At 45.7% G+C, this 288,358-nt stretch overlaps 3 protein-coding genes across 4 annotated transcripts; 1 reads left to right on the top strand and 2 right to left on the bottom strand.

Annotated features, from left to right (window-relative positions):
* Positions 1–69,915: 69,915 nt before the first annotated feature.
* Positions 69,916–89,018, bottom strand: LOC308425312 (ADP-ribosylation factor 2). Of its 2 annotated transcripts, none has more exons than XM_080922534.1 (5): positions 88,927–89,018; positions 86,780–86,946; positions 81,619–81,729; positions 73,537–73,661; positions 69,916–71,731 (listed from the first exon to the last, which is right to left on the bottom strand). In XM_080922534.1, the coding sequence occupies exons 2-5, from the start codon at positions 86,925–86,927 to the stop codon at positions 71,570–71,572; spliced, it is 546 nt and encodes a 181-aa protein (XP_080778660.1). In that variant the 5' UTR covers positions 86,928–86,946; positions 88,927–89,018; the 3' UTR covers positions 69,916–71,569. The 2 variants fall into 2 exon arrangements, with proteins under 2 accessions (XP_080778660.1, XP_080778661.1); XM_080922535.1 differs by lacking the exon at positions 69,916–71,731 and adding an exon at positions 73,263–73,398.
* An 8,414-nt stretch (positions 89,019–97,432) lies between these two features.
* NSF (N-ethylmaleimide sensitive factor, vesicle fusing ATPase) lies at positions 97,433–221,455 on the top strand. Its single transcript, XM_080923382.1, has 21 exons — positions 97,433–97,478; positions 118,937–119,022; positions 120,619–120,718; positions 122,975–123,014; positions 129,398–129,564; positions 132,921–133,028; positions 133,455–133,530; positions 135,684–135,839; positions 163,282–163,481; positions 171,846–172,011; positions 172,482–172,556; positions 172,907–173,094; positions 182,518–182,613; positions 183,298–183,454; positions 185,621–185,754; positions 196,630–196,696; positions 198,246–198,325; positions 215,484–215,618; positions 216,670–216,783; positions 219,569–219,624; positions 220,071–221,455. Exons 1-21 carry the CDS (start codon positions 97,467–97,469, stop codon positions 220,090–220,092), a joined length of 2,235 nt encoding a protein of 744 aa, XP_080779508.1. The 5' UTR covers positions 97,433–97,466; the 3' UTR covers positions 220,093–221,455.
* Positions 221,456–230,039: 8,584 nt separating this feature from the next.
* WNT3 (Wnt family member 3) lies at positions 230,040–266,642 on the bottom strand (the record flags this gene model as incomplete). The annotated part of the gene is made up of 4 exons (XM_080922650.1): positions 230,040–230,519; positions 231,209–231,474; positions 234,368–234,609; positions 266,563–266,642. The coding sequence occupies 4 exons, from the start codon at positions 266,640–266,642 to the stop codon at positions 230,040–230,042; spliced, it is 1,068 nt and encodes a 355-aa protein (XP_080778776.1).
* Positions 266,643–288,358: the final 21,716 nt, after the last annotated feature.

The following is a 288,358-nucleotide window of genomic DNA, read 5'->3' as shown; positions in this document are numbered from 1 at the left end:
AAAGCTGGCCATGGTGGTGAACAGAGACAGGAGAGTCCCTGGAGCTCACCAACCACAAGACAGATCAATGGACTGCAGGCTCGGTGAGAGGCCCTGTCACAGAAGATAAAAAGCTAGAGAGTAATAGAAGACACTTGCCACAGTTATCTCCCGATGCCAACATACCACATCCTGGAAGAGGAAAAGTCAAATCATTCTCTGGAGCCTCTCCACACGTTACCACTGGGACTGTCACGTTTTACAGACCAGTGACTCACTGGCATGTTGCTTTTTAAGTCTTGGGTCTCCAGGATGAAATCTGGTGTGTACTTAGAGGTGGACAAGCATCCCATCTCCCATGTGTACTCTCTTTTATGGATGTTCCCAAACTGCTGGATTGCTGAATTGAATGTAATCAGCCTTAAAGGGTAACTAATTCATACGTTTGCTTTTTCTAGCTGAAGCCCTCCCCAACACACCTCCCGTTGATGGTTACAGAAATAACAAGCCCTGGACCCAGAAGGAGCTGAGGACGAGGTTTGAAAGGCCTTTGTGACACAGGAATAATTTCCATAGAGCTTTGGAGCAGAGGTGTGGGGGCAGAAGTATGAAAGAAAGAGAGGACTCTTACCTTTCTGAGGGAATTGTGGGTAATAAACCACCCGTACTTGTCAATGTATAACCTCTGTGAAGTCGCTAGTCTGCGAAGGCCAAGCAACTGACCCAGTGTCCTGGTTTGTTTTAGGTTTTGGTTTGGGTTTTATCAATTTGATACCAGCTAGAGATAAATGGGAGGAAAAACCTCAATAGAGAAAATACCTCCATTAGGTTGCCTGTAGGCAAGCCTATAAGACATTTTCTTGATTAGTGAGTGATTGATTATGGGGGAGAGGCCAGCCCATTGTGGGTGGAGCCACTCCTGTACAGGTGGTCCTGGGTTCTATAAGAAATCAGGTTGAGCAAGCCAGTAGGAACAAACCAGTAAGCAGCATTTCTCATGGCATCTGCTTTTAGTTTCTGCCTTCAGGTTAACTCCTTGTTCCTGCCCTGGCTGGCTTTCATCTATGATGCAGAAGTGCATGTGAAATAGACGCTTTCTTCCCCAAGTTGCTTTCTGACACGATCATGGTGTTTTAGCATAGCAACAGAAACTCTGAGACACCCTGGGGCCCACAGCTACAAGGTAGGGTCTGAAAAGACCTAGTCAGCACAGGACCAAGTTCTCAACACAAGGGAGATTTATTTGCCCCAGAGGGACAAAGGACTGGGAATAGGAGACAAAGACCAGAGGCAGGGAAAAGAAAAGGGATGATGGGGTGGGGGTGGGGCGCGAGGATATTTGTCTTAGGAACAACAGACTGACTCTGATAGAGAGGAGACAGATGAGAGGTGGCAAGTCAGAAAATGGCAGTTTATAAAGGGAAAGGGAGAAACCCTCAGTTAGGATGGGTTGGTTTGTTTTGACTGGTCACATTAACTTGGTGAGCTGAAGGGGGACTTTCGATTGCTGAACTTTAGTACTTTGATAGCTGGATCTTGGGGATCAGCCTCAGGAGGAGGAAGTGGCCAAATAAGGGAATAGACCTTGGGGGCCAGTTTCAGGAAAGTAATCTAATGATTTAGCAAGGAAGAGAGAGTGGGAGAGGACAAGACCTGCCACAGCCGAGTTTGCCACGCTGGGGCCTGATAGAACCCTTGGGGTCTATCGCTCTCCCAAGTTTACTATGTTTCTTCCTGGGGGTGGGGGGCAGGTACCCAAAAGCATGTGAGGAGGGTAACTGATGATAAATCTTCACTGCATCTAGAGTAGTCATAGAAACACATCCCTGAGCATGTCTTTGAGAGTGTTTCCAGAAAAGTTTAAGTGAGGGAAGACCCATCCTGAACATGAGTGGTACCCTCATGGGTCGGGGTCCAGGACTGAATGAAAAGGGAAAAAACACTGAGCACCAGAGTTCATTTCTCTACCCACTACTTGTTGATGGATGCAATGTGACCAGCTGACTTACACTCCGGCCGACATGCCTTCCCCCACCATGATGGACTATACCCTCAAGGTATGAACCGAAACAAGTCCTTCCTCCCTTAAGGTGTTTTGTTCAGCAACAAATATAGGTGTCATAGTTAGGGTCCCCATTGTGTTAGACACCATGACCAAAAGCAACTTGAGAAGGAGAGGGTTTATTTCAGCTTAGAGTTTGTAGTCTATCACCCAGGGAAGTCAGGGCAGGAGCCTGGGGGTGGGAACTGATACTGAGGCCATGGAGAAACACTGTGTACTGATTTCCTCCCATGGCTTGCTCAGCCCACTCTTTTAAAGCACACAGGACCACCAATCCAGATGATACTGCTCACAACAGGTTGGGCCCGCCGCACCAAACATTAATTGAGAACTATGTGCTACCGACTTACCTGCGGGCTGGCTGGGACATTTTCTCAATTGAGGGTCCCTCTTCTCAAATGACTCTAGCTTGTGCCAAGTAGACATAAACTGGTCAGCACACAAGGGGACCGTAAATGCTCGTGGAACAAGAATAACACAATTTGCTGCAGAAGGTGGCTGCCTATAGTGGTGTGGACAGGAAGGATTGGAGTCTGACGACTGTGGAGAAGCAGTTTCCAAGAAGAGCTCAAAACCCGAGAATTCACAATAGTCAATACACACGAGGCCACTGCCTCCCAGGCATAGGTGGAGGCCATCTGGAGAACTTGGTTAGGTAGAGCTCTATCTGAACTTAGTCCCTGTGAACCTCAGTGGATTAAGGCTCAGAGACTCCAGAACCCCTAATCCTCCCAATCCAAGACTATCCTGAACCTCATGTTTCCCTTCTGGCTCATAAAATATTCATTTGCCCTAATTCAAATATTTTCATCCTTTAGAAGACTTGATAATACTGAATTTTAAAGAGCATTTAAAATACGTTCTGATCTGACAGGAGCAGCAGTTCATGTATTATTGATTTTTACTGGAAGATTCTCTTCTTTCTTGAACAGAAGGTTTCGCTGTGTCTGAGACCTCAGGAGGCCAGGGCTGAAGAGGGGGCACACAGGTGTGTTGTCACCCAGCCAGGGCATGACAGGACAAAGTATGGCTCCATGTTCACACACCAGAAAATGGGGCTCCCAGCTCCCACCTTTTCCTTTCCCTGGTTGAGGTCTCAGATACAGGAAAGTGAGAAGAGTTGGTAGGCTCTGCCCTGCAGCTGTGTGATCCTGAGCTAGCTTGTCATCTCTGGGCTGCAGCCTAGTAGCCTATAAATAGCATCTTGCTGCCTACACAGATGGGAAGAAGGAGTGAAAGGCCATCTGAAGAAGTCACACCCCATAAGTCCTATCAGATGTCATTTCTTATTTCTTCCTCTGTTTTCGAGTACCACTGGATGTGTGCCCTCCACTGTAGACCCTATGCTCTGAAGTCAGAACTAGCTGGAGCCTGGGACAGGACCTGGAAACACTCCCAGCCTGTCTCATCAGTATAGTCACTGATATTTCCAAGCACCTACAGGGCAATCCGGCCGGCAGTGTCGTGCAGCTAAGTTCATCCAGCTTGCTCTTGGCTCTGGTAGGAACTGCCAGGTCAGGATGCCTTTCCGTGTCAGCTTCTGCACTAGTCACCAGCCCCGAGGGACCTATTAGCATCTCAAGACTCATACAAGGCATGGGAAATTGGGCTCCCCCTGTAACAGTAGTCACTGGAGAGGCTAAGGAAGGCTGGGCAGCTGTGGGGGAGAATATAGCTCAGCTCCATGGAATAGGGCTGGAAGGGCTGTAGCTGTCTCGGTAAACCCCAGTAGAGGCATCTATACACATGGCTTACTTGGAGAGCTACAAGACATACAGTGAGGGGCCACCATATCCTGGGTCAGTGAGGAGCATGAAGGGTAGGCACCTCTGGACACTCCAAGAAACCAGAGTCATAAGTCCTTAAACAGAGAGACCTGTGAGGGCTGACTCTAGACTGACCCAGAGGTTCTAGGGAGCACACTGCTTATCAGCACCCAGTGAAGACCAGTTAGCATGTGTTGCCTAAATCAGAGCATATGCAGAGGTCTTTCTACCACGCTGTGCTCAGGACCGTCACTCCGGTGACATTCCTGGAGGGGATGCAGCCTGGAATGATCCTTTGTAATGGGCAGACCAAGAAAGAGGTGAACACGGGCCTGCTGTGATTGGGAGAAGCACTAGTGTGCCAGCCAGTGATGGAGTCCAACATCCAAACCTGGGCAACGAAACCCACTAAACTAGAAAGAATGTCTAGGCCAAATACTTGGCTGAAGTGAAGGGTGTCGGGGCCAAATACCAAGCCAATTCTTTATGATTTGTTTTGAGACATGGTTTCTCTGTGTAGCCCTGCTGGCCTGGAGCTTGCTCTGTAGACCAGGCTGGCCTTGAGCTCACAGAGATTCACCTGTTTCTGCCTCCTGAGGGCTGGGATTAAAGGCCTGCCAATTCTCTGTTTTTTGTTTTTATTCTCTGTGTCTACTCAGCCACGGTGAGCCTCTCTCTTCCCATTGCATTATGGGGATAGTGATATGTTCCTTTCTCCCCTCTGGGTCTTCCAAGGTCAACAGGGTCACAGCTGTGCCTTGTTCCAGGGCTGGGATCCTTGGGCTCTGGAACTCAGGTTTTCCAAAGAGTTTCGGATAAATCTAGTCAATTCCCCTTTCAGCCTGGTTCATCCAACTTGGCCCTTCCATCCCACACATATGGATCCATTTTCTTCTAGGCTGCTTTTATTCAGGCTACCTGTCAATCAGGAAGCCCACCTCATGCTTGGTTAGAGGTAGATACTAGGGGTCGGAGTGGGGAAAAGTCAGGCACAATGAAGGAGTAACAAGGTCAAGATAAAAATGCAGATTGAGATAACTGTAAGAGCAACCATTTTTCTTCCTCCCATAGCTGCTCTGGGATCCCTGGTTGGTAGGATAAGGAGGGCATATACTCAGCCCTCAGCTATATGGCAATCCCTGCCTTCTCACCATTGTGGTCATGTGTCCAACAAAGCAAGGCAAAGGAAGAAGGATTTATTTGAACTCACAGGTTGAGGGAATAGGCCTATCACGACACCAAAGGCATGGCAGAGGGAAGGTAAGATGTCTGGTCACAGTGCATATAGAGTCAGGAGGCAGAGAGCAATGTACGCTGGAACTCAGCTACCTTTACCCCTTCTATTCAGCCTGGAACGGCAGCCCGTGAGTTAGTGCTGTCCACCGCTAGGATATGGCCTCTCAGTTACCTCACTAGAGACATTTTCTCACAGACATGCCAAAGGTTCATCTAGTGACCCTAGAGGCCCCTTCAGTTGAAAATCAATGTGAACACCCTGTCCAGTGCCTTTCTAGAACAGGTCTCCTGGCCCCTCAGAACTAAAAAGGAGAGTTTGCCCATGTAGCTGTCTCTCAGCAAGTCATAGGGGTCTGGAAGAAGGTGAGCAAAGACTCTTCCACGCTCAGGCTAGTCTAAGATCAATAGAAACTCTTCCTCCTGTGGGATGGTAAGGTGATGCTTAGTTTTAATTGGCAGAATCAGGAATCACCTGGGAGTGCCAGTGAGAGGTTGTCTCGATCAGGAGTCTGTCTGTGGGCTACTGTCTTGTTGATGTGAGAAGGCCCAGCCTAAGTGGGAAACACTATTCTCTGATTTCAGGCCTTGATTCCCGAATTGCATGGGAGTTGAGAAAGCAAGCTGACACCTGGCGGTGGTGGGATGTCCTTTAATCCCAGGACTCAGAGGCAGAGGTAAGTGGATCTCTGAGCTTGAGGCGAGCCTGGTCTAGAGAATGAGTCCAGGACAGCCAGGACCACACAGAGATCTTCTGTATTGAAAAAACGAGAGGGGGGAAGGGTGCTTGAGCAGTAAGGTACACACACTCGTTGCTCTTGACTGCCGATACAATGTTACCAGCTGTTTTAACATCCTTGCTGCCTTGTTACCAGCTGTTATAACATCTTTGCTGCCTTGACTCTGCTCTATGACAGACTGGAACCTGGAACTGTAAGCTAAAATAAACCCTTTCTTCCCTAAGTTATTATTGTTGGTGCTTTTTTTTCCCCACAGAGACTGAAATAACACTTACATATGGTCAGAGAACATGTAAACTGTAGGTCAGGCCAGGTGAGGAGGTATGTATCTGTCAGCCTAGCATTCTAGTGGGAGTAGCAGGGGAGTTGCCCTGAGTTTGAGGCCAGTCTGTGCCAGACTTTGTCTCAGAGAACCTAGAGGTGAGAATGGAAGCTGAAACCAAAGAGTTGTGTCATGTGAAGAGGCCAAGAAGGCAGCTGAGCGTGACCACAGACAAATAGAACAGTTCAAGAGGATGTCAGGGTACCCCGCTGACCCAGCTCCAGCCTTTGAGCACACCATGAATAGAATGCAGTTTGAGCTAAGGAGTGTGTACTGAGAAGGGGAGCTCTGAAGGGATTGATGCTACCCTAGTCTCTTGAGCCACAAACTGGAATCAGAACTACTGCCAAGAGATGAGTCTCTCCCACCCCAAGTCCCTTGTTTCTCTGAGCCTTGGCCAGCACTGTTTATTCCCTGATTTCTGAGAACCCAGCTCAAGACTCACTTCCTGTAAGAAACCTTCTCCACTCTCCCTACTGCATCTGATCGCTGTGACTCAGGGGAGGCTCTAGACAATGGTCAAGTCAGGATAGGGACCACAAAGATTATCTGCTATGACACTTTTTTAGACTGTAGCCTGGCTGTTCTGGAACTTACTATTTAGACCAGGGTAGCCTCCCTCATGGAAGTCTATCTGCTTCTCTTTCTCAAGTGCTAGGACCATGGGTGCCACAATACCCAGCACTATGACTGCACTCTAATTTTACTACAACCTGGGTCAAACATAGAGTAGACTATTGCTTGTCAGTATGGCTGACACTATCACTAAGGAGCTGAGCTAGGTCTTGAACCTGGCTGTCTCAAATCCAAGTCTGAGCCTTTGTCACTGCCACCTGTGGCAGAGCATCTATTGCTGGGCATATAACTTGTCCTAAACAGCACTCAGAGCTGTTGTGAATCATCTAAGTGTACGGAGCAGAGGGATGCACAGGGTCTAAGGGAGTCCGAATTCTAATAGAGGAAGTTGCTAGACAAGTCAAACAAGTGAAGGATGGTAGGGGGCAATCTGGGGAGGGCATATCAGGGAGAAGAAAATGTGGAGGGACGGGTAGTGTTGTGAACAGCACAGGAAAGCAAGTCCTTTTGAGAATGAGATGACAAGAAAGAGGACCATGCTCGGTCACCCAGAAAGATGGGGTAGGTGCCTTCCATGTGACCACAACAGCATATGCAAAGACCCCATAACAAGCTCTTGACAGAGCTGAATGGGCTTAGGGCAGTGTGCCGCACTCTGTTCTCTGTATAGCTCAACCCCCTCAAATCTCTGTGCCTCCCTGCTCCTGCCAAGGCGCAGGGTGTAGAAGGAAGTCAGCAGCCAGGGCATACAGGAGTATATCCCTCCCCTCAGACTCCACAAGAGGCCGCATGGGGTGTCACTGCCACAGTCTGTGACTAAACAGTCACTTTAGAGTCTTTTTCTGTGGCAGACTTAGATCTGGATACCTTTTGCCAGCTCAAGCCCTCCTGTGACCTTGTAGATGGGCGACAATTGGCTGAAAATTCCCTGGGCATTTCTTCAACCTTGATGGCCAAGAAGAACCCAAGAAACCAGAACAAAATGCCCAGGGGACCATCAAAGGCCACATACTACATGCTCCCACTCCAAGAGAGGCCTGAGCTGGGATAGGTCACTAAGGCCACCTGACATCAGTGGGCAGTCCCTTGAGCTGGCAACTGTCCTCGGGCAGGTGAGGCTGTGCAAGCCCCCTGCATCACCCACATTCCCTTTGCTGAGTCACTTTCTCTGTCATCTACTCCCACACACAGTGAGTCACTCGTGCCAGTTGGCCCAATGTGCTTCCTCATCCTTCTTCAGGTTCCAGTCTCTGGTGCAAAGGAGGCTCGTGGGGACAGAAATGCTGAGCACAAGCCCGTGGTGCTGCTTCTGAGTAAGAATGACTGATAGAATTTAAAGAGGTAACTCTTGAGATATTGAAAGAAAAGGCTCATTGGAGTTCACCGAGGGCAGCTCTAGCATCTAGACAGTAGTGTAACGGTGGTCTGGGGATACAGGTGGGAGGTAACTGGTGCCACTGCTCACTGAGGGTCTTGGGGCTCTGGATAGTGTTTTTGCTCCCCTCCACTGATGTGGCAGAACTCTCAGGGTTGTGTTGGGTATGTGGAGTCTGCTGGGACAACAATTGAGAACAACAAGTTGATGGACTGAAAAGAAAAAAGAACATTTCTATCTCCATTCTGGTGTTTGCCAAATATTTAAACTCCGTTCTTCCTGGCAGGGAGGCAACTGCACAGCCTGACAGCCCGTCCCAGGAGCCTCGGCTTGAGTTGGAACTAATTACCTATTACCAATAAACATCAAATTAATACTCCTGACCAAATTAAAATTAATTCAGAATAAACCAGAATAGCTGAAACAAAACCCCTTCTCCATTGCACCTCCCATGCGTGCGCATACAGTCACGGGAACTTACGGGCGCCCCTGAAATCTGTCAAACTTTGGGAGTCCCCAGACAAACAGTCAACCCACAGAGACCTGTTTCATGACTGATGTCTCGATTGTTCTCATTGCAGCAGATCAACCTTGTCATCAACCACCACACAGTCCTACACCACCAAGCATCTCACACCTGCTCCCCTGGATCCCCAGAGACCACTTGAGCTCCTAGCATAGAGCTCCTAGCATAACTTCCCAATCACCTTTGCAGTGCACTCTCCTTCATGACCCTAACAGTCACCGCCTGGTATTTCTTGGGCCATCTTTTCCCCCACTGTATTGGAGTTAGTGTCTTTTTTCACATTCTCTCTTTTAAGACAAGGACCAATATACCCAGGCTGGCCTGGAGATCACTGTGTAGCTGAGGAAGACCTTGAACTTCTGATCCTCCCAAATGCTGGGATTACTGTGCCTCTACACCTTGTTTATATGGTACTGGGGATAGAACCCATGGCTCCCTACATGCTGGGTAAGTAACTTCCCCTCCACAAAAAGTTTCTTTTGGAAATCACCCTATCCTTTCACAAAGCCTGATAGTGATAATTTATCACCGTGAAAATATCTATCCCATCTCTTCCCAGAGTGGGAAGGCAATTATGTTGTCAGACTCCTTCTTTCTCCCTTGGGAGTCAGTAGAAGTTGAAGGAGAAGCTTCCCAAGGGTCCAACTGTAACTAAGGTCTTCAGGAGAGAGAAGAGGAGGTATGTTTAGATTTCATGTCACCTCACCTAGCTTTATAGGTAAAAAGGCAAATAGAATTAAGAACAAGTCCCCAAATGGGAACAACGGTGTCAACGAATGGAGAATTTTCTGAGCATTCTCAGCAGGACAAGGCTGCAGCCACTGGATGGGGATGCATATTTATCCAGTGTCGGTACGGTTAGGAGATGGAGTGAGTCTGCAGCAGTCGTCTTGCTCATCCATCCAATTCTCTTTGTTTCAAAGAGAAACTGGGAGCCACGGGTGTGTGACCTGCCTGTCAATAACAGAGCAAAGTGGTCAGCGATCAGTGTCCTGGGCTGATGAATAGTAATCATCCCAATTCTAAAGCAGCTTCCTTTCCTCCTGAATGAATAGATCGCCACAGAAACACTGGGCCTGGCTGAAGATGCCTGTGTACCACCTCCTGAGGCCACTCAGAATCCTTTGTTGGAGGGGGAGCTCAATGTTGCAAACGACCTCATTCAAGGAGGAAAAAAAAAAAGCAGGTGCAGAGAGCAAAGAAGTAGGGAGGACGGCATTTTTCCAACATGTCCTAGTCCCAAGGATGCTGAAGGCAGAAGGGATGATGAGGACGGCTCACACTCTCATCAGCCGTGAGTGTGACAGGAGCATTGCTGTATGCTTGTCCTGTAACCTTAGGCTCAGAGGGACAGCTGGGTGTTATTATGATAGGCAGAAGCCAGAGACTGTGGCCATATGATCTGCAGCTATGGTGCTCAGGCAAAAATTACTCATCCATCCTTCTTATAAAGACTTAGCTGAAATCTAGTTTCATGCTTGCATTTCAAACATAGCATTAGTGCCTATATTTAAACTACTGCATTTAAACCAGCTAGATTTGTACCAAGACCTTTAGGCTTTCTACTCCTGAAAAAAAAAAGGCGGGGGGAGATAAAAATGGGACTAGAGAAATAGCTCAGCAGTTAAGAGTACTGGCTTAACCCAGAACCCAGGTTCAGTTCCCAGCACCCAGATGGTAGCTCACAGTCAGTTCTTGGGGTGATCTGGTGCCTTATTCTGACCCCCATCAGCTCTAGGCATGTGGTACATACACGCATGCATGCACACAGGCACATACTTATATAAATAAAATAAATCTAGATAAAATAAAAATAATGGAATAAAGAGTAAAGAAATTGAAGTTAATTTTGAAGTGGTGCTTTTTGTTTGAGTGGTTATTTTTCACTTCAAAGGGCCTATGCCATAAAATGAGGTCTAACCTTTTCAAAAGCACAGACCTCTCTTCTGTGAAGATTTCTGAAGTCCATCATGATTTGAGCTATGAAGATAGTTTGTGTGCGGGCAGAAGCCAGGTTTCCACATCCTTTAGGTGTTAAGCCCACTGCAGCGCCGCGGAGAGTCATTCTTCCAAGCACTGACCATTCAGCACCGTGGACAGCACCTCACTGTTTCTTCTAGTTGTTTCTGTTTCGCTTGACTCTTTTGGAGACAATCTTTCTAAGCAACCCAGACAATTCCAATCCTCCTGTCTCACCTTCCCAAAGTGCTGTGATTACAGGCATGTTCCACTACACCTAGCTTCCATCCTGACTTTCTTAAGGATGTCTCCCTGAGGACTCCCTTTCTCAAGCCTGCCTTTCTCTTGGGGAGATAACCTAAGAGGCAAGAGCTGAGCTTTGTTCTGAGGAGTATCCTGAAATGGAAATAACAATATAGCACCTTCTGGTGTTTTCAAAATGAAATATCATCTACCTGATATACCTGCCAAACTCACACTCCCTGGAGAGCTTTTGCCTCCCCCTTACAATAGTACTGAATCTGGTCTATAACCACTAAGTTAAAGGCTAACAGCACACTCGACTAGATGTGCCAGTGACAGACAGAGCCAGCCAGGCAGCCCCTCATATGACATGATGCATAGGGAAAGGGCACATGAGGAGAAAGTCAGGGCTGAGGACAACATCAGTTGTTGAAGTCCAGGACCTTTAGCACATGAAGCCCTACTTTTAGGATAAGGTCAGGGGCAGCAGCTGAGACTTCAGGGGTCATTCAAAAAAGATGCAAGGTTGGTGTAAAGAAAACACACAGATGGGGTGAAGTTATAGGCTCGGGGCAAAGGCTATGAATCATAGCATGGAGCTAGCCCTTGTGTAATGTGATGGTTGTGGGAGGTGAAGATGGGTAATATCATATGGCAGGGACAAGACATAATTTTCAGCCTGCAACTGTCCTTTTAAAGGTCATTCAGTGCTGGTCCAGAGCTGGAATTAGCAGATTGGCACTGCCCAGTAATTTCAGAAACCCAATTAGTTGGCTACCCTTGTCTTCACCATGCCTATTGCTCAACAACAGAGACAGGACAGTTACCACTCATAAGGCGCACAATGATGCTATTACATTCCAGTCTCCTCTTCTCCTGCATATGCCCTAGCTTCACGGCTAACCTAGAAATCCTTCTAAGCCAATATCCCCACTTACCACTGCTGAAGCATTGCTACGTGAATGGGAATATGGCTTCTGGTGGTAATCAGAGCTAGGTCCCTCCCTCCTTCCTTCCCTCCCTCTCTCTCCCTCGTCTCTCAACCTCCTTGGATTGGGTTGCCTGGGAAACAGACTGAAGTGAAAATCTACATGCAGCACATTTATGGAGGATGCTTTTGGCATCAACTCCATAGGGTGGGGCCCAGGAGAGAAGGAGAGAAAATGCATAAGGCAGACATGGGTGGACCACACAAGGGTTCGAGTGGCTCAGCTACTCTGCAGGCCTGAGATGACTCTCCAATCATCCTCTCCTGAAGCAAAGGGATGGATGAAAAATGCAGACTTTCTGGAAGAGATGGAATAGTCTTGAGATACAGGATGACTCTGACTGGCTGAGCCAATCCATGGGGACACACCCAGCTGAGGCTTCATCTGCCCCCACACTCAGAAGCAGCTGAAGTGAGAACCTTGTAAGGTGGCATCTGGGTCTTAATAACATTCTACCACACCTGTGAGTGATGCCAGTGAAGGGCACATGTCAGAACACCTGATGGGTACATAGTCTTAAAAGTTGTCTAAGGGGCTGGAGAGGTGGCTCAGTGGTTAAGGATACACACAGCTCTTGCAGAGACCTGGATTTGGTTCCTGGAACCAATGTCAAGTGGTTCATGACTGCTCATGACTCCAGCCTTATAAGGTCCAATGTCCTCCAAGAGTATCTATATTCATGTGTATGTGCATGTACACACATACACACACACACACACACACACACACCTCTAAATATATTTTTAAAGTTGTCAAAGATGGTTCTGTTACTTTCTGAATTCTTAGACAATGATGGGGGAAATCACTGACCTACCCCAAGCCGGCTAGAGGAGGTGACTGTCCCAGGGATAAAGCGGGCAAGTAACCATAAAGACTATAGCCCACTGTGAGTGGGTTACTTATTTCTTGGAGAATCACCAAAGAGTCACCCACTCCTTGACTGCTCTCTTGTCCCTGGAACCAAAAATGTGCCTACAACTGGTCTAGCCTGGTCTATCATGCACTTGCTGGGGCCAAGGGCTCATGTGTCAGTAAACCCATGTGTGCTGAACTGGACTTTGAAAGCATCCACTATTTATAGACTAGACTTGGCCTTTGTACTACATAGACATGACTTAGCCCACTGAACAAATCTCTGAGTCTTAATTAACCCTTCATTAGCCTTCCACTGGAACCTCTTGGCCAAGCAGAGAACAGAAATCAGTGTGCTAGAAATGACAGCCTGGGCTCCCCTGGGCTCTGTCTGACCTTGCAGGCTACCCAAGCTGGTCATAACTTGGGCCAAGGCTGGAAACTCTTACAGGCTGATGAATAAATAGTCTTTCACTAATCGCTGCCTTGGCCACAGAATGAGCTCTCCCTCTCTCTCTCTCCTCATTGCCTTCTGGGAACCCAGAGGCAGGATGTAATAATATTGCTAGAATTTCCCCCTCTGTCTCCCTCTCTTCGCTTTAATAAAAAGGAGGCCATGGGACTCTGGCTCAGGAGAAGCAGAAATCAGAGTATTGGGGGTGGTTACTAGAGAAGTTTCTATCCCCTCTAGAAAAAAACAAAACAGATGCTCTGACCGCATCCTGCAGAGGATCAATGCAAACAGTGAATATTAGGAGGATGTGTTCCTTAATGGATGTCAAAGTGATTTGAGGGACTGCCTATTGGTCCACATCACAAGGAAGAGGTGGAGAGGTGTTGACTATCTCTGGACCCTAGGAAAGAAGTGGGGGAAGGAAGGAAATAAAGACAAGGGAATGGAGAAAGGTGTAAAAGAGTGGATAGAAAGATATAGGGGAAAAGGTGGGGTTGGGAACATGAATGCAGGATGAGGGTCACAGAAAGGAAGTCCCAAAGACTAGGCCAGGGGCCCTGTCAGTTAACCACCAAAGTGACTCAGGGCTTCTCCCTGAGGCATCCTCCTGGTCCCGCCCATCTGGAAACAGGACAGATTGGAAGTTATTGGTAGAGTGTCTCTTCTGAGAATTTCCTGCAAGCCCAGGAGGCAGGCACTGCTCTTCAAGTTCTTCAGACAAGAGGCTGAAGCAATGAGAGGTTGAGAGACTCACCCCAGATCACCTGCTAGGGCCTCTGTCCTCTCGGCTATGAGACAAACATAAGGATATCTGGCTCATTTCATAGCTCAGATGCAGGCATCGAGGTGGTTGTGTTTGTGAGGACCCTGAGCAAGCTGCAGGCTGCTCTTCAGACCTTCCACCGAGTCTCTCCCCTTGTTTATTCTTCTCTGTCCCTGATATACTCTCTCCATTCACCAGGGAACACGCCAACTTCCAACTTCCCCCTTACTCCAATCCAGCTCATTCCTGTCTAGAACCATATCTCAAAAGCACAGAGAACGCAGTACTCTTTCCATGCCCCTGAGCTCGGTCCCATATTATGCTTCCCTGACCTTGCCCTCCTCCTGGCCTCATTTCTCATCCCTGGAGCTGCCTCCTGGCAGAGACCTGATGTCACACAGCTAGCTGTCAACAGATGTGATAGAGTGAGCTACTGGCTCCATGGGAACTTGCCCTTCCATGTTGGAATGTCACCTGAGGTCTCAAGGCGTAGAAGCCCAGTTGTAAAACGCCCACAGATCTTAAAGAAAATTATTAGATCATCTAGGAAGCAGACAGACTCATCTCCTCCATGGCTATGACATCCCCTCCCCCACTTTACATCTGGTCTGTGGCCCATGGAAGGCTGGATGTTGATTAAAGCAAGAGAGGAGAGGTTTTGTGACCTAGCTAGTAATGGCTGGCCTAACCTGTTTATCATTCCCTTCCCAAGCAAGGTCAAGGTGTCCTGCAGGCTTGATGCTACCATGGAATTGAAATATGACAATGACCAGGATCCTGAGAGCCAAGAGTAGAGAGATCAAAACCCAATTCTTGCTGGAAAAAGTCAAAAGTCAAGGCCACTTGCAGAGGTCTGTGTCTGCAGCTTCAAGGACAGCAGCCTTGCAGGGACAAGTGTCTTAAGTATCATGACACTTCTTGAGAAGCAAGGTCATGTTTCAGACAATAGGCATATACAAGGAAAGGTTGGAAGGTGTGAGCGATGTTGAGGGTTCACTCAAGGTCTGAGGACTTCCTCTACCATAGAGGCCTTGACAGACAGCTATGGGGTGGAAGTGAAGGAAGCAGAAGCAGGAAGCAAGCTTCTGGGGGTTAAGATGGCTGACCAGTGTGCTACCCAAGGTCCCCAACTGGTTATCATATCTCTTCACAGAGGGAGTATAATTCTGTCTCCTTTGAGAGGTTGCTCTAGGCTTGACCACATCATTCACTCTCCCTCCATTCTGCCTGTGTTCTCTCTACTCACTCACAGTCCTACAGTCCAGAGCACCCCCTCCCCATGTCTGTACTTCCCCCAACACCCACTGCTTCAAGACCAGCCTACTCCCACTCACTCAGTGACAATGACACCCACCTGTCCCAGTAGCCAGGCTTCAGTGCGCCAATCACAGTCCTCTCTAGGAATTGGTTCTTTTGGTGACTCTAGCTAGTTTCTTTCTTCTTAAAAAGAAGTACTTCTTTGTTTTAGCCGAGCAAGAGGACCAAGAATAAAAAGTGATTCTCACAGCGTCTTGTTGCTAGGGATAGCAAACAAGACATAAATAATCGCATTTGAAGCCAGCTTCTAATCAACTTCCCTGAAAAACTCCCCACATATGTTCTTTAACCTACTTTGTTCATTTTTTCTTTTGCATCAGCAGCATCAGATGGAGGTCTAGCAGCCATATTGGACTGTGAACTGACCATGGCTGTGTGTATATAATGATGATAGGGCAGGGGGAGAAAATACTGCAATGGTTGATCTTGATTGTCAACTTGATGGAGTACAAATCACCTAGGAGACAAACCAGGGCACCTGGGCATATTCTGGGGGGGTTTAATGAGAAAGATAAACCTACCATAGGTGTGGGCGGTGCCATCCCATAGGCCCACACACCATCCCAATTCCTCCATAGGCTGGAGGCTGGGATTGAATAAAAAGAAGAGCATGAGCTCATCACCAGCATTCATCTCTTTCTGCTTCCCAACTGTGGACGTGATGTGGGCTCATGCCTCTGTTACCATGTCTTCCCCATCATGATGGACTTCATCATCAAACTCGAAATAACCCCTTCTCTCCTTAATTGTCCATGGTGGTTTGAATAAGAATGACCCCCTACAGGCTTGTGGATTTTGATGCTTAGTCACCAAGAAGTAGACCTATTAGGAGGTGTGTGGCCTTGTTGGAGGAAGTGTGTCTCTGGGATGGGCTTTGAAGTTTCAAATGCTCAAGCCAGGCCCAGTGTTTCCTTCTCTCTTCTTGCTGCCTGGCGATCCAGATGTATAGTGCTAGGCTCCTTCTTTAGTGCCATGCCTGCCTGGATGCTGCCATGTTCCCCTGCCGTGACAGTAATGGACTGAACCTCTGAAACTGTGAGCCAGCCCAAATCAAATGTTTTCCTTCATAAGAGTTGCAGTGGTAAAGGGTTTGCAGCCTCGTGGGAAGAACAACATTATCAACCAACCAAACCCTCCACAACTCCCATGGACTAAAACACCAACCTTTGAGCACACACGGAGATACCCATGGCTCCAGTTGCATATGTAGCAGAGGATAGCATTGTCTGGCATCAATGGGAGAAGAGGCCTTTGGTCCAGGGAGGGCATGTTTTCCCAGTGTAGGACAATGCCAAGGCACTGAGGTGGAGAGGGTGATTTAGAGAGGGAGCACCTTCACGGAAACAAGTGGAGGGGGAGGGGAGATGGGAGGGGGTAATGGGAATAACATTTGAAATGTAAATACAGAGAATATCCAATAAAATATTTTTTTAAAGAGTTGCAGTGGTTACAAAATGTCTTCACTGTAATAGAAAGCCTAACTAAGACTGTAGTTTTTGCCAGATATTTTACTACCATAAAAAGAAACTTATACAAAATATTTTTAAAGATTTATTTATTTATTATATGTAACTACACTGTAGCTGTCTTCAGACACACCATAAGAGGGCATCCGATCCCATTACTGATGGTTGTGAGCCATCATGTAGTTGCTGGTATTTGAACTCAGGACCTCTGGAAGAGCAGTCAGGGCTCTTAACCACTGGGCCATCTCTCCAGTCCACAAAATATCTTGAGATCATGATACTGTGGGGGTGCTTATGGGCTCTATACTAGCACCTCCACTTTAAACAAGATAGGCACATCTATGTGTCTTGTTTGGGTCTCAATCCCTTTGGGCTCCTAAAAAACACACTCCCTGCTGACTCACAAGCTGCTGGCATACTGAGTGCCTGTGTCAGTATCATTTCTTTCCCCACAGCCTTATATTACCACCAGCTCTTCCACACCAGGCAAAACCTGAACTCTCACACAGAGCTCAGTTACAGAGCGCCTTCCCAAGTCCTTTCCTCCCGAGTTACTCTGCAAAGAACACAGCGTTATCTCCACTTGACAGTGGTGGCTCTGAAGTGAACTTGCTACTCAGGTCTTCTTGTTCCTCTTGCTACACTGTACCTCTATGCACATAGTAGGTACTTAATGAGTGTGCTGCATGATAAATATTTAAATAAAATAAACTGCCAGGAACAATTCTCTCAAGCTCCTTTCCAAGATACATCTAGACCTGGTGAGCAAAATATAGTGTAAGCACAGAGCTGACCCCAAGTCTACTTTCCTGTAGGCTAGGGGTAGTTTAGTGTTTGATTTTATTTTGGTGTGTTTGTTTTTTTATTTGAGATAAGGTCTTGTGTAGCCTGAGGTGAGCTGGAACACAGTATGTAGCTAAGGATAACCTTGAATTTACAGCCCTCCTGTCCCTACGTTCCAAGATTTGAATAACCACATCCATGGGCTTGAAGGTTCTAGAAGGTTCTGAAAAGTTCTGGAAAAAAAGACAGGGAAAGCATATTGCTGACTTTTGTGACTTCGACGAAACACTGCGGTGACCCACACTGGACTTGCCTGGAATTGGGCAATGGGTAGAGAAATAAGTGACAGACACAAGAAACATTGTCATGTGCTCAGAGGGAGGCACAGCAGCAGCAGCCCTGAAACTCGGTGTAAAGGAGGAGGTGGATTAGCTCCTATAAGGTGGTCTCTGTAAGGGAGCAGGCATAGAGTGCAGCCCTCCAGCAATACTATTCCTCTGCTCCCCATACAACACCATGACTGAAAGCAACTTACAGAAGGAAGCTCTTATTTGGCTCACCATTGCAGAGGATTAACAGTCTGTCATGGCAAGAAGGCAGGGCTGCAGAAAGGCATGGTGGGACAGAAATCTGATAGTTTGCACCATCAACTGCAAGCAGAAAGCAGAGAGAGCAAGCTGGAAGAAGGGTGTGGCTACGGATCTTCAAAGCCCACCCCCGCTGACGGACTTCTTCCCCAAGGCTCTGCCCTGGAAGATTTCACAGCCTCCCCCAAATAATGTCACCAACTGGCAACTGAGCATCCAAATTCAGGAGCCAACGTGGGCTATATCTCACTTAAACCACCAAAGGTAGAATCTGGGGTCAGCGGAGGGAAGAAGGAAGCAGTCTCTGTGTGTAGCAGGGATCATCCCTGTCCTGTCAACTGAACAAGCGTTACCACTCCTGGCTCTGTCTTTCTGACTCACTGGTCAAATGCTCAGGCTCCAATGCATTAAAAATTCATTGGCTTTTCTTTTCCTGCTTAGAATGAAGTAAATAAACATACAGCACCGGCTGAAGAAAATGGGCAAGCAGCCCATGCTGTAACCCAGTACCTGGGGGAGGAGGCAGGAAGGTGAGACACTTCAGCCCATCCTGGGCTACACAGACACTGTTTGAAACAACGGCAACGAAATGAAGTCAGTTCAGCTGCCTCTCCAGCTCTGCTGTCTCTTTCACGCCCCTTAATTTGGCACCAAATCCTCTTGCTCTGGCTAGCTCCATCAGCCTGGGATCCCTTTCCATCCTCCAGCCCCACCTTCTCTGGGGCAGCTATTGACTCTCCAGTAAACTGGAAATCCAACCGATGGGTGCAGGTTCACCTTCTTTAGGAACATCCTGGCTCTGGGGCAGGCACACAGTAGGCCCACCCCTGAGCCTCAGGTCCAGGGAATGAGAATAATGAGTAGGTGGACAGGCTGCAGCTGGTCCATCATTACTGTGCAGCTTTTCAGGACTGTGACAGGCTCTTATTCTCCACTCACTGGAGGCTGCCCACTGGAAAGAGAAAAACAAAAACAAAAACAAAACAAAACATGGATCTGCAGGTGCTGCTGCGGTGTTTGGCTTTACCTCTGGCTATGGGCTAATGCCAGCAAGTAACTTTTCCTTCATTAGCCATAATTTCCTCTTCTATAGAAACTGGGCATGTCTATGTGAGATACCAGTCCCCATGTAGTAGGAAGCCATAATTGCAAAGTACAGACAAGGATGTAGCAAACTGTGTTCCTCATTTCCCTCCAGTGAGATACCAGTGAGGCAGCCACCCTGAGAACTTTCACCACAGCATTAAATCATCCTAATCCATTCCTAGGCCTATTGCTATGGATAATCACACAAATCCATTCCTAGGCCTATCGCTGTGAGAAGTGGGCATCTATATCCAGAGTAATGATAACATGTCCACGTTATGCAGTAGGATTATTTAAAATTGACCATCTAAACACCCACCTTCTCATGAATATACAAAGGAAAGATTGTATGACCACAAAATGAAACATTACTTGGCCATAAAAAGTACTAAAGTACCCCCTCCCAAATGAGGGAGTAGATTAGTGCTTGTCTGGGGCTGGGGGTAGAGGGAAGAAGTGACTAAAGTATGTGTGTGATGCATGTATGCACATGTGTGTGCAGGTACATTTGCCTGTATGAGCCTGAATGTGGAAATTTCCTCTCATGTTCCTGATGTTTGCCCTCCATTGCCATTCAGCTACAGAGCTGAGGTTCCAGGATGCTCCTACTACAATGGTCAACAGAGTTACGAGGGCACGACCTGACCTATCCATTGTCTCTCTAGTCATGGGCATGGTTGCAGCAGCTGCAGAATCTCGATACCTTCTCTAAAGCCGACATCACCTAGCAATGAGAACATGGAGGACACACCCAGAGGACATTTAACAATGACTGGAGACATTTTTGGCAGTCATACCTGGGCTGCTGGCACTTAGTAGGCAGGGAGGAGTGAGGAAGGGGATGCTCTCAGTCTTCCGTGTGACAGAACAGCCTGTGCCATACAACAGGGCTCAGCTCAGAATGACTGTATGAGGCTGAGATAGCCCCTTCTCAAGAACTCTGCTAAAGAGCTCTTGTGGATGTAGCAACAGTGTGGTAACCAAAGCAAAGAAAGAAAGAAAGAAAGAAGGAAAAAAGGAAGGGAGGGAGGGAGGGAGGGGCAGAGGGAAAGAGGGAGGGAGGGAGGGAGGGAGAGAGAGGCAGAGGGAGAGAGGGAGCAAGGGAAGGACAGAGGGAGGGAGGGAGGAAGGACAGACAAACCCCGGGGACTGGGGTGCTATGGAATAGAAGCCTCAGAATAGCTGCTCTGTTCAGTGAATGAGGGCGAGTCAGGATGGTGCACTGAAGTCCCAGACAGCAAGGTTTGACACTGCAGGCACGGATGAGGTGGCTGTCGTGCCTGGCACTGGTTCCTCTTACAGGCCATCCACTGCCATCTTAGTCATGAGTCATTAGTCTGCTGTCACCAGCTGAGCTGAGCAGTCAGGTCTGGTCCCACCTGAATCATCCTGACTTCAAACTGCTGGTCTTAGAAAGCAGCAGGTCTCTTCTTGAGGTGGGGACAGGATTAAGTAATCGTGGCCGTTTTATCGTGCTGTGGGGAGACCAGCTAGGTCATCAGCTTTAGAAACAGCAGGACCTTGAACATCTGAAGTGGTCTCCTGGGAGGCTGAGGCACGAGGTGGGTGGCTCCGGCTCAGGCTGGAAGCCAGACATCTTGAAGGTGGCTGAAGAGGACGATGGATTTTTAGAAGACCCAGGCTTCTCAAAGTTACCGGGATGTAAAAATCACACTTAATAAATAGTTCTGGGGCCAAAGAAATAGCTGAGACAGTAAAGCATTTGGCTTGCAAGTGTGAAAAAATTAAGTTCCATCTCAGAATACACATTTAAAAAGCCAGGTACAGGGCTAGGCATGACGGCACATGCTTTTAGTCCCAGCACTCTGGAGGCAGAGGCAGGTGATCTCTGTGAGGCCAGCCTGGTTTATATAGTAAGTTTCAGGACAGCCAGAGTAAACAGTGAGACCCCCGTCTCAAAGAAAAAAGTCCAGGTATCACCAGCTCCTACTTGTAACTCCAGTGATGGGGATGCCCCAGGTTGTATGCAACATGGAGCAGAGAGGTTGGCCAGCCAGCCTAGCCAGCATGGAAAACTCCAGAGCAGTGAAAGACCATGTCTCAACAACAAACAAACACCAAGGAAGACACCTGTCGTTGTCCTCTGGCCTCCACACAAAAGCACTTGTACCCACCACACACATTTTTGCACACACAATTTGTGCATGGGGTTTCATGGCACACACCAGTGTGCCCAGCGTTTGAAGATGGAGGGTGGGGGGGACAGGAGTCAGGAATTCAGGGACTGCATCAGCTGCATAGAGAGTCTGAGGATCACTGGGACAGCACAGAGGCTGTCTCAAAAACAAACAAAAACAAACCAAAAAAGGGATAATTTTTAAGTTCAAATTTTAAAAAATTATGGTAGAAAGAGAGAGAGAGAGAGAGAGAGAGAGAGAGAGAGAGAGAGAGAGAGAGAGAGAGATTTAATAATGTTTGTCTCTTACAGACAGGGGGGAAATCAGCCCTAGGTGGTTTCTCAAATTGCTATAGAGCATTTGAGTCCCTTTCTGGAGCTGGTGTCTCCATCCCTTCCACACACATGGTCTGTCTGCGTTCTGTGTGCTTTGTGTGTCTGTGTCTCTCTCTCACTCCCTCTCTCTCCTCCCACTGTAATGTTGTGCTTCTTTGAATGCAAACCTATCACCCTGTGCTCTGTCTTTCCCAGTCCTGATCGTCCTCTGCTTTCTGTCTCCAGTTCTTGCTCAGCTGCCTCCCCTCCCTCAACCCTTGAGTCCCTTCTCCTCTCACCCCTGGCTTCTCTACTCTACCTGGATGGCATTAAAAAAAAAAAAAAAACAAAAAAACCCAAGAACCAGGGACCCAGCTGCATCTCCATTCCTGGCTGTATTTACAGTATTACAGGCTCCCCATCTTGCTTTTTAGTTTTAGTTGTTGTTGTTTGAAAGCAAATAACTAAAACATTTAAAATTTTTTTTCTCTTGCTTCTCAGAGCTCTCAGGATGAAGCTGCCTTACTCTCATTCTCCATTGATCTATATTCTCCTTCTGTGGGTCACGCCCTTAATAGGAAAAGAAGGAAGGAAGGAAAAAAGGGAGGGAGGGAGGAAGGAAGAAACCAACCAACCAACCAAGCTTGCTAGCTAGCTCTACGCTCCCATTTTACTGTATGTGAGAGTTCGGTCTGCCAGGTGATTTGCAGAGTACCCAGTTCAGAATAGGCTTCCACAACTCCCTTGCCTCTTGGTTAACCTGAGCCCTACTCCGGGTTTAGTATATGCCACACTGGAGGAATCTCTGCAGATTCTTCATTCGCCCCCCCAAGGTCCCATGGCCTTCCAGGCATTCGGGAGTGGCTGGAGATGGGTGGACGATGATTGTAGGCAAGCCTCAGCAAGCCATCTTTTACATCTTCGAAAGACAGCAATTTTCAGCCTGTGGGCACCAGGAAAATGGGTCCAGAGCACTCGAAGCTGCATTTTTCTGTCCTTTGCATGCAGCCAGCTTTGCAGCCAAGTGAGCAGGTCCTGTTTAATGTCAGAATCATTCACTTTGCCTGGTGCCAATAAGCTGCTCTCCTGGCCCCTGCCACGAGTCACTCTCAGTAGTCACAGGTCACAGACCAGCATGCTGGAAGGCCAGACTCTCAGAGGTGAGAGTGATTCCCCAAAGCACAAAGGTACTTGATAGCAGGTGTCCCCAGACCGGTCCAGGCCTTGCTGAGCATCTCCAGAAGGTTGCTCTCTTTGTCCCAGGATCAATGGGCTACAGGAAGTGAGGTACACAGCCAACCTGGCAGGATCACTGGGCACATGGCTGCCTGGGGAACCATCCTATAGGACATGTGATGCTCGCCTCCCAAATGGACAGGCAATTCCCTAAGGGAAGGATGTGGGAGGGATAAAGCCAAAACACCTATATCCGCATTGATCCAGCAAATCAGTGACACATCGATGGATCGATGAAGCCAGGCTTCCACTGAGGATACTTCGAGAAGGTTAGAGAAGAAGAGTACCCATATGGGATGTGATAGAGGCAGACATCACTCTTCCCACTCAGCTCAGACATTTCAGGAAAGTTTTCTAGAGGAGGCAAGAGCCCTGACAGACCTACCCACAGGCCCTCTGAGGAACGGCCTGGAGAGAGGAGGCATTTGGCTACATCAGAACTACAGGCCAACACAACCTCAATGCTCACCTACCAGCTGTGAAGCCATAGGTTCTGCGGCAGGCTCTCCCGGTGCTCTGGGGCTTCAGAGAAGTATAATCTAGGGACATATTGAATGTTCGATATGGCAGGCCACTATAGCCCTTGGGAGTCTCTTGAGGTTGCCGTACATTAAGTACAGCTGAAATCTAAGCCGTAGCCTATCCTTCCAGGCCACAGAAGCAAGAAGGACCCCAGAGCCTCTCTGTATCTCAGTTTTCTCACCTGTGAAATAAGACCACTGATCTTGTTTTTTAGGGTTTCTTCCTGCATTAATTAATGCTTGGTCCTGTCATTTTGGGAGAGAGCAAGAAGCTTAAATGTGTGTGTGTGTGTGTGTGTGTGTGTGTGTGTGTGTGTGTGTATGTGTGTGTGTGTGTGTGTGTGTGTATGTGTGTGTGTGTGTGTGTGTGCTGGGGAAAGGCATGGTGTAGTATGGTATTGCATGATGTGGTGTGTATGGGGGATGTATATGTGAGTGTGTGTGAGTGTGTGTGTTGGGGGTGTGTAAGTGTATGTGTGTTAATTACTGCATTTGCTGAGCCTGGCCTGCCTCCAGGTAGGAAGCTTTGTGACCTCTGACCCTATCACCTGCTTCCGCCTGTATAAGATGAGCCCCAGAAAGTCAAGGTACCCTGCTTCATCCTAAGAAGACCCAAGATGCTAGAAATGAGCTCTGTCCTCATAAAGAGGGAGCTCAGGGGAAACCAGCTCCAATCTTCCTTGTATGAAAACAGGCAGATGGCGGGAAGGTTTCTAGGTTCATTAAACATGCTTCAGTTTTAAGTTAATTATAAACAGAGGCAGGGGAAGGGGGAGCTTCTCTGCATGGCACAGATCCAGGTGATTGTAGGGAGTCGCCTGGGGAGGCTTAGGGGCCCCTTTGCATCTCCTCACAAATAAAGAGTCTCTGCCCAGGGGACTTAGGAGATCTCACATCCCACCAACACACCCGACCTCCGCTGACCTCTGAGCATCTGCCTGTGCCACAAATTGAAACACCGTCATGTCTCTTCTTAGAATCTCTTCTGAGAAAATGATCAGAAACTCAGATAAAGATTTCTTGGACACAAATACTCTCTATCCCAGCATTTATAACAGTGAAAATAGAAAGCCACCTAGACACCTACCAGCAGCAGGTCTGACTGCATGAATGCTGGCCCAGACAATGACTTACAAGGTAGTCACTAACGTGGTGGTGTTTTTTCACAATGAGATGCTGGCGTGAGGAAATGTCTCACTGTGAAGTGAGAAAAGAAAGACATGAAATTGTAGATAAAGTACCAGGTAATTTTATAAATGGCTGTGCACACGCACACACACACACACACACACACAGAGAGAGAGAGAGAGAGAGAGAGAGAGAGAGAGAGAGAGAAACTGGCAGCACATTAAATGCTAATAATATTTCTGAGAGGTAAGATCCTGAGAGAATTTATTTCTTTTAACTTACTCTCTTTGTGCTCTCTTAATTCTTTGCAGTGAGCATGCATTACCACATAACCAGCCAAATAATCATTTCTTCAAATGCCAGCCATAATGGATTTCCAAGTGGGTATGAATAATTTTTAGACACGATCTTGTTTAGTTTTTATTTCTCCCTTCTTTTTCTTTTTTGTCCCCTCCCCCCATTAAATAGGATGTCATAAAGCCTAGGTTGGGATCCAATTTACTAAGTAACCAAGGATGGCCTTGAATCCCTGATCCTCCTGCCTCCGCCTCCTAAGTGCTGGGGTTGTTAGCATGTGCCGCCATGTCTAGCTTCATTACTTCCTGAAAGCCTGTGCTTCTTGGGTGAGTGAAGACGGTCAGAGGTTGACTTCTAGAATTCTCCACTCAGGGCACTCTCAGAAGGCAGAATGGCTGAGTCACATGCGTGCTGCAGGATACTTGATCCCTCTGTGAACCCCGAGATTGTGTTATCTACTGGGGAAAAAAACATTTCTAATTGTGCTATGACTCAGCCCTAGCATACACACCTTTAATCCAAGAGCTTCCTATTTATTGTATGCAAGATTACAATAAAGTTAACTATAGATCAAGGGGCTAAACAAGCAACCAGTCGATGGGGAGTGAACATAGGGAAAAAAAAAACAGATAGTAAGAGAAGGTCGGGAGGATGGATGGAGAGACACACAGAAAGTAGAGGAGAAGGACACTCGGTCTCAGGGTTTTTGAGACAGGATGGAAAGGGAGAGTGGTCCTTTCTGCCTCTTTCCCCTTTGGGATGTTGGCTAAGGAGGAAGGTCAGCTGGATCCTTTCTCTGACTCTCTGAGCTAGCAAGCTTTCACCCCAGCATCTGGCTCCCAAGTCTTTTTTGGTAAAAATTGAATGTTTGAGATTTTATGTAACAAACACATTCACATTCACACCAAGGAAGGCAGCAGCCCCTGTCAGCTCTGATAAAACTACAGGAGTTGAGGAGAGAGTAGGTTCCAGGAACCGCCTAATCTGAGGGCTGAGAAAGACTTTGCGGCCCATGAGGTCTCAGGGACAGAGATGAACAGGAGAAAGCCTTGTAGTTCAAGGAAGGACAAGGTGTAGCCCAGTTGGCAGTACAATTCTAGAGCTGGCTGTAACAAGCCCCCAGACCTTAGCATGACTGACTCCATGATGAAAGTACCACTGAGGCTGTAAAACTCAGCACAGAGACAGCAACACCTTCCCAAAGACATAATCTATCAAAGCCCATAGTTCTGGGAAAATCTCCACATGTACTAACCTTGCTTTGGGGCTTCTGTTTCTGGCTAACTGTTCTTGTTAACTGAAGTATGTCAACCCAGAACATGGTTTTTGTGCTTAAGAGCTCACCTTGAGAAAAGATCAGAGCTACACTGGGATCCCTGAACACCCAGTGTGGTTGCTGGCCAGCTAATAAAGACTTTCTATTGGCTTAAACCCATGTCAGAGGAGTCTTCTCTGGTAAACACCCCACACCACCAGCCAGGACTATATCACTGGACTCATTGGCCTCTTGAACTTTCTTTATATCTTCAGGATCACATAGGAACAGTGGCAGCCAGCATTAGTGACTGACCTCACATACACTCAATAGAATGGCACGAGTTGGAAATAAAAGAAGGAGGAGGAGGAGGTAACAAAGAAGAAGAAAAAGAAGAAGAAGAAGAAGAAGAGGAGGAGGAGGAGGAGGAGGAGGAGGAGGAGGAAGAGGAATAGGAAGAAGAGGAGGAGGAGGAAAATGAAGAGAAAGAGGAAGAAGAAGAAATATTTATAAGAGTGACAGACCATGTATGCAGTATGACAGTCACTTAGTCCTTAAACAAAATACTTCCAAACACAGCATCAAAAACTGAGGGCCATCTCTCATGATACAGGGGAAACTGGGGACTTCTTGAGATTTTCAGTCTAATTAATAAAAGCGCAAGAACACGTTATTAGAGTTTGAAAGAAGTCAAGGGCAGGCAAACTATAAACACCTCAAAAGCCATGCTGTCTTCTTAATCTGGTGTGGGGTCAGACACATAGCAAGAAGGAAAACTTTAGAGAAAAAGTAAGGAAAACTGAGATGTTGGGAGATGGGGGAAGAGAACTCTGGTGGTGAGGAAAGCATGCTGAGAAAATGGATGTGAGAAGAAAAGGGGGAGTCAAAGCAAGCTGACTTGTGACCCTCAACACGGCTGTAATTTTCAACCTAGAGGAGTGGATTCTGGGAAGAGACTGCCCGGGGTCTCATTGAAAAGCTAATAATTCTGCTCATGGCTTAGGGTGAGCCCATGTTCCTAGAAGAGCCTTTAGCCAACATGAGTGAAGCAGTCTGTCTGGAAAGTTAGGCCCCTCCCACGCCTCAGACTCTTTTCTCTCAACAAGAAATGTCCTACTCTAAAACTTGGAGAAGATGGAAAAGTAATATTTGGCCCCTGAGGAATCCTATCTGGACATGATATCCTGTCCATGGCCAAAGGCCATTTCTGATGATGCTGCCAGCCTGTCAGCAAGGGGACACATTGCCCAGAGTCACTCACATCCTGTCTGTTCCAGAAGGGAGCCATGACAATTGTGACAATCAGGAGAATACCAAGCCCCTGGGGCTTCAGCTAGCTAGACCTCAATGTGGAAGGATCATGAGAAGAGATCTATTACCAGAGAAGCAGAGATTGAGCGATATCCGTTGTAATGCAGTAGCAATGGCAGGTGTCTTCCAGGACAATGGAATGGGCCAGGTGAGGGCAGTTTTGAGTGTTCACCCCCTATGTCTTAAGCAGGGCACACTGTAGGAATTCCATTGATGGTCTCCTTTTAAGTTCTGGCCACAGGAAGGAACATTACTAAAATAAAGTAATTACTAAAAGTGCTTTCAAGTCCTTCTCACCACAATCCCAACGTGACTCAGCCTTGGCCCTATCCACCCAAACTTTTCAAACCCTATCTGTTTTCCTTTAGAAGACCACTTTAATTTTACAACGGTACTAAACATTCGACTCACACACTGAATAGTTGCTTTATAGTATTCTCTCTCATAATGGCTTGCTTGCTGAAGGGAAGATGTCAGTCTCCTGCTTCAGGGTAACAAATTGTTCTTTTAACAAACGGACCATTGTGTGAACATAGAAATATTTCTGCCTGCATGATCTTTGGCTTTGGAATCATTGGCTCAGTCACAGGTTAGGCTAACATCCCTAAGCTGTTCCCCCCCCCCCACACACACACACACAAAATTTGACTGTTTTTCCCTCACATCCACTGGAAGCATGTTAAAATAAGGTGACTCAAGCCACCAGGAAGAAAGTCCACTTTGTCAAGGTGCTGTTCCAAGGCTGGGAATACAGCTCAACAGTCAAATGATTGCCTAGCATACATAGTGCCCTAGGCTCAAAGTCAGTGCCAGAAGAAAGAAAGAAATGCTGTTTCCTTGACCTGTACCACATGACAAAAACATGCGACTGAGCAGACTATTGTGTTTATTGATGCAAAACATGGGCAAGCTGGGCATGGTAGTGCATGCCTTTGATTGCAGCCCGTGGGAGGCAGAGGTAGGAGAATCTCTATGAGTTCAAAGCCAGCCTTGTTTACACAGAGAGTTTCAGGATAGCCAGGGCTACATAGAGAAGGATCCTGTCTTAGCACAACAAACATAAATAAACAACAAGATCAATGAGCAAAAATAAGAAAATAAAAGTGCAGGCACAAGTGATAAGACATAAAAGCTCTTTCAAAGTTAATACAGTTGGAATCCAAGTGAAAAAATGTTAGGGTTCTTCTGGTGCCAAACCTTCACATCCAGCTGAGTGTTACGTGGAACTCAAGTGATGGACTGGATCTACTCATGCAGGAAAGGGGACAGGCTTTGAAAGCCATGGTTTGTTCTTTTATAGCTCTCTGAGTTCAGAGCATACCTTAAAATATGCCCCACTGTCACCAAATAAATAGAATTTTGAACATATCCCTGTGTGTGTGTGTGTGTGTGTGTGTGTGTGTGTGTGTGTATGTGTAAGCAAGTGAGTTCTTGTGCTTGTGTATGTGTGAATGCTGGGCTTGATGACCATTGAGCCCCAGGGATCTGCCTGTCTCTACCTCCCCAGTGCTGGTATTACAAGTGTGTGCTACCAAGTCTGGATCTTTATGTGGCTACTGGGAATTGAACTCGGGTCCTCTTTACTGACTGAATAATCTCCCCAGCCTCTGAATATATCCTATCCCTTTATTTGCACAAGAACTCTCTGTGGTGGTGAGCGTCATCATCCCCACTTTCAGAGAGTTCACTCAGCCTTATATCCAGGAAGTGGAGCACTAATGTCTATCCAGCCAAGGTCATCACTGTGGTCCTGGTCTAGCCTTAGACCATCATCCACGGTGTTCTTGACACTCCCAAGAACTTGCCCCTCGGGAAAATTTGTAACTATGGTAAAATTCTACTGGAACAGGATAGTCCTGGGGCGAGTGGCCCTGTTGTTGCTTCACATACTTCAGGAGTGGGTTATGGATGGCTTCTCAACCTCGGGTTAAAAGACCAAAATTGCTGTTACCATTAAGGAGGTATTAAGGTACCACCAACTATGCTTTCCTTGAACTTCGAGCTGAGTAGCTGAGTTCAGTTGTGGGCAGCACACTAACAGTCCTCCAGGAGACAGAGCCTGCATGTTGGAAACCAAACAAAACACCTCAGGGACAGGCTGCTCAGGTAGATACACTATGCGTGAGCGGCTGAATGACTTCCCAAGTTGGGGGGAACGTGACTGCGTGTCTATGTCGTGAAGTTAACCCTCATCGGGTGGAGGGAAAATGTGTTCTGCCTGCAAAAGAAACTTGGAGGGATGGTGGGGGAAAGGCTGACCCCTCATCTTCTGAGCAGGGATCAAGATTTCAGAGTAGAGAGATGAGAGATGCATCTGGGTGGCTGCTGATGGCCCCTCCACTTAGATATTGGACGTGCTGGAAGTGACCGTCATGAGAGCCCAGCCTGGGCAGTGTGCATTAAGTCACCTTCTTTTCTCATCACAAACATCACATCAGGAGAAACTGCAGACTCTGGGAAAACAGCACACGCTCGCAAAGAACCATAGAGCAGACACGGTCAGTGACCATCCCCAGGCAAATCCATGCTAAGTGCTCCTGCAGAGCATGGGGTATGGGAGAAGGAGCTGTGAAGGCTAAAAGGGCAGAACCACACGGGTCATGTGATGGCCTTCTGGCTCAAGGCCAGATCCGGAAGGGCAGGAGAGGTTTCCGCACCAGGCCTTGCGTCAGAGCCCCTTACAAGCTGTTCCACTTCACACTCTCAGCACCGATGTAAGAGGCATGGAGGGATGCTACCTCATCCCTCCTGTGGCCATTCAGGAAATGGGGGAGCTCCGTGTTATGTCCATCTGTCCATACCCTCTACAGACACCTGCCTCTCTTCTCTCCTGGCCTAGACGGTGGATAAAGGTACATGGGGATATAAAGAAGGAGTTCAACCTGAAGAGATATGGGAACTCTGACTCAGGCCGCTTGGAGGGAGAAACCCAGGAGACAATATAAGGGCCACAGAAGTAGGTAAATGTTTAGGATCTTCTTTGGGAAGAAGGGAACAGGAAGTGTTCCTGGCTCGTGGTTCTTCCATGTACGTGGTATCCACAGAGGCCGAGCGTGAGCTGTGGAAAAGGTTTTCCATGAGAGCCCTTGTTCTGTCTGCAGGCACTACAGATGGGACAGATGGGGACTTGTAGGCTGAAATGACAAAGACCCTTGAATGAGCTCTGGACCACTCAGAGCATGTGGAAGAAGGGCTGTAGATGTTGAGAGTGATGCCCCTGGTCCCTGCAAAGAGGCAAAGGCTTCGTGCAGCTGCCCAGAAGCCAGCTCTCCAAGACTGCTGTAGGTCTTAGCCACCCTGGCCACCAGTTTTGAACACCAGAAGCCTTACTTCTGGAAAAGCAACCATTCTATGGGCTGTGTTTCCTCCATGACCATTGCTTCTTTTGTCAAGCCCTCTAGACAACAAAAGCTTGGAACTCTAGATGACAAGGCTATCTAGGTACATCACCCAAAGTACATGTATCTCGAATAAGTGATGACTGTTTCAGTGCTCTTAGCAGAGCAAAGGTGAAACAATGTGTCAAATGTGATTCAGGCCAGAGGTGGCATGTCTTCATGGGAATCTGGAGACTGCCAAAGCCTAGCTTCCATTATCAGAATCCTTAGATCTTGGGGGTGTCTCAGAGAGCAATGCCACAGGACAGAGTCTACATACCTTGCATCAGACAATCCAGGGCGGTAGGTCACCAGGTTCACCCTTCCCACTGGTAAGCCCAGAGCCTGCTCAAGGGCACTGAGAAGTCCTGGAAGGGGAGGAGCTTGCTCAAGATCACTAAGCTCATTAAGGCAGCACACATATGGATGGGAAAGCTGAGGCCAAGGCAGACAGACTGAGCCCAAATCATGACTGTTCCATCAACCTGCTGTGTCGACCAAGTGACATGACAAGCTGTGTGTGTGGGATCTGATTCCCACATAGCTCTCTGGCTAGAGATAGGGGCGACCTCTGCCACCTCCACCACTGGGTCCAGCTGGCATGCCCGAGCTTGGGTGAATGGAAGGGGAAAAACTGATTTGGTCGCTGCTTCGCTGCCAGGTCTGGGAGACCAGCTTCACTGCCTCCATTGCTGGGCTCTGCTTGCCCATGTTTCCACTGCTGCCACAGGGCACCAGGTCAGGCTGAACCTAGCCAATGAGAGGCTTCAGCGTGGAATGTAAGAAACTTTAGGAGAGAAAATCTCTTCCTAGTCAGAGGTGTTATCAGCTCTTAGAACAAAGCCTCTCAGGTAGTGGAATGATTCTTACATGTGTTTACTTTCAAGCAAAACCCCTTATATATAGTTTTGAAATGGTTCAGAGTCTGATCACCCTGTACTTCCTATTGGCTTGGCCTGGGGGCTTGGGAAGTCCTTGTCTACATATTTGGGGGTGGTCCTGCTTCTGCCTGGAGCTTACATGACCAGCAGTAACATCTACTTGCGGGGGGAGGTAGACTTGGGGTGTACCCAATGCCCAAAGGGGCACTGTGGTGCCTGTGGCAAGGATTCCTGATTTTCTGGAGGCTAGGAAGCTTCCTGCTGTCTCACTTACTGCTCCCGGGGCTCCTACCATCTCAATGAAGAATCAGGGTTCCCATTATGACCTGAGTCCCACAGCTGTGCTCAGCATCCCAACCTGATCCACAGAAGCATTGGCAGCATTGTTGGCAAAGAGTGGACACTCACAAAAGCAATGGTTTGCATCCTGAAATGTCTATCCCTGTTGTGGTGATTTGAATAGGTCTAGCCCCCATAGAGGCATACATTTGATAAGTGATACTGTTAGGAAGTATGGCCATGTTGGAGGAAGTGTGTCACTATGGGGGTGGGCCTTCCCAGGCTTCTTCTGTTTGTCTTCAGAACAATATGTAGAACTCTCAGCCCTCCAGAACCATGCTGCCATGCTTCCCGCCAGATGATAATGGACTGAACTTTAGAACCTGTAAACCAGCCCCAAGTAAATGTTCTCTGTTATGAGTTGTCTTGGTCATGGTATCTCTCTACAGCAATGGAAACCCTTACTTAGACACCTGTCCTCTAAGGGCTGGGTCTTTGAGTTGCTCAGCTCCCTTTTCCTTGAAGATAAAGGCTGCAGATCCTAGCTTCTTTGTCATCAACGGCCACATTTAAAGAATGGCCCGAAACTTAGTAGAACAACAACTTTTTTTTTTTATTATATCACAGATTTTTTGAGTTAGGAATTCAGAAGCAGCAGTGGTGCTGGCCCAGGGTCTCTAGTGACACTTCATAATAAACATTGGCCAGAAGGCCGGGTGCCAATGAGATGGCTTAGCAGGTAAAGAAAAATTGTCAACAAGCTTGTTGGCCTGAGTTTGATCCCTGGATCCTATATTTTGGAGGGAGAGAATGGAGCTCTGCAAGTTATGCTCTGACCTCCACAATTCTGCCGATATGCATGAAGACAAACACACACACACACACACACACACACACACACACTTTTCAATTGGCCCAGGCTGCAAGTTTAAAGGCTTGACTATGGGATCTGCCTTCAAGATGTTGCTCTCACACAGCTCTTGGAAAAAAAGCTCCACATCTGTAGAGCTTTGAAGTCACTTGTCGACCAGGCTGGCCTCGAACTCACAGAGATTCGCCTGCCTCTGCCTCTCTCTTTCCCTGAGATCAGAGATTAAAGGTGTGTGTCACCACTCCCCTGCCCAGCTCCTGTAGAGTTTCTCATGGAGGCTTTACCATCATCTTACTTGGGGAAGAGTATCTTCTTACCCCTGCACTGTATAGCCTCAGTGTTCTCCTGGCACCATGCAGGCTTTCCTTCAGAGTGTATCAGATGCTTTCCTCATTGTTACGACAAAATGCCTGATAAAAGCAACTTAAAGATGGAATGGGGTTATTTTATCTTATGGTCAAGGGAAGGCAGGGCATCAAGAGTGTGACAGCAGGTCACACAGCATCCCCAGTTAGGAAGCATTCAGAGACGAATACTGTGCTCAGCTCACAGTTTTGTTTTATTTATCTGGGGCCTCTGAAACGGTGCCACCCACATTATGGTGACTTCCCACCTCAACAAACCCACTATAGAAACTCCCTCAAACAGACCTGTGCATCCAAGTCAAGCCACTAATGCATCTGCACTCAAGGGGAGGGGATTTAGGCCACACCTCTCCAGGAGTGCCGAAGAACTTGGGTACACATTCTGAAACCACCGAAACTCCTTTCGCACTCTGTGCCTTTGGCTTTTTTTACATAGCCCAGAACTATGGCTGGGGACCTTGGCAATCAGGAGATGGTCCTGGTCAGCTGAGAAAGCCAAATTAACAGTTGTGGCCTTGTCTGAAGATGTCCTGGAGTCCACCAAGATCCTTCTTGGCCACCCTGTGTCCCAAACAACCTTGTGCAGCTCCTTAAAGCTCTACACAGAGTGGTGGAGTCAGGAAAGGCTTAGGAACCACGAGTTTAATCCCAGGAAACCCCCAAGGGAACTTTCATTGTATATGAGGCCCTTTACCCTCCCTCAGGGAAAGAAGACTGTAGAGGAGGCAGATGATACAGGCTCAGATTTCCCTTGAGTGCTGAGATGTGCTAGGGGAACCGGTATCATGGGGTTCCCTGGAGTCGCTCTGGGGATGCCTATGCCCCCAACAGCTTTGGTACGGGTGGGTGTGTTGACTAGAGTTGGCAGCTTTGCCTCCTCCCTTCCTCCCCCATGCACCCACCCAAGATGGCTTGGGCAGAAATAAAACCTGCCACTCACTCCAGAGGGGTTCTCAGGCTCCCTGTGAGTCAGTGCTGCACGTGCAAGCCCAGAATATGCTGGGTGGACAGATGGTGGGGAGAAGGGAGGGAACCAAATTAGGCCGGGTGCAAACTGGCAGAGCCAAAGATTGTGTGGGAGGAAAGACTAACAAAAGAAGGTTTGGCCCTGCCTCCACCATCGCCCGCTCTGTGATCATGAACAGTTCTTTGTGGCCTCGGCTTCTCCATCTGTAAAATGGGACTGTCGTGAAGAGAGGCGGAAATGCATGGTGGCTGCCAGCTCTGCTCTGGAGACTCTATCTGAGCTCAGTCCTGGCTCTGATCCTTACCTGGGTGTCCTTGGGCAGGTCACCGGAACTCTGAAGCCTCGGTCTCCTCAAGTTTAAAGCAGGCAGCTATGCTAACCTACTCAAAGTACGTAGAATATAGTTCATGCCCACGTGAATATACCAGAGATCAGGGGGTCCTGGGAACTACGCCTGTCACTCTGAGGTGCGCAGCGGGCTGCATGAGTACGCACCTCCCAGGGCTGGAGGCAGCTGCGAAGAAAAAGACATTGGCTTGTCTTGAACCTTGGCAGCAAGCCACTTATTCTAGGTGTTTTCACTCCAAGTGGAGCAAGCCTCCAGACCTTAGGGGACCTCTGGACTTTTTAGCACAACTGACTCCATGATGGAAGTACCACTCAGGCCTTGGAACCCAGCACAGCGTATCATCTGCCAGAACCAAAACACAAACACCTAATATATCAAAGCCCACAGTACGGAAAGATTCCTAAACACACTAACAGTACTTTATGGCTTTAACGCGTCCACTTCTAACAGACTGTTCTTGCTAATTGAAGCACATCAACCCAGGATGTGTTTTTGTGCTTAAAAGCTCACCCTGAGGGGCTGGAGAGATGGCTCAGTGGTTAAGAATACTGGCTGCTCTTCCAATGGAACCAATCAAATTCCAGCCCCCACATGGTAGTTCACAACCATTTGGAATTCCAGTTTCAGGGCATCTGACACCCTCACACAGACGTATGTAGAGGCAGAACACCAATGTAAATAAAAAAAAGTTCAAGGCTGGAGAGATGGCTCAGTGGTTAAGAGCACTGACTGTTCTTCCAAAGGTCCTGAGTTCAATTCCCAGCAACCACATGGTGGCTCACAGCCATCTGTAATGAGATCAGATGCCCTCTTCTGGTGTGTCTGAAGATAGCTACAGTGTACTTACATATAATAAATAAATTCTTTTTTTTAAAAAAAAAGCTCATCCTGAGAAAGGCTCCAACTACACTGGGCTCCCGAACACCCCGAGTGTACTCACCAACTAGCTAATAAAGACTTTCTATTGGCCTACACACATATTCAAGTGGTCTTCTCTGGTGAATACCTCATAACAAAATATCCCATTCTGTTACTGCCTTCTGTTCTCTCCTGCCTTGGGTCCCTTACACACCCTTTCACCCCTATGAAATCTCTTATCCCATTTCTTCCAGAGAGTTCTTTCTTAATGATGAAGGCCTACAGAGTTCCCAGGAAGGCTCAGGGTGCCATGGAGTTGGGAAGGAAGACAAAGAAAAGGCCACAGCCTGGACCTCAAGAGTCCAGGGTGCCCCTCGATGGAACACCAGGCATAGTCTTAAGCCTGGTGGTAAATCAGCTGTACCTGGCTTCAGGGTGCTGAGTCCCAGTGCCAACTGTCCCTCAGAGTCATCAGGGAGTTTAAATGGTGCCTAGACCTGGGATCTACCTGAGTCCACCATGATGGGACATGTTGAAGTAACCAGAGTTGTCCTTGTTCTCCTTCATCTTCATGTTCTGCTGGGCCTGAGGGCCAGAAGTTTGGAATTATAAGTGTTCGTTTTGTTTGAGGCAGGGTTTCACTTACTATGTAGCAAGTGGAAAGACATTGCTTATCAGGGCCATAAGCAAAACTACGGCTGGCCTCTGGGTCAGCCAGCCCGATCTTGGAAGTAAAGTTTTATTGAAAGTCAAGCACTCTGGTTCATTGGCAAATTTGCAAAGGCTAAGAGTTAATTAAGCACAGAGACCATATGTGTGCCTTGCATGGTCTGAAAGGCTTACTGCCTGGTTCTCTACCCAAAAAAAAAAAAAAAAAAAAAAGTCTGACTACAGTTCTAGAGACCTGGGAAGGCACAGAGACCAGGATCTTGTGACCCCTGGTGACTGTCTGAAAGAGTGCTTTCCTAATGTCCTGGGGTGTCGTATGAAAAGGAATACCACCAAGGCAGTTTACATCGCCGCACTTGGGGTCCTCTGCTTTTACTATATTCTAAGCCATGGCTCCTGCACATCCTGGATGTCCTTCTGGACTCTCGAGCATCAGTCTCCCCATCTGTAAAGTATGCTAAGTACCAACCTTGCCAGTTTCTGAAAGAATGGGATCCTGCATGAAATCCGGAGTCCCCAGATCTTAGGTCCCTTGTCACCACAGCTGAGGGGTGCTGTGAGTTTTCCTGAGGAGACATGCACAAATGATTGCTTCTGCCACCAGAGAGGTACCAGTGACAAGCCCAGGTTATGATTCTACTCAAGTCTAGCTGGTGAACCACAAAGAGTTTATTAGGTTTGGACACAGGAGCATGGGTGACCCCAAAGCAGACACATCAGCAGAAAGTCCTGTCCCAGCATGGGTGATGGCTTTCTCGTGGCTACAGTGATGCGTCTCCCCACTAACCTTTCACACAACACACATTCTAGCACTTTCTGAGATCATAAGACCATGTTAACTGGAGCAGAATTGTGCTCAACTGTCAAGGAGGGGAAGGAGGGTGGGTTGAAATATCAAGCGAGGGTCTAATGACTCTCTCTCCCCACCAGTTCTATGAAGGAAGATCATAGGTCTGATCTCAGGCCTCTTGAGAGTACTCAAAGCTGTTCAATAGCTGTTACTCTGTGGGTAGGCAGTATTCCCCCAACAAAGAAGAAAGTCACCTTTCCCCCCACCCCCACAAGAACTTCCAACTGGCTTAAGAAAGCAGATAACAGTCTGGCACACAGCAGAAAAGGTTGTTGAACGCACGAGGTGTGTGTTTTCTCTTGAACTGAAGAACATTCCGCTGCCACTCCCACTCCTACAGCAAATGAACACAGCTTTCTTTTACTCCGGGGTTGTCGCCAGCTGTTCACTTACAGAAGTGTCCTTCGCAGCTCCAACAAGCCAGTCTTGGAACTGATTTAAAATAACAGTCTCTCCAGGTGGGGAACCCTCTGGTGAGGCTAGAGAGTGGGGAAAGCAGCTTAAGTGGCCGCCCACAGCCAGGGAGGGGTGCTACATGAACACACCGAGTGCCAGGGCCAGTAATTACAGTTTCGGTTTGACTCCACTTACTGTTGGCAGTGTAGTGGGGCTGCCTCTCCCCCCCTACTGGTGGAGAGAGAATTGCTTGGTCAAAAGTGCATCTCCATCACCTGCTGGACATCCCAAATAAGGAGCCAGGGAGGGGGAGAACACATGAGAATCAGACCTAGAAATACTGCTACCAGCTGTGCCTTGCAGGATGCGGTCTGGAAAGAAGCCAAGAGGCTTCGGGTCTATGGCCTCAGTGTGATGGTAAGCGTCTCTAACCCCAGCCTTGGGAAGTAGAGGATGGAGTATTTCAAGGTCAAGGCCAGCCTAGACTATTTAATGAGACCCTATCAAAGAACAGCCAGCTGTGGTGATCTCAAGTGCTTGTAATCCCAGCACTTGGAAGCTGCAGACAGAATCAGGAGCTCAAAGTTACCTTCTATGTATAGCAAGTCTAAAGCTAGCCTACGCTAAGTCACACTGTCTCAAAACAAAACAAAATCAGGGACCAAGGAGACAGCCAATAATCTGTTCACTGCACAAGCATGAAGGCTTGAGTTTGCTATTGAGAACCCACATAGAAAGCTAGGTGTTTGTTGCTGGAGAGATGGCTCAGTGGTTAAGAGCACTGACTGCTCTACCAGAGGTCCCGAGTTCAATTCCCAGCAACCACATGGTGGCTCACAACCATCTGAAATGAGGTCTGATGGTGTGTCTGAAGGCAGCTATAATGTACTTATATATAATATACAGATCTTTTATAAAAGAACGAAAGAAAGGAAGAAAGCTAGGTGTTGTCACATGCTCTTGTAATCCTGGCACTGGGAGACAGAAATAGGTGTGGTGTACTCCTGGGGTTCACTGGCTAGGCAGCCTAGCCTAATCAGTGAGCCCCACATCCCAGTAAGAGTTTTTGTCTCAAAAAATCAAGGTAGATAGCTCCTGGCCTCTGGCTCTCCATATGTACTTGCACACACAAACACCTGTAGCTGAGTAGTACACATACACACACACACACACACACACACACATAAACGCACACATTCACACACACTCACACACACCAAAATTTTTAAAAAATTAATATAAAGACCTGGGGGTATCAGGGACCCTCTGGGCCCAGAATCTTTGTTCTCAAAGTCGGGCATCTCCCATCTCTAAGCTGGTCCAGGTTTCTATCTCTCTGAACTTAAACTTTATGAAAAGAACAGATACTTTTCATGACTGTGACCTTCTAAAGTCACAGCAAGAGCTTAATACAGTAAAATTATGAGGAAAATGCTTTATCTCCTAAAATTCAATTAGTGTGTGTGTGTGTGTGTGTGTGTGTGTGTGTGTGGTGTACACATGTCATAGCACACATGTGGAACTCATAGGACAACTTTGTGGAGTTGGTTCTAGGGATTGAACTCAGTCACCAGGTTTGCTGGAAGTACTTTTACCCACTGAGCCAACTAGATGACCCTGGATTATTTTTATGAGCCAGTACTTACATGATACCACTGGCTATAGAATGCTCCTCTCTGGGCTCACCCAATCAATTTATGGGGTAGCTACCATGACTGTCTCCATTTCACAGAGTAGGAAACCAAGGCCTAGCAAGTCTTCCTGAGGGTACCTAGCTGGCACCTCCCAGACCCGTCCCTAGTACTCTGAACTCTAATGAGCAACCATGAGCTAGCAAGAAGCCTACAGTCAGGAGTTAAGAGGGTACCCCTGCATGTTCCCTGACTGAATCAGTATTTGTTTTCTGCTTTATTTTTGTTTGAGACAACCACCTCGAGTTGACTTTGACTCTCTGATCTCCACCCTTCTTCACCTCCCGAGTGCTGGGATTAGAGCCATCCACCACCATGCCAGGTTCATAAGGTGGAAATCCATCGAACCCAGGACCTTTTCTAGGCAAGCACTTTACTGACCGTGCTACAGCCTCATCCTCTGGATTTGTTCTTCATTTTTCAGATCTGGGCTGCCACTCAACTGGGGAGCCGAGGAGATAGGGAGCTGGCATCCCCACCCACACCCGCCCTCCCATCCTTCCTAATTATATCCTCCTTTGTCTGCTTAAAGCTCACCTGAGGGGATGCCTCTGCATCCCTCTCCTTGAGGCTAGTGTCCTCAGAAACAATCTACTGAATGCCAGGGCAGACAGACACCCTCGTCTTAGCACACCCTTGCTTTGCTGTCTGCCTAGGGTGTTTGCTGGTGGTACCACCCACACAGCATCCCTGCCTGGCCTCTGTATTCACTGGGGGACTAATCTGCATCTTTTTATAGGGAGAGTAACTTCTCGATTGCAATAGATCCTCCACTGGGCAAAGCTTCAAATGCCTGACCCTTCCTGGGTGGGTTCATCCACCACTGCCATCTTCAGCTGCCCAGGAGTGTTCCTGTTTAACCTGGTTTCTTAGCCACAATCCTGTGGGCTCCATGCTCTGGTAGGAGGCTGTCAGAAGAGCAAGGGTAAGCTAGTGACTCAGAAGTTCTTTGGACACAACCCAGACACCAGCCAGCTGAGAGTCATCCAAAGCCAGCCGTAAGCAGGGAAACCATGCTGAGCAGGCAATCAGGACCCACAGAGGTGCAGTTTGAAGATACAGCCTCCAAGAACCTTCATTAAGCCTGGCCCAATGAAGGGCAGAGGAAGATGAATAAGGGACCATGGTGTGTGTTTCTTCTCTCACACAGGGATGTACAGTGGTCAGTGCAGGTTACCTTCGCAGATCTCTTCACTCGTGTCTCCAAGATGCCATCACCTGGGGCTGGAGAGATTGCTCAGTGGTTAGAACACAGAGGACTACCATGTGGTCTTCCTCCTTAGCACATCCAGCTTCTCACCATTATGGGTTGTCAGGGACCATGTTTACCCCCCTTTTCCAAGGTCCTGATGACAAACAATTACTGTTCCACCAGAATTCACCCTGGGCAACCAGTATAATTTACTGGGCTTCCTTGCAGAGCCTAAGTTATTTACCGGATGCGGGTGTTCCTTCCCCTCTAGGTTACACCTGCAAAGCCTTTACCCAGCAAGATGGGGACTTTCCTGCCAAATGGATGAATGCTTCCCACCCAACCTTCCATGCTCTATATACTCTAGTCCAGTCCCAAAATCACATAAGGTTAAGGCAGAATTCCATACAATGGGTAGTCGTGAGCTGTTGGATCCTCACGATTAGGTCATCTGAGCCTCCCCTCCATGGGCGGGGACTGGGGTGGGTTATGTAAACAGTGAACAAGATTAGCTTGGTTGATCTTTTGCAAGCCAGTGTAGCTGAGTGTCCTAAGATGGCAGTTATTTGGCTTAGAAGAAAGATACTCACAACAAGACAGACGCCAGTCTAGCCAGAGAGGCGGGAGGCCATCCACAGGCTATCCATATGTGAGTCAGTCAAAGAGGGATGGAAGAAGGGGGGACAAGCCTCTGGGTGGGTGCTCTGATTCATAGCAAAGCCAAGTGGCTCTGGGAGGCAGAAGGGATGAGCAGACCTGTCACCATGAAGCAGACTGACTGTCAACTCAGGACAGGTCTTAAGGACCTCCTTCCTCAGTACATGCCACCAGATGCCTTGCCTGGGAAAAACAGCAGGGAAATTACAGCCCCTGTTGTCAGTTCTCCCACAGAACCAAAACCAGCCCATTGATCCCACGCACTCTGCACCCAGATGTCTCTGAGGCCCCTCCACCCCAAGGAGGCTGAGGGTTTGGGGGCACCAGTCTGGGGAGAGGACCCTTGGAGGAGGAGGAGGAGACAACCCATAGTGATGAGAAGCTGGGTGTGCTGCTAAGAAGGACGATCACATGTTAGTCCTCGGTATTCTGTTTCCACGTGGACCGTGGTGGCTAAGGAAAAGCAGGTTAGATGGCTCTACTTTTTTTTCTTGTGGGGGTTTGTGAGGCAGGTCTGGTCAGGTGAGGGCATATAAGCATTATATGAGAGCAGGAGTTTCCCTTGAGAAAGCGCCCTCTACCCTGAAAATTGAAGCAGGGGCTGAGAGCATGGTTTGGGGATCCCGAGTGAGGTAAGTCTCAGGAAGATCCCATGTGGCTATTAAGGTCTGGATGCTTAGCCGGCTTCATGTCTCATGTCAGGATCCTTAAAGCAATTAGGACCACCTAGGGGGGAGGAACTATGCTCCAAATGAACTTTACTAGTTTCCTTCCAAGACCATAGCCTAAGCCCACACCACCCCCACCCCATCAGGAAGTTGCCTAGGGCTGTCTGGGAGAAAGGTTGCTGAGGCTGAGATCCTTCAGGTGTAGTCTTTGTGGAAGGAAAGGGAGGGAGCACAAGCTTTAGGAGAGAGCTACTGACACCAATAAAGATGGAGGGTGTGATGGTGCTGCTCATGGGCCATCCACATCAGTGAGCCTCCAAAAAGTCCACAAGGTCCAGCTTGGCCAGCCTGCCTGCTTGGTTTCCGTCACTCCTCAACCTTTTCCCCCTATTTCTGTGTGGATTAAAGCTCCTCTCTTGGGAGCAGGGAAATTACTAAGCCACTAACGTGCTTGCTGCCCAAGCATGAGGACCTAAGTTCAGATCCCCAGTGGCACTCACGTAAAAGCGGGGCAGGTCAGTCCCACGCATGTATCTGTAACCCCAGACTAGGGATGCAGAAGCCGGTGGATCCCTGCAGCTCATTAGCCAGCCAGTCTAGCAGAATGAATGGGCCCCGGGTTCAGTGAGAGACCCTGTTTGAAAAAACAAGGTGCAAAGAGATTGAAAAAGGCACCCAGTGTCTGGTTTCTACCTCCGCAGACGTGAGTGCCTGCACTCTCGAATACACATGTCACACATAGGCGTGGAACACACACACACACACACACACACACACACACACACACACTCACTCATGTGGACACATGTGCCATCCCCTCTCTTTCCAGCTGATCTGGCTATGCCGGTGCCTATGAAGGATTACTGAGGAAGATATGCACTCTGGAGGCTACCAGCACACAGGGTCCGCCCTTCTGCTGAAGCTGTTTCTCCAAGCCAGTGGGATGCAGTGAGCCCTCAGTGGCACAGGAGGTGAGGAAAGACCACAAAGTTCTAGTGGTAGAGTTTGAACATGGAAAGGGCTGGTGACGTGTGTGTGTGTGTGTGTGTGTGTGTGTGTGTGTGTGAGATCACACCTCATAGCTTTCCTCCACCATCGCCTTGTGCCTGGAGTCCCAGCCACCTTGCAGTTGGATTTCCTCTCTTGTTTTTGCTAAACATATCACTAGGAAGCCTGCGGAAGGCACAGAAGTGTATCTAATACCAAAATGCAATTTAAAAAAAAATCTTATAATAGCTGCCGTTTATTAGCCCCGGTTCTGTGCCAGGAGCAATGCCGCACGCTTCCCATACACGAGCTTTCCTAATCCCTACAACACTCTTGCAGGTTGACATTCTGTTCTACAAAGAGAGGCAGAGCCTCTGAAGGCTTAAGGAACATGTCTCAAGTGGCACAGGTATGGATGGAGTTCTGTCTTTTTTTTTTTTTAAACTCCCACATCTGCAACTATTCCTTTTGCCATTTTTCAGACTGGGTAGGACCCAGCTCAAAGCTCTGTTCTCCATCCCTCTGTTGTTGGACAAACCTTGCCTGTGGCTGCTTTCAGAGCACCATGGCAGAATGGTTAGTGTACTGGCTGATTTTGTGTGTCAATTTGACACACACTGGAGTTATCCCAGAGAAAGGAGCCTCAGCTGAAGAAATGCCTCCATGAGATCCCGCTGTAAAGTATTTTCTCAATTAGTGATCAAGGGGGGAGGACCCATTGTGGGTGGTACATCCCTGAGCTGGTAGTATTGGGCTCTATAAGAAAGCAGGCTGAGCAAGCCAGGAGAAGCAAGCCAGCAAGCAGCATCCCTCCATGACCTCTGCATCAATTCCTGCCTCCTGGTTCCTGCCCTGTGTGAGTTCCAGTCCTGACTTCCTTTGATGATGAACAGCGTTGTGGAAGTGTAAGCTGAATAAACCCTTTCCTTCCCAACTTGATTCTTGGTCATGATGTTTTGTTCAGGAGTAGAAACCCTGACTATGACAGTTAATTTAGAGAACTTGAGTCTTGAAAGCCTAAGCTATCGACCGTCTACACGAAGAAACTGTCTCAAACCCAAATAAACATGCAAACAAACAAACAGATAAAAACCTCACTGTAAGAAATATTCAGTCTGCTCCCTGTGTAACATCTCTCTTCTGTTGTTTAACAGTGACAAAGTCTGTCTCTCTGGATGTCGTTAGAGCCCTTATTTCTGCACTTAGGAAGAATGGTAAGTTTCGCAGGTGGTCCCAAGTACTTGACAGGTTGTAGTTTCTCTGTCATTCTTAACGAGATAAAGAGATGTGCTGCCCTAATGCCCTTTCAAAGAGGAAGGTGCCGCCCATGTGCAGAGTAAGAGAGAAATTGTGGGGTTCTCACATGCCGATAGCCTTTCGCTCCCTCAGTGTCCAGGTTACACCCTCTCCTGGGCAACTGGACAAATGGCTGAGGAGGGACAGAAAGGTTCTGCCATCTTGCCTGGACCCTAGACAAGTGACAAGAGGGACTTGCTCCAGAGCTGTCTGGACTGGGTTGAGCCTTTTAGACTCTCTTGGTTTTACTTCCCGTTCCTTCCCTTTACACACGGACTGGCCCCTGGTGCATTCTGGGACTGTGAACTGATACTCCCCAGGTGGAGATGGAATTTAAATGTATCTCTGGCTATGAAACTTTTCCCGCTCCATAATCAGGGGGTTTGTGAGCTGTGGCCTTGCTCCGACGCTCCCACTTCCCTATAGATATTTTTAGGGCCACTGGGGCAGTCACAGCAACACAATTTATGGTGCAGCAGTTTACTGAATATGGGTGGAGAAGCTCCCACTCTAAAATGTATTCTAGCCTCAGATAGCCCCATCAGTGCCTTAAAAGTGATTTACAGCCTGGCCTCTCCATCTCTATAAATCTAGATGCCTGGGCATCACATTTCCCAGAGTAAGAATGTGTACACCCGAGCCTCATAAATGCAACCACCCCACACACACATCTACTCCCTAAGAGAAATGACTCTTGGCTTTCTTCCCTTCTGCCCTCCTGGCTCACAGCAGAGCATGGCAGAGCCTCTCTTCTGACTGGGTGATCTGCAGACTGGGTTTGCGCATCATGCTTCCTGGCTGACCTCAGGAAGGAGAGGGAAAACTGAGAGGCACACACAAGACACACACATACCACACACCACACACACACACACACACACACACACACACACGTACACATGATCCCTCTCCCCTGGCTGGAGATGTATATGAGGGCAGGTCACCAGGAGAAGTAGTTAACCTGGCTCATCTCTGTTCTTCAAGAAACACGGGCTCTGAATACTCAGTGTCAGCAGCACAAGGAGAAACTTAAGGCTTAGAAAAGACACAGCAGGCAGAGGATACAGAAGGGAAACCAGGGCAGAAAATCTTCAAGATGTTCTAGACTTAGGATTTTCAAACTGTGTGTGTGTTGTTGTTGTTACTATTGTTGTGTTATTGCAGGGGATGGAACAAAAAGCCTTACCCATACCAAGAAAGCACTGTGTCTCTGAACTATAATCCCAGCTCCCAAGTTACTTTCAAGAAACAAAACCTGATTTCCAATCAAGCCTAAATGTGACACACTCACACACACACACACACACACACACACACACACACACACACACACACACACACACAGATGCACACTAACACATTCAAACACAAATTCACACACTCTCATAAACATATACTTTCATGCACACACATACTCTCATGCACACACTCACACACACTTATGCACACTCACACAATCTCTTACACTCTTGCTCTCTCTCTCTCTCTCTCTCTCTCTCTCTCTCTCTCACACATACACACACACACACACACACACACACACACACACACGGCTAGAGGTCTAGCTTGGTTGGAAGAGTGACTTACTTACATATGAGGTCCTGGGTTTCATTCTTAGTACCTCATAAGAAAGCAAGGGAGGGAAGGGAGAAGGGGAGGGAACAGAAGAAGGAAGTTGAGGCTCTAGGGTCAAGCAAGAATTAAAATGCTGGGACTTTGCTAAAACCAGAGGCCAAGGGATGATAAGGATCCCCAAAAATCTAGAGTCTGGAGTAAGGGAGGCAGCAGGGATGCTCAGCCTCTGAGTCAAAGCTAGTGTCTAAGGCTTTTTCAGAGCAAAATACAAGGCTCTGGGCCCTGGAGAAAGGTCCTCCTCCCTCAGCAGAGGCCAGCCTGCAGCTTTTTTTTAAAGTGTTTCTCCCACACAGTGCCTTGCAAAGGCATTTCCAGGGCAGTCCCTTGCCACAGTCAGTTTCTGTCAGCCACTTAACACTCTGAATAAAATATCAAGCTCTCACCAAGAGCAACCCCAAGCAGAAAGTAGATAAAATTGATCCAAGGCTAAAGCAGGACCTTCATTCCGGTGGCACTCTTGGCCCTGGAAAAGGCTGGCTAAGACGGATGTTCACATTTTGAATAAAGAAGGCCAGATGAGAACTAAGAACAGAACAAGGAAGAAATTACTGTCTTCATGGGTTCCTCATCCTACCCTGCCTACCAAGGCCTCGAGCCACTGTGTTGATGTTGTTTTACGTGAATCTGGAAAGGAAACAGCATAGTGAGTGCCTAGGACAGGACAGTTGTGGTTCAAGTGGCCCTGTGACCAACAGTAACAGAACCTGAGCAACCGTTAGATTGCTGGTCTATGTACCACTAGTTACCTGGGTAAGTATAGAGGCTCAAGATGGCAGAGCAAATCAGCAATTGGGCTCCAGTGGATGGAGCACAGCAGTCTCATCAGAAGAGGGCAGGGAGAAAGTAAAGGATCAGGACCATGGAAGACCACCTAAGGGTCTGGACCATTGACCAACAGTCAAGAGATGAGCCAGGGGAGACAGGCTCAAGTGGTCATGGATATGGAAGGCTGTAGAGATCAGGCAAAGGCTCCAACTAAGTAAGTCTCAAAGCAAAAGGTGCTTCTGTGCCCTGAGGCTGGCCATGGTGTGTGTTTCTTTTCTCACACAGGGATGTAGAGAGGTCAGTGAAGATTACCTTCACAGATCTCTTCACTCGTGTCTTCAAGATGGCATCACCTGGGGCTGGAGAGATGGCTCAGTGGTTAAGAGCACTGACTGCTCTTCCAGAGGTCCTGAGTTCAATTCCCAGCAACCACATGGTGGCTCACAACCATCTGTAATGGAATCTGATGCCCTCTTCTGGTGTGACTGTCGACAGCTACAATGTACTCACATATATAAAGAAATACATCTTTAAAAAGAAGAGGAGGGGGAGGAGGAGGAAGAAGTTGATGATGATGAAGTCATCAGCCTGAAGAGGTTTAACCTGCTCTTAGCCTCCTGTCCCTGCTGCACCTTGCTACTAAAGGTCATAGTGTATCATGTCCGGATAGCTCCTCTGAGCTCAGAGTAAAATAAAGGATTCCCTTTTCTTAGTGGGGCTTCCTCTTCTCTGTCTGATCTGGGGAGCCTGACCCCCAACCTTCTACCTAAAATTGTTACATAGTCCTTGGCAAACCTACAAGTTCAACTTCCTCTTTCCCCAATAAGAACCCACCTAGTAAGTCCCTAGGATTTCTGGAATGCCTCTCCAAACAAATGAAAACAAATGAGGAATTCCCAGTACTTTAAACTCTAGTCAATAATTTTACATTCGTTCTGAAAACTCCTTCTCACTCCCCAAGGTTCATGTATAGCCCTTGGTCACCCTGAATAAAGTGTATGTGCACAAGCTATTTCATTGCATATTGTCTAAGGATGGAATTTCACTGAGCTTTAACACTGAAGAGCTGTAAGACTTCGATCTTCAGAGAAGACCTTCACACACACACACACACACACACACACACACACACACACACACACACACACTCACCTCAAGGTCAAGGCTGGACCAGGATCCTGCTGACCTACCCTTTCCAGACTTGGCTTCATCTTTTCTTACCCTGGTGTGCACCAGTGCCTGAACACCCCAAGGGAAGAAGTCAACCATGGAATCCAGCTCTGCTCCATCCTTCCCCAGCTGGTGTGCAGAAGAAAACAGAACCACAGACCCAAAGGGGGCACCAGGTAGCCTGGGTGACAGAAGAAAATAGCCTCAAAGGAGACTGATATGTCTTGGGAGACTATGTGCATGTACCCAGCTTCTCAGTGGCCCTTCCCTAGAAAATTCTACAGCTGAGATCACTGTGGTGGTTAGTGTAGGATAGCCCAGGCCTCCTGGTTGGGCTCACAGAGCCCTTGTGGACAGGGGTACTTTTGTGGCTCAGGGTACTTTTCTATAGTTTAGAAAAAACAACTTTCTCCCAGTTTAGAAATTGGGTTCACGGGGCTGGAGAGATGGCTCATCAGTTAAGAGTACTGACTGCTCTTCCAGAGGTCCTGAGTTCAATTCCCGTTACCACATGGTGGCTCACAATCATCTGTAGTGGAATTCCTCTTCTGGTATGTCTGAGGACAGCAACAGTGTACTCACATACATAAAATTAATAAATCTTAAAATAAAAAATAGGGCTCACTTGGTAGAGTACTTGCCCAGCATAAGCAAGGCCCTGGGTTCAATCACTAGCCAGGCATAATGCCAGATGTGCAGGTGAATGCTTGTAATCCCAACATTCATGGGGTTATAGTGAGACTAGCCTAGGCTACATGAAACCCTGGCTTTAAAAGCAACAAAACGCAATTCTCTCCCATTTATGGGTTTTTAGTTTTTACCTTCCACACAACAAGGAGCTAAACTGGGAAAAGTAAGGAATCCTAGTTGGTTCTGACCCTTCAGGACATTTCAAAGGGGTTGAACCAGGTATTGTAGCACGTGCCAATAATTTCAGCTTGGGGGGATAGAGATAAGAGGACCAGGAGTTCAAGGCCAGCCTCATAGACATAATGAGTTCAAGGCTAGCTTGGGCTGAATAAAATCCTGTTACAAAAAAACAAACTTGGCCAAGCAACCAACCAACCAAGAATGGTCATAACTTATGACCAGTAGGGAAAGATGCTTGAGTGAGAAACGGGGAAGGGAGGGGTTATCTGGAAATGAAGACAGCAGCAGATGTGCTCATGGTGTAGACTATCTGAACTCCCCTCCATTTGTACAACCAATGGTCCATTTGTTAAGTTATCCCACAAATACTGTGTTGGCCTCAATACCTAATAAGTTCTATTTGTAGTGATGATTATTATTGTGATTGACAGCTCTGATTTATAAGCTCTCTACTCACCTGATTGTCATTACCCACAAATCTTCAAAGTGCTGCATCATCAGGCCGAGGTCTGCTGAGTCATGAAATCCTAACACTGCTGGACTGGCAAGAGTAGCGCCTAGCTGAACCGCTGAGTCAGCATCAAGTGCCAATACCAGGGAACATCTCTAACCTTGCTGTCCTTGGTGCTTCCTGTGCCCTTCTAGATCTTTCTAAAAAGCCAGACCCTAGCTTAAGGACCAGTCTACAGTGTGCCAGATGGATGTGACATCAGCTGATTTGACAACTTGGTGAAGAATTGCTCTGATGTCATCCTGATAGGTTTCCGAGGTTCTCAAAACTCAAGGCCTGCATTGTATCCTGGTGCTTGACCCTAAGAACCGTGTCACCTGACTCACCTTGCCAGTGGCCACTCAGCTCAGTCAGACCAAGCTAGGTTCATCCTTCTCTCTTTAGCTGCCTAGACCTCTTCCCTTTGTTAGGCAGCATCTCAAATAATCCAGATTGGCCTTAAAGTTGCTGCGTAGTCAAGAATGCCCTTTTAAAACTCCTGACTCTCTTGCCTCCACCTCCCCAGGCTTGTTTTTCCTTTTAAATGTGGTACTGGAGTTGAACCCAGGGCTTCATGCATGATAGAAAACACTCCTATCTACTGAGCTACATTTTCAGCCACTCCTCCCCCACCTTTATTTATAAGACATACCTAGTGTGTGGTGAGCACCCCAGTTCTCTAGGAAACCACATGGGCAGAAAGGCCTATGTCTCATCTTCCTTATGGCCTCCGTATTCAGCTTAGAACCAGGCTCATTAAGAGTGTCAAATAAGTAAGGCCATCTATAGAAGCCTCCTGACTTCTTGCCAAACAGAAAAACCACAGGGCATGCATAACAAGGGGAAGAAAGTACAGTCTCTCCTGCCTTCCCTGAGGGTATCTAGCCTCATTCACTCCAAAGTTGAATGTGGCCTGCCTCCCCTTCCCAGAGACCTTGCTGGAATTATGGGTAACCTAGCCTGTTTCTGCCTCCAGCAAGGTCTAGATTCAGGCTTTGTTTCCTGAGTCCTCTGGAGAATCAGGCAAGAAGCTCAGGTTCCTCCTTCCAAAAAAAAAAAAAAAAAAAAAAAAAGTCAAAGGCCAGAAACATGAAAGCTTTTAATATACTTAAAATTTTGTGTCTAATCTCCACAGGATTTGAAGTTCATGGATGAAACCCCTGAAGACATAGGGTTCTATCTGGACCTTTCGAGCTGACTGAATCACATGTCTGGAAAATTCCCACCACTACAGTCTGCAGACAGACTCGAAGAGTTTTTATTTTCTCTTAGAATTTTTTAACCAACAGAAAATGGCATACCCTTTGTAGTTTCTGAGTCCCCTCTCACCTGCTTAATGACCAGGCCCGGTCAGGGACTCCTAGAATGACCTTGTAGGGGCCTTCATCCCCCTGAGCCTTTTTTCTAAGAAAATAACCCTCAAGGGTTACTTTGTTTCTGAGGTCAAGGTTACTGTGAGCCATAGACAGACTCGGGAGCTTTAGGCTTAGAGTAACTAATGTGAACAGGGGAGAGATTTCCTCTGGGTATCTGAGTTCCTGAGTGGAAACAGGGGTCACTGTAAACCCAGATGCCCATCCCAAAGCATCCTGTGCCATCCTGGCAGCTGCCCAGGCTTCTTTTCTAGCTGGGACAGCCTCTGCTCTCCCCCCCTACTTCTCAGGCGCAGAGGTTTGTGGAGCAGGAGCTGTTTTGCTTTTGTTTCATTAGACCGCCTTTTTAAATGCATTTGCAAGTCTGGGCTGGGCACAGTGTGTCTCTGAGTGCGAATACTCAGCCAGGTCACTTCACGGATGTTGGCTGGGTTTGTTCTCTCCCTAGCCCATGTCCTGGCACGGTAGCCATAGGAGAAGACTATAAACCAGAAAGCAGATCTGGGGCTCACAAGGGCCCTGACCTGCTTGCATCCCTCTGTACTCAACCGGTAGGGGGCCCCCCACAATCACTCTGGGACAAGGGCAAATGAGATGTCTGTATTGCTTCTCCACACTCAGGCTCATGCTGACCTGAGTCTGAGCATTAAGGTAAAGTAGCCCTTCAGGGTTATTTTCTTAGGAAGGAGGCTCAGGGAGATGAAGGCTGCTGTAAGGTCATTCTAAGAGTCTGTGGCGGGACCTGGTCATAAAGCTGGTGAGAGGGGCCTCAGAAACTACAAAGGGTGTGTAATTTTCTGTTGGTTAAACATTCTAAGAGGAAAAAAAAAAACCTTCGAGTCTGTCTGCAGACTGGAGGGATTGGAGGTTTCCAGACACTGTGGTCCAGTCAGCTCAAAAAGGTCCAGACAATGTCAGAGACAACCAGGGTGATGGGGCTGGCAGCTGGGCGCCAAACCAAGTGTCCAGGTGCAGTGCTGCTGATAGTCTGGTGACCTTTGACTCCAGGCCCACCAGAGGGTGGAGGGCTGACAGGTGAATGAAGGAAGAAAAAGCTGAATCTTTCCTTCCAAGGCTGCCAAGCTCACTGCACGAACAGAAAGATTCCTTCTCAGGGCAATGGCCTCTGTACACAGGAGCTGCCTGCATCCCAGATGTGCTGCTCCAGATGTGCTGCTGTTCTCTCATCTGGCTCTGCTTTTCTCCCCTTCTCTCCCTTGTCTCCACCTGCATGCTCGGACTCCAGGTCAGGATGCATAACCAGAACCAGATAAGGTCAGTACCAAATTTACCAACCCCAGAAGCAGGTAGGGAAAAGGCCAGCACACTTCTTTGACTGTATGGGGGCATTCAGCAAAAAAAAATCTTTAATGCTAAAGATTTGGGGAAACACTCAGAAGATGATCTAGAAGCTGGAAAAGCACGGGTATTTTAAAATCTATTTATTTTATGTACATGAGTATACTGTAATTGTCTTCAGACACACAAGAGGGTATCAGATTCCATTACAGATGGTTGTGAACCACCATGTGGTTGCTGGGATTTGAACTCAGGACCTTTGGAAGAGCAGTCAATGCTCTTAAACACTGAGCCATCTCTCCAGCCCCCAAAGAGCAAGTTTTTAGGGAAGACCTTCAGAAATCTACTGGACTGGACTCAGCCCATAAAGCATTTGCCTTGCAAGCAGGAGAACCCATGTTCCATCCCCAGCACCAACATAAAAGCTCACTGTGGTGGTATAAAATCTCAGTGCTTGAGGAGCTGAGGTCAGGGGGATCACTGGGCTCTCTGACCAGACTCTCTAGCTTAACTAACGATCTTCAGGCTGATAAGAGACCCTACTTCAAAGAAGGTAGATGGCATTCCTGAAGATGATAGCCAAAATTGTCCTCTGGATTTCACATGAAATTGGGTCTGCACATACACAAGTACTTACACACATGTGGATGTGCACTGGGCATGTTCACACACACACATACATACATATACACATGCACACATGTATACACACACACACACACACACACACACACACACACACTTAAAAAAAAAAATAAAAGAACCCTACTGGTTCCTGGGGAAGCTATGGCTTGTCCTGACCAGAGAAGAACAGAGCTGGTAAGTTTAGCTCCAGGGTCTCCATTTTTAAATGCTCCTTTCTCCATGTCGCATCTGTCTTGTGCATATTATTATATTATGGTTCTCACAGATGACACCCAAAATAGCACAAGCTTTAGTCTTCACAATGCCCAGATCACCCCTAGCTTTGCAAACAAACTATGGGGCCCCACAGTTGCAGAGGGGAAAAAAAAACCCAGAATCAAAAGGGTGTTCTGGTTTGAATATGAATGTTCTACATGGGCCTGGGTCCCCCACTGATGGCGTTGCTTTGGAAAACTGTGGCACCTTTAGGAGGTAGAAGCTTGCTTGAAAAAGTAGGCTACTCAGGGTGGGCTTTGAGGTCTCAGACTGGCTCCACTTCCTGTCTGCTCTGTTCCCCTGGAACTGGAGTTACAGACTGTTGTGAGCTACCAGGTGGGTGCTGGGAGTCAAAACCTGGTCTCTCCGCAAGAGCCATTTCTCCAGGCTCACTTTAAAAAATATTTGATTTTTTAATTATGTGTATGCCGATTGGTAGGCGGGTAGATATGTGCACATGACTACGGGAGCCTGCAGAAGCAGAGGCATTGGATCACCCTGGAGTTGGACCTACAGGTAGTTGTAAGCAACCTTCCATGTCTGCTTGAAATTGAACCTGGGTCTTCCGGAAGAGCAATATTTGCTCCTAACAACCGATCTATTCTTTAAAAATCTTTGTTTTGTTTCTCTAAGAATTGGTGTGGGACTGGAAAAATGGCTGAGCTGCTAAGAATGAGGAATGCTCTTACAGGGAACCTGACTTCTGTTCCCAACAGCCATGCTGGGTGGCTCACAACTACCTGTAACTCTGCTCTGTGTGAGTCAAAGCCTTTGGCCTCCTCAGGTACCCGTCTTCACACATGAATACCCACATGGAGACACACCCACATAATTAAATGAAATAAACCTTTGCTGAGTGTGGTAGCATGTGTCTTTAAATCCCAGCACTCAAGAGGCAGAAGACAGGGCTCTGTGAGTTCCAGGCCAGCCAGGGCTATGTAGGGAAACTTTGTCCCAAAAAAAACAAGACAAAACAGACAAACAAAAGAAAAAAAAACTTAGTAACTTAACATTTGAGATGTCATTCTTGCCAGGTTTTGTACAGTACAGAGTAAGCTAAGTCTCCTGTTTTGTATTTTATGTTGCAAAAAACACATGGTAGATTCAAGTTCCTAGTCTTTCAAAACAGCAAGGAGCTGACACTTGGCTCTAGCAAGGAAGAGCTCATACTGAAAAGACCAAAGATACCAAGGGCAGTAGAAGCTATAGAGATAAAGGAAGGCTTGTGCACTGTTGGTGGGAACATAAATTAGTACAGCCATATGGAAAACAATATGGAGTTTCCTAAAATAAATAAATAAAAATAGGCAGCGACTTACGGAGCTTCTGCTAGGTAGCTATGCTAACCCCGCCCACTCTCCTAGCTCAGAAAAGCATCAGCTTTCCTTTTTCTTTCGGATATTGCCATAGCCTGGACATGCTTTCGAAGACACCCTGGGCTTTCTCTCTTAAGCTACTTTCATCTTCTGCCATGTGGCTGCTTATGAAACTCAGGTCTTCTCACATCTTCCTCTTCTGGGAAGCTTTGGCGATTCACATGCTTGCCTGCCTTGGTTTTTCTTTTAAACCCTAATAAAATTACCCCCAAACTTCAAAACCAAATTAACTAACTAAGTTAAAAATAAGCCAAGTATGGTGCACAGTCCTATAATCCTAGGACTTTGAGAGACAGAGGCAAGGAGGGGCACATGTCACGCAGGTCAAGCTGGGTACATGGCAAGACCCTGTTTCAAAAGACTAAGGAAGTATAGAGATCCCAGCAATGGGGATGCAGAGAAAGTCTCGGAAAATAGCACAGAGACAATGGAAGCAGACACTCAGCATCAAGCTTCTGCATGCATGCACACACACGCATGTGCACACACACAGTTGAGAGTAGGAATACTGGTTTCCAGGTACTAGGGAGAAAAGCAATGAGGTTGAGCCATGAGTGTAAAATTATAGTAGATACAAGGGAGAAGTTTTGGAGTGCAGTTTCACAGAAGGGTAAGGGGAATAATGTAATAACAACAACAACAACAAACCTAGAGAAAGAAAAAAGACCTGGTATATTTTCAGCATTAAGCAATATTTCAGGAGCTATATGGAACTTAATTTAAGCACAAATGCATGTGTGTATAGAAACATCCAAGGGAACCCCGAGAATGTGTTTAATTTTTATGATTTTTTGTGCATTAGCTTACAAAAAAAATTTAATTCAGATTTATTTAAAAATTCTTAAATCTTTGACCTCCGTATTTCAGATGTAGCAAATGAAACACATGAATTTCTTGCTTCTTGCAGAAACCCTACTAAAATGAGACTCAGGCAAGGGATAAAAAGAAGGGGGGAGGGGATCTGTCCACAGGAAAAAAGGAGCGAGTTGGGGGAAATCCAGCAGAAGATCAAAGCTGTCAACAATTTTTTGAAGCTGGGAAGCAGGGGGCATCATGGGCACCGAGGCATCAGAAGACCATGTGCCCACACGGGATGCTAAGTGAGGATGGAGCCAAGACAAGCTGTGGAATCTTGGCATGGCCTAAAAATCTCAGGTACCGGGCACTACAGAGACAGGAAGGAGCTGTACAAAGGAAAACCTGGGTGATGGGCTGACGTTGGTATAAGGAACTACCAGGGCACAGTAATGCACATCTGTAATCTTAGCACTTGGGAGGTGGGGACGGGAAGATCAGGTGTCCATTGCCATTTGGCTACATAAAGAGTTCAAGGTCATTCGAGGTGTGGGAGACACTGTGTTAAACAGAAGAAGCTGGACACCTCACATTTCCAGCTGCATTCAGTTAAAATCCTTTGTCCAGCCATGTTGGAATACACACTAAATTACTGCAAACATTGGTCACCATGCTGTGTTATAGGACATCAGAATCTTTTCTCCTCACCTATGTCCTACCCTATAGCCCCCAGGGACATAAAATAACCCTGGATAAGACTCGCTGCTGTGGACACTGGGGATTCCCCCAAAGAAATGGCCAGGACCTCTGGCTCTGCGAATGAAACTCATCCGTGACAGACGACAGCCGTGCAGAATCCACTAGATTTCAGTGTGTTTCTCTACATTACTCTTGGTGCTGCAGAGCACAGCCAAGAGCCTGAGGAGCATCTCCAACACAAAAGACAGATGTCAGCACAATACGATGACCAGCACAGAGAGGAACTTGGACCGAAAATGCCACAAGATTGGTTAGTAATAGCCGCTACAAGCACACAGACCTATGTCCAATATCCAGAATGCATTTAAAAAGAAATTGAGCTTTATTTTTTTAATGTTGTTTATGATTCAGTGTCAGAAAGGCAGAGGAGCTGTCACTGGGCAGCTGGTTAGCCTTATTTAGTCGTGCTCCAGTGACAGACCTTGTCTCAAAATAAATGCAGATGCTGTTTAATATATGTTAGGTTAGCAAACTGTCGCATGGTGTTTGAGCTCACTGAGAAGCTGCCTCTAAAAGCAGGATTGCCCCGCCCCCTTTTAGATGTAAGAATGTTGGTCTAACGGTGTCCTCCATGGCCCCTTATATGGACATAGACTGGCCCCCTAACTCTGTGTGAGGATGGAATCAAACAGCAACAGCCCAAGAGGGAAGTCACAGGGTCTGACAATCAGCTAGAAGGAGAACCATTCTTAGTAGAGGTGCTATTCCCCATGGTATAAAAGTGCCCAACTCTGGGAAGTTCATCCATGGAGAGAAAGCTCTCAACCAGGAACTCCAGATGACTGCCTCGACTTCCCCAGTCGGTTTCTGCTAGATGTCACGAGCTCCCAATTTGATGCTGTCGTTTCTATCTTTTACTTGGAAGTGTCACCCAAGGAGACACTAACCTGCCCAGGACTGTCTCTATCAGAAGCTCCAGATGACTAACTTAGAGGGACTTCTGTTGACTTCTGCTGGATGCTCTGAGTACCCAAATGGTGTTTTTCTATCTATCTATCTATCCATCCCTACATCCATTCATCTGCTACTTGCCATTTATTCTTTTACTTCAGCCTGCTGCGTACTTTATAAACTCACTTGTTCAAAACTAAAAATCTAAAAATAAGGCCTTCATAGAGCTCTCCAGACTTTGCAGAACATGGTGCCTAAAGAACAATACCTAAGGTTGTCAAGATTGTCCTCTGGCCTCTAAACACACACACACACACACACACACACACACACAGAGAGAGAGAGAGAGAGAGAGAGAGAGAGAGAGAGAGAGAGAGAGAGAGAGTGTCTTACTGTTGGAGAAAAAAGGTAATCTTACGAGAGCAAGTCATTGATTACACAGTGTGAATGTGTGTGTGTGTGTGTGTGTGTGTGTGTGTATGTGTGTAATGCCCATGCACAAGCAAGCACACATGGCACACATGCATGTCTCTATCGTGTTCTCTTCCGGCCTCTTCACCACTCTCTCCTCAGCACCACCATCATCTCTGACACTGCCCCCCCCTTCATCCCCCACACCCCTCCCATTGCCCATCTCCCCTGCTGTCTCTCCCTAACCGGCCACACACAAGGCAGGGCTTTTCATTCCTTCATTTGTGAGATCATTTTCTGTTCTCCATGTTAAGAGCAAAAACAAGCGGAACACTTTGTTTCTGCATGGCAAAATCAAATTAAAATGCTTTTGTGCTTTTCCCTCTGTGGCCTCTGAGATGCCTCCCTGGATTTCTGCCTGGTAAGCCCCGTGTCCCTCCTCCTCCAATGGGGATAATTTAAGATATGTAGGTTTTCTCAAATTGGAATAATAGACTTGGCTAGTTGGAGCTCAAACTCACCATTGAAAGACCAATCCAAGCTGGTCTTTTCTACTTATTAGAGGGGGGGAGCATTCGATCTTTGGAATTCATCAATCCGGTCATTGTTCTAGAAAACCCTCTATCCAGATGGTAGTCCATAAAAGCCATTACCCTTCCTAGAATGTCTGGGACTCTATGTCAAGCTTCTAAAAGAAGGAGGTACTATCAAAACATAAGCAGCGGTAGATGGCAGCCACATCTGTCATCCCACGGAGAAACCTGCCAGCTGTTTGTTTGCTTCAAGATCACACTCTCCATGGGGTGGGAGGACAAACACTTATACAAGTAACAACCCCTCTCTGGCTTTCCCACTCCATCATCTGTCCTCCATTTTCTTGAGGCTAACTCAGGCCGCCTGAACATCACTATGTAAACCAGGCCGGCACCAAGCTTAGAGCGATTATCCTGCCTCTGCCTCCTGAGTGCTGGGACTCGGGCATGTTCTGCCATCTTAGTTTGAACAATGACCTTTTAGTGTGACAGCAGCGGTGGGAAACACATGACAGGTGGCATCAGAGCCACTCATAGGAGGCAGAGCTGCTCTGTCCCAGGGCACCGAAAAAGAGAGGCAGCTGGGGCACTGGCGGATGAAGGCAGCTGGAGGGGGGAAGGGCAGGCTCTGCAGAGGAACAACATGCACAAGGGCACTGGGGTTCCTTCGTGATTCTCGGGGATGTGACATGATTGGGGGTTTATCCAACTCTGCCATAGAGCTTCCCAATCCCCTATGACACCTGTCACCTGGAGTGTTTGGCCCGTGAGAGTGATGGCTCTGTCCTTAGCTCCCTAAATAAGGAGCTTTGGGATGTGACAACTCTACTGGCAACCAGAAGCCCCAAGCTTGGCTCTGTTGCCCAAGCTGCTCCCCTCTTGGGAGAGAGAATCTCAGCTGTCCCTTGTCTCTTGTTGTGTGATGGCTATCCCAAGTCTCTAGGGTCTCTCTCCACACTGCTCCCCCTGAGGTGGTGGGAACGGCAGGGCTTGCAAGATGCTCAGTATATCTATCTATCTATCTATCTATCTATCTATCTATCTATCTATCTATCTACCTACCTACCTACCTACCTATTCATCCATCTGTCTGTCATCTATTCATCCATCTATCTACCATCTTTCTATCTATCACTTATTTATCTATCATCTATCTATATATCTATTGTCTATCTTCTATCATCTATCTCCATTATCTATCATTTATATATCTAGAGTACGTGTGCACACTCACCTACTACAGTATGCATGTTGAGGTCAAAGGAGAGCTTGAAGAAGTCAGTTCTTTGCTTCGGCTGTGTGGGTTCCAATCTAATCCTCAGTGCCTTGAACAAGGTCCCTACCTTCATGAGCCATCACACCAGCCCAGGACCCCCTTTTTTAGCATGGGCACACCTCCTTCTTAGACTGTCCAGCATTAGCATGGTTGAGAAACGAAGTAAAAACTAAAGGGTTTCCCACTGTAGCCTCCCAGTAGCTAAGAGGTTCCCAGGGATTGAAGAGGCTGCAGTTCCCACCAGCAAAATGTGGGTCAAACAGCTCAGTTTGGGGGGACAGTGGGCCTTTTAACAGAAGGTCTAACAAGCAGGAGTGGAGCTTGGGCAGGAGATTCAGGCAGGACCTTCAGCTCCATTCACCAGAGGGGGCAGAAAGAAGATATAGGAAAAATTTTGGTTCCAGGTAACTGGCCCTAGGAGAAGCCAATTGTGACAGCTGAGAACCTTATAGGAGGGACACACACCCAGGACATATCGTTCAGAAAGTCAATGCTGGTGTTGCCTAGATAGCTAAAAACTATATGAATGTAGTTGGAGCAGCCTCGGGGTTACTTCTACCACCGCTCACTAGGACACAGCGCCACCTACAGGAAAGCCCTTGCATCAACACTGTGTCCATTCAGGCCAACTGGAAGGTTCTGTGACAGGCAGCTTTTATGTGATCGCAGACAGCAGAGATGTTAGAATCCATCATCTGGGCTCAGCCCTTCCCAGCAGCACCCTGTCTGTAATTTGGACAGGTACTGTTAAACCCATTTGACAGATGGAAAAGACTGGTTCCTGAAAGCTAGAAGCAGCCGGACAGCCAGTAGCAGAACCAGGCAGGGTTGCAGCTGGGGCCCTTTGCTAAAAGTCCCCATGCTCTGCTGCCTCTCTCCGCACAGGAAACAAGAAAGGAGATGTGTGTGGTAAGTGGGAAATGGAGCAAAAGTCTGACGGTTGGGGGGTCTCAAGAGCCAGAGTTTGTGACTTGCTTCGGTCGCTGGTTCACATGAGAAGCTCCACCCACTCCAGCCAGGGAGAACAACTGTCCCCAGACAGAACAGCTCATAGAAAATCGAGCTACTTAGAAAGGACTGTTGTGGGGTGCATGGATTTAAAAAAAAATCCCCAAAGTTGGCAGGATAATTGAGGATATTTTTTTTTTCTCCCTTCCAGAGCTTGTCTCAGCAACAAGCCCTTGTCAGCCAGAACTCAGAGGCCAAGGTTGTCTTCCCTAATGTGAAGGAGATGTGCAAGCTGTCTAAATTCACCAGTTTTCCTGAAATATGAAACCTCTAATTTCTTGAGCTGTGTTCTGTTACTTGGCCTTCCAGAGTCACAAGTTCATATTTAAGTGCTGTCAAAAAACAAACAAACAAAGAACAAAAAAGCTAGCGGCCCAATTGGGTCAACATTGATGGCTAGTGTTCAATTAGCCACTTGTGAAGTGACCACCCTGAGGTGGATCATTGTGAATATGTCTCTGGAACACCTTTGTCCACTGTCCTAGCTTGCTTTTCTGTTGCTGTGACAAACGCCAAGACCAAAAGCAGAAGGAGGGAATTATTTCAGCTTACTCTTCCAGTCCATCACTGATGGAAGCTAGAATAGAAACATAAGCAGGAACTCAAGGCAGAATCCAGAGAGGAAGTCTGTTGGCTTGCTCAATGGCTCATGCTGAATTAGCTTTCTTTTATTTACATTTTTAAATATTTACTTTTACTTTATTATGTGCATCTCTGTGTGTGTGAATATATGCCATGTGTGAGCTAATACTTGAGACCAGAAGAGGGTATCAGATTCCCTACAGATGGGGTTGCAGGCACTGTAATATGTAAGTTGTAAAACAGATGCTAGGAACTGAACTTCTGAAAGAGCCATCTCTACAACTCTCAGCTCCCTGTCTTACCCAGCCTAGGGATAGTGCTGCCCACAGTGGGCTAGGCTCTCTAACATCATTCATCAGTGAAGACTAGACATGGCTAAAAAGCCAGTCTGATTAGCACAATTTTCCAGTTGAGACTCCCTGTTTCCAAGTGACCCTTGGTTGTGTCCAGCTGACAATAAAAACTAACCAGTACACCCACCCATTTACACATCTCAGAAGAAGTTTGTTCTGGGGACAGAATCTTGTTGCTATGGTCCCCAAATGCATAGCAATTTTGTCCTGATGGAAGTCTAACTGGAAGGTGAACTTGCCTTTATGCATGGAGCTTTCAGAAGTGACTTGACTAACCCCAGCAACTTCACTGTTTGATTATCTATCTTGCCACTTTGTTCCACTAACTGGAAACCTTTCATATTTATGCTCTCCAATTAGCCAGCAGCATTTAGTAATTGCCTACTGAATACACATCACTAGCATGTTTGTTAAGTGGTGCAAAGAAAATTTATTCTTTGGGATGCTGGTCTCCTTGTGGTCTTCAGACTAGATAATACATATTGGACAGTCACTCTGTACAAAGCACATGTCTGGGATCAACACATCTGAGAATAGATGCCCAGTGGAGGATTTCTACAGTTGGTTAAAAATGAAAAAGAAAACAACTTATATTGTTCCAGGGTCTTCTCTACCTCACTCAGCCAAGAGAACAAAGAGTACTTTGGTTTTGAAGCACGGGGAGCTTTAGCACAATATGTGACAGTCTGCATTTCTGATTATTTTAAGAAAGGGCTGGTAGAGACCGGAGAGAGTGTTTACTATGATGGCCCTTCTTCTGCTGAAAGACCCACCAAAGAGGAAAACAATTGCCTTTAAGTCCCTCTCTGAGGGTTCTTCAAACTCATAGCTCAGGAAGAGACTAAGGGATGCCACCACACCTGAGCACATTATCTCAGGCTATTTATTGTTCATATCCAGGCTCCCCTCACACTTTCAAAGAAAAGGCCTGGGGGGTGTGGCTTAGCAGTTAAGTAGTTGCTGGCAAGAGTGAGGACTTGAGTTTGGATCCTCAGCAACCACACAAAATCTGGGCACAATCATGAGAGACGGGGGTTCCCTGGGGCTTGCTAACCAGCCAGCCTTGCCCAATCCATGAGCATCAGACTTAGAGAAAGATGTTGCTTCAAAAACTAAAGGGAGAGAAACTGAGGAAGACACTCAGTGTTGACCTCTGGCCTATATTTGCACATGCACACATACACAAGCAGATGTAAACACATGTACAACAAAAACATATAGGCAATGTTCTATCCTTTGGCCCATCCGTTTGCCCCAAAAGTCATTTATCATCCAAATGTTCTACACACTCTACCTGCCTCTGTCCTCTGAAGGAGGTGTACAGAAGTGAAGTCTTACCAAAGTTAGGGGATAACCCTCCTGTCATTCCCCTTCCATGTTAGACCCATGTACACCTGATAAAGCTGCCTATCCAGTTCACCTATGTGTCACCTATTCCAGCAAACCTTCCAAGGGCCAGGTCCCTTTCATTCCTTCAGCTTCACTATTAACTTACCAGATGTTTGCGGAACATTCCCCCGCCTGCCCCCAGGTTGGCCCCAGGACTTTGCAAAAGCACAGAATCTATTTTGTTTAATTCTTCTCTCGTATATTATATCCTGAACTCAGTTTCCTATCCCTCCTCCCCTGAGCCTCTCCTCCTCCTGACATCCACTCCTCCTCCATTTCTCTTCAAAAAAAAAAAAAAAAAAAAAAAAAAAAAAAAAAAAAAGCAGGTGTCCCATGGATATCAACCAAACATATCAAGTTGCAGTAAGACTAGGCACCCACCCTTCATGTTGAGGCTGAATGAGACAACCCAGTAAGAGGGAAAGGGTCCCCAAAGCAGGCAGAAGCATCAGAAACAGCCCTCCACACACTCTCCTCCCTGCTCTCACTATTAAGAATCCCACAGCAAGACTAAGGTCCACAACTATAACACACACAGAGGGTCTACCTAGGTCAGGCCCATGCAGGCTCCAGACTGTTGGTTCAGCCGCTGTGAGCCCCAGTGAGCCTTGGGTTAGTTGATTCTGTAGGTTTTCTTTCGTGTCCCTGACTCCTCTGGTTCCTGAAATCCTTCCTCCCCATCTTCCACAGAATTCCCAGAGCTCCATCTGTTAGGCTGTGGATCTCACTGGAGAGCACAGGCGCTTACCTCAGATCTGACAGCACAGTGGAGGGACTAGATCCATTTTTAATGCAAATGACAGAGCAGAACAGAGGCAGCATCCATCCCGCATGAGGACATTTGGCTCCTGGGAGGCTGTCAGAGTCTCCCCAGTAGAAGGGAGGTAGAAGGGAAACATCCATCTTGGGCAATCTCACCTGCCTGTTGCCAGTCTCCATCCATAGCAACAGAGAAAAGGGAAGAGAGCCGCGCTGGACCCAACCTTGTGGCACTTTGATGACAAAGAAACTGTATCTGGAATGGCTCTCTTTTCTCCATTTCTGGACCCTTCCCCTGAGGTTTTCAGATGCTAACCTTCTGGCTTCCCCCGCTCCAATGCTTAGCCCTTAGTAATTCCAAGTCAAGGCCTTGGATTACCATCTGACCCAAGGAACTCTAGCCTCTTGTCCAACCTTAGAGGTAGGACCCACCATGCAGGAAAAGCAGAGAGATGCAGTTGTTTTTAGTGTAGAACGGTGGCTGTGTGGATTTTAAGAGGACATGGGAAAGAAACATTAAGGCACAAATGACAACAGATGGCTTCAGAAGTGTTTACTGTCGAGATAACAGTGTGTAAACACAGGGCACGGCGCTCAAACGCAGTAAGTGTCCCGTGAATCTCAGTGACGATCTCACGATAAAATGCAAGTGGAGCAGATCAGCTTTTAAAAGATGAAAAATTTCAGAGCAAGAAGAACAGATAATTCAAGATGGACAAAAAAGAAAGATGGTGGGATGTTAGTAAGAGTCTGAAAGAATTTAATGTCCTCTTTCTCCTAATATGACTACCTTTTATTTAGTTTCTTTGCAGTGGGGGTGGGAGTGGGAGGGTCTGGGATAGGATTTCATTATATAGCTCAGGCTGGCCTCAGAGTCATAGCCTCAGCCTCCTGAGTGCGAGGAGACAGATGTGCTCCACCACACTCTGCCGCAACTACATCCTCTAGTACAGAGAATGTGGTCAGGCAGGGTGACACACGGCTGTGATCTCAGCACTTGGGCGGGATGGGTGAGAAGCTAAGGCCAATATAGGATAACTGGGAAGTCCTTGTTTCAAAAAAGAAGGAACAGGAGGGGAGGGGAGGGGATGGAAGGAGAGAGGAGGGGAAGAAGTGGAGGAAGAGGGAGAGAAGGAAAAGGGAGGGAGGAGGGAAAGGAGGGACTGGCAGTGGAAATGGGTGATAAACATGGCTACAGGGAGGTGCAACCCAGGAGAGCTGACACAGGCCTTGCCTGAGCTTAGCTCTCTTAATATAACCAAGAACTTGACAGTGTGACAGCAGAACCCCTGCTGGTAAACACTAAGAAGTCAGGAAGCTGAGAAAGTGGGAGGAAAGCCAGAGGAAGCGGGGATGCACAAACGTTGCCCAGGTTCCAGAGAAGATTCTGGAAATTATAGACCAGATGTCTTCTTTTGGTGCCGAAGGTGGGACCCAGGTCCTCAGATGTGGTGAGAGAGTACTGTGCCCTGAGCTACAGCCCAGCCCCTTGTGCTCTGAAATCAGACGGGCTTTGAGCCTTTATTAAACAGCAGCTATGACTAAGGAACAGTGGAGCTCACGGATTAAATTAACTTCCTCTCCACCGGTAGCTTGGTAATGACAGTATTGCCAGCCATTTTGTGTGCTTGCTTGTGGCAAAGCATCTGACAGAACTTTTTAAACAGACTTATGCTCCTTTTGTGTGTACATATAAATGTTTGTCCACATGTATGTCTGTGTACCATGAGTGTGATTGGTGCCCTTAGAGGTCAGAAGGCAACACCGGTCCCCTTGAAACTGGAGTTAACAGATGGAATATGAGCTACCACATGGCTGCTGGGAGCCAAGCCCTCCATTGCAAGACCACAACATACTGAACCGCCTCTCTAGTCCCCCAAGATAATTAATAAATAATTAATAATATAATTATTAAATAATATAATTTATTTTATGTACATTGGTGTTTTGAGAACCAGACATGAGCTAACTGGGAATTCAGCCCATAAACTCTGGAAGAGCAATAAGTGCTCTTAACCACTGAGCCATCTCTTTAGCTCCTGAAAGTACTTTAAAATTGTGTGTGTGTGTGTGTGTGTGTGTGTGTGTCCTGTGTTCAAGTCCCAGCACCACGTAGAACTGGGGTACGATGCTGTAGGCCTGTAATCTCAGCACTCAGGAACTAGAGGCAGAAAGATCAGAAGTTCAACATCACCCTCAGCCATGTATTAATTAGAATCCGTGGTCTACACAAAATTCTGTTGAAGAAACATTCCTAGGTCAGCACGGTAACACATACATGTAATCCTGGCCCTTGGGAGACTGAGACAGACAGATCAGGAGTTGGAGGGCAGCCTGAACTACATAGTAATAGACAGTCTAAAGGCAACAGAACATGCAAAGCATGTCTGCTGCACTGGAAAGGTGAAAGGTTATGGGATACACAGGCAGAAAGCAAAGGACAAAATCAAAAAGGACAGACTATGCTGGTAATTGAGGTTACTGTGTGTTCAGTCTTGTTTGTTTTATGAAGGCAGAGTCTTGTTTGGTAAAACAGGCTGGTCTAAAACTAAAGTCATGGGCTACCACGCCACGTGTGCTTACACTTTTGAAAGCCCCTTTGCAGGGGAGGGGAAATTAAGTTAGATTCCATCGGAATGGAGTCATAGTCCTGGCCAAGATGGAACTGAGCACCCCCTCTGAAGCCCTCTCCTTAGGGGAATAGAGCTAGTAGTAAATGCCTGGAACAATCGGAATTCGAGGGCGGATGGAATGTAGCCGGCCTGGCTCTGCCCTAAAGCAGTTTAGTGGAAGGGTTTGTGCAGTGATGGGAAGGCATGATCGAAAAGCCTGGAGAAAGTGTCATCACGATGAAAGAAAGCATAATTACATGTAAAGATGGCACTTGACTGGAGCCTAGTTTGGGGAGACAAAACCATTATAAAAAGCTGCAGGAGCCAAGCAGAAAGTAGATGACATTAGGAAATGACTGCGGATTTTCTTATGTGAGACAATGACATTGTAATCTTCCCTTCTTTGTCCCTCCCTCCCTCCGCCCCCTCCCCCATGCAACCCAGGCTTGCACATGCTTGCCTTGAAGCTCCTGCTTCACCTTCCTGACACGGATCTTTTGTGTCTCCCCCACCCCCATTTAAAGATGCATTTTGCTTTTATTTAGTATCCTGGGTGGGGAAGCACTCGCTGAGCGCAGGTGTGTGTGAAGTCCAGAAGAGGGCATCAGCTCCTCTGGAGCCGCCATCACAGGCACTTGAGAGCCACCTGATATGGGCGCAAGGGAACTGCACTCTGGTCTTCCGGGAAAACAGCTGTGTGCTCTTCACTGTGGAGACACCTCTCCAGCCCCATAATTTTCTATTTCTGAGGGAGAGGGCCCTCACTTAGATCCATGCTAATGTTCTCAGGGGCAAAGGCTCACAACGTCTATTTTAAAAGAAGTCAGCAAAATAAAAAGGGAAATGGAGGTTTACATTGAGGATGTGGCCAAAATGAGCAACGGTGTTTGCGCGCTCATTTGCTTAGACAAAGGCTTTCTAAATACTACCTCAAACTCCCATGCTTGAAACTTTTCTAGTTAAAACAAATAAAAAGTTGGGGAAGCCAGGCAGTTGCTTGTTATCCCAGCCCTGAGGAGGTAGAGTGAGGAAGACTGAGTTCGGAGGCAAGCCTGGGCTATGCAGCCAAGATCCTGTCTCATAGGGAAAAAGGGAGAAAAAGAGAGGAGACGCGAATTGGTAAACATGTACTTCCTGGGCAAGTGGTTCACTGACACTTTGAACACCAGGGCACATGACCTCACCTGTCTGCCAGGGGTCAGCAGAGCCCTTCAGCTGGTTCCCGCTCTGTACCTTATTATCAGGCCTGGCTGCTTGAGACTTTCCCTGCTCTATTTGTCCAAGCTGAGCCCTCCTAAAGATTGCTCAGGGAGGCCGGGAGCATTACTGCGATCCCCACAGTAACTCAGAAGTCCTAGGTTCTCAGTAGGTATCACATGGCCATCCAGCTGGCCAGTGATGGAACAAGATTTTAAATCCAGTGCCTTGAGTCTGGATCCAATTACAGCTGGATATGTATCTTAAGACCCCTGTATCTTAAAAATGTTGACAAGCTCCAGCAAGTAAACAATGGGCATCTAGAACTCCTTGGGGATTTTCCATGGGGCGAAATGACTTGAGAGAACGTAATGACTGCCATTGAGTTCTCTGGCGTGCTGCAGGGCAGCAATTTACTATGAACACAAGCATGAGAGATGGAGGTCACCTGTTTTGAGCACGTGATCCCAGCTGGAGTGACCCACTCTGAGAAGCCTGGGGTCCCCAGCACTAGGACAGGGGCTAGGCTGCACTTTGAAATGCTCTTTCCTTACAACTGTGGCCAACTCAGAACAAATTCTTGTTCTACCACAGGTACCCGCATCCCTGTTGGGATCATAACTGGACTTACTGAGGTATAACTTCCACAGCACACAACCTGCCCATTGCTAAGAGGACAACTAGATAGATTTTACTAAGTCTGTGCTTGTGCAACTATTAACATGGCCCCAATTCTGAATGCTTATGGTCTTCAGTTCCCTTCTTTTCTCCCGGATGGCCTCTGGGGGGTCAGCTGCTGGGTCTTCCGTGGAATCTAGAGCAGCGCTGTATACTCAGAAGAGTTTGGGTCCCAGTGTCACAGACCTGCATTTGAACTGTGTCCGGGTGGTTCCAGCAAGCCACGTTAACGTCTTCCATCACTGCTTTACAGGGAATGTATATGTAAGTGGGCATGGGCGTGCCACACATGTGAAAACATGAGAACTTGCAGATGATTTCTCCGTCCAGCACTTAAGTGTTCTGGGAGTGGCACCCAGGCTCTGTGTCACCTGGAAGCACCCTTCCCAAGTCATCTCATCAGCCTTCCTTTTCTCCTCTCTCTCTCTCTCTCTCTTCCATGCTCCCCTCACTCCTTTTGGGAAAGCCTCTCACTATGTAGCCCAGGTGGCCTGGAACTCAGCAGTTCTCCCCACCGCAGGGGTCACTTTATCTTTTTATAGTTCAGTTTCTCCCTTTGGAATGATGCTATCCATGTGCCCTGCTGGGAGAATTGACATCATGATTACTGCTCTCAATCCTCTCTGCTCTGAAGTCAGCTTCATCCTTCCCTTCCAGGCACTCCAGTTTACTGAGTCACTTCTGGTACCCAGGCCTCCTTACTACCTACAAGGAGCGATGGCTTCCCTTCTTCTACTTAGGAGGCTCATAGCTCATTCAGACAGGGCTGTTAGAGGAACCGGAGTGAAGCAGCAGCACCACCTGGTGGTACTGGATAAAAACAAGCTGCACTAGCTGTAAGTCTAACACCTGTTGTGTCCCCAGGAAATCCTTCTAATTGGGACATCCCATGCCACACATGAGAGAAGACGACAAGGGTGTGAATGAGAAAAATGAGAAACGTTCACAGTACGATGCTCCACCAAATCTCCAGAGACTTGGACAGTGAGATAAAAGGTGTGGAAGATTGGAGGCGGGCAGGCTTTGGGGGCGGAGGGGAAGAAGGGTGTGCAGGACAGTGACTGCTGCAAAACCCTTTTAAGAAACCGTGTATGGATATTTTCCTTGCAAGTATGTCTGCACCATGTGTATACCTAGTGCCCTCAGAGACCAGAAAAGGGTACCAGGTCCCTTAAGACTGGAGTCAGAGACAGTTGTGGTACTGGAAATCAACTCAAGTCCTCTGGAAAAGCAACCAGTGCTTGGAAATACTGAGCCATCTCTTCTGCCTTGACATTGTCTTTCCTATAGTCTCTCAGGCTAGAGGGATCGTTCAATGGTTAATAGCACTGGCTACTCTTCGAGAGGAACCAGGTTCAATTCTCAGGACCCATATGGTGGCTCACAACTAACTTCAGTTCCAGGAAATCAGACACCCTCTCCTGGCCTCTGAAGGAACCAGACACAAAAGCAACACATAGACATACATGCAGACAAAACACCCAAACTCATAAAATTTAAAAAAGAAATAGCTCTCATAACCACAGTATGGATGCCCACATTCATTAATATACTAATCACTTAGAAGCCTCTCCATAGCCTGTCACCAGGGCTTCCACTACGGCATGACAATGTCTACCGATGTCTGCTAAGGACTCTAGGTTACTTTAGTCACATGAGAAACCTACTTTAAAACAGACCATACAGGCTGGAGATGGCTCAGCGGTTAAAGCACTGAATGCTTTTCCAGAGGTTCCGAGTTCAATTTCCAGCAACCACATTGTGGCTCACAACCATCTGTAATGGGATCTGATGCCTTCTTCTGGTGTGTGTGAAGACAGTGACAGTGTACCCACATACATGAAATAAGTAAATAAATAAATCTAAAACAACAAAAACCAGACCATATACTCTTCCTGTCTTAACACCGTGGAAACATCCTCAACAATTGAGGCATGGTGTTTAAACACATCAAATTACATGCTCTGCAATATACTGGTAACTCTCGGGCCCAGCCATCCTTAACATCCCATACTGTGAAATTCACAAAGACCTGTGCCCCTAATAAGCCTTGAGAGCATTTCTAGGCCAGGAGAGTGAGGATCTGCTGGTATGTGGTAGAGCTCTGGTTCTCTGCCCTAGCCCAAGCTCTTCCCTTCTGATTGGGAAACCACAGCCCATACCCAGGGTCACACTGTAGTAATGACCTTGCCCTTCCATGTGGTAAAGTCCATGGTCACCTGCATGTGAAGCAGCCTCAGTGCTACTAGAACATCCAGCAGCTCCTTAGGCCCTATCCAGAGACAGAGCAGGTGAGTGCTTCCCAGATAGTGTGGGAAAGAAGAGGGAACAAGTGCCAAGGGACACTGGACTTCTTTTGGTGCTGATGGAAACCATCTAAAATTGGTAGAGGAATACTCTGTAAATATAGTGAGTCACTGAACTGTACAATAAAAAATTTTAAAACAATAAAGGAAGTAAGTTGAGCCCCCACCGTCTACTTTTTCTACAAGTATCTGGGTCAGTCTTGCCACACAAAACATGCTTCTAAAGAACAGAGTTCTCAGCAGCACCAGGGAAAAGGCAAGGCAGCTAAAACAACTTTCTGATGCTATTAGTAATGCTGGCCAGTGGGGGATACCATCAATGTTGCTTTTGTCCTTGGTTGGACACCATGACATATGGAAAAAGAGCAGAGCAAGACATTCGAAGGCATGTAGCATGAATCCTCACCCCCCTGAGGTCAGTAAAGGCATTCAAAGGCATGCAGCATGAATCCTCACCTCTGAGGTCAGTAAAGGCATTCAAAGGCATGCAGCATGAATCCTCACCCCTGAGGTCAGTACTACTCTCTCACGTTGACAGTCTCAGACACACCAAGGCTAACCGTGAGTGGCTAGAGAACAGGGCAAGCTAGATTTGAAAATGGCTTCCAAGGACCAGGTCTCTGTTCAGGATCATAGTGAAGTACTCTGACTTGTACTTTACTGACATCTCAGTTCCAAAGCCCCATGAGATGTCATGTGAAGTGCCAGAAAGGAAGTGGACAGGGGTCTGAGGGTTGAGCACTTCCTGGTGTGTCCTGGGTGTATATCCTGAGGTTTTAGAAGAAAGTCAGAAATAAGGGGAAAGAGACTTGAGCCAGCTCAGACATCCAGGAGTACATGACCATGTCTCCTACTTTCCAAGTAAGTTCTTTATTATCTAACCAATCAGCACATGTTTACTGCGGCCTAGCACCAGGCCAGGCACACTAAGCATAATTACAAAGGGCAAGAGGCTCCCAGCCAATGGGAGGTGTACAATTTCAACATTTCTCAGGAATTCATCTGAGGTTAAAAATCACATCTGGACTTAAGTCACCAGTATTGCAATGAACATTCAAGATATTTTTAAAAGAAAACCATCACAGCCCACATTTAAAATGGCATGAAATTTTTTTTTCCCTAGCAGAACTTTGTTATCAATGAACAAGATTTATTTGAAGTTCAGTTTGCATTCCCCCTTCTGTAGCAGGGATCATTTTTTTTTCTGAAAGGAGTTTTAAAACATTAAGCAGTAAAAGGGCTTAGATACAAATGTGACCCAGAGGTGCGTGGCCCGACAGGCTTAGGGCTGAAGCCAGCTCCTCACTGGGCCTTCCTATCACTACCTGCAGACAACACAGCACACATATCCAAGCCACTCTTCAGATGCCACTGCCATTGAGGAGGGAGCCGAGAGAGCAGTCTAAACAAAAGATGCTCCTCGGAGCAAAGTTTAGCACCAACCCAGGGAGTATCAGGGGCCACTAGGAACTTTATCTCCTAAAGTAACCTCCGGACTTTCTCACAAATTCTCAGAACTCATGGATGTGCAATTCTTGAAACAGATACTAGCCAAAAGCCCACAGTAGACCAGGACAACGGGGACACAGTGACAACTCCACCCAGGAGCAACTGTCTGCTTCATGTGAAAAACACTCAGCACAGAGCAGAGAAGTGGGAGCAGCAGCCTCGGGGGCCTGAGACATGATGCCAGAACACAAGCCCACCTCACTTCACTCCCCCGCCAACCTTCACTCCACTATGGACCACGAGGCTTGGGGGAAGAGTCCCTGGCCTCCTGTCGGGCCAGCAGCCCACAGTTTCCATTTGGCAAGTATGAAACAGGCTGGAAACTTCTCTAGTGTTACATACAGTCTTGATACTCTAATGAAGAAGGTCACTGATTCCTTGGACTAAAACAAGCTAAAAGTGTCAGTTTGAAGTAAGAGAACTTTGAGGCAGTACTTCCCTCTGACCCTCTTCACACCTATGGCAAGAACATATCTTTTCTTCTTGACGGCTTTAAAGCACTACAAGTGAGCTGCTAGCTTTGGCACAGTGGAAAGAATGACAGACCCTTCCTTTCTTTTTGTAAAAGGACACTGATGTCCAACAGGATTCCGGGTGTCTGGAGAGGCCGGACCCAGGATGGAGACAACGGGACCTGTCTGGAGAGGCCAGACCCAGGATGGAGGCAACGGGACCTGTCTGGAGAGGCCGGACCCAGGATGGAGACAACGGGACCTGTCTGGCTCCAGCTCTTCTTTTCTAGAGATGCTCTGGCTATCACACCCGGGGAGGCCTCAGCAAAAATGACCATCAAAGCTAGTGAAATGGAAGGTAGCATTCAAAATGTAACACTGGTTTTCTTACAATGGAATACTGGTTTTCGTATAGCGTGTATAAGGCACGGTGTGAGAAAGCTGCCCCCACTCCCAGCCACACAGCCCCATGGGCTCCTCACACGCTCACATGCACACGGGAAAGGCCAGCTGGCTTTGCCACAATGCATGGGGAATGGGTTGCTTCTGATCACTTCTGGTTTTTGAGCTGGTTGGAGAGCCAGTCCAGGCCTTCGTAAAGCCCATCTCCACTGGTCGCGCAGGTAGCCTGGATGTACCAGTTTCTCTGGCGAAGAGAATGTAAGCCAAGCTTGTCTGTGATCTCTGCTGCATTCATAGCATTAGGAAGATCCTTAAAGAAAAACAAGCAAACAATTTACCAACCTGTATTCACTAAATACAACAGGATCTTTCTCTAAAACATACCCCATCCCTATTTCAGTTGCTCAGGTCCAAAATCCTAGTTTTTTCCTCTTCAGCCTACACATCAGAAAATCCCAATGGTCCTACCATCAGAATTTACTCTGACTCTGACCACCTCTCACCAGTCTCTCTGCCACCATCCTGATCTAACCCCACCACAGTCCCTCAGCTGGATGACAGAAATAACCTTTTCACTGGTCACCCTGCTTCTGTGCTTGCCCCTAAGGCCTATTTTCAGATCACATCCTCCTACCAAAGCCTCACCAAAGTGCCCCTTCTCCCAGAGAAGAGCCAAAGTCACCACTGTCACCTGCCAGGCTTTGAGACCTCTTCTAACGGTCCCACTCCATCTTTTTATCATAGCATCCCTATGTGTGACCATTTGATAAAAGCTATTTACTATGTGTGGTAACTGACTATACAACATGTCTCTTTTAACTAGGATATAAAGTGGGAATCTTTCTCTTTTCTCCGACCCACACCTGGGTACACAGTAAGCTAAAAACTAAACTAGAATATATTAGCATCGGGGGAAGATGGATGTACTGATATAAGAGAATGTCAGATAGATGCCAAGTAAGACTATAAGCTACAAAACAATGCACACCTAATCCCTGGAATTTAAATAGGTCTGTATCATATCATTGCTTATAGAGGCATATAAAGTCTTGTCTCTGGAAAGGGATTCAAGACATCTGACTTGTATCTGATAATCTAAGCTAAAGGAATGGAAGGTAGCATTCAGAATGTAACACTGGCTTTCTTTAAATGGAATACTGGTTTTTGGACAGCCTGTGTAAATCAGTGTGAGAAAGCTGCCCTACTCCCAGTCACACAGTCTGGAGGACTCTTCACACGCTCATGTGGACACAGGAGACATGTTTCATTTGACATTCTAAACTTTGCCTTGTTCTGCTTTTATTACTAAAAACAAAGCCACTGTTTTCTTGCTTAAAGCATGTTCTGCCCAGTAAAACTGCCTGGTATCCATCCTATCAGAACCACGCAGTGATTAACAGGTGTTATCATTATCCAGCCACCACAGGAAGTCATGTTTCTAGAGAGGCAATGACAAGAACTGCCTTCGTCAGTTCTGAGGTGACAAACCTGGCTGCAGCACTGTCATTACAGAACAATCTCAGATGCAGAGGGGATGGAGAAAGGGGCCGCACAGCCCTGGGGACAGAGGCCACTTCCAGAGCCTGCTCCAGCTCCTCTTTGGTTTGATGCAGCTGAGATCCAGAGGCTAGGAAGTTCTGCACCAGCCTTGTCCCCACATTTCATGGCTTTTCCTTTCTAGATAAGCTTCTTCCTCCCCAGCAACAAGGATCCAATCTTCCCTGCGTCCACCCCCTCATTCTGTTTCTTGAACCTGACTCCCCTCCCTCCTGCCCAGATGTCCGTCATGGCCAGTACTTCCCACGGCCATTCTGCACTGCCTTCCTCCACAACACTTACCACAGACACACTAAACAGTCTCAGTTCACGGCCTCTCCTCCCACTACAAAGCAAACACAAATGCAGCCCAATACCTGCAGCAGAGCCTGGAACTTAGCAGACACTCCATTAGTATTTATGGAGTGGCTATATGACATTCTAAAAAGGAGATGGAGGAGAAGCTATGGTTAGGACTGAGGAGGAGGAGGCAGACATCTAATTTAGGTATCTATATATTTAAGTGAGCCATCTGGCAGTAAATTTCAGTCTCTGTTCAGAAGGCTAACAAGAACATACCTGCTTGTTTACAAACACCAGTAAGACTGCATCTCTGAGCTCGTCTTCTGCTAGCATTCTGGTCAGTTCTTCCCGGGCCTCGTTGACGCGCTCTCTGTCATTACTGTCAACCACGAAAATCAGACCTGAGAAGAAATCCCAAGCATGTTAGCAGCATGACCTAGAGAGAGCAGCTGTTTACATATCCACATAGCTGCTCCCTCACAGTGAGGCTTCGAGGGAGGCTGGCAACAAGAAAGTGGTGCAGGCTTGTAATCCCAAAACTCTGGAAGCTGAGGCAGAAGTATCACCTACAAGTTCAAAGTCAGGCTGAGCTATTAATACATTATGATACTCTGTCTCCTTTTCTTTTCTTTTTTTTTCCATTTCTGATTTTCCTTTTTTTCCCCATTTCTTTTCTTCTTTTTAGAAAATCTATATAATCTCCAAAGCTAGGAAGCTTATTGTACATTCATCTTACTATCTTGTTCAGAAGGATTGCAGCCCTTCACCAGATTAACCAGAAGGAACTAAGAAAAGTTAAGAGTTAGTAATTAGTCACTAAATTTCCATCTCAGAGGGGAAGAGAATTTTAGAAGAACATGATATATCCAATGGCAGTCTTTAAGGATGGTCCCTAAAACAGAGAGTGAGCTGAAAGCTAGGAGAGGGTATGCTTGTTGTCTTAGAAGTGTCCCAGAATGCAGGTCAGGGCTTAAGGGAGGAAGGCCTGAAGGAAGAACAGTCAACACAGAAATGAGTAGTCAAGTTGGCAGCTCCCAGATAAACATTTTTGGATGCTACTGAACATTCCAAGTCATATGAAAGCTGTTTGTCCCCCATGAGACAAAAAGGGAATTTGTTTCTTTCTCCTTCCATACATACCCAAGGCACCTGAAAGTTATAAAACCCCTCAACATTGTAGGTCACATTTGTGAGAATGTCAAGAGAATCTATGAACACCCACAGTAAAGACTGTTGTTCTTTTGTTGACAGAACTTTCAATGACAGAAAAGTCTTTGATTATGGGAAGCCCACCTGCTAGGTTATACTAAGACTGCCTCTGGGGAAGGAGGGAGGCTGGGGTTTGACTGCATGGCACACTCCATGTGCCTCTGTAATGAAGTCCCAATAAGAACAATGCTCTAAGGAGCTCACATGAGCTTCCCTGGGACAGCACCGTTTACTATCTCACAGCCATGTGCTATCAGAACAGGGCTGCTCCTTGAGTTCTGGGGCAGTGAACAACAGAAGCCGTGGCTGGCAGGTACCTCAGGGTCTCTCCTGTTCACTGCTGCCATGTGTGTGCTTCTGCTGCAATAAAACTGCAGTCTCAGGTATAGTCTGTCCTGAGTCCTGTGAGTCACCTCCACAAACTAGTAAACCAAATTATAACCACCCAACAGGAAGTAAGGGTGGCTAGGGGACCTCAATCCTGCAATAGCTGATGACAGAAGTCATCATAAAATTGTGTCCTTAAATAATCAAAGTAAGATTCTAGACTGTGCAGGCAGCCCAGCTCAGGGCAGTGGGTGTCAGTCTTGCAGCTCCCACTGGATCAGCAGAGAAAGCCCAGGAGGTGAGGAAGTCAGGGCAGGCTGAAAGAGGCACCACATTACACCTAAAGGAAGGGCTAAAACCTGAACAGACCTGCCATTCTGCTGGAGGAAGCAGTAAGGCAGGAGGAATCTGTAGGGTGAGCAGAGACTCAATCAGTATTCCACGTGACATTAACAGCAACATGCTGATGTTTAGATTAAAAGCAAGGCCTCTGAGACAAAAAATGTGACCCAGCTGTCCAAAGAACTTACTGAGTCCTAGATTGAACTACCAGTAGTGACAGCTACTCTGTTTTTGGGATGTGAGTGAAAACAAGCAGATTCTTCTCGACATCATGGTGGGAATATTACAGTGCTGGACCCTAACACTCTTTTTCTTTTTTTTTAAATGTATGTGAGTACACTGTAGCTGTCTTTAAACACACCAGAAAAGGGCATCAGATCACATTACAGATGGTTGTGAGTCACCATGTGGTTGTGGGAAATTGAGATCAGGACCCCTGGACTACTGAGCTATCTCTCCAGCCCCTGGACCCTAACACTGTTAAGTCACAGGCACCCTGGAGGTCTCAAAGAACTGGCAGGTAGCAGAAGCCAAGTCAAGTAATTCAACTGGGGAAATAGAGACTGGTCACTCTCGCAGAAGGGCCATCGACTGGGTCAAGGTGCCTTGGAGAACTCAATGAGGAGACAGAAGACAAGCAGAAAAACACCACAGGAAGTCCACAGGAGAGAGGAGAGGGACTAAAGATAAAGTGAGCTGCCAAGAGAACACTGCTAGAGGTGTTTGTGCCCAGCTCAGGGTACTTTTCATGGGGAGACTGCAGGAGGAGAGGCTCTGGTAGAGAGAAGGAAGTAGGGTCACATGACAGAGATTTCACAACTGTCCAAGGGAGAAACTGGGCCTGGCTTCCTGCCCATGCCTCTGTGTGTCCAGGCCCTCTAGGCAGTCTACCCAGCAGACAAGAGCTCTCAAGGCTTTTGACATGCTTAGGCTTTTCATGTGAGTCAAAGCTGTATCTGATATATCACATCAGATTAAAAAGGGGACACTCAAGCCCCTACCTGCACAGGTTTGGTATGATACCCAAAGTTCTAGACTCCCAATTCTGACCAAGTACCCCAACTGATGTAGAAATTCAAGCAGAGCCTTAGCTGCCAATGCAAAACCCACCAAGCACAAATGACTGTTCTCACTTTGCTACTCCTAACACAAGTAAAACTTTATGTTCTTACTGCATACTCCCTTCAATGTGATGCTGTTCATATGAATGAGGCCCAAGTGCTCATGGGAGTCCTCTGAAATCAAGAGCCAAAATAGGTACTTTAAAATAGAGTATTTTACATAAAACACCTTTTCCTTAAAAATAAAATAGGGGGCTGGAGAGATGGCTCAGTGATGAAGATTACTGGCTGCTCTTCCATAGGACCTGGGTTCAATTCCCAGTATCCACATGGCAGCTCACAACTGTCTGTAACTCCAGTTCCAAAAGATCTGACACCCTCACACAGACATACATACAGTAAAAACACCAATGCACATATAATAAAAATAATAAATCTTAAAAATATAAAAGTAAATTAAAATAGAAGCTGGGTGTGGTGACATATGCTTTAATCTCAGAGCTCATGAGGCAGAAACAGGTGGATTTTTGTTAGTTCAAGGCCAGCCTAGTCTACAAAGTGAGTACAGGACAGCCAGGGCTACACAGAAAAACCCTATCTTGGGGAAAAAATTAAATTAAACTTTGTAGTAGGTCCTACTTTTAATATAGGTCCTTATCTAAGAAACTACCATCAGAATGACTACACTTAAAAGAGAAAGGGCACATAAAGAATTTGTAGAGGAGCCATATATAGTTGGAGGACCATGATTCCAGGCAAGCCTGACCTATAAAACAAGACCCTGTAGAAGAACACTTGCCTAGCGTATATATGAAAGGTTCTAGGTTTGATCTCAGCCTTGACTCTCACCCTGCAACAAAAGTAAAACAGTAAGGGGAATATGTGTATTATATTATTTTATAATATGTATTATATTAATCTTATATATTATGTATGTAATGTATTATATTATACATATGTATATGTACTATATTATATGTAATTATATTTATCATATTAGCTACACTTGTAGAAAAAAGTATGTGTAAACAAGAAATAAATGTGGTTGTATGTGGGAGGTAAACTGAGGAATAAAACTTTTTTCTTTGTATCCCTTTCTCTTTTCTTTTGATACAGATAAACTGCCATTCAATAATGAAAGGAATGGTGGTAGCACACTCTTTAGTCCTAGCACTTGAGAGGCAGAGGCAGGTATATTGCTGAGTTCAAGGCCAACCTGGTCTACAGATTGAGTTCCATGACAGCCAGAGCTACACAGAAAGACCCTGTTTCAAACTGCCATCCTCCGCACCAAAAAATGAACCCACAATTCAAAGAGAAAAATCCATGTCAGAGCCAAAGAGCCATTTTATGTACTGTACAGTTATCAGTTAGGAAATCAGACAGTCTAAATTCTAGTCTTACAGTGAGGCAACACCGGCCGGGAGAGACTAGGACCCCCAGCACACAGGCAAAGCATTCTAGCCCCAAGCTCTGAGCTACATCCTCAGAGTTTTTAAATTTTTTATTTTTTGTTTTGAAACATCTCACAGAGTTGACAAGGCTGGTGTTGAATTTACTCAGCAGCCCAGGCAGACCCTGAACGTGACTCTCCCTTTGCATCCCTTGTACTTCAGGTCTGTAGCACTGGGCCCAGCTTTTGATGCTTTATTGGAGAATCACAAGCATTCATTAAGGTCTGTCATACTCAACAGACTGATGAAAAAAATTAAATTAAAAGACAGTCTGACCTTTGGGAAGTTGGCAGACTCCTTGCAGACGAGACACTGGCCCAGCCAGAGAGTGGCAGTCTACTGCTCACACAGCTCCCACTCGCTAGTTCTAAAAGAGCCCAAACTACCATCCCTCAGTCCCAGAACACAGATGCTTCCTGCCATCAAAGCAACAGTCACTAAAATTCTATAAATTAGGCTTGTTACAAATAGCAGACTGAAAACAAAATGCACCTCAGCTTGATGCTTAAACTGAATAGGGTGGAAAAGAAGAAATGTGACCAGAGAATAATGCCTGTCTGGAGGTCTGAGTGCTTCTGCCTCGGTCACACAACTGAGCACTTTACAAAATTAATCTCCTTTCAGTCAAGGATTTGGGAAATAGGCTTTATCCTCGTTTTAAGATGACGAAATGGGGGCAGAAGAAATAACTTAACTTTCCCAAGGTTTCTTAGCTGCTGTTGTTCAACCCAGCTTTCCTAGTTTATTGCAGATAAAAAGGTGCAAAGTGGTCAAGCTGCCAAATACCAGTCCAAGACAAATATACTCTAGTGAGCATCTAGAAATGAATCCTCGGGCTGGAGAGGTGGCTCAGTGGTTAAGAACACTGGTTGTTCTTCCAGAGGACCTGGGTTCAATTCCCAGCAACCACATGGTGGCTCACAACCATCTGTAATGGCATCTGATGCCCTCTTCTGGTGTGTCTGAAGAGAGTGACAGTGTGCTCATATATGTAAAATAAATAAATCTGTTTTTAAAATGTATCCTATTTGCAATACACTAAATCACAATGTAAAAATCTACACATCACCACAGAAGTGATATGGTTTTTCTAAAAATGAAGACTGAAATACTTTGCCTGGCTTTTTTGTATAAAATGTATTTCAGGAAATTCCTCATTTAAAAGATTTCAGCAGACAACTAGAGAAAGAATAAGAAGGGGCTTGGTGATAGTGGGGAGGTCACTCAATGTGCTTGCTGGCTTAGCATGCATAAGGCTCTGGGTTCAACCCTTAACACACAAGAAAGAAACAATAGTGTTGCAGGCCAGCTTGGATTAGGCATGGCCCTCTCTCACATTTAACACAATTTAAAGAAACCACCATTCTGTGGTGCCTTAATCCTTTGATGTACACTAGAATCATGTGGTAAAAGGTCAATAGGGATATTCATCTAGGGAAGTTAGGCTGACACCATCTGAGCACACTGGCATCAAAGTATGAAAACTCAGTGGCTGCCAGGAGCTCAAGGTAGGAGACAGTCCCTGTTTAATGGGTGCTGGATTTCAGTTGTACAAGAAGAGATAGCTTTTGAAGATAGGCAACAGTTATGGGTGAACATCATTGTGAATGTATTTAATACCAATGGCCTGTAAACTTAAAAGTAGTTTCTATATGTCTAGGGGCTCTTTGATGGGGTGCTTACCTAGCATGCTTGAGGCCATGGTTTAATCCTGTAGCAGAAACAAAACAGGACAAAATTGGCTAATTCAGGTAGGGTGGGTGCAGTGGGAAGATCCAGAAGATACTGAGTTTTAAGTGAGCCTGGACTACATACAACAAGTGCATGTCAGTATAAAAAGAGGAGGGGTTGTTTTATTTTGTTTTTTAAGATTTATTTATTTTATGTATGTTAATACACTGTCTCTGTCTTCAGACACACCAGAAGAGGGCTTTGGAATCCCATTACATATGAGCCGTCATGTGGTTGCTGGGAATTAACTCCGAAACTCTGGAAGAGCAGTCAGTGCTCTTAACCACTGAGTCATATCTCCAGCCCCAAAAGGGGACACACACTCACACACACACACACACACACACACACAAAATTGAATACAAGTACAAAACAACAAACAACAGAAAACCCTTTCACCCAGTCATTCTGCTCATAGATAAATCAAAATAATTGAACTATGAGATCTGCTGGACCCAGTGTGCACTCCTGAATTCTAGCCTCTGGAGACAGAGCAGGAAGATCTCCAGTGCCTGTAGAATGGTCAGAGCAGCATTGTTCATTCACAGCAGCAAAGGTGGAAGCAACCCAAGTGTCCATCATACGTGAACAAGCCAGGCCTGGTGCAGTATACCTGGCATCACAACACTTTGGAAGACCACCTGAGTCTAGGAGTTGGAAAGAGACCAGTATGGACAGCATAGTCAGACTCCAAAAAAAAAAAAAAAAAAAAACAAAAAAACCCAGAAAACAAAAACCATGCATGGTACACATCTGATCACAAGTTCAAGGCCAGCCTTGGCCACATGGAGTTAGGGGCAGCTTGGGCTACATGAGACTCTGCTGTGATAGTTCCAAATGACAGTATTATTCAGCAGAATAAAGCCAGATATAGCAGCACTTACCTCTAATCACAGCACTTGAGAGACAGAAGTAGTAGGATCTCTGTGAGTTCCAGGACAGTTTAATCTACAGAGAATTGTTACTCTTGGAAGCGATATAATTACATGGAGAATGTGTTTTTAAAAAATAGTAAGAGACCTCATCAGTTAAAAATAAACACTGAAGGAACTCGTGAGACAAAGGCAGCACATCTGGGATGGGAAGTGTTAAAGAGACAGAGTGATGGGTACAGTGGGCTCATCAGAGTCGCCTCTCCCTTTGTGTATCTTTAATTTCCTACTTAAAAAGCATTTAGGACTTGACGCATGTACAGGTCTGTTTACAGATACTTGCCTAGCATAAAGTAGGCTCAATCCGAAGCACTACAAAAAGTTGGGTGTGGTGACACATGTAATAATGTAATGCAAACACCTGGAGGCAAAGACAGGAGGACTGGAAAGTAGAGGCTAACTATGCTTGAAATTCCAGGCCATCCTGGGCTACATATGAGGTCCTGTTTTTGAAACCACCCTATTTTGAGAAAAGATATTCTAAAATCTACAAGTTAAGAAAATAACTACAAATAGAATTAATGTGTCAAGTGTAACAGCTAAAACAACACTGCTGAGATATAAAAGGGCAATTAACTGGGGATCTGTCCTCAAGACTGATAAATGCTAAGTCTTCACTATTAACACATCCTACAAAAACTCCAACAGCTTCAGAATCATCAGAAGTGAATATATTCTAAGTAGAATCTAAAATGAGTAATCCATAGGTGTCATATGGTAAAGATTCTACATAGGAATCAGAGTGTGAGAACCATGTGAACAGTATGTTTTGACTGTCAAGACCCAGTAAGGCATCATTTACTGAAAATAAAGTCCTGGAGAACAGTGGCTTAGAGCCACTTCCTAGACCTGAGTGGGTGTCCATGCTTGCTCATCAACACCTGGAGCAAGAGGGCCAGAAGGAAAGCATTGTGGCCACACAAGATGACAGGAGTTGGGGTTCCAGCCACCCCTATTTGTCCCTTTCCCTATGGATGTGATTTTTAGAAATTCTCAGCAGATTTAAAGGAGCTGACTAAATTTAAATTCTTCAAAAGCTGGCACTTTATCTAAGAGCAAACATTCCTCCCTCGACTGAATGATGAACTCCATTAGGCTAATTATTTTTTAACCTATCTTCAAGAAAAGGAATTAAAACCCAAGTCCTTTTTTTCTGGAACATGTCAAGTAGCTATTTCACAAAGACAACTTCCCAGTATATACAGGAACAGCTGGCTACCCTAATGGCACCCTAATGGCACCAGCAGGCATCCCAAGTCCCCATCTTTAGACACATTCAGTATGCACACCTCCAATCTTTACCTTGAGTGTTCTGGAAGTAATGTCGCCACAAAGGTCTGATTTTGTCCTGACCACCAACATCCCAGACTGTGAAGCTGATGTTTTTATATTCTACGGTCTCCACATTGAAACCTAAGAAGGGAAGATAGAAACACTTCCTTATAATTTTCACTGGTTCAACAATTCAAAGTAACTTCACTTAACATTGAATAGTACTTTTAATTTATAAACCAGAGTTATAGAAGATAGAGAAAGCTCATAGCTTGTCATTCACCGTCCTGGACTCTCAAACCCTGGCTCTGATCATCCTCCCCAAACACTCATCTAATCACCAACCTCCCAGCTCTGCTTTCTCTAACAGAAAACTTCTGGGTTCTAGTGAACAAAGAAAAGCCGTCCATGCAAGTGATTTCCACTTCCCATCACACAGTATAAGAATCTTCTTACTTCTTCCCCACATTGCTCACCTTCCATTTTAGAACACTGGAGAATGTCTAGTAGTATGTAATGACAATTTCCTCCACCTGTACACTAGATTCAGCCTACCCAGACTGTCTGAAGACTTGCCTACATCAACTCGATAGTTTGTATATGCTCAGCCCAGGGAGTGGCACTATTAGAGGGTCTGGCTTGTTGGAGTAGGTGTGTCACTGTGGGTGTGGGCTTTAATACCCTAGTCCTAGCTACCTGGAAGTTGGTATACTGTTAGCAGCCTTCAGATAAAGATGTAGAACTCTCAGCGCTTCCTGCACCATGCCTGTCTGGATTCTGCCATGTTCCCATTTTGATGATACTAGACTAAATATTTGAACCTGTAAGCCAGCCCCAATTAAATGTTGTCCTTATAAGACTTGCCTTGGTCATGGTATCTGTTCACAACAGTAAAACCCTAACAAACAATCGCTAATATCTGTGAGACATCTCCATTCAACCTGTCCTCAACAAGCCTGTGCATTTCACATTTCACATCTCAAAAAACAAATCTACACTAGATGTGGTAGCAGATGCCTGTAATCCTAGCACTCCAGACAGAGGAAGGCAGATCAAGATTCAGGGGTATCCTCAGCTACCCAAAGAGTTTAAGGGCAGCTTGGGTAGAACCCCTATGTATCCCTCTTAAATCCACATCTTTACCCTCTATGACCTTCTATTTGCTCTTCTAAAGTCAAGGAAATTTCTAAAGACGAGTAATAAATTCTAATAATGCCTGAATAAAGTTCAAGTGAGCATAGCAGGAAATGGTGCAGAAAGTTACCTCTGAGTGACAACTCAGGATACAATAAGGCATTTTACATTACCATGGGAAAGCTATTCAGTAAATGCTATCAGGCAATGGTCAAGTATGTATTCCTCAAAAAAAATTGAGTTATTTTTATTTTATGTGTATGAATATTTTGCCTGCATACACATACATACATACACATACACACACACACACACACACACACACACACACACACACACACACATATATACACCATATTTACATCTGGTACCCAGGGAGAACAGAAGACAGAATGAGATCCCATTATAGATGGTTATAAGCTATCATGTAGGTGCTGGGAACTTGAACCTGGATCTTATGCAAACCTAATACGTGCTCTTAAATGCTGAGCCATCTCTCTAGTTACTAATTTTTTTAATAAAAAACGTAAGCCTTGTAAAGTTAGTAGAAGAAAATATTAACAAATAGTTTTGTGTTCTCAAAAAGAATTATCTAAAATACTAACAAATAAAAAAAAAAACTCAGAAGGAAAACAATTAATTTTGTTATCTAATTAAAATTCCCTTGTGTTATAGGAAAAAAAACCAAACAAACAGAAGGTTAAAAGACTAATTTGTCAACTGGAAAATAAGCACTTGACAAGAGTTGTCCATGACCTAAGGTGCTCTTCTTCAAATTGTTAAGAGACAAACATCACAACAAAAAAAACAACTCAACACCAAAAATAAAAAAACAACTCAGAAATGAGCAAAGAAAGGCATGTTAACTTATCTACCTATAATAAATAACATCCTAATAGAAGTCAGGGTTCTCTCCCTACAGATGGCAGATTTTCACTCTTCACTGTGGTGGCACAACAGTTTTGGAGAATAGTCTGGCAGCCTGTGTAACATTCTAAATATTCACCTCTCATAGGAAGCCCTCTCCTGCAGATTACTGAAAGGAAATAAAAAAGTCCATGTTTGCAAAAACCTAAGACAGGGCTGGAGAGACGGCTCAGTGATTAGAGCACTGTTGCTCTTCCAAAGGGCCTGGGTTTCATTCCCAGCAACCACTGGGCAGCTCACAACCGTCTGTAATTCCAGTTCCAGTAGACATGATACCCTCTTCTTACTCAAAAAGTGCCAGGTACACAAGAGATATACAAATATAAATACCCATACACATAAAAACAAAATAAAAATGTTTTTTAAAAGCAAAAGATACTTACTTTGACATCATTTACAAAAACAAACAACCTTGTAAGGTATCTATAAGCCTGAAATTTTAGCACTTGAGAGGGTGAAGCAGGAGGATGGCTGCCAGTTTAAAATTACCTATTTAAAGTTACACAGGATTACACAGTAAGACTGTGTCTTAAAAGGGGGAAACCAAAACAAACAAAAATGGGAGCTGTAGAGAAATAGCTTGGGAAGCAAAGTGACTGCCTTGCAACCATGAGGCCTAAATCCAATCCAAAACCGAGGGTGGGAGGCAGATGGCGTGGTAGAGGATTTGTAATTCTAGAACTGGAGAGGCAGAAACAGGAGGATCCCAGCCAGCCTTACCTGATCAGGTCAATTCCATGCCAGTGAGAGATTCTGTCTTTAAAACAGTGCATACTCTGTGTGTGTGTGTGTGTGTGTGTGTGTGTGTGTGTGTAGATAATGACTGAAGAATAAAACCCAAGGCTGTACTCAGGCCTGACACTCTCTAATGCATATATCAATGAATATTACTTTAAAACACAGCCATATAATGGAATACTAAACCACTTATTATAATTAGATGATGTCCTGATGCTGTCCCTTTTAATCCAGTGAAGGCCAGCTCATTCTTTTAGCCTCGACTAAGGGTTAAGTCTCAGGTGTATCTCTTCTCTCGGTGTCTTCCACCTCCTCTTTAGCTGCATTTACCTAGAAAGCCAGCAGGCCAGGTGAAGTGGTCTTTTATCCTTCAGGAACACTGGCTTCCTTAACTAATGGTGGCAGCTTTCACAAGCCAAAGCAAACAAATCACATGGCCAAGTTCAACACCACGAAGGAAGGGGTGTAAGGGCAAAGATATTGAGAAGCATGATTCACTGGAGGACATTAGTTCAACAAACTATCACATCAGTATGCTATTCATTCACCAAAGATTTATTAGACACCTAACATGACCAGGCATTTAGCCAGATGCTGGGGATAGTGAACAAGACACACGTGGTTCCTTATTTACTCGGTTGGGAAGAAGACAGTGAACAATCGATAAACTACAAATGTTTCCAAGTGTTATTAAGGATTCAAGTTACTATGGAAACTTAGAGCAAGAAAAAAGAAAAGGAGCCTCTGAGAAATAATGCTTAAATTGAGATCCCAAAGAATAGGCTGGTGGCATTCACTGGGTAAAGGGAGAAGACAGAGAAGATTCCAGAGAAAACCAACCAAAAGTGAGCACACACACTATTGCAGTAGCAAACTGAGAAACAGCACTATTTTATAAATACATCCATCAAAAATTTTCAATTTAAAAGAACATTCAAAACTTGTATATTTTGCATATAAAATGTATAGAAGCATGCAATTCTGTTTTATTTGTGTGTGTATGTGTATGGGCATGCATATGCAATGTGGCACATGTGGAGGCCAGAGGGCAACATTGTGGAGTCCCAAGAATCAAACTCAGATGGTCAAGCCTGGCACCAAGAACCTTTACCTGCTAAGCTGTTTGCCAGCCTATATATTGTTTTTATATATGGGGAAAATTATTTTCATTTTGGGCTAAAACATTTTAATTTGTGTATGTGAACATTTCTATTAATTTACAACTTTCTTCAAGTGTTGCAACCTCTGAAGCTAGTGCCAAAGTTAAAAGTTGACAAATCTCAGCCACTCCAGAACTCAGACAGTGCCCAAAGGCAGACAACAGCCTGGAGTTTGGTTTTATAGATAGGTCAACAAGGCAAAGATTAAGTTCTGTCAAAACTGTTTCTACAAATCTCTTTAAAAGCCCATAAAACCTAGCACTGGTTCACAGTGAGGATAGATTGCTGGACTCCTTCAGTTGGGTACCATCTCAAGTACTTGTCTTGAGCCACAGTGAAAAGAACACAGAGTCTACCATTACCCACTAGGAGCACACCTGGCTCAGAGAGATGCTCCCAAGGGAAGTCAGGCAGAATGAAGGTTAAGAAAGGCAGTGCTTCTTCCCACCTAAGGCTTGTATTAGGTTCCACTCCAACAGAAAGGGTAGAAGGTAGAGCTTCCTTACCATCTCAACTTTATGAACTTTTCCCCTCTGTTCAGCAAATAGAACTAAATTTGCTTAACCTAATTTTGTTCATAAATCTTCTGTATGCTGAGGAACTTGCCAGGGATGTTAAGAAGCACTTAGAAATACTTATTGTTGGGCACAGTGGTTCACTCAGGAGGTCAAGAGTCAGGAGTGTAACAAGTTTAAAGTCCGCCTGGTAATATTACATGACCTTGTCTCAAATAAAAAAAAAAAAAAAAAAAAAAAAAAACCAACAGCAACTTATAGAACTTCATTTGGGGGCTTCAAAAGTTTATGTTCTTGAAGTTATCAAAGTTTAAAAAAAAAAACAAATATTCAATATAAGAAGCACATCAGGAGCTGGAGGAATGATTCAGAGGGCAAAGTGCTTGCCAGTCAAGCGTGAGGGCCTGAGTTCAGATCCCCAGCACCCATGCAGAAGACAGGCCTGATGACACGTCTGTAACCAGTGCTGCAGGAAGCAGGTGGGGCTCAGAAGATCCTCAAGCTGGACAGACAGACAGACAGCCTTGTCAAAATGTCAGGCTCAGGATTCAGTGAAGAGGCTCTGTACCAAAAGGAAGGTGGACAGAGATAGAGAAAATGTATGGGCATGCATACACATATGACACATACACGCACAAATGAAAACTTTGAAAACGTAACACATCGAAGTATAACATGCTAAACTATGAACTAGAAAGGCCACAGTCATGGGTGTACCTATGGTAGGGATGGTTGTCACAATCTCTCCCAGCTTCAGTTTGTACAAGATCGTCGTTTTGCCAGCTGCATCTAAGCCCACCATGAGAATCCGCATTTCCTTTTTCCCAAACAGGCTTTTAAACAGCTTTTCAAAAACATTCCCCATTGTTGCCGAATTCTGTAACCTGAACAAAGAGCAAGTTGAACGTTATTCTTCATTGATACATATATAAAAGCAACACATATAAAACACATGGCACAATTAGTGATGGTTCCTAGTAAAAGTTAAGTACAGCTTGGCCCATAAGGAAGAGTATGTCTTGTTTTCAAGAGGAGACGCCACTAAGCCATCCTCTGATGCTCTGCCAGAAAACAGTATTTTCCACTGCAGCATCCAAGCGAGATGTGGGAAGCACAGCTTCAATGCCATGCTATGGTGGCAGCCTGTAGTCACCTTAAACATGGAAGAAATAGCATGCCATATAACTGCACTTTATCCTAGCCTACCTGAATGGAAAATTTATGAAGCAGACACCCTGTTCCCCATAAAACAAAGCAAAATCCTTAAGATGAGTAAAACATGGATATCCCTAGGAAACTGTAGTTAGTTGTCCTTAGCTGGCAGACGATAGCAAAACCCAGAGAAGAACAAGGAAGTTTCAGAGCTGAGGGTATCAACTGTTAGGGAATTCTAAGACAGACAAAGTGTGCAGAATTGAAGGAATACTTTAGCATCCAGCATCCAATGGGGATGACCATCTTGTTAAAAATCTATGTACCAATACAAATATGGTTAACCACAGAGGTCTGTCAAAATCAACCAAAAGGTAATTGGCAGACCAGATCTCAGATCCCCCTGGGCCCCTTCACAGTCATTACTCCCTAGAAGGAATTTATTCTGTTGACTTCTACAGCTTAAACATCAATTGTTTTATTTTTTTCAACAAAATACCTGGCAGGTTATATAACAAAGCAATGAAGTCAGATGAGTTTTTGCAGAAAGTTCATGATGGTCTTTGTTTTAACAGATCAGCCTATTTGAATGACATGATGTTTCAGACTTAAAAGCAGAACTATTTGAACACCCTGTACGCTCTTTGATCGACAACTACTGTTGGGGGAGGCACTCTGGGGCTGGGACTAAAGCCTCCGCAAAATAAAACAAACAAAATCCCACAATATATACGTGTTCCAGAAACTAACTATGGTTTTCCTTTTCAAGTTGTTCACCAAGGAGAGTGAGTGAGTGAGTGAGTGAGTGTGTGTGTGTGTGTGTGTGTGTGTGTGTGTGTGTAAAAGACAGCCATTCATTCAGATTCTAGTGACTCAGAGGAGAGGGTGGCCGATTCCAGAAGTCCCACCTTTGAAAATCAACAGTTCCTACAGCAGTTTAATATCATGAACTATGGCCAAGTACATACCGCTACCAGAGAGAAACGGTAAGACATTTCTCTTGTACACACATGAGAGCCAAATGATCAAAGAATGACTACTTTCCTCATCAGTTGTCATGGTCTAAAAGTCGTCCAGTACTAGATTCCTTTTATGTTTCTGATGGTGGGGGTTGAAGTGTCCTAGACCAGGAAACTCAAAGGACCATTCATTAAGAGGAAAGGGAGGAACCTCCTGCTTCCAGGCCCCTGGAGGCAGAATGCCAGATTCCCCTTGTCACCGCACTGTACATTCACTATTTCCCCGCTTGCTTTCCTTCGTTCGTTTCCCCGCTTCGATGCCCGAGCTCCTAGGCCCCATGGTGGGCTGGGAGACCCTCTAGAGTAAGATCCTTCAAACCCAGAGCCCTTTTCCAAACGTCCGCGGAGGAAAATCATGAGTGACAATGATAGTGAGACCTCAAGGGCACGAGCGACAGCAGTAGCCAAGGTGAGCGCGCGCAGGGCCGAGCACGCACGCGGAGAATCTGGGGCCGTGAGGGATTCTGTCGGCCTGGGACGCCAGGCCGCTCCCTCGGGACAGCGGGACTGCTACGCCGCAGAGCCCTCCGAACGTCAACCAGCTCTACGCTGTCCGGCCCGACAGAGGCGGGGAATCCAGCGGACCCAGCCCCTTCCCGCAGGCCGCCGCCGCCGCCGCCACGGCTCTCCCGTGTCCTGCCCGCTGAAACGCTGGAAACGAATCGGGTCCCTCCCCTGCAGCCCGCGACTCACTTGTCTCTGCGGTGAACACCTTCACAAAGCCTCTAACGAAACCGCTACTCCGCCGCGGCCGCCTTGGAGGAATTCGGTTCGCCTCAATAAAATGGCGACTGGCTGGGGGCGGAGACAGTAACCAACCAATCACCCGCCGGCTCCTGGTAACTCTTGCGCCAATGTCCTCGAAGTTACTTGAATGACAAGAAATCTGACCAATAGAAAGAACAATACGGCTGAGCGGGAGTAGGTCCGCCCCCCGCGACCTAGGCGACGGCACCAAGCTCTGGAAATGCCGGCTTCATCTTCCAATGGGAGCTCACCGCATTTGGGCGAGACGCGCCCACATGCCCCACCCGAGGCTACAAGCGTCCAATCAGAAAAGCAAAGAGATTTTCTATTTGCCCTGCCAATCAACTCTGGGACTTTTCAAGGATTGAACTAACCCCGGGAGCATTCTGACCAACCCAACGCTGGTATGTAGGAGGGGCCAGGTTCACAGAGATATTTAAGGAAATTTGCTGCGGTTGAGCTAAAAGTAGAAACTAGTTTGTGAGCAGAGTTCCTGGTCAGAAATACCCAAATTCTAACATCAAAATTAGGCGTAAAGAAGATTTCCTGCCGCTGTTCTTGTATACAGACTTTCAACAGTAAGGAGAAATATAATCACCAGCACCTTAGCAGTCTTTCAAAGACCCAGTGCCCGTTTCTTGAGAAAGACCTTAAGTTACTCGGTACTCTAAATAATGCCAACTTGTTTAGTTAAAATGGTTACCAAAACCTGTCAGTTTTGTGTAACTGAAGTAATCCGTGTTAAAGGTAGAGCTCAGAAGTATAGCACCACTGATAGACCAGAGAACAGATACTCCCCTAGCACAGAAAGCAGAACCTAGTATATCGGCTTTATTCAGTGCTAAAAAGGAACAAACTATTGAAAGCATGAAGCAAACTTAATTGAACATAAATAAAAGATAGAAGCCAATCAGAAGAGTCTCACCATATACTTGTAAATAAAAACACTAAGGGTTTCAAAGATTTAGTAGGGGAGAGTGAATGAATGAGCGGAGCCTAGTGCACTTTTAGAAAAGCAAAAGTATTCTGTATGGTAATACTGATGAGTAGTGCCGTATCCAAGCCCAGGAAGTACACAAACCAAGATTCATTTTCCATTGCTTGCTTATGCGGTGCCAATGTAGGTTGATCAGTAAGAACATATGTAGGATGGTGGTATCTGGGGATGTTAGAAAGGGGAGGAGAACATGGGAGATCTTATACATCATCCTGTCAGTTTTGCTGTGGACCTAAAAGTACTCTAAAAGTTATCCTTAAAAAACTGAGTGGATGGAGGGAGACTGAGAGATGGTTTCAAGGTTTAGAGCAGTTCCTAACCTTGCAGAGTACTCAAGTTTGCTTCCTAAAACCTATGTTAGGTGGCTCAATGGCCGCCTGTAGCTCCAGCTCCAGGAGATCTGATGCACACACACATCACACACACACGCACACCATGTGTGTGTGTGTTAGTCTGCTTTCCAATACTACAACAGAGTACCTGAGACAGATGCATATATATATATATATATATATATATATATATGCATATATATATATAACATATATATATATATGTTAGTCTGCTTTCCAGTACTACAACAGAGTACCTGAGATAATTGACTTAGAAAGAAAAAAGGTTTATTTTGGCCCGCAGTTTTGTTTTCAGCACCTGGTTGATTAACCTCATCTGTTTTAGACATAGATCATCCCTCTGCGACCCCTGCCATACTTCCATGGCTGTGAGGAAGTTCCTTAGTTAGAGATGATGCTGTATGGCATAACAGGCCTGCTGGGAGGTCCTTGCCTTGACTTCTCTCAATGATAAACTGTGACTCAGAAGTGTAACCTAAGTCAGCCTTTTCCTGCTGTCAGTCTCCCTTTGGTCAGAATGTTTTTATCGTAGTAGCAGAGAGGAAACTAGAACCCTGAGTTCCAGTAATCGCCTACACAGCCCTCCTGAAGACTTCCCTTTAGGTCCCATGACTCAAAGTTTCCACCACTCAATAGCTCATAGGTTAGGATGATGCCTATAAGATTGGGGCTTTTTGTGGACATTCTAGATCTGAATTACAGTAATACTGTGGTCTCAGAAACAATATTCATGGCAGGTGTGGAATGGGGGAAAACTAGAAGAAACTAGGCCTGCCTTACCATCGATGGCATTGATAAGAGGCAGGGTTATGATTTTTAAAAAGTAGTTGAGAGAAAAATTGTGTACTGATTTTTATAAATAGGAAGTTCAGTTTATTTTTAAAGATGTTTGAAGAGAACGGAGAACATGGCTCAGTGGTACAGTGTTCTGTCATATACAGAGTCTGGGTTCCATCCACAGAACAGAAAAAAAGGAAAAAAATGAAAGGTAAGTTACTATAAGCATGAATTGTTTTTTGTTAATCTGCTGTTTACACAACATTAAAAAAAACATGGTATTTTTGGGGAAAGAGGAAGAAAGTTTCATGCTAGAAATATGCTATTGGGGAAGACTCTCCACTCTGGGTCAGACTTTAAACTCTGTTAGTTGGGCTAAGGGTGCACATAGCTCAGGGGTGGAGCTCCTGCCAAGCATATGTGAGGTTCTGGTTTTCATTTTCAACATCAAAATATATCCATATATATATAGATTAGATATAGAAACAGATCTTCATTGTCAACTTGATTGGATTTGGTGTCCCCTAGAAAACACACCTCTGTGCTTTTCGCTGTGGGTGTCTCCAGAGAGGATTAACTGAGAAGACCTATGCTGAATGTAGGCAGCACTTTCCTATGAACTGGAATCCTGGGATAGTGAATGCGTTGGCTAGTTTTCTGTCAACTTGGCACAAGCTAGAGTCATCAAAGAGGAGGGAGCCTCTTAAAGAGGGAATCTCCTTAAGATCTGACTATAGGCAAGCCTGAAGAGCATCTTCTTAATCAATGGATGATGGGGGAGAGGGCCCAGCCCATTTTGGTGGTCGTGTGTTCTATTAGAAGGTACACTGAACATGCTTATAGAGTGATGACCAATCTGTAATGCACAAGCCAGTAAGCAGCATCCCTCCACAGCCGCTGCATCAGCTCCCACCTCCAGATCCCTACCCGGCTTGGGTTCCTGCCCTCATTGTTTTTGATGATGTTTTGAGGATATGAAACTATGAGTGAAATAAACCCTTTCCTCCCCAATTGCTTTCAGTCATGGAGTTTCATCAGAACAATAGTAGCACTAACTAAAACAACGAGTAAGAAGGGAAAGAGGAGGAAGACATCTGCTCATCAGCATTTATCTCTCTGCTTCCTGACTGCAACTCCAGTGTGAGCAGCAAGCAGCCTCATGCTCCTGCTGCCCATGCAGTCCCCACCATGATGGACTGTGTCCCCTAAACTGTGAGGCAGAATGGACACTTCCTTTTTTAGCTTGCTTAGCACTAGGAGCCTTGCTGAGAACCATTTCAATCAGCGATAGTACCCAAGTCAACATGGGGTGGTAAGGAAGCCCCATTGTCTTAGGGTTCTAAGTGACTCATCCTCTCCTCAGAGACTCAGGCCCAGATGTAGGAAAGCTCAGGAGACCAGCATTTGAGCACTCCCTTGAAAGAGATTCAGGCAGCTTTCTGGCCCCGACAATATGGATGTGCAGAGTTAGTCGCCCTGGCAAGTGCACTGGGGTTCCAATCACAGAAAAGGATCATCTGGTTTCCATAGCAACGGTCCTTCCCTTCCACAGAAAATCTAACATGTCTCCTGCCCACTCAGACTTTCCGGAATGGATTGGTGTTTGCGGCTATAGGTGTTTTGTCTTTAGCTGTCAAAGAGCAAAGAGATGTTCCTTTGAGAGCAGCTCTCCTCGCCCCGCCGCAGCCCGTCCCTGCACAGCTGGAATGCTGCACTGCAGCTTGTTCCTTCCTCTTCTGTACAAAGTCCACAGCCTCCCTCCACGTCGTTCCCTTTGCAGCCCTGTGCATCACTCCAGGAAGCAGGTTTCACTGACAGAAAACAGACAGATGGCAACCGCATCATCCCAAGCTTGGCTGTGATGGGGCTGTGAAGCTGTTCCCGGGGTAGGCTGACCCGTGGGTTAGGACTGGAAAGACAAGCATAAGGCTGTCTGCCTACACGGTGTCACAGTCTCTGCCATTTTGCTATTACAGCTTTGCTTTTTTCCGCTGCTTTCCTGGTGGTATCCTTTGAGATTGCACCTGTGAGTACATTAGGTTAGTAATGTGGAGTAATCTTGGGAGGGGTGGGAGGCACAGAGGGGAGGGTGTGAAAGGAACTCTGAAGATTGTCTTTGATGCATAATAATGTTCTCCAATCCTGAGCTCTTGTACCCACTGTAGTTACCTCTGAAAATCAAAATGCAGCAGAAAATTTGCCAAGTAGAATCGTTCCTGAATATTCTGCATACAAGCCAGCTGGAAGACTTTTGAAACCCACACCCTCCTATGACCCTAAACTCTGTTCCCAACACCATTTCTCTAACTCTGTAGTTTCCATAAAGCAAAGGTATGTCCCCCTTCTGGTGGGGTAAAAAGTATCAAACGATAGCATCCTGAAAATCAGAACCGAAAGCATAGCATGATTAAGCCAAGTGTGTTACGTCCAGTCAGCTCAAGTCCTGTCCTCCAGACTCAGGAGAGGGTGCTTTCCCCTGTGAAATGAAGTCATCACAATGGCCATCAGAATAATCTAAATAAACCAAAACCTTCCTCAAAACTAACCGAACTGCTTACTAGAAAATGTGTGGGGTCATAATTGGAACATAAACTTCTATGGTTGTCATCACATTGGTGACCTGCCAAGAAGCATGTGAAAATACTTCGTGTCAGAGGGTTCTCTCTGGAATCACTTCCATGTCACTGACTGACCAGAGACTGACTGTACTCTGGAGAGGTCCTCAGAGAAACAGGCCTGAAAGGATGAGTGTACAACTAGGAATTACATAATCACTACATAATCACAATTGTGATTATGGAGACCTGGCAAGTCTGATGCCAAACCTGACAGGAGAGGCTGGCAGGATGGACACCCAAGGGGAAGTTAAAGATCTAGTCCAACAATAATCTGAATTATCTCTTGGTCTAAAAGAGGTGAGATTGCTTTTGTATTTTTCACACAGGGTCTCACTGGATAGTTCTGCTTGGCTTGGCACTAATTATATAGACCATTCTGGCCTGGAACTCACAGAGATCTTCCTGCCTCTGGTTACCAGGTGATGAATTAAAGGTGCAGGCTACCATGCCTAACAAGGTAGGTCTATTAAAGACTTAGATTATTTTTATCATAAATACAATCATGGCCTAGTTAAATTAAGGTAAGGAATCAAACAATGACTTTGAGGTTGGTGGCCTTTTATTCTGCCCTGGATTGGATGAGGCCCAACAACACTATATACAGCAATCTTTTTATTCAAAGTCCACAGATGTAAATATAAATCTTATCCCAAAAGCACCCTCATAGAAAGCCTAGAGTAGTGTTTGAGAAAGTATTTGGATAGCGTGGCCTAACCATACAAAACACTCTCACACTGGGTTACAAGAGCTTACTGTGGCCAAACCCTGACCCTACTTCTTGTGCCTCAATGTCCTTTACCCTGGATTCTGCTGTTTCTATACCTTTTGTTGATCATCTTCTTTACTCTGCTAGTTTTTAACAACTTGACAGACTAGGGTCACTTAGGAAGAGAGAACCTCAGTTGAAGGGTCACCTCTGTGGGAGTTGCCTTGTGGGTACTACAGTACTACAGTACTACAGTACCCACAAAGTAGGCATGTCTTTGGGCCATATTCTTGATTAATGATTGATGAGAGAGGGTCCAGCCCACTCTGGGCAGTGCCATCCCCTAGGCAGGTGGTCCTGGATTGTATAAGAAAACAAGCTTAGCAAGCTATAAAGAACAAGCCTGTTAGCACTCTTGAGATCTGTTTCAGTTCCTGCCTCCAGGTTCCTGCCTTGACCTCCTTCAGTGATAAACTGTAATCTGTAAGTTAAATAAACCATTTCCTTCCCAAGTCCATTCTTGTCCGAGTGTTTCTTCACAGCCACAGAAAAGAAAACCAGACATTTCCCTGCCCTTTCAAGTATGTTTCCTTTCTGATTGTATCCTGAACTCTAGCTGCTGTCCCCCTAAAAAGGCCTCCAGTCTGTAGAAAGTGAGGTTGGTGAGGTTGGTCATTTCCATTTCGGTGCACACTTACAGCATCTGGATTGCATTCTTACCCATCTTCTCATGATAAAAGGAAAATACATTTCAGAAATCAACGGAGAGCTGAAGGATGTAGTGTTTTGATTTTTGGAGTCTGAGTGTGTGTGTGTGTGTGTGTGTGTGTGTGTGTGTGTGTGTACACCACAAACCTCCAGGGAGCTGGAGAACTAAAGGATGACCTTGCTAGAATGTTATCCCAACAGTAATAGAACCCTGGCTCTTTCCTCTTGAGGACAGTCACTGCAGTTGTTTGGGAGAGCATCTGATTGACTGAACTTGGATTCTTTGCTCAGGCCCAACCCAGGGGAAAGCAGAACATCTTGTCTGAGCATCCTTCCAAGGCCACATGAAGTGAGCAAGCTGCTACCAGACAGACCAACTACCATTGTTAGTGCTCTAGAAGAGGTAATGCAGCATTAGCTTCTCTCTGTTTCTAAGATGACCTTGAACATGAGCCAGAGCAAGGCACAGATGGGCTGCAGAGACTCATGGACTACCAGGAACAAGATCTCTGATTCCTTCACCTCTTGCTTAAAGAACAAGCCGTGTTTGCCTGAGGCATCACTTGTAGGTCCTGTAGGGCTAGTGCATGATCTGTTTAGTTTTTAACCATTCACAGGCATCTGGGCCTTCCAAGTTGATAAACACTGGTCCCCGTTGAAAGACCTGGAAGAAATTTCCCCTTGCAATCCTTTTACTGAGCAAAACAAGAACAGGCCAGTGGTAGAGATATGAACACCAGCCTTGAAATTGATGTTAGCTCTATGGGTCAAGAGCCAGTGTCATCTGGATCTGGTAACTGAGCAAAATCGCTGTTATTTATAGATTTAATGACCAAGCACAGTTCAATCAGTCAATCAAGTCCCAAGTGAGGGAGTGAGGATTGAAAAGAAAAAGACAATTAGGCAACATTATACTGTGACTCCAGCCAGTGCTGAGGCTGAAGCAGGTTTATTTTTATTTTTTTCAGTCTGCTTTCATACCATCCTAAGTACATGCAAAGAATAAGGTCTCAGTCAAAATGTGAAAAGAAACATTAATGGGGATTTACAAGCATCTAATGTAGAATCTTTCTTCATGCGTTGTGCCAGAAGGCAACGTGGAGGTTAAGAGTGAAAAGTGCTTCCGGAGTAGGGGAGGACCTCAGTCAGGAGGACCTCTGTGACTAACGGTGGCAGGTATTTGTAATCTCAGTGCTATAGAGGTGGAGATAGGAGGATTCCCCAGAAATCGCTAACCAGCAAAGCCTACAAGGTGAACTCAAGGTTGGGTGAGAGATCACGTCTTGAGAAATAAGGTGGACAAGTGATTGAGGAAGACCTCTTGGTATCTTCTGGCCCAAACACACATGTAACTCCTTACACAGACAGAACCTAGGGCAAACATTCTCAGAATGCTTTAATAATGAAACAATACTGGAAAAAAGATTACTAAAGATAACAATTGTATGGGCTGAGAGATAGTTTAGTGGTTAAGAACACTGGCTGTTCTTCTAGGATAACCAAATCCAATTCCCATCACCTACATGGCAGCTCGTAACTGTCTGTAATTCCAGTTCAAGATGATCTGGAAGGGCTGATGAGCTGGCTCAGTGGTTTAGAGCACTGACTGACCTTTCAGAGGTCTTGAGTTCAATTCCCAGCAACCACATGGTGGCTCACAACCATCTGTAATGGGATCAGATGCGCTCTTCTGGTGTGTGTCTGAAGACAGCTAGAGTGTACTCATATAAATAAAAATAAATAAATCTTAAAAAAAAATAAAAGAGGATCTGGCACAGACCTGTAAGCAGAACACCAATGCACATTAAAAAAAAAAAACCTTAGAAAAGATATAAATTGTGCTTATGAATGAAAAAATAACGAACCAAAAAGCTAACACAAATATAATTATGATTTACTTTCAAAACACGTGTGCCTGCAAACTCGATTCGGAGAGAATCCGAATTCAGAACCAGCTTTTGGCTATTGCCTTTCCTTGAAGGAAAGGCCAGCAACCACGCGGAGTTTTCTCGGCGCATTCTCGTTTTGAGAGGTCTGGAAGCAGAAAGCTAAAAGTCCATTAAAGGCCACGTGGCCAACTGACGTGGCTTTATGAAAACAGAGCAGCAGTGAGCCAGCCAGCTTGTCCTCAGCCAAAATGGCGGTGCTTGGCTCGCGCGCGCGCGCACGGGCTAGGGAAGGGCGCCGGGGACGCGGCCGTGCGTGGGCGCGGCCTCCCGATGGCTGCGCGCCTGCGCGAGGGCCGACTGCAGGCGGGCACGCGCGCGGCGGGGGCGGGCTCAGCAGAGTGCGGAGCTGCAACCTGGGAGCCGGACGTGTCCGCGAAGATGGCGGGCCGGGTGAGTGGTGGCCGGGCAACCTGGGCTCGCAGCGGATCACCAGGGTCGCGACCGCTGCGAGGTCCACGCGGGCTCCCGGGAAGGGGCGCGAGGCTAAGCACCTCTGAACACTGAAGGAAGGGAGGTCAGGGCAGGGCTGGAGGCGAGACAGGGCAGCTGCGGCAGGGGATTAGCTCTGCTCAGAAACTCTGTCCTCCCGGAGGGTTGTCGGTTCGTCCTCTGTGTCTCTCGTGCCTCCCTTGTCATCCTCTGGGGCTCATTTCTCTCGTTCTCCAAGCACCTCGAGGGTAGTGGCCACTCGAGTCCCCTCTGACGAGCGCTGAGTGCCCTCCGCACACCTCCGAGGGTTTCTGAGGTGGCACTGCCGGTTAACCGCAGGGTGTAGTCTGCTGCTGTCAGGGCGAGGGTGTGGGAACCCATTTCTCGTTCTTCCTAAATGAATGATGTTATGAAGGGGGGGGGTGGGCCTGCAAATTACTTTTACAGCTCACCCCACACCATCCTCTGGGGAGAAACCTATCAACTGTCGAGTGAAGCAGCAGCAATGTCTTTCGTGCAGATGGATTTGGGGTGTCACGTTTTGTTTTTCTAAATGACAGTTGCTTCGAATTCAGCAGGCTGTGTTGTAGTTTCAGGGATTTATATGTTACTTCCTCCTTAAGCTTGTAGGACCGCGGTGTAGGATTGGGGTTAGCAAGGAGAGATGGGCCCAGGTCATTGCAGTATGCATCAGAGCTAAGAGCTCTGATGGATGGATCCTGCCGAGAGATTACACTGTTCGAAACCTGGGGACATTAACTGCGTCATTACAGACTAACGATGTGCTTGACTGATTTACTTATACCTGAATATTTGAATAAGTTTGCACACACGTATGCATATATGCAAATGTCCTGCCTAAAGACAATTGTAGGTCATGAGATTCCAGAGTCCCAAAGAGGCCTTAGAGGTCATGAGTCTAGGTCCATCTTTTCCTTTTCTCATGACTACCCCCCCCCCTTTTATCTCAGGCTGGCCCTTCTAACTGTAATTCAGGGACTATTTTTGCCTCCTCAGGAGCCCCTCTCCTGAATCATCAGCTCTTCTGGAATGCACTGGTCTCTTAAACCCTCCCTCCCTCTGCCCCTACAGATGTCACTTTTCCTCTTCCCATTTTATCGTGACAGATCCTGGTGATTTTCTGTGTGTGCTGTCTCTCGTTTGTTTATCACCAGCTCCCTCCTTGGCCCATCACAGTCAGACTGAAACGCATCCCTAAAATTAATGCCCATTTTTCAGTCCTTGTAATACTTGATGTCTCAGAACATCTGACATTGTTGCCCATCTCCTCCTAAATGGGAGACACTCCTCCATGGCTTCTGTGATGCCTCCCTACTGTTTTGACTCATCTCTCTTGCAGACTCACCCCTCCACCCTGTCATTCAATTCCCACACTCTATTTTATCTGTTCAGATAATCCCTTCTGAGCCAAAGCTTCAACTGTTTGTATGCCTGAGGTCCCCTACAGAACTGCCCTCTAAATTCCAAATTGATGTGTAAAAGTGTCTTATCTGATATCAAGTACAAGGATGGGTGCAGGCCTTTGATCCCTGAAAAGGCAGAGGCAGGAGGATCTCTGACAATTTGAGGCCAGCCTGTTCCACACCGTGAGTTCCAAGACAGCCAGGGGTATATAGACACTGTCTCAAATAAAATAAAATAAAATAACAAAATACTAATTCAAGACTATTTGAACTCTAGTTTAAACTCAAAGCTGTGATCTAAGCCCACCTACCTGGTACCTTTTCTGTTTTTCCCTTCGTTGAGTGGCACCATCACCCGTTCAGTAGAAACCTGACAGGTATGGAGTGTGTATGGGAGGTAGGGGTACATGCAAAGTTATATGTGGCAGTCAAAGGACAACATTGGGCTAGTATTTGTCACCCACCCTGTTTGCGATAGGGTTTCTTTTGTTGTTCACCCCTGCCTATGCCAAGCTACTTGGCTTTTCAGCTTCTGTAGAGTCTCTTGACCCAGGATTACAGACATGAGCCATCCTACCTGCCTTCCAGTGGTTCTGGGGATGTGAACTCAGGTTCTCTCCCATCCAAGTCCTTCCCATCCCTACTGTCTGTTCCTCTTGTCACATCCACTGCTCCATCCCCTGTTCAACTCATCACTGTCTTCCTACCTGCACACTAAAGAGAATAAAAGTAATTTTTTTTTTAAACAAAGGATTTCATCAGGGCTCAGAAAAGGTAGGCTTGGGAGCATTGCTGCTTTAAGCCGTTCTCGATACTGGAATCCTTTGCCGCTGTTGCTGTAACCTTCTCCCCCGTCAACTAACCATTCTGCATCCTTATCTCCACCCTCTTTCTCCCTCTCTGGTCTGGATAAGTGCAGGACGTTTCCAAGTAGTCTCCTTTTGGCATTCTGTCCCTCTTCCATCCTCCACGCTGGTTATTCTTCCCGAGCCCCTTACTGCTTAAACCCATCCTCAGGTTAGTTTTGAGAGAAGATCAGATGCTTAACCAAGACTTCAAGGCCCTTGGTGGTTTCGTTCTGTTTCCTTCCGCTCACTTTCACCGTCTACTGAGGTTATATAAGCCTTTCAATGCCTCAAAGCTTCAGTTGTCTCTCTTTCCACAAGGTCTTTGCTAGGCTCTGTCTTTTCTTTGTATGGTTCTGCCCTTAACCATTTGGGGAGCCTGTTCTGATTGCAGGCTGCAAGTTGGGATACTTTGTTACACTGCCTTGAAAACCTGTGTGCCTCTCTTACAGTTTTATCAATTTCTTATTGTAACTATGTTAGTATGCTAGATCCTGTATGTTGGCACATGCCTATAATGCCAGGACTTGGGAGACAGAGGCAGGAAGATCACTATATGTTTGAGGCCAGCCTGGTCTACATACTAAGTTCTAGGCAGGCCTGAGCTACAGAATGAGACCCTGTCTCAAAATGAAGTGTTTGTTATTATTTACCTCCACTTTCTGAGCCCAGGCTAGATACTTATGTAGATATTTATTTACTCACCGGCTCTGCTTTATATACTTGCACTTGTGCATCAGTTTGGTAGAGATTTAAAAAGAATCGCCAAGTGCAATTAATTTTAGAAAATAAAATTTAATTCCTTAAGGCACTACTAACACTATGAGTTTGCTCTTTTGTCAAGCACTTAGAGCACAGAGGTGAAAGTATATTATTGTTCCTACATCCATTTGTTTATTTTTGAGTATGCACATCTGTGTGTAGCACATGTATGGAGCTGGAGAACAACTTGTGGAGTCCATTCTCTCCTTCCACCATGTGGGCCCAGGGATTGGATTCAGGATGCCAGATTTAGTGACTTTACTTGCTAAACTGTGCAAAGGTATATTATTTTACCTGACAGAACAGTGACCCCTTAGGTATGCTTGCATTTACCAAACACTTGCTGTAATGCCGGATATTTTTTGTTTTTGAGTCAGGGTCTCCCAATGTAGCCCAGGCTGGCCTGGAATTCACCTTGTAGAATAGACTGACCTGTTCACAGAGATCTGCCTGTGCCTCCGAAGGCTGGGACTAGAGGTCTGTGCCACCCTTACAGCACTGTAAAACAGCTTTCAAAACACCCATACGCGCTCAGTTGCTTATGTTAAACTTAATATATATATAAAAAAATGATCTCATTGATGTAATTTCCATTTTGCCCCGATTACCAGAGAGGCTGAGCATTTTTCCTGTTGGTCAGTAGACAGTTCCTCCATGCATTATAATTGCATGGCTTTTGTCCACTCTTTAATTGGGATAGTCTTATTTCCTTATTTGTATAGTTTTCCCTTTTTAGGAGGGTGGGACTTGCTTCAGATTTGTTAGCTGCAGATAGTTTCTTGATCATTTTCCTCATGTTATTTACAGGGTCCTACTTAGATTTAAATGTTACTGTTATGTTTGCTATATATGTTGTTTTGGGGTCTATATGGTTTTTATATTTTTGTTTAATCTTCAAGAAAGCTCCTGAAGTCATAAAGATCTGACTTAAGTTTTGTTTGCTTTGCCTACGTTTGTGATTAATTCATCTGTGACTTATTTTTGTATTTGGTGTGAATAATGAAGTTAATTTTATACTTTCATCTGCAAGAACAGTTGTCCTAATATGTATTGAGTCTACTCTTTATTCGCACTGATTTGTGATGCTCTCTCTGTATCATGAGCCCATTGCCTGTGTGGGGGTGGGGCTCGAAGACTGGACTTTACTCTTTCTTTCACTACTCCTTGGTGTCTCATGGAGTGTACTTCTTGCTTGTTTTTAAAATGAGATTTGTTTGTGTTGTGTGTATGTGTGTGGTTGGACATGCAGGCATGTATATGTGGAGGTCAAAGGTCAAAGGAATGTTCTCTCCTTCCACTGCTCGGGTCTTGGGGATGAAACTCTACCTCGGAACCATCTTTCCTGGACAGCCGGCTCACCTTTTCCCATGCTTTATATTTTTCAGCCTTCTCCATGTGAATTTTAGGAGTAATTCACCTCTTGCTTCTTCCAAAGAAAGTTACCCTCTGTGTCTATTGCTATTGACTTTGATTTGCATTTTCCTTCTGTGTTTTACAAAGACACAAAGATTAATAAAATTTAGCTAAATAAGTTTTAAAACAAATTTTATCTTTTTTTTTTGTAAGGGAGGGGTTAGTTTTAGTTTTAAGACAGAAGTCTAATAGATCATTGCAGCTTTTAGCTGTACACGTGAAGCAAATGACACGGCACCAGCTCTTTAGGAACCATGCAGTGTTCCGTCCTCGGCCTCCTTAAGGTCAGTGGGTTTCTCGATAGTGAAATGGGAGAAAATAGAAAATCATTCAGGTAAGAGATAATAATGGGCTCTGAGATCACTGGGCCAGTAGAATGTTTTACAGAGGCACCGGCAGGATTTGCTTTTGTTGTAAAGAGGTTTTATATTTATATTTATATTAAAGCTTATGAACACGCAGGTTCACATGTGAATGACAGCCAGGGTCTGAATCTTCTAAAGAACCTCTTCATTGGGGAGGTTTTGTTGTTGTTTTGGCTTGGTTTGTTTTTAATTAGCTGTCGTCAGTCACTAAGATGTTCTCCTAGGGAATGATACCGATAACATTTTGTGAGCTAAGATCCCTCAGTTCCACTCATTTAGAATGGAGCCTGGAATGGATGCACTACACTCAGTAAGCTATCGAGGAACAAACCAGCACCTTAGAAGTGTAGTTCAGAATTATAGTTCAGCTATCTTCTCAACTGAACTGTCAGCCTAAGTAATGCTATCGCTTCTTGAATTATCCAAACTATTAGTAACGTAGAACTGGATGTAAACAACTGCTTGACTTCATTTTTTCTCGACCTCTAGATAGAATCTTTTTTTTATATATATTTAGCCTTCAAATCAATTAAGAGTAAATTAAACAAGATAAACTTAATTTGTGTTTGCTATGAGTATTACTGTATGTATATACATTGTTTGTATTCTCCTTTGTGTGTGTGCATTTGTGTATGAAATAATTTAATATATTCTGATCATGGTTTTCCCTCCTCCAATTCCCATGAAATCTTCCCCACCCACCCAACTCTATACTCTTTCTTCCTCTATTTAGAAAATAAACAGGCAAACAAAAGAAACAAATCAGAATTGAAAGAAAAAGAACAATAAACATATACACAAATAAAACCCACTCAAACCTCATAAAACACAAAAGAAGAAACTATAATATACAGCAAATGGGCAGTCAAACAAAAGATGCCTGGACAAAGTGTTGGTCATCTGCTATTGGTCATTTGGTCTATCCGTAAGTGTGGTTAATATACCCATTGAGACTCCATTGGGGGAAAATGGTTTTTCTTTTGCAAGTGGATGTCAGTTGAAAATAGTTTGTTGGTTAGAGATGGGAGCCTGCGTCCATGTCCCTCTCTCAGTGCTGAGAACCTGTCTGGCTTGAACCTGTGGAGGCTGCCATAGTCCCTGTTTGTCTGTGTGTCTGTGACTTTTAAAAAAAGTAATGGGTTGTTTTATGTGTATGTTTTGCCTGCATATTTTCTGTATACTACATCTATCCCCAAGGACGCAAGAAGAGGGGCTCAAATCACCTGGATCTGGAGGTGTAGACAGCTGTGCCTGTGGTGGGAATTGAACTCAGGTCCTCTGGAAGAGCATCTAGTGCTCTTAGCTACTAAGACATCTCTCCAGTTTATGTATTCTGGGTACCACGATTCTCAGTGTGTTCTGCAGACCATCTGGTCAGGGAAGAGCTCCTCAGGCTTGCTCCAGGCTGAGTTCCAGACATAGCACTCTCCTTCAGCAGACTCCAGTTACCTCTGCTTCAAGAGAAGGTTGAGAACTGTTGACTCTCTGTACCTTACTTCACCAAGGTGGTTCCTTGTGAATCGTTGAAGGTCTTTATTTTCTTTAATATATCTGCAACCTTGATATTTATAAACTTCAAGGTTGTCTTTTCTCCTTTCTAAGTTCTCTGCTGACATTCAGTTTTTCAGATAGCTGAGAAGTCGTAGTTATTTCTTATACTATATTGAATTAGATCCTCCCATTGATCTTCCCACACAAAAAGTTTTAAATACTAGATAAAATGCTCAGGGCTGAAGAAGTGGCATGGTAGTTATGATCACTTGCTGTTCTTTTGGAGGAACCGAGTTTGGTTGTCAGCATTCATATTAGGTGGCTCACAAGCACCTGTAACTCTATTCCAGGGAATCTGATGCTTGCTTCTGGCCCTAGCAGACTCCTGTACACATGTGGCACAGACATCCACATAAATAACAAAACTAAATCTTAAGAATACTGGAATTCAGGCAGGTACCTGGTAGGGGTTAAGGACTAATCAGGTCCAAAGCTATGTGCAAGTGGGGATGAGAAGCCGAGTGCCTTTGCCTCCAGAGAAGCTTAGAGACCAGAGGTAAACATTGGTCGTTTCGGTAGAATCCCCCTAGTAAAGATCATACCGCAGGGGACACATCTTAATAATAAATGTCAGCTAGGAATAAACTTGTTCCATCCGGGGACATGAAAGGAAAATTTCCTGTTGCACTTTGGTGTTAGGTAAGGTCAAACAAACATAAACAAAATCCTCTTAATTTTTTTTTACCCACTGTATCACCTTGAAGTATGGGATTTTATACTGCCTGGTTGGTATGAAACTCTGAAGCTAGTAATTAGGTGTGAAGAGGCACAGTGAGCCACCCCAATAGCTGCAAGCATAAAGCTTCGGAATAAATCATCTTCCAAGAACCCCAGAACTCAGGAAGTTCCCAAAAAGGAACTTTTGAAAAAAAATATAAGCACAGAGTCACAGATGACACAAACAAGACTGCAGATGAAAACTCAGCAGAAGCAGTAAAGACAGGGTTAGAGAGCCCATGCGATGGTCTGGTGGGTTGAGGCACTGGCCGCCAAACCTGATGACCTGAGTTCAGTCCTTGGGACCTACATGGTGGAAGGAGAGAACTGAACTGAGTCTGTATGACTGTCTGACCTCCTCAAGATGAGGTGCACATACCTTTCCTTAGTGAATAGATAGGCAGAGGCAGGCTTGAACTCTTGAGAATGCTCCAAGCCTGGCCTGGTCTACATAGTCTCACAATAACAACAACAACAACAACAAAACCCAAACCACCACCAGCAGCAGCACCACCAACAACAAGAATAACAACAAAAATACAAACAAAAAAACAAAAAAGGAGTTGGAATTTCCAAAATTAGCAGACATATAGTAAATACATACATACATAAATACATACATATCCATGTAAAGTATACACACATATAATATATTTGTACAAATCAAACTTTAAGAGTAAGAAACAGTGTATGAAATGATAAATTTGAAGAGGTGTAGGAAAATAAATTTTTTAAAATTATTTTTTCAGAGGTAGGGTTTCTCACTGTAGCCCTGGCTGTCCTGGAACTCACTCTGTAATGTCTGTAGAGTGGTTGGTCTCGAACACAGAGATCTACCTGCCTCTGCCTCCCAAGTGCTAGAACTAAAGGTGTTGAAAAAAGTTGTATGCAATATATTCTGATCACACTTCTCCCTCCGTCAAAAAAAACAAACAAAACCAAGAAACATACCAAAACAAAGAAATAAATAAAACCCTCAAGATCACCCCCACAGAAGTCAAACTATATTAGCAAAAAGAAGAAGAAGAAGCCTAAACAAAGTAAAATTAGACAAAAATGTCAATGAAAATACAATTGAGTTTATTTTGTACTTGTGGCCAGAAAATATATTTGGAATTCCAAGGCTGTGGAAAGTAGTGGAAAGGGTTTGGAGAACACAAAAGGCTCCTGGTGAGGAACAGTGAGGAAGCCATTATCTGAAGAGAGACCACGCCTGTCTGCCAGTTCAAAAAGTCTAAAGAAGCCAGGTGTGGGGGCTCTTCTCCAATCCTAGCTGCAGGGATGGGAGCAGGAGGATTGCTGTGAGTCTGAGGCCAGGCTGGGCTACATAGTAAGACCCTGTTTCAAGAACAATGGCAATACTAGTAATCAAAATAAAGCAATGGTGTCCTGTGGACGTTTTAGCCACTAGAACTAAGCATACAATGGCAGCTGCACCTAAATGGGATGAGAGGTGTAACTCAAAGCACTTTATGATGTTTTTCTCAGAAAGGAGTTAGAGCTTCTTAAATAGCTTGAGGCATACATATATATATATGAATATATATATATTCTATTCTTCCAGGATAACTATGGAAATAATAAAAATCTAAATAACAGTGGGGAAAATGAATTTTAAAATTTTAAGAAAGTGAAAAATAAACAAAGAAAAAGTACAATTAAGAGGAATCAAAGTGGGCCGGAGAGATGGCTCAGTGGTCAAGAGCACTGGCTGCTCTTCCAGAGGTCCTGAGTTCAATTCCCAGCAACCACATGGTGGCAACAACCATTTGTAATGGGATCAGATGCCCTCTTCTAGTGTGTACTCATACATGAAATAAATCTTTAAAAAAAAAAGAGGAATCAAAGTGATAAAAATAGAATTAATCGAAGCAGAGGCAGTTGTGGTAGTATATGCCTACAATTCCAACACTTCAGGAGGCTGAGGCAGGAGGATTGAGAATTTGAGACTAGCCTAGGCTATATACCAAGACCCTGTGTCAAACAATATACTTCCAAAAAATGAATAAACATAGAACAAATTCTACTAGGACTAAATGCCTTGTTCAAAGGAAAAAAATGCCATCTTAAGATTTTTAAAGAGCAGATCGAAAAAAAATTCTAATCTATTTATTTGTTTAGTCATTCATTCCTTCATCCTTTCACTTACTCGTTTATCTGTTTATCTAGCTACCAATTAATCAATCAATCATCTATCTATCTGTCTGAAATAGGTTTCACTATGTAGCCCTGAGTAGCCTCAAACTTGCTTATGTAGAACAGGCTGGCTTTGAACTCACAGTACCTGCTACTACTTCCCAGTGCTGGGATGAAAGGCAAGCATCACTTGTGCCTCCCTGTGCCTGGCTTTCAGCCACCATTGTTAGGTTAGTCACTAAAGATACAGCTAGAAAGCAAAAATGTAAAAGATTAAAAAAAGAAAAGAAAAAAGAAAAAAATTCTCACCAGATAATTCTCAAACAAAAAAGAGGCAAAGTAGCTAAAGTAACACCAGACAGGGTGAACTTTAAAACAGAAGGGATAGAGTGACCTCTGGCAGCAATGGGTTCAATTATCCCGAGATAAAACAGTTCTAAGCATGTGTGCAAGTAACTGCCTCATGGAACTGAGCAGTTAGGAAGACAGGGAAAATCACAGGGACATAGGACAAGAGAGGAGCCTTTTCACCTCAAAACCTGCTTGTCTCTGACCAGCAGAGTCAAGAATTTCAGCACAGTTGATAAAATTTTCAGTGAAGGCCTACATGGAGACAAAGTCTTTTGTATAGAGGTTTTACAGATACTGTTAATCTTGTGGGACCCTTGCTTAAGGCTTAAGGGTATATGACCTTTGAGTATAGCCCTAATTCTTCCCCATATAAACCTGAAAATTTCGGAGAATCTCACCAACAAGACTATGCACTTGATTTACAATTTTAAATAAGCGCCTGAATTCTTTTTTTATAACTCTTGTGACCTCTGTGTTTACCAGCTACAGTCCTACTCAGTACTTCTTAGTAAAGAGGAAAAAAGATTTTTTATATATATATTTTTTAAAAAGTGTATGTTTGTGTGTGTGTGTGTGTGTGTGTGTGTGTGTGTGTGAAAAGGTTTCTTTGCAACCCTTCGAGGTGTAACTTCGGTTACCCCTAAACTGCACGTATGACTATTACAAAGAGCTTTCTCCTGAGGAGGCCACACCAGTACTGGGGTGAGTAGTGCCCTTTCTTAAGCATCTCTGCCGTGCTCATCCATGCTTAAGTATCCAGCCCACCTCATGTTGTCTTGTCTGTTAGCTGCTAAGTGTTGGCTCTTGGCTCTACCTGCATAGCAAGTGGTCTGTCTGTCAGAGACTCCTTGGGCCACTCCAGGTGGCCGTCTATTTTTACTCCTTCATAATTACTTCTGTTTTCATTCCGAGTAAGAAATCTGCTGGCCCCTGGCTGTTCAGTCATTTTTTTGGTCCCATTTCTAAAGTTGACTTGATTAAGCTGCTTCTGACAGAAACAGTAATAGTAGGGAATTTCAGACCTCTCTTAGTTATTAATGCGGAAACAAAAATGGTTCTAGGTATAAAGTGATAAAAAGCAAGTTAAAAATCCAGTTTCTCTCTAGACTTGGGAAGCTGAAGCAAGAGGTTTCAATAGTTAAGACCTTATCTGGATTTTAGTCCCAGTATTGGGGGGTTGGGGGTAGATTTATTTTAAAAATAATAAATTCAGCTCTTCAGTTGAATTGACATTTCAGGGGCTGCCTATGACTAATGGCTGCTGGAGCAGACAGCACAAAAACTATTTCCGCACCACTCCGATTGTGAAATGCTCAAATCAGCAGTCTTCTTCGGGGTAAATGTTGAGCAGCATACCCAAGGTGCGGAGCTCTGTACTGAACACAGTGCAAGTCAACTAGAAGTGAGACCAAAAAGTGACTGAACGCCCAGGGGCCATCAGATTTCTTACTCAGAATAAAAATAGGAATAATTGTGAAGGAGTAAAAATAGACTCCATTATATTAGAGACTACTCATCAACCCTTGTGCTTTGCTCCACTGATGCAACAAAGTCCCACATATGGAGTAGCTTAAACAACAGAAATGTATCTTCTAGTTCTGGAGGCCAGAAGTTCAAAATCAGGGTGCCCTCGTGAAAGGCTGGTGAATTACCTCTTCTGGACTGGATGCAGCAGCATCAGGGGGTCGGGGGAGGGAAGAGAGAAAGCTGTCTTCTAGGTCAGAATCCTTCCTGAGTAGAGCCCCATCCCCTTGATCTTAATTAACCTTAATTACCCTCAAGGTTCTAACTCGAGTGGTCATTGGGGCAGCAGCACAGGCTTTAGGTTTCAGGCCTTGGTATATAAATGTGAGCAGGTGAGAGATGATCAAGTCCATCCACAGCACACACCGTGTGAGAGGAGGAAGACAGTCTGCGGAGAACAAGAAGAGTTTAGAGCACATGCATTTGATAGAACTTGCATCTAGACTACAAACAAAACAAGACTTGCCAATTAATCATAAAAAGAAACAACAAAAGCCAGTAGAAAAATAGACCAAAGGTTCAAACAGGCATTTCAGAAAGATGGTGTCTGTAACGTTTGCTAAGTACTTGACCTCATTCATCCTCAGAGAAGCAGGAATGGAAGCTCAGGGGGGCTGTGCTGCCCTCTCCCCAGGAAGTCACCAGGAAGTAGATCAGTGCGCTGCTGTGGAGCAGCTGGAAGCCCTCAGACTCTGGGAGGAGGATGACAAACCAGCACAGCGCCTTTGGAAAGACCTGAGATGCTCCAGAACCTGCACACGACACACACACTGTATTTGGTTTTACTCGTTTTGTTTTGTTATGAGACAGGGTTTCTCTTTCTAGCTTTGGCTGTCCAGGAACTTTCTCTGTAAACTAGACCAGCCTGGAGCTCTTGAGATCCACCTGCCCCTGCCTCTGCCTCTCCCCTGAGTGCTGGGATTAAAGGCGTGCAACCACCACAAACCAGCACTGATTCCACTTTTACAAAGTGGACTCACTGGAGGAAATCAATACCCAGTTTTAGAAAGAAGATGGCCCAGCATCCCACTCTGCCCCAGCCTGCATTATCCTCCCAGCCAAAACTGCTGCCGCCTTCCCCAGATCAGCCTGACCTGCTGCCCCTCCCCTGATATTCCGGCCAATGGTATGCAATTCTGCCCCAAATGTGTGTGGCCTCAGAATCAAGAGAAGATGCTGGAGTGTAGAAACAGAAGCATAGGGGGAAGGGGTCTCTGTCTGTGTGGCCAAGGGGCTGCCATCGTGCTTTTTGTTTTTTTTCTGTCCCTTTTGTTGTTTAAATTTTATTTCTTATTTTTTGGTGTGCTAGGTAAACACTCTAGTCCTGAGCCTTTCTAACTTAAGGAACAGACGTAGGCTTGTAATGCCTGATTGCCTTTCACCTAAGTATTTAAAAGTAATTTTTAAATTATAAAATACCTAAGTGATACCACTGCTGTGCTTCTTATTCATTATTAAGCTGTATTAAGTGAGAAACCTTTCAATATTACAAATATGTTGTGTGTGTGTGTGTGTGTGTGTGTGTGTGTGTGTGTGTGTGTGTGTAATTACAGGGGTGCAGATCAACACCAGCAATTAAGGTAATTAGAGTGAGGCCCATCAGTGTAAGTCAATGGATTTTGCTGCTTTGAAGACACGGTGTCCATTAGACTGTAGACTCTGTGATGTCCTTAGGCACAGCACTGTTTATTTTTGTTTGTTTTTGGGAATTTGTGGTCAAATTGTTTTATTTAGGAATCTTTTTTTAAGGTTTTATTTTAGTGTGTGTATGTGTGTGTGTGTGTGAATGGTACACTGTAGCTGTCTTCAGACACACCAGAAGGGGACATTGGATCCCATTACAGATGGTTGTGAACCACCATGTGGTTGCCGGGAATTGAACTCAGGACCTCTGGAAGAGCAGTCGGTGCTCTTAACCACTGAGCCATCTCTCCAGCCCTTATTTAGGAATCTTTGGAGTAAACTTTGTTCAGAGTAAGGAAACTCTGTTGTGGAATACAATCATAAAGGAGACAGCGTTTTGCAGTTGTGAACACACCTTCACAGATCTTTTCCTGTTAGATTCACAAAGCAACCTTATGAACTGGCACTGTTAAAATCTGACTTGCAAAATAAAACCTGAGCTGCTAAGAACCCCATATCTGTCATTGTACTTCTTCATGGTGAAGGTTAAAGGCTTCCCTGGAGCTCCTGGCCACTTCTATTCAACATCATTGCAAGTGTTAGGTAGGGCCAGGAAAGGCATAAAAGCACCCGTAACCACCACTCTGCAGACAACATGGTGCTGCACAGTTTCCTTTGTTGTTGTTGTTTTGGGTTGTACTGGGGATTGAACCTAGAGACTCAGTGCATGCTGTGTAAGTGTGCTACCATTGGGCTAGATCTCCAGTCGCTGATGACACTCCTAAAGAATTCATCTATCTTGGGGAGCAGGGGATTAGAGCTAGTAGTAAAGTTGTAGCATAGGAAAGCAATATCCAGAACCAGGTGCGTTTCTATCTCATGACAATGGCCAATCTAAAAGAGGAAATAAGGAAATAGTTCCCTGCTCTAGCATCAGAAAGAATAAACAAGAAAAATTCAAAGACCTAACTCTGAGATCCTTCCAAGAAGGGCCAGATTTTAAAAATACATGCTTTTGAATTAGGAAATGGATTTTAAAGACATGATACAAAAACATAAACAATCAGGAGAGATAGGATTTTAACAAAATTGAAACTTTAATGTGTCAAAGGAGATGATGAAGAAAGTGTAAGACAACCCCCAGAATGGGAGAAAGACTTTGTAAATTAGGTGTCTGGTGAGCATGTATCGGAAAATTGAAGATGTATATTCGTATGTAAACTTATGCACAGAGCCAAGCATGGTGGTGCACACTGTAATCCTGCTACTCCAAAAATGGAGGCTAGAGAATCACAAGTGAGAGGGACCACAGTTGGCTGTGTAGCAAGACACTGTCTCAAAAAACCCAACCAACCAAACAAACCAACAACAACAACAAATAACCCCCCTCCCCCGCCAATTCCACATTCTGCTTCTGCCTGGCTGCTCATAGCAGCATTCTTCTTAAAGGCCCTAAGTGGAAACAATGTGAATATTCACTGAGGATGAAATGATAAGTGTGGCCTGCCATACAGTGGAATGTGGCCCTGTAGTAGAAGAGAATGAAATGTAAATGTCTATGCGAAGCAGCCTGGCAGGGACTGGGAAGCATTACAGTGAGTGGGACAGATCAGACACACAGGACAAACACCGTATGCCTGCACTTTCACAGATGGCTTCTTTCTCCCAGCATTACATTCATATACATACACATGAGCACGTGCACGTACACAGTGACCACATACACATGTACATGTGCACACACAAACTCACCGAATACGCTCTTGTTGGAATTCGGCTCAAGAACAGAACTGAGTGAGGACCATGCTGAGTGCTTGTGAGAAAACCCCCAAGACAAGACTCTTGTGACCCCAGTTTCCTCAAACAGGGAACTGTTCTCTGAATGTTTTTGTGCTCCTCCCAGGCGTAGCAGATAGGAGGGTGATTACTCATTATTACTTTCTGACATTATTCAATTAAATGTTTTAAGCTAGCCTTTCTGTGCCCCCATGGAAAAACATGTTTTTGCCACATGCAGCCTGTCCTCATGATTGTATACAGCTTGGGGGCATGAGAACTTTACTCAGGTGATTGCTCTGGGCCCTCAGAGTATAAATTGTCTGATGCTCTGACTAAAACCTCAGTTCACCTTACGTATTGGCTCTGTTCTCCCAGGTCCCACTGCCCCATAGAACAGTAAATGTATACACCAATGATTCATTTCTACTTAATACCTGAGTAGTATTTTATTTTATGGCTATAACACAGTTTATCCACTCATCTGTAGGAGGACATTTGTGATATCTCTAGTTTCATCTGTCATGAATACAGATGCTGTGAACTGTTATGTCTATGTGGACGTAGGTTTTCAGTTTATTGACCAAAGACCTGGGGTTAAATTCGTTAGGCCACATAAACTTTATATGAAGCTGCTTTGTACTGTTGCCAGTATTTGATGTTGGCGTCTGATGTTCTCATTTTCTCAGTACGGATTTTCCCCCTGAAAGATCAAAGTGAACGCTTCTTGAAATATACATTTATAAAAGAATCTTGAGCACTTGACAGGTGTCAAGAGGTTCGCTCATTATGTGCATAGCATTTGTCTGAGTCAGGGATGTCAAAGATACTCCAAGAGACTTGAAAATAACTATGGCACACCAAGCTTTTAGTGTTTTCCCCCTCCCCAGCATCCCATCCTCGTGTGTAACCCATGTCTTCAGATTTTTTTTAAAAAATCAGTTGCATTTATTATGTGGGGTTTGGGAGTAGGGAGGTTTCTGCATGAATCATGGCCCCCATGTGGGAAGCTTGTGGGAGTGCATTCTCCTTCCACCATGTGGGTCTTGGGGATGGAACTCCTTAGCTTGGGGGAAAAGAACATTTACCCACTAAGGTTTCTCACTAGCCAGTCTTAAAATCTTTAACAAGAAGACCAGGTATGGTGGTTACATATCTATAATCCAAACACTGGGGGGGGGGGGTTTGAGGTGGGGGGATTAGAAGTTCAGGGCCATCCTTGTTTATAGTTGTAGGCCAGCCTGGGCTACTTGAATCTTGTCTCAAAACAACAACAAAAACATAAAACAAACCAAAACCAACCACACACATACAAAACCAGAACAACTCCCTTTTTTTTAAGCAGCAGGTATCATAGGAGTTTATAGTGTAAGAGGTTCAGGTGCCATTTATGGTGACATTTCTGTGTTGCTGTGGACCAGTCGTATCCATTGAACTATCTGCAGTGGTAGAGATTAGGCACTTGTGATACTTGAAATGTGGATAGTGATACCCCAAAATGGAATTCTAAGTTTTCATTAATGTTAACAGTCATATGTTTGGGAGTTACTTTGTTGAAAAGTGAAGGCTTCTTTTATCTTTCTCTGAGTTGATCAGTCCCATGTTGAAACAGCCATGGACACTGTGGCCATCCTCTTCTTGCCTCAGCTTTCCCAAAGCCGGGATTACAGATGTAAGTCATGGTCCACACTACTCCCCCAAATACACACCCTGCCCCACATGAAAAGGCAATTTTAAACCCTTAATTTTTCAAAGTGATTCCCTAGGAGAAATAGTTGAGTGGGGGAATGTCAGCTAGGTTTGGCCTGGGACAAGTTTCTGTATTGTCCTCTCCTCTTCCCTGTGGGAATCTGCAAACCTCTGGAGAAATGTAACCACGGCCTGAGGCACGAAGCCTGAGGCAGAGACAGTGTTCTTAAGGGTTATAGTCAGGGTAGGAGGGACTGTCGTCTGGTGATGAGCCCTTTCCAGTCTGCTAGCACAATGCTCTGCTTTTTCTCTTTCTTTTTTGGTAGGGTTTCTGATAGTCCTGGCTGGTCTTTAGTCCCTTTGTAGCCGAGGATCATCATAAACCCCCAATCTTTGTACCGTCCACCACTCAAGTGCCGGGATAACCAGAATGTTACCACCCACCGCCTCAGATTGTACTTTTCTTTGTCTATTTCGCTGTACTGTTTGTTATTTAATAGTTCACTCAAGTAATCTATTTTCTTTAGGAAACTTACATAAGAGTGTTATTTAAATTCGCAAACTTAAATATTGTCCAGAGAAATCTTGTTTAAGGTCTGTCCTTCCCACTCCTACCCCCCTTTTTTTGAAGAAAAGCAAATTCTCTGCCATCTAAAGGCTCTGGAATAACCCATGTCATATTACTTCCATTGAAGGTTTCTTTTGTTCATTAACCTTGATATTCTTTAAGAATTGCCAATGGCCTATAGCAGACATCTATACTGTTGGCATTTTAAGTTACAAGGAAGACATTTTTATCTTCTTAAACAGTTATGTTCCAGTAACTTGAACAACACAACTTAATAAAACAACCCATCATTGATTGTAATTTCATGTTTAAAAGGCTATAAGCCTGTTGTGGTTGGCTTGTATTATTTTTCCCTAGAGGTAAAGTCAGTTTTAGAAAAAAAAATCATGGAATTTTCCCTTGGCACTATTCTATGGTAAATAGACAACTTTACTATTTATAGGGACTTGTACTTTGTTTTAAAATGAGATACCCTGCCTGGCTTGCCATAAAAACACAGATGCTTCTGGCTTTTTAATAAGGAGGCCCTTAACTCATAGCATCTGTTTAAATTGGCTAGCCAGATGATAGCCACAGATTCCCACCCTCTTCTTATTAAAGGGCACTGACAGGTGAATAGGCTTACGAATCAGGTGAACTTAGTATTTTGTAAAGTTTCTATTGTGTTGGCTCTATCTTGTAAGTAATTTTGTTCCATTTAGTGACATCTATTTTTCCAAGTGTGTATGTGGTATGCAATGTGTATGTATGTTTTTTGTATTGTGTAGGTGCACATATTTGTGTGTGTACTTGCAAAGCAGGAGGATTATGTCATCACCCTCAATTACTCTTCCTCTTATCCACTGAGATATCAGCTCTTGACCAAACTCCCCTATATGCCTAGGTTCCTCAGCCAGTTTGCTGTGTGGATCCCTTGTCCCCACCTTCAGAGAATGATTAAGTCATTTGAATCTAATTGTGTTAATATCCCAAATGACCTTGAAGTGATACTGTCTTGGCCACTTATTCTTTGAGTGGTTTGAAACAGGTTTGTATTGAAAGACCCCCGAATTGGGGAAGCCCCTCACTCTAGTACCAGGAGAACTCGAACTCAAGAACTCACAGAGATCCAATCTTGCTGCAGTCAGGCAAGAGGTTTATTCAAGGGGGGGGGGGCGAGGCCAGAGCTCTGGGGATGACACATATCTCACACAGGAGATAGAGAAGTTGACCCCAAACTCAATTAGGGGGACATATTTATAGGGAAAATTATATAAGCAGTTAGCAACAAGCACATAACAATTTCATTGGTTCATTCAAATTGGCACATTCTGTCGCTTTTGGATATGATTCAACTCCAGACCACTCTGTTTTGGTGCACACTGACCTTCATACTAGTTTTTCTCAGGACTGCAGAGTCAGACCTTATCGAGACCAGGTGGCCTGTGGTTTTTGTTCTCAGCCTTGAGACATACTTGTCCTCAAGGCAGGGTTAGTGGGAGCTAAATTGAAATTTTTAACTCTTTCAGTATTAATCTGTGATTAATAAGCACTCACTGTGTACCAGGCCCACTCGTAGTCCTCTGGAAGTAAGGAGATAGCAAAATCTAGTCTCTGACCTTAAGAATTACATAATTATTATGTATGTTTCACGTGTGTAGGCAGACAGCAAAAGCCATGCTCAGGGCTTCCATGTATGCTTCATCAGACTAGAATATGTATTGTCTAAGCTGAGAACTGTAGAGTATAAGAATTGGCCAAGGAAAGGATGCAGGGTTAGGGGAAAGATAATCAAAGGAAGAAACTTGAGAGTGAAGAGACTCTAGGAAGATAGAAAACTTTAAAATGGTTGATATGTTTTTGATGGATGGCTGGTCCAGGTGTGACCTTAACAAAATGCTGTTTCATTAGGAAGGCAAACATGTGACCTTGATTCTGTTCATGTCATGAGAAATCAGTGCTTTCAAACACTTGACCATGAATCCCACATGTCAGATTATTTGTATAACCCTAGTATGTCTGTATTTCATATTCACTGATGTGCTGAGATTTTATATACACAGTAACACATACAAAAAAGAAGCCAATGGTCATATGTATAATCTCATATCTTTACTAGTGACCCCTAAAGCAAAGTGACAAGTCATTGTTCTTCAGCATCTTGCTTAACCGTTTTGCCGTGCTCCTGCTCAAAGGCCTGTTCCCAAATTTAGCTTATTTTGTCACTTGATTTTAGTGACAATCAAAGCTTGGATCAAAGTAAAGGAATTTGGCTGTACTTTTAAAATTATGACATTGTTTTTTTTAATCAAACTAATCCCATTTATGGAAATGTTTTATTGAACTGTGGCTAGTACTTTTCCATCTGTCTGCTTTTCTTAAGATTAATTAAATACATTCCACTTTCCATAGTGCTAATAAATGTGTTTAGAAAAACCCTTGGAAGCCATCATTTGGATAACACGAAGCTTAAACTGTTCTGTTCCTAACTTAAAACACACACACACACACACACACACACACACACACACACACACACACACACTTAGGGGTTTGGAGTTTGTCTTTAGGTTGAGTATCCTGGAGGTCGCAGGACAGCTTTCAGGAGTCAGTTCTGTGGCTCCTCGGGCTTAATTGAGCTCAGGCTGTCAGACTTTGGCAGCAGGAGCTTTTGCATGCTGAGCCACTGGCCTAAATATACCCTTTTCAAGTTTTTTTTTTTTTAATAAAAGAATGAGGTAACTATTCTTGCTTTAAAACCCTCTTTTTTTCATTTTTTTTTTTTTCCGAGACAGGGTTTTCAGTACCTTAAGCTGCCCAGAAATCATTGTGATGTTCAGGCTGCCCAGAAAGTTGTCATCTTCCTGCCTTAGCCTCAAGACAGCTGTGATTACAGATGTGCACCAACACCTTAAGCTCTTTTAAATATTTTGTAGTTACCAGTAATCCTATAATCTTTAAAATTCTATATAATCTTTAAGAGGGGGAGGGAGGGAGGGAAAGAGGGAGGGAGAGAGAAGAGAAGAGAAGGAAAGAGGCTGGAGCAATAGCTCAGTGGTTAAAAGCTCTGAATGATCTTCAGAGGACCAGTCTGGTTCCCAAGACACATTCTGGGTGGCTCACAACCATCTGTGACTCCAGCTACAGGGTATTTGACACTGTCTTCTGTCCCCTCAGACACCCACACACATATGACGTATAACACACAGACCCATACACCTACATAAAAATAATTTTTCAAAGAAGAAAATGATGTTACTTCCTATCTCCATGTAAAGTGTAGGGAAGAGTCAGTATTGTAAAGACCTTGTTTAGATAAAAAGACCTCAGTGGGGCTGGAGAGATGGCTCAGTGGTTAAGAGCACTGGCTGCTCTTCCAGAGGTCCTGAGTTCAAATCCCAGCAACCACATGATGGCTCACAACCATCTGTCATGAAATCTGATGCCCTCTTCTGGTATGGAGGTGTACAAGCAGATAGGACACTGTATATATAATAAACAAATAATTTTTTAAAAAAGGATGATTGGCTTTGGCTTGAAGTTTGAAGAATAAACACTTAGAACAATGGCTATTGATATCTGAGCTGGCCAGGAAACTGTAGATAAGAAAAGCAGCACTGGATAAAAATACCCATGAGGCTGGGTGTAGCTCAGTTGGAGTACTTCCCTCATATGCTGGAGGTCCAGGTCCAACCCCCAGAAGCACATAAACCAGGGCATGGAGTTACACTCCCATATTGCCAGCACTCAGGAAGAGGAGGCAAGAGGATTAGAAGTTCAAGGGCAAGCCTAAACTATATATTGAGTTGGAGGCTAGCCTCAACTATACCAGGGTGTACCATTATTTAAAAGAATATAAAAGGCCATTGTTTGCTGTTTTTCTTTCAGGGTACACCTTATAATTATTTTTGTTGAGAAATGTTTGGAAGCTGTGTGTGTGTGTGTGTGTGTGTGTGTGTGTGTGTGTGTCTGTGTGTCTGTGTCTGTGTGTGTGTGTGTGTGTGTCTGTGTAACCGTGCTTGCTGTATAGTCCGGTCTAGCCTCAGACTTTCAGTAATCTTCCTGCCTTATGCTGGAAGATGATTTCCTTTCATCTATAGGAAATACAATTCATAGTCACTTGAGATTTTGTATAAAAAGATGCCTTTTCATAACACCTTTTATCAAATTTACTACTTGACTTTATTGCATTTTATCAGTCATGATTCTTTTCTATGAAAGAGATAGAAAATCAATTCAAATAAGCTTGATGGAAAAAAAAAAAAAGGCTTGTATCTGCTCTAAGCAGTAGTCCGGACTGGCCTCAAGGACTTTAACTTGGTTGCCGGGTCTGCGTTTCCAAGTCTGTGGCCTTTGCTGTCTGTAGGACAGTGTTAGACCATTTAGAATGGAAAGCCTTTATGCAACCGTGTGGTAAGGAGGAGTGCTTTCTTCTAGTGCTGGGGGAGATGCGGATAGGAGTGAGTGCAGCTGCACACAGGCTGTTACCTGTGGTCACACAGGCCACAGAAAGTGAGAGACAGGCAGCTTCCCAAATGAAGGGTGTTGCTACCCCAGAGGAAGAAATGCAGGAGTCAAGATGGAGGAATGTTTCTTATAGCATTTGTGATTGAGAGCAACGATCAGGAGGCATACGGTGTTCTTTAAGGTTGAAACCATGACTTAGTCTTATGTTTCTAATCATTGATTCTTACAGAGTATGCAAGCTGCGAGATGCCCTACTGACGAATTGTCCTTAAGCAACTGTGCAGTTGTGAACGAAAAGGATTACCAGTCTGGCCAGTGAGTAGCTGTCTGACTTGATTCTCTTAACTTGCTAGGTATTGTTTCAGAATGTGATTCCAAAGAATTGTTTTAGGAAAACTTTTGGAAATTGCCATTCTTTTAATTACTCTTGCCATGTTGGAAAATGGAGATAAGAGTTATATATTTCTGTCATTGCTCTGTCAAACCTTGATAAATGCAGCATATATATGTTACTCATAGAATGTCTTTAAAAGCTGATGAGTATAGGTATCACATAACATGGTTGGTAGCCACCCTGCTTTGGAGTCTCGTTGTCCACCTTCGGATGCTGGGGCTGACAGTCACAAACTGAGGACCACAGGAAAGGCACTTGCCATTTTTGTGTCCCTGTGTCCTCCTGATCTATAAGGCAGGGGAGCTGCGAGGGATACATTGCTCTAATAAAACATTTACAACAGTGCCCAGTGTGTTAGTGAACCCTTCATAAAGTTTTACTAGTATGGTCATTGTTACTTTGGTGACATAAGAGGCGTGGAAACTGAAGTTATGCAAAAACCTTCACATCTTTAAAAGCATTTTCATAATTTATCCTAACCAATTCACTTCTCACCTACTGACTGTCGCAAGTTCAATGCCAGTCTACACCAAAAGGCGACCTGGGGACTTAGGAAATTACCCTCGGCATCAGGGGGGGCATATTGAGCATTCTGTGATGTTAAATTGAAGATAAGGCTGACCAATGAGGGTGTTTTATGGCATCCTTTCACACTGGCTGAGCTTTCCACTTAAAATATAGTAGACACCAGGGGCAAACCATTAAAAAAATACAGCATCGTAAAAACCATTTGTTGAGAGACAAGGTGGGTCTGGAGGTGACAATGGTAGAATGTGTGCCTGGGGTGAGTAGCTCTGATGTTTGCTCTGCAGCCATTCTCCACCCCCTCTCATTCATATGCAGAAGACGGTGCCAGCACCTCTATCTCGGAGGACTCACTAGTTTCCTGGGGCAGAAGATTGCCATGAGATGGCATATATATCTGGATAACTTCTGGTCACTTGTGAATCCGTTCAGAGGTCTTTGAAGTTGGACTTCTGTATGAGAGTTGATGCATTTGGGGGAAGTTTTTTTATTTATAATCTCTGTTTTATACACTGCTATCATCATGTTCAGGCTCCAAGAGAGTCTGATGAAAGATTTAATAAACAACCTTTAAAACTAAGAGCTGTCTCATATATAGCCTAGCTCTTCTGCCTTTGGTTCGCCTACATTTATTATATTGGGATATGTGAAATTATCCTCAGAAAGGAAAAACCCCCTTCCCCTTACTTAGCAGTAAGGACTGTGAATCAGTGCTTCAGCATCCTGTAGTCTGGAAACCTCACCAAGTTGCTGATTTGAATTGGATGTTCTCATTGGAACTTGGCTGGATTCTGCTGGTGTTGTACGGACCTAGATGTCTCTATGTCTAGAAGACATTTTGAATTATAGGTTTTGGGAGCTCAGTCTGGGGTTTTCTGTCAGGGCTCTCCTATGTTCTATGTTTCTATCTGTGTCCATCAAACATGAGTATGGGAAGACCACATGAAGAAGCCATGTTCTCATTGGCGCCCTTACTGTGCTCTGTCTTTTAGGCATGTGATGGTGAGGACATCCCCCAACCACAAGTACATATTTACATTGAGGACCCATCCATCAGTGGTTCCAGGATGCATTGCATTCAGCTTACCCCAGGTAAGAAAAATGTGTTCTCCTTAGCCCGAAAGTTGCAGGAGTCAATTCATTTTAAGCAAGCGTTGCCCTCTGACTATATGGATTCATATTGAAGAAAACCACCTAGATGTTGCATATGGAATTTAAAGATATATCCTTTTTTAAAAAAAAGTTTATTTTACTTATTTTGTTTACAGGGAGGGCCCTCATGTAGCAGTGGAAGTCAGAGCAGTTGGCAGGAGTCAGTTTGTTATATGATTCCCGGGGCTCAAGTTCCTGTTATTAGGTTTGATGGCAGACACTTTAACATTCTAAACCATCTTACTCTTAAGATATATATTTAATTTGTCAACTATTTATAGTGATACCTTTATATTATCTTCAGTTTTTTCAAATTAAAAGTCTGAGGTATTATCAGTTGGCTATTGGAAAAAGGGTGATGTTCTTTTAACACCAAATCCCAGGGTAACAGAAAATATATAAAACAACACATCATTTATGTTATTTATAAGTTGGCATCTAATAATAGAGGTTTTATAATGCTGTGCTGTCCGACCTTACCTGTGAAGAGCAGTTGTCTAGACTGTGATCTCGCTTTCTGGGCTCTCCAGAACTGGGAGGTATAACTCTGGGCAGATTGTAAGGAGTCCACAGTCACTGTGATCACCCCTAATACCACAAGTGCCACCTGACACCCATATCCCACATTCCTAGCAATGGACATTTTATATTTGTTTCTATAGATTGAACCTAGTTTGGGCTATCACTGGGTTTGCCAGCTTTGAACAGAATCCCAGGCTAGCTAGGGCTACAAATTGAGACCCTGTCTAAAAAACAAAACAAACAAAATTCTCCCAAGAAACACTCCCAGCTTCATGGAATGTGGTACCTGACTCAATTCTGAGGACACTGGATACCAGTATTATCATTCAAAGACAGTCTGTGCAGGTAAAGCCCAGAACCTCGGTGTAACCACTTTGTATCCCAAAGTCTAGATTGACTAATGTGCTGTTAAATGTCATCTTGGCCAGAGAGAAGGTAGGTTCTTCAGAGGGTCTTTTAGGGGATATGGGCAGATGAAGGAGTGTGATCCCTGGGGAAGAAATTAGAAAGGGAATGCTCACTGTACATGCTCAGGGTATAGCAACCTTTTAACTTCAAGCTCCAGAACCATTTGTGGTCACAGGAGCAGGCAAGCAGTTATTTTTCTCCTAATTCTGTGGAGCACTATCAGTAATAACTGATTTTAAATCTGACAGGGTAGCCCTGAATTCTTACCTAAATGCATTCTACTCCTGTCTCCTGGCAGTTTAGTCAGGTGACTGGCTAAGCACCCGAAATCCTCTGGGCAGTTTGCAGAGTAATCCTGACCCAGCTTAAGTTTCAGTGTGGATCATCTGACTAGTTTTAGTTTAATTTCATGAATTTAATTTGTTTTCGTGGTATTACAGCCAATCACACAGAATAACTGCAGTGGTACACTAATATAGAAACATCTGCTGTAGTGAAGACTGTGAGGTACATTTATGTTGTGGATCGCTTTGCTCTAGAAGGGCACAGTGAACACTGTGACATTCGGTGGCACATGCTAAGAGAGGAGGCAGAAAGATCTCGGGTTCCAAGGCCAGCCTGGGCTACATAGTCAAGCTTTGTATATTTTCTATAAGATGTAATTTACATTCATTTCTGGGCTATCTGTAAAAAAGGAACCACAATTTGGTTAGCTTAAAATAATAAAAAATTTAAACTATAATACAAAGGGAACAAAAATGGATAAAAATTGAAAAATATTCTCTCGTAGTTCTAGAAGCTGGCAGCTTGCAAAGGTAGCACAGAGGCAAGCTGCCTCTGAGGGCACCAGGAAGACGGCCATGGGCAACTGGCGGGGTGTTGGCAGCCCTTGGCTGGCACCACTTCAGTTTCTACCTCTGTGGTCACATGGTGTTCTCCTTGAGTCTCCAGTCCTGTTGGCTTAGGGCTTATCCTAATGCATCTGCAAAGACCCTGATTATAAGTACAGTTAGAGTCACACACCCTGGGAGCTAAAGACTGGCATTTAGAGTCACACACCCTGGGAGCTAAAGACTGGCATTTAGAGTCACACACCCTGGGAGCTAAAGACTGGCATTTTGGGTGTGGGGGTCACAGTTCAGCAAAACACACTGTGTCTTGGTTTTACAGTTCTTTTGAAGTCCATAACTATTCATCTTTTTTTCTCTGATTTTGATTGACTTAATTTTAACTGTCCTTTTTTTTTTTCTCTCCTTTATTTTATAGAGAAAATGGGCTGGACTTTCTATTGGGCAGGACATAGAAGGTAATTTTTTTTTTTTTTTTTTTTTGTAGCTACCTAAAGCTGATTTTTCTTAGTTACTGAGATCTCTATAATTATCAGTTATTGGGCCTTAAACATTGATTCCTTCAGAGTACCAATGGCAGCTATGCTAACTGAGGCATTGTCTGTTGTGTAGCCGTTCCTCCTTTCTCAATAAATCATGTTCTAAGATTGCTGTATTTATCAGACTTTTAACCTGGCTGCTGGGGCTGGAATTCTGATCCTCATACTTAGGCAGCAAGTCTTTTACTAGCTGAGCTATCTCCATGTCCCCTGATAATTTAATTTTTATCTTTTAAAAAAATCTTAATTTTCTTTCTCTATTCACAGAATCTTAATAAATCCATCTGGACATATTTTCTCTTGAGTAGTTTTGCTAAACCCATTGCCTGTCTTGTATTTATTTCTGTTCTTAGTTTTAATATTCTCATTTAGTCTTGAGGGAGCTGGGATATAGCCAAGTGAGTGTTTGCCTTGTATATTGGTTTGCTCTCTATTGCTGGTCATGACCAAAAGCAACTTGGGGAGGACAGGGTGCATCTGGCTTATGTGTCCTGATGGAAACTAAGACCGAAGAAAGCCCCGCAGGGCATAGACCATGGAAGAAGGCTGCTCATAAGCTTGCTCTCCATGGCTCGGTAAGCTTGTCTTATACAACCCAGGACCAGCTGCAGGGGTGACACTGCCCAGAGTGGGCTGGACCCTCCCACATCAGTCAGTAATCAAGAAAATGCCCCACTGCTCTGCCTACAGACCAGTTTAATGGAAGCACTTGCTCAGTTGAGGTTCCCTCTTCCCAGATTACTCTAGTTTAGGCCAAGTTTACAAAAACTAATGGACATACCTAACATGCATGGCTACATAAGCCTAGATTGAATCCCCAGACCATAAAAAACAAACATGAAAAACCCAAATCACAGGCTGGAAAGATCCTCATGAATGCAGGAGGATCAGGAGTTCATATCCCCCAACATCCACATAAATGTCAATGGGTGTGGTAGCCTACTTACGATCCCAGCATTTGGGAGGCAGAGATAGTAACTCTAGATCAAGCTGACTAAGGTATTCTGATCAGCAAAATCGGTAGCTCCTGATATAGCAAAACTCTGCCTCAATTATATAAGGTAGAAATCAATGAAAGAAGGTCTCTACATGTATGTGCATACACATGCACCTCCCCTCCAGACATACAACGTTCTCAGACACATACGGTACATATACATACACATGCAAACCAACAACAAAAGATTTGTCTAAGGATAGATAATTTAAATGCATTTGTGTTGGGATTAAAGTTGTGCACCACCACACCTGGCTGAATTCCAGGTCTTTGCTTTACTGTTGCTTGGTGCTATACTTACCCATGGGGGGTGGCTTTGCCTAGGCTTTGTCTGTGATCATCTCTGCCACCCTCCTTTTCTGCTCCCCCTTTTCTGAAGTGGGAGCTCTGTATGCTCATACCGCTTTTCAAATGATTCCGTTTTCATGGTGCTCTGGGACCGCTGCCGGGGACTGTGTGTTGTCCTCGTTGCTATCTCAGGGCCAACCATTATCTCTCAGCCCAGTGACTTTGAAGACATTTTCAGATGTAGTAGCTTTAAACTGGATCAAAGACGATAATATTTGAGAGAAGTTGGTATAAAGTGCCAGCACATTGTTCACCTCTCTCAGAAAAGTGACAGCAAAGAATTAGGAGAGAATCCCAGTGGGAGTGTTTGCCCAGAAACACGCCAATTTACTATTTTCCCCCTGAGTTGGAGGGAAGGCCAGCTCTGAGCTTACCTTCAGTTGGCTCTTTGTTCATTGTGGAAGCAAATAAGAGGGCTGAGAAGAGCCGGAGTGAGAATGAAGGCTCTTGGTTTAGACGGGGGCACCTGATAGAGAGGATGCACAGTTAGAGCTTTCTAGACTAGACTAAAAGGGCTACCTGGACACCATCTTTAAAACAGTTTCACGGGCTTTGGGGAATCTGATTCATGTGACTGTATTTTTAAGCTGTTCTTCTCAGTCACATTTAGGAAACACTGACATAAGTGATTCCCTTAACTATCTCACCTGAGGCAAAGCACGGAGCTGGGAAAGTGGAGGAGTTAGCACCAAAACAAAGTAGGTCAGTGTGAGAGGCCAGGGTTCCCTGTTTGCAGAGAGAGCAAAAGCAACTACCTGGTGAAATATTTAATGAGGCAATGTGTTTGAATGTAGGGCAGTTTCTAATTTCTTCAAATTATATCTATACTAATTTTAATATTTTTAAAAATTAGCACTTGCTTTGTTCTTGTGTGGCACCTTCAGCCACTTTGGGACTGGCCATGGTCCTGACCTCATGGGATACTGTCCATGGTGCTGACCACAGGCTCGGACATTGTAGCCGCTTGGTTTGCTATTTAGGAGCATGAGCTCAAACCAAAATGCATTTAATGACTACAGTATAGTGCTGACATTGTAATATATTCACTAATAGCTGTCAAGTTGAAGACAGTGCACATATGTACGTCTAACACATAACATATGTGTTCATATGTTATGTACATCTAACACATAACATATGTTACTGCCTTGGACTCCTTAATCCACAGAATAGTGTCATAGCATACAAAGCCTTATGAAATATATTTCTCTTTCACTATCTTAGCTATCTTTACTAAATTAGATCAAGTTTTTATTTTAATAAAATTGCTATACATGTTGTGAGTCTACTGGATTTTTTTCCTTGTTCCTTTACTGATCAGTGTTTCTCAGTGCTTGAAGATGATGCTCTAGCAGGTCTCCTTCTCTTTAGACAAATGTTCTAGAGTGTCTGGACACATATCTGTAATGGATTACTGATACATTCATTCTCTCAATGTTTGAAACCATCAACATTTTACTGCATGGAAACCAATTAATCTCTTGCTTATAAAAGTTACTAAGCTTTAATCTGTGTCCCACAGTTGCTAGGCAGTGTGACAAGAGGACAGAATATCAGAGTGGGAGGCAGGAGAGTATTCTAAAACTTCAGGGCAAAACTTGAATTTATTCTTTCATCTTTAATACATCTTCCAACCCTTACTGGGTCTCTGTTATTTTGTTTTTGAAATATGTAAAATGCCTTTGACCCATTTAAGATGCCAAGTGAAAGTATAAAAATGTGATTTACACAAGTAATTTTATTCAGAGAAGTACAGGAAGTCTTTGTGCACAAATCAAGTGGCTATAATCTATGAAGTAAGTTTAGAGTAGAACTTGGGGTTTTCCTGATCATTAAGACTTGCCTAGTCCAGTCTTCTTCATGATTCGTGTGACAGCTGAGAACTCAGGGAGATTAGATGATTGGCTTAGGTTCTAGAGGATCTGTTGATACAGACTAAGAATTTCTTTGAAGAGAACATCTTTTTAAACCACAGAAATCTCAGACATTAATAATGATGAGTCGTTATTAATTTCATCATTAATAATGATGAAATCCATACAGTGACTTTTTTGTTTCACTTCTTATTATTTGACCACTGTAATTCATAAAGGGACCATACCTCTTGTCTAAAATGAATTTTAAAAATCCATACTTTGTATGTTTTTAAGATTTATTTTTTGGAACTGGAGAGATGGCTCAGCACTTAAGAGGTTTTTTTGCTCTTGCAGAGGACCTGAATTTGTTTCCCAGAACCCACTTCTGGCCACTCACAGCTGCCTAGGACCCCAGCTTTAGGGTATCTGATACTGTTGGCCTCTGAGGACACTTACACACACACACGATAAAATAAATCTTAGAGTTTATTTTTCTTCTTTGACAGTTTCATACATGTATATATTTTAGTTATTCTTGCCCTCCTATTGTCCTTTCATGCCCCTCCTCCTTTCACTGTCCCCAGCAGTCTTCTGTTTATTTGTCTTATGTGTGCATATGTGTGTGCATGTGTGTGTGCCTGTGTGTGTGTGTGTATGCATGTGTGTGTATGCGTGCATGTGTGTGTGTCCCCTGAGTTTATTTTTAAGGCTATTTTTGCATGAGTACAGGTGAGAGGTTATTTACTGGAACATGGGCAATCTATCCATGGCTATACCACTGAAGAAACTGTGACACCTTTCCCCCAGATATCATTAACTGTCCTTAGTCCCTTCAGGAAGGGGTGGGGCCTTGTGCACCTTTCCTTCTTCCACGTTGAAAGGCTGACAAGTCCAATCTTATGCACTTATGTGGATAACAGATTGGTATGTTCATGAGTTCAAAAGCTGTGTCATGTCTAGAAGATTTTTTTTAAACATTGATTTGGCTCTAAGGGTTGAACTTGGGTTATCAGACCTAGCAGTGAGCACTTGCTAGCCTATTGAACCATTGTGCTAGCCCAGATGTTCTTCTGCAGTGCCCCTCCACTTCCTCTGGCTCTCTGGCACTCCATCCTCGGGGGGAAAAAAGTCCTAAAGACCATCTTATGTTTAGCTGTGAGTGTGGGTTTGTACATGTAAGAGAAGGTGCCAGTGGAGAAGCATTGGATTCCCTGGAGCTGGGGTTACAGAAAGTTGTGAATCACCCAATATGGGGTTGGGACTTGATCTCAAGTCCTCTGAAAAAGCAAACAGCTTAGCCCCCTTTCCAGACCCTTAAACACCCATCTTATGAGTACTATAGAAACACGAATTTTGGGACTGGAAGCTAGTCAATTGCAAGGTTGGTTAAAGGCCTTATCTTGGGGGTCTGGTCTGTGGACTAGAGTACTGTATGTCTTTTGTGTATACATTTCAGTCAGGAGCTCTGTATGGGTTCCTTTGAAATGCAAGGAGAACTTAGATCTTTTAAAACATGTGAGAGAGCATGTTGAAATACTTTTTAGATTTTAAAAAGTTGTTATTATTTTTTATTTATTTTATTTGTATGTGTGTTTTGCTTGCATGTATATCTGTGTGCCTAGTGCCCATAGAGGCAGGAAGAGGCTATCAGATACCCTGAAACTGGAGTTTCATAGCTGTGAACCACCATGTGGGTTCTGGGAATCGAACCTTGGTCCTTTTAGAAGAGCAACGAGTGTACTTAATCACTAAGATAACATCCCAGTCCCTCTATTAGATTTTTATGGATTTTATCCATAAACTTTCTAATTTTTCTGTTCATGCCTAGTTATTTTTTTCAATTTTTAAGAACAAACTCTTCCATTAAAGTGTTTTGCAGAATTGTAGAATGTCAATTTTACATTTTAACTAATTATATTGTATAATTACTCTACCAAGCATAACTAGCACAGATTAGAATGAGCATGACTAACTAACCTAGGGTAGATAGCAGCTCCAGAGCCTGGGGCCCTGCAGACTCAGAGCATTAGGCAAGGCACAGCTGAGGCAGCCCAGTGGCTACTGCTCACGGCACTTCCGCTATGTTAGGGCCTCATCATGAGATACAAGGGCCGAGTGGGCCCGTGCTTGCGTGGCGTGATCAAGTTGCGCTGTTAGGGAAAGTCGGATGTAAAAGTATCTTTGGACTTTCCTGGGTGCTTTTGTGCTCCTCCTGGTGCTCCCAGAATTATATGCTTCAGTGTGATATCTTTTGCTTTAAAAGTTTTAGAAACCAGCCCTTATTAACATACACAAGCTGATTTTTAAAAATTAGCCTTTTCCCCCCTCTGAAAATGCTTCTTTAAAATTATGTATCATTGAGAAATTTTCTTTTAATATCCATTTCTATCAATATGATATGAAAACTTTATATTGTGCAGCTAAGCATTGGGGGCTGAATAGTTATTATATAAAATTATATGTAGAGCTTTAATATTTATGTTTATGACATCATAGCTCAAAAACTAGTTTAAAACTCTTCCCAAGGCTTAAGTAGGAAGTTTCTTACTCAGAGCTTTATGTTTGCTTGTCTTGTGTATTGTAGGTGAATGGCTACAGCTCCTGGATACAGTGGGTGTACATAAACACTTGCAGTGTTACAAAGAAACATAAGCTATAACTTACACTATAGGACACTAACCCCCCACCCTGTTTTTTACTAACTCTTGCTGACCTTCTTACGGCAAGGAATCTGCCCACCTCCTCATGGTAGCACATTCTGTGGTTACTCCAAAATCATCTTTGATAACCACATGCAGTGCCAAAACCACCGAGGCCACCCACACTGTCACATTGTCCTCTGTTAAATGAGGAGGGTGGACAGTGAGGGACGGTGAAGAGGGATGTGATATTTATTTATTTGTTTCTGTATTTATTTTTGCCATGGAGAGATGAGGGGTCAAAGGTGAGTAAGGAAATCTCTAGTTTTAGGTTTGTGCCTATATGTTCCTCCAGGGAAGCCCACATGGAGCTCAGTTTTGGTCAAGTAATGCTATATTCCCTCACACCGAACTCTTTGTAACTAGATTCATACGTTTTGGTATCCCTGTGGTTCCTCCTAGTTGCCTTATATTCGTTTGACAAAGCCAAGCAGTGCATCGGCACAATGACCATCGAGATTGACTTCCTGCAGAAAAAGAACATTGACTCCAACCCTTATGACACCGACAAGATGGCAGCCGAGTTCATCCAGCAGTTCAACAACCAGGCCTTCTCGGTGGGACAGCAGGTAGGAACAACTGTGCTCACTCCTTCCCTTTGTAGGCAACCGAATGCTTATGTCCAGAATTCTGCTTTGGAAGAACTAAGAGGGAGAACTTTTCATAGGAAAAATCCCATGCAAGTTGAAGGAGTGAGTTTGCTGAACGATAGGAGTCTGTTCACAAAGGCCTCCACACGGCTTTAGGAGAGATGGCTTAGCAGTTAAGAGCTAAGGACCCAAGTTCAGTGCCCGGCACTCATTTGGGGAAACTCACAACTACCAGTGCTCTCTTCCAGCGGGCCTTCAAGGCTACTTGCACATGGCACACATACACATATACATAAAAAATTTTCCAAAAACCTTTGAAATTGTGTTAAGATGTCCTGTATAGTCACAGCTGGCTTTCTCCCTGCAAATTTGGGAACACGGTAGAGATACATAGTCTGAAGTGTTTTGCTTTGTTTTTTCGCATTGTGGGACATTAGATTTGTTTCTGGGAAGTCTTCTATGTCACCAATCTGTTTTTGTAGGAAAGTAGAACTTGGGGCTGGGAAGGTGGCCTAGAAGTCAGTAAAGTGCCCACTGAGCAAGCATGAAGACCCGACTTTGACCCCTAGCACCCAGGCAAAAATCCGGGATTGGTGGGATGTTCACACTTGTACTTCCACCGTTGGGGAGGCAGAGCCCCTGAGGCCCCTGCCAGCTGGCATAGCCCAAACTGGTGAGAAACCTTGACTCAAAAACAAGGGGTCTGGGGAATAGTGTGGAAAGCAATGGAGGAACAATACTTGAGGTTCATCTCTGGCTTCTGCACACATGTCGAATACACACCTGCATACACTTGGGCATGCACACACATAGTTGAGCTCAACTTTTGGTGGGGGGTGGTCTTCCGGAGATTTTTAAGAAAATTAAGTATATATAACGTCAAGTTCATCATAGGGTTTCTGAAGCTTAGTGTGACTGGAAACGCTCACCAGCCAGTGTTGGCCAATGCCGCCTCTTTTTACACTTCAGTTCCAGTCAGATGATTACTATCCTAGGAAAAACATTCTATTAAACATGCAGTGTGCTTAGTTGGAAGGACGTGTCCCAGCATGCATAGACCCTGGGCTCTACCACAAACCCTAGCACCACAGAAAACCAAGTATGGTGACTGCCTATAGTTCCAGCAGGAGAGGCAGGAAGATCAGTAGTTCAAGGTCAGCCATCCCCAGTTACAAAGGAAGTCTGAGACCAGCCAGGGTTACATAAGACCTTGTCTCAAAAGAATGGGAAAGAAAGTGTGAAGCCATATGTTATATGTACCGACACCGTGGCTGCCAGAGCAGACGTAAGCCAGACAGTAAAGCAGTTTGCAATGGGCCGCCACCCCTTCTTGCCGTTGCAGTTTTTTGCTTTAGGAAGTGATTTTATTTTAAATGGATGCATTTAATTTTTCTCCTCTAATCTTTAGAATGGTAAATCTCAGTAGATGCATTCCATATATTCTCTTTGGGTCCTCAAAGGTTTAAAAATAAATAGCAGGATCCTGGGAGAAAGCGTCTGGCATTGCCATGGCTAATGACGCGCCTGTCCTGCCCTGAGGTCTCTGTCCAGGAGGGTAACTGAGAGGGAGGGCGAGAGCGGACGGAGTGTTTCTTTTATTTCACTTTTCCTGATACATCTGGAAAGATGGCAGTCTAAGTATCCATTTATTATGGTATTAAACGTTTGCAGGCAGAACCTGAACTACTGATGTACAGGAACAAATAGTGTGTTTTTAAAGAAAGCCTTAGAGTTAGCTGAGTGTAGTGGTGCACACCTTTAATGGCAGCACTGGGAGGCAGAAGCAAGCAGATCTGTGAGTTCCAGGCCAGGCAGGTCTGCATAGTGAGAGACTGTCTCAAAAGGAGAGAAAGGAAGGAAGAAGGAAGGAAAGAAAGAAACTGAAAAGAGCAAAACAAACAAAAAAGCAAACTAAACAAAGGGAAAAAATAAATGAGAAAGCATTAGAATTAAAATGAAACTTAGAGATTTTGCTGTCTGACTTCTTCCCAGATGAAGTTTAGGTCTAGAGAAGGTAAATCCTGTGCCCATGGATGCTCAGCTAGGGACTTAGAGAAAAGTAAAGTAAATATTTAATAGCATAAAGTATATCCCAGTCACTATTTTTGGCATCGCCGATCAGCGGGGAACAGAGAAGACACTGTTCCTGGTGCTGCAGAAGTTTCTAGGTGGAACAGCAGGAAGCGATGCCAAGCCCTCTGATGCCGTTTGCCTTAGATAGTCTAGAAGGCTCCTAGATGCCAACCAACTGCATTTGTTGACTGTCCATTGCTGTTGGGTTGGAGTTTTGTTGTTGTTTTGTTTTGTTTATTTTTTGTTTGTTGTTGTTGGTTTTTGGCTGTGCAATTCTTCTGGATTCCTGGAAATTTTGAGCCCATTTGTATTCAGCTTGTAAGTTTTAATGCTTGACTTTAGCTTTAGTACTTAGTTAAAACTCTTTGACGTTTGTAATAATTAAAAACCGAACAACATGTAGATATCTGTAAGACCATGAAAGAAAATACTTGAGAATATATATATATATATATATATATATATATATATATATATATATATATGTATGTATGTATACACACACACATATATATATACACACACACATATATGTATATATATATATACATACACACACATATTTATACACATATACATATATATATATACCTATCTGACCCCAACCAAGTCACCGTTCTTGGCAGTAGTTGTATGACAGAGTCGGTATTAACTGGAACATATCAACACATAGAGGAGACCTACCTTGTAAAAGGCACTCTGCAGGTACTTGGTAAATGGGTTTACAAGGCTCTCTGAGCTTGTGTGGTTGGCATTTTGTATTACTTATAGGAACAGCTGACGTTTAGAATGACAACTCCACACCTGACCTGGCACTGTCATTTACTGTGTCTGAATCTGATACTTAGTCTGTTTCTGGATCTCAGCTGTTCTGTTCGTTTGCTTTTTGAGACTGGGTCTCTCTGTGTAGCCTTGACTGTCTGCTCTATAGACCAGCTGGCCTCCATCTAGTAGAGATTCCTTCTGCCTCTGCCTCCCGAGGGTTGGGATTCAAAGTCGGCGACACCACTGCCCTTCTTGATCTTAGTTTTCTTACTAGTATTTTCCCAAAGTGTTTGTGAGTGTTGACCAAGTCACCTCCTGTCATACTTATGCACAAATTTCCTTTTCCTGTCACTGGGTCTGTGCCTGGTGTGACTGTGGGTCATACCCAAGAAGGACATTCAAATGAAAAATTGTTTTTCACCTTTGGAAAACATTGGTGATGTGCCAGGAAGCCATTGTGCCGTGAGCTAACTAACTTTCATTCCTTCTCTCCACAGCTTGTCTTTAGCTTCAATGATAAGCTCTTTGGATTACTGGTGAAGGACATTGAAGCCATGGATCCCAGCATCCTGAAGGGAGAGCCTGCGTCAGGTAAAAGGCAGAAGGTAAGCCTTTCTTTAGTTCTTGTTAGGTAATCTTTTTGACATGACTTGCACAGGCTGATGTTTCTGACTTTGCCTGGCATAGATTTCTGTACTGTGTGCTCTCCCTCTGAGCTCCTAGGGCCTCCCTGTTGCTGGAGTCAGTATTGCTACTGAAACAGGAATGAAAGCAAACCTAACCACAGATCTCCTGATCTGTACTGGCCGAATGCTGGTATCCAGTGTAACTCAGTGGAGACTAACTGTGAAGGTGCCGACATTGCCTGCCGTGTAGGCATTGTAGCAGGAAGCTGTGAGAGAAGCAAATGTAACTTGGATGCCTGGTTGCAGTGCTTGCTTTGCACTGAAAGACTTCATCCCCCCCCACCCCCCAAGTCTAGCCTTGCTTCGAAACCTCTACAGTGTACTAATTCTCATCTTTCTGTGCAGATTGAAGTAGGACTGGTGGTTGGAAACAGTCAAGTTGCATTTGAAAAAGCAGAAAATTCGTCACTCAATCTTATCGGTAAGATTTACAGTAGTAGAAATTTCACACCAAGTGGCAATGTCTCTGATATTACATGCGGGTCATGTAAAATGGTTTTCAGGGGCGAGGGCGAGACCCCCCCTAAGGCTTGTACTGTGGATGCACTGATACAAGGTGCAAAGCCTCAGCTGGAGTGCCCAGGCCAGCCATAGAGTATGAAGCACATAGGCGCCTTTTAGCTGCCTTTTCTCGTAGCCACACTTAAAAATATTAGAAAGAAACAATGACATTTCTTGGTTTGAAATTCTAAGATAATTTTAGGCTCACAAATACTTGTAAATGTACCTTAAAGGATCCCGGCAGCTGCTGCCCTGGTGTGAACATCATACCGGGCAGTAACCCAGACAAATTCCCGTGGAGCCATTACTGCTGCCCAGACTACTGTCTGAGCTTGGATTTCACAGGGTTTTCCATTATTCCCTTCTCTCTTCCAGGGACTCATTCAGGGTCATCCCACCCCACACGTAGCTTTTCTGAGTGGGGCCCAGCTCTAACAGCTCCTCAGAATTTCATAACCTTCTGTGACCTTCAGCATTGGTCAGCCCCCATCTAATTGCTGTGTTAAATGCAGAATCGCCTGTCACTGTTCTTTAGCATCGGGTGATGAGTGTGTGTGTCTCAACTCTTCCCAACAGATTGGATTTTGTTTTGTTTACTAGCCTCGCTTTGATATGTTAACATGATGTAGTTTAATCTCTTAGAATAGCAACTCATCTAAATAATGATGTGCTAACTCAAATTTATAGTAGACACAATTATGTTCATGTCTGTCTCAATAGAATAGAGAATATTTGTGTGTGTGTGTGAAAGTGAGAGAGAGAGTATGAGAGAGAGAGAGAGAGAGAGAAAGTGTGTGTGTGTGTGTGTGTGTGTGTGTGTGTGTGTGTGTGTGTGTGTGAGAGAGAGAGAGAGAGAGAGAGAGAGAGTGTTTGTGTTTGAGCATGTGTGGCATGGTACATGTGTGGAGGACAACTTTCGAGTCAGTTCCCCTCTGAGTCCCAGGGATCAAACTCAGGCTCTCAGTCCACAAAAGCCTTAACTCACCAGGCCACACCAGTGACCCTTAATTATCTTTTTTGCTTTCTGTTTGTTTGTTTGTTTATAACATGTTTCAAGCACCTTAACTATATCTCTAAGTAGGATTTTAATGCCTCCCATCATTTTTATGAAGGTTATATCACAATGTCCTATTACTGACACAGGATATTTATGATGTAATTGTCTTTTATTATTTTACTTTTGTTAAAATACCTTATCCCGAAGCAGTTCTGTAACTTCTGCACAGTATAGGTGTTTTCAAGTTACTTGAAACAACTTTTCAGTTGGAAAATGAATTTGTAGAGTGATTTGGTTTTTTAGTAAATTTGACCACAAGGGGGCAGTAGAGTATAAGCAAAATATTTTTTGATCCCCTGCTAAAGAAAAGCTTTAGTCTACAAAATTCTAACCAGAAAATTATTACCTGAATTTTGTTTCTTTAATTTTTAGTGTGGCGTTTTCTTCTTTGGCTTTGTAAAAACCATATTTTCCCCTTTTTTGTTTAGAGGTATCTTGTTCTTTGTGTCTGAGACAGGTGTGGTTCTCTGGAGTTACTTTAGGTGGCAGTCTGACATTTAAATTAAACAGTTTGTATCATGAGAGAATTTGTAAGTCTAACTTTTTCGGTCATTAAAGTCTTTAAAATGTTTTTTGTCTTCATGTGACAAGCCATCAGATTCATTCTCTTCCCAGGCCGAGGTCTAGGTCAATATGTGTCTCATACACACTAGAAGCTGGGAGCTTGCTGTCTGGAGCTGGTGGAGTTTACATCAGACATACATATGGTGTTTCCGTTCAACACCTAAGTTAATTTGGTTGGATTAAAGGTTAATGAAAGGGAGTTCTGTGGACTGAATGCAGGTAGCCTCGGTGAGCATCAGTTTTATTGGGTTTGGAATTTTATTACTGACCATGAATGGAGACCAGACAAGATAGGAAAATTGGTCTTACCCTTTTCACTGGACAGTCCTCCCAGAGCAGGCCATCCACCTTTACATATAGCTGTGTGTCAGTTCCCTTGAAGTCCAGGGCAGTTGTCCTTTTTATACTTACCCATGGTGTGTTCCTCACAAATTTGATTTCGTTTGACACAGGCAAAGCTAAAACCAAGGAAAATCGCCAGTCTATCATCAATCCCGACTGGAACTTTGAGAAAATGGGGATCGGCGGTCTGGATAAGGAGTTTTCAGATATTTTCCGGCGAGCATTTGCATCTCGGGTATTCCCTCCAGAGATCGTGGAACAGATGGGTGAGTTTCTGACCAAGCCTGTGCTCCTAAGGAAGCACATAGATTGTGAGAAGCTCTAATCAGTAGTTTAAAAATGACTTTTCAAATCTACCCAAGTAGTTCTAATTTTAACTTCTTAAAAAATCAGCTCCCCTCCCCCCCAAGCAAACAAAGTTCCATGAGATACTTGAAGTATTCACTCTTAAGGGAGAAATAATAGAAATGGTAGTAACGGTTGCTCCATCATATTTGTTTAGATTACATTGTTTTTCGGTGGGCATTTTAGAAATGGTCCCTCATTCTGAAAACCCATGGTTGGGTCAGGTTTACCTGTCAGACTGTCACTATCCATCTGGCTGAGGACATTGTGTGGATGCTGACTGCCACGTCCTGGTCAGCACTTCCTCATGTCTAATAAATGGATACTTGGCAAGGGTTTTAATTAGATAAGTCCGATCCCCAGAGACAAATGCAGGAGCCGTACGGGAGTCTCCGCACTGCCTGTGAAGAAAATACTCACTCTCTTCATTTGTCACTCTTCTCCTGACGGTTTATTTAATTTATCTGTGTGAAGTGATTTTCTTTGCCCGGTGGAAGTACTGTCAGGACTGTTTTCAAATCCGCATCATTGGCTGGATTGGAGTGTGAGCCGCAGACTATCTGAGAGAGGAATTTATAATGGCTTCTTGCAGACAGAGTGTGAAAACAGGATCCAAAAAGCTGGAGGAATACAAATGCACTGCCCCCCTCTCCCCCGTGCTTTCTCTTTAAATTGCTACCGGGAGATAAGAGCACATCCATCATGGCGGACCGGAGCTGCTGTCCAGGATCCGGCGCTGGGTTGCGTTAGCCGGCTGTGCGGGCTGTGCCGGCTGTGTCGGTTGCTTTTCTGCCTGGTTGCTTGCTCTGGTAAATTACAAGCACAGCACACACCTGTTCACTGGGTAAAGGTCGAGTTTAGAATTGGATTAAGACAAAATGACAGAGACCCTCATCACCTGAGTTTTCTACACCTTGAAATGGCAGTGACATCCTTCTTATCTGGAAGACACAAAGGCCAAATCCATAAAAAAAAAGACTCCAGTTTTGAAAGCTGGAAGACATGTCGCTGCTCACTGCCCCAATAAGGGGTATTTTGAGGCTCCATGAATCCTTAAGGTGTTTTGATTGAGACTTGGAAATATTATTTAAATATATCCTAGGTAAAAACAGGGTCGATGGATGATTCTAAATGTTGAATACCACACGTTGTCCTTGCAGAGGATTTTTACCAGTTTCAGGGCTGAGCACTGGGGGAGGGAAAGGCTTCTGAGTCTTTGACTGTGGGGTCCAGCCAGCAGGATGCTGTATGGCTGTGCCACCTCCCCGCTGAAACTAAACCGAGCAGGCTTGGCGTTTGCCCCATTTGATCTGTCCTTGTGTCTTAGAAGAAATGAACTACAGTCGATGTCTGTCACAGCGCTCAGGCTTGGTGACCGAGGGCTGTGGGTCGGAAGTGAGGGTCTTGCTATCCACAGCCCGTTTTAGGGCTTTGTTTTGTTACTACACTTATACTACTTTAAGACCAAAAAAAAAAAAAGTTTTATTCTTTCAAGAGTTCCCTGCCATGATTTTCTCCCCTCAAGAAGCACGTGTTATAAGTTTAATTTAAATAACAGCCTGCTTGTGAAAGCTACCTGGGCTTTTGAGCTGAATTAAAAGCAAAATAACAAAACCAACAAAACTCTGCTGTTTTCCTTATGGAAGGAAGTGCCTGAATATCTTTTTTTTTTTTTTAAGAGTTTGATGTCTGAAAAATAATTATCTTTTATGTAGATATCATTTTTTGAGGTTCCCTTTTTCCTTTAAATTCTGGGGGAATGAATAAAGCATTTCATTGCCTTCCAAGAAGACTTTGGTTACACATTTATCATTTGGCTTGGTATATGTAAAAAACTCTACGTAAGAATCAAATATCACTTGAGGTTTGACAAAAGGCTGAGAAACAGTCAAGCCAAATGTAAATAAAATTGTATGTGTTCACTTAGGCATGTTTTATGTTCCTTCCTCTGCTGGGTAGAAATAAGATTGGCTGCTCTTTTATCACTCTTTGTTCACTAAGTAAATTTAATATTATATCTTAGGGGTTTAATAACTATACAGTGCAAGATGAGTTAAATCAATCAAGAAAAATATTTAGAAAATAATAATTTCTGTAGATTATAAGGCATTTGAAGCTTAAAACTTTATTTTGGGCTCAACAGATGGCTGGTCTCTCCTGTGAAGTCTGAAATTATACTTACATTGAAATAATGTTAATTGGATTTGCATGTGTACATATATCTTTATATGTATATCAAGATTTCTAATTTAGAAAGTGAATTTTTTTCCTTCTGGCCATTGTGTCTAATGAGACTAATGGTCACGTCTTTGGGTAACTTATAGCCTTCATTTGGTTGTAAAATTCCATATTTTCTTCTAAAATCTGGAAGTAGAGGTTAGAATGTTGTGGTGACAAAGGGTTTGATTAGAGAACCGGTAGGACCACACTCCTGCAGACAGCTCTAACTGATTCCAGGCTAGTATCGCTGTCTTTGGATACTTTGAAGTACATGGTATATGCCTTCCTGCTTTTTAATTTTTTTTTTAAATAGAATTAAAACTAAGGAACTCCTAGCTGGGCTTGGTGACACATGCCTTGAGTCCCAGTGCTCTGGAGGCGGAGGCAGGCACAAGGATTTCTGAGTTTAAGGCTAGCCTGGTCTACAAAATGAGTTCTAGGACACGCAGGGCTCTGATTCACAGAGAAAGCCTGTCTCAAAAAACAAAACCAACCAAGAACAGTACACACACATACACAAACTAAGGAAGGCCCACACACACACACACACACACACACACACACACACACACACACACACACACAGGAAGTCCAGCCATGCATGGGAATACAGAGGGCTGAGCTCAGGTGGATTCAGCTGAGACTTCTGTCACTGTCTGGTCAGTCTAGTCAGTCTGCTTCCTTTTTCTCCTTCTTGTCTGTAGTTACTAGGTTCAAACCCAAGCAGGACAGCTCCTTCTCGGACATGGTGGAAGCTAAAGCTATATCTGACCTAATGAAGATCAAGTAGAGTGTGTCCCAGCCCCACAGTGACAGCCTGTCTCAAAAAACCAAGCCAAAACAACAACAACAACAACACACACACACACACACACACACACACACACACACACACAGGAAATCCTTAGTCAGCAACCCCTTAAGTCCTTCCTACCCAGGATAACAGCCACCATCTGTGCCACTACAGCAGTGTGGAACTTAGCAGCGTGAGCATCAGAAGCTGGTGTTGGAAGAGCTCAGTGGCTCCTGGCTGCCCTTGAGCATTCTCAGATGTCCTGTTCAGACATTTACTGTGCGTACCACTTGCACACAGTTTTGTGGGGGACAGTTGGGATGGATAGAGTGACGAATCACCTCACTTCTCATTGTAGCTCTTATGTTGGTAAAGGGTGTTTCTACAAAGACACTTCATTTTCAGCCTCCTTGGCAATAACCTCAAATATATTAGAGCCAGAGAACAAATTCTTTTTAAGAGCACTGGAATATCAGCTAGCAAGTAACCCAGCAGCTCTGTACAGCATCCTGGGAGTAGGTTCACATCTCCCCATGGAGAGGGGCTGTGTCTTGAGAGCCAGGGAAAGGGTGTAGGGACCCAGAGTCAGTCACTGCCCTTCCTAAGGACTTCTGACCCACTCTTCGAAATAATTCTTTTTGTCTCCTTTCCCCCATCCCTCCCCGACTAAGTTCATTTCCAACCTTCATACATAGGATTTCTTTTGAAATTCAAGAGGAAAGCAGCTCTCCTCTGGTGTAAGTGAGTCGGGCAGGCAGCTCCTCTGAAGGAGAGGCTGTAAGGGGCCTTTCAGTCACACCCAGAATCTCATATGCTAAGAACATCACAAATAAGACATAGGGGAAGAAAGGACTCTGAGCTCTGTGAGCGCCATATTGTGGAGAAGGGGAGTTCTCACTAAGATTAACATAAACACTGACAGGCTGGGAATGCATTTCACACCCCCACTCTGGAGGAGAGGTTGCAATTTAAATGGGGGTTAAGACATCTCTGCAAACTCCCGGGCTCTGTAAATGGAGCCCTGAGCTAAAGAGCTTATCTGAAACTTAAAAAAAGGAGGGGGGAAAAAATGAAGGTTTCTGACATTCATCTTTTTTCCTTGTATTAGTCATAACTTGCTTTTCAGCTGTATTTTAGGTTTTGAATGCCAGCCTGACATCTGTTCAAGTCTGCCTGTAATTTATTAGCAGAGGAACAGAAAGCAGTTGCTCACCACAGGGAGATGCAGACTCCTCTCCCAGCTGCGCGCTGGATTTAAGGAATGCAAGACTGACTGATTCTCACTTCAGGTCAGGATCAGTAGAAAGGTTTTCATTCCTTCTTGTTCTAATTAAAAGAAAATAGTTTATGCTCATGCGCCTCCACCGTCTGGCAGGAGAGAGGCAAAGTATGTTCTTGACACAGAATACCGAGAGGTAAGGTAGCCTTTGCAGGTAGAGATTTGTTTTACCCCCAATTTTTTTCTCACTGTTTGCCTCCCTTCCCCACCCCTCTCCATCCCCTTCTTCCTTTCCTTTCTTTTATAGCCCAGGCTGGCCTGGGAATTATTATGTAGCACCAGCTGGCCTCACCTGTGAGCCACCTGCCTCAGTCTTCTGAGTGCTAGAATTAGGGACATGGAGCGCAGCACCTGGTCCCACTGGGTTTTAGCTTTTATATTACATTTACACTTGAGTAGGATACTGTAGTTACATCTATATCTCAAAGTCAGACTGCATTCAGATTCCTCCAGTGTTTTGAAGTTTATAGACAAACTTTTGAAAACGCAACCTTTTGACAAAGCAGTCAGCTGGTAGAGTACATGGTGGATCAGATTTCCTGGTAACAGTGGCATTGCCAATAACTGGGTCATTACAGAGCTGAAGTGTGACCTCTGGAGGATGCAGCTCTGTGGAGAGGGATAGACTAGCATGCCATCAAGTCCTAGGTTCAGTCCCCAATAGCAATGAACAGCAGACAAGCCAGCAAACAAACCTCCAAAAAACGTTTCAGAGTTGACCAGAACGTGCCCCAGGAAGGAAATGAGTAGGTGGGCTGTGGAGCACAGCACTGGGAAGTACAGACATGCAACAATAAAACATGCAAGCCAGGCCGTTTGGAAGGCAGAGGCAGGTGAGTCCCTGAGTTCAAGGCCAGCCTGGTCTACAGATGACAGAGAAACTCTGTATCAAAACAAAACAAACAAATGCAACATATAAAAGTCCCATTGAGTGGGAAGAAAATGTCACCTCTGGGGGTGAGGACCAAACAGAGGTCTTGTTTCTTCGTCTACTTCTTCCCTCCTGAGAGCTGGAATTAAAAGGATGTGCTGCCATGCCCAGCCCTGCTCTGTATATTCTATTAGGAGTTTGTGTTTCTACTGTTTTAAAGCAAGCAAATAAACACAGCACAGGCTGTCTTCAGGATATTAGCACAGGCTATCCCTGAGGATGACCCTCAGAACAGAAAGGCATCTGAGCACAGGTCCTTCTCCCTTGGCCCAGATTCCCTGGTGACTTGGGAGAGCAAAACTTCTGACAACTGCAAAACCGTGCCCAAATGTAGCTTTAATAATCAGAAGCCTCTTGAGGACTCAGCTCCCTCTGACCCTACCGTGACACAGCACCTCTTCTGTCTATGGCCGCCGCTGAGAGCTAGTACTTGTGAAGCAAGAGACACTGTTCTAAATACTTTGCTTGAATTTTACATAGTAACATATTTAATCCTCGCAACAACCTTATGAGGCATCTACTGTATTGTTCCCATTTTATGGAGCAAGAAACTGAGGCTCAGGGAGAGAAGTGAAAGAGAGAAGTAAAGGACTTAATCCAAGACACCCAGTAAACAGTAGGGGCAGATTTGTGCCTAGCATGGCTTCCGTTCATGCCCCTGACCCCTTTATTGTTTTTCTTTAATGAAAGTTCACCATGAGAAATCACTGGCGTGGGTCTTCTTGAACCCAGGTTGAAGGAGTCAGCCTTTGAATTAGCCACAGCTATTTTAGTCTTATTAGTCTGCTGGGCCAGTTAACCATTCAGCAAGGAAGCCAGCTGTCCTGCACACTGTAAGAAACAAAACAAAATAAAACAAACAAACAAAAAAACCCAATTCCTTGTGTTCAGGTTGTCATCAACTGGACACATAAGACTGCAATGCTTACTGTGTAACACCACTTTTTAAAATGTGCATTTTTGTCCCCAGTTGTACCATAGTACAGGAAGTGATTGCTAGGTTGCACAAAGTTGTCTTAAGGAAACAGTCAACCTAGAGGCAGTACATAGTCAAGTTAAAGGACCACTTAAAAGGTAAGCACAGACCCATTAAAAGATGTCAAAGCCAGCATGTGATTAAGTCCCAGCCAAGTGGTGTAGACTGTAAGTCACCAGGACTTAGGGAAGTTACTGTAGGCTCCATGGTGAGTGAGCTTGGATAGCAGAGGGCAGGGGCTGCTGTTCATACAGGGAAACTCCAAGCAAGACAGAAAATGGAAGCTCAGAGCATGTAGCAGTCCTGGTGTTGGGAGCAACAATATTAACATTCAATAAGCCAAGGTGTCAAGCTGAAGCTGATTTGTGAAAATCTGTGAATCAGATAACCTTTTCTGTCCCTGACATAACCTTCCAGATAGGCTGGCCTGTTTACTTTCTCTGTGCTATTGGTGTACTTAAAACCTAGCTGCTCTGTGCTTTTTGTTGTTGTTATTTGGCTTTGTTTTTTGTTTGTTTGTCTTCTTTTTTCTTTTCTTTTATTTTTTTAAGACAGGTTATCTCTGTGTAACCCTGGCTGTCCTGGAACTCACTCTGTCTACCAGACTAGCCTCAAGCCTCTCCCAAGAGCTGGGACTAAAGGTGTGTGCTGCCACCCCAGCTTGCTCTGTCAATCTTAACATAATGTAATTGTTTGTATCACACTCCTAAGGCAGGCTTTCTAAGCCTGTGAGTACTTCAGGCTGGGTAATTTTTTGCTGTAAGGAGCCTGCCCTGTGCATCACATATCATAGGATGTTTAGCAGCGTCTCTCCTCTGAGGAGTCTTTCCTTACATGACCCAGCCCCACCCCATGTAAGTTATATAGTGTCTCTCCTGGCTGGCAGAATCGTCCCCTTTAGAGAGTCAGTACTCAAAGGCTTTGAAGGTAATGCCATGAGTTGTTGGCATCTGGCTGTTTGGAGTATAGTCCACCAGCTGCTGCCTGTTGGACTAGGAACCACTATTACCGGTCCACGATAAGATAAATTCATTTGCTTGTTCATTCTTTTTCTAAAGATTTCTTTTATGTATATGAGTACCTATGTGCCAGAAGAGAGCATCAGATCCCATTACAGATGGTTGTGAGCCACCATGTGGTTGCTGGGAATTGAACTCAGGACCTCTGGAAGAGCAGTCAGTGAGCCATCTCTCCAGCTCCTTATTTTTGTATTTTCAGGACAGGGTTTCACTGTGTAGCCTTGGCTGTCCTTGAACTCATTCTGTAGACCAAGCTGGTTTAGAACTCACAGAAATCTGCTGCCTCTGCCTCCCCAGTGCTGGGATTAAACGTGTGCACCACCACCTCTCACCTAAAATAAATATTGAGAGACCCAAGAATAAGCATCTAGAAATAATTATGGCAATTTAACATTACCATAATGTCTCAAATTGTACTTTATAAGAGATAATAGGTTGAAAGTCTTAAAAGAAATTAGTAGACCACAAATAGTTTAGATGATCCAAGAAACATGGACATAGATAGATAGATAGATAGATAGATAGATAGATAGATAGATAGATAGATAGATGTGAACATTTATCAGGTGAATGAGATGACTGAACAAATGATTTTAACGGGAAGTCATCTGAGACTTCCGGCAGTGGAGTTAGTCCTTTAGGGTAACTGCTATGGTTTTCCTGTGCGATGAGATCACTGGGAAGGACTGCTGAGTGGCCTGTGAGACCTGTGGCTGCTGGTCCTCTGGTTGTGTAATATGTAGAGCCTTGACTAGGGCAGTACTACCAGGAATGAAAAGAGAGACAGCTGGGAAGCTTGGGAAAATGAGGCTGGCAGAACTTGGTGATTAGCACTGTGAATGTCCATCTTGGAAGTGACACTTGGGCCTTGTGAGAATATGTGGGAATGAGGAAGTCAAGGGTCTAGATGTGGGGCAGTGGGAAGAGGTCATAACACATCTTCTCAACACTAAAAAGAACAGGAAGCTGAGCTAGAGAAGAACTCCTGACAACTGATCTGGCCAGCATCAGTCTGCACGTACTTAGGAATTAAGCACACATTGGCACTGTCGCATCCTTAACTTGGCCTCTCTCACTTCCCTGCCCCCCTCACCCCCACCCTGTTTGTGTCCCTTAAGAGGTATGTGGTAGGGAAGTGGTCCTCAGGAGTCTGTCTTAGCTCTCTCTTCTTTGTGTTTTCCCTAAGATGGATCCAGTTCACTTCCAAAGTGTTAATTATTCTTAATGCTATTAACTCTCAAATATGTGGATTCTTTCTGCCCTGCTTTAGAGCCCAGGTTCTCACAGACCTAACCTACTGGTTATGTCACCATCATGCAGTAAATCTTAAACTCCTTTTGCTGCAGCCCTCCTTCCCCAGCACACCTCCACCTTTGAGGTGTATTTCCCTGAAAGTGTGATAGCTCACGCTGGGACCTCCTCTTCAGCTCCCCCTCCTTTGCCTCAGCCCATTTGCAGTCAGTCCTAGGCTTGGTGCTGCCCCCCTCAGTGTCTGAGGCCTGCACTGCTCACACCTCACCCTGCCGCTCTTCCTTCAGGACTCTTGCCTAAGCCACTCTGCGAGCTGCTTGCTCTTCTCTAATCCATTCTCCACACTGGAACCAGAATCTGGTTTGTTTTTTTTTTTTTTTTTTCCTAAATAAAAGGGCAAGTCTGATCCTGTCATCCACTGCTTCAAACTCCTTAGCAGCGCCCTGTAACTCCTTGCACAGTTTACAAGCCCTGAGTGTTCTGGCAGCTGCCAAACTTTCCTGCCTCATCTGGGCCCGCACCCCTCCCCCACACGCTGGGTTCCAGCCAGAGTGAGCTATTTTCAGTGCGTCTAATTTGCTGTGCTACCGTCTCTTTCCTCTGTATCTCGGGGCATGTTTTGACCATCGTTTCTTGACATCAGTTCTTGTTCATCCTCCAGGCCTCGGCTTTGATCTGACTTCTTGCAGACTGCTTTGGCTCTCGCGTGCTTCCTGTGTGTCCCTCGTGTTCTTTTATGCATTGCTATTTTGTGTTGTGGTTGCTTATTACCACACAGGTATACATTTTCTAGAAATGAATAAAGCCAGTAGCTTGGTTAATCTAGACTAAGTAGAATAGTTATACACTCCTCCTGCTCTCTCCTCAAGATGCTCCCAGTCCCTGTGGGAGTAACAGCACATATGTACATCCCGGGGCAGTCATACATAAAACACAGCACACGGAGCCAGGTCTATGAAGAAGGCCATGTGGGTAAAACACACGTACACAGAGTGTTGCAAGTCAGAGTAGATAGGATGGTTCTGGTTCCCTATTGAGTCCGAGAAGGTGCTCTTTAATTCTGCTTTACTCTAGGGAAGACTTCCAGGTTGGCTCCAGGTGGCTCCGATTCCAGAAATGGCAAGGGGGCACGTTTTCTTAGGCCTCGCTCTGCTGCTGTTGGTTTCTTTGGCAGTGGCTTCTCATGTGTGTTAGAAGAACAGAGTTCAAGTGTCAAAGCACCTGCTTGGGTTGGGGAGGGCACAGCACTCAGTACCTGAGTTTGCATTTGCGGGCTACAGATTAGAAGTCATGCATCCTCTTTTTTAAGGCCTATTTATTTATTTTATGTATGTGAGTACACTGTAGCTGTCTTCAGACACTCCAGAAGAGGGGACTGGATCCCATTACATATGGTTGTGAGCCACCATGTGGTTGTTGAGATTTGAACTTAGGACCTCTGGAAGAGTAGTTGGTGCTCTTAACCGCTGAGCCATCTCTCCAGCCCATCATGCATTCTCTTAAAGTAGTGCCGATATGCAGAGGAGAACGTAAGATCTCCATTGTGTCCTCCCCAGTTCCTATCCTATCAGAAGTAGTCACTGTAACATCATGCATACTTACACACACTTTCTTTTTCTTTTTCTTTCTTTCTTCTTTTAAATAAGATCATTACTGTTCTGTGACTTCTTCTTTTTTTTTTTTTTTTTAACCTAATAATGTATCTTGGGGTTTTTTTCCCATGATAAAATATGGATAGCATTTTATTTTTTAAAAAAAGGATAAATCACACTAGAAAATTATGTGTATGCACACCCTTGGGTATCGCAGAAGGTAGGCTTAGAGTCTTTACCATGCGTCACTTGTGTTGTGACCCTGGACTTGGAAATGCTTCAGGGCACTAGCCCCCAAACTCTGAGCCTGGTGTTCTTACCTACAAAAGCATTTCTTGGTAGGCTCATTGTCAGGGTAGCATTAATGTGAAAGTTTTCTAACCTGGTACCTTGCTTACACTCCACGGACTGACTATACTTGCTATAACAACATTGCCAAACATTGCAGCTCTATAAAGGGCAGAAATGTATAAGCCAGTCCCTTTAATCGGGTGTTGAGGTGTTTCCTTTTCATCTTAAACTTTCCTTGCTGCTGAGAAAAGCTAACCCCGGGATTATCTTCTCAGGCTGTTTTGTAATTACCCATTCTGAATAGTGTTTGTTGATGGGTAGTCAAGGGGACACTTGGCGAGCCTCTTCTGTTTGTGAACTCAAACCTGGGCTGCTTTGTTTTTGCTCATTGTCACGTTCCATCAGAGGACTGAGAAATGTTCTGCCACTGCTATAAATCTTGTCGGTTCCTTATATGTGACACACTGAGCAGACAGGCTGGTGATGACGGACACACAGAGCTGGAGAGAGAAGCAGAAGAAAGAAGCAGTAGTCACGGTAACAGATGTTACCTGGAACTTAGCTGCTAACTCAGAGAGTATCACCTCAATTTATTGAGAATTTCTCAGAGTCTCATACAGTTTGTTATCAAAGCGATCTACCTCTGATATGTTTGATATACTTATACTTTAAAAATGCTGACAAGGAACTTGGTTTCCATTTTGTTTCCTAAAGAATTAACATGCCACTTGAGTTTGATCCATGCAAGCCACGTGGTAGAAGGAGAGAACCAACTCCAGCAATTTTTCGTTACTGCCACATGTGCTTGAAAGTACACATGCACACACACACACACACACACACACACACACACAAATTAAGTATTTAAAAAGAGAACGAATTAACATAGTCGGGATGCGATGCTAGGGGTGGGAGCAGAGAAGGATTTAGGGACATTAGACAGGTAAATCCCTCTGCATACCATTTTGTAAATATTGCGTAATTTGACCTTGAAAGAAATGATTAAGTAATGTATCAAATGCTCAAAGATTTACTTGTGACTCTTGAGTTCTGCAGCACCACCTCTGGCTTTCGTTTTCTCTCTGAGCAAATCATAGTGCGAGTCCTGTTCCTACTTTAACAACTGAACATGTAAAGGTACATGCATCTATACCTTAAACTTCTATGCTACTTACATGTGCACTAATTCTGGTTTGTCTTCGATTTCTGTGATTTTTAAAATGCTTTTAAAAAAATCTGTTTAGAACACTGCAGTGAGGGCTGGAGAGATGGTTCAGTGGTTAAGAGCACTGACTGCTCTTCCAAAGGTCCTGAGTTCAGTTCTCAGCAACCACACGGTGGTTCACAACCATCTGTAATGAGATCTGATGCCCTCTCCTGGTGTGTCTGAAGACAACTACAATGTACTTATAGATAATAAAAGTATGTAGATCTTAAATAAATAAATAAATAAATAAATAAATCTACAATGAGAAGACTTAGACCAAGAGCCTTTTGACTGTTTGTGAATCTTATTTCAGTACCAATCATGGCTGTGGTGTGCTTAGGAAAAGAGAGATGGTCAGGATTAGGCCCCTGCGTCAGATTCTCAACAGCTGCTCTTATTTATCTGGCCTTAGCAGGCTGGCCACAAGTAATAGAAGGTGGCGGTGGAAGTGCTGGGTTGGTGAATCTCTGGTGGGAATAATTTCAGCAGGACACTGGCAGTCTTTAGAGTGCAGTTCAGAGCTTCAGTTCAGTGACCAAGCCCCCTTCCTGGATAGTTTCTGAAAAGAAAATCAATGTTTTTTAAAAAACAAAATGGGTTGAATTTATGTTGAAATAATTCTGCTCTTAGAAAATCATGAAAGAATTTGAAGAAAAATATGATTTGGAAGGACAGACCGAAATTGGACAAAAGACAATGTTTGGATTCATCATTCCCATTATCTTCACGAGACATAGTTTTGCCTTCTTGCTGGTAAACTCTGGCTTTTTACTTTTAATCGCTGCTGGCAAGCTGCGGAATTTTTTTCAAGTGCGTTATCACCCGTCTGGCATTATTTAATACTCCTCTCCATGTCTGCAATGAAACCAGAAGTGGATGTGTGCCTTTGCACACAGGTTTTGGTGCATCAGAGAGCTGTATCGTTGACTCAGATCTAGACTGTGTTACGATGGGGTCCTCAGAGATCTCTAGTCTAGCATGTCCTTAATTAGCAATTGTTCCTATGAAGATGCACCCACAGACAGAACACCAGTCTGAAAAGTCTGATTGTCATTCTTCACACTGGAGAGCACCCAGCTCCCAGAGACCAAGCACCTTATTTAGACTGAAGTCCCAGTCAGGTTGAGTCTCGGCTGCCTTGCCCCCAGTCAGGTGCCCTTTAGGCTTTGTGACTCAGACACATAAATGATCTGATTTATTGTTGGCTTTTTTTTTTTAATTTCAGATTTCACAACTTGATTGAGAAATTCTTGAGAGCAAGCTTCATAGTCTTTCAGAGTCTATGGTTGATTCACAGAGCCCCTTCTTGCCTCTGTCAATCACTGCAGGTTCCCTGCTGGGCCCAGAAAGTTTGGGGGAGACATAGTCATTGTCCCTTGCCTTTTTGTGAATGGTTTAGATCTCAACTCCTGAAAACATTAGGGATGTATATTCAGCATGGATCACTAGAAAAAAAAGTAAGAGAATAACTGTTCAAAAAGTAAAAAAGTAACTACTAGAATTCTTGGGGTATCATTCTGTTTAGTTTTTGTTATATTTCTCTCTCTCTCTTTCTGTGTGTCTGTGTGTGTGTGTGTATGTGTGTATGTTTACACACAATTTATTTTTTAACTTTGTAACTGGTTTTCTGCCTACACAAGTTAACTTTTTAAAAAATAGGTGACACTCCATTTCATAAAATGATAATGCCATAATTTATTTAATCAGTTCCCTATAATCTTTTGAGTTTTTTATGATTATACACCATGTATGCCAAGCATCCCTAGAGCTGTGTATTTCTGCCTAACCATGGGTCTTTCAAATAAATTCCTGGAAGTGGAAATGCTGAATCAGAGAGCATTAATAATTATACCCATTTTTGTTATGCGTTGCCAAAGTTACCCTTCCTTTTTATGTATCATCATCACCATTATCATCGCCATAGGTTTTTCAGGACAGGGTCTCACTCTGTAACCCAGGCTGGCCTAGAATTCATGGCAATATTTCTGCTTCAGTTTCTTGAGTGTTGAGAATACAGGTTGGTGCCACTGTGCTAACTTTAACATGTTTTTCTTGGTCAACATGTCCCATAATGAAAGCAGACACTATGGAAGGGCACTGGAAAAGAAGTAACAATACTAAAAGCATCACACTGACGACAGTGTGGGGGCCACTGGTTTAGTTTGAGATTTACTCTTGGGCCTCAGTTCCCTCATCCCTATGGAAGGGAAAGTAGAGCAGGTATTCGAACTTGGTGGCTATGGCGGCCGTACATGCTGCCTGTGCTCACCCCCCAAGTGCAGCTTGACCACCTTTGGAAGAATTACCACACATGTTCCCAAGTAGGAGTAGTTATTTTCCTCTGGCTTCTCACAGCATTTTAAAAGTTTCCTATAGTTGTATCTTTAATTTTTAATATAGAGTTGCTTCTAACAGACTATCTTATATCCCAAAAGAACATCCCCTTAGCACAGTTCTTGATGATGTACTACAACCATGGTTCTAATGCTGTGAACCTTTAACCTTTACAGTTCCTCATGCTATGCTGACCCCCAACCATAAAATTATTTCATTGCTACTTCATAGCTGTAATATTGCTACTGTTGTGAATTGTAGTATAGATGTCTGGTGTGTGACCCACAGATTGAGAACCACTGTACTAGAGACTGAGGAAACATCTATGGAAGTTGAGTGTGATACATTGAATCCACATCCGTAGTCATATGAAAGCAGATACCCTACTTATTTTCTCTCTTTTGAAGACCACACTTCTGGCTCCATTTTCTGTTACTATAACAGAATACCTGAGACTGGTTGGCTTATAAAGGAAATAGGTATAGTAGGCTCACAGGTACCGCAGCCAAAAGCCCAAGATTAGACAGATGCAACTGGCAAGGGCTTCGTGCTGTGTTCTACCCTAGCAAAACTCAGAAGGACAAGCAGAAGAGGTGGAAGGGAATAAGTAGGGCAGGCACCCCTCGTAGCAGCTCATAGAGTAAATCAGTTCAGTGAGAGACACCCACTGCAAGTATAGTTAGCCCACTTCTTTGAGGGAGACATTGCTCCCTCTTCACAAGTTGGTGACCTCTCTAAAAAATGTCTTTAGATTTATTTACTTTTATTTTATGTGTGTGGGTATTTTGCCTGCATATATAGTTGTGTACCATGTGCATGCTGGTGCCTTTAGATGCCAGAAGAGGACATTGAATCCTTTGGAACTCCAGTTACAGATGGTTGTGATCCACCCTGTGGGTGCTAGGACTCACACTCATTACCTCTGAAAGAGTGATAAGTGCTCTTAACTCCTGGGCCATAGTTCTATCCCTCCAAAAGTATGTTTGATTACACTAGTTTCTTCTTCATTGTCTTGTTTGTTTGCTTTTGGTGTTTGTTTTTGAGGCAGTGTCTCACTATGTAGCCATGGCTGTCCTGGAACTGCCTTTGTAGACCAAGCTATCCTTGAACTTGCAGAGATTCACCTGCCTAACAAGCGTTGGGATTAAGTATGTACCACCATGCCTGGTGCTTCAATCTCCTCACCTCTCAACATTTCTATTTTGGGGACTTTATTTCAACCTGAGCTTTAGGGGCACATACCATATTCAAGGCAGAGCACGTACTATATCTCTTTATTTTGAGGGGATGTTCTAAGTGTCTCCCGTCCCTACTGATACTTCTTCAAGTCACTAACACATGTATCTCTTTCTCATGTACAGAAGAATTGTTGAGACTTTAAAAGAATACAGATTTTTCAGGCTGGGCCTCAAGTGCATGGAATCTGAGGGCCAGGCAAGCCAAGACTTAGCCCCCAGGCAGCTGAGCCACCTCCCTGGGCTTTCAGCTCTGTTAGGGAGACTGGTGTTCTAGGTCCAATCCTGCCTCTTACTAGATGTCTCCATGAGAAAGTTACCTAGGCTCTGTGCTCTTTCCCAAAGAGAGGAAGAAGAGTGCCTTGTCTTAGCACTTTGTGATTATGAGAGAACAGACTAATGATTTAAATTCTACACAGTATCCCTTAATAGATACAACTTTGATATATTTGCTTACCAATTCATTTTTGAGTTCTTAGTACAGTCCTTTTCGTTTTGTAGTTATTTTAATGTCTAACCTCTTGGATCCAAATGCTTTTACTATTTATTTACATATTTAAAAATAATATTTATATTTTTTCAAGTTATGGGGTCAGTATGCTCACAGAATACTGAAAATCATAAGAAGCAAAGTACTAGAAAACTTAAAACTACCAGCAACGTTGATATACCCTTTTACTCCTTATATATGTGTAAGTATATGTAACATATACATTTTCTACATGGCTGAGCTCATGTAGTATGTTTCTCACTTGCCCGTATGTCATGCATATTTATCAAGTTCCAAAGCCTTTGAGTATTATCATAACCAAGCACATGATACCAATGCTATCGGAGGTATATTTTATTATCATTCTTGAAAACAAAAAATATCTTAAAATCAAAATGCCGGTAAGCCTTCAGTGATATACACTGGCAGATCAGCAACTACAGATGCTGTTCATGTAATGCCTAATTTAACACAAGCTACATGGCATTAGAGTGGAAATTTTTTAGACACTTCAATATCAGATTCGTACTATCATAATATCTATATAAACAATGTTTTCATTTAATTGTTTAACGTTACATTCCTATACTACAGCCAGAAGAAAGGCAGCACTATCAGTGGTTATAATCACAGTGTAAACAGAGACATATCTGAATGCATCACTACTTCTTAACAACCTCGTATTGATAACATGGCTCAGAGGTTTTACAATGCCGCATCCCAGATGTCTCTTTTCTGTTAATTTTCACAGAACAAATTTGCTATCTGTCGAGTTTGCTAGTCCCACTCTTACCATCCGTTATCATCTGTAAATATCTAAAAGCTTTGTCTTGTGAAATAAGGGCTGATAAACACAGGCATGTTACCACAACAAGTCATGTCTATAGAAACAGGTTATTATTTGAAAGTGTCTCTGGATGTGAAGATCCTAACAAGGAGCTTTCTCCTCACCTTTCCTCTCACTTCCCCCTCCATTCAGTGTGGAAATGTGGAGCTGTGTTAGCTTAAGTAAGTTAATAATGGTCACTCCCAGGAAATAGCCTGGTTAAACAAAAGGACATCTATAAGCTTGTCACTCTTCAGCCTTTTTTATTTAAAATGGGTACAGCTCAGCGTTGAGACCTATGTAGACACCACTACTTACACAGTCCACTTACGGGACCGTGACTTAGTCTGAATTTATCTAATGAAAAACACATGGACCTTTTCCACCTCCTTTCTCTCCAGCCTGTGTTCATCACCCAGTGACCAATCAGAGTGCTGGTCAAACAGGTGAAGTTTAACAGTTCCATTTGAAGTGACTTAGAAATGCTTAAAATGGGGGTCGGGAGGATGGTTCAATTGGTTCCATGTTTTTCGAACAAACATGGAAATCTGGGTTTAGGTCCCCAACACTTGGCAAAAGCCGGGTATGTCCTCTGTAACCCTAGTGCCAATAGTGGGTAGAGACAGGTCGATCCCTGGTGCTCAGTATCGTCACTATAGCCACATACATCAGTAAGCTCCGGGTTCAGTGAGACCCTGTCTCAAAAGATAAGTTAGTGAGCTAGAGAGATGGCTCAGTGGTTAAGAGAGCTTGCTGGTCTTGCAGAGGACCTGGGTGTAGTCTCTGGTACCAGTACGGCAGCTTGTAGCCATAATTCAGTTCCAGGGGAGTCTGACACCCTCTTCTGGGTCTTCGGGTACCAGGCACACATACTTATACATGCATGTAGACAAACACTCATACACATAAAATAAATATATCTTTTCCAAAACAAGATAGAGAGTGATAGAAGCAGACACCCACTGTGAGCCAAAACAATTCTTCTTCTGTTAAGTGGCTCCTATCGAGTATTTGATCTCTAGGACAGGATCCTGGAATACTTCAGATCCCTACAGCACTAGCTGGCCTGACCAGAGACTGTCAACTTTGCATGATCTCCACATGGCATCAGGTCCTGAAGCTCAGCTAGTCTACACACCTGCTTTGGGTTCGAATCGTCTCCGTTTTTCCTGAGTGACCTCTGTCATTCCAGGTGACACTTCTTAGGTTAAGGTGAAGCGTGTCTGTGAGCAGCTCTGGTTTTCTTGAGACCACAGAGAAGGAAAGCACACATACTTTTTTCCTCATGAAACTTCTTGAAATCTGTGAAGAAAGCAATTCCACTGACCTCAGCTCCCCCGGAGCCATTGTTCTCCAAGGCTCATTTTCCTGTCAGGTTGGTTCCACGGCTATCTGGGGTCTTGTTTTAGCCTTTTACTGTCCTACCCACTTCTCTGAACTTTTTTTTTTTTTAAACATCTGCTTATAGTTACTTTAAGTTGGGTACCCAGGGGTCAGTGGAGTACTATGACTGTAGGTCTGTTAGACACAAGCACCTTCCTTTAGTGTGAGACAGTCTTCGGTGCCGGCTGAAACTGAGTTAACTTTTAGACATCCTCAGTCTGCCTTCACTCACATTGAATTCACTACTGAGTTAACTCACAAAGCCTTATCTACCCCGGCTGCACTCAGGTGGAGGAGACTTACATTTACTCCTGATAATTTGCTCTTCTTAGACTTGCTCAGTTGCCTACAGCTCTCAGGGGAGAAGAAATGTATTCTTACCAGTTTGTGATTCAGCGGAGGCCAAGGACATACATGAGTGAAATAAAAACTCAAGGATGCTTAGGCAACTAAGCATCAGTTGTAACTACACCGGAGTGTCCTTTGGCTTGCTTTTAGAGACATGTAGGGGCACATGTTAAATACTCACCTACCCTCAGGTCCCCTCCAGACTTCATGAGTTTCCGTTTCTTGGAGTGATGCCTGGAAATAGACATTTAAATAAACCCTGTAGGACCTTGATACATTGTTTTGAGAGTTGTAACTGTAATTATTGAAGAATTTAACCCAAAAGATATGACCAAAGTCAGATAGTGTTAATTAAGGGAGTGTGTTTTTTTTTTTTTTTTTTTTTTTTTTTTTTTTTTTTTTTTTTGGTAGCCTAGGCTGGCCTTAAACTCACTTGTTTAGCTCATGTTGGCCTTGAACTCACTGCAGTCTTCAGTCCCCTGAGTGCTAGTGTTTAGACGTGTACCACCATGCCTGGCTTAGGGCTGTGGTTTCTGAGGAACAGAAGAACAGGAACTAGACTAGAGGTTCCCTGTGAAGGAAAGAAGCTATAAGTTGTCTGCAGAGCAGCGTATTTCAGCTGAAGCAGAAGGGCCAACCCGCAACTGCTGAAACCAGAAAGCACATGATGCCAGATGACAGCAAGGCAGGACCTGCTACAGAAGCAGCATGGTCTTTGTCATCAGGAATTCGTGAAATACCAGGCAACACCCTAGGAGGGAGTGTAGAAGGGTGGGGGTGTCAGCAAAGATTAGCTGGGAGCATTGCTCCACACATCCCATCTCTCCTCCTGGGCTATCTGATGAGAAGATCTATATGAATTTCAGTTGACTAATTTGGATATAGACCAGTCAGGTGGTAGACAGCTACACAGCTGCTCGGTGCTCAGGGCGTGAGTCGCTTTCACACACTCACAGTGGAGCCCAGTGCACCCTGGGCTCTTTAGAGCAGGCAACCACAAACCTCGCCTAGACAAAATGACATCAAGAGATTGGAGTCCACACTTGAGTGGTCTTTGTCTTGAGTGTCTCCTTAAGGGTATAGAAGGTACACAGATGGAGTTCGGAGGGTGACCCATCTTCCACACTCATCAGCAAACACTCTTTGAAACAGAAGTTGATGAAAGCCATGCTCCAAGCCCTTCCTGCATGGCTAGAAAATACAAAGTGGTACTGGAGAGGTGCTCGGTGCTGAGTGTCTAAGGCATGGGTCCTGAGTTCGGGTCCCAGAACTCTTACCCTGTAGCTCACAATGGCCTGTATCTCCAGCTCCCTGGACCTAAAGCTCTTTCCTCACCCCACCAGCCCTGCTCTCATATATACAGAACAACAGACACACAGTCAAATCTTGCTTGGTGTGGTGGCATACAGTTTTAATCCCAGAACTGGGGAGGTAGAACTCTGTGAGTTCAAGGCCAGCCTGGTCTCTGTGATGAGTTCCAGAACAGCCAGAACTACATAGATAGATCCTGTATCAACATAAATAGTGTAAATAAGTAAGTTTTGTTTTTTTTTTAAAAAGCCTGTTTTCTGATATGAGGATTCTGTGCTCTGAAAAGAGGAATTTAAGCAGACCTAGTACTTGTCAGTTTCAATTAATACTTTTTTAGAGACACCGGCTGAAATTATGAAAACCTAGCAAGATCAAGGACCAGCAGTAGATGGGACAGTACTGGGTATAAGTCCATGCACTTTTTAGTGTTAGAAATTCAGACCTGGTTTGCACAACTGCTTAGAGAGGCTTGCGAGACTTGTGATGATGTCCCGACTTGCACTGGCCTCGACAGACTCATCCTTGGCAAGCAGAGTTGTCTGTGTTTGAGCTGGAAGCCACTGGGATTCCCCTTTTAAGTATCACTAAATCATTCCTATCCTGCCCCCACCCCTGAAATGAATTAGGCACTCCTAGCCCAATGCTAATTTGATCGAGATCATTTCTAATTTATTGACATCCTGACAATGAGTTTTCCCCTTTGAATACCTGCAATTTTGCTGACAGATTTTCTTGAGCAGTTGGCCTCTGGTGACATCTAGGAAAAAAAATTAGGTGTTTAACTCACATTGAAAAAGAAAAGCTTGGCAAACACAGTGTGTCTCATTTGGACAGTATTTTCCTTTTCTTTTTCTTGTTTTAAAAAAAGATTTATTTATTATATATAGGTACACTGTATCTGTCATCAGACATACCAGAAGAGGGCATCAGATCTCATTACAGATGGTTGTGAGCCACCATGTGGTTGCTGGGATTTGAACTCAGGCCCTCTGAAAGAGCAGTCAGTGCTCTTAACCACTGAGCCATCTCTCAAGCCCTGGACAGTATTTTCAAATATTATTAACAACAAACATTAGTGTTGATCCCTTGGGTTGCAGAACTAAGGCTATGTAACTTTTATGATTTTTTTAAGGAAATGATAACGAGCTTATTAGGTACCCTATAAATATTTTTGTGCGCTACTTTCACCAGTGGGACTGGTGATACCTGTCACTGTGGTAAAGCCCTGCTCTGTGTAGACTTTTAGACTGGAAGTCTGCATGCTGTCTGTAATGCCCACCTTAACATCTCTTGACAGTTACCCAGTCAGGTATGTTCACGTCTGGGTTTCAACGGGTATCCTGGTTTTGTAAGTTGTGGAAGGATTGTTAATTCAACTAAGAGACTCATAGTTAAAAGAGGGGAAATAATGTATTGCTGGTTCCCCTTAAACTAAAGGGAAAGATGCACTATGCTAGGCTAGACTGCAGTTACTCACTTTGTGGCATACTGAGAACTGGCTTGTGTGCTTCCCAGTAGAATGAGGTGCTGTCATGTGAGTGCAAGCAGAACAAAGGATGTACCCCTCAGAGCCAGTGCCAGCTTCCTAATGCTGGTAGAGACTTTATGTGGGCTGCAGTTGGGGAAATGAAGACCAGGGAACAGAAGTCTATGTAAGATAAATGGGAGCAAAGAGAGGGCCGTCACAGGTGGTAGTGGCCGTTGTGCTGGCTTGGCTTTTGTGGAGGGGCTACATGTTAACTCTATGACATGGGCTTAGAAAACTCGAGGAATTGGCAGAATTGATTTTGACAGTCTGTCTGGAAGAGCAGCTAATGCTGTGTGAAATCCCGACCTCACTAAACTGCCAGGCATCTTTGTGGAGATGTTCTGATACGGTGTTTGGTTTGATTTTGTAGATTGTGAAGTCCAAGTCTAAGAACTGGCTAAAAAAAAAAAAAAATTAGTGCTGTTATTTACTCTATGATGAATCTTTAAGACTCAGAATGTGTCAGAGAAAAAAGGAAGCATGCCCAGAACATGAACGCTTGAGGTTCTTATGTCAGCTTTGGTGAAATTTGTGTTCATGGAACCAAGAATGGCCACCTTGCCTAACACTGAGTTACTTATGCAGTTGTATATAACAGAGAGGCTGGATGACCCGCGTCTCATGCTGAGCCAGCTCACAGACAGTGCCCCGCTGCTTAGACTCATCTCTCCCTTCCTCACAGTCTTCCAGTTTCTTTTGTTTTGCTTTTTCCCAAAACATTTTGATGTTACCCAGAACCCCTTTCTAATCCTGCAATTTTGATGGCTTGGCACACTCCTGATTCCCTCAGTGAACAGACTCCAGGAGATGTGGCCTCAGACTACTTCTTCCCCAATTCCTTGACTAGTCTCAAAAAGAGATCCTTCCTGACAAGTTGTCTCCCTAAATCCTGCCTGTAGTGAGCTGTTTTCCTCCTGGCCCCAAGCTCCTGGAATAACAACTCAGAATCAAAATGTACTTACAAATACCTAGATCAGATAGCTAGACTCATATCCTGACTAGCTGATAATAACCCACTATACTAATCTACATTCTGCCACATGGTTGGTTACCTCTACTCACGTACCACATGATGTCTGTCCTTCTCACATCTTCCCCCAAGACTCTCTCCTTCGTATTGCTCTATCCCAGAATCTTTTTTGCCTACCTGATGTTCCACCTTCTATTCTACCCTTTCTTATAGGCCATAGGTTTGTTTTATTGACAAGTGAATCAACCATACACTCCACAAGAGATTTTCTCTACACCTGCCTCTGTGTTGATAGTTCTTGAATGTGAACTTGGTGCCTGCCTATAATACTTTAGAAAAGAAGGGTACCTCAATTCAATCCAAAGTTTTCTGGCCCTGATATAAGAGCCTGTGGCCCAGATCAGTATGAATCTCCTGAATGTGAGTGAGTGAGTGAGTGAGTGAGTGAGTGTGTGTGTGTGTGTGTGTGTGTGTGTGTGTGTGTGTATTCATGTCACAGCTCTCTGAAGAAAACATGAGGGATTTATTTCTGTTATTCCAGCATGTGGGTCATGAGGCTTGGTTTTAGGTGCCTTTACCCAGTGAGCCATCTCTCCAGCCCCTATCATTCCCTTCTACTCCTTTTCCAAATTATTCACTGGTATGTTCAAGGATTTTTTATCCTTTATCCTCCCTCCTTCCCTTTCTTCCTCTCTCCCTTCCTCTCTCCCTCCCTCCCTCCCTCCCTTCCTTCCTTATGGAGGGAGGGAGGGTGTTCAATGTGCCATGCACGCATATGCAAATGTGAGGACAGCTTGCTGGAGTCAGTTCTCTCCTTCCACTGTGTAGGTTCTGGGGCTGGAATTTAGGTCATCAGGCTTGGCAACTAGAGCCGTTACCCACTGAGCTATATTGTTAGCTCCTATGTGTTGTTTATGTTTGTGTTTCTAATGCTATACACTCAAATCCTTGCACACTAAGCAAGTGCTTTGCATGAGCTGCATCCCCATTCCTCAGAGCCTTTCACCTAGACTCCATGGGTTGACCTCAGAGAGTTTAGGAATCCCCTCCATTGTGTGGAAATGCATGTGTGCATTTTCCTGCAGAGGTTCATTAGACTGCGAAAGACCAGAGGAGTAAGCTGAGCATGAAGTTGTATACATGTAATTCTATGACATAGGAGCCTCAGGGAAGAGGATCAGGAGTTCAAACTCAGCTTGAGCTGTATGAAAACCAGTCTCAAAGAAGCAAAGTCAACACAAGACACACACAGAGGGAGAGGGAGAGGGAGAAGGAGAGAGGGGAAAAATGGTAATGAGAATGAATGAAAGAATGTCAACCTAAACAATTTCCACCAGTTTCTTTTTCTTCTATATCTTGCCTTTTATATTTAATTTACTGGTCTAGGGTACTGATCATGAGAAGCCTGTCCAATATTAAGATGGGACATGTGGGAGCAGATGGTTCTGCAGGCTGAGATCAGAGGGTCCCCCAAATCAGCACCAGGAAAAACTCAGGAGAAAGCTGGGCATCCACAAGGGAGTGGGGCTTCCTTTTGAAGCCTACATCCCATGGAACTTGAGTGATATGAAAGTTCACCTGGAAAAAATCCAATCAGCTAGTAAGTCAGTGTGTACAGAAAAAGGCTGAATACCCCTTTGCCTACCCTTCCAACCTCTGCAAGTTCAAAACTCATCCATAAGTTGGTGAGATGGCTCAGTGACTAAGAGTTGATTGTTGCCAAGCCTGGTGACCTGAGTTCACCTCCAGGACCCACATTATGGAAAAAAAGACTCAGCTCCCTCCAGTTGTCCTCTGACCTCTATATTCTAACCATGTAGCACTCTAACATAGCCTGCTTGTGCCCTTCTCACCCAAATAAATACATGAAATGTTAACTCGTTGGCAATGAAGGTCAGCCACAGAGCCTGTCAGTCTCTAGGTACCTCTAGGGCTCTAGCCATAGCAGGTTACTGCTGGCATCTATGTCTCTAAGAGGCACCTCTGTGCCTCTTGCCCTCTTAGTCTCTCTTTATGATATCATTTCCTTTCCGCTGCCTAAACAAGACCCTGTGCATTCTTCTAGGCCAGTCTCATATCTTTGTTTCTGTGTCCAGTTCTAACTTTCTACTATCACCTCAGCAAATCAGCCTTTCTTGGGTAGATGACAAAGATATTTTCTGCACTTCACTGATATGTTAGTATATAGTTTAGATGCTTGCCTTCTGGTTTTCCTACCAAGCTGGGAATTCCACACAGGTAGGGCCTGCGCTTTGCATGTCTTGTGTCCCTAACACCTACTTCTGTGCTTCATCCCAACAGGAGCTCAATGTACGTTTGCGTTGAATGAAATCAGTTGTTAGGATTCACTGGAAATTAGAGACCAGTGCTTATTTAGTAAGTCAGGAAAGACCGACGATAGTAATGACAAGGTCTCATTTCCACTGCTTATTCTAATAACTGATTCCTTTGTGGAGCTGGATTTTGAGAATCTTCTTGTTAATATGTATTTCTTTAATATGCTAGAAAGGATTCTCCTGATACCAACTTGAAGCTGCTAAGACACCCTGTTGATGTCACCCTAACTATATTGTCATTTCAAAGATAACACATGATGCATCGCATAAGCACACATGTCAGCCTTTTCTCTTAATTTTCATAGCAGTATTTTGTGAACTGTTTATAAGATCTGAGTTAGTTTAATTCAAACCACATTAAACTAAGCATTTTCCATTCACAAAAACAGAATTGCAAAGTTCAGATTCTACTATTTATAAACAATTTGTTATGATAATCTGAAAAGGCTTGGACACTGCAAATAGGTGAGATAGATAGATAGATAGATAGATAGATAGATAGATAGATAGATAGATGGATGGATGGATGGATGGATGGATGGATGGATAGATGGATGCAAATTAGTTCAGTAGTGAGATTCATAATTAAAGAGTTCAACTAATTTTGAAAAAATAGATTCTTTTCCCTCAGACTCTCAATTTTGGAGAAAAGGAATCAAGAATTTACCTCTCTGGTTCTTTTTTTTTTTTTTTTTTTTGGAGTACATGCTATATGCTAAACATTATGCTGGATCAGTTGTGATTCAAGATCAATAAAACAGTATTTTTCCTTAAACAGCACATCATCTCAGAGAGAAGTTATATAAACAAATGATTGAAATATAAACCTCTGAGGTAGGAAAGGGGACTCCTCCTTTGAGAGAGCCATGTTGAGGTGAGGGATGGATGTGCGGGCTGGTCAGGGTGGCTGGTGAAGCAGACAGTTGCCGGGAGGTCACGATTGATAGATTATCTTTTTTTTTAAATATGTGAAGTGGGAATCTAGGTCATCTCCGAGAATTAGAGGCATGAGGTAGCTCTTGAGAAGAACCGAGTATTTCAATAATTCATAAGGAGAATTAGAAAAGAGATAACAAAGGGGAGTAAGAGATGGCGGGTGAGAGCAAGAGCCGGCTGAAATTGGATAGTGTGGGGGAGGAAGTGCCGTCAGTCAGCGCTCTGCTGTAATTTGCTCCAGCTCTGCTCTGTGGCCATATTGTGCTCAGGGCCCACAGGGCAGGGATAACAGAAAACGTGAAGAGCCTTTCCAAGAAAGCATGGCCTATCCTGGGAGGGTCTCCTCAAGGGGCTATTGACAAACTTGGAGAAAGTCTAGCAAGATGAGAACAGGCCTGGACTCTGGGTCCTCTGTAAACCTTGTTGCTCTGCTTTTGCTCCTCCTCCTCTTCATGTTTCTTTATCTTTATTTTTATGCATATGAAGGTTTTGGGTACATGTATATAGATACACAGTGTGCATGCCCAAAGAGGGGATTGAATCCCCTAGAACTGGAGTTACAGACAGTTGTGAGCTACCATGAGGGGACAGGCAGCTGAACCCAGACCCTCTGGAGGAGTAGCCAGTGCTGCTAACCACTGAGCCGCTCGCTCAGCTTCTTACACGCCAGTCAGTATGGTCTGTGCATGAGGTCAAGTGGAAACTGTTGGCTTGAAGAGGAAGATTAAGAGTTAAGTTTCCAGAGCCTGTAGTCCTGAAGGCTTGGATGTGGGCTATGATCAGCGGTGTCAACCTTCAGAAGAGCCAGCCTTACCCGTAATGCAGTATAAACCTGCTTGAGTGCTGGGCCCAAGGTCAAAGACATTTTACTGCCCATGTTTCTTGGGCAGAGCTTTATTCTGTGGTGAGAAAAGTTGTGGTGCCAAGACTTCACGAGTTTCACTGAAGTTCTCTTTCTGCCTGCAAACTTAGCCAGGAGTGCAGATGTTGTTGTTTTCAAGAATTTTTCATGTGTCTTTTCTTGACATAATGATGTTAGCTTTGGGTGTCCTTCCTCCTCCTCAGTCTTGCTCCTGGCAGTTGTGTCTTGTGATTTCTTTTACTGGTTGTCAATGGTTCCATTGTACTTTTCCCCTTAAAGATAGAATTGTTAAGACTCTAATTTTAGATAAGGACAAGTCATCTTCACAAGAACACAGTGTTGCATTTCTAGTTTCTTCATCTGTTGCTTGGAGAATAACACTGAAGTCTAGTACTTAGTCACTGAACAGAGTGCTATGTCAGTGTGGTATAAAAGAAGAACATAACAGAAAACATGGACCATAGCAGTGGCACCCTGAAGGGTGGTGTCCCCATAGGAGTGAAGAGAAGTCACAGAAATGGAGCTAACAGTCCTCTAGAGTAGACCAGACACTCTGGGGAACCCAAATCATCAGTCGTGCTAATGTGGCTTGTTAGTGGCAAGTAATTGAAAACTACTTTCGAAACTTTATTTCCAACTGGGTAGCCCTAAAAAGTCATACCCATTTGTCATGTGACATTTGTCACTGAAGACATCTATCCTTATTCCCAAAATTATTGCCATCAATTGAGACCTTGGAACTCATTTGTATCCATCCGTCTCAGAAACACTTGCTGCTTCTCCAAGTTTGTTTCCATTGACTGACTAAGATGTAGTTCCCATAGCCTGTTGTAGTGTAATAGGTATATTTTCCACTAGAATTTCCCCAAGGCAGACTTTCCTCCTGATCTCAAGAGACAATAAAGCAAGTAATAATTCCTAGTTAGATATTAAGTTAAAGAGACATTTCCAGAGTAAAAGTGTTCGTTCTAAGTAATAAAGAATATTTCAAAAATCTGTAACTTACAGCTTTCCTTCTCCCTTCAAATATTGCAACAGCTAGACCTTGTTTTTCTGTTTTCTGTTTAAAACAACATAAGAGGCTTGACTGTTTATTCTTGTCTACTGACAGCACTCAGATATTGCTGTGTGTAAGTGACATGGTTGGTCTGTCCTAAGGGGCGTGTAAAAAAAGGCAGGCTTCCTTCAGATGTCCTCTTCTGTTTGCAGTGAGTTGATATAAGACTTTTTCTTCTTCCTTTTTAGGCTGTAAACATGTTAAAGGCATCCTGTTATATGGGCCCCCTGGTTGTGGTAAGACTCTCTTGGCTCGACAGATTGGCAAGATGCTGAACGCAAGAGAGCCCAAAGTAGTCAATGGACCAGAAATCCTTAACAAGTATGTGGGAGAATCGGAGGCTAACATTCGTAAACTCTTTGCTGATGCTGAAGAGGAGCAAAGGCGGGTATGTGGACATACTTACTAAAACGTAGCGTGGCTTACATGAAGAGTGATGCCCAGAAACATGGAGCTCACTTGTTACTCTGATCTATAGTTTGAAACAACTTGCAGGTAAAATATAGTTGGTATCCCCAGAATTTCCCCAGAGCAGTGGTTCTCAACTTTCCTAACACTGTAACCCTTTCTCATGTTGTGATGGCCCTCCCAACCATATTGTTTTCATTGCTACTTAATAACTATAATCTTGCTACTTTTATGATTATAATGTAATATCTGTGATTTCTGATGGTCTTAGGTGACCCCTGTGAAAAGGTCATTCAACCTTCCATAGGGGTCGTGACCCACAGCTTGAGAACCTGTACCCTAGAGGTTATATGTGGTTGACATGATTTGAAATGTTATTATACACATGTTCAAAAACAGACCTTGAATATATTTTCAAATGATGCTTTGGACCACGTTGTTTGCAAACACTCAAACTCAGTTTGTCTTTTGGGAAAGGAGGGAAGTTAAGTCCATGAATAGACCTTAGGGATTTTCTGTGTCAAGTTCCACAGGAAGTAGGATACCTTTGGCACCCCGACCGAGTCAGCTCAGTTGTAGAGTAGCATTTTTCAAATTACAGCATTACCAATTATCCCTACCTATAATGACATGGAAGAACATAGACATTATTTGGAACTCCAGAGGCCATATTTAAACTGACTGTGTGTTTAATATCTCAAAAGCTGGGAGACTGGAGAGATGGCTCAGTAGGTTAAGAGCACTTACTATTCCTCCAGAGGACCTGGGTTCAATTCCTAGTATCGGTATGGTAGCTCATAATTGTTTATAACTCCAGTTTCAAGGACTCTGATGTCCTCTTCTGCCCTGCTTAGGCACCACATGAACATTCACTTACATACATGCAAGCAAAGCATTCATACACATAAAATAAAAGTAAGTCTTAAAAAAACAAAAATCAAAACAAAACAAAAAAAAAAAAAACCCTTCAAATGCTGGATTTGGGCCTTAGGTGGGGAAATTTGAAAACCAGACTGAGTTTCTTAACTGTGACAGCTATTTCGTGTGTCATCTTGACTGGGTCATAAGTTGCCCAGATGTTTACTTGCACACCCTGGGTGTATTTGTAAAAGAGTTTCTGGGTGAAATTAACTTTGAATCGGTAAACCGAGTAAAATCCGGTCAGTGGCCACCTGGCATCTTCTAAACAGAAACAAAGGAACTAGAAGCCACAGAATGGCATTTTAATTGCCTGAGAGAAAAATCGAGTTTTTAAAGTTTTAATATGAGACATAGGCTAGGGGTATAGTTCTGTGAGGCCCTAGGCTCAGTCCCCAGCACTACAAAAATAAATGAATGAATGAATCTCTCTTTGAATGAAGTCTGTGTCCCACTGTGAGAAGGTGAGGATGTTGCCTCTCTGTTGATTGTTCTTTGCTGCATATGGCCAAGAATGGTGCTGTGACGTATCAGGGGGATTCTTACATCATTATCACACAACTACAGCACCTTCCTCTTCAGTGGTTGCTATTACAACCTCCTGGAACTCGGGTGCAAAGAATTGCTGATGCTGTGATTTCAAAGATGGTGAAATAACATAATACGCCTTAGAGTTAGGAAAAAGTCTGATGGGCTTACGTAGTTATAGAAAGATAAAATGGGCTTTAGTGTATTTTAGGAATTCATTCCCTACCCCCATTGGAAACTTAGAAAAAAGAAAAAGCATGAGACAGCTATCACTGTAGTTAGTTTCAACTGCTTAAAAAAAAAACAAAAACAAAAACCTGAAACTGAGTCTAATGGGCCCTGATAATTATACACTACACAAAGATGAGTTGAAACACAGTCTAGAGAAACAGTTCATAAAAGCTCACATGTGAGAATTTCCATATAGCTGCATAGATAACCTCGGTACTGTTTTTAAACTCAGTCAGCTGAAACATGGCACTACTAATGATAAAACTGCGTTGGCAAAGAATTTCTAAATAGATATTAGTCATACTCGGTGTCTTAGTGAGGGTTTTACTGCTATGGACAGACACCATGACCAAGGCAAGTCTTATAAAGGACAACATTTAATTGGGGCTGGCTCACAGGTTCAGAGGTTCAGTCCATTATCATCAATACAGGAACATGGCAGCGTCCCAGCAGGCATGGTACAGGAGGAGCTGAGAGTTCTACATCTTCATCTGAAGGCTGCTAGTGGAAGACTGGCTTCCAGGCAGCTAGGATGAGGGTTTTAAGCCCAGGCCTACAGTGACCTGCCTACTCCAACAAGGCCACACCTCCCTGGGCCGAGCATATACAAGTCATCACACCATCCTCTTCTGTCACGTCCAGACACGACTTGTTATACCCAGCTAACGACCCCATGAAGGGCAATGTGGGTTACATAATAAAGAAAAGGCTCCCCTCTGTGACTCTGGACACTTCTGGCCAACTGAGATGGGTACTTCCGTATAGGTCAACTAGATAAATTTAGAACCTCCACTTTCGAAGGCTGTTGCCAGGGGCTCAGTAGCATCAGCCCTGTTTCTATGGGAAACATGGCAAATGGTAGAAGCAGAGCCAGGAGGCAGTAAGTTGAAGAGAGTTGCACTAGGATGGCATGTTAATTGATGTCTTGGCTATATCATCTATGAATATGATTCCTCACTCCCTATCCTATGAGCTTGCCTTAAACTAACACTCTGTGAAACTTGATGTTACTGTGCTGACTGAGTGGGGAGACGAGGCTGATGGCAGGCAGGACATAGGTCTGTAAGGCTCTGAAAAGGCCCAGATTGTGATGACATGTGCTTAGGACAGAGTGCCCCTGTGGCCATTTTGCAAAACAGTGCTTTGCAGTCTTTGGTACCCTTCTTGACTAGTGGGTAGCAGGGTTAGATGCAGACGGAAGTTGGGATACATGTCACACGGCTCAGGGCGTGTGGACAGCAACATGTCAGCAGCGCAGCTCCTTTCTGCTTCTTGTCCATAAGTGTTTTATGTTCAAATATTCTTGTATTTCAGACAGGGTCTCACTTTGGAGACCAGAGTAGACTAGTCTCTCAGAGATCCGCCTGCTTCTGCCTCCCATGCTCAGCCAGGCTGAGAATGAATACCTTTTGAAAAGGTAAAATCCTATAGTGTCCTGGTTTTACACTGAGTTAATTATACCTCTGTGAAGTGCTCTCTGGAAAAGTGAAGGTTGAGGTTCCAGTTTTTCTTCGGGTTGGTCAATGAACAGTTTTTGGCATGGGGTTTTCTTATTTTATGAATCAGAGTATCATTTGTCATTAGATAAATGCATAATCAGTATACACAGTGACACTGAGAAATGAAAGATTTTAAACTTTAGCTTTTACAATATTTATGGAAAGAGAATAATTTAAGTGATGTTTAGAGAAAAAATAAAACTTAAATTCCAAAAACTCTGAAGGACACTGTGAATCGTGTCAGTATAGAATTGCGTTAAAGAACAAGCATCTCTTTACAGGAGAGCAGGAGCATCCTGAGGCCCTTTATCTGTCGGATGAGCATACAGCAATTTTGACTTATTTTCTTCCGGCATACACTTTTATGAATGTGTGAAACTACCACTAAAGTTGGGGTGTAACGTTAGTGTTTCCTAAGTTAATTTATTTACAGATCTAATCTAATTCAAATTAGTGCTTGGATTTTTCTTTCTCCCTTGGTGTATATGTGAGTGTAAGGAGTGTGTGTTTGTGAGCTTGCCTGTTGTGATGTGCATGCCAGAGGTCATAGTTGGTGTCTTACTCTCTGCTACTCTCCCTTTTATTGTTTAAAGAGAAACTTTCCAGTGAACCCACAACTGCCATTTGGCTAACAAGCCCCTCAAATCTGCCTGTCTCTGCCCATCTAACTCTGGGGTTTCAGATGCACACCATGGGCCATCTTTACATAAATACTGGAGATCAATATTTACAGTTATATATCAATGGACTTAATTAAAAAGCATGTTTATAAACCAATAAAAGAAACACACGGGAGGCATATCAAATAATAAGAGAAAAATTAGCACTGGTAAAAATATATAATATATTTTTGGTTGTAAGCCTAGTCTTGTGAGCCAAGCCATCTCTTCTGCTCAAAAATATATAATCTATAAAATGTGCCAGCATCTTTGGTAATTAGAAAAATGTGATTTAGAAGCAGAAAAATCAGCTCCATTAAAACCAATGAACCAAGCACACACAGAAAGGTGGGAGCATTGACTTGTCACATTGGTAATTAGTTTTTAATGTCTTTTATATTCCTTATTTGTGAGAATATATCGAGATAGGCACAGTCATGCATTGTGGAATTCTAAACTCATTAAAAAAAATTTTTTTCTGAGGGTGCTAAGGATGTAACTCTAGACATAGTACCAGCACTACCAAGTAGCAAAAGCAAAATTCTGTAGAAAAGCATTTGATGCTCTATTTTAAGGTCTTTAAAATATTCAGTATACCTTTTAACCTAACAGTTGTGTATAGGAAGTAATTATGTATTTTGTCAAGGATTTAGGTAAAAGAATTTTCAATGCGGCCAAATATATAATTAGAAATATATAATTAGAAATAATTAAATATCTAACAGAAAGGAATTAGAGTGTGGGGATTGAGAGAGCTACTAATAATCATACTGTAGTTCTGGAAGAGGAAACAAGATAATAACTGGACTGGAAAAACAGGCTGCTAAGATACTGCTTGGCAATGTGTAAGACTCCTCTCTGGTTAGTTGCCTTTAATTCTTATGAGCTCTTTCTCTTTTCCCATATTTTTCCAGATTTCTTCTAATTATGTTAATTTGCAATTAGACAAAGTGGGAGATTTTGGAGTACTCAGCCCTAAAAGCCTTTATCAAACCCCTCACCTCAGGTGTCAGGGAGCTATAGACAGAAAGGCAGAAAGATTGTAAGAGCCAGAGGCAGCAGGTGAGTCTAAGGGAACCACTTCCAGACACAGTAGGACTGGTGCTGTTCAGAGACTATGGCAGTGTGCACAAGGCCGCCTCAAGTTCAAACCAGACGAAACTGCAACTGGGAGAGAAGAAAGTGGTTTGCAATTGATACCAGATGGGAAGGAATATGTCAGTTTTCTGCAGTGGACTGTCACTGGATATAGCAGCCACACTACAGAGCAGGCCCATGCACAGGAGTGGTTAGCAGGAAATGGGTCTCATGGCTTGTGTTTTGCTTTTGTGTGTACATGTAGTTTTTGTTTCGGTATTTTTGCCATATTGGATTTGTTGTTGTTGGATCATTTTAACTTGTTCTTTTGTATTGATTTTATTTTGAGAAGATGTGAAATTGGATGGTTAGGGAGGAAGAAATTGGGGGAGGGGAAGAACATGATCAAAATATTTTACATGAAGATAATTTTAATAAATAAAAGCAAAACATTTCACTTTAAGTAAAACAATTACTTTCAAAGAACAGTAAATGTTCAAGAGAAGACAGGGCGTGATGAGCTCCCATTTTCTTAAAGTTTTTATTGATTATTTGGAAGTTTCACATAAAACACTCCAGTCCCATTTACTTCCCAGTCCTCCCAGGTCCACCCCCCCACCCTTGGAACCTCCCCAGAAACAAAAGAAGAAAAAGAAGGACTGAGTCCTATCTGTGTTGCTCATACACTCACTGGGACAGGGTCAGACTCTCAGTGGCCAGCCCCTTAAAGAAACCTGAATGTGGTTGTCCTCTGCTCCTCCCACCGGAGCCATCAGCTGTAAAGAGCTGCATACATTTCAGCATCCTTATCACAGCTTTTGAGAGCTCTCTTCAGTGACTTCCTGTCTAGGTTGTTTCTTTTTGGGGAGGAGAGATGGAGGAGGAAGTGGAAGAGAGGTTGTCACAGAAACCTTCCATGCCTCTCATTCTCAACTGTGTCTACAGCCACTAAAAAGCAGCTCCCTTGCTCTTTATAGTCAGTAGCAGCAAGGGTCACAGACTTCCACATGGTTTCTGGCCACAGCACAAACCACAGATATCCCATGGCCTTTGGCGGTAACATGGGCCATGGGCATCAACACAACCCCCAGTAGCAGCAAGAGCAAAGACACCAACATGGCCTCATGTAGCAGCACAGGCCACACACATGGCCTTTGGTGATAAAACAAACTATGATCATCTACATGGCCCCTAGCAGGAGCACAGACCATGGACCTCCACACAGCCTAGGGCCACACATAAACCATGGATGTGAACAGGGATACAGATGACCACACAGACCACAGTCATTCCCACAGCTTTCAATGGCAGCATGGACCTTGAACATCAACATTGCCCTCCGCTGCAGTTGGTCCATCGACACCGTCATGGCTCTTGCCAGCAGCACAGGCCACAGCCATCCACATGGGCTCCAGCAGCAACATGGACCACAGACACTTACATAGCCTACGGTGGCAGCATGAGTCACAGACATCCCCATGGCTTCAGAGAGCAGCACAGACCACTTATGTCGCTACCCTTTGCCACTAAGTCTGTGGTTTTGTCATTCTCCCCTGCACACAAGGCTTTGTTCCACCATTTTTTCTTCCAGTTTCATGAGTCTACTTTTTAAATGTTTTCTATAGGACTTGCCCTTCCCTAGTTTTTCTGGGCATGCCACAGGCTCTTCAGACTCCTCAGACTGCCCCTACCCCCCCACTGCTGCCTAGTCTGCCCTCGGAGCCTCTGTGGGTCTCTCAGGCTCTTCAGAGATGCTCTGGTCCCACCACAGCCATGCTTCAGCTTTTCATCCTCAATGGTGATAACGTGCTCCCCAGTCTGGTTCCGCAGCACAGGCACTGGCTCCTCCACGTGTTCCAGCTGCTCGTAGATAGTGTAGCTGTTGGTGTGGACTGACTGGAAGCTCTGGATCTGGGTCCAGGTGGCAGCTGGGTTGGTCAGCCTGTGAGCAGCAGGTCTTCCTGTGCAGTGGGTCTTCAAGTTTTTATTTTTTAAAATTAAAGTGTAGAAATAGGTAGAAAGTAGCTAGATGATTCTGTGTGGGTAAAGGATTCCAGTACTCACTTGAGGAAAGGAGAGATCCATCTCCCACAAGTTGTCCTCTGACCTCCACGTATGAGCCCTGGCCCTCAGACATATGTACATACACACACCATAAATAATTGTAAAATTAAAAAATAGAAATATTACAATATTGATAGCATTTATCTTTAGGTGATAAGGGTGGTTTTTAACTTTATTTTAAATTGTTTTACAATGTTTGCTAAGTTAACACATTTTCTCAGTTAAGACTAAGTCTCTTAATTTTCTTTATTATTCTGGGTTTGTGTGCATACATATGCGTGGAGATCTGGAGACTGACCTCTTTTAGGGAGCTGCCTTCCATCATAAATTCCAGGGATCTAGCTCAGGTCACCAGGCTTGATCTATCTTGCATCCCTCAACCTCTCTTTTAAAGTTGTGTATGTGTGTATTTGTGTGTGTAAAAGTATCCCTGTGACTATGGATATGTATGGACAATGGCATGTGTGGAAGTTAAAGGAAAACCTGTGCGTGTCAATTCTTATACTGTGTGAGTCCTAGGTATTGAACTCAGGTCATCAGGCTTGGTGGCACGTGCCTTTACCTGCTGAGCCATTTCAGTGACTTATTTAACCTCTTTGAAAGATCATATTTTTATAGGCCAGGTGTGCTTGCACACACCTTTTATCCCAGTACTCAGGTGGATTCCTGTTTCAGGCCAGCCAAGGCTACATAGAAAGATGGTTTCAAACAACACACACACACACACACACCACAAAAGAGGATTTTTTTTATCAGAGATTAATGAATTCTAATCATACCTAATCCTTAGGTTTGCTGTGCTCATCACTTAATTTATATTATTTATGTATTTTGATATTTAGGTTATGTTCAGTCTCTTCTGTTTTATTGTTCCTTGTTTCGCCTTAGTGGTAAACATAGAAAGTGAAAGAATCATGATTGACATCAATTACGTTTACATTTTATGACAGTCGAGAGGAATTTGATCATCTCCCAAATGAAGAACTGTTGCATGTTTGATACGTCAGTTACTCTATCCGATCGGTGCACACTCTGTGCACACATTGCAACGTCACTGCGCCCCATGATAACCATGTGGTTATTGTCTTAAGTTTTATAGCTCGTTTTCTCTGGTTCCTCATGGAAATAATTACGAAATATAAATTGCTAAGAAATCCATGTTAATTTAAGTTACCGAGTTATTAGCTATTTTGGAATTCCAGTATCTTTGAGAGTGCAGCATCTATGATTTAATTTACACTCATCTATATTTATTAATCAAAATGCAGCAAAACCAACCTGTAGAACGCTTCATTTTGCACTTCTTGATTGGTTTGCTTATTGATGTATTCAGAGTGTGACTTTTAACAGAATTTCCGTCCTTCCTAGCTTGGTGCTAACAGTGGCTTGCACATCATCATTTTTGATGAAATTGACGCCATCTGCAAGCAGAGAGGGAGTATGGCTGGCAGCACTGGAGTCCATGACACTGTTGTCAACCAGCTGCTGTCCAAGATTGATGGCGTCGAGCAGCTCAACAACATCCTCGTTATCGGTGCGTCTGAAACAAAGGGTGTGCGTCGACAGTGTGCACTTTCGCTGCTGGCGCGCCTGCAGCTGGGCTTTGGGACCTGAGCTGCTTTCTCTCAGAACGTTTTAACTGTTGTATGTTCTGAGCTGCTGTTTAGGATGCTTTTTAGAAAGGAAAAACATTACTGCTTCGTATGGACATGGAAATTGCTACATACAGAAGAGGGGGGACCAGGGAGCTGGAAAGACCATCCTGCTTTCTTTCAGCCACATACTTGCTCCTTAAGTTTGCTTTTTAAATAGTGATTTCACTGCAAAGTCTTTCATGTTTTCTACTGGGTAAAAAACAAATGATGTTCTTAGTTTAGTGCTGTTTGTGTTTGTTTTTTGTAACAGGACCTTAGTGAGGTTACTGTTTTTTACAGAGTAAAAGTATGTTTTATCTTGCTTTTGAACTCTGATCATTTGCTCACTGCTCTTAATATCTGCATTCAGGAATGACCAACAGACCAGATCTGATAGATGAGGCTCTCCTTCGACCTGGAAGGCTGGAAGTTAAAATGGAGATAGGTAAGTAAAGTAAATCACAGGTGTACAAGCATGCATGTGCACATGTCTGAGTGTGTGTGTGTGTGTGCATGTGTGTGTGTGTGCGCGTGTGTGTGTGTGCCTGTGTGTGTGTGTGTTCGCATGTGTATGTGTGTGTGTGTGCTTGCATCCACGTGTACATGCCTATGAGTGTCCATGCACACGTGTTTTCACTTGTGGCTTCAGTTTTATTAATGAGAGCAACCTTATATCAAATAATGTTCATTGTCAGCTGTCCACAACTGGACTCCTAGAAGAAAAAATTCTAGGATTGTGACTGCATCTTCAATGGACTCCAAAGACTAGGAAAATGTCTGCTTTTGTCTCATCAGGCTTGCCAGATGAGAAGGGTCGACTGCAGATCCTTCATATCCACACAGCAAGGATGAGAGGGCACCAGTTACTGTCTGCAGATGTGGACATTAAGGAACTGGCTGTGGAGACTAAGAATTTCAGTGGCGCTGAGCTGGAGGGTCTGGTGCGAGCAGCGCAGTCCACAGCCATGAACAGACACATAAAGGTCAGGAAACTCAATGGACAGACAAGAACACATGGCCTGTGTGGGCCGCGCCCCCGTTCCTTACCACACATGCCAGGAGAGCAAACTGGCTTTTAATGGTAAGGAGAGGTGGAGTAAGGATTGTTGTCCACTGCCGGACACAAATGGCAATGTCTGCCCAGCGGTGAGCACCAGCTTATTTGCCTTTGGTCACTACCGTCTGGCAGATGTGGTTTTGAAGATTGTTGCTTTCGACCTTTACATGGCCTTAATGTATAAGAAGCTGAGTCTTTTGCATCTAGGCACTGTTCCATGCAGCAAACTCTAGATATCTGTTACTTTTAAAGTTTTGGGCTAGACGTGAAGATGAATCTTGACCTTTTCCCTCACGGGATTCAGAGTCAGGAAGATGGACTAGCACAAAGTGTTGGAGGGCTCTGTTTGTTTTTTGGTTTTTGGTTTTTGGTTTTTTTTTTTTGTTTGTTTGTTTATTTGTCTTTGTGCTATTGAGGACTAAACTTGGGGCCTCAGTGCATGTTTTGCAAGTACTCTACTACTGGGTTACAGCCCTGGCCCTTTTGGTTATTTTTATAGGGTCTTACTAATTTGCAGAAACAGGCTTGAACTTGCCATGTATCACAGATAAGCTTTGAGCTTGTCATACCCCTGCCTCAGATTCCTGTGTAACTGGCGTCATAGCAGGCACCATCATGCTTGGCTCAGTACAGTCATAATACATGCTCTTGTAAGAAGACTTTGGACGGGCCTTTATTTGGATCAGTGAACTTTGGTGCAGGTGGTTCTTTCTGAAGCTGCAGTTGTCCCTTTAATTCCGAAGCTCCCAGGCTTCCCTCTCAGCCGACAGTACCTGTCTTCTCACTTTCTGACTCATAGATAGTAACTCTTCCTGGGTGTTTTCTCAGGTCTCAACTATAAGATCCAACAAACCATCTTCTCTCTTGCTCCTGTTTCTTTTTATGCCAGCATCTCATATTGAGATTTCAGTTATCTCTGATGCTCACCTCTGTGTCCTATGTCAGGTCACTTGTTCATCCTACTGGTTCTGTTCCAGAGCAGTGCTTTTGCACCGTCATGGCTGCCACCTGTGCACTAACTATCCTTTGCTTAAGCCTTTCCGGATTCTCCCTTCATAATGCTGTGCTGTCTTCCTTCTTGAAGTAGTCACACAGCATGTGGGATACCTCTGGCTGGCTGACTTTGACTCCGGATAGTTTATCAGGCCAGTGTGGTGCTAACTGCGAGTGAAGGTACGTAGTATGCAAGCCATATGACCTGAGTTGATCATCAGACCCACGTGAAGGCAGAAGGCGAGAACCAACTCCACAAAGTTCATCTGCACTGTCACACATGCTGCCCTCCCCATCACACACACACACACACACATACACACACAAATAATAAATTCTAAAACAATATAAATACACCAAGCAATGGTGGCACAGACCTTTAATCCCAGCAATCAAAAGGCAGAGACAGGCAGGTCTCTAAGTTTGAGGCCAGCATTGTCTACAGAGTAAGATCAGGACAGTCCACCTCAAAAAAATAAAATAAAAATAAAAAAATAAAAAAATAACTACAAAATGGGTACTACTGACCTGGTGATAATAGGCTATAGCCTCTGAGGGAAAGTTTGCTTTAAGTTTAAAGACTTCTTGAAGTACAGACCAAGTACCAGCCAGGATCACAGCAAGATTCTGTTCCAACACCTCCAATACACACACACACACACACACACACACACACACACACACACATTTATTTAGTACCAGCTACATGCCATACACTGTTCAAAGAGTGAACACTGGAACTGCAAAGAATGTAATTGCCTACTGCCAATCAGCATGCATCCAACTCCACACACAAGCATAGAAAACAATGATAATTCATAATACAGAAAGGGACAAGGCATCGGTGTGGTCAACTCATGGGGAGAGAAGCCTTCACAGAGGCATCCTCCAGAAGAATGTCAGGAGCTCTCGGTGTACGAAAGGGGCCCCGGCAAAGGCCCAGGGACACAACCAGAGTTGCTTCAGCGTGAACATTAGAAGTGGGGTGCTAGATAGGCAGTGTTGGGGAAAGCCTGGAGACCAAAGCTGAGGGGAGCACAAAGCTTTTTATTCTCTGAAAAAAAGTGCAGACTCTTTCCCGTGCGCACTGTTAAAAACTGTTAGAGAGTTTTGAGAATAGCAGTGACATAGTGTTAAAACAGAAGCTCTCTCTGGCAGCTGTGCCAAGTGGGAATGGGTTGGTGACACAGGACAAGAGAAGGGGAGCTTTTCTAACAGATGAGGCAGGAAGTAATGGCCTGAGGTTGAGCATGGCTTTATTATTAGTTCTAGACTATACTTGATCGAACCCAGCCAACCACTAGTTCTTCTCAAAGAAGTTAAAAACCATATACACTCTGTCCCATCACTGCATGTGTGTGTGTGTGTGTGTGTGTGTGTGTGTGTGTGTGTGTCTGTATTCATGTCTGACCCATCACTGTGTGTGTTTGTGTGTTTGTGTGTCTGTATTCATGTCTGATCCATCACTGTATGTGTGTGTGTCTGTCTGTCTGTCTGTATTCATGTCTGACCCATCACTGTGTGTGTGTGTGTGTGTGTGTGTGTGTGTGTGTGTATCTGTGTGTCTGTATTCATGTCTGACCCATCACTGTGTGTGTGTCTGTCTGTCTGTATTTATGTCTGACCCATCACTGTGTGTGTGTGTTGTCTGTCTGTCTGTATTCATGTCTGATCCATCACTATATGTGTGTGTGTGTCTGTCTGTCTGTCTGCATTCATGTCTGACCCATCACTGTATGTGTGTGTCTGTCTGTCTGTCTGTCTGTATTCATGTCTGACCCATCACTGTATGTGTGTCTGTCTGTCTGTATTCATGTCTGATCCATCACTGTATGTGTGTGTGTCTGTCTGTCTGTATTCATGTCTGACCCATCACTGTATGTGTGTCTGTCTGTCTGTATTCATGTCTGATCCATCACTGTATGTGGCTGTATTAATGCAGTAATAGCAGTGTTTACTTTGCAGCAGACTATGCGGCTTTAAAGACTGTACAGAAATGTTTGCTGATCAATATTCTAACCTTTAAGTTTACATCTTACTCATCTTGGAATATCCCACCATTCCTATAAACACTGAGTGGGCAGTACATGTAGTTTTAAAATTTTGTATTAAATTTGTCCATTTTTTTGTGTGTGTGTGCATATGTGTGTATGTTGTATTAAATATTAAATGATGACTTATCTCTTTATTGGCCCCCTGCGGTCTCATTTCACGGGTGTTGGGCACCACCTGTTGTGGTAAATATTAAAAAGGAGGACTTACAGTTTTATTACCCCCATGGTCTCACTCCATGTATGCTGCTCTAGTGTGGAGCCGTACGAACAGACTCTGTCACTTGGTCCACGAGCTACACTCTCCATGAGATTCCCTTCCCAGGCAGCTCATTCCGCCCACCCTGGTGCTTCTGTCCTAGGTGGATATATGCCTGCCCCAGTGTGCCAGTGTGTTTCTTTACCCCACCACCCGGCAAAAACATTACTCCAAAGCCTGGTAGCTTTTCGTGGTTGTTTTATAATATTAAATTCTCAATCCACAAACCCTCTACACAATATGATTATATCCAATGGACAAAAATGCAAACTGCCCTTCTATATGAGATAAAAGACCTATAGAATCTCTTAAAATAGTCATATCTACCTATCTACCTGTCGCTAGTTATGACCACCAGGATCTAGGTCTGCTTTCTCCAGCTCCATCTTGATTTCTCCACCCCCACCCATCTCTGCTCCTCTTCTGTTTTCCTACATTTTCTCCGCCTACCTCTCCACTGTCCAATTATGTATCACCTTAACATTAATCCATGTGTGTGTCTCTGTGTGTGTGTGTGTGTGTGTGTGTGTGTGTGTGTGTGTGTGTGTGTGTAAGGGAATGGGGCAGTAAGTGCTCTTACTTGCTGAGTCAACTTCCAACCCATGCATATTTTGTAAAGCAATAAACCTACATATGTATTATTTTAAATCGTTCGCTTATTACTGTGTGTATGAGAGTGGGAGAGGTTTGGAGTGTACACATTTACCAGGGAATGTGGGGAGGTCAAAGGGCAACCTTGCAGAAATTGGTTTTCTTCCACTTTTGTGTGTGCTCAAGGAGTCTTATGGTCTTCAGGCTTGCACATCAAGCACCTAGACTGCCCGAGTCATCAGCCCAAGAGACAGACTCCTAATCAAACTCTGTCCATGTTCCTCATTTCCTTATGTAGCTGCTGTACCTCTTTTAGCCCATTTTCCCCAAAGGTTTTCTAGAAGGTAAAGATAGGAATAGGATATAGTATTGGGCTCTGGATAAGATGGATTTATTCATCAGTGAAGGGCCTGTTTGATTTTTTTTTCATTCTCTTTTTTTGACATAAACAGTGTTGATAAGGGGCCAGTGGGACGGCTCAGTTGGTAAAGGTGCTTGCTGCCAAGCCTAACAACCCAAGTTCTATCCCAGGACCCGCCCGGTAGAAATAATTCTTCTAAGTTGTCCTGTGATCTCCACATACACATAATGTTCAGGCATGCCTCAACTCACACATACAACATTACACACACACACACACACACACACACACACACACAAATACATTTTTACTGTTGTTATCAGAAATATGAGTTATTCTGGGACTAGAGAGATGACTCCGTTAAGAGCACTGACTTCTCTTCCAGAGGTCCTGAGTTCAATTCCCAGCAACCACATGGTGGCTCACAACCATCTGTAATGAGATCTCATGTCCTCTTCTGGTGTGTCTGAAGACAGCGACAATGCTCTCATATACATAAAATAAATAAATAAATCTTTTAAAAATACAGTTTTTCTGTGTAGCTCTGGCTGTCCTGGAACTCACTCCATAGACCAGGCTAGCATCCAACTCACAGATCTACCTGCTTCTCCCCCCGAGTGCTAGAATTAGGAACATGCAACACTGCCACCCAGCATACTAATAATACATTTAAGAAATAAATTTTAAAAGTTGGTTAGGACTTTAAAAACTATATTCAGCAAGTCATTATGATATTCTATCTTCAGGGTACAAAAAAAAATAAAATGTTGGTTTATTTCTGTTTCCTTCTCAAAACATTTGGGCCAAAGCAAAGACTGCGCTGGGTCTACCAGAGGGCCTTCCTGGTGGGCGGCGGTTTTAGGTTTTCTGTAACAAGAATGAAGTATAATCATGAACTGCCTGCTGTTTGTGTCATTGTACTTGAACCTGCGCTCAACTAAAACTCCTGTGACATTTGGTTGCTTTTCTTTTAGAGGAATCTCTGCTTCAGGTAGAGAAGATTCATAACTCAGATTTCTTCCCTGAGCTGTGTTGGTGAACTTCAATAAAATTACTTCTTTTTCAGAGACCTTTTGGTTGATTAAAGTCATTCTCCCCATAATTTCAGAGGAATGACGAGAGCCTGGAAAGGTCAGGTCTGAAGGTTACGCAGCGTGAGGGTGAGCGCTGATATTTGCTGGCGTTGAAATACAAGCTTATGAGTTTGTGTCTGAGCTGGAAGGTGTCGCTGTTTCTGTATGCACCAGCCGGCACAAATAAATGCAGAAAATAGCTGTCAGCCCAGCCAAATGGAGGACAAGAAGCTCAGAATTGTTGAGTTTTATTTTATTTTAAAAATAAAATTTTAAAAATAAAATTGTATTGATGTTGATAAAATTGTAGCTGTTAGCTAGGGAAAACTCAACACTTATTCTAATGAACAAGAAGTAACTTAGCACTAGAATATTATTTACAGTTAAGTGACTTTAATAATTAATCCTTGAAGTGCCTGAAAAGTTTATTCCATTCTCTCAACTCGTAGCCATTTTAATCATTTATAGCCTTCTGTTGTTGATTTAAGATCTTCTGTGTAGTCCAGGCTAGCCTAGAACTCTCTCCTCCTGCCCCAGCCTCCCAAGTTCTAGGATTACACATAATAAGCCACAATGTCTGACTTCAATTTAAATTATATGTAATTGATGTATAAAACAATTAGCCGTATTATAGGCTTGATTCTAATACGCATGTGCAGTATGAAATGAGCGGATTAAATGGCATACCCATGCTTTGGGTTTGGGAACACTTAGCATCACTGTACTAGCTGTTTTGAAATCAGCAGTAGCTGTTGCCAGCCTTGGTAAGCATCCTCTCTATACCCTCATACCCGAAGCCCCTGGCAAGCCATCATCTTTGTGTAGACCAGGCTCGCAGCAGACCAGGCTGCCCTCAAACTCTAGAGCCTCCTGCCTCAGTCTCCTAAGTTGCTGGATCCCTCAGGGTCTTGCCCTTTGGAATAGCTGAGTCATGTCTTCTGGGGCTCTGTTAATGCACAAGAGAGGATTCTCAGAAAAGCAAGCCCTCCAGTTTCCTGCTTGGAGATGGGAATGTTTCCTCCACACATCCTTACTCTGTGCCCCTTGCAAAGCCTACATCAGGTTGTTTAGGGTTTTAGCATCTTAAACTGAGATGGGTAACATGTTATAAAGCCAGTCTGTGTTAAGGATGCAAGGATGCCAGACATACAGAGAAAATGAGAAAAGGTCTAACAGCCCTCCCATTTCATGTCAGTACTCATAGGGTCCCTACATTACTTAGTACTGATGCACAAGTCGTCTAGAATACTGCCACATAAAATGCAAGATAGATAAACTACATGGTAACGAAGAAGGTTACAATAGGAAGTGGGGGGCAGAAGTAGGCAGATCTCTGAGTTTGAGGCCAGCCTGGACTACACAGTGAGTTCCAGGATAGCCAGGGCTAGACAGTGAAACCTTGTCTCAAAACAGAATAAAACAAAACAATGAAATAAAATAAAGTCCACTCTGGGCCAGGAATGTAAGGCCAGCCAGCACAAGCCATGAGGCCAGAGAACATGTACATTTTATCTCATGCTTTGTTTTTAACTTTGGGGGCTCTCAGTGATATAATGAATATATAATAAGAGAGGCATTTTCTAGAATGGCTATCTAGATGTATTTGTGAATACTGCTCTCATTGCTTCCTGGGTTCTAGTACCGCCAGTGAGAACGATCACATCAATTCTCCTTCAGGTTTGCAGGCTTGTTTTTGTGTCTCATAAAGGCTCTGGGACTTTTGTCTCCTCTTTGATGTTTAGTGGGTTTGCACCAGGGTGTCTAGACAGTCTGGATTTCTTTCTATTGATCCTGATCAGCAAGCACTCACTGAACTGCAGAGACACACACCTTTCCTCAACTCTGGAGGATCTCCCTCCCCTTTTCTTGCTGCTTCTGTATTAATGAGTCTTTCTGTCCTCTGCTCCTAAGACTTCAGGTTAGTGGCAGGTCTTCCATCTTTCTTACTGCTGTCACCATTTGCTGGGATTTGGGACCAAAAGGGAAATAAATATATGTGTTCTGTTTGCTGTCTTGATCTAGTTTCCTGACGTAGTTCTTTTTATCCCTCAAGGCGGAATTTTCCTTTTTAAATGTCTTCCCTTTTTATCTTGTCTCAGCAGTCTGTTCCTAAAGGAACATGACTCATATTTTATAATATCAATGGAAGTTTGATATGTGTTTCACATAGTTTTGCTTTATAGTCACATTTTTTAAAGATGCCTTTAAAAAGAAAAAAGCCATGATATTGATTTTAAAATGATGAAACTTGCTTGCTTTGTGCGATTGGGAGTGAGCCCAGCCACATTAAAAAGAAAAAAATGTTGTTCTCTTAATCACTCATCAGGTCCAGGCAGCTCCTAGTGCTGATAGAGGCCTCGGTGCTCCTCCAGATGTGCAAGTGTCAGCTCCAGGTGCAGTGAGCAGACTATTTGGAGCTGGCACGTAGGTTCTTAAGTACAAGTCCAAGTTTTAGGTTCTTACTCTCCTGGAGTAACTCATGGTTCTTAAACACAACTCAGTGCCAGAATCATCTGCGGCACTTCCTAACACTAGAGGTGCCTAGGCCCTCCTCTGCACCATTCAACACCCTGCAGGGTAGGGCTGGCCTCTGCCAAGTTGGGAAGGACTCTAGAGGGCATTCTAATGTGCATCCAAGGCTGGACACCACTGTCCCCTGAGTATCTCTTTATTGTGTTAAAATAGATATAACCTTAACTGCTTCAATTGTTCATGTAAGTGATTAAACACATTTGTAATGTGCAGCTACTTCACATTATTCTCTACTTCAGACCTCTTTTCTTCTTGTAAGTCTGAAACTTTGTATCCATTTAAAAAGTAACTCTGTTCTCATCTCCTTTCAACCCAGGATAACCACTTCCCTGCTTTCCATAGGACTTTGAGAATGCTAAAGATGTCATCAAGTGGGGTCATGCAGTGTTTGTCTTTTTGTGACTGGCTTGCATCCATCAATGGTGTTTTCAAGGTCATCCATGTGGTGTGATACCCAGATTTCCTTCTTTCTAAGAGTCTATTCCCATCGGTGGACAACTGGGTTCCTTCCTCTCCTTCACTGCCTTGTTCCATGCTCTTGTGAACATGGCTGTAAAATTCCTAAGACCCAGTTTCCTCTCTCTGGGATGGATATCAAAGGAGACATCCTTAGATCATAAGGCAATCCCAGTTTTCTTTCATTTCTTTTCTTTTTTCCCTTTTTTCTTTTTCTGAGACAGGGTTTCTCTGTGCACCCTTGTCTGTTCTAGAACTCCCTCTGTAGACCAGGCTGGTCTTGGACTCAGAGATCTCCTGACCCTGCTTCCCTGGTGCTGGGATTAAAGAGATACACCACTACAGTTAGCCTCAGTCCTAGTTTTCTTTTGTGAGAGCTTTCAATTTTTACATCCCTATCAACAGCCCAAGGGTTCCAGTTTCTCTAAGTCTTATTTTCTGAGTTTTTTTGTACAGTTGTTGGGGGTTTTGTTTGTTTTGGGTTTTTTTTTGTTTGTTTGTTTTGGGGTTTGTTGTATTCAGAGTTGCTCTTTAAGTTCGAGGTGAAATTTCATTGGTTTTTGGGTTTTTTGGTTTTTGTTTTTTGTTTTGGTTATTTGGGGGTTTTGAGACAGGGTGTTGATGTATATCCTATACTGGCCTTGAACTTGCCACCTTTGTGCCTCAGCCTCCTAAGCACTAGCATGCACCACACTTGGCCTTGAAGTTCTCTGGAAACTAGTGGTGTCAGCCATCTCTTTTCATGTGTTCTTGGGCATTCACAGCATGTCTGGAAAAGCTCTGCAGGACACTCTGATGTTGGCCAAAGTTGGACACCACTGTCTCTATTCCTTGGAGAAATGTCTGTTCAAGTACCTCGTTCTTGTTGTTGGGATTTAGAAGCTTTATATATTCTAGTCATTAATTCCTTTAGCATATATGATTTGCAGACATCTGAGAATTTGATATATGAAATATCCTCTTTAATCTTCTATTAAGCTGGGAATACTGCTAAGTTTTCTTCAACTCTTATGTCTTGTTTTATTTCTTTCAGGCCAGCACAAAAGTAGAAGTAGACATGGAGAAGGCAGAGAGCCTGCAGGTGACAAGAGGGGACTTCCTTGCTTCCCTGGAGAACGATATCAAACCAGTGAGTGTGCACATTGAGTGGGGTGTGGCCCCACAGATTGATGACTGATGTCGGCCTCCTGACGTCTGGTCTGTCATCTGAGGTTTCTCACTGTAGACACATCAGTGGAACACTGACGGCTGCTCTTTGACTAATATTTACCCAATACTTCCTGTGGTAGAGAGTTGCCATCAGTTTTGAGACTTTCTGGTTTTTGTTTTTTGGGTTTTATTTTTGTTTGTTTGTTTGTTTGTTTTCCAAGACAAGATTTCTCTGTGTAGCCACTGCTGTCGTGGGACTCACTCTGCAGACCAGGCTGGCCTCCAGCTCAGATCTGCCTGCCTCTGCCTCAACAAAGCAGAGCTGTTTCCATGGGACGCCTGAGTTCCCTACTACTGAGCTGCATTTCATTCAGCCCTCAGCTTGCTTCTTCTCCAAGGTCTTCGTAGAGTTGTATCTGATTTTATTGCCAGTTTTTATCCAAGTCTTTGGGGAATAAGACAGTTTTGTTGTTTTTTTTTTGTTGTTGTTTTTTTTTTTTTATTTCTTGGTCAGAAATCATTTAATTCAAAATGTCTTTGAAGAGGCCATGACAAGGAATGGGTTGTGTGACACAAACAACACAGTGACAGTGATACCAAGATGAGATAGTTTGGTTTCAATGCTGCTGACCACAATGCTTCAAACTGCCCTTTACCTCAATAGGCGTTTGGTACAAACCAAGAGGATTATGCAAGTTACATCATGAATGGGATTATCAAGTGGGGTGACCCTGTGACCCGAGTTCTGGACGACGGAGAGCTGCTGGTCCAGCAGACTAAAAACAGCGACCGCACACCACTGGTTAGCGTCCTTCTAGAAGGTAAGAAGAATAAGGTGACCGCCTTAAAGGTTTAGAAAATGCAGAACAAGAAGCCTTTGCCTTTAAAAGCTACTTAGTATGTTTCAGAGAGGTGAATGCTTGTCAGTTCTAAGCTTTGATCTTCAAATAATATCCTAGCCTGTGTATCTATATTAGGACAGATTAAAATTGGGGGCGGGGGATAGAATGTCTCTGACAAGTGAGAGCAGCTAGCTTTCTTACAGAAATATATTTCTATAGTACTTAATAGATTGATACTGCACAGCTCCGCGCAAGAGCTATTGATGTGGATACAGAGTCACCCAAGCATCAGTCTAGTCTCAAAATGACTTGTAAAGAAACCCCGCTGGGCAGTGGTAGTGCAGGCCTTTAATCCCAGCATTGGGAGGCAGGGGCAGGTGGATCTCTGAGCTTGAGGTCAGCCTGGTCTATACAGTGTGTTCCAGGATAGCCAGGGCTACAGAATAAAAACAAACAGAAATTTCTAATTTTTACATGCACACGTAACGGTGCATGTGGGTGCCAGTCTCACTGCCCAGGAGTGTCAGAGAGAACTAGAGGTGGCCTTGAAGAGCCAGGTCAGATCTCATCAAGTACACATGGGGAGGACACTCCACTCACAACCAGTTAGCTTAGTATTAGTATGACAGCAGAGACGTTCAGAGAGACCAGATGACAGGGAGCCCAGCTCCCTTAAGGTCTAGAGGTGAAGGCTTCTCAGAGAAGCATGTTAAGCCAAGAGCCAAAGGAGGAGTAGAAACTGGCCAGGCCAAAAGAATTGAGAAGGATATTCTATGAGGAGGGAGCAACATGTGAACAGTCTCTTGGCAGGAAAGACCTAAAGCAGAAAGAAGAGCAAAATCAGGGTTGAAGAAGTGGGTGGGAGGGGCCAGTGAGATGGCTTAGTGGTAAAGGTGCTTGCCTTTAAAAAAAAGTTTGGTGTCCCCAGAACTCACAATAGGAAGAGAACTGTCTCATAAAGCTGCCCTCTGAACTCCACAGGCATACCACGGCATGCACATACACACATGCACTTAGTAATGATAAATAACGATCATAGAAGTGAACCGGATAGGAGCCAGCTCTAGAACAAGCCTCATAAGCGTAAAGATCTGTGCTATCTAGGGCTCACAGAAGCAGGCTGGCTGTCCCAGATCAGGATCTGCCCCGGCAGTTCCAGGAGTAGAAGCATCCTTTAGAGAAAGGATGTGGCTGAGTTACAGACCAGGCCTGGAACCTTTATCTGAGACTCGTTAACCATTCAAGACTAAATAGAGCAGGAAAAAAAGACAAGGATCCTAAGCAAGAATAACCGAGGGGAGGAGGAAGGGAGAGAGCAGCTGTCAGGCAGCCAAGAAAGGCACTTCAGGACAGAGGAGTTGCAAATGCCCCAGAAAAATACCTGTGTGGAGTCTCAGGACCTAGATGGGAGCCTGACCAATGTGGGCAGAAGTGCCACAGTTGGGTCAGGTAGGTCCAGCAGCCAGGGAGCTATCTCACTTTAAAGAGAAAAGAGAGAACTGTCACGGATGTCCCATTCCAGAAAAGAAGGCAAGGAAGGATGAACTGGTTATGACTGAGAGAAGGGGCATACCTTCAAATACATGGGATAGGGCTTGTCTAAGGGCAGGTGACTATGGATTTAATTGCCTCTGTAAAAATATAAGAGTCTTCAACACTATAGCCTTATGACACCTTTGCTTCAAATAAAGCATTTGCCCTGCACCAATATCTTTTCCAAAAAAAAAAAAAAAAAACAAACAAACAAACAAAACAAAACTGTATTTTTTTTTGTTTTGTTACCAAGACGGAAAAGCAAAAACCCACCAGGTTTGTTGGAATCAGTGGTGCCCGTCCTGATATGCATTTGTATACATTTCCTTTCAGAAGCAAAATCCTTGTGTTCTTGCTTAGTCAGAAGGTTGGGCGATTAAGGGCATGTGAGAAAGCATGAAGGTATGCATTTCACCATACTTTTGAGAAATGCTAATCAGTTCATTAGGTTTAGTTGCTAATAAATAAAAGGAAACATGGCTGCTGTGAAACTGTGAGGAGATATTAATGAGTGACTAGTTGAGGCCTCAGTACCTTGTGGATAAAAGTTTAAACTTGTTTGATTCCCTGCGCTCAGGTTGGCTTTCTTCCTCTGCCTATCTTTTTATGCAGGCCCTCCTCACAGCGGGAAGACCGCCCTAGCTGCAAAGATTGCAGAGGAATCCAACTTCCCCTTCATCAAGATCTGCTCCCCTGATAAGATGATTGGCTTCTCAGAGACAGCCAAGTGTCAGGCCATGAAGAAGGTATCAGGATATTGATGTTATTTTCATTTCTAGTCTTAGATGAGTGTGTGTGTATGTGCACACTTATGGGTACCTATGTACAAAGCTGTGGCAACTCTGTTCTCAAATAGAACTAATTAACACCAGAATCTGAGGGCAGTCGGTGACTATTTCAGATTCTAAAACTTTGTTAATGCATTTTGTTGAGAATTTCTTTGCCTTCCAAATGTTACTTAGTATATATCAGCATTAATTTTCACTTCTTTTTGTTGTCTTTTGAGGCAGGGTTTCACTGTGAACCCTGGCTGTCCTGGAACTCTCTGTAGACCAGGCTGGTCTCCAGTCCATAGACATCTGTCTACTTCGGGCTCCCAGGTGCTGGGATTAAAGGCACCACCACCGCCTGGCTCAGTTTTCACTTCTTGTCAGTATCAGTTTGATTAAAGAAAGATCACTTGAGAGGGTCAGGTAGAATGGAACAAATCTGAGTTGTGTGTGTGTGTGTGTGTGTGTGTGTGTGTGTGTGTGTGTGTGTGTGTGTGTTTTGTTTTTTTTTTTTTAGTTTTTTATCAGTGTGCAAACCAAAATTGACTATAGTTTGGAAGAGAACAAATTAAAATATGGAAGCCTTTCCCAAGAACCCCCTCATTTGTGTATAAAGAAGGGCCTCCTTAAACTTAACGCCTCCTCATTCCTCTCCTTTTCTGAAGTGTTTGTTACCTCTGAGCCATTGGTGGAGTCAGAGTGACACAGAGTAGCTCTGGGGTCACCTGGCCTTCCTCACTTGCATCCTTCTGTAACAGCAGCTGGCTGTGCTTCAGTCAGATGAGAACACTGGTCCAGCCTTCTCCTCGGAAGCCAGTGAGTCTGGCAAGTCCTGTGCCTCTGAACTCTTCTCCAGCCCTCTGCAGGCAACCCCCAAGATACCAGTGTTGAAACTTTAACCCCTGGAATCTGGAGTCACTAAACTTCATACCCACGGCAAAGCGGCTGTATTTTCATTGCTTGCGTCCATTCCCATACCTGTTCAAAAGAAGTGTGTGCAGACAGCAAAGGGCTCCATTACTTCCCAGCTCCTACCAGCTCCTACCTCAGGAGTGCTCTGAGATGTGGGTGGATGGTCCTTGTTTTTCTATAAAGTTTTTTTTAAGTACTTTAGCCTTCTGCAGATCAAAGCCACCTTGCTGAGTGTGAGATAGTATCATTTTTATTATTTTAATCTCTTGCAAATTGACTTGGGGGGGAAGGTAACATGTGCTGATTTTAGAGGCTTAAATGGTTAAATTAATGACTTAATAACTTATGATTTAATCTTTAAATTGCTGAAGCCTTTCAAGGTAGTTTTAGATGAGCAGAGTGCTAAGGAATAGAAAACTGAGAGTCCGTACCAGCTCATTCAAAATCGTTCTGATTCATGACTCACTGTCCGCATCATCCATGTACACTTAAAATTTAAAAAAAAAAAAAAAAAAAAAAAAAAAAAAAAAAAAACCTGCTCCAGCAGATTAATAACCCTGCATTCGAATTTTTGTTTTCCTTGGAGGGGGAAATCATGAAGCATAGGTGTCTTAGAAACATATAATATTAGAAATATCACAAAACGCTGCCAGCAAACAGTTTTCACATTCTTATCTAATGGCAGCCCAACTAATGCCTGAGGGCTCACATCACCTAAATACTCTATTGACTTTGAGAAGGAAATGTCATTCTCGTCATTCTCGGGTCCTTCCAGCTGCCTCCCCCACTCTCCTTGTCCCCTCAGTTTTAATGTGAGGATGGGGAAGAGGGGGGTTAACTTTCTTTCAGACCACAAATGGTTTGTAATGCTTTATTCTGAAAACAGTTCTTCCCTTTATGTGTCCTCGCTCCACGTAGCTTTTCTTAATAACAAACGTAATAGAGGGGGCTGGAGATATGGTGGGTGGTCTTCCAGAGGACTCAGGTTCAATTCCCAGTGTTCACATGGCAACTCACAACTGTCTGTAACTCCCAGATCTCATACCCTCACACAGACCTCCATGCAAGCAAAACACCAATGCACATTTTAAAGAAACATAATAGAGAAAATTCTAAAAAATGACAGATGAAAGGGGTAAAATAATCTGTCTCCACGGCCCTTCCATTCTCTGTTAAGGCTTGTCATCCATAGAGACACTCATAGGCACTCACACTGTAGTGAAGAGCGCCTTGGAAATACTACTTTAAACTCAAGATATACTTACTGGTGGTGCACACCTTTAATCCCAGAACTCAGGTGGATCTTTGTGATCTAAGGACTAGCCTGATCTAAATAGAGTTCTAGGCCAGCCTGGTCTACATAGTGAGATCTTGTCTCAAAAAAGAAAAACCATGAATGCAAGAATGAATGAATGGATGAATGAATAAAACATAGCCACAGCTTCCCTCAGTATTAATGGCTGAGTAATATGCATTTAAACAGTTCCTCTGGGAGGTTAAGACAGCACACTGTACTTGCAGAGGACCCAAGTTCAGTCCCCAGCACCCCATATAAGACAGCTCACAATTGCCTGAAACCCCAGCTCCAGCTTTAGGGGACCTGACGCTTCTGTCTTCCACAGGCACCTCTACTCATTACCCAGATATAGACACATAATTTAAAAGTAATACAAATATTTTTAAATCACTCTTGTTTTGAATTGTTTTTTTTCACAGTAATAAATAGTATTCTATAGAATTACCAAACATAAGAGATCGATGCTCCACATTTTTGTCAGATTTCTCTTAGTTTGATTAACATCACATGACTGAGTGCTTGGGTTTTAATGCAAATAGACCTGAATTTGAATTGCATTTCTGTCACATTTATGGCCTGTTACCTTGAGTAAATTATTTTTTCTAGAAGCCGTTAAGCCTTTGGTTTTTATGAAGGGTAATGTTTGTTTAGAGCATGCTGGTGCATACTTGAATCCCAGCACTCTGTAGGCTGAGGCAGGAGAATTGCCAAGTAGAGATGGTATGTGAACAAATGATATGGTAATTTACGTAAAAGTGAAATAGCGTTTCTGGGACAGCATATGAACTTCAATATGTATGGTGGGCAATTTACTTAGTATTGTACAGTTTCTACTTATTTCTTTAGGGTCAGTTTTCAGGATTCGACTTGCTGATATTCATTACTATTCTTAGTATTTGTAAGTCTTTACTTTCCAGATTATAATTAGCTTACACTATTTCCTCCCTCCAGCCCTTCCTATGTGTGTTCTTTCTCTCTGTGTCTCTTTCTCTGTCTCTCTCTCTCTTTCTAATGGTTTCTTTGTCTTTAATTGTTGGTGTGTGTGTGTGTGTTTTATATATTTCTGAACATATAAACACAACCTGTCTAGTGCATATGTTATTACTTGTGTATATGTTTTCAGAGCTGCTATCTGGTATTGGATAACTAGCTGGTGTGCTCTTCCGGGGAAGACCATCTCAGCATTCCTTAGCTGCCATAGTCCTTCGTCTAGGGCTGAGGCCCATGCGCTTTGCCCCTTCCACATGAGCATGTCTGTTGCTGTCATCCTTGTTCAGGTCATGTTTAGACAGCATGTGGTAAGGCTTGATGGGTTTAGCTTCCCTGACATTTCTAGGAGACACATTTTTTTTTCTAGAGGGAAACAGAACTTTGTGAAGATTTTTTATGCATATTGCTATCAAATCTTTTCTGTAAAGACACTACTGATTTTCCATGGCCTTCCCTTCAGAAAGTTCTGCTAATTTACACTTGAAAGGAGTGAGCTCAGGCTGGAGAGATGGCTCAGTGGTTAGGAGCACCGACTGCTCTTCCAGAGGTCCTGAGTTCAAGTCCCAGCAACCACATGGTGGCTCACAACCATGTAATGAGATCTGATGCTCTTTTGGTGTGTCTGAAGACAGCTACAGTGTGTGTACTCACGTACATAAAGTAAATAAATACGCATTTAAGAAAAAGAAAGAAAAGAGTGAGTTCATCTGCACTTTTGCCCCAACTTAATGTTACCAAATTTTTCTCTTTCAATTTGTTTGGTGAACGTTGGCATTTAGTTGTTTCTTTAGTTACATTTTAATGACGGTCTTAATGACTCTGACAGAGTACCTGTTTAGCACCTGCAAGGCCTGGTGCTCATTCTTTAGTGGTGTGTGTGTGTGTGTGTGTGTGTGTGTGTGTGTGTGTGTGTGTGTGTGTGTGTGTGTTTATAGTTATAATAGCTTATAAACTCAGAAATAACATAAGTTTGTTCAATATCTTTATTACCATTTTTTTACTTCAATCTAGTAGCAGATAGTTCTTATGAGAAAAGAGGGCCATAATTATGCTATTGCTTTTTTCCCCCAAAATAAATGCAAAAATACATGAAAATAGATTATTCTCAATTAATTTAAATTTCACCATGTACTTTTTGTTACATTTTCTATAAATCCTTTCTGCATGGATAAACTCAGCACTGTCAAAGCATTTATGAAGTGTTGCCCTCTTGTTCTGGGGCTGAAGGTGTGCCGTACACCCCACTCAGGTATTTGAAATATTTATAAGGATTTCTCTTTCCTCCTATTTTATGCTTGCTTCCCAAACTTTATTCTGTCCTAAATTTCTCATTCTTGCATTCATTTTTTGCATATATACTACAAAAATTTATTTTGTTAGCTGTTAATAACATCAAATGAAAAGAACATAGCAACAGAATTTGATTTTACCTAATTACCTAGTCATGATGCTTATGAGTACACATTTAGTACCAATGTAAAATATACAAGCCAGATATCACTAAATTTTTAAAACAAAAATAACGTTTATGGAGCTTCTATTAATAACATGATACTTATTCTCAAAGGTTTGAAAATGAACAGAAGAAAATTTCTTTCCCACTAGCTTTGGGAGAAAGAAATAATCTTCTGTGAATATCCTGCTGTAAATCCACTGCAAACTGCAGTCTGCACAGAACAGTCCTGGTGCTAATCCTCCTCTTCTCTTGCTTTAGTCCTTACAAAGAGCAAAGCTGGAGACTGGATCTTCTGACAGCAGTTACTAAGCAACAGAATTTGGATGTTTTGGGTTGACATCCTAATATATCATGGAGCTGATTCAGTGGAGTGTGAGCACACATGAGCTGAGCCGTGGGGTGCTCCAGAAGTGTCCAAGGGTCCTGGTGGCCGTCCCCTGGCTTCGGGTGAACACACTGTCTTTTGCCGAGTATATAAAGGAAGAGCAGAGCTTTGAGGCCACGTGGCTTTTAGCCGGTGGAGCACACCCTCTCTGTGGGTCACGATAGTGAAAAATCTAAGACTTTTTCCTGAAAAGCAGGGAGAACAAATAAGGGATTTTAAGGTCAATCCAAGAAGCTTTAGTGCTTTGCCGAAACTTGAGGTCCACTTCCTGTCAGAAGACAGCTGATGTTTGCTTGGTCTGCTCCCAAATTATTTTGAGAGACCAGAGATTATTGCTGATAGTGCCAATTTAAATGTGCTCATTTACGTTTTTATATGCTACCAAATATGATTAGCGTGCGCGCTCCACTAATTGCTGACAGATTTACTGCATTGGGGATTTTCTAAGTCATTAGCTTCCTCTTGTCATTAGATTTCTGCTAACTAGGTTGAGGTGCTTCACGCCCGCTACTCCAAAATTGAAGTGAACCCTTCCAGTCTCTGCCAGAGAGAGCTTAGCTTTACTTACTTAAGAGCACTAAAGAGGTTATAGAAAGTGAAGGGTAGACGCTCCTTATAGCACACTTTGCGGCTTGTGACTCTGAAAGGCTGGGATTAACATGGAGCTAATAATGCTGGCATCCTCCCTGGAGCGTTCAAGTCGCCAGAGGAGCAGCTGCTGCCCCGCCTCTCCTCACAGGTGGCTCTAGCTTGTCTGAAGAGTCCAAGGCTGAGTGAGCTCTGTGCCTTGAGCACTTGTGGTGCCCTGCCCCCCACCCAGCCTGTTCCAGTCCCGGTTCCTCGGCGTATCCTGTATCTCTAGCATGCTGTCTTGGAGCCCAGGTCGTCTGTGGTCTGGTTGTCTCTTAGGACCCTCAGGTCTCTGTTGTACCCTCTGCCTTTACAAGCAAGAGAGGTGGTGCAGCCTGTTTAACAGCGTCCACAGCTGGGGATAGACTGCGGGAATCTGTTTTCTGGAGATTATCTTTATCCTTTAGAGCAAATCTCATCATTTCCACACCAACCCAGACTGTCCTTCCTTCTGGTCCTTCAGTCCTCCTCCCTCCCTCCAGCCTTCAGGCTCCAGCCCTTGGTCTATGCATGCTGCTGACTCACATGCTTTGTAGGACTCTCCCTGATGACTCTAGAGTGATTGGATATTCCTTAGATTAATGTTTTTCCAGCATGTGAGGTATATAACTCCTAGCTGCAGCTTTAGCCCACCTTGACTGCTCCGGGTGGTGGTATATTTGATCTAGAGTGTGCACTGTGCATGCATTCACTATGTATTGTACTGATGGCAGACCTTGGCACCATTCTAACTGGGCCGGTTTATATGAGTTTATTTTTTCTGCATCTTTTCTTCCAATACCTCACCTCCTTTTTGAATTGATTTACATAAAATTACAGTAGAACGTTCCAGCTCAATATGTAAATATCTCATTAGATTTAGGCTGGCAGCTAATCTCCTCTGCCTGCCCGTCAAGTCTGAGTCTCGTCTTAGCATTCTGCTGGGGCCCGGGCCAGGAAACAGTTTCTGAGAAGATTGCACATAAATTGTGGTGCAGTGGACGAGGGGGGACCTCATTTTAGACCGGTGATGAGATAAAGAGGGGCCTGTGACTACAGGAAGTGAAAGGGTGTGTGCACATTCAGATTAGAGCAGAGGAGTCTGAGCTAACTAGTCAGGTTACAACTGGCTTTGGCACGGCCTTTGTCAGAGTGAGTACATGTGAAGAGGGCTAGCTAGCTGTGTGTGCCCCGCTCTGTGCACACTCACACTGAGAGCTGTTTATTCTTTAAAAAACACAAGTACCAAACACTTTCTGCTAAGTGAATACCATGATAATTTTCTTCTAAAATGTTCCAGGTAGCTGTGATGTCCCTAAGTTGTTTCCACTACGTAACAAAAAACAATCTGTTTACACACACACACACACACACACAAATATACTTTTTTTTTGGTTTTGGGTATTTTGTTTTGTTTTTGTTTTGAAAGGCCCTAGCCTCAGACTTTCGGATATAGCTGAGACCGGCCTAGCTCTGAGCCTGCTGTCCCACCTCCCAGGGGCTGGAATCACAGGTGGGCACCATCACACCAGGCCCATAGATGCCTGGAGTTTGCCATAATGTTTGCTTCTGTAAGCTACACATTGCATTGGGAAAGGAGACGCGCCAATTTAGGGAGAGTGTGCAGCTGCAGCAGCCAGCCAGGCCCTGGCGCCCCAGGCTTCCATCACCCTTAATCTATGATCTCATAGCTTGAATGATAGACCTATATTCCTGCCTCTAACCCTTTAGTAGATCTCTGGAAACTGTTTGCTGAGCAAAGTTGTTATCAGTGATTCCCTGAGTTCACACAATAGGACAGTGGCTTTAATACCAATCCAGACTTCAGAAATAGCTAAGAGCTAATGCTACCAAGCCTTTCTGTGGTCTGAAACTCGCTAACTCACATCAGAAGTAACTGTCAGGAAGCTGAACACCCCTTCGTCCCATCTCTCCCTCTCGCTAGGATGGGGCAGGCTAGCTGAGTGGTTGTGCCTTCCTGCACGTGTGCTCAGCATCCATTCCCAAAACAACATGATTCTTTGACTCCTGCTTCTCTCTCACCACCGCCCTCCTTGTCTCACCTGTCTCTGTCCTACAGATACCTGTAGCATCTGCCTTCTCCACACACTGACTTTCTGCCTCATCTCTCACCTGACGCTATGTAGACCCAAACTCTTGCTCTTCTGTAATCAGCCCAGAAAATGTTCCTAAAATGTAAAACTCACATCTCAGCTCATTGTTTTAAAACTCTGTAGTAAAATTTGTTTTAATTGCTTTTACAATAAATTTTAGCTCACAGAAAATTTTAAGGTCCTCTAGGGCAAGCTGTGTGTGTTGGCACATTCCCTTAATCCCAGCACTCAGGGGGCAGAGGCAGGTGCATCTCAGAGTTCAAGGCCAGCCTGGGCTATATATGGAGTTCCAAGGCAGCCAGGGCTACATCGTAAGACCTCCTTAGATCATGTCTGGCTTTGTTGCTTGAGAAATGCTCTGTGACCAGTTTTGTGCCTCACCCCTCACCCACATCGATACATCACACCTTCATTTGATTTCTTCAACTAAACACCTGTTGGTTCCTGAATTTTGCCTTCTCTGGATCATGACATTCACTGTACTCATAATGCATTCTTCTCTGGCTTTAGATCTGGGCTTAAATGTCTTTTTTTTAATCTGGGAAACAACCCTTATCCTTTGTGGCTTGGTATAGCTTCAGCTCTGCTGCAGTAAGGAGCACCCCCAAATCTAGTGCCAGTGCATACTGCTGTGTTTCTTGCCCGTGTAGGACACATGCATCATGGCTCAGAAGGTGACCCTTGCTCACCATAGTTTCTCAAAGACTTAATCCAGTAAGTAATGTGGGCTCTGTGGCACTTGGGCAAGGACTATGGTGGCTTACACAGTGACTCTGAAGCTTCTTTCCAACAGGCCTCTTGGCAGTCAGTCACATGGGACCTTTTCCCATTCTAACTTGTGACAGGCGGACAGTTATCTGCCTCACTATCCCCCCTAACACTCCCCCTTATGTCTTCATTAACTCTTGGGTATGAGGAGTTGACAAGTGTTTGTTGGTACCACACTGAGATGCCTGAGCAACTATGGAGCTAACACTTCTCCTGCATCCTCCCGTGGTTCTGTGTCATCGCCCGAAAGTCCCATCCAGTCATGTGTTCACTTGCCACCGTCCTGAGAGCATATTCTCAGCCTGACGTCAGCTGGACATCAACTACTTACTTGACATTTCTGCCTTATATTTTTAAGGCATAAATTAAAATTAAGTTATTATTATTACTGTTGTCATCTGAAATAGGGTTTCTCTGTGTGACACTGTCCGGAACTCACCCTGTAGACAAGGCAGGCCTCAAACTCAGATTCACCTGCCTCTGCCTCCTGAGTGCTGAGATGACAGGGATGTGCCACCACAGCCCAGCTATAAACTCATTTTTTAACAAACACTTGTTATTTTTTTCTGGACAGAGATTATGAAACATACATGCTTTCAGGATTTTTACAGTCTAGTGTAATATATGAGAAATATAGTGAATCCACAATATATACATAGTGTAGAAAATGCTAGGACAACAGAGTAGAAAGAAAAATGATACAGGACAGGGTGGACTCGGAGCTTGTGCTGTCTCAGCTGTTGAATCTGCTGAGCTTTCTGGATATTATCTTGTGAGGGGTGCTAAAGGTGGTATGAGCGGCAGTATTTTAATCAACTTCACATTCCAGTGAGGAGATAGGTAGTTAAGGAGGAAGTGGAGCTGTGACACAGCATGGGACTATGTTACGGGTCAGACTTCCTGGGGACAGACACACACACGGATGAAACAGTGAGCTGTATAACAGGTACTTACAGGAGTGTGGGTGACAGGTTACTCTTAAGAGCAGAAATTACTCAACAACAGCTGCATCAGCAAAAGTCCACTCCAGCCTGGGTGACAGCCCCCCAGAGCCTGAAGCCTGGGGCGTACGGCACAACCTGCAGGCAGCTCTGCAGACTGCACCCAGGCTGAAGGACTAGTCTTTGCCTCCTGGAAGGCACCTTATCTGAGAGTCCTCTTTGCAGCTTGGCTTGTGGGACTTGAAATCACCGTGTTGTCTCCTATTTAGTTGTATTTTGGAGGGAGGGGCCTAGCAGACTGGTCCATTTCAGGGACTTCGTGAAGCTGTATTGAGTTGTTCATATCCTTTCTGAAGAAGCTTCCCTGGAGAATGGAGCGTTTCAGCCTGAAAGGAAACTGCTACAGGACAGATACAGAGTGTAAAGGACACGGACCAACAGAAAGCTCTTCTACTAGAGGTGCTGATCTGACTAAATATGTGGAGATGGAAATTGTTTGTTTTATGCCACGAAAGAGATAACAAGGAACTGTGCTAGATGGTGACAGAGGGAACCTTCCACAGTAGCCTTTCTTAACCTTTAAGTGTTCTGTAAGGACCGAGTATGTACAGTTTTAAGTTTAAAATGAGAAATGTTAGTATTAGTTTGACTAACTTAATTTTTGTTCTTAATTTTAAATCTGTGGTTTAAAGATACTCACCAGGTAATATTGTGCCACCTAAGATCTTATGTGTTGGGGCTGGGCAGTTTTTGCCACCGTGGGCTACCAAGGTTATCAACCAGAGAGATTAGGTAGGCTGCAGAGATCAGTCTGTACTCACAACACTGGCCAGCGCACTGAGCCCCACTCACAATGACCAGAAGAGACCTGTTATCATTCATAAGAGGCTGGCCTGAAGGCCATGGGCGCTAAGCTTCACCTTCTACATCAACAGATTCTTCCGATTTGAAGCTGCTACTGTGTTTGCCAGGGTCTGACCACTTCCTTTGCTGCTTTAATTTGTTGACTGTATTCGGCCATCTTACTGTGTTATCCCAAGCAACAAAGAAGTTTAACTGCTTTCAGTTTCCCCACAAGTGTTCTTCAAGTTCTATAGTCCTGTGATCTATTAACATATTCTAACCTGGGCATTAGTGTCACACCGTTTTGTTTAGGTGTTGTTCCAGAGTTAACCAAATTTAGCAGGGCACTATGGTGCACACTTTTAATCCCAGTATTCAGGAGGCAGAGGTGAATCTCTGAGTTCAAGGCCAACTCTTCAGTGAGTCCTTCCAACTCAAAAAAAAGGGGGGGGGGGGGAGTTAACCAAATGTAATCTTTGGATTGTCATTACTGTGGAAGACAATGAGGTGGTCATACATGGTTTTCTTTCTTCCAGATCTTTGATGATGCTTACAAATCTCAGCTCAGTTGTGTGGTCGTGGATGACATTGAGAGGCTGCTCGGTAAGTCTAAACTTTGGCTGTTGTACAAAGGCCACGTGACAAAGTCCCTGTCTCACATGACATCAGTAGTCAGGATGAGTTAACTGCCTCGTTTTCTCCAGTGTGTCCTGTCCATAATGGATGAACAATGTAGAGTAATAAATCCTGAAGTTCTGAAAATTAAAAAATATTTACTAAACATCTTAGGTTGAGGTACAAAGATGAATAAAACTAAAGTACCTGTGCTCAACTCTGAAATATACTAGTATTTGTCAGGAAAGCTTATTACTTTTACATCTTGTTCATTGTGAACTCAGTCAGTCTGGTATGTATTGTTATGACAGTAGATTAGAAGAAGATAAACACCATCGAAACAGATACATCCAGTGACCTAATAAACACCAAGGAGACTGCCCAGCAGTGGCTGCAACTAATGGTGCAGTAATGATCTCAAGTTAACTGCCCCTCACTTCCTTGTGGTGTCCAACCTTACACTGGGTCATCTGCTATTTGCTTTGTAAGTTTTGGTAATGTTTAACGTAAAACAAAGCAAGTGTGTCTATGAGGCCTCATTAAATTAATAGTGTTTACCTAATGACCAGGATTTGAGGTGTGCCGTGTTTAGGACATCTCCGTCCAGTATATAGGATTATTTCTCTAAGAACTGCTAGTCATGTTCATTGTTCTATGTAAATTCCTTTATCTGAGCACAGGCAAGGCAGGTGGCCATAGCAACACACTGTCAAGAATCTGTGCCCCCTGAGTGGGTGTTCACTTTATGAAGTTACTTCTGTACTTGCATGTTTATTCCAGTGTTACTACTGTGCTCGAATGACTGGTGTTCTAGAAGGATCTCAGAAAAAGATACTGCCGAACCTTTATAACATACATTGACAAAAAACACTGTGGAGTTGAGTGTGTCTATGTCCTGGCTCCTCAGAGAACCTTGACTTCGTGGGGTTGATGTCTGCAGGGCCCCACACGCAGGAGGAGGTGGGCAGGCAGAGGAAGTGAGGGAAGAGGTTCAGGCCACAGTTCCTCAGGGTAGGAAGTTCTCTAACTGCCTGCCCTGCCTCCTCAGAAGGCCAACTCTGCACTCTTCCATCCTTGTAGCTCTGTTACTGTCTTTATTTCTTATCCTGTTCAGCTCTACCTTTTTCTCCTCCTGGGATCGCCACCACTAAGCCACATCCCATCCCCTTCCTACCTATGGTTGATGTCAAACTTCGTCACCAGTGTAATAAATATAAATGCATCGTGATGGTTTCTGCTAATTTCTTGGAAATGTTTGGTAAATACACCCAGATATTCTCTTCTTTAAAAAATAGTCTCTGCAGACCAGAAAACATGGCTACGTGAAACAAAATGGATATTCAGCTTTTTTAAATGTACAGATACGTTCTTATGTACCATTTTTGAGAGTGTAGATTATTAAGGGTGTCTTTTTTCACAGCAGAGCTGCTTGCCTCTTGCTAAGGCCGATGCTTACTCTTAATGGAGACAGATCAGCATGCTTGGATGTGTGCCCCAAGATCTCAGTCCCTGAACCACAGCCTTGTTTCTCTTTCAGATTATGTCCCTATTGGCCCCCGGTTCTCCAACCTGGTGTTGCAAGCGCTTCTTGTGTTACTGAAAAAGGCTCCTCCTCAGGTAAAGTAGTAATAGCCAGATTTCTACAGGATCTTCTTAGATTATGCAGTGGTGTCTTCCAAATACGTAGGCTTCTCATGGACATACAGTTCTGTAGCTAAGGGTTCTGGAAGACCCGTCTGATCTAGCCTTCTGTGTTGAGGTAAATTGTTTTTTTCTTTAAAAAATGTTATGTGAGTTAGTGTTTTATCTGCATGTATGTCTGTGTGAGGGTATCAGATCCCCTGTGACTGAGGTACTGTGTGGGTACAGGGAAATTGAACTTGGGGCCATCTCTCCAGCCTGTAAATTGTTTTCTTAAAAGATATTTTTCTGGCTGGAGAGATAGCTCAGCCATTAAGAACACAGACTGGTCTTCCAGAGGTTCTGAGTTCAATTCCCAGCAGCCACATGGTGGCTCACAACCATCTGTAATGGGATCTGATGCCCTCTTCTGGTGTAGCTGAAGACAGTGACAGTGTACTCATACACAAAATAAATAAGTAAATAAATCTTTTTAAAAAGAGATATTTTTCTTTTATTTTCCTTTTTCTGAAAATAATAAGATCTGATCGTTGCAGTTAGTATTAGATACTGTCCTGTGAATTCCCCAGCATCTTCCGAATCCTGAAATCATCTCCTCCAGAGGGAGATGGTGATGCGGACGTAGGGAGGATGAATATGTTCCTGTTTGTGTCATTTGCCAGTTCATAGCTTTTCTGAGAACTTGAATTTGATGACTGCAAGCGAGTGTGCCAAGCTGGCAGGTTTGCTGACATGGGTTTTAGCTTGCAAGGATAACCTGAAGCCATGCAACCTTAAGGATCAGAGCTGGCGTCTCCTCCATTTGCATTACTGGTGCCATTGCTGGAGATGGTGATTCTGGTCCCTAAAAAAACGCAGAAGCATCCTGTGAGGGTCAGGCAGTACTTATGATAAGGCTTGGCTCCAGCCCCGATGTGAGTTTAAATAAAGATATATTTCTTCCCTGAAGGCTTTTCATATCTAAAATGATATAAGTAGAAGATACTAACAAATGGTATGATTTTAAATGTGTTAAATATCATTTCATTGTACATATAATTGGGGCACGCGCCATAAGCCCCTGTGGAGAAAGCCAAAGGACAGCCTTAGGAGTTATTTCTCTTCATTCACCTTAAATGGGCTTTTAGGATTAAACCTGGGCCATTAGACTTCCTGGAAAGTACCTTTACCCCCAGCCTTCTTGCTGTATTTTTATTAGAGACTAAATACTAATTGTTTCTGTTTCTTAAAATATTTGTAAGACTCTTAAGGAAAGGAAAATTATCTATGCTTCTAAATCCCCCAGCACACATGCATACACACATCTTCATAGTTTATTCCACAAACACATTGAGCATATACATATAATGGTGTATGCATTGTCTTGCATTGACTTTCATTGATGGCCTTGGGTTATAAAACAAGATATGATCGGTGGGAAAGCACTTAAAAATAGGTGGTGGCACACGCCCTTAATCCCAGCACCCAGGAGGCAGAAGTGGGCAAATCTCTGAGTTCAATCTAGCCTCAGCTCAAATCAAGCAGCCAGGACTACACACAGAAACCACTTCTCAAAAACCAATAGCAAAATGGCTCAGCAGGGGCTGAAGAGATGGCTCAGTGGTTAAGAGCACTGACTGCTCTTCCGGAGGTCCTGAGTTCAAATCCCAGCAACCACATGGTGGCTCACCACCATCTGTAATGGGATCTGATGCCCTCTTCTGGTGTGTAAAGATAGCTACAGTGTACTTATATATAATAAACAAATAAATCTTTTTAAAAAATGGCTCAGCAGATAGAGACACTGCTGTGCAAGTCTGAGTCCAGTCCAGAAATTCATAAGATAGAAAGAGAAGACCAGTTATACAATGGGGTCCTCTGACCTCACCTTTATGATCCATGGTATGTAGTGCCCCACATTGAGTGCATTTGTAAGCATGCGCACACACACACACCTTAATTTTTAAGTTTTTTATGTGAAATTCAAATGACTGCTTAAGTCATTCATTCTATTGTTTATCTGTGACTGTAAATCAAGACCAACACAGTAAAATTCTTTATATTTTGGGTTATAGATGACTATGATCCAAAACACAGGTAAAAATAAGTGTTAGTGAGAAGTTAGAAAAATCAGAAACCATAGGAACTGTTAATAAAAAATGTTTAAAATCTCTTGTCTTTGGGAACGTTTAGCAGTTCCTCAAGAGGTCCGACTTAAAGTGAGGTGCTCTGTCAGGTCACTGTTAGAATGCAAACAAAACAAATGAGAACACATGTCTGCACTCAGCCTCGCTTCCTCACAGCAAGGTTATTCAGAGGAGCCTAAGTAGAATGAAATCTACTATAGTTGTGTTTCATTACTCAGCAATGAAAATGCACTCAGAGTATACTTCAACATAAATGGACTTTGAGAATGTGCTTAGAAAGAAAAGACAATCACAAAAGACCACATACTGATTCCCTTCTTTCCTTCCTTTCTTCCTTCCTTCCTTCCTTCCTTCCTCCTTCCTTCCTCCCTCCCTCCCTTTCTCCTTTCCTTCCTTCTTTCCTTCCTCCTTCTCCCCTTCCTTTTTTCCCCCCTCTCCCTTTCTTTCTTTCTTTTAGATCTGTTTGTTTTACTTTATATGTATTGGTACTTTGAGTGCACATATGTCTATGTACTACGTTTGTGACTGGTGCCCGTTGAGACCAGAAGGGACCAGATGTTCTCTTGGAATTGGAGTTAGAGATGGCTGAAGCCACCATGTGGATGCTGGATCAAATTTAAGTTCTCATCAAGGGCAGCCAGTGCCCTAAACTGCTGAGCCACCTCTCCAGACCCAGTATGATTCTATTTCTATGAACTCTCTATAGTTGGCCATTCTATAGAGATAGAAAGTATATTATTAGTGGCTGCCAGGGGCTGGGAGGGCTGGATTGGGAGCATTAGAGGTGTCTGCTAATGAGTGTGTGATTCTCCTTGAAGAGATGAAAATATTCTAAGTGTGGTGACAGGTGCCCACATCTGTGAATGGACTGAAAACTGTTGATTTACACACTTCAAGTATTAAACTGTATGCTTTGCAAATTATATCCAATACATTTTTTAAGCTATGTAAACGATGAAAGAACAACTATATAGAAGGTTAAAAGTAAAGGGCAAGCCACCATGGTAAATGGAGAAATCCCAGCTTGGGAGCGCTCTTATACCCAGCAACCGGATCATTAAAAAGGTCTGTGAAATAGATTTCTCTAGGAAGTAAAGATGTATGTAAGAAGTAAGAAACCTGGTTGCCTTAGTGACAGGGACTGGCAGGGACTCTCTTTTAAGGGAACACTGGCCTGTCATTAGTCAGAATTTGGTGAGTGACCCCGGCTGCCAGATGACCTCCTGCATCAGAAAATTTGTGGCAGAAATTAGTATTGGGAATATTTCTAGTTGGCACAAGTTTAACAGAATAAAAATATGCCTCGCCTGCACAATCTCGATTTGTAAATGTGTTGTCTCAAGAAAATGAAAATGATTTGTTAGCTGGTCCAGTGTCAGAATGCTGGTGACATCCACTTGAACAAGCCAGTGCTGCATAGGTTTTTCAGTTTAACGTTAAAGCTAGAAGGCTAGGAGTCAGGTTGAGAGTGTGGGTCACATAAAACTGTTCTTTCTGGCAAGAAAACAAAAGTCGTGGGCAACCTTCTTTAGAAAGCACCGCACCGTACAAGACAGCAATCGTGGCAGTCGCAGGAGCCTTAGTTTTGGATTTGTTGTCATTCCAGCCTCTCGTAGAAATACTGTATGAGCATGTGTGCACAAGCTCCAATGGAAGAATCCCTCCAGGCGGGTGTTGTTATGTATCCAGATACTCCCTGTCCTTCCCCTCCCCCACCCCTCCCCTCTTGTAAATTGGCTTATTAAAACTGGGTCTCAGGCCCTCCTTTTTTTTTCCCTTTGTGATCTCCTTGTTCCTGGATTTTCAGTGTAAAACTAAAAATTCAAGGCAGATTTCAGTTACTAGGATAATTTTCTTTGAATTTTAAATTTTTCTAAGCAAATGCATAGATTTTTAATGAACCTGGTATCCAGTGGGCTTGCTTTAAATTTATCTGGAGAGTTACTATCATGATTGATTTATTAGTCCTTTGAAAGTATAAAAAGTGGTATCGGTAGTTCATGAAAACTGAGAAACATCATCACATTTTGTTTAGCATCTTTTTAAAACCAATTAAAAGCTTTTCTAAAATGGATTGAACAGGAGAAAATAAAACATGTTCCCTAGGTCTTTATTTCAATCAAGTTTCCCCTGTGTTCTGCGGGAGAAGAGATCGAGGCGGGATAGAAAGCCTGAAAGGGGCTGTCCCAGCAGGGAGCCGAGCCGGAGAAAAGGCTGCTCTGAGAACTCCGCTGCAGCAGCTCAGAAAGCTCCCAGCCGGCTTCATCTACATGCAGAGTCACACAAGGCATGGGGGCGCTCACCGGCACACAGAGGCTCCACATGTGCCTCCCTGCTGATTCCTGTGAAAAGCTAACAATTGGCTTGGAGGGTAAAAGACCACTGCAGTTCACCCTCCCTGAGCTGGACGTACAATTTGTCCAGTGTTAGGAAATGTCCGGCTTAGCAGTGAGAGGCTTGAAGACAGCCCTCCTTGCAGTGAGCTCCTAATGCCGGCGCTTTTACTCCATGACACTGGGGCTCTTTTCAAGGTTTGCAGATTTATGGAAGTTGAGGGGGATGTGCTTTTCCAGATCGGAAGGATGAAAGTGGGGGTCTGCACGTCAGGGAAGAGCTCCAGTAAGGAGAGAAGGCCAGGTGAACTGCCTGCAGCAGCCCTGGGGGCTTTAATGTTTCCTCTTGGGTCTCCGATACCACACTTAAAACAATAGCTTTATCATTTAGAAGACAAGTACCCAAAGGGGAGCTCTTCGGCCAGCCGTAAAATAACATGATTTCCTCAACAAGTCCAAGGGCATTTGAGTCATTAATTGGCTTCTTAATTCTGGGTGTTCCTGACATTGTTTGGACTCGTGCTGGAAGTCCCATCAGAATAAAACAGATAGACTAGCCTAGCAGTGCCTGGAGAAGCTCTTTTCTCAGTGCCTCCCAGCCTTCTTTTATTATGGCATATAGAAATGGCAGCTGATCATACATGTGAATAGGTTGCCAAGGATACTCAAAAGCTGGCCAGGGCCCATTCTCCAGGTACCCTTTGCCTTCTCAGCTGATGCACATCAACACATTCATTCACATGTAATTCATTTGGGCCATATCAGTAGTAATATCTTTGGGAAGTTTAAGCTATAAAAAAGAATATCCAAATTGTTTGCAGTATAGCTGAAGCAAAGCTCAGACCTAATAGTTAAAAGTTTAAACTGAATCTAATTACAAGAACTCTGAAGCCTAGGAATGTATTGTTGTTGTTGTTGTTGTTGTTGTTGTTGTTGTTGTTGTTAGTGTTTTGAAGGACAGGAAGTAGAATGTGCAGATGCACTCTTATAATCCTAACCTCAAGGAAACAGGCAGAAGAATTGTGAGTTTAAGGCCAGCCTGGGCTACATTGTGAAACTTGGTCTCAGGAAGAAGAAAGCTAGGTGTGGTGAGGTGTACCACATATATATAATCCTAGCCCTTGGGAGGTAGAAGCAAGAGGACCAGAAGTTCAAAGTTATCCTCAGCTATATAGACTATTCAGGGTCAGCCTGGGCTTATATGAGTTCCTATCTCAAAAAAGGTATGTGAGGAATGGTATTGTCAAGCATAACTGTGCCAATTTAAAAAAAAAAAAAAACAAAAACAAAAACCTATTGCTAGGCAGGCAGTAACCTATAGTAACCCTTCAGAAGAGTGTTCAATAAAATATTCTTTATAAAAGAAAACAAAAACTATAGATCTCTGGACTGGCATCCGTGTTTCGTGTGGACTTTATTTTAACAGCAGGAGTCCATAGACAGCACTGTCTTTATGTAGTTATCATGGGACACATGAGGAAGGTCTGGCCATTGCTGTGATATCGGGAAGGCCCTGCTAATATTGGGCAACTCTTCAGGCTTTGAGTTGCTTTAGTGAATAAACAGTTAATGGAAGACTCCAAGCCCTACAGGCCTAAACATGAGAATCTTTCTATCTGCTTAAAATTAACTCTGGCTAATGACTGCAGTATGACTCAATAAGATGTATAACCACTCCAGGAAAAGAGGTGGAGTCATTTTGCCAGACACATTCATTGTAACCACTTGACAGGGTGACTTCTGCAGTGTACTTCTTTTTTTCTTTCTTTCTTTCCTTCTTTCTTTTATTTATTTGTTGTTGTTGTTGTTGTTTTTGAGTTATGACTGACATTTCTGTGGCCTAATTATATAGCTACTATGTTTTATAAAACTACTTTATATGCACTTTTCTTAGAATAGTAGGTTTTCTTAGAAAGCTACCTGTAAACTGAATAAAATATGTAAGCATAGATTAGTTTCAAATGCATCAAAAATAGTAGAATGTTTGATTAACCCTTTTATAAAACATGGTTACAAATCTCTGTTGAGCAAATATCTCAAAGGGTTTGATTTTTTTTTTTTTAATTGTTTGTGGGAGAATATATCTATGGTAGGCATTAATTAATACCAAAACCAGTACTGGGGTGTATATGTGTGTGTGAGAGAGAGCATGTTTGTGTGTGTGGGCATGCATATGCACATGCTTGTGGTAAAAACCTATTCCAATAACTTGGAGTATCTAAATTTTTATCAGTAGAGAAATGTTTATGAAAAGTTTGCCTCCTGGCCAGAACTTAGCCTTGATCTCTCAGCCTAGGTAAGCTGCCCCGCTATGGCACCAGCTTTGGAGGTGTTGTGCACACACAGCACCTAGCATTCTCTGGAGCCATTCACCTCCTAGGATCACCTTCTCTGTAGAACTCACTGTTTGTGTTGGGGTTAGGGTTATAAATCCTGAATTCAAGTCTTAGCTCAGATACCTGGCATTGTTGCCTAAAACTGGCATCTTAGTTTCTCTGTGTATATTTCTTCATCTATAAAAGTAGAAAGAAATCTTCTTTTACTGTCCTGTTGAGGGTCAGCTAAGATACTACATAGCAAAGGCCTTTCTAAGTGTGCGAATTGTAACCACCTAAGATACTAAAGCAAAGAAGTACCTTTGTGTGTCCTCTGGACCTTTAGACAGCTGGGAAGTATGCTGCAGAGGAAACATCCACAGAGAGTGAGCTCAGAGCTCCACTTGTATCCTCTCCTGGGCAGTACTAGGAAGGGAAGTGGGCAGGTGTCTAGCCTCTGTCACATTCAGTGGGATTAAATGCACCTGTCTGGATCTTCGAGACTTTTGTTATTAAAAACTGAGATAGAGACAAGAATTTCCAAACTCAATAAGGAGGAGTGGGGGTTGGGTTGGTGGGGCGTCTAGCCACCGAGGCCTGAGGACACTGCTGGCTGCACTTGCTTTGACCCACCTGTTGCCTTTCCCTGAGGCCCCTGGAGGCTGTGGCCTTTCTCCCAGCTCCCAACACGACTGAATGGCAAATCATTTTCTCTCATATGTGCCTATGCCTAAAACCAGAACACAGATCTCCAAGCATCCCTGGGGCTTTGTGCCATGCCGTGTATGCCAAACAGCCATTGGGTAAGAGCCACTATACTTTAAAATGGGCTAGGACAATCTATCAAGATTCCTGGTGTTTATTGGAATGTAAATAGAACAGAAACTTGAGGTTTTAAGTCAGTGTTTGTAAACCACACACTGTGACAGATCTCCTGGTCATACTGGGGAGGACAAAGAATCCTTCTCACTGGGTGTGATCCAGGCTGTCATATACCTGACAAGTGTGCACACACATGCGCGCGCGCGCGCGCGCACACACACACACACACACACACACACACTCATACACACTCACAAGAAAATAAGAGGAGAGAAAACAGGCTTTTATATATGATAGCACACTCTTGGGCAGTAAAGGCAAGTTTAAGGATTGGGCTTAAACTTAAGCCTGGGCTACATAGCAAGACCTGTCTCAAAAATAAGTAAACCATAAGGGTTGGACCACATATCCCCAAACTGTGTGTTGTAATTGCCTCTCTCCATCAGTTGGCCTCCAAACTTTCTGCATACACACCCATACTAGAACAAACAGGAAAATTGGGCTTTGTATTCCCTGAATTTTCAAACTAGCATTATTCTGTGAGATGATGTCCACTGTAAAATACCAAAAGAGCAATCTTGTATGATAATGAAAATTCGACCATTTCATCTTATGCACAGCCACCCTCCCTGATGGTAACAGTGTAGAGAGCTTTTCCTGCCTCATTACTTCTTAATATATTACAAAGTTTCTACAGAAAACATGTTACTGCAATAATCAGAAAAAAAAATGGTTTTTCTTTTTTTGAGACAGGGCTTCTGAGTAGCCCTGGCTGTCCTGGAACTCCATCTGTAGACCAGGATGGCCTTGAATGCAGAGATCCACCTGCCTCTGCCTACCCAGTGCTGGGATTAAAGATGTGTGCCACCACCGCCTGTATTAGGAATAATAAAATTTTAAAGTTTATATATAGCTGTTTTCATTTTTTAAGCCAGCAGCACACTTTTTTGTTTTATTCTGTTTACTTTGTTGAGATAGGCTTTTCTGTAGTTCAGGATGGCCTTAAACAGCAGTTGTGTCCAGCCTGTTAGAGTATGTGTGATGTGTATTCCTAGCCTTGCTCTTTCCTTTTGGATGAATGTTGTGATGTCTGTAAGGTTCTGTGTGGTGGCAGGAGGGCCCTCAGCTCTCACAGCTGAGCTTGGCCTCCTTCAGTGCTCTGCTTCCCGTCTGAATGGCTGACAGTTGACACCCCCATGGCTAAAGGTGACCAAGATAAGTGACAGTTGTGTCTCATGGAAAGGTTGTTTTTTTAACATCTGTAACATTTCTTTAGACAAGCAAGGTTGGAATACTCCCTTAAGGCATACCCACTTTGTTAGAATGTACAGGTAGTAACTGTATTCTACAGCAGAGAAAGTGAGGGTCTCTCTGCTCAGCTGTAGGGTTTGCAGCGAGGTGAAAACCGGTATAATGCAAGTGGAACCCATAGTCTACCCTGGCACAGGCTGAGGATACCCTTGGGGTGGCTGCCAGGGTGCTTCTTTCAATCTGATTTTTTAAAAGATATCAAACAAGTTCCCAGTGGCCCTAAATCCCATGTCTGGGACATGCATATTTATCCTGGGGGATTCTATGGCAGCCCCAAGCCCGAGGAAGAAGAAGGTGATTGTTTCCTCCCACAGAAGAGGAAAATGTGGCTGGGGGTTTGCCCGGACCCTGCTGGTTGTCTTTTCCAGTCTCTGTACTGGAGTTTGCTGCTGTTGTTCCTGATGTTGGTTTTCTGGTTCACACAGAGGCTGGTGCCCCATCACTATCCAGTGACAAGGATGTACCTGTGCCCAAGTTAGCCTTGCATACAAGATTTGTGGGAATGTGAGGATATGTTTTGAAACCATCTTAGATTTCATATGACCGATTCAGTTACACTGGGGACAAGAACAGAATTCAGAAGAAATCAAGGGCTTCATTTTTTTTTGACCCAAGCATATTTTTTTCTGTGTGTGGGTATTTTGCTTTTGTGTATTTCTGGTGCCCTCAGAGTCCAGAAGAGAGCAATGGATCCCCTGGAACTGGAGTTACAGATAGCTGTGGATGCTGGGAGTTGAACCAGAGCCTTCTATAAGAGCAGCCAGCACTCTTAACAAGTGAGCCATTATCTCCTCAGGGCCCAAAGTGTATTCTTATTTATCAAATGTTATATTTACTGGGTGGCAATGGCACTCACCTTTAATCCCAGCACTTGGGAGGCAGAGGCAGGCAGATCTCTGTGAGTTCAAGATCAGCCTGGTCTACAAAGTGAGTTCTAGGACAGTGAGAGGTGTTACAAAGAGGTGTTACAGGTGTTACAACCCTGTCTTGATAAACAAAAGCCAAGTTATACTTTCAGGCTTTAAAAAAAAAAAAAAGATTTAAGAAGAAATGTTTGCTGTGTATATCTTGGTATCTGAGGTAAAATATGCTAAACACCTGGATGACACTGATGACAATAAGAATTGTCATCACCACCCATGTGTGGTGTACTCAGTGAGGCATGTTGGCATATGTAGACTGTGTGTGACAGTCACTAGGGAAAAAACCACTTGCACTGTGTGTTAAGGGTTCTGTGCCTAATTCCTTGGTGACATTGCTAATAGCTGCTATCTGCAGTGAGGTCATGTGCCAGTCTCTGAAGGGGTCCTCACTAGTTTGATCTTCTGTCTGAAAGAACTAAGGTCAGTCATTAGGGCTCAGGAACATCTTACAGTGAGAGTCATGAGACTCTGGTGTTAGCAGAACAAGAACACAGTGACTGGGGGCAGGGGAAAGCTTTGTTCATGGATAAATACCAGATAAATATAGAGATTCTTACTTCTTTATTATTGCTATAAAGAGGGATGTGTTGCCATAGTTTAAAATAAACACCTTCAACCTAAGAATCCACCACTTTTAATTGTAAAATAAATTAAAATGTTTTCACGGGCCCCTCAAAGTCTTAGGGGCCTCAGCTACTATGCCTAACTGGTAAGTTGTAAGGCTGACTAAACCTTATACTCATGTTTGGTCCCAGACACTCTTTGCTTCCTTCTTAGTTCTTGTCTTGAGTTCTGGGTAATTGAAATTGTTTAGCAGGTTGCCTTTTCATTCTTATCACTGACACGCTGAATTGTGTTCTGTGGGGAAGAAAGGTTCTGAAATACATGGCATAGCTGCACACTAGCCAAGCCCCCAACAGCTGTGTAAAAAGAAAGGTTCCCTGAGTGAACCCCACAGAGGTGGAAATAAGGTTAGGGAAAACAGACATGCGTTCAGAACAGGAGTGGGGGGACCTTACAAATACCAAGCTGAAAGCTGAGCTAGGTGCCTGGGTCAAGAACTGGCCTGGCTTAACAACCTCGGAAAGCAGTATCTACACAAACCATCGCTTTTGACATTAAGAACAGTGACGTGGTCAATACAACTTTATCTTCTTGAGTTATTTATCCTTTTCTCTTAAGAGTTCAGAGGTCATCATTTCTAGCAGATCTGTCTCCCAAACTTGTAATTAGTAGGACAGCTATTTTAGACATGGGTTTAAAATAACACATGGTACCAGGTGTGGTGGTGTATGTCTTTAATCTCCACACTGAGGAGGCAGAGGCCAGAGAATCTCTGAGTTCCAGGCCAGCCTGGTCTACAAAGCAAGTTCCAAGGCTACACAGAGAAACCCTGCCTCAAAAAACAAAACAACAACAACAAAAAAAAAAAAAACAAATAAATAAAATTGCTTATAGTGGCACTTCTTACTTACTATGAGGTGTAATTCCCAATCACGAAAACAAATAAATGAGCAGTCAACAGTGGACCCAGTAAGTTCAGGAAAATTAACCAGCCTGAGCTCCTGGGCCCCTTTCTGGAGCTAAAAGTCCAGATACATCATCCTTCCCCTCACCTCCTCCCCCCCCACCCCCCCACCCCCCCAGTTTCCCAGCTACTGAATGAAGAAGAGTAAGAAGACAGGAAGTTTCTCCAAGTGTAAGATCGAGTGAACCGGGCCTTTTTTGTGAACTGCTTCAACAGATTCTTCAGTATCTCAGAGTAGTCTGCAGTCTGCTTTGCCCATTTTAAGACCCTCTAGCATCCAGGCTCTGGTTCCTGCCCCATCAGCGAGCGTTCTCCTTTTGTCTTCTGCTCTGCTTACACCAGACTGGCTACAAAGGGCTAGGCAAAGAATTTGCTCCGGGGTAAAGTCTAATGGAGAATTTAAGTGTAGTTGTCTGCCTAGTTACAGCATGATTTATTCGAAACATCCTTTCTTTGGTATTCATCTTCAGCATTTAACTGAAGGAAAAGAAAGAGAAAAAAAATTAAAAGAAGAAGAAAAAGGGAGAAAGAGTTAAAAGAGAAGGAGCCCTTGCAGCTTCAGACATTTGAGCATGGAGAGGCCTGAGGGGCTGCCATCACTGACCCCTGGTTTGTTTGTTTATCCTAAGTGGGGAAGCTCTCATTGAGCCACAGTCTCAGCCCTGTTGGCTGATCTTCAGGGTACTTAGTTAGTCTTTTCACTTGCTTTCCGACAAACCAAGAGTTGCATGAGGCAATAACACTTCTTGTCTCGCCAGCTTGGGTTCCTAGCTTCCCATAAAGCCTTTCCTTTGCTGGAGAAGTCTGTAGCATGCAGTCAGTAGCTAAGGGTTGATCAGCTAGAAATAAAGTTAGGACATCAACTTAAATTGTAGCTCATAAAAAGTGTCATCATTCTAGAGTTTTCATTATAACTTAGTGTATCATAGCATTCAACACTTAGGGCTAAGGACTGTGGACTCCGAAATGGCAGTTTTTCTGTTAAACATTTGCTGGAGTGTATATTTTTCCAGGGCCAGAAGAAACATGGCTATGACGGAGTGATGTGTTGAAACCTTGAAACCCGAACTGGGAGCATCATTTATTCATTAAACATATATTTATTAGCTGCCCCTTTCACAAGGTCCGGTGTTAGCCCTCCGTAGTTCCGAAACACCAAACAAACCTCAGCCCTGCCTCACAAAAGACTCGTGAGACGTGCAGTAATAAGCAAATACAGGGAATGAGTTAAGTAGATATGTACAGGGTGATCTGATCAAGGGACAAAGGAACATGGGAAAGGAAGCATACTGGGTGTGGAGTTTGAGTCAGCTATGGAAAAGCTGACATTCAAGCAAGCCCTGGCTGAAGGAAAGAACTGTGCTGATAGGGAGAGGGGGGTGGACTGTAGGTGCACCTGCCTGCACCAGGTAGCTGGGTCCAAATGCTTCAGAGATGCATGTGAGATGAGCATGGAGTGGTGCAGTAAGGAAGCCATTGGGGCGGAATTGTTCTTAAGGTCTCAGTAGCGAATGATACAAGCTAACTAAAAAACAAGAATTATTCTCTTCCCAAGAAGAAAACCAGGAAAAATGAAAGGCAGAAACACTCTCTGTAGGGAAAGCTTCTGCTGGCCTCTGTCCTGAACCAAGTTCTCTTCCTCACAAGTTACTGGCTCTCACAGAGACCCCACTGCAGTGACGCTTCCCAAGAGGGTATGTGGCCCAAGCCTCATTGTGATCCCAGGCTGAGTATTGGCATCCAGTCCTACCTATGCAAAGCAAACCTGGTACCTAGGAGCATGCTTGTCCCAAATCACTGCAGGGGTCCCAGGTTAGAAAAGAACCTTGTGCCCTACTCCTCACTTGCCTGACCTAACATGAACCCTGACCTTCCATACTCTCCTCGGAAGCAGTCCTGCATAATCTTGCTTCCTCTCCTTCCTGTCTGTTGTGACAGTCTGATCACTTTCTCCAGTATTTATCCAGTGCTCTGTCTCACACACAGGTAGGATTTTTTTTTTCTAATCCCGTTTTTATGGTTGAGGAATCTGGCACTGAGGCAGTCTACCCCCATGTCTGCCACACAGCTGTGGATAATGGTGCCTGTCCCTCCTCTACTGTGAAGGTACCCAGCCTTCAGGAGAACCCCTCTGCTCCCCTCCCCTGACCTCACCCGGGCTGGCTTCAGAAGCGCCCCATTATGTGTAAGCTGTGGGCTAAATGGATGTAGGACCCTTCTTGGGGAAATTTACCCAAACTGGCATGGCACCCCCGTGACTCATTTGTCCCAGACCACAAGAGGAGAGCATCTTGCAGGCACATGCCAGGATTCTTCCTCTCTGCCACAGTCAGTCTTCCGTTAGCATTCTGAGCCTTCCTTTAGTTGGCTGCCCTGGTCTCCCCAGAGAGACCTGGTGCAGTGGCATAGAGGTTGGTATCATCAGCAACCTGTCCTGCCAGTGCGTCCTGTCACTGGCCTTGCAGCTCGCCCCAATCAGAGATGCTCCGTGTGCTTCAAGGTCTCCACAGCCATTGCCCCTTGATGTTTGCCGGTATGTGACCTGGTAGTGGCCCCTGGGTGTTGACCGGCCAACTTCCCAAATAAATTGAAATCACTCTGAAGGTGCAAACTAAATTTCACTGTCTATGTACCTAAAAAGATAATCATGTCCCAATTAGCAAATGTTAATTTCGTCTTTTACTCACTGGATTTGCAAAATTCCTAATATTCCGACTCTTCAGTCTTTTATAAAAATGTCAGATGGCAATCGTTAGAAAGCAGAGTGTAAGGCCCATCGCTCAAGGCAGGTTTGAACCTCGCTTTCAAACGCACTTCTTAATCCATCCCAGGGTTTCCGATTGTTCCGGTTAATTCTTCTTACCGAGGGTGTGTTCCATGGCTGCATTGAATGGTAAGAAAGGCGTCTCTCCCGCATAGCTGGCCTCACTGTTGTGGGGGTGGAGCCAGCCTTCCATTTCACTGCAGATATTAGATTAGTGGCATTTTTTTATTTAGGAAAAGAAAAAAAAAGCTTTATTCCGCATGAACTTTTGTTACAAATCAGTTGATTGGGGCCAGTCAATGGCAGAACTCTGAAAGGGTGTGGATTATCTGGTTAGCCCTTTGTGTGGCAAAAGGCTTAGATGGTGCTTGGTGCTTGGCTCATTCTTCATCCTGTAAAGAAGTGGGTCTCTGAAGGATCAGCACCTGACCGAGCCCTGCCTTTTTTCATGGTAATGTTTTCACCTGAGTTGCTCCTTAGAGTGCTAAGACTTGGTTAACTAATACTTATTTAACCTTGGAACAATGTTCATCGTAATCCGATTGGCAAATAGTCATCTTATTTCAGCCTTCTCTGTGTCTCATTGGGACCGGCAAATCTCCATAGAATATGCCGAGGGAGCGACTCCCTGCCCCCTAAATAAGTTATTGTTGCTTTCTTCTCTCTCTCTTTCTTCCATGGGGTGTGTTCGGACACTGTGGACTTTAACCCAGGAGCCACACATGAGCAAGATAGAGTTCCCCTTTGGGCAGAACCTGCCTTTTCTAAAGCTACACTCCCATCACTGCCGCTGACCACTCTTGTCCTCCAAATGTGACCCAGTGTGGTTCCCTGCATTCCTACATCCGCAACTGTTTTTCCAAGAGATTGCTTCCAGTTGCACATTACCACTAATTAATACATAAAACAATCCAGCACAGTTTAATTATTTGGTAATGTTTTTCAGTGTTTTCTTAAAGATGATGCTTTACAAGTCAAGGCCTGAGCTGGCCTGGGTCGTGACCTCTCTCCACAGTGTTTGCAGTCTTGTTAAACAAGAAGACAGGCAAAACATAAATTAGCGTCTCCATTATAAGTTGCCCCACACTTCCCAATCTTTCAACACTCTGAAGACATTGAAGTCGCTGTAGGAGAAAGTTCCTTGAGGAAGATGGTTGTGGGTGGAAAAAAGTCCAGCTTTCTGTGTTGATCAAGGAGCATCTGCAGAGCTGCTCTTTTAGAGGCCACTGTTTCCTTCTGAGGAGAGATAAAGGAGGATGCTTGGAACCCAAGAGGAGGAGAAGCAGCTAACCATCCTTAGTTGTGATGAGCCAGAAGACCAAGACCTAGCTCAGGGATGAAGGCCAGCCTTGGATCATAGCCAGACACTGTCAAAACAGTAATGATTAGGGGCTGGAGAGATGGCTCAGTGGTTAAGAGCACTACTCTTCTTCCAGAGGTCCTGAGTTCAATTTCCAGCAACCACATGATGGCTCACAACCATCTGTAATGGGGTCCAATACTCTCTTTTGGTATGTCTGAAAATAGCAACAGTGTGTTCACATATATAAAATAAATAAATCTTTAAAAAATCTTTTAATATAAGTTTTTGTTTTTAGTATAAAAGCCTTTTTTGTTATAGTAGAAATACTCTGTGTGTGTGTGTGTGTGTGTGTGTGTGTGTGTGTGTGTGTGTGTTTACCTAAGTACTCAGCTTTTATTTTTGCCTTTGGACTTCACTCTCTGACTTAGAGGCCTACCCATCTTCCAGACCAGCTTACCCATTTAGTAAGACTTGACCTATAGGCCAGGCAGTGATGGCACACACCTTTAGTCCTAAGCATTCGGGGAAAAAGAGGCAGGTGGATCTCTGTGAGTTTGAGGCCAGCCTGGTCTACAGAGTAAGTTCCAGACCAGCCAGAGCTACATAGAGAAACCCTGTCTTGAAAAACCAAAAAGGGAAAAGAAAAGAAGGAAGGAATAAAGACAAGAAAAGAAAGAAGATGTGGACTGCAGAGAATATAGTTTCTTTTGCCAGTTCCTCCCCTGGGTATAGTGCGCCTCCTTTCCATGCAGCCAAGCCTTTGGGCTTGATGTTGTCTATTTCTCTACTTTCATTCAAGGACATTCCATAGTCATTCAAGAGCTTGGCAAATGTCTGTTGATAAGCATTTGATTTTTTTTTTTTTTTTGGTTAATTTTTTTCTAGTAGATTTATTAAATATCAATAATGATTAGCCTTTAATCTATATATGTCACAAATAAATGTCTACCTTGGAATCTTGGGTTTCTGCTTGTGTACGTTGTGGGGGTTAGGTATACACATGTGCATATGCTAGAACTTGAACCTAGTCTCCATGCCTGCCAGGCAAGTGCTCTACTAGTGAGCCGAAGGCCCACCTCCACATTGAGGTAGTGCATTGTTTTCTTGGCACACAACATACAAAAACAGTGAGACTGAGGAAAGCTCCCTTGCTTTGCTGACAACTAGTGATATGTATAGAAAGCCCAAGCTGGTTTTTGAAGGGTCTTTTTGGGGGGTTGGGGAGGGGTTTAGACATACGGTCTCACTGAAGCCCTGGCTAGAGTAGCCTGAATTCATTATGAAGACCAATCTGGCAAAGGCAAACAGATTCCTGTGAGTTCAAGGCCAGCTAGTCTATATAATGAGTTCCAAGCCAGCCACAGCTACATGAGACCCCGTCTAAAACAGACAAAGACCGACTTCCCATTACAGGATAGAACTGTAGTGTACATCTCAGTGGCTCTGGCTTTGCTTCAGTGTTCCAGATCTATTGGTCCCTTGTTGGCTGCGACCAGATCGTTGCTGCTGCTTTGCTGTTGCTGCTTTCTGGTTACATCATCATTATGCCTTGTCTAGCATTTTATTGGGAAAATCCTGGGTTTTTTGTATGTTTTGCCTACTTATTACCATACACAGATAAGTGGACTCTGCTGGTTTGATTCAAGCCTCCTCTGGTCTCCTCATTAGTGTTTTTCTGTGTGCTGTGACACATCTGTCTCAATAACCAGGGCCGCAAGCTTCTCATCATCGGGACCACCAGCCGCAAAGATGTCCTGCAGGAAATGGAGATGCTTAACGCCTTCAGCACCACCATCCACGTGCCCAACATTGCCACAGGAGAGCAGCTGCTGGAAGCTCTGGAGGTAAAGATGAATCACTGCTCAAAACTGTGTATCAGGAAGGAGTTGAGGCCTGAGATAATTCAGAACGGTCACAGACCAAAGCAACTGGCACTCAGTGGCACACGTAGCTGGAGCAAGGGACCCTGGGGTGTTTCTTCCAATGCTTCTCAGAAGCTAGAAAGAGAAGAGGATGCAAAGAAGAGCTGATACTTGTTCCTAAGCGGGCGGCACTCATGCTGCAGGGCCACTCGCTCTCTTCCCAGCATGCAATGGGGCTCACTGGGATCACACAGTGTGGGCATAATCACTACTTCACAATGGCTGGCAGCACAATTCTTTGCATTTAATAAACTAAAACAATGATTAAAGTCCTTGGAACTACCACAAAAAAGAAAGAAGGAAAGAGAGAAAGGAGAAAAAGAAGGAAAATTACCCAGACCTCTCAACTTTATAATGTAGAAATGTTTCCTTAGTTTTTTTTTTCTTAAGATGATAAAGCCTTTAATTACAAAAAGTGAGTCTTGATTAATATTAATGTGCACAGATGACTAGATGGGATCTGTTGGAAAAGGTGATGTAAGCTGTTCGGTGTGGTTGAGTCAGGGAGGCACCCACAACCTCAGAATTGCTGTGTGCTCTCAACAGAACAGGAACTGACAGTAGAAATGTCTCCTGTTTGAACATCCCGTTGTAGCTGGAAGGGGAAAGAGAAAAAGTCTGTCTACTTTGATACATACAAACGGTGCCTAGGAAGGGATGCTGACACATTCATCATAGATTAGAGCTGGTTTCCCCCAACAAACATGTCTCTCACTTTTAGTGACTGTTGCTAGAAAAACAGTGTAAGATTTCTCTCTTCTAGAGGAGGTAGTCTCAGCACCAGGGAGGCTAAGGGTTAGCCATGAGTTTGAGGCTAGTCTGGGCTACAGAATAAGACCTTGCCTTTTATGGTCATATAGGATTAAGTGGGTTAATTCATCCCAGTCAGGTAGCTCCTCCCACTGTTCCCTTAAGGGTGAATGTTGGTGTGTACACTGTAAAAGTGTCTTATTGTTGTTTATTGCTTTTATAGCTTTTGGGCAACTTCAAGGATAAGGAACGCACCACAATTGCTCAGCAAGTCAAAGGGAAGAAAGTCTGGATTGGGATCAAGAAGTTACTAATGTTGATTGAGATGTCCCTGCAGGTAAGGCGATCCCTTCTCTGTGTGAGTCACTGAACGGTGGCACACCAGGAGGGCCTGCTTTCCTCTCCCAGGGCTCAGGAACACCCATGTTCTCCTCTTTCTCTTCAGATGAGAAGAGCAGAGTGTGACTTTTAATCTTAATGTAGAGAGTCGTAAGGTCTCAAAATTAGAAAGGGCTTCAAAGAACTTCCATGTCCACTAGCCGTCAGTGAATAAGCCCTAATCCCACACTCGCTGCTGAGGGAGGTGCTGCCCATCAGGGTGAGCGCGTGCCGGCATAGTCGGATAAGAGGTCTGGGAGAGGTGGAAGGGCAGATACGGTGCCTGTGCAGACCCAACGTGGTTCTGTGTGTTTCCCTCAGTGAACTCCTACAAACTTTTATTTTAGTTTTTCCAGGCAGAGTTTCTCTGTGTGGCTCTGGTGTCCTAGAGCTCTTTATATAGACCAGGCTGGCCTCAAACTCAGAGATCATCCTGCCTCTGCCTCCCAAGTGCTAGAATTAAAGGCCCATACCACCATGCCTGGTTCCCTAGAAATCTCAGACTGACTGACTCCCAGCCTGCTGCTAGACACAGGCAGATGAGACTCATTTTGGAACTTTCTCATATCAACTGCAACTCCCTCTCTCCTTTGTGTGCCTGAACCTATGCATCCACATGGACATAATAAGCTTGTGTAGACTATGGCCTGTGTGTTCAGACCCCTGGGCTGCCACCCACTGTTTACAGCCCATGGACCAGCTTAGCACATATTAGCTCAGTAAATGTCACTCAGTCCAACCAAAGGAGAAGTGAATGACTGAGGAGTGAGCCATCCCCACACCTGCGGAGGTGTGTCACCATGAAGCCTGCCTGCCCAGTTCGAGCAATGGGGTCCCCAGCTTCACATCTGAAGGAAGCTCTTAGGCCAATAAATAAGAAAGAGGGAGAGAATTCTCTGAAGTCTCTGATAAACTCAACTTAAAATTACATTTTTTGTGGTTTTTCAGAAACCAAAGTTTCTCGAGCTTCCGGCAACTGTTTTTAAGTCAGTTTCTGTATCTTCCATTATGAGCAGTAAATTACCGTCGTAGACTGAGCATCCTGCTCAGGCTTACTCCGGTAAAGGCACACATACAGGTGTATTGGCTGTGTCCCGAAAGAAGATAAATCTGTCAGAAGTCAGCTCTGCCCTTCTCTTTCCAGTTTCAGTCCAATCTTTTAAAATAATTGCGCAGAAGAAACTATGTGAGTTTTTCTCCCCACCCCCTCCTCCTCTCCCTTTGATGCCTGCAGCGAGGTGATCAAGTTAATACTTCTTAGAGTGTGAGGTAGAAAGTGAGAATGGGGTGTTCGGCCTAATCTTGAGCGACTGACACTTCATAGGCCTGGAGTTTGAACCCCTTCTCGTCTTTAGATCTGCCTGGGGAGTGGGAGCCGAGCCCCAGTAGAGAGGCATGCAGTTCAGCAGATTGGAAGCCGCCTCGCTCTGCTCCCTGTACCTGAGTTTGTTAAAACTTGCTCGGTGTGAAGGATCTGCTCTGACTGGATGTCACCTGAGGGAATAAAGTCATTTATCTAGGTTACTTTTTTCCTCCTTTTCTCTTGACTTTTAATTCCATAGCTACAGGCAAATCAGTAAGTCGCTCCTCACACATATTAAATATAGTTAATGGGCGAAGACCTGCATGTACTGACTCCAGCCAGCTCCAGCCAGTTCCATTTTTTAGAAAAAGCTTTGACAATTGATTCATGTGTAATTCTAGTCCCAAAGGTGGGGGGGTGGCTCTTTTGTTAGCTGTTCACACTTTTTCTTAGTTCTTTGTAGTCTTACCCCTTAACTTTGATACATTTGAAACTTATTTTCATGTTTTGCTGGGACATAAGAGAAGAGCCTTTTTTCCAGAGTACTTGGAGGGCACTTTGTTTGCACCCTAGCCCACAGCTGCTGCTCCTAGAGGGCAGGGAGTTCCCTCTTGCCAACAGACATCTGCCCTACAACATGCTTTAAAAGTGAGGTGTTTCTTACAGTAAGAATCCATACTAAGTAATTAAAGATGTTTGTTTGTGATGCTCCTTTTCCGGATCACCACACACCGTAGTCAAGCCAGTAAGAATATGATACACTTTGAAGTAATTGGAATAACTTGGATATAAATGACAGCTGGGAGAGATAATTAGTAATAATGACTTGAACCAGCAACCGGATCCAACCCAGCACCTTGTCTTGGGTCTGTGACTCTCGGGCAACCAGAGGCCAGGTGTACCAAGAGTAGAGCCCAACAGTACTTTCTGCTGTCGGGTGTGGCAGCATCTCCACCAGACCCAAAGGGGCACTGTAACTAAGAAAGCCAGCTCACTGAGTATTGAAAGTCTTAACTGTATTGTGGTCACTTAATCAACCTCAATTTGGTTTCTTCAGGTTCTGTCCTCCTTCAATAAGATGTATGAATTTTAACAGTTGAGCTCCCATGATTCATAGCACCCTGAATGCACCCAGGCATGTCTGGACCCCTCCATGACACCTCGTCAGTGTGCTTTTCCTCCTCACACCAGCACACCCAAGGGAGTACTTGTCTGAGATGCCTGAGAGTGACCAGTGGCTTCTCCATTTTGAGGAGTCTCGCTGGCTTTTAAATAGCACAATCTGCTTCCTTATGCTTCAAAACAACGGGCAGGGAGTTAGTGACAGGCTTCCTGTCAGTGCTGGAAGCATGTGACCAAGCCTTTCCCTGGTGTGAAGGAAGCACATCTTCATGAAAAGTCGGCATCCAGTGTCTAATTTGTTTCTTCTGATGATTTTTAGATGGATCCTGAGTACCGTGTGAGGAAATTCTTGGCCCTCCTGAGAGAAGAAGGCGCGTAAGTACAATCCGTGCTCACCCACAGCCTTCCCCTCGGCGGCAGTACAGAGAGCAGTCATGAGTCAGCTGATGGTTTCCTTCCTGCATAGCCTTGTTTCCGTGCGTTCCTCGCCTCTCCCTGTGCTTTCTGAGGGACCCAGCAAGGAAGTAGGCTGTGGTTGGTCTGCTCTCCTTGTCCTGCTTCACAAGGCTTCCTTTCCTTGTCACAGCACTGGGTGGGCAGGGGTAGGGGGAGACATACCTTGATGGCCCATTGTTTACTGGAACCTGATTTAAGTGCATGGGACTGACCATTTTCTTTTAGAAAGGGAGCATCAAATAGTAAACGAATGATGGGAAACAGAGAGAAACCAGGAAGCTGCTAGTGGTTTCTCAGTGAATAGGTTTTGTTTTTCTTTTTGCAGAGCTTATAGTTTTGTGTGTGTTTTGGGATTTCTTTTGCAGTAGTCCCCTGGACTTTGATTGAAAACGGACTGTTTACAACAGTGACCAAGGGAAGCGACCAAGGTGAAGATGGCCTGAGATCCTCACTCCTTACTCCCAAGACACTGGACTGAGTGAAGTGTCCACCTCCCTCAGCACTCTCTCTGCATGACTGGTGCAGTAAACTCCCTCGTGCTTTTGAGATGTCCTAGTGTTCCCTGGACTGCTGTGCTCCCCTCCCACGCTACCTGTGCACACTGCCCACCCTTGGAAAACACTTGACCTACCCGAAAGTAGGCTTCTACATGTGAGCAAAGGTAGAGGTTTCAAGGGATTCATTTAGCGCTTCCCCGTGCTAACAGCTGTGAATCCCACAGAATGGGTTATTATCTTTGCCTAAAGAAGCAGGCTTTTGAATTCTAAGATGCTGTTCTCAATCATTCTCAGAGATATTTCCAAGTTGCAATCAGGAGAGCCTTTCTAATCGGAAGTCAGATCATTCCCGTGGTAGCTGCAACATGCCCTGCGTGTAATTAATTTGCTCTGTGGTGAGAGATATGCTAATCATTACCACTTGGTAGATGCTGTTAAAACCTTAGGAAAGATACATATGGAAATATGTACATCCCTAAACAGAAAAAAATTAAAATAATTTACAAGCCTCTCAGTTCTAATTAGCGTCCAGCTCTAAGTGGGTCAGTTCCTTGGGATGACGTTAGAGGCCTGTTAGTGCCATACTCTTTCCTCAGCCTGATGACTTATAATTTACCCTCCCTGTATCTGAAGTGATCTGTGATCTCTAAAGCACATAAATAAAACACTACTCTCCAGCAGAACAATCCACCCCCTAGTCCTCTCCCTTGGTCCTTGAACATCCATTCCAGTGTACTCAATACACTTCTTCCCAGAAGAGGAGGAATTCACCAAGCCCTTTGGAAGGTGGTTTGCCAATTCAGTGGGCTAGAAGGAATTTAATTAGGTCATCATTCCTTGAGATGAGTCCTCGGGAGCATGCCACTCTTCCCGCTGCTTAAAACACAAAGACAGCCATCAGAAGCTGCCCAGGAGGCTTGCTGCCACAGGGGCACCTAGGCAGCTGAGACTGTCCCCACAGTAGATGGCAAATCATCTCCTGATCTTGCTGTCTGTATACCTTGTTTGGGTTTTTATCCCTGGCATATTTTGTGGCTTTGAAAGAGTGGATTGTGTTGTGAAGCTGTGATTCCTGTGGTCAGTACCGTGGTTCTCCGTCCATCACGTGGTCCCTGTTGTCTGAGGTCCTGCCTTTTTCTTCCCAACAAAGCCGAACATGGATTAATTTATGTTTCTTGTTCAACGAAGTTAATGTCGTGTGTTTTGTCCAAAATTATATTGAAAAAGATAAATATTATATTGTGTAATGCAAATTGAAGGAATGCAATAAAGAGTAAATATACTTGAAATGTCATAGTCGTTTTATTTTATACTGAACAGCACTAGTCACTGATGAGACTGTATGAAGAAGTAGGCCTCAGAAGAGAAACCCTTCCTTGTTTTATTACAGCATAGGAGATTTTTCTTCTTTCCTTTTAAATTTCTTTAGAAAAACATTAAGGGGGCTGAAGAGATGACTTAGTAGGTAAGAGCTCTTACCACTCTCCCAGAGGACCCAATTCGATTCCCAGAATTCACATGGCAGTGTACAGCTGTAACTCATGTCACACACACACACACACGCAAGCAAAGCACATAAAATAACTTTTAGGCTGATAGCACATGCCTTTAATCCCAGCACTTGGGAAGCAGAGGCAGGCAGATCTCTGATTTTGAGGCCAGCCTGCTGCTCTACATAGGGAGTCCCAGGACTCTGTAGAACAATAGTTTTCAACCTATGAGTTCAGACCAGAAAACATGGCTATTTACCTTATAATAACAGGAGCAAAATTACAGTTATGAAATAGCAACAAAAATAATTTTATAGTTGGGGATCATGACAGGAGGAACTGTATTAAAGGGTCACAGCATTAGGAAGGTTAAAAAGCATTAATTTAGAAACTCTCTCGAAAAACAACAAAAAAGAAAGTTCAGTGGGGAGTGGTGGCGCATGCCTTTAATCACAGTACTCTGGGGGCAAAAGCAAGTGAATCTCTGTGAGTTCAAGGCCAACTTGGTCTACAGAGTGAGTTCCAGGTAGCCAGAGCTACAGAGAGAAAACCCTGTCTCAAAAAACAAAACAAGAAACCTAAATGTTCATTAGCATATGCTAATATACAAGAATCTTTGTATTAAAGTTGAATACTTATTTTACCTAAAAAACTGAACTGAAGCCTTGAACTAGGCTGGTCAAGAGCCGGATCGAAGCTGCTCCTCAGTACAGTGACTCCCCTGAGATGTGCAACACGGGAGACTCCTGCTCTCAGAGGTCTTTCTGTGGCTCCCTTTGGTGTTTCTCAGATACCAGAGGCTACAGCCCCAGTCCTTGGCACCAGTAAGCTCAGAAACAGATGCTGTGTAGAAAAGAGGCATCTCCAGCTCTATGGGAACAGCAGTTGTCCCACACCCAGTTCTGGGAGGAGCCCCGAAGGCCTGTCTACCTCCAGCGCACTGCAAGACTCAGTGAACAGCATGGGGGACCCTGATGAGCCACTCCTGACTGTCCAGAATACTAAGTCTCCCAAAGAGGAGCTCATTTTCCCCTTGTTATGTTTGTCTTCTTTTTAGGGTTTTTCTGTTGTTGTTGTTTGTTTGTTTGTTTTTGTTTTTTCATGTACTATATACAAAAACATAACTGTAGTTAGAATCTCAGGTGTGCTTTAAGGCTGTCTTATGTCACAGAAATTATGGAAGAGATTCAATTATTGTTTAACCATCAAAGCCTGGTCAACAGGCCTTCCGAAGCAGAATCAGCTATAAATATCCAAACACTGAAGGCAAGGCCAGGACTTCAGTTTGCTTGCCTTCAAATAGGTTCAAAATCAGCATTTAAATTTTAAAAGGTATTGCAAAATGAAAGCCACTCATCTGCTGGCAACTGCTGAGGCTGAGTCCCAGTGACAGCCCAGGGCTGTGTGAGTGTGGCCCCAGAGCATTAGGATACAGATGGCGTATGGTGGTCCACCTCTGATCTCATAGGCAGAGGCAGGAGGATCAGCACAAGATTAAGACCAGCCTGTTCTACATGATTCCAGGATAGCCAACTACAGAGTAAGACTATATCTAATAAGAAATTGTAATCACATGTATTTATGATTCTCCAGCACAGTCTCTATAATGAATATTTGGTGATTGATTAGTGATGAGTAGTTGTTTACCTCCCAAGTTCTATTCAGCCAGGCAAGGCAATGGAACATCATACTTCTGGCTGAACTCACTTCCCAAGTGTGGACCCACCACCCATACTACATGCTGTTCTGCCCAGCACCACACGGGTCAACCAGCACTCCACCCAGAACAACCTCACCTGGTTTCCCTTGCTGCCTTTCTCCTCAGCTCCTTTCCCTGTCTTTGTGCCCATCTATGAACCCACAGACTGTCTTCGGAATAATGTTGCTTTCAATAAAACCTCACCATATTGTCCCTTTGCCTTCTCTCAAATTATTCTCAAAACTTTTTTTAAAGACTCACTAAATCTCATTGTGTAGGGGCTGCCTAGAACAGAAGGATCTACCTATATCTGCCTCCCAGATGCTAAAATTAAAGGCACACACCACTTGTGCACAACTTGAAATTTGTTCTTTCCAGTGTTTCTAGCTAATGTTCAAGCACAGTTATCAGCTGTATTTTCTTTAGTGGAATACAATGATCATAGGAGATAAATGGCCTCAGTAAGTATGATAGGGACCATCTAAATATCTGTCATACACTCAAAAAAAATTAAAACAAACAAAAAACAGAATGCTGGGAGAAGAGTATTCACCTCAAAGAAAAAAAGAAGTAAAAGATGGCCATCACAGAAGCTGAGAACTCTGCCTCTACCCTCAAGGGGCTTCACACCGGTGGAAAAAAGATTTCTAGGGGCAAAAGATGCACCAAATGCAGCTCAGGTGGTCATTTTCAATAGTGGGGCATAAGGCTAGGGAGCTGGTATTGGCAACCCATCTCCACCATAAGAAGCATTTGGTTGTTTTCCAATGATCAATGTATCTCTAATAGTGGTAGACCAAGGAAGGAAGGAAGGAAGGAAGGAAGGAAGGAAGGAAGGAAGGAAGGAAGGAAGGAAGGAAGGAAGGAAGGAGAAAAAGAGAGAGGGAGTGAGGGAGGAAGGAAGGATGGGAGGGAGGAAGGATGGAAGGGAGGGAGGGAGGGAGGGAGGGAGGGAGGGAGGAAGAACCCTTTAGCTATCTATTCTCTGAAGCAATGTACCAGAAACGGGCAGGACATTTTGTAGGTAGGTCTGAGAACTGAAGGAACAGGACCACCCATCATCCTAAAACTGACTCACAGCTGAGAGCTTCAGGTGAGTCACTGAAACTCCAGCCCAAGGAGAGACTGCCCTTCCCAGAGCACTGCCCAGCAAGTCCCATCTGAACCAACCTACAACTCTGCTGTCACGTGGCTCAGAGGACAGGCAGAACACCATCTTGTCAACCAACCTGCCGATCTTTTCCACAGTTCAGCGGTTGTCTGGTTGTGGTAGGGGAGTGGCCATTCCTGGTCCAGCTTTGTTTACAATTGAGCGATTTCTCTTTCCCCAACAACTGGAGTTGGGGTGTAGTGAGAAGGAGAGTAAGACAATGGCAGGCCCCAGGACCCACTGACCTTGGTTGAATCTTGTAGAAAGAGCTGAGACGCCAACATGCATTGTTGAAAACATTCAAGCCAGTGAGTGAATTGCTGACCAAGTTTGTTCTTCCCCAAATTGGCAATTCCTTGTTTGATATTGACTTAGTATCAAGTAATGCTTTAAAGCTCACGTTACATCTGCTGTCTGTCATACCTCATCTTGCTTAGAGAGCAGAGGAAATGACCATAAATTTGGCCATTTAATTAGTACAACATTCAGACACCCTTGATCTAAGGATGAATCTGGAGACTCCACAGTACAATGTGTCCATTTGAAGTTTACCTTCTCTTTAATGATTTAACAGAAAAAAACTGCATGATGAAATAGATTTTCTCCAAATATATATATATTTATATAATATATAATCTTAGTTAACTCAAAGGTATATACATTGTATAATAAATAATATTTATAAAAAGAGACTTTTTGAATATAAAATCAAAAAGATCAACAACTTCTACAACTTTTTACAAAACTTTGGATACAGCAGGTTGGTAGGAAACTCCCATTGGATGCTATTCCCAGACTATGGCGAGGATAATTACAATGCGCTCATGTACTATTATTAAATAATTACTTGTCAGCTACTTGAATACGCCCCAGAAACATGACTTTATCACTTTTAATATAGAATACATAGATATGAAGAGACTTGCAAAGTGTATCAGTTCTGCTCAAGTGTCCTCACAGTAAGTGAGCGTTATCCAGTTGACTTGATTTCCAAATTCCAGAAGGAGAGATGGGAAGGGGCATTTGGGGTGCTAGGAAGGAATGGGTGCTGTACCTGGAGCAGTACTCATGGTCATAGGGTAGAGAGTGCGGGCAAGGGTCTACTGGAGCCTGCTTGGCAAGCTGACTGCACAACCAGAAAGTAAGTGGCTGACCCCACACACATCAAGTCAGCATTAGCAGATCCCAGACAGACGCAGGGAAAGGACAAATTCTTTGTTCTGCCTTTTCCCCCCATTTTATCTCCTCTTTCTGATTTTCCTTAAGACAGTTGATCCATGCTGCCCCACCCATCTTACTAACCCCAACCAGGACTATCATGCATCAGGAACTGAGCTGGGAGGTGCCTGCATTCACTGCTTGCCTCTTTTGAATATCTAACCCAGATCCTTGGGAACTGAGATTTGCCATCCCATTCACAAGTCGGGGAAGAGCTTGTTAGGGACCCCTTGTCTTTTGGGTTACTTCAATGGGAGAAAAGGACGCAGGGTGGTCTGCCTCCTAACACAAAGGAAATGGGACACTTAACCCTCCTCACCTGCCAGAAAGCCACAGATGGTTATTCTCTAAGGTGCCCAGCTGCTCTCCCTGGTGTCTGCTGGTCAGCAGGGCTGAGAACGGCAGAGCAGCTCCCTTCTTCCTGCATATGGTGGATGGAGCCGGAAGACACTTGCCTCCATCTAACCTATTTAGATGGTCGTCATGAAAAACATGTAGTGAAAGTGAACATTGCAGAACAACAGGAAGGGATGTGGAGATCTGTCGCTCTAGGGCAGAGCAGGCCTACAAGGAACTCAGCTGTTCTGCAGATGGCTTCCCAGGCTGCCCAAAACTCTGAGGTCTTTAGAACTCAAGATCTAACCATTGGCCAAGGGCCTCCCCACCACTACATCCCAGCTATACCTATGGCTTTTCTGAGAATGACAAAGTATGTCTGATTTGAATGGGAGTCAACGGGCAAAGGGAGACTGGGGGCTCTGTCCTATTTCACAGTTCCCACCTCAGAGGCATCTTGGAATGTCACGAGCAGAGGCAGCTTGGACACAGAATCTCGAAATGGTCTTGTCTCTCCCACCAGGCCAAGAGCTCACATTAGCCCAGCCTGTTCTGTTGCAGTAGGTTTTTTTTTCATTTTTATTTTCTTTAACATGTGCAAAGGTAAGCCTCGGGTCTGTCCCCAGCAGACCCTGGGAAACCATAAAGAAAGCCACACACCATTCAGAGCAGGGTGAGAGACGTTAGTTGAGGAAGAAGCCGCCCATCCGAGGCCGGCTGGGTCCAGGTCGTTTATCACATGCAGCTGGTAACAGTCCATGCTCCTTGCCGGCCAGCGCTGCTGGCTGGCCCAGATCTAGATCCTGTTTCCCATGGGACTTCGATGAATGGATCCAGCCGCACAATCTACCCCTTCCCAGTGCCCTTTGGGAAATAAACAGGAAGAATCAGAAACCTAATAATTGCTGTCAACATCACCCCTTGGGATGCAAAGATCACAGGCTGTCTATACTGCTATCCCTGCCCCCTCCTCACCCCAGAGCCTGCTGTCAAGGGAGAACATGCCATCCTCAGGAAGAACAGAACCAACATCCACACAACTCAAACCTCCTCCTAGTGGAGGAAGCCCACTGTAGGTAGCTAAGGCAGCACTGCTCTATGTGGAGATGGAAAAGCTCGCCAGTCTGAGCCGCCAGTCAGTCTCGAGCACGACTGGTACTGCCAGACACGCCTGCCTTGAATTGTCCAAAAGAAACAGAATCTACCTAATTATGATGAATTCCTTCTCGGGATACTTTCCTGGGAATGTTCACTCCGGACAGCCCTATCCCATGGGATTTGAGGTACTAAGCCGTGACCCAGACACCCCCAGCCAACCCTCAGCTCTGGTGCTGCTGGCACAGCTGAATCAGGCATAGGACCTGGATATGCCCAAGGTCCCACAAAAGATTACTGACAGACCCAGGACACAGGGCCAGTTAGATGGGTAACTGGATCCACAGCTTTTCCAACATGGGGATAAAAGGAATAGGTATTTGTAAACTACCAGGGCTCCGGGTGAAAGGAAAGGAATGAACTGAACAAGATCTCAACCACCTTCTGGCCTATGGCTCTGAACTAGGCTGCAAGTGACTCTTATCAGCCCTGCTGGGTCTCAGAGTCTCAGCTGCCTCTTCAAGAACACTGGACCCCCATCAGACTTTCCATAACTGTGTCTAGCTCCCAGACAGCCCTGTGGGGTACAGACCTTATCACTTCACAAAGGTGGAAACCTAGGCTCAGAGAGGCAAAGGACTTCACAGTGGGAGGGTGCTCCCTTCTTATCAGGAAGTTCGGGTTTGAGATCCCTGCCCCACCCCTGCCATGTGAGGGGATTAAGGCTGTGAACTATGTGGGCATAGCATCTTGAAAACATGTCTGCATGACACTGGAAAAACAGCAAGTGTCTACTGTAGAAATATGGAGAAAGGAGGCCTGGTTTTCCCCTCCCCAGAGGTTTAAATGTTCTACTACCCAGCTCCACCCGATTCTTCTTGGATCCCTTTTAAGCAATAGTTGGAGAGAGGCGATTTTTCTGGACAACGAAGGCTAACCCAGCACCTCCTTCCCTGCATGGAAGATCTCGGCTGCCCACACGGGCAACGGTGGAATCACGGGCTCTGTATTTTGGACCCACGCTGCCCCCTGTATCTGATATGAGGCTCGTGTTGCCAATGCTGTGGCCTGGGCAAGCCTACATAGGGGGCTTCTGGAAGCAGGCATCTGGGTCTATCTAGGTCAGTAACTCAAGTTTAACCTTCAGTGAAATGGGTGGGCTAGACAAATGGCCCTTCCACCTGTCCAGTAGGAGAGCACACCAATAGCTCCTCAAAATGGCCAGAGCTATGTGTCATCTGATATTGGGTTCATGGTGAATACCAGAGAAGGTGGCCAAGATGGTTTGCTTCCTTCCACCTCAACCTGCTACCGTTAGCCTGCAAGTCTTCCTACTTGCTGACTTTTCTCCCATCCTTTTGAGAAGCAGAAAGACCGCCAGTGAGATCACCTTTCTTTGCAGCAAGCCTGTACCAATTTTGATGGCATCGCTCGCACTTCTGCTTAGAGCTCTCTCCAGACGAGCATTCACACCTGCTAACCTGAGCTTTATATATATAAAAAAAAATCTATCAAGACCCCCATTCGGCCATCACTGCACAGATGAGAAACAAGGTTCCGCAGCGGGCAAGGGACGTGCTGTAGCTCACCAGTGTCCAGCTCCTACCCTCAACATAACGAAAACCCACACCTCCTGTACGGTTCTAGAGCGACCCTGATGGAATGGAACCTAAGCCCCACCAGGAACTTCTTAGATGGGCTGAGAAGGGTGTCACCCTTCAACCATAGATTAGGTAGTTCTTGAGATGTCACGTGCCCTCCACCCTTACAGAGCACAGTCAAGAGCCACCGGCTCCAGTGTGTTACCAGCTCCAGGATCCCTGGGTGGAGCACACTGCTGGCCAGCCATAAACGGGCAGAAAGCTGCTTCTCTATGAACTAAGCACTGTCCCCAGTGTGGTTTCCCACGTTCACAGTAACAGATTTTGAAGCCAGAGATGTTGGTTGACAAATAAGACTGTCAGACGTACGCTAGAGCCTTCTCAGGGGAGAGGACAGAGACAAGGGTCACACTGGCCCATGGCAGAGACTCTAGAATCACCCTACTTCTAGGCTGACCTTTCTTGGGGGCCTCCCACACAGGCCACCTCTGGGAAGCTTGGAAACATAATCCACCAGCCTTTTATCCCATGATTACTCACCCCAGTCACTCTGAACTGGGATCCCTCCTCTTTCCCGTCTCCCTCCATAAACTCGGTGAGAGTGTTCCCTCTCCACCCAAGCTTCAGATCTGGCTTCCCCCACCCACCTCCTCAAGCTCTGGAGGATTTGTGTTAGGTCAAAGCTTGCCCTCTTGGTTCATGGTTGATGTGAAATGACTCTGCCCCAGGCTTAGGAGAGACTTTTTAGCCTACTGTCTCAGGGTCTCACACTCAAGAGCCCCATCTGCCTCTGTCTTCTAAGGGCTGGCATTTAAAAGCCAGCGCCACCATACCCTGCCCGTTTCTGACATTTGAATTTCTCCTTTGGACAGTAAGGAAACTGAGGCCCCGGGATATAAAAATTAGGAACACAGCTGGGACCAGACCTCAACATCTCTCTTCTGGCCACACGGATGTTCAGCAATGACAGCCAGCGGCCATGAACAAATCTGGTCTGGCTCATCATCATTAATTTGTGTAAGAATTTTAATCAATTGCTGGTGGCTTACGTGCAGACCCTAAGTCATATTATCTGAGCCAAGTCACTGCCCGAGACCATTCCCACGGAAGTGTGGGAAGCCTGGTTTCTGACTTCAACTTTGGGAACTCGTTTGGCTTAGGAAGCAGAGAAAAAGAAGGGCAAGCCTAGCAGAAGGAAAGGAGAGGAGAGGGCAGCCCTGCACCCCGCTCCATGCCCTACCTGGCTCCCTACTTGCAGGTGTGCACATCGTAGATTCGAATACACTCCTGGCAGCTGACGTAGCAGCACCAGTGGAAGACACAATGGCATTTCTCCTTCCGCTTCTCCGTCCTCGTGTTGTGGCCCCGGCCACAGCACAGCAGATCGCAGCCATCGATGCCGTGGGAGGTGACATTGCAAGTCCGGTCCCTGGTACCAAAGGAGCCCGTCTCTGGGTTGGGCTCACAAAAGTTGGGGGAGTTCTCGTAGTAGACCAGGTCCCTCTCAGTGGGTGGCTTAAAGAGTGCATACTTGGCCCGAAGGGTCTCCACCCAGCCTCGGGACTCGCGGTGCTTCTCCACCACCATCTCTGAGGCACTGTCATACTTGTCCTTGAGGAAGTCGCCAATGGCACGGAAGTCGGGCTGGGCCCACCAGCAGGTCTTCACCTCGCAGCTGCCCGACAACCCATGGCACTTACACTTCAGGTGCATGTGGTCCAGGATGGTCTAGGGAAGAGGAACAGCAGCTAGCCCAGACTGACCCACCTGGAGAACCTTCCCCTCTGGACCACACTCTCCTTTATTCTTACTTGGTACCAGGAACAATGGGTGGAAACCAGTGTCCCTAGTCAAACTCCAACCACGGGCAGGTTTCACATTCACCTCATCTACAGAAGTGGTGCAAATTAGGGACTGTTATCCCCATTTAACAGATGGAGACAATGAGGCTGAGAGCTAAGTGTTCCACAGCCACAGGAAGGGCTATGGAAATCCTCCTTTGGACTCAAAGTCAGTCCCCACCCCACAAGCACATCACAGACCCACACAGACAGCCTGCCAGCCAGAATAGTATAGTCTACAGGTGTTGTTCCTATTGGACAGCCATACTGCCCTCCCTGGCAGATTTCCCAGAAGAGCCAGGATCAAGGCCAAGAACCTAGAGGTGGGAAGAATTGAATGCTACAAGGTACCCTCTGACTTCCATACACAACATGAAATCCATACCCACAGACAGTGGATAAATAAATGTACTTAAAAAAAACAAAACAACAACAAAAAAAAAAAAAAAAAAAAAAACTGAAGGGGAATCTGAAGGAGAGGAGGCAAGGAGTACTATGGGGTGTGGATGGGAGCCTGGTCCGTAAGGGGCAGGGGTCCAGGGTGCCCCCCTCCCCAGTTGTGGGTTGCTGTCTCACCGTTCGGCCTGCCTCGTTGTTGTGCTTGTTCATAGCTGAGCGGGCATCTGGCCTGTTCTCCCGTGCATCCGCAAACTCCCGGGACACCAGCACCCCAAAGTCGGCGTCCTCGCTGCAGCCGCCCCATTTCCAGCCTTCTCCAGGTGGCCCCTTATGATGCGAGTCGCAGCCGCAGATGGTGGAGGTGCCCTCAGCGCAGGAGCGCGTAACTGCAAAGGCTACACCAGCGGAGGCGATGGCGTGCACGAAAGCCGATTCGCGCGTGGCTGCGGGGAGAGGTCGTGAGAAGATGCTCAGGCCTAGAGTACACAGCTTTGCCCTGAGGGCTCAGAAAGAGCTCAAAGACTCACTAGTCTTGGGGAGAGGAGCCAGATGCCCTCCTGTAGCTCGTAACCCTAGTTAGTATTCTCTTTATGGTAGGCAAACTGAGTCCAGGACCACAATGCTACTGAGCATGGGGAACGGGGACCGGAATGCTCACTGAAGAGCTAAATTGGACACACCCTATCCTTGGGCTTTTGGGCTCCAACTTTGCACCTTCACAAGCACTCCTCCAAACAACTCAGAGCATTCCATTCTGGAGACTGAAACCTGCAGCCTAAACCTACTAATCCACCCATTCCACATGAACTTCAGTTCCCCATAGGCATATCTCATCTGCGCGTCACAGTACACTCTGTAAAATGGGTGCAGCATCTTCAACCATGGCTGCCCATTCCCTGTCCTCCTCCTAAAAAGTCGAGACAAGGCAGTGTCTCAGCCTCAGGCCTAGGGTTCAGAGAAGAGATTCTCAGCGGGTATCACCAGCCTTGTTACAATGAGAGCCACTCCCTGAATGCTGCATGCGCGCAGATCTCCCTTTCCTATGCTTTATGCCCTACAATGTTCTGAACCTTATATTACAGACCGGGCACGGCCAGCGGCCGGGCCATCTCTTTTTATAGGTCCCTAGAGCAGGTCGTGCTATACTGCACAGGTGGTCGGACCCGGATCTGCTTTCCTAGGTCGTGACCCGTCCTGAATATGCAGGGAACGAGATGCTCAGAGCCACAGCAGCCTTTGCAGACTCTAAGCCCTCGTGCGCCACCTGCACAGCGGGGGCGCGTCCCACTTTCCCCGCAGCCCGGCGGGGAGCGCGGAGCGGGAGCTGGCGCAGCAGTCGAGCCAAGCCCAGGGACTGCGCGCGGCGGAGATCCGGGCCTCCGGTCCCTCTCGCCCCAGGGGAGGGCGCCCCTGGCTTCCGGCGACCCGGCCCCGCCACGCTCAGTTCCCAGCGCCCGGGCCGTGGGGGTGGCGGGGGCGGGGCGGGGATTAGCCTGGGAGCGGCGCTGCCAGCCCCGCTGTGCCGGTCCCCGTCCGGCGGGACCCGCTGCGCCGCTCAATCCGCCTTTGTTCGCGCGGTGTCACACCGCATTACCCGCATAATGCGGCCGCCGGGCCCGGGCCGCCGGGCCGGCCGCCACCGCGTAGCAACGGGCGGCTCCCGCGGCCGGGCCGCGCCCCCAGCCCCGGCGCCTGGGCAGCGCGATCCCTGGGAGGCGGCGGCCAGAGGGCGTGTGAATGGCGCGGCGACCGCAGCGGGCGCGCGGCGGGGGGCGGCGCTCCAGCTCTCGGGGAGCCGCGGAGGACCGCGGCCTCGCGCCTTCCGGCCTCCCACCCCGCACCTGCTAGGACGTGCGCAAAAGTGGCCAGGACCCGCCGCTTGCTCACAGGGTACCGGGGTGCGGGTACACCTTCCCGGAGCCTCACCCCACTGCCTTCGTCAAATCCCAGTGTCTCGGCCCCAAATTTCCTTGCACACTGGGACACAAACTGCCCTCTTGCTGTGGGACCGAGGCATGTGGCACAACCCACTGCGGCGAATCTAAACATCAAACCCACCGAGAGCGAGAATAATGTTGAAAGGTCTCGGTGGACGCTATCCTGGGTGGGAGGGGTGATCAGAAGGCCAGTGTTGCTTTTGGGGAGGCGTCGGGACGCCAGGCAGTTTGATTTAAGCGCTACCTGGACTGAGGTGGGGCGCCGGAAGGCGGTGAGACCAACAGGCGGGCGAGATCAGTTTTGAAAAGCCAGCCGCCGCCGCCACTTGGCCCCAATTAGAGGCCAAACCTTTTATGTAAACAAGGAATAATTAGCTTTGGTAATAGAAGCGTAAACAGAATCATCATCCATTGATTTGCTAATTGCCCTCCTGTCCCACGACAATAGCCTGCCTTTTCTTACCCGTAGGTTGTACCGACCCTTCGCACTTGAAGTACATACAGGTAAAAGGGGAGGGGGCTCTCCAACGGAGGGGGGGATCGTTCCCCTCTCCCAAACTCCTCGCCCACCCTCCAGCTAGCTCTCAGACTCCTCCCTTCCTGGCTGTGAACGCTGCTTTTACCAATCCTTCTAAGAGCAGGCTCTTCCCCCAACGACTGGCAAAACTCCAGTCGAGGCCAGCTTAGCTAGAGCCATTAAATTCCTGGACAGGAAAGGTTCTAGAGCCACAGTCCTCTTAGGAGAAGTTAACCCACTTATCCCTCCCTCTCTTACACCCCTCGCTCAAAGTCAAAAGCGACTACTTTCACGAACTAGGGTCACAGCTGGTCAGACTTTCGGGTCTCAAGATCGAGAAGAGTGATCTACAGGCCACCAGCACTTATAGGGAAGTCTTGCTTTCAGGACATGGGAACCAACAGGAACTCTCAGGGGACCTTCCAGCACCAGGCAGCTTCGACAGAGCCTGGAGACTTCTCCATGGCACAACACCTAGGCCTGGCACCACCCCACCCCCACCCCCACCCCAAAGCTGTATTTGCATCGCACTTAACACAGCATAAGGGAAATGTCACACAAGTCTACATCAAAGCCTGGGCCCCCACTGTGTCATCCGGGAAGGAAGGCTCTGGGCTCCTTGGTGCCTGCCTTCCAATCTCAGGACCCTGGGACATCTCAGGGATACCCCCCACCCCCAGCACTGAAAGAGATGTAGATGATGTGGAGACAGCCTGTCCGGTCCAGAGATGGACCCCACCCACTTTCCACCAGCTTTCTTACCCTCCTAGGGAGAACTTGGACTCAGAGTTTCCCACAGTGGGAGGAAGAGGGCAGGGTCCCAGGACCCTTCCCACCACCCCCAGTCTCCCAGCCACCTCCCACCCAGTCTCAGGCAAGTACCTTTGTCCAGGACAGGCCCAAAGATGGCCAGGCTGTCATCTATGGTGGTACAGTTCCAGCGGCGGCCCCGGAACTGATGCTGGCACTCCTGGATGCCCAGCTTCACACCTTCGGCTACACTGGGCATGATCTCGATGTAATTGCGGCAGAAGCGTAGTTGCTTGGGGACCAGGCCTGGGATGGAGCCACAGAGCAGAGGCTGGGATGCCAGAGATGTGTACTGCTGGCCTAGGGCCAGGGACCTGCAGGCAGACAATGGGGATGGCACTGTAGACACAGAACACATGACCCAGTATGGATGTCATTTCTTCCCAGAGGATGGGCTGGGGTGGGGGTGGAATGACTTCCTTGGGGACACGGTGTCCCACAAAGGGCACGGCATTGATTTAAGCAGTGTCCCTCTGTCATGGGCACATCTGACCTGCAGGGCATGTGGAACAGCAGAGCCTCTGGGGGAGGGGGTGCTTTGTAGGTCTGTGCTGTGTCACGAAAATAACCCTGGACTGGAAATGAAGAATTGGAGCCGGGATCAAGTTCTGCCCAGTGTCTGGGCCCAGTTGCCCTGGTGGGAATTGCAGGACTCTCGCAGAGCAATCTCACAGGGACTCTAGCATTCATGGGCCATGTGGAGACTAACAGCCGTTCATGGGAAGGAATCCAAACATAAAGGACAAAGGAGGCAGAGGCCATTGTAATTTCAGCTCCATCTTAGAAGGGTTAAAAAAAAAAAAAAAAAGCATTAAGTCTTAGCAGAGTATTTACCCCCCCCCCACAAAGCCCTCTAGCCTCTTCCCCAAGAATACGAACACCAAGAGCCTGTTTGTCTCTGATGACATCAAGTGCTCTGTCTACAAGGGCCTCTGCCACCATCTTTACAGTTCCCTAGAAGTTTCTAGAATGCAACCTCCCCTCTCAATAGAGACAGAGGCTGTTTGATGACTAGTTTAACTCAAGAGCGAAAGGAAAATCTCAGCAGGCATTCCCCCCCATTATCCCACCCCTTACTTTCAACCTTTGGGATTTTATAGCATTTGGTAAGTACACCTGGGGGAACGGGTTAAATACTGTAGAAAAATCAAGGCATTACCGGGACCTCTATCTTTCCCTTTCCTCTTCCCAAGAAAGGGACAGCAGAAATTGTGGGTCTCAGGGGACTTTGCAGCCCATGTGGCCAGGTCCATAAAAAGGTCAGGGTGTCCTGGAAGAAAGACCTGGGCACTGGCTGAGGTCAAAGCCTGGATGCAGGAGCCTTGGAAAGAGAGGGCGAAGGATAAACTCCAGAGTAGGTCAGGAGAGACACACAAAAGCTAAGTTGGCTAGACATGGGTGAAGCAAATGCTGGGCATTGAGGGACTCTCTCGTGACTCGGAAATTTGGATGCAACAGTCTCGATCAGTTGTTGATCACCTCTGTCTCCCGATGAAGAATCTGTGTTTCCAGAACAAACTAGCTTGCCCTAGGCTTCCTGGGAACAGATATGTGGCCAATCAGAGAGAGTATAAGATGAGCTGCCTCCCCAACACCCTTCCCCCACACTCAACAGTCAGAGCCTTGCTTGCTCAGTTCAGAGGCTCTGTACAATGTGGCACACAGCACCACCACTTCCAGCAGCCTCTGGCCCCAGCTGTAGGGGGAAGACGTCCAGGTTTCCCCACTGGGAAGAGAGACTGGGAGTGTGCAGAACTGGGGGTTTTTAATTGGTGGCCTTGAGGAGCCACATCCTGATCTGAGAGTCCCCAACCCCACTTCTCAGAGCCTCAAGCTTGCCAAGCCAGTGATCTCCCACTGAGTTCTCCCCAGCCCAAGCCCTGAGCCCTTTTGAAAAGGAAAAGCTAGGAATGTGGTAGTGCATTCCTGTAATCCCAACACTTGGGAGCCAGAAGTAAGAGGGCCAGGAGCTAGCCTGAGCTACAGGAGACTGTCTCTTGTTGAGACTGGACAAGAGTGAGAGAAAAAGAACATTAGTGTCATTTCATCGTGGCTAACTACCAACTCATCACTAACTTCCTTCAGTTGCCTGACACAACCCTGATAAAGCACACAGTGGGGGCTTTACTAGCTGCCCAGACCATAGAGTTTCTAACTGCTGTTAGAGACTAGAGACTACCTGGTTCTGCAGCTCCTAGGCAAGCCACTTACCCCCTGGTGGACTCACACCTGAGTGGGAAACAGTGGTGAGCCTAGAACTGAAGGCCCATAGCACATAAAAAGGTCTTGGGAAGCCCAGGAAAACACATAACATGTATTACATGTCTGACCCAAGCTGGGCTCAGTTCGGAATGTCCATGTCTTTAACTTATTCAATCCTCACAACCAGTCTATGAGGTAGAAAAGGTATGTCATCCCATTTCACAGAGAGGGAAACAGAGGCAAGGGAGCTCAGTAGGCTGCCTGGATCTGTGAGGCTTAAAGTGCCAGAGTTGAGCCTCCCTCTTGGCATGTCTTCTCTCCCCTCTCTTCCCTCCCTACGGACCCCCACCCCAACTAGGCCCTTTCTCCACAGCGTTGTCGCTCAAGCTCCATCTTCACACACTTGACCAGCACATAGCCCTGGCCTGCCACTTACCCTCTAAGCCCTGCTGACACCGGAAAGGAAAGCCTAGCAAGGGTTCAGTGTAGACACTTGCCACCCAGAATTAGGTTCCCTCCTCCCTCCAAACCTGTCTCTTCACCACAGCTCACATCCAGCTCCTCCCATCTCAAGCTGCCAGTCCAAGCAATTTTCTTAACTTCACCACATCACACTTTCTGCATCTGTGAGCAGCTCTCAGGAAGAGCAAAGGAGCAACGCTCAGTACCAGGCACATCAGAATCCCTTGGGCCATGGCAGCCGCCTCAGGTCCTATGCTTTCAGGACTTTGTCCTTGCCAATGGTGCCAGCCTCATTTCCCTCAGCCTCAATCCCATGACTTGGTACAACACATCTGAATTTCTAAGGCCATCCCCCATCAAGTGTGAGAAGGAGGCTCCAGGACAGAACGGAGACCCTTCACCAGACTCTTGACAGGGCTGGCCTTGCAAATCCCCCTGTGACTGACATGCTGAGCTGAGCAAAGCCATGTGTGACTTGGACGAATGTTCAAACGAACCAAAGGGCATGGGAGCATTTCCAGAATGCTTTGGTCAAAGGTCTCAATAGACTCTATCTGGATATCCTGTGGTAATTAGCCAGGGCCTCTGGGGACAGGGCTCAGATCTATGGACAGTCTTGAGGCTGTAGCCTTGGGATTGAATTCTGCAGGACAGCTGCCCTCCCTGACATGCCCTGCCGGCCCTGAACTGTGCCCACACAGTATGGCTTACATTCCATCGCTGCAGACATATCAGTGTAACCCACTTCTTGTCCCCATTACAGAAGAGCTTGTCCCCCTGGGAGAGTCAACAGGAGAACTTCCTGATCTTCTCTGTCTCCCTGGTGTGAGAGACTTTGATTAGATTTGCCTTGAGGCCAGCTGAAACTGCTTCGTACTCTTTAAGCTTGCTGCTGAGCCCTCCACCTCGCCTCTCTGTAGCCTGTACCAAGGCAAACTTTCCCTGAATCACTTCTAAAGATGTCTATGAGCTCCCAGGCAGAAGTGACCTTTCCTTAGTGCCCGAGTGTCCCTGTACCCCTTTTGCACTGTAACAAACGAAGACTATCTCCTATTGTCTCACCACACACATACACCAGCACCCTTGGCCTTCCAGTCAAGAAAGAACACCCCAAAGAGCCAGCCTGATACCCCCACTCAGCAGGTTCCAGGCAGCCGGAGGTCTCACCCACACACAGGACAAGACTCCTCAGTTCCGCTGAGGGACTTCCTCCTGTGAGGATCTGAGATGGTGACCAGGCTCCCAAAGGAGGTCGGGGCATGGCTGGCACCGGCAGCTGGTGAGGGGGAGGATGGAAGGCTTGCCAGGCCTACCCAGCTGGGTAGGGACTATTTATACCCAGCTCCTGTCCCCGACTTGCCCTGCTCTGCCCAAGGTCCTGTTGTCTTCATCCCCAGGGACAGCTTCATCCCAACCACTTACCATCCAGGACCAGGCAGATGCAAGCAGCCAGGGGGGTGAGCCAAAGATGCCAGTAAGGCTTAAGCTGATGACAGGGACCAATGCCACTGTCCAATTAGGTCAGACTGAAAACATCCCCACGGTCCTGTCAGGTTGCCACTGACACCCAGTTCTTTGTCACCTGTTAGTCAAAGGGCTGTGGGTGGGTTTGCATGATGACAAGATCAGACAGTTTTTCTTACTGCAGAGAGAGCCTGTGACCTTACCCACACAAGGCAAGAGCTCTACTGCCGCACTGCCACAGCCCAAGATATTGTTGCTCTGAGACATGGCCATAGTCTGTGGATCACGTGGGCCTTGGCTTTGCAATCCTCCTGTCTCAGGTGTGCAGCTCAGATACAACCATTTCAATGGGTTCATTCACATGGTTTAATTACAGACGTAATTAGAAGGAAAATGGGGAAAGATCTCCAGCAGCTCCCAAAGCATGCACAAGTGGCTTGCTCATACTTTTCATAGAGATGTAGAATTATATATAAAATTATATAAGGCTTTTCATGGAATGCAGAATTCTTTGTTTTTGTTTTAGAGAAAGGATTTCATGTAACCCAGGCTGGCTTTGAACTCCCTATGTAGCCAAGGATGATCTTGAATTTCTGAGCCTCCTGACTCTACCCGAGTGTCAGGATTGTTGGCATGGGCCACCCCATCCAGTTTATTCAGAACTGAGGATCAAACTCAGGCCTTTGTGCCTCCTGGGAAGGCACTCTAGCAACACCTCTGCCCCTGTTGGAGAATGCAGGGCAGCTTAGCTGCTGCCTAGACTTACAAAGAGAAATGTCCTGTGGCCTTAAAGGCCAGCAGACTCTGCCATCCCTCTGCATGACTGAGCCCCTGCTGAGGCCAGGCGGCTCTGCCTGCTTACACCAGGCTCAGAGCCTCTCCTGTATCCAAGCTGAGCTTGTTTTGTTTGCTTTTAAGTTCAGAGCTTCCCAATAGGATCTTAGAGCTTAGGGAGATGTTGGATGTTGGGGGAGGTGGGGCGGTCACCAAGTTCAGGCCATCTTAATGGTTAACTATTTTTGTTTGGAAAGGGACACAAACTCAACCTCCCTCCTTTCACTATATATAAAACATTTTAAAAGAATTTGCTATATACCATAGGATCCAGCAGCCTCAGTTTAGGCTTGTAATCCACAATAATGGCTGTTTAAGAGGAGGAGAATGTTCTAGAAATAATAGTGATAGTTGCCTGGCATTGGAATGCACTTAATGCATTGGTTTATACAATAGTAATAGCTAAAGTGACTAGGACCATGTCTACCTGAATCCCTCAATAATTTTTCTATGAAAATTTTCATTCATTTACCTTTATTTTATGTGCATTGGTGTTTTGCCTGCATGAGAGTGCTAAACCTTGGAGTAACAAATGGTTGTGAGTTGCCATGTGGGTGCTAAGATTTGATTCTGGGTCCTCTTCAAGATCAGTGTCCCCAAACACTAAACCATCTCTAGCTCTGAATCCCTCAATTTTAGGGGACTTTCAGAGAGCCACTGGTCAGTTGACTAGAAAGATCAGAAGCCATGGCCACAGCCCCTGCCCCGTTACCAGCAGGCTCTTCTCTCTGTACCACTGTCCCTTCCTGTGAGTCCCAGGGTGTGATAAAGACACATTCTCAGAAGCCTCTCTAGGACTTGGTGGAGTGGACAGAGTATATTTTGGGACCATAGCATAGGGAGAGACTCCTTGGCTCTTCTATTAATCGTGGGATGAGTTTGGATGAGTCTTGCTCTTCCTGGGATCATGGGATTCTTTGCCCTTTTCTTACTTATAATGATAAGTAGCCATCCATCTGATATCTCAGAGAGAGGTAACCATGAGATCCTGACTCAAAGCCTAGGCTCTGATGAAATAAATGCCCAGGCATTGGGAGGGAGAGAACGGCAAATGGTTTCCAAAAGCCCCATAAGGGCACAGAGCCAGGTATTCTGTCTGCTGGCTTCTAGACAATACTAGATAGAGGCCCAACCTGCTTTTGGTCCAGTAAAACTCTACCTTTTGGGCAATGTGGAAACTTCTAGAAGCCAGAAGAGGATCTTGAGAATTGAGCAAAAAGAACCAAAGTATTGTATTTCTACTTAGGGAAGCTAGAGCTGCTGGTTATTCGGAGGGAGAGGACAAAGCTCAGGGGTGTGCTGAGTGGCTGATGGCTAGGGAAGAGCAGAGCCCCGTGAGCCAAGGTTCTCTCAGCTCCTGGAGCCTCTACGGGCCCTGCAGGGGGACATTTGCCCTGGCACCCTGGCAAGAAGCTTTGATAAAGACAGAGGAGGGAGAAATCCCAAGATGCACCTGCTGCCACCTTTCCTAAGAATCCATGTTGATCTCGAACACACGGGGCCCTGTGCAAGCCAAGCACACAACTATAGCTTTCACAGCTTCATGGAGCATGACCAAGGAGGAGCCGTTTCTGAGTGCCACCATGGTTGTCAGTTCACAAAGGGAACCTGGATGCTGCCCTTCACAGAAATGGGGAGTCCCTGGACCTCTCTCCATCCCTTACATCTGCCTTTCTGGATCTATCGGGAACAGAGACAACTTTAGCTCACGTCCAGGGGCTGAAGGGAAAAGGGTGGAGCCCAGGGTAGGGCTGGGTTTCCAGTTTGCCTGAGTCTGGGCCTGCAGACTGGGCCCAGCGAGGATCAGCAAATGGAGGGTTTGGTCTCAGCAGCTGGGCTCAAGTCTTTCCTTGGTAAACACATTCACTCAGCACCTGCTCACTCACCATTGCTTACTGAGTGATGACTCCAAACCTGGCAGAGCTCCAGGTGCTAGGAACACAGAGATGAATGAAGCCCCACGGAGGAGCACCCAGGCCAGGAGACATCTGTCAACGGCAAGCCAACGAGCCCTCTTCAGGCTCCTACCAGATCAGGGTACTGTGGGTGCCACACGTGAGCAAGAGATGGTCTTTGGCTACCTGTCACTTACATCCTTCAGTCATTACCGTAGCCCAGAGAAGAACCCTGAGTCTTCCAGGGTGGGGCTAGCAGGGCCCCACTGCTGTGATCAGGAGCAGCTACACACCTGGTGATTACAGCTGCGCTCACTTAAGCACCTGGAACAGAGAGCAGCCTCAGACTAGGAGGCTGGGGACAACAGCTGGTGTACCCAGGTCACCATTTGTCTCTCACCTGGACTATTCATGAGGGGGTGGGGAAATGGCAAGGGGCCCTATCTGCCAAGTGTTATACCACTCTGGGTGAGCGGGCAGAGCTCGGAGCATCCTGAGCTGGACTTTGGTCTGTTGATCTATATCCCACCTACAACAGGACGGGCAGTACTAGAGATCAAAAGCTGGAAAACATATGGAAGGCTGGTCTGACCGTTGGCACTAAGGAGATTTGAGGACCTGGTGGCAACACATTGCCACCACTGGAGGCCTTGGTGTCACTGGCCTCAGGTGAGCCAGAGAGGCTAACTGGGGCTGTCGCAGTGGATGGGTCTATCAGCCATTGCAAAACTAAGGCTTCAGGGAACAGAGAGAAGGCTGTGGATAAGGACGAAGAGAAGGGGTGTGGAAAGTCTGAACCAGGTGACCAAGGAGACGGCCTCCCTGAGAGGCTAGAAACAGAAAAAGGAAGCTTTAGGGACAGTGACAGCTGCAGACCCCATATCCAGACCATGGGCAGAGCCCAAAGAAGAACACAGAAGGCAGCCATTCCCACTCAAGGGCAGTTGTTCAGAAGACACAGTGGAAAGGCGCTCTAGACCTGAGCTTCCAAAAGGTCCCTGAGGAAACTGGGCCAGCTGGGAACTTCATATTAGGGCAGCCACTACCATATGCCAAGCAGGAAGGGGTGGTGCTGGAACAGCCTGATATGTACAAACCTCATGATGGAGAGGCCTAAAGCCTGTGGGACCATAGGTTGTGTCTCACTGTCTCCTCCTTAGGTGAGAGCTCTCATTCTCCCTGAGCTATCACAGCCAGGTTCTCCTGCGTTGACTCCTTTCTGACAGAGTGGGGCTGACCCCTGGAGTGATGTCCCACCCAGTGAGAACTGCCAAGGCTGAGGACCAGCCTCTGGGCATGTTCTCAGGCTTCACTCTGAGCCTTTGGGCTTTGGTTAGTCTTTGCCATGCCGCCAGGGCTACCATTAGCATGGAGGGGGCAGGGAAGCAGGGTCTCTTGGAGAAAAGGAAGGGTGATACCAGGCTGGCAGCCCACATCATAGGGCAAAACCCTCAGGCATGAAGAGAGAAATCCACTGTCAACCCTGTTCCTTCTGGAAGGAAGCAGCCACAGAGAAAGGCAGGGTAGTTAGTCTTCCTCCCTTCCTGAAGCAACTCAAGCAACAGAACCTGCTGGCTCTGCTAGCCAAAAGACTGTCCACATTCTGGAAGTAACTCTAGCAACTCATCTCAACCCAATACTTCTAGAAGCTCCTTTCGGAGCCAGGTGGAACCTTTAAAGGAGGCAGTGCACTTTCTAGGGACCCCAAAGAGACTGAATTCCAGGCATCCACGGAAGAAGGATGATAAAGGAAAAAAGTCAGGGGGTCACTCTTGGATCCCCATCAGAGGGAAGTGGTAGCCATCCTGCCTTCATCCCAGAAGCTGGGTGAACCTTTTCCACCAAAGGGAGCTCAGCATGACTGGAATGTACCGGCTCTACTCTGCCGCAGAGGGCCTGCAGGCCCCGATCTGATAAGGTGTGTGACAAGTCCGCCTGAAAAATGTTGAAACCTGTGAAATGTTGAAACCTGTTTTTTGAGGTGTCCTGAGCATGAGCCACCACCCCCACCTCATTTCATAGGAAGGGGGAGGTGATCACAGTGGGGAATGGAGGCAGAGGGAGGAGGCAGGGACAAAACTGTCCCTCCTGGCTAAATTGGAAGTCTGAACATGGAACAGGTCTTAAGGGGAGGGGGATGAAGAGAATTAGGAGGGGAAAGGGGGGAATGAGAAAGGAGACAGGGGTCTCTGCAGCCTGGCCTGATTCATCTTCTCTAGAAAGATTTACCAGAAGCAAACTCAGCCCAGAAGATCCAGATAGCGGGTCCAGGTCAGGGGCCTCCCACCTCAGACCCCAAGAAGGTCTCTCTGAGAAGTGCCAGCTGTCTCAGGGACCTAGCTTCCAGGAGGTCAGGGCAAGAACTGAGTCATTTCCTCTAACCAAGCAGTTCCCAAGTGAGTTCTCATGATCTTCCCTTCCCCACCCCCACTGAGCAGGTCAGGTCCTCGCCTTTGGAAACTAGGATCTGGCCTCTGGCCCCAGAGGCCATAGTTAGGCTCTGCTCCTCAGAGAAGACAATCAAGGATCAAAGGCTTGCTTAGGTTGCTTGCAGTTGCAAAGACTCTCCTGGGATGCATTTAGTCTTTCTAGTGGGGACATGCTGACCCTCTCTGAAGCGATGACTAGTTAGATCGGGGGTTTCTGACTACAAGGTTGATCAACAATAAAGGCTTGCTGAATGGATGTTTCTACCTGGAAAGTGTCCTTTGCTGGCCCGTGGCTGGCTGGAGAGTAGATGGGAAGTTAGAGGCCCTGGAAACCTCCCGTAAATGGTCACATAGCCAGCTGGCCACTCATTAAAGCACCAAGTCACAAAATGTCAAAGCTTAGTGGGACAATTCACTTCTTTTATGGTGGGGGGGAGAAGCTGTCCCCCTCCCCCTGCCAGTGACGTGACTCATCCAATGTCCTTCACTGGTTCAAGGTGGAGGGGGGATGGTCTAGGTCTTTTAACCTTGAGCCAGATCTTCATCTCCTTATACTACACAGAAGCTCCCATGTGCCTCACAGAGGCTCAGTCAGCACATTGGGACTCCATATGTTACCGGCATAGTTCCTGCCTATATTCTAAATTGGATGAGGCCTCCCATTCTATGCAAAAGAGGCAGTCTGTAGTTGACTAGGAATTCTAAAAACCAAGAGTGCCTAGGGAAGAGAGGCTGAGAGCTGGCCTTGCTTTCTAGGCTTGGATCTCGAGCTCAGCTTGATTTGCTCTTCCTTTTCTCTCTGGGCTCTGCCACTTATTTCTTTGCCTACTGACCTGCCAATCAGAACTATAAACGTCCCACAAGCCCAGTTTGCTTCATTAGTTCCTTTGAACCGTGTATCATTTCCTCCTTGCTGACTCTCTGAGGCAGTCTTCCCACTTGCAGTGAGGTGAGGGCTTGACAGGGTTAACTGTTCTGGGAAAGCAGACAGCTGGTTGCTAGGTCAGAAGTTCCCCAGTTTTCATGTAGTTTTGGTAAAAGACGAGCAGCATGCCTAGACCACTCATCTCACTTTGACCTCCTAGTCACCCCTCAAGATCCCAGGTTAAAAATCCCTTTTTGTTGCCTTCAGTTTAAATTCTTCCTCCTGGTCACCATCCTCCACAGAGTTGTCTACAGAGTCCATCTCTCCCCCGAACAGTGAGGTTTTTCAGAGGATAAATTCTCTCACTCACAGGCAGCAACTAAGTGGAGAGTCTGTCTTCTAATGGGCACAGGACCCTCTTGGACTGGACCCAGAGGCTCCCACTGACTTCCCCAGCCTCCCCCCCACCTCAGGTTACTGAGACAAGTTGAGGGCAGAAGCCACCCTGCTGGTTCCCTGGGCTTTTCTCACAACTGTCACACAGCCTGGGAAGTCTTTATCTGAATCTTCAAATGCAGAAAGCTGGGTTATTGGCTGGAAACTCACACGGGAGACCAGACCATCTTTCTGGGGACTCACTGAGGGCCACCAGCCTGGTGTCTGTCTTCATTTTAGGGACAATTACACTGGTCGAGCTGTGTGCTAGATGTTGAGTGTATACAGATGTTCGTGGGCGTGGTTAGAGTCTATAAGAACTACCAACTCCCAGATCCAGACATTCGGATCTGCTGAACCGGAGCCACCTTTTCCCACACCTTCCTTACCATCCCCTTTGGAGGGCCAAGGACAATCACTGCCGGGGTCAGGAAAGCAGGTGAGACACTTCAGCAGCCAGCTTACTAGGGGCAGACTTGCAAAACCCAGACACATGGACTCCAGTACTAACCTGCTGGACCAGCCCATCTGGGAAAGAGACTGAGAAACCCTATTAAACCCCTCCAAAGAAGTAGAACAGCTGGACTGCTGGAGATGTGGGGTACCCAACCTCCTTTATAAAGCTCACCAGCCAAAGACATGAGAGGTAACCCTCAGTTGTCAGGAAAACGGGAGACAGAACAAGCCACATGACTCTAAAGAAGCAGGCAGATGATCTGAGAATAGGTCACATGATCAAAGACTACAGACCCTAGCTCTCTGAAGAGATGTCTATGGAAAAGTGGGCACGAGGAGAATTACTTTGTGGTTGAAATGAAGACAAGAGAAAAGAAAGGACTGGAGCCTGGGTCAAAAGCCCTTAGGGTAAAGGCAGAGACACCTAAGAAATCCGAATTTCGGGAATCCTTAGTAGTTTTGTTAACCAGCATGGTGGCTTGAGGTCGCCGTTGCGGGCAACCTCACATATTGGAATCTCAGAGTTCATGATGAATAGAATTTACTTTGCACTTGTTTGGCAGAAACAAACATGATCTTGTAAAACACTTTTAAAATGGCGGCACTAGGAGGCATGTAAATGCTTGTACTCTGACTGGCCTGGAAGTTGCTATGTAGAGTAAGCTAGTAGACTATCACCTTTCGGCTCCCCATCCAAGTAGGATGGGAGTTTATCAAAACCATGGCTTCAGGTATGCACCTCTATCAGTTGAGCGTCATCTCCTGCCCTCTTTCTAGTTCACTTCCCTGGGGCTGCTTTGTGGTGATGAACGCCAGGTCCTTGTAGCATGCTCTGCCCGGCTTCTAAACCTCTAAGCAAGAGCCACAATCCACAGCTCTCGTTAACGATGGCCATAATAAAACTTTGAAGAACAATAGAAACTCCCAACTCATTTTTGGGGACTTCTAGATGGAACCTCTGCAGGGCAGGCACCTCGATGGTTCAGATACTGGGAGCACCACCAGTTTGGGGGGGGGGGGGGCTCCTAGAATCGATATCGGCACCGGTTCCAGCACCAGCAGCAGGTGCGAGCTGCAGCGGGCGGCGGGTGGGGATGGGGCGGGAGCAGCGCCACACCCGGCGCTCAGGGCTACGTTCCCGCTCCTTGCCTTTCAAGGTGGGTATTTCCAGTGCATTCCCAGGAGGTCTTCCTTGCCCCTCGTCCCCCACAGCGCCAAGGATCCGCAGGTGAAGGCAGCCCGGCCGGCACCTGGACTTCCCCCGCCCTCCTTCTGGAGGCTGCGCAAGTTCAAAGCGCTGCCTGCTCCTCCCTCCCGGGCCCATTCATGGGAGCGAGCCTCAACATCTTCCTGAGCACCCCATGCCCCGCACCCACACCATCACATTCACCACTCCTGGGCTTCTGCCTCCAGTTCCTCCACCGAGCCTAGCCTTTCTTCTCTGGGTTTGTGAGTGCCCACTCCACATTCCTAACTGCTAGCAAACCGCCACCCCTCAGCCCCCGCTAGGTATCCCAGCACTCAGAAGGGCTGCTCAGTCTCAATGCTGGCTACACACAGAATTCACCGTCTGATGTCTGCTCTTCCTTGCATCCGTAGGATGGAGGGGTGTGGGTGCTCAGAATTTTCGCTGCATTTCAAGGAGCAAGCCAGGAGCCAAAGGAGACTAGGGCCATTCATGGGGCTCCAACGCTGGGATCTATCCGCTCCACCCCACACCAAACATTTTGGTACCCAGAGTTAGCTTCCCTTTCCTTCCCAAGCCTGGTGTTTTCCTCATCCTAGCTCTCCAGGTTTCTCAAGCCTCCATCTTGACAGCCGCAGCAGCCAAACTGTTTTTGATCAGCAGCGGGAGTGAAAAGTGTTTGGGCATGTCCCTCATCTACATAGGCCAGGTATAAATCACAGGCGCCTCCAAGCTTGGAGTTTAAGAGCCTCACTACTAACAGCTCACTAACATCCATTTGAAAAGGAAGATCACCATGAAAAATACTTTCAAAAGAAACCTGGTCTTCAGCAATGTTGGGAGACCCAGCCCCCTTGCCCACACTACATTCCCCCTTGCCTCTCTCTTCCCCTGATTGTTTTTCCCTTTCCCTGATTTCTCCACCCAGACTGCTGAGTCTTGCAGTGGAGTTTACAGAAGCTCCCAAACATCTTGGATGTTCGCAAAAGTTCTGGGTTCAAGGTCTCAAGATTTGCCCCCTAGAGAGACCCACATCTTTCTGAGTTCTTTTGTGGAATCCAGGGGGAAAAGGATGCATTCTGCAGTCTGAGCTTTTCCTGTTCACCCATGTCCTCTCACTGTGCTCAACCTTGTCACCCCAGAAGGCTGCAGGGCCCAGCAGATACCACAGACATTTCTGCTTCTATGGTCTGATGTTTTGTTATATTTCTTCTGGAGGAGAACGAGTTTTGTATACCTCCCTCCCTCTCTCTATCTCTCTCTCTTTCTCTCTCTGTCTCTCTCACACACAAAGAAAGAAAGGAAGGAAGGAAGGAAGGAAGGAAGGAAGAAATTTTAATTATAGATTTTCTTCTTTTAGTACTGGAGATTAAAATCAGGACCTCACACTGCTGGGCAAGAACTGGACATTATACACCGTCAGCCATTTTCTATTGTATAGCTATGGATATATAGATAGAGATAGCTAGTCCTACTAAGTTCTCCAGCCCACACTGAGCTTTCACTTTTTCACCCCCTTTCATGAGACCTGGTGTACTATGTGGTCATGGCTGATCTACAACTCACAATGTAGACCAGGCTGGCCTTGAACTCAGAGATCCACCTGCCTCTGCCACTTCAGTGATGGGATTAAAGACACATGTTCATCTTGAATTTTCCATCCTCCTGCCTCAGCCTCTTGAATAGAGATGGGTTTACAGGCCTGTATCACAAAGCTTGGACAAATTATAGATTTTTTAAAAAGGAACCATGTGTGTTCTGCATGTGGGCAGATGGCAACACAGGCCTGTGGCTAAGGCTTCCTCAGAACTCACTCTGGCCCTGAATGGCTACAGCCAGGAGGAGGAGCCCACAAAACGGGGTGGGGGGGAATGAGGTAATGGGGGCCTCTTTGTGGAAACAGCTATAAATGAAATAAAGGGGGTGCTTTTACAGGTGCATACTCAATGGTGAATAAGATAATATAGGGTGCACTTATCTGGGGAGACAGTAGTTAATAAGGCCATGAGGAAATGATTTCCTGAGCTCTGGTGTAAGGGAGTGGGGGAAACCATTTCCAGGGCACTCACGATGCTCATTATTTGTAAAGGCTGGCATTTACTGAGCTGACTCTCTGCCAGGTATCATGTAAAGCACTCTACATGAAATACATCCTTTAATTTGCCAAAGAACCCAACGACGTTATTATCCCCATCTGACAGGTGATGACACAGGTTCTAGAGGCCAACTGGTGTTGGAGGTACTGAGGCTGCTAAGAAAGCAAGAAGGGACTTCTGGGGTGGGGTCTCTATGTGTGTCCGTGGACAGCTAAGATACCCAGCCTGTCTTGTTTGTTCAGGCTGAATACTGGACTCACACTGGAGCCTTCCTGCCTACTGGAATTTTCTCTCTTGAATGTTGGTGTGGATCGTCTACCCTTGGTACTCACGTCTCTCTATCAAAGCAGGCATCCTCAGGAGACAAAAGAGCTCTGTCCCAGGATCAGAAGGGCTGACACATGGGTTCGAGTAACCTCAGAGAATTTCAGGTGACTGGGCCTCTTCCAAGACAGCAAAGCCCAGAGGACGAGGGTTCTCAGGGGAGCTGGCTACCTTCGAGACTGCTAAGCTGTTTACCAGAACCTCCTGATTCAGATTCGCTCTTCCAAAAGCTCCAAGGGGTTCAGGCCCATCTATGCCTTGACCAGTGAGAAAGCAGAGACTCAGAAGGGGCAGGGTCTGAAATGGTTTGCTTTTTCATCCTACACTGATGCCATTTTGCCTGGTGGTCTCCATCCACTCTCTGATAATAACGAATTCTGGCAGAATTCACTTATTCTGCGCCCAGTGTGAGTCCCTCACTACAATGCTGCCATGGTCCCTCACCTGTATAATCTAATAACAGGGTTATGCACACAGGGGCTAAAGGACAGTTTCAAGGACACAGGCAGCTTCTAAGCAGAGCTGAGGAGACCCACAGAAAGGAGCCATAGGGCAGGATAGGATGCAAAACCCATAGGGGGTTGGTATAGTGTATTAAATTTTATTACCTTAAGATAGGTCCTCACTGTGTAGTTCTGGCTGGCCTGGAACTCTCTATGAAAACCAGACTATGCCCTCTAATTTATGGAACTTACCCTGCCTTAGCTTCCTAGATGCCAGGATTACAGGTAGGTACCAGCCACCATACTTGGCACTGTTGTTGCTGTTATTGTTTTAAAAATCTTTTATTCCTCCAGCCGAGTGTAACCCTTGATGTATTGCACACACTGGGTGCAGGATAGGCTTATTCAGGGTATTCCCAGTGGGCATGACCTGGAGTAGGAAGGAAGAGGTAAAAGGGGATGTTCTGTGTGCATTTTTCTGCTCTAAGAAGAAAGGAGACTCAGCCCCTGAGATGTAAGTAGGACACCAACAACAAACAGAGGCAAGGCAGACAGAGGCAGGGGCTGTCAGCTACCAAGTTCAGATCCCATAGGCAGCATGTGAGGACTGTTTGTGAGTCTGAAAGAAGGAGATTGCCAGGGACCTGGGCACTTTTGGGTCCAGCCAAATAAAGTGTCCCACGAGGCCGAGGAATCAGGATCCTTCTGCATCTCTGGGAAATTCAGACCACCCCCTTACCACATGTTTTATCTTGTACCACTGTAGAAAGGATAAAACCCATCACCTCCATCTCTCCTGGCCCTCACACTAGCCAAACTCTCACTCAGACCAGTGGTCTCTGAGTCGCTTTGAATTCCTTCCTTACTGGGCCACAAAGATCTGCCTCCCTCTGCCAGATTCTCTGTCAGCTCAACTGCATCTTTGCCTCTGGAACACCTGCTTGGCGATCTCACCAAGTGCCTCCACCCCTCTGAATCGCCTGTTCTGCTCCCCCTTGCTGAGGGAACTACAGCCCATGATCTGGAATGAAATGCCCAGCTTTCTCTGCTCCCCAGTGAACAGCCCCCCTGGCATCCATATGTCACATCGGACCATCACCTCAATCTGTCTGCAAGGCGCCCACGATCTCTTCTGTGGGGAGGCCAGAACCTTCGTTCTAGAACAGAGGCTGACCAGTGAGTGAAAAAAGAAGAGAGTAGCTTGTGAGGCTCCCTTAAAATTGGAGAATAATGAAGTCTGAGGAGCTTCCCTAACTTCAAGGCCAAACAAGAGATTCTGCGATGTGTACCTGAGAATGATTAAGAGGGGCCCCTAGCATCCTCAGCTACCTGACTTTCTGGAGCTCTAAACTCCAGAGAAAGTGGTCCTAATGTTCTGTGTGCAAGCATCTCTCAGCACACTCAGCAGGAGGCTGAGGACCATGGCAGTAAGCCATGCTCTGTGAACCCTTCCTTCTAGAACACTGCTACAGCACCGGGCACTGTAGCCACACTGTGTCAAAGAGATCTTTGTCTCAGTATACTTAGCTTCCTGGGTCAGCCATGAAAGTCCTGCCGACCCTTGGGCCTCCCAAGGTTTTCTGCTTGCTTGCCTATATGTTCGTTCCCTCCACTTCCTGTCCCCCCAACCCTCCCTCAAAAACAAACAAACAAACAAAAAACCAAAACAAGCACTGTTGAGGTCTCCAGTTTGTAGGGATGAATAATGGATCAAAATAACAAAGCCCAGGAATGTCACGCATGGTGATACACACATTCAATCCTAGTATCTGGAATGCTGAAGCAGGAGAGTCATCATAAGTTCAAGGCAAATCTGAACTGCACGGTAATCAGGCAGAGCTATATAGTAAGACCTTCTCTCAAAACAAGCAAACAGACAAACAGTCTGGGGCTGTAGCTCAGTTCACATCTCAGGCATACAAAGTCCCGAGTTCTGTCTCTACCATCACATAAACTAAGTGTGGTCCCTTAATCCCAGAACTTGGACATAGAGGTTGGATGATCAGAGTGAATCCTCCACTGACAGTGAATCCCAGGCTAGCCTTGGCTACATGAGACCTTGTCTCAATTTAAACAAACAGAACTCCAACAAACAAAGAGCCAGGGTGGTGGAACATGACTGCACTTGGGAAGCAGAGGCAGGAGGTTGCCATAATTTGGGGGGCTAGCCTGGTCTACATATTGAGTTTCAGGCCAGCCAGAGCTACAAAGTGAGACCCCGTTCCCATAGTCAGTAGAGGACTTGTAAATGGGAAGACAAAGAGCTGCCCAGTCCCTGAGCTGAGGAGTTGAGACAGGCAGGTACGTGGGGACATGTCTGGTCTGACTCCAGAGTCAGCAGACTTTATATAGTGCCCTCCAGTCCCTGGCAAGGATAAACTGGAGACATCCCTTGACTGTGCTCACCCACGAGCCAGGGAGTAAGCAGCCACTGTTGAGAACCTGGGGGGCAAATGAAACAGAGCCTCTGCCCTTGCAAGGGCTCCAGGCCTCCCTATGAAACAGATGCCCCCAAACCAGTGACAGGAGGCTTAATGTGAGTGATTCATTCCATGTGGGTGTTGGAGGAAGGCTGTGCAGAAATGCTGTAGGCAGGGTTGGACACTGGCCAAACAGCCTCAAGTGTCCATCGCCTCTGAGTCTTCTCAGGACAAGAGATGCAGCTGGACTACAGAGCAACGAGCCGACTGCTTCTCTTACTACCGGCTTCATTCCCTGCTCACGCTTTTTCACTCATCCATCTCCAGAACCCCAAGTGATGGAGACTCTGGACTAAACTCACTCAATTCATGCACAATGTCTTAAAAAAAAAAAAAAAAAAGCCTGTAAAAAAATTACAGCCTCCCAGTTGGGAAAATAAGACCATAAAACTGAACTGAATTTTGAGAGGGGCAGAAGGATTTCTTAGAAGAGAAGAGACCCCTGGGCTAGCTACTTTGGGGAAACAGGCTAGACAAATGAAAACAAAGGTCACCTCTTCAGTGCACCTGGTACCACTGAGTTTCCAATGAGCAAAGCTAACTTCTAAATTTACTTGTCCCTAGAAACCTTTCCCACGTAGGACCGGTGTGATGAGACACACTTTAAGATACACAGTGCTCGACCCCAAATGATGCTCGGAAGAGCTGGAGGGTGTGCAGTGTGGGGGTGGGACGGAAGCCAAGCTGGTTAGAGACTTGGGACGAGGGAGGCTCTGAGTCGGAATTTGGAAAAACTTTGGAAGGTCATGGGCAAAAAGAGGGATGATGGGAAAGGAGATGGGAGCAGTGTTTGGGAAATGGCATCAACAAACATTCAATAGCCACGACCTCCCTCTCCACTCCTAGGCAAGTGTGTTGAGGGAGAGCATTCCTCCAATGGCATAGAGAGATGCGTGTGCGCATGGAAGAAAGGAAGCAGACATGCCTGACCACCCCACAGCTGTGAAAATGAAGGGCGTACAGAAAGACTCAGGAGCAGCATGGAACTTAGAAACAAAATGAAGAAAGAACAAAGATCCCAGCTCTTGGGAGGCAGAGGTCTCTGTGAGCTTGAGGCCAGCCTGGTCTACATAGAGAATTCCAGACCAGCCAATGTTATAAGATCCCATCTCAAAAATAAGACAAAGAAGAGGAAATCACAGAAGACCACACACAAACTATATATATTAAAAATATACATTGTGAGCATTCTTATCTCAGGTTATATTTTATCTTTTGTTATTGTTGCTGTCTTTTTTGGGACAAGGTTTCTCTGTGTAGCCCTGGTTGTCCTGGAACTCCAACTCAGAGGTCCACCTGCCTCTGCCCCTGCAGTGTTGGGGTTAAAAATATGGACCAATACATCCAGCTGACTTTTTATCTTTGTCATGGAATATGTGTGCAAAGGCCAAGGAGATGGCTCCGTCAGTAAGCTTTGCAAGCTAAGACCCAAGTGCAATCTTCAGCAGCCATGCAAAAAGTGTGGCTGTAACACTCCGGCACTGGGGAGGTATCCACAGGAGAACCTTTGGGAACTTCCTGGACACAGTCTAGCCTAATTAGTGAGTTCCAGACTGAGTGAGAGACACCGCCCCTCCTCTCTCTCTAAAAGACAAAAATCAGGATGTGGTCACATGTGGAAGGGGATGGTGATGGGGTGGAGAAGAGAAGCCTATGGACAGATGCAGATGTTCTAGTTCTTCCGGGTGTGGGGAAGCTCAGGGTTTCATCTTGTTATGACGTCCCATAGATGATACGTTTGCTTTGTGTGCATAAAGCACTACATAATAAAAAGCTCATTCATTTGCCAGTTCCCAGCAGAACAGCTGGTGTCTGTGTAGGACGCATATCAGTCACACACATGTCACTCCAAGCAGCACAGCAGGGTACTCCTTCCTAAGAGACAGATGTGCACAGAGACCCAGCCTCCCAGCAGTCCCAGGCAGGCTTATTCACCACCCTTCTCAGGACTGAAATGACCGATGCCTCAGCCATATTAAACCTGCACAGGCCAGCCCAGGAGCCCCAGTAAAACTCCCTGAAGCCACCACATCTGACTTGCCTACCCCTTCCCAGGAGCCAGGAGCTGAGCAGGACACCAGGACACAGGGTCAGACTAGGGTCCTCCCTGAATCACCTGCATCCTGCCCTGAGCCGCTCCCATTTTGGTTTTCAAATAGGTGATAATTGGGACACACCATCAAAAGGTGTATGGCTTTCCCCAAGCGTGGCCCTTTCTCTAGGGCAGGATAACCTGCATTCTTTCCTGGTACTCGGACAACTCTCACTGTACTGGGATGACCCGTACACCACCCGTGAGCAGTCACTGTCGGCTCAGCCCCTAGGTAACAGAACCTCACAACTTTCCTGACAGCACGGTGCCCCTGCCTCTATTTTACATACAGAAAGTTTGGGAGCCACCAACCAACGGGTCTGAGATGTGCCATTTTCCACAGACAGCTCTTCTTCAAATGCAGTGAGAGCTATGTGTCCGTGAAAGGCCCTGTCTAGAAGCTCAAGGCTGGGCCCTGCTGAGATCATGGGTGAGTAGCAGATACTGTCCAGTTCATAGGAAGCAGCGAAAGCCCCACCAGAACTTCCAGGGAGAGATCCTGAGTCATTGTCCCAACCATCACTCGAATGTCAGTGCTTCCCCCAGCTGTGTTCTGCACCCCAGAGTCGCTCTATGAGGCTCACTTGGGTCACAAAGACACAACAGAATTCATGTCCTCAAGAGCTGGTCCCCTCTGTGGAAGGATAAGATGGATGCCAACAAGATGTGACTGAGAAGCCAAGAAAGAGATGACAAGTGTCAGTCAATCTGCCTTGGGGAGGAGGAGGACATTGAGAGAAGGAAGACACCCGGAGCTTCCAAGCAAGGCACACTCGGCAGTGTCCTTCAGCCTAAGACCTGTTCCCAGATGCTGCCTTGTGTCTGTGCTGCTTGGCAGGGTGGGTGGAGATGAAGGACCCACTGAGACTCCAGGAGGGGCTCAGGTGGGGTAGGTGCTGGTGAGAGGCTTCAGTGAGGCGCTGTACCAACCTCGCTGTGCAGAGCGGACAGGAGTGCTCACAACCTCCCCAGGAGGAGGCAGGAGCAAGCAAGCACAAAAGCACAGAGCATCAACAAAATATACAGCCAGATTAATGATGGCAAATGGGAGGATTACTCACTGTGTAGACGCCAGACCTTGTCTGTCTCATATAATGTTATATCCTTTAATCCTCGCAATCACCATTTTACAGAGGGAAAAGTTGAGGCTCAGAGAAAATAAGGTCACCCAGCTACGTAGACAGAAACCCAGGGCTGTCCCCTAGAGCCATGTTCTAATCCTTTTCAGGAAAAGGAGGCTGAAGGCAACCAGGTGAAGAAGAGATGAGGGTAGCCAGGAGGAGAACCAGGCAGGGGTTGGATGGTGCAGGGTCAAGGTTGGCCTCAGGGTTAGAGAACACTACAGTCAGGTGTGTTACCTGATGATGTCACTGCCCTTATGTCACATCATCTAAAACCTGGCTACCACAGGGAAGGTCATCTGAGACCGAGAGTGGCAAGATGAGGCCCTCGATTAACAAAGAGGGCTCTGAAGGTGAGAGGGAACAAAGCTGGGACAGTCCCCAGGACTGCTGCTAACCAAGGGATTCTTCACCCAGACTGCAAGGCTGGAGGGGGCTGGGGGCAGGGGACAAAATGGCCAAGCCTTCTCCTAGATTCTGTGCTGGGAGAACCTAAATAGACCCATTTCTCCATCCAACTCCTTTATCCTGGCCAGAGTGTATGGAATGAGATTATTAAATGAAGGTCGAATGTTCATCAAGTGCCAGAGACTTAGACGCCTCACCTCGAGTTAACAAATGTCTACATTCCACACTCTACTGAGATCCCTGACCTGAACTCACAGGAGCCATGTGCTTTCTTGATTTAGTCTTGCCGTGTGTGTGTGTGTGTGTGTGTGTGTGTGTGTGTGTGTATGTGTGTGTGTGTGTATTTGCGCATACGAGTAACCAATACAAATTTTAAATTGTAAACAATAATATTAGTCTCTTGTTCGTTCCAGAAAATGGTGACATGGGCAGAAACCCAGCCTCTACAGTTCTTACTCTCCCTTCATCCTATGCTGGACACCTAGCAACCCTCCGGGTATCCACAAGTACCCTGTCCTGACCTCTCTTTGGACCATCAGTATTGAAGTCTGCTCTAATAGGGAAGACTTTAGGCAGAAGCCCACAGAGTTCAGGAAGCTCACAGTCATCTGGGAAGGATTCCCTGGACACAGGAATACCTAGAGCATCACCAGGGTGGATGTGGGATTCCAGATTCCTGACCCCAGAGAGAGGAATGTAATTGTCAGACAGTGGTGCAGAGAGCTCTGCCTCAAAGGCCTGGGGAGGACCCCTCATACTTTGGGCTAAAGGCAGTTTCAGGTTACCTCCAAAGGACTGTTCTGATCCAGTCACAGGGCAAATTAAGATCCTTCAGTGATGCTCACACTCCAGAGACCAAACGGAAGCATCTGGGCTTGGACTAAGTCTGCAGATAGGACCTTAAGGGAGCTTCCTGGCTATCCCTGGGGGGCTGTGAACCCTGGAGGGCCTGGCTTCCTGCAGTCAGCATCTAACTGGAGCTGCAGTCCACTTACTGCCTGAGGAGCCTTGGGCACTGAAGTGGTTCTCTCGGGGACTCAGTTTGTCACCTGTGGAATGGAGAGAACAAGAGCATGCTTCTAAGGCTGTCGGAGATGGTGTGTGTTTTGTCCCCTCTGTGCACCAGAGGCTGAGGCAGGAACATCAGAAAGGACTGATAAGATTACTTGCTGATGATTAAATTCTGTTCCCTAGCTGCTCACTTTCTGGAGACAGGGTGCTGCTTTAGCTTCAAGGGCATAGCCATCCTTGGAAAGCTCTGGAATATCTCACCCTGCAGAAGCTTCTTGAGATGGAGGTCCACCCAGGGTAGACTTGGATATTCTTTTTGCTGAAGTCAGCAGATTAGGTGGGGAGGTCTCTAAGGCCAACTGAGGGCAGGAGCAGAGAGAGAGAGAGAGAGAGAAACTGAAGCCTTGGCAGCTGGTTGGCAGGCTAAGTTCCCCTACCCCGACCCTGAAGCTCTTCCCTGCTTCTATTTTTATTTGTTTGTTGAGACAGGGTCTCTCATCTCCCCCTGGCTGCACTGAAATTTGCCACATAGACCAGGCTGGCCTTGAACCTACAGAAATCTACCTGTCTTGGTCTCCTAAGTATTGGGGTCAAAAGCACTACAATGCACAGGCGCTCTCCTCTCTTCTTATGAGGCTCCTGCCACAGCAGTGATGTGGTTCAGCTCAGGCTTACTTGGGGTCTCACCCATGCTTTGCCTGGGAAAGCCCGAGCTGAGCAAGATCGTCCTGTGTGGTCCTGAGTTGATCTCTGCCCTCTCTCATCCAAACGCCTCCCTAAACTTTTACAGGGTGGTAGTTCTACAATAGCTTCTGGAGAGGTGGGAAGGGGTACTTGGGTACTTGTGTGTCACCTAGAAAGTGGTATCAAGAGAACCAGTTAGTTATCTCCCAAGGTGAGACAGGACAGACAGGTGAGGACCATGGCAGAGAACAGAGTCCCCAACTGGGGGCGTAGTTCAGTCAGAAGAGTGCTTTCCTAGCATGTATGAAGTGTTGGGTTCAGTCCCCAACACCAAATAAAACAAGGCACAGGGGTGCATGCTAAGCCCAGCACTAGGGCAGTAAAGCAGGAGGGTGAGAAGTTCAAGGTCATCCTTGGCTGCAATGTCTGAGACTTTGTCTGGGAAGAAAAAGAAATAAATTCCCAAGAGGTGCCATGACCCCTTCAAGCTTGGTCACAGAAAGCTCACGGTGGCATTCTTGCAAACAGCATCCCTAGAGACAAGGTTTCTGCAGACTCGGGGGAGACACCAACTGCACTTCCCCCAACTCCAAACTGTCAGCTCAGAACTGATTCTCAGAAATAGCCATTTCTTCCTTCCTCACCCACCCATTTCCCTCTTTCTTTCCTTTGTGGAGACAGAATCTCATTGTATAGCCCAAGCTAATTTCAAACTTGCAATCCCCCTGCCTCCGTCTCTGGAGTGCAGGGATCACAGGCATACTGCCACCATGCTGACAAAATGAATTTTGCTTTCTCATTTTCACCTGCCTTGCCTCTTTTCAGAAAGAACTCGGCACAGCTGGCAGCCAACATCCTGTCTGAAGGCCAAAACATATTTATGGAGCTTCCGTAGCCGCTATACAGAAACCAAGCATCGGGGACTCTAGATGCACCAGGCATGGGGTCTGCCTGCAAGGAGTTTAGAATACAGAATGTTTCTGGATAAATAGGAGAATGGAGATGAAAACACTGGACCAGGCAAAGGAGAAGACGAATATACTATCAAGTCTACCTCTGGGGTTCCTAACCGCCGGCACATAAAGGAGATATGCTTTATAAGAAAGGAGAAAGCATTCTGGCTTCTCAGTGGGAAATAATGCTGCATGTTTAGCTGTGAAAGCCAAAGAAAGATTCAACAGCCCAGAAACACCAACTCAGGGCTAGACTCTGAGGCTGGGGCGGTGAGATGGTTTATCCAAAGTGCTGAGACCATTCCTCAGAATCCTTGGGAAAAGGTTGGGTGTGGTGGTGTGTCCATAACCCCAGAGCTGTGGAGCCAGAGGCAGGAAGACTCTTGAGGCTCACTAGCCAGTCAACCTAGACTTAAGCAGGGAATCCAAGGGTTCAGTGAGCTAAACAAAGCTGTTTCAAAAACCTAAACCGAGTGCCCAAGCAATGGCAATGACACTCTAGGTTGTACTCTGGCTCTGTGCTCAAATGCACATGTGAATAAGCTCCCTGCCACATATGTGTACATAGCTTCTTCTCCACAACACACACACACACACACAGAGAGAGAGAGAGAAAGAGAGAGAGAGAGAGAGAGAGAGAAACCACTCTGACTACTGCTTCTGGTCCACACAGGGTAAAGACTAGATGCTAAGGAGAAAGGGGACCCTGGAGGACGAGGACATGGGTAGTAGGCATTGACCTTGTAGGTCATTGACTATCTACCAATTAGGAGCATAGAGGCCCAATGATTGACCAAGGCTAGCCCTACTCGGTCCAAGAGCAGCAAAATCTTGCATGGCCACACCACACCATCCCAACCTGAGGACAACCTGACCAATGCAGGAAAGCTCCAGTGACCGATGCCTGTCCCCAGTCAGAGTTCCCAGACTCTTCAGAGTGGGATCCACACTGACTAAGTAGAGGCACTCAGATTGAAAGCCCAAGTGGAGGCAGAATGTGGGCTCCAACCCTTCTCCCACCGTGTGAATTTTGTGCTCATCTTTAGGCTTGGAAGAACATCCTCTAGGTCTGTACAGACAGCCACACAGCACGCAAGGATGCCTGCCCCTGGGTCCTGCCACTTTTATTCACGTAGCATGAGCTGAGTGGGCGTGGAGGGAGCTCTAACGCACACATAGAAAAATTCTTCAATCTGAGATGAGAAGAAGCAGCAAAGCCCAAAGGAACAGACATTCCAGCATCCAGCACAGCCACAACAGCCCACTCAGGAGGGTCCCATTGCCTTAGACACACTGAAGGCCCTCCACAGTTCAGGGCTGTCAGCTGCATGACGCAAGCCAGCCGGGACCTGTGCTGGGCAGAGCAGAAATAAGCCCTGGCCAACCTGGGGGTGGGGGGCAAAGTCCTATTGCCTTTCCCTGCTCAGAAGGAGGTACACAGAGGCTTGTGTTCTACTTCGCATTGGGTTTGAGAGAGGAGCTAGAGAGAGGTTCTGAAAGGCATGTTGTGTAGGTAGGTAGAGGCCAAAATAAAACAAAGGGGGTCTAGAATGACATCCTCAGAAAGCCACGTTATATTATAAAGCGTGGAGGAACTGGAGAGAGGTGGCATGCTGGTTCACATGGCCCATCCTCCATTTGCATTCATAGCAGGCACTGGAAGATTGGTTTTCCTTGCAGATCCAGCTGGCTCTGACAGATAAGTGGGACTCTGTGCCCAGGGGCAGGTTTGGCAGAAAGGCCCTCCCAACAAACCTGGTCACAGGGTCCTGTTGCTCCCATCCCCCTTGCCAACACAGGGGCACACAACAGTCTCTCCGGGTCTCCCTAGCTCAGTTAAGGAACAGGGCTGTGCGGAAGTGGGTTTTCTTGGCATTCCCTGGGGGTGTTTGGATTTCCTGGAGACCTCAAGCTTTGAAAGAGCCTTTCCAGCTGCCTCCCTGCCTTCAGTCACCTCCACCCAGACCTCCTACCCCACGTCTCAGACCTGTGGGTTCTTCATGGACCTCCAGAGCTGAAACTGGAGCAAAACTGCTCCAGTCACTGGGTCTTAAACCCAGGCAAGGGCTCTGCTCCCCACAATCTACTCAGAAATTGGGGGTCCACCGCAGCTACTCTTGCACCACCTCATTCGGGTAGGGAGTGGGGCTCTCGGTCAACTTAGCAAAGGTAGTTGCTGACTCTGGGAAGACAAACATCCTGACCTCTCATTAGCCCCACAGGCAAGGAAGGCCTGTTATTGCCCATTTGGCAGATGAGAAAACTGAGGTCTGAAAGGTTGGCAACTCGGCCTACACCTCGAAGCTGCTCATGTATAAAGTTTCTGGTCTCTACGCTGCCCTGGAATCAGTTCAGTCTCCCACTAGGCACGGAAAACGCAAACATTCACCGGTTTCGTGCACAGAGCATAACTTTGGAATAGGAAGACCATGTCCAACAGTTCAGGTCCCCTGGATCCCCGACCTGGAAACCATCTCACTTTGACTCCTCTTGTCTCCAAGCACAGCACATTTCTGTGCCCCCCCCCATCCTTCCTTTAGATGTGTGAGTGCGCCTGACATTTCTGGAATTCACTCCACATGCATTAATGAGGCCATTTTGAGAAGGCCTGCCTCAGGGGGAACCGGAGAGCCGTCTGCTGTCCCCATCCTGACCCCTGCCAACTCCTGCCAGTTGTACTAACCAAACTCAAACAGGCAGCCAGATGCTGCAAGCCTTGGCACCCATACCCCGGCCTGTCCAATACCTTTCGGGGTCCCTGACCCAGAAATTCAATATCTGAGAGCTGACTGTGTTGGAGTCACCACACTGGCCAGCATGGGCTGACAGAAGTCCCTCTTGAGAGCTTGTCACTGGGCAGCCAGGCAAGCTGTGGGGCTCCCGTTCTCTTGTACGGGGCTGATGCTACCAGGAGAGCCTCTGTAGTCCTACAGCAGTAACCACGCTTCCACGCAACAGGTCATTAACTCAAAGACGACTTTAGCCTCTGAGCACCAGGTCTGGTCTCTTGTCCCCATGGGCCACCAGGACCCAAGCCACAGGACAAGCCAACTTGAAGGTCTTCATAGGCAACCGCACTAAGGGGAAGTGGAGAGTGGCTACACAGAGGCCCAGGTGGCTTAGCAATTCTCCCGCAGAAGCAGGGTGGAGGCTCCGTGACCCTTCCCAGCATCCCATTCTTCCATTGAACTCCATCGACCTGTTCTGGGGGAATCCCCATGGGACTCTGCCCTCCCACCTCCTCTTCCTCCTTTAATGGCCTAGCACTCAGTACAGGGGATTCACTCTCTAAGGACCCTGTTTGGAGCCAGGACATCACAGGTACGAGGCCCGGAGGGGCTGAGGTAGAAGTGTCTCCCTTACTGTCGCCCCACATACCTCCACCCCCCAAAGAATGTAATTAAGCAGCAGGCTTCTGCCAGGAGCCAGGCTTTCTGCTTTCCGTCTATAAATCACCTTCTGAGTCATCCCCCAGCTCCAGAAGCAACTTCACCTCGTGCTGGGGCTGCTCCAGCAGCCAGTGCCCCAAGCCTACCCCATCCGCACCGGGCTCGCGCTCCATGTCCCAGCTGGAAATAACAGAGGCTTCAGAGCTTAGAAGACTGTAGGGGTGTCAGGAGAATTAGGGGACACCCCAGACCACCTCTGTCCACCTCACCCTTCCTTCTCCAGGCAGCAAAAGAGCTGAACTTCAGGGGGCTGGTGAGATGGCTCAGTGGTTAAGAGCACTGGCCCTTTCAGAGGTCTGAGGTTCAATTCCCCAGCACCCGTATGGCAGCTCACAACTGTCTGTAACTTTAATTCAAGGAGATCTGACTCTCTTGCCCAGGCATACATGTAGGCAAAACACCAACATACATAAAATTAAAAATAATTGAAGAAGCTGAACATCTTCTCTCACCTCCCAACCCACCACATCCACCTGCAATCACTGAGTTCTGCACGAGATGATGGGGAAACGCTTCCTTGAACCAGTCTGTCCCTTGGGGACTCTTTCCTGGGGCCCTCTGTTTGCCTCTTTAATGGAGGTTGGAGCAGAGGCCCAGAAGTGAGCAAGCGTGGGTCCTGGGGAGCTCTAGCTAAGTTTACAGTGGAGTAGCCGCTGCAGGTACCAGCTTTGTAAAGGCCTAGACCCCTACGTCACCTCTCCTGACATCAGGATTCAATGCATGTTTAACACCCAAGACCCAAGACCTCAGAATCTGTGTTGAGAAGCGGGCCACACCCAGCTTTTACCTCTTGGTCACAAAGCTGGTAATAAGACACTTGGAGATTTAGGGGAAACTTTCCTCCGACAGTTGTGTCCCCCCTTCACCCCTACTCCACCTTCCACTCTATGCCTTCCTCCCTATATATTCCGGTAAGCTCTTCTCAAGCGCACGGTTCCTGGGACTAGCTAGTGTTTGGCTGGCTTTCTTGTTTGTTTAGTAACGTGTGATGCCATTAGAAAGATACCAACAGATGTACCATCAATTGCGCTTCCTGTGTAGTGCGAGGCTCCACCCATGAGCGAGGTGGGCTGTGAACTCGTTTTCAGGGGCTCTACGTTTATTCCCCCCACCCCAGATGAATTCCCCCACAGCAAGGCAAGATCTTCTCTAAAAGGTCGACCACCCTGCTAAAGCTTGGCCATCCGATCTTGTATCTCCCATCTGTCTGTCTGTCTGACTGTCTGTGGGATCAACAGCCTCCAGCCAGCTCAGCTCCTCAGCAGCCCTAGCCCCAGCCAGCTGTAATTCCTGCCTGTTACAAGTGTTAACACCTGGCCTGGGGCCTTCCTCCCCCGCAGTCTCCAGGTGCCTCCCTGGGCCCAGCCTACTGACCCCCACTGGGGTTTGACTGAACACGTTCCCAAGCCTCAGAGAGAAGGCTGTTGGGTGGGCGTTGAGCAGGGGAGAGACAGCAGGATGTGACACATGGAGAAACTGAGGCAGGGCTTACGATAGGTGCTTGGGTGGAGGGTGGGCTCGGGAGTAGTGCAATGAGAAACCAGGCGCCCTGACAGGCTTGGAGTCCTGTGGGGCTGGGGAGACATTTCCCCCTAAAGTGCAAGGTTGAGTGAGCTGGTGGCCAGGGTAGAAAGTGAGAAAAGTGACCCAAAAAGAGGGGAGGAGTCCTCAGCCACACCGTGTGAACTGAGCTGCCAAATACTACCCAAACAGGCCCCTTTATCAGGGCATCTCCTATGGAACACTGACGGCACAGGGTAAGGTTGTAGGAAGACCATATTCCTCAGGAGCTCACTGGTACTAACAAGGAGAGTTCTAGAAATCAGGCTTGTCACTAGTCTTGCTCTAATGCAGCCCCTACCAGGCTGGGAGGCTCTGGAGCACAGGGCTTCCTTTCAGAGCCCCTTCCTCATCGCCTTCTCTCGGGGTTGGGGCAGAAGCAAGGAAGAGCAGGGACAAGCTATTGAGAGTAAGGGTCCTTCCTGGGGGTGATGTGGACAGAAATCCCAGCTAAGCCATTTCCCCTGTAAATCCCTCCTGGGGAATGTGAGAGGTGGGTGGGCCAAGGAGGCAGTTCTGGACACAAATGCTGAAAGGACTGGAATCTGCCTGCCTAGGGGCACGGGGTTGGGGGGGGATCAAGAATTTGAGGCCTACCCACTCTCTAGTTTTAGCCCTGAGAAGGTAATTCATGCCTCAACCTCAGGGAAAGGACCTCAGAGGAGGGAAGGCCTGTGGCCACAGTCCTCAAGCAGGCAAAGCACCCTGGTGCCAAGGAAGGCCCTGCCCCCACCCCAGCTGGGAACCCTTTGGGTCTGCAGCCACCTTCTGAGACCTCCACTTCCTGACTGTCCTTCCCCTCAGGGTCACGATGTCCACCAAGCACCCCTCTCAGGTGTCCTTCAGGTCCACAAGTCAGGCGTTAGCAAACATGACCACAGACACGTAACCACTGGCACAAAACTATGTCACTGGCATTTGGGGACAAGATCAGAAGCAGGCCTAGACACAGCCCTCACCCAGGTATCGACAAGACTCATTCTCATACTTCCAACCACAAACTGGTCATGCCATGAACACTGATATCATGCACAAAGACATTTGTTGGGCCTTCCCCTTACGCTGTCAGGAAGGCATGCGCGTGTGGAGGGGCATACACAGACACATGCACAGACAACACACAGGTCCAAACACAAATACCGCCATGTCCAGTATCACAGGCAAAAGCCGGGCGGTCCCCTTTACACAAGCAATGATAATTCTAGACTTCCGTCTCACATCCCAGAATCAGCCACTTGCTGATACTTGTATGCAGGTACAGCGTATCCCCGCTGTGGGCCACGGATCCCCTAGGCACACACCACAAGGTTTCACACAAACAGTTCCCCGGGTTTCAGGCACTAACAACTTCTACCCACAGAGACACACTGGTGCACAGACACACTTCTTAGGGTCTATTTAGGACCCAGAACACACACTGTACTACCTACACACACAGAGGTAGTAGCCACAGACTCTGACAAACCACCCATCTCAATTACACCCATGCACTCTCTCTATGGCTCAGACAAAAGCAGCCACCTGGCCCCCCCTCGACCTGCAAACAGGCCATGTGCGTAGCCTTATGTTATGGCCTGTGCCCGCCTTCCAGGTTTTCCTAATGTTGCTTCTTGTCCGATGGGGACCTAATCTAGACATTCCTGGACACTGCTGCACACAGCCTGCTGCTACCACCATCTAACCCAGGAAGTGCTCTCCTCCAGTTCACAGAACCAGCAAGCCCACTCTAAATCATCCCTACGGCGGCGCCAAGCATCTCTTCCTAAGCACCCCCAGGCTCCCTAAGCAGAATAGGGCCTTGGCTGGGGGAAATATAAAGTCCGGAGGCAACCTCTTACCAATTGGCAGAACCTCACCCTGGAACCCCCCAGCTGCTCCCAACATGCGCAGGTTCTGTTTACTCCACATAGGAGCCCCAGACCAGCCCAAGTCCACAGAAAAGAAAGACTGTCTGTCCTTGGGGTATCTATCAACCTAAGGAGCAACTCCTGAACCCTCTAAACAGACCCTTGGCCAGGCCATGGCTTGGGTGCTTGGGTTCATGACAGCCCTGTCCCCTGTACTTTAGACACTCCAAAGCATATGGAAAAAGACTTGGGGTGTGGCCCAGTATCTTGTAGGCTCTGAGCCTCATATTGCAGGCTTGTAGGTAGCAGGCCGGGGTTGGGGGGGCATGTAGGCAGCAACAGTCTACCCTGGTAGCACTTCTCTCTAACTTTCACCCCAGGGGCCAGTCTCCTTACTCAGAGGTCCCAAATTCCTCCTCCTCACCTCCCACCCCCAGGCCGCTGTCCAGGAGGGGAGGGTTCTTTTATTAAAGTTTTCCGGAATGCAGGGGGCTGGACACTGAGAGGGCTGGGCTGTAATTTAGAAAACTGGTTTTAGTGTCTTCTTCCCCTATAGGACTTACAGAGGGGGAGCCGCGATGAGGCTTGGAAAACAGGGGAGTCCCTGGAGCTGGGGCTTCCAAAAGGCGGGTTTATCTTCCAGTGAATCCCCTCACACACCCATCAGCTCCAAGTACTTGGCCTGCTCGCCCAGCCTTATTTACTAAAATGCCTTTTGTATCCGTATTTCTCGGGGACAGAATCCCCTTTCCCTCGCCCTTTCTCCTAGCTTCTCCCTCTTCCAAAAGCAACGAATTTGACATAGAGAACTGGGTTTTCGCTTTAAAAAAAGGGGGGGGGGAGAAAAAAGAAGCCAGCAAGCCTACCCCTTCCAAACAAGTACATTTTCAAAGAGCCCCCCACCCCCTTTTCTCCAGGATGGACAAGCAAGGGACGAATACACCCGGATCAGCAACGGCATCTAGGATCAGCAAATTCTATATTCACTTCAGAGGCTCAAAATTAATCTAGAACAGAGTGGGGAGATTCTGATGAAATACCCCCCAAGTCCCCTGCTTGGGATCCCCAAATCCCTTATGGTCTGAAATATGAAGGCAAACGCGAGTATTGTGGGGGAAATCTCTTGACCGAGACACCGAAGAGGTGCGGTGGTGGAAAAAGAACAGGATCATTTTACCCATGGAGACCCTAAAATGGAGAGAAGAGGAGTGGTCGGGCCCCAGGGACAGCACAGAAATGCAACTGTAAGCAAACGAAGGGTCTTCGGGACCCCAAAATTGGAGTGGGAGAGGGTGAAGACTAAGAACGAGAGACCTTCAGGGGTAGGGAGAGCCCTCCCGCCTCTGCGGCGGGTAGCAGGGAAAATGGTGATTATCCGAGAAGCCAGGAGTTGGATTCGGAAGGCGACACCAGCTGAAGATCCAGGAGGGGTGGACGGGCTGGGGGGCTAGCGGGAAGCAAAAAGAAAGGAGCCCCAGGCCTGCTGCAGCCCAGACCCGGCCAGCGCCCCCCACCGTTCCCGGGTGCGGCCGAGAGATCGGGGCCGCAGGCAGACAAGAGGCAAGTCTTACCACCAAATTGGGTAGCCGGCGAGGACCCTGGTGCCACTGAGCAGGAGGCCGAGTAGCAGCCCGAGCAGGTGGGGCTCCATTAGAAGCAGCGCCGAGGAGGAAGTTTGCCGGCGATCATGAAGAGGGGGAGCGACGCCCCCAATAGTTGGAACAAAGTCCACTTGAGGTTGGAAATGACTTTCGGGCTTGTCAGAGGCGCACCTCCACCCGCAGCCGCCCCCCTCCGGAGCCCAGCGCCGAGCAGCCGGGTTTGAGGATGTCAGCGAGCAGCCAATCAGCGCCCGCGGCCTAAGGTAAGAGATGAGTCTGTAGTTCAGCCTGTCAATCACGGGCCCCTCCCGCCCGGCCCACAACTCCGGCTCTGGGAAGGGCATCTCCCGGCAAACTTGGGCAAAGCCTGCGCCCCGGGCGCACGGAGGCCTCGGGAGGACCCGGCACGCTGGATTCTCTGCTGGCCTGGGACATCCCCTCCCCAGTTCATGCGAGCCAGGTTTAGGGAACTGGAGCTTTGACCTGCCGTTCACGTGGTGAAGGGGTCGGCTTGGGCATTGATGGGTAGCTTCCCTTTTCTGTCGGGGAACAGTGATCCCTTGGCACTTGGGCCCGTAGGGGATCGAGACTAGAAAGCAAGGGGTTTGTTTCCAGATCGCGCGACTGGGATCAGGGGCTTGGGCAATGCAACCCCTCCCAGCCTCCAGTCTTTTCGGGCTCGCGAGCTGGCGGCCCCCGCCACCCGGCCGCAGGTCGCTTCCAGGGTGTCCGAGGGGCGCGCGGGAGAGTCCGCGGAGGCTCTGAAGGTCTGCCAGCCGGCGGCGCCGGGGGACAGAGCTAGTGTCATTTGAGTCTTTTGTCAAGAGTCAGATTGGTATCGCGACCTCCTGCAGCCTTTTGCATTTCCTGCAACTGACACCAGCCGCCGTTTGCATTTCCTGCGGGAGGATTCGGTCACTTTCTCCTCCTGCGGGCGTGCTGACAGGACCTCAGCAGTACCTGAAGTCTCTTGGATCTTGGGGTGAAACCATTTGGGATTAGTGAAACATGGCATAGCTCTGGCCAGTAGTGGTTGGAGGCGAAGGGTCCCCAGGAACATCCTCTCTCCCCTATGCCCAGGTCTTTGACCTATATTCTCGACCCTTCTACCGATGAGAAACTAAAACCTGGTGTTTGGTGTTCAAGCGTTGTTCGGTGCAGACACCAGATTCACCTTACGACCTGCTGTAGTTCATATACAGGGGGAAGTGTTCAGGCCTCCAAGGGGCACTCTTCTTTCCCATTCCCCAGAGCCTGGGAGTTATGTCTGAGCCCCGAGTGGTGACGAAATCATGCCTAGATTGTTAGGATTCAGTCCCCTCGCCTAGGTACCTGCCCTTAGCGCCTCTCTCTCTCTCTCTCTCTCTCTCTCTCTCTCTCTCTCTCTCCCTCTCTCTCTCTCTCTCTCTCTCTCTCTCTCTCTCTCTCTCTCTCTCTCTCTCTCTCTCTCTCTCTCCACAGAAGACATTCAGCCCGTGAAATGCTCCTGGCTGGGGACCAAGAAAGCAAGTCCGAGAAGCCGTGGTGGGACCTGCTCCCCGAACTGTGTAGAGGGGGCAGAGAAAAGAGCCCACCCAAACTTGCCTAGCGAGGAATGGCGGGCTCTCCCGCTGTTTAGGGGTGTAAGGGATTGAGAGAAATCCTGCAGGGGAGTAGACATTCCTAGCCTTTGATCCGGGAAGCTGGTGCCCACAGCTCGGATCCACTGCCCCTGCTGGTCTGTTCTCGGCACATGGCTTCTGCTGGCGTAAGGGAGAGCAAGGAACTGGCCCCCGGGGGCACCAAGGGTCGAGAGAGCCGCCCGGGCTTGTCATAGCTTCTACGAGTTTCTAGCCCGATCCACGGCTGGAGGGGGTAGAGGGAGAGATGAAAGGGGGGAGGGAAGGGGAGATAGAGAGAGACAAGTGGATAGAGACACTGGGACGGAAAACAGGGGCGGGGGTGGGGTGAGCTCCCAGACAGAGGAAGAGGTGGGGGAGAAAGGGGAAGGGGAGAAGTGGGGAGGGCTAAGGAACAGCAGGCAAACCCCCACCTGCTGAAGACTAGTGGAGCTGGTAGATGGTACTGAGATTAGCACCCCTAGAAATGCCCCCGGGGGCCGGGCATTCCCAGATGATTCCCCCCAAGGGGCACGGCTGGTTCTGAGGCCCCGTTTCTGATTCACCTGGGAAGGGGCTGGCCACTGTCGGGGAATGCAAAGCCCCAGGGCCGAGGCTTCAGTCAAGGAGCTTCCAGAGGCTTTTGGGTTACTACTTCAGCTGAGAGCTTGATTGCTGCTCTTCCCATGGGGGCTCCCTATAGGCCGCAGAACATCTATGCGGATCAGATCTCAAGTCCTGCAACATAGCTCTGTGGGGGGTGGACAGTCCAAAACTAGGGTTTCTGAAAACTGGGACGTTGCCTTCCCTGGCTCCAACACACCGCTGTGATGTGGAGGCACGAGCTAATCTAGAAGGCTTCTTGGGGTCATTTAGAGCCTGAGGACTCCACAGGTGCCAGCCCTAGAAGGCGGGGGCAAAGGCTCTTGGTGGCTTTGGGTGAGATGTTGGTTTGCCTGAGAGATGCGTGGGAAGCTGTCCTCGTGTGGCTAAAACTGGTGGTTCCCTGAAGGGCTGTGTGTATGCAGGTGCCTCTTACATGCATCCTAGAGCCCGAGGCAGCCCCAGGTGCTGTTCAGCGAGTAGGAAACAAACAGGCGAAGGTACTAGAGGTAAAGGAGGAGGGGACCAGAAGCGGGGAGTGGCCGCGCAGTTTGTCGCTGCAGAGAGTAGAAGCCTGCGTGGGGATTTCCCCCCCTCACTTGAAAGTTCCCCAGAGGAGGGGATTCCGGACTCCTTTCGTCTCTCTTGCCAGGTGTCCTTCCTTCAACACAGGCTTAATTTTCTTCCTCCTGCCTGCGGGTGGCAACACAGGAATGGACCCTGCCCAGGCAGTGAAGGAGTCCCCTTGCCACGAGTATCTTCTAGAAACATCTTCTCTCTTGATAGGTATCTAACCTCAGGGTAGGCTACACATGGCGGGAAATGGTTATTTTTAATAACCTGAAACCAGCTAGTCAGGGTGGACACGAGGCTCGGTCCTGGACAGAAATGATGGTCTCCTGGCTGAGGGACGGGAAGGCATCCGGGGCCCAGGACTTGCAGCAAAAGATGTGGCACGTGGGAAGCCTGCGTGCTGTGTGTGACTGACAGGGACTTCAGACCTGAGATGGGGACCCCCACCCCCACCTCGGTAGCTGCCCGGAGGTTCCTTTTGAAGTGCACTCTCTCCGGGAGCTCTCGGTCAGCGGCTGTGTGTATTCTGCGCTGCTCCACCGGACCCCTGCCGAGGCACCTCGAAGACAAAGAATTTGGCCGCCAGGCCCCCCCTTCAACCCCTCCCCGCCCTCACGCGGCTGCCAGTCTGTCGTGAGGAGTAAGGAGGAAATCTCCCACCCAGGCATTGACTCCCATTTATTTTTGCTGGGACTGTTCCCCTGGGAACTGCGGAATGGGGTTGGGGGTTCAGAACCAGCCCAGCCTAAGGTAGGGATGGAGGAGACAGAAAACCACTGTGGTTAGGCAGGGAGGCACCAAGTGCCAAGGTCAAGGGACTTGAAACAGAGATTCTCAGAACACCAGAGAAAAATGGAAGAGTCCAAGGCCTCGGACCAGGAGAAAGGAGCTTTTAAGGGTCTCTTAACAACAATTTCGGGTGAGTTTCCTGGAGGCAGCTAGGATACCAGACAGCAGAGGGTGGGTGGCTTTGGAAGTTGGAGAATCATGCATGGTGGTGTGGCTGGCAGAGGCAAAAATTAATTAGACACGATTCCATTCATGCGAGTAGGCCCTGTCCTCCGAGGTGAAGAGTCAGAAGCCGAAGCCCGTGACCTGCAGAAAGGTCACAGAGTAGTATAGGGGGACCCAAGCACCCAAAGAAATGCAGGTGTCTGTCCCAGAACTCAGAGCCAACCGTCACTGTCCTGCCTGCCTACGATGGTGCTGGTAAGAAGGCAGAAGTCATCTAGCCTTCAGGTCCTGTGCAGCCTAGATCTTTGGGGATCTCCGTTAAGGAGGCATCCTTGTGAGTGAATTCTCTTAATCTACTGTGCAATTTCAGAGCTTACCTGGGGATCAAGTGTGCTCCGTTTAGGGGCTTAAGGCCTCCCCTGCCACACCCTTGAGTCACCTGCAGGTCCTAGAGACAGTTGGCAGACTGGCTTTTGTGGCACAGGTTGGCATATCTGGGTGTGGACCCTGTGATACCCCAGTGCCGTCCATACCAGAACAGGTGTCATTTCTAGGTCTAGGACTTGAAGATGTCAGGTGTCCCCTTATCCCAGTGACTCTCCAACAGCAGCCCCAGGACCCCAGGGCAATTTGGAAGTGGTCATTGAGCCTGAGTCCTTTGGAAGAAGACATGAAGGCCAACACCCCAAGTGGAGGCAGCTGCCCCCAGGGTACATATACCCTCAGTTGTGATGTGAGCATAGGACTTAACTGTCTCACAGGGAGGCCTTATCATTAGATGTTAATGCCACAGGAAGCTGACTTGGATGCCCTCTAACTTGTCCCCTAGTATCAGTGGCCAGAGCCCCTTCTCTTGTAGCCCCTTCTCTTGTTGCTCAACATCACACCCACCTCAGCATTTCTTTGGAGGTTTCCCATCCCCATTAGTGGCCAACCCCTACCCTCTGGCTCTGGCCAGCAACTTTCTTTTTCCAAGAAGCTCCTAACACTTCCATGGAGTTACACTTGGCACACACTAAGCCTGTCTGCTTTGTGCTGTCCTTTATTACACTGAACTCAGGAAAACTCTGGCACCAAGAGCAAAATGGGCTCATGATAGCCCTGTAAAAACATTGGTGACAGACCTAGAGAAGGTACGGAGATCTCAGATGAGAGGGCCCTGGGTTTATGTTTTTTGTGGTACTTCAAGGCACTTAACAAATGCTCCCTGGAGATCTGTCCACTCCAGCTCTGTGCTGGGCTTTGGGTCCAGTTTTCCTCAAGGTAACACCCACCTTTCCTGATGGTTTGAGATGAGAACTTGGCAACCTGGCCAGAAGTCACTGCCACCCAAGGCATCCTAGACTTGAAGGCTACAACGTATCATCTCTCTCTCTCCTCTATTTCTGTTTCTTTTCTTCCATCTACTTTTCCTGCCTTTCAACCAGATCCCTAAACCTCAGGTCTGTAGGCCCCAGATGCCCAAGGCTCTGGGCACAGCCAAGGCCCATTCCTGGCTTCACCGTGAACCTGTCCTGGGGAACACAGCCGCTCCTCTGTGGCTGTATGAGTCTACTGTGGTCTTTCTTGGCTGGGATATGAGAGCCTTTTTCTCAGGCTCATTTGTTTTGCAGTCAGTTGCAACCCAAGGTGGATGGGAGCCATTTTGGTCTCTAGTCTTTAGTCTCAGCCAGGCTGAGCTTCACCCCTTTACCTGGGCTCTGTGCACAGGGTTGTAATTGGCAATCTCTCTCTCTCTCTCTCTCTCTCTCTCTCTCTCTCTCTCTCTCTCTCTCTCTTCTGTGTGTGTGTGTGTGTGTGTGTGTGTGTGACTACAAAGGTCCCAGATGTTATGTGTATAGATATTCTGTGCATAGATGTTCTGTAGGTGTTCACTGAGAAGGATTATATACGGGCAGCCCTCAGGTAAGTATGCCTGAATCCCAAGGATTTGAGTATGTGAGGCTTCCCTTCTGCCAGGAGAGTCATGCCTCAGAGATCATACATTTCTAAATAGCAAAATTAAGAGCTGGAAAGAGTCTTGGGAGAAGACTTTGGGAGGGGCACTGTAAAAAAAAAAAAAAAAAAAAAAGGATTGAACAAGCCTGATATTTATCCGTGGATATAGGGCAGACAATTTCCCATCATGCCTGGGTTTGCATCCTCCAGATCTCTGTAGGTCTGCATCCCCACTCATCTCACAGACCAGTATGGCCAACAGCAGCCACTGTGAGAAACTGAGGTTGGACAGGAAATGAGCTGTAGGTGCTAAGACCCTGAGCATAAGTAAATGGCTCAGGGGACAGTCACTGGGGCCCTACTTGTCTCACCAGCAAGGATCCTGAAGTAGGTTATTAACTATTTTTTAGATTTATTTTATTTTACGAGTACAAGTGTTCTGCCTGTATGTATGTGTACCGTCTGTATGCTCGATGCCAGGAAGGTCAGGATCCCTGGAACTGGAGTTACTTACGGTTGCAAACCATAAGTCTATATAAATAGAGGGACCAGCTGGTTGTGTGTGTCAATTCCACACAAGCTAGAGTTATCACACTGAAAGGAGCCTCCCTAGAGGAAATGCCTCCGTGAGATCCAGCTGTAAGGCATTTTCTCAATTAGTGATCGAGGGAGGGAGGGCCTATTGTGGGTGGTGCCATCCCTAGGTTGGTTGACCTGGGTTCTATAAGAAGGCAAGCTGAGCAAGCCAGGGGAAGCAAGTCAGTTAGTAACATCCCTCCATGGCCTCTGTATCAGCTCCTGCCTCCAGGTTCCTGCCCTGTGTGAGTTCCAGTCCTGACTTTCTCTGGTGATGAACATCAATGTGGAAGTGTAAGCTGAATAAACCCTTTCCTCCCCAACTTGCTTCTTGGTCTTGATGTTTTGTGCAGCAATAGAAATCTTGACTATGATAACATGTATGTGTGTGTATGTATATGTGTATGTATACACGAGTATGTGTATATATGTGTGTACACGTTAAGGCAGAGGCTTCATTTAGGCACAGGAGCCCAGGTTTGTTCTCTCCCCACCTGGCTCAGAGGTAAAAGGAGACCAGAAAGGGGACAACTGGAGGACCTGAGATTTCCAGAAAGTGTTTAAAGGAGCTTTTAAAACAAGACAGAGTGAGTGGTCTCCTGCTGTGGGACATTGCTGTCCAGCTCCTGCTTTGGGACATTGCTTTGTCTTGGTTGGATGCTGTAAGAACAGAACATTCTAGACCAGGGTGGGAGAAACTGAGTCTCTCGAGCCATTGCTGAGACATTAACTGCTCTCAGAATCCCATCTTGAATTTTTTTTTCTTCTTCTGTGTATGTGATTCAAGATGATGTATTTTCCTAAAGCCACTTGAGGCTGTTTCTTGCAGCTAAAGGTGACATTGAGTTCCTCTTCTACAATGGCATCTGATAATGCCATGGTCATAAGTTTCCTCCCTGCCTCAAATTGGACATATTTGGGGACAACAATCCAGCCTTACAAGTTAGTAGGGTGACAGTATGGGTCAGTAGTGAGGCCTCTGCGACCCAGATATTCTCAGTAGAGCAGGAAGCTTGACTGCCTCTCTGTCTAGGGGAGCTGGGTGATGCGTTTGATCACCCCTTTTAGTCTGTGAGAGGCTTTTTTCAGGAGTGGGAGGAGGAAGGAGAGGAAGAGGCCTGGGTCAAGTTCACATACCTACTTCAGACCCTGTTCTAAAGGTAGTCAGGTCAGGGCCCAGAAAAGCTGTTAGTCTAAACCTGTTGTCCTCAATCAGCATGTGAGGGCTGGGAAGATGGGGGTGGGGACCAAGGGGTCCGCAGCTGAGTTTTCTGTTGTTGGGCTGCATGGTCACAGGCACAACAGCACTTACCCTCTTTGACTATGACCATTCCTACAGGTTGATGTGGCCTAATTAAGAGTCCTTTTGATCGTGACAGCTAACGGACTGTTTTATTTCTCCACCATTACTAATGGTCATTATCCTTGATGCCCTTACCTTGCAGGACAGACCAGGGCACTGAACAGGAGCTCAGTTGTGGGTCCCTGGAAGTGGCTACCTCAACCTTCCATGGACACTTGTGAGGGTTGCATCTAGCTCCGAGGGGTACTACTCACAGGGCTGGACAGTGTCCACCCGCCCTCTTGGCATGCTCCAAGCAGTCATGGAAGATGCCGGGGTCCTGGAAGGGAGGGGAGGAGAGAAAGCTGAGGTGCAGCACGCAGGCTTATGTGCACACAGTGGCGGCTGTCCCCATGAATGTACTGAAGGTTGCCAACTGGAGTTTAAGCCTCGTTCCATCACACAAAGCGGCCACTCTGGGGGCTTGACCCCTAGGATCCAGCACCCCTGGGGCCAGCTGATCAGCCCAGAGGGAATTGGCCCCAGAAGGGCCTGGTTGCTGGCAGCGAAGTAGCTGGGAGGGAAGTTTTAATGATACACAACACAAGACACAGGAGGGAAAGGAAAAGGAGGGGTGGGTGGAGAAAAGAAGGGAGGTTGGGGGGGGGGGGAGAAAGAAAGACCTCCTGCCAGGCCTGTTGCCAGGAGACGGCCAGGCAGCCAGAATCAGCCCTGCTCTTTTCTCAGTTGCCTTTAAGCACCGAGAGAAAACCCGGGCCATAAAGGGGGACATGTGTTGCTGGGTGTGTAAAGCTAGCTTCTGCAGTTAGGGGAGCCCCTGCCCCCCTGCCCCAAGAGCCTCTTGTGCCCCTAGCCCTCCCCCTCCTGGAGGTTACAGAGGAGTGGGGCTGGCCCACAGAGTAACTGGAAAAAAAGATTCAGAAGGTGGTGGTCCTAGCTACTGAAACGCCCAAGCCACTTCTGAGGTGACACATACTAGCCAGGACCCCAGGAAGTCAGCAGTGTCGACAGGATATGACCAGGGGTGTGTCATGGTTTCTCCATGGAGAGACATTTCTGTCGGTTCTGGGTGGAACATTAGGGTTTGGGAGGGGGGTGTCTGAACTCCAGGACTTCTCAACAGAAAACTCAGAAGGGATGGCTCAGGAGCTAAGTCCTAAGTCCTAAGTGGAGAAAACAAGCCACTTAGGGCTGTGTGTTAACACTTGGAGACTGTACCTGTAGTTACTGACGGTCAGGTCTGTGGACAGACGGGGTCCAGCACACAGCCAGGGGAGTACGCAGACGGGGAGTATGGAGAAAATGTGGATCCAGACCCTGGCCTTTTCACGGGAGATATGTTACCTGAGCAAGCAGGCACATGTGCTGTGGCTCGGGGGCCTCATGGGGCCATCAGCAGGCCTGAAGCAACACGTGGAAGCTGGGCCGAGCCCCTCAGGTTCCTGTGAGAGCCGGAGTCCCCTGGGCCAAGGCTGCTGACACCAAATCCCGTCCTAGTCTCATCTCCCGAGACTCAGAGCTGAGGAAATGAGCCTCTGCCTTCTCGGTTCTCCAGCGGAACCGCTGACATCTCTTTAGCCATTGGAGACACGGCTGGCTGGCTGGAGGCGGCCATGAGCTGGCATCCCTGTGTGCACAGCCTCCTCCCCCTCCTTCTGACTATTCCCAGGCATTGATCCATGGGGGGAAAGAGTCATGAAAAGTGTGGCAGGGAGGAGTACTGAACAAAATCAGACATCTCTCTCTCTCTCTCTCTCTCTCTCTCTCTCTCTCTCTCTCTCTCCCTCCCTCCCTCCCTCCCTCCCTCCCTCCCTCCTTCCTTTCCATGTTCTTGCAATTAAACCCATAGCTTCATCTATGCTAGGTGAGGGCAGTAGTAAAACCACACACCCCAATTCCTCTTCTGGGTCTTAGGTGGGGCCGGGTGCATGGCTTTATTTTTTGAGATGGAAGTCTCCTCCTCCAGGAAGCTTCCCTGACTTCAGCCACTCTCTCTCTCTCTCTGCCTTTCAAATCTACATCAGTTTAGTGACTTACTAACCCAGAGTGACCCTGATAGGTCACCAAGGTTTGTACCTGAAAGCTCAGGGCTGGGAGTCACGTGAGAGAGGCAAGAGGATAGAGAGAGCCACCTAGGATGAGAGGAAGGGAGTGTGTCTCAGTCCTTCTCCAGTTTGCTCTCTCCCCATCCCCGAGATAGCGAGCTTGAATCCCTGAAGCGATCCTCAGAGACAGTGAAGTAGCGACAAGGTCTAGGCCTCCTGGTAATTGTACCCTGAAAGACCTAGGACCCGAGGTCTGGGTGGATGGTAAGGATGAGAGTGACACCTGCTGGAGAATACAGGAATAGCAATGAGAGAGGCTGGGCGAGCAATGAACCCCTCCCCCGGGGCCTGAGGACCCTCCTTTCCTCCCCTAGGGAAAAACTCAGGTGGGTGCATAAGGAAAGACACCTGGAGTTCCCCCTAGGAGTCCAGGGAAACTCAGGGTCCATAGTTGTTCTTTGCACTGCTGCTTGTGTTTGGATTTCAGTCATGAAAGAAAGTTTCAGGACCGGTGTTGCTTTGTCATGTCCCCAGAAGTAGGACCAGTTGTTCTTTGTAATTTGTGCGTGTCTGGTAGGTCTTGAGGGCAAAGAGCAAACACACATCTGGAACGCACTTTGTATACCTTTGTGTTTTATTGCCCCGATAAGAGGAGGGTAGAGTTCAATCCTGTCCCATAACAGACATCAATGATTAAAACTCTCACCCGCTAAGGAAACAGGAGGGACAAACAAACGAAGAGCACCTGACATATTCAAAGTGCTGGCGTGCCAGAGCCTTTGTGGGGAGAGTAGTTTCCAGTGAACCAGGCTGGAGGCAAGTTTGTCTAGATCACAGGGTGATTTGCTTCTGGACTTTACCCCAACACCCGGGTGGGCAGCTTGTTGGCCGCTGCGATGATTTAAAAACTGGATGTGTGGGTGAACAGACATGCACATGTTAAAGAATGGCCTCTCTCATCCGCACGCATGTTTGTGGCAAGGTAAATGAAAGAACCCTGTGCTTTCAGAAGATCTTAGCATAAAAATTGCTTGCCAGTATTGTCACAGCCTGTCCGTTTCTCATATTCTCCGTTCCGACATAGAATCAACCCTGCTACGATGCCTGAGCGAGGATGCCAACATCCTCCAGACGGAGCATGGAGCATCATGGGAGAAATATCTTGGAGGAATGAGATGACAGAGATGAGGGGCTTAGTGAGCAGCAGACTCTGACCTCACCTTATATTTTATTTCTTGCGTCCCAATAACCCATGCTAGAGCCCTAAGTAGGAGCTGCTTGGTGACATCCATGCTTCACAAATGAAGGACATATGGCCCAGGGAGGCTGGAGGGCTGGTCAAAGCCATAGACCTAATACACTTAAAAACTAAGATGTGAATTTAGACCTTCAAAGCTGGGGCTGTGAGGTCATTCCAAAGGGCTGAACCTGGCTGGCTTCCCGGGAAGGTGTTGACATCTTCTGGGCATGTGCAGAGGACAGAGCTGGTGTGCACCTTTAGAGTAGACACATACAGCTCTGTACAATGAGTATCACTGAAGACGTCCTACAGAGAAGCACCTGTGAGCACTATGTGCATTTCTGCAATGACCATCATCCATCAATTGGAAATGGAGTGCCTAGAGGGGAAACCCACCCGTGCCTCACTCCAGGGGGCTATATTATATGGAGGGCAGTGTCCTGCCAACCTCATCCACGGGGATGTAACACATCTGCCTCCATCCAAAAGAGTGAGCGTGTGTCCAGCAACACCAAGTCATAGCTCCAACTCCTTGTGCTGTGGTGAAGATAGAAAAGAAAATGATCTCCTTTCCCGATGTTTCAGAAGTCATTAGTGGAGGCTGAGGGGGTAGCTCACTGGGTAGCAGTCTCACTTACCATACATAAAGTCTTGAGTCCGATCTCTAGAACCTCACAAACCAGGCACAGTGGCATATGACTGTAATCACAACACTCTGAGTGTAGAGGCAAGAGGATCAGAAATGCAAGGTTATCTTTGGTTATATAATAAGTTTGAAGCCAGCCTGGGCTATATGAACCCCATCCCAAAAAAAAAAAAAAAAAAAAAAAAAAAAAATGGGACTAGAGAGATGGCTCAGTGCTTAAGTGCACTTGTTGCTCTTACAGAGGACCAGGTTAAGTTTACAACATCCCCATGGTGGTTCACAACCATTTGTAACTACAGTTCCAAGGGATTCGAACTCTCTTCTGGCTTCTGCAGACACCAGACACATAGGTGGTGCACCTGTGTACATGCAGGCAGAACACTCATACACAGAAAATAAAGTAAATAAAAATAATTAAAAAATAAACAAAGATAAAAAGGGGTGGGGGTGTGCAGCTGGAGAGATATCTCATCAATTAAGAGCACTTTCTACTCTTGTAGATGATCCAGCATCCACATGACAGCTCACAACTATTTGTAACTCCGGTTCCATTGGCCTCCTCTGGCTTCTTTGGGCACCAGGCATGCACGTGGTACACATACACACAGGCAAACACTTATATACATAAAATAGAAACAAATCTTTATAAACAAACACACCAACAAACCAACCAGCCAAACAAATGAACAAATAAAACCCCACCAAAGTCATCACAGACACAATAATAACACAGCTGCCATATTCACTGCCTCACCTGTTTTCTCATAGGTAATATGGTAAAGATTCAGGCTAGCCTGGTGATTGAAGGTAAGATTAGAGAGAGGAGGTAAGAGCCAGGGATGGAGAGGCCCCAAGGGACTACATTAAAAACAAAAAAACAAACAAACTTAAGTAGGGCAGGGGAGATGGCTCAGGGATGAAGAGCATATACCACCCCTCCAGGGTTCATTCAACTGCCAGTATCTACAGCCAAGGGCTTATAACACCAACTCTGTGGGATCTGGGGAATCTGATGCCCTCTACTGGCCCCCAAGGGCAATGCACTCACATGCATATAACACACTCATACACACATATCATTGAAAATAAATCTTTTCTTTGCTTTTTAAAATAAGATTACACACACACACACACACACACACACACACACACACACTGTCGCTGTCTTCAGACACACTAGAAGAGGGCATTAGATTTCATTACAGACAGTTATGAGCCACCATGTGGTTGCTGGGATTTGAAATCAGGACTTCTGGAAGAGCAGTCAGTGATCTTAACCACTGAACCATCTCTCCAGCCCCCAAAATCAATTGTAAAATAAAACAAAACCAAAACCAAGCAGAATTCTGGCCTCGTGGTACTTACCTGTAATTCTATACCCAGGTGGCTGAAAATCTATTTGATTTTCATGTGTAGGAGAATTGCCGTAACTTCAAGGTCACATGGTGAGATTATGTTTCAAACAAACAAACAAACCCCAGAAAACTCCTCCTATGTCAGAGATTGCCGTGGGAACGAGAACAGCCCCTCTTTCAATCCGTCAGGTTTGCATTGGGAGATTAATCCCATCTTGAGTGTGTGCGTGCACGCATGCATGTGTGTGCAGATGTGTGTAAAAGCTACAGGCTAACACTGGCTTTCTTCCTTGGCTGTTTGTTACCTTATTTTGTGAGGCACGCTTTCTCAGAGTTTGCAGTTAGAGAAGCCCAGGGATCTTCATGTTTCCTTAGCCTGGCAGTTCTGGGATGATACGAACACACTGCTCCACCGACTTTTTACGTGGGTACTGGAGATCCAACGCTTCTGTAGCATGAACTTTACTGATCGGCCCATCTCCCCAGCCATTATTTATTTATAGCTAGGTTATCTGGCCCGGGCCTCAGGCCTTCTGTACAGCTGAAATGAACCTTGAATTTATGCTGTTTCTGCCTCTGTCTTCACAATACTGGAGTGGGGTATATGTCTCCACGCCTGGTTTACACAGTGCTGGGGGTTGAACTTGGAGTTTCGTGTCTGACACTGACAATTTGGCAGAGAGGCCTGGGAAAGGGGGGATTAGTCTGCCATCCCATACCAAGCTTGCAAAGGTGATTTTTCTCTTCTAAAGAATTTCAAATAGATCTTCATAAATTTCAAATATTAGTCATAACAAGGCTGATCAGATGTTTATTTTGTTAGATTAAACCCATCTGCGGGCATGTTTCACAGCTCTTAAACCCTGCTCCCATGGCCACAGTCCCCTGCAGCGGGTGTGAACAGGTGACCCTTCCAAAGCCACTGTTCAGCTGCCCAACAGCATCTGACAGGTTCAAACGACACAGGTGAGATCCCTTCTCCTCTTAGCCATATGGATTTGGATGCACTGGCTCAAATCAGAGAACCAAACCCTGAAGCCTGAAAGCCATGTTAATCGGGACATTAGCCCCTGTAGCCCTTCCTGCGACTAGCCTCTTCCTTTCTTGTGGTCCTGCCCTGATACCATGGCTCCCTCCTGGATGCTGCCTTCAGTGGGAGCCAGGGGGTTAGCATGGTTGTGGCAGGAAGACTCACATCTACAAAGAGGAGTATGCTATGTAGGACAGGGGACAAGCCAGCCTGGCAGAGTGGGGACTTCTCTGGCCTGCTCCCTGTCCTAGGTGACACCCTCTTCGTTAGGTAAGAGCCTTCATGCCTCTACCCTTCCACCCTGTGACTCCTGTTGAAGACAGGCATTTTAAAGGGGGTCTTTGTGAAGCTTAATGGCTTACAAGAAAGGCATCTGTTAGCAGAAAAGACTATGAGATTGGAGAGGGGAATAGGGAGGGGTAGTTTACAGCGTGAGACAAGCATTCGGAGGGGGGAGGAACAACTCCCAAATGTACCGGCTTTCCCTTAAGTGGGTCACTTCCCCTAATGAAGGCGTCAAGTCCACCCCTCCACCTCCGCCCTTAAGGGTGTTTTTGACTCTACCTCTATGCACTCAACCTTGTGCTCCGCTGATCAGCAGGGGGCGCTCCTGCAGAAGGCTGACCACCCTTGCCCTAGGCAACTGTTGGTCTCCGCTCCTTGCAGGATTATCAGAAAGGGTGTTCCCACCCACTCCCTGTCCCTCCCAGTCCACTCTGGTCACTTTTCTTCTCACGCTCGCCCTTTCTATTGCGTGTTTTAGAATTCGTTTGCTGGGAAATTGCTGGACCTAGGTCCTCGGGAAAGTCGTTTTGCTTCTCTGTGCCTCAGTTTCCCCATGCATCAAGAAAGTATGAGTGAGTGGCTTCCGCCCAGGGAGGAGGTAGAGATTTTGCTCCTTCTGACCAGGGCAAGGGCAGCTGCTTCTACTTCCTACAGGGACGACCTAGAGCCTGTAGACACCGTCAGAGTACCAACTGGTTCATATGGTCATTCAAAATTCTTTTATGCAAAGGTGGAAATGATTTCTGGGTCGTGCACTGCATCTAGCACAGTGAGTGAAGAATGGAAGAAACGGGGTTCTGAACACATAAGGTAGAAGCTGGTCACATTGGAAAGAAATTACATTAATCCTTAAATTTCTCATCCCTCTTTTCTAAGGGTGGCAAACTGAGAATGTTAACCTATTTGATGAGTGAGGAAACTGAGCTCCCAGAATTCAGTGGCTATGCCAGTTTCTCTTAGGTGTAATCGAGGATCCATCCCGTTGGCGCTAGCGACCCCTATGGGACATATGTGGGATTACAGCAATGTCAGTGGACACCAGCAGGTCGGTCGTCAGTAGTCTAGACTGAGAGTCTCGCCTGTTGACTTTCAAGCACTCCTGTGGCAAAGTGCTTGTCCCCGTGGGAAAAGCAAGGAAAAGGACCAGAAAAATTACTGCAAAATCCAGGTTAGAGCACAACAGCATCTCAGTATCGTCCTATACAATCTCCCTGGGTCAATGGGCCTCCTAGTTAAACACGTTCTCTGACACAAGCCCCATGGGCTCTAGGTTTCTGGGTCTAGGCCAACAAACAGGCCAACCTGAGCCTCAGTTTCTTGTGTGTAAAATGTAAGGATTAAATGGGTTAATGCTATCTGGGCAGTGGTGGTGCACCCCTTTAATCCCAACGTTCAGGAGGCAGAAGTAGGCAAATCTCTGGGTTTGAGGCCAGCCTGGTCTACATAGAGAGTTCCAGGACAGCCAGGGCCACACAGAGAAATCCCCAAAGCCCAAAATGATAACAAATAATAAGTAAATGAGTTACTATAACTAGAAAATTTACTCTTATATAGAAACTAGTTTACCCTTATATGGAAATGCCAACTGCCATTCAGTATTCTAATTAATTCATTAAGCTTCTCAACTGACTATAGTCCATAAAAGACAACAATGGGCTTAACTTTCTTTGACTCAGCCCTTAGCAGAAGATTGTGACTAAGGAAACATTGTTAAAACATCTATGCTGAGTATGTGGACTTTCTCTTGTCCCAACTCCCCCCCCCCCCTTTAAAAAAATCGAGACAAAGTCTCACTATATCAACTTGGCTGTCCTGAAACGCACTGTGCAGATCAGGTTGTACTTGAACACAAAGAGATTCACCTCTTCCCTCCACCTCCCCAGTGATTAAAGGCATGAATACCACCCTCAGCTTGTCCCCCAGACTGTCCTTTTTTTTTTTTTTTTTAAGATTTTTATTTATTTTATGTGAATACACTGTTGCTGTCTTCAGACACACCAGAAGAGGGCATCAGATCCCATTACAGATGGCTGTGAGCCACCATGTGGTTGCTGGGAATTGAACTCAGGACCTCTGGAAGAGCAGCCAGTGCTCTGAACCGCTGAGCCATCTCTCCAGCCCCAGACTGTCCTTCTTTCTTAAACAATACAGTATAACATTTACCATACCATTGTAGATGTTACGAATTATACATAATCACATAAAATTGCAAATTTATATATACAATGTTTAAAATTATAGATCATATAAAATTACAAAAATGTTCATTATTTTCAGACAAGTTCTCTCTATGGAGCCCTGGCTAGCCTCAAACTCACAGAGATCAGCCTGCCTCTGCCTTCCAAGTGCTGGGATTACAGGTGTGAATAGACCCACCTGCCTGTGTGTGTGTATGTGAATGTGTGTTCCAAGTTTACTGTTTCCCAGTCTTAGCTTATCCCCAGTGGAAAGAAAGAAGTCCAGCTACCCCCTTGATGCCCTGACTCTGAGTGTAGGAAGATGTACTGGCCGTCTACCAAGTGGTATGATTGACAACACTTCTTGAAAATGTACTTGTACCTGCAGTTATTATGATGTGATCATATGGCCTAGAAGAAATGATCATGGTGAAAAGCAGGAAGGAAGCGCATTGCTCCAGGGACTTTCTGAACATCAGCATGGGACCCCTTTCTCTTACCTGTCCTTTGCCAAAGTCGTTGAGGATGCCCGAGTGCAGAGTTGCCTGTTTCTGGTGTTGTTTATAGAACATTTTGGCCCCATTCTTTACTTCTGTTTCTCAAGGTGGTTGGTGCCCTTGCCTTTCTCCTCCTTGCCTTTCCTTCAGCTTTCTGTGCGTTCTGTGGGCAGAGTTGATGACAGTGCCCTGTATGGAGAATCTCTGCCAGGGTGAAGGACAGATACCTGCTCTGCCATGCTGCCTTCCCGGGCTTCATGCTGTACTCACCACCAGGGATGGGGTGCAGCATTCATCCACAGGGAACACAGTAGTCAGGCAGAGACTAAACATATATCACTTGCCACGTATGAGTCCACTGGCAACCATGGGGCTAATTCTCTGACATTGGGATTTTACGTCTAGGTCACTTTTTACCTCCATGTGTGTCCCTGAAGACAGAACTAGCCTGCTAAGAACATTCCCTCTGCTCTCACTGTGTGAGAAGAGAAGGCTCTACCCCTGGCTCATGTCATGAAGACCATGGCAGAACCTCTGTCTGTCTGTCTGTTTGTCTCTGTCTTTGTCTCCTTTTCTTTTTTGAATCAGGGTCTCACTGTATATAGCTCTGGTTTTGCCTGGAACTCCCTATGCAAACCAGGCTGGCAGAAAACTCACTGCAATCTGCAGGCCTCTGTCTCCTGAGTCCTGGGATTAAAGGACAGCACCATTATGCCTGGCTAGGGCAGAATTTCTAACCATTAATAAGTCAAACTTGACTGCTCAGGATTACTCATTCATTAATTCATTTTAACACACTGTTTTTCAACCTTCTTAATGCTACAATCCTTTAATATAGTTTCTCATGCTTTGGTAACCCCTCCAACCAAAAAATTATTTCATTATTTCTGCATATCTGTAATTTTGCTATTGTTATGAGTCATAAGGTAGGTATCTGATATGTGACTCCCCAACAGATCACAACTCACAGCATGAGAAACACTGTTCTAATACTTAAAGATCTCTTAATTTGGAGCCAAAGCGCATGTCCTTCTTGACAGGAGCTGTGGGTATGAAAGAAATAGGAGGAACCTGAAGGTGCAGCTTGGTGGTAGGGTGCTTGTCTAGTGTATGTGAGGCCCTGGGTTTGATCCCCAGAATTAGCAAAGAAGGAAGGAAAAAAAGAGGGAGGGAGGAAGGAAGGAAGAAAGGAAAGAAGGAAGGAAGGAAGGAAGGAAGGAAAGAAGAAAAAAGTTACAAGTCATGGGCTCTCAGCTTAGTGAGGATACCAATCATCTCCTGAACTCAAGGGCGCTATGTACCATACATGGGTGGTCACTTGTATAACGAGTCAATAAAGTTTCTCAAGTCAAAGTGACTATCAAGTCAAGGTAAGAGTTGGTTAAAGCTTCCAAGAGGAAGCCCTGACAATGAGAACAAACAGACTTGGAGTGTTTAAGGTCACCCTCCACATTCAGCTTTTCTTGGTTAAGGGTAAAAAGATATCCATGTCTCCAGCAGGCAAGAGAGGGTTTGTGATGTCACTACACACACACACACACACACACACACACACACACACACACACCAGAACGTTGATCTACATAGAACAAGTTGGAAGAGAAGGAAGTATGAAAGACCTCCAGTTGGAATTGTTAGGCTGTTAGGCTGTTAGGCTGTTAGGCGCAGAACTCTGGATTGAGCACCTCAAGAAAGGACTAGACTCTGACGGGCAGATACCATGGCACTGCCTCTTTCCAAATACTTTTTCTCCATGGTTTGAAGTTCTACAGCCAGCAATTCCTAGATTGGCTTTGAACTTCTGTGTAGCTGCAGCTGAAGATGCTCTTGAACCTTCTGATTCACTTGCCTCTATCTCCTAAGTGCTGGGACTCCAGGTGTGTGCCACCACCACACCTGGTTTATGCAGTGCTGGAAATCAAACCCAGGGCATCGTACAAAGCATTCTACCAACTGAGTCACACCCCTAACCTCTCTCCTCCTTGTAAACAACTTTGGTTTTATTACAAATGTCAGCCATACTTGAAGTAAAACATTTGGAGAACACAGGAAAATAAAAATGTCTTTATTTATACCCCAACTTCTAACACACCCATCATTAACATTTTGGTATGTTTTTCTGTCCTTTCTCCTTTTGAGGAGCACATTTTCAGAGTCATATGTGGATGTCCTATGTGGGGATCCTGACACTTGTTCCCACTTACCTTTAGCCCTGTTTCAGGCAGGTGTTCTGCAAACAGTAGTGAGTTCTGTGGCCTTCAGGAAGTTACCTCTCTAAACTTCTGTCTTCATCCTTATAATGGAGATGTGATGACATGTGGACTGCCAGAGTCACACGCAACTGAAGAGTCACGAGGACGTTGTCCGTGTGGTTCAGATTTGTGGGGTCAGGACTGGTGGAAATGCTCAAAACAAAACTGGTCACAGTGAGGCCCCAGCAGAACAGGCTGGGAAAGACAAGAAGAGGGACCAGTCCACAGAGTACCCTAGGCCTGTCTGGACCTTCCGGAATCAGCTTCCTTAGCAGCCCAGTTGGGTTCTGGTACTTTCCTTCAGGTCTCTGGACATGACTGTGAATCCAGAGTCCATTTCCAGAGCAGCTGGGAGGGAGGCTGCAGAGAGCAGGCTACCTGGAATGTTGTGTTTCTGCTTGCTTAGGACGTGGTAGGGACTAAGAGGGTCTTCTGAGTGAGCTCTTGGTAGGGTTTGGAGGTGTAGAGAACCGGGGCCAGGCACGAGTGGTTCCCGAGACTTTGTTTCAGGAAGATGGTCTGCCTGGAAACAGGTGGGACAAGGAGGATGACAAATCAAATAGCCCCTCCTAATCAAGCTGAGTTTATTGTAGAGTGATAAGGCTTTTGCGGTCACCTCTAGGGTGTTGTTGTTGTTGTTGTTGTTGTTGGTGGTGGTGGTGGTGGTGGTGGTGGTGGTGGTGGTGTGTGTGTGTGTGTGTGTGTGTGTGTGCTTTCAATGGGAGGGGAACACCCCATCCAAGCAGTGGCTGCCTTGGGCTGGATCATAGAAACAGGTAGCTGCTTGTGAAATGACTAAGAATTCCTCTCTTGCATTCTTGTGTGAACATGTGGAACCCAGAACAGCTGTAGGTCTGCCTAGGAATTTAGACATCTGTGGGATGAATGTAGGAGAAAGGGTCTGTATCACTGAATTCCTGCACTTGTGGTGTGTGTGTGTGTGTGTGTGTGTGTTTATGGCATGCTCATTGGAGCATGTGTCAGCATAGGAGGTAGTGCTTCTGTGAGCATGTATCATGTTAGCATGCTACTTACTCTCTATCTCTGGAGCTTCCTAAAGGCCGCCGCAGGCCAACGGACCAAGGTTGTGAGCTGGCAATGACACCGTGGGCACCTATTATTTGCTAGATCCCGTGCCCAGTTCTGAGGAAGCTGACGAGGACTGGAGTTCAACCTTGCCCTTGAGTTTGCAAGGGTTGCAGATGGGAGCAGAGGAGCAAGCCACTCACAGCAAAATGCTGTACATCCCAAGGCCCTTTCTCAACACTGCAATCGGGAGGTGATGGTTTGCATCCCTTGAGGGTGAGCTCCCAGGAGCCACACTGTACTCTGAAAGCATGTGCCACCTCAAGGCTGCTGAGAATCAGACTATGCCTGTGTTCCTAAGCCACCCACAACCATCCTGACCTACAGCAAATGTTGGCAGCTGTCCCACAGCTGGACCCCATTCCTGCCTCCACGCCTATAGCTGAGGCTACCTGCCCTGGCCATTTCAGTCCCCTAGCTCTGCTGCCCTCATTTATGCATTAAGGACATTGACTATCCCTGCTTCCCAGGAAATGTGAGACTCCTGTGAGACCATGGCTGAGGCTGGGGGTCAAACATCCAGGGAGGCCCAAGTGCATACAGCGAAGGGCACTGCTGTAGGAATTCCTATTGCCAGCTGTGAGAGGTTGCCCTGGGTGTTGTGTGAAGCCATGGGTGCCACAAAGCAGAAGCAGCATTGAGAGGTCTCTGGGAGCTTCCCAGGAGACTAAGCCATGTCGTGGTCCCCACTGTTCTGGATGTTGGGGGCTCAGGATCACGGAGTGAGTCCTTTCTGTGTCTCCTTCTCGAACCACCGAGGTCTGCACTGAATCTTTAGGTTTCCTCCAACCTCCTTCAGGTACAGCTTCCCATCAGACAGCAACTTGGGGAACAGTTCTTTCCTCTCCCCACCATTGTCTTCTCTATGCGTATGTGTACTTGTGGGCTTTAGGACAGGAGGGGCAGCTGGAACAGCTCAAGATGAACTTCCTTCCTCCTCCTATGCCAACACCAGGATACCCTGGTGGGTATGGGTTAGAGTTGCTGGTGTCACTCTCTTCTTGGGCTCACCCAGTTCTCACTGAGCTTCCTTTATCTCTGAGCCCCCTGGATCCCAATTCACACTTTTCACAATAGAGGAGCCAGAACCGGATCCCACCAGCTTGCTGAGATGGCCAGTGCACATATCTTCCCATGCTGTCATGACTAGTGACCACAGTGATGGCTTAAAATCAGCCTTAAAGGGGACATTGACACCCACAGCCCAGAAATCAATGCAATCCCTCATCCCCCAGCAGAGTAAACACCAGCACACGGGGCTGGGCTTCTGCCTGCAGGCATGACAACCCACACCTCTCCACCTCCTCCGTTTGACATCTCATCTCCACAAAAACCTTGTCAGTTCTTTGTCAGCCTCCCTGTTTCGCGTCTGGAATTCATAGTTCACGTGGTTGGATTCCAGGTCCTTGAAACCCATGCTGAACCTTGCAGCTTCAGTAAATAGGACCACTGGATTTGATAGGACCACAGATCCGTGGTAGCAAAGGGTCATCATGTAGCTACTGGGCTGATCCTCAAAGAAGGTCCCCACCATAGCCAAGTTTCCTCTGTTGCAACAGCTTGATGTCAGGATGGGCATAAATCATCCTCATTCCAGACCCTGTCATG

This window comes from Micromys minutus (genome assembly GCF_963924665.1).
Source record: "Micromys minutus genome assembly, chromosome: 10".
Classification (NCBI taxonomy): domain Eukaryota; kingdom Metazoa; phylum Chordata; class Mammalia; order Rodentia; family Muridae; genus Micromys; species Micromys minutus.
This window is presented reverse-complemented; position numbering and strand designations above follow the sequence as displayed.

What these genes read in the sequence shown, in the direction of transcription:
- NSF (XM_080923382.1), top strand. An exon ending in GGTTAGCGTCCTTCTAGAAG is followed by an intron (nt 183,455 to 185,620) that starts GTAAGAAGAATA and finishes CTTTTTATGCAG; the next exon opens with GCCCTCCTCACAGCGGGAAG. An exon ending in AGTGTCAGGCCATGAAGAAG is followed by an intron (nt 185,755 to 196,629) that starts GTATCAGGATAT and finishes TCTTTCTTCCAG; the next exon opens with ATCTTTGATGATGCTTACAA.
- LOC308425312 (XM_080922534.1), bottom strand. Translation starts at nt 86,927, where the DNA reads ATGGGGAATGTTTTTGAAAAGCTGTTTAAAAGCCTGTTTGGGAAAAAG. An exon ending in GACAACCATCCCTACCATAG is followed by an intron (nt 81,730 to 86,779) that starts GTACACCCATGA and finishes TTCCCTTCTTAG; the next exon opens with GTTTCAATGTGGAGACCGTA. An exon ending in TGGTGTTTGTAAACAAGCAG is followed by an intron (nt 71,732 to 73,536) that starts GTATGTTCTTGT and finishes TTTTTCTTTAAG; the next exon opens with GATCTTCCTAATGCTATGAA.